Source organism: Malania oleifera, chromosome 5 (genome assembly GCF_029873635.1).
Source record: "Malania oleifera isolate guangnan ecotype guangnan chromosome 5, ASM2987363v1, whole genome shotgun sequence".
Lineage (NCBI taxonomy): Eukaryota > Viridiplantae > Streptophyta > Magnoliopsida > Santalales > Ximeniaceae > Malania > Malania oleifera.
Genome location: NC_080421.1, coordinates 65,164,744 through 65,453,101, shown reverse-complemented (window position 1 = coordinate 65,453,101; position 288,358 = coordinate 65,164,744). Strand labels below are relative to the sequence as shown.

At 35.7% G+C, this 288,358-nt stretch overlaps 4 protein-coding genes and 1 non-coding gene across 17 annotated transcripts; 4 read left to right on the top strand and 1 right to left on the bottom strand.

Annotated features, from left to right (window-relative positions):
* Positions 1–73,547: 73,547 nt before the first annotated feature.
* On the top strand, positions 73,548–74,012 carry LOC131155995 (uncharacterized). Its single transcript, XM_058109450.1, has one exon. The coding sequence runs from the start codon at positions 73,548–73,550 to the stop codon at positions 74,010–74,012; it is 465 nt and encodes a 154-aa protein (XP_057965433.1).
* A 35,608-nt stretch (positions 74,013–109,620) lies between these two features.
* On the top strand, positions 109,621–134,637 carry LOC131155813 (uncharacterized CRM domain-containing protein At3g25440, chloroplastic). Of its 2 annotated transcripts, none has more exons than XM_058109244.1 (4): positions 109,621–109,895; positions 111,369–111,699; positions 113,245–113,652; positions 133,785–134,637. In XM_058109244.1, the coding sequence occupies exons 1-4, from the start codon at positions 109,747–109,749 to the stop codon at positions 134,313–134,315; spliced, it is 1,419 nt and encodes a 472-aa protein (XP_057965227.1). In that variant the 5' UTR covers positions 109,621–109,746; the 3' UTR covers positions 134,316–134,637. The 2 variants fall into 2 exon arrangements, with proteins under 2 accessions (XP_057965227.1, XP_057965228.1); XM_058109245.1 differs by having other exon boundaries at positions 109,625–109,895; positions 111,391–111,699.
* A 15,424-nt stretch (positions 134,638–150,061) lies between these two features.
* On the top strand, positions 150,062–252,782 carry LOC131155564 (linoleate 9S-lipoxygenase 6-like). Its single transcript, XM_058108783.1, has 9 exons — positions 150,062–150,336; positions 174,767–175,053; positions 175,396–175,642; positions 184,494–184,865; positions 221,139–221,224; positions 249,756–249,842; positions 250,018–250,325; positions 250,474–250,737; positions 251,788–252,782. The coding sequence occupies exons 1-9, from the start codon at positions 150,144–150,146 to the stop codon at positions 252,554–252,556; spliced, it is 2,613 nt and encodes an 870-aa protein (XP_057964766.1). The 5' UTR covers positions 150,062–150,143; the 3' UTR covers positions 252,557–252,782.
* LOC131156835 (small nucleolar RNA R71) lies at positions 213,202–213,307 on the top strand. The gene has a single exon (XR_009137105.1). It is a non-coding gene; the product is annotated as a small nucleolar RNA R71 (small nucleolar RNA).
* Positions 249,599–283,198, bottom strand: LOC131155565 (uncharacterized). 12 transcript variants are annotated; one of them, XR_009136845.1, is made up of 13 exons: positions 282,798–283,193; positions 278,341–278,490; positions 276,193–276,407; positions 276,001–276,071; positions 275,728–275,890; positions 255,087–255,267; positions 254,058–254,216; positions 253,836–253,924; positions 253,183–253,425; positions 252,026–252,313; positions 251,754–251,936; positions 250,487–250,821; positions 249,599–250,365 (listed from the first exon to the last, which is right to left on the bottom strand). XR_009136845.1 is itself a non-coding variant. In XM_058108787.1 (9 exons), the coding sequence occupies exons 1-9, from the start codon at positions 282,837–282,839 to the stop codon at positions 253,330–253,332; spliced, it is 1,161 nt and encodes a 386-aa protein (XP_057964770.1). In that variant the 5' UTR covers positions 282,840–283,158; the 3' UTR covers positions 252,724–253,329. The 12 variants fall into 12 exon arrangements, 3 of the variants coding, with proteins under 3 accessions (XP_057964770.1, XP_057964769.1, XP_057964767.1); XR_009136840.1 differs by having other exon boundaries at positions 249,599–250,322; XR_009136843.1 differs by having other exon boundaries at positions 249,599–250,322; positions 250,487–250,799.
* Between the last annotated feature and the right edge of the window lie 5,160 nt (positions 283,199–288,358).

The window sequence follows — 288,358 nt, the reverse complement described above, 5'->3', positions numbered from 1 at the left end:
ATCTATCCCATCCTCTATAGTCAAATCCCCATCTTTAATCATTTTATCTTTAAATTTTAAAGATAAAATAAAGTGGTGACTCCATTTTAAATAAAATGGGTAAGCAAGATAACCTAAGGATGGTTATGTTATTTACTTTAGTTTATACAAGTCACAAAAAGTTGGCAACCCAAAATAGGTCTTCTGAACTTAGTGTCGATAGCTTTGGTGACTCCACAAGAGACACTTGACAGTCAAGACACTTCCTATGTGTGTTTATGTGTGTGATTTTTATATTAAGTGCACTTGCATGTGTTAGCCTTAGTGGCTAAAGTATCTTAATCTAAAATGTTTTGATGATAACAACCCATTTGTGATCCTCAGATTAACTAATCTTTGCACATCAAGTTTAGTAAAGGACAACATGATGATAATGGAGCAAGCACAAGGGTCAGATGAACTTTGATGAAGCAATGATCAAAAGCTTACTCAAAAAAATACCCAAGCACAACCAACTGAAGCTATATAAAGTCTTACATGTCTACGGTTATGTGTGAGGTAGGGATATCATGTAACTCTTGTGGTTATGATCTTAGTAAGAATATCTAGCAAAAGTTGAGCAAATGCATATGCATATTAGTTCATACTAGTACGTAAGATATCAAAATGAGTTTTCAAATGCATTATCACACATAAGATATCTTATAAGCAAATGGAACTTCATAAGGAAATGTTTCATTATCATTAGTTTCAATATCTTTCATGTACACTTGTCCTAGATTGGTTTAATTCAATAGAAAACATATAAGTATGAAAAATAGGGCAATTAGTCGTCTAATTGTCCTTACTCATCGAAGAATTAAACCAATAGCTAAACATTATTTTCTTCCCAGTCAAATCATCGACTAACAGGGGTAACTCATTGACAAATTAGGGAAACTCATCGAAGAATTAGAGCATATTGTCGACGAATTAATCCAGTACCTTAATGTGTTTTCTGCCCTGGTAATTCGTCGACTAATTAGGAAAGTCGATGATGAATTAAGGCAACTCATCGATGATTTGGGTCACATAGTCGATGATTTGCATCGAGAAACCTGAAACAACAAGCTTAAAATGGCTAGTTTTTTACTTATCTTGTCACATTAAATGCCCAACAACCAGATAATGGCTAGCTCATCCCTTTGCCTATAAATACAAGCTAGTTGCATTTATTAAATACATTGATTAGTGATCAATTGGTTGTTGCAAATATTCTAGGTTATCATTTGCTCAAATCACTCTTGCTTTTTATTCATGTGAAGTATCATTTACTCAAGAGAGTAGTGTGAGGTTATATATTGTAATATCAATTCAAGAAGGAGCACTCTTTGTATCATCTACATTCTTGTGATTGTAAATTGGTTCTTGATGAACCAGAGGTTCTTTGTGAACCGTCAAGGAGGTTCTTGTTGAACCGTATCAAAGGAGGTTCTTTTTGAACCATATCAAAGGAGGTTCTTGGTGAACTTCGCGTATTGGCTCTTGGTGAGCATTAGGGATTGGTTTCCGATTTTTAAAGGCTTCTCCGTCTTAAAACGAGATTAAATAGTGGACTTTACAATCCTTGAGTGTGTCTAAAGGCATGGGTGTAGCATGGGTGCTGAACCACGTTAAAATCACGATGTCAAGCTTTTCTCTCTTTCTTCTCCCTTATTTACTTTTGTTATTTAATTTCCAATTATTGTGATTTATATTACTTGTATCTTGCCAAGCCTTATTGTTTTGTAGAAAAATATTTAATCTATGAAAAGAGTCTATTCACCTCCCTCTAGACACAACTCTTGGGCAACCAGCATGTGTTTTCCTTCACTTGGTCTATTCACTTTGAAGAAAATCCAAAAGCCTTTAGAGTTTATGATATGTAGAGTGTAACTACTTTCTTAACTTACTACATAATAAATCACAGATAATATAGTCAACTCGAACCCGTTGGTAACGGGGACACATCTATCATACACAGCGAAAACCAAAGTAGCAGTAAAATAAATTACATTCACCAAACCATAAAGTGCATAATATCATAATTAACTACAATCCACAATAATACTGTGTTTATATACAATCCCCAAAACATCCAAAAATATAATTAGGACCCCATAATAAAAAAAAAATCTCTTGATCCTAGTTCCAAACTTACCCTCCTAGCGGGGTAACACAACCAACTCAATGGCGGCCTCGATCCGCCGGTCTTTCTAGGTTTCTTGAAAATTATTTAAGCTGGGGTGAGACACCTCTCAGTAAGGGAAAATAAACTAGATATAGCTGTATGGCAATATGAATATTTAATGCTATAGTAGATATACAGTACATTTCACATACCAGAAAATATTGATCATACCATAGCTAAGTAAACATTATTTTCACAATTCTAATAAATCATACTATTAATGAATTTTCTGATATAACTAATAATACTGAAATTTACCCAGGATGTATAGCTAGCTGATGTCATGTATTACCCCCCATGACGGGTTGTATAGCCCAAAGGTGGGAGCCGACAATGGCTGGCTGACCACACCAAGTCAAAAATGTCTGTAAATACGATGGGACCGCCACGCCCTGGTTCGAACTGTTAGGTGGATGTCTATAACTCTACACTAAAAGCCACATCGACTATCCATCTCCCACTCCCTCTACTTGTAGAGGCGGTTAGCACAAGTGTGAACTGTAATAATCTGAACTGTATAGCTACAGTACCGTGCTTCTAAAACTAAACTGAACAATCATCCGGGTTCTGATATCATATAATACACGATAATTTATTGTTTAACGTAAATAGATTGATAGCATTTTCTATAATAACATAAATAAATGCGGCCTTGCCCCGTTTACTTTCATATCCGCGGTCTTGCGCCGAAATCATACATAATACACGGCCTTGCGCCAGCTATCAATCACAGCCTTGCGCTGAATATTTCATACATATTGATCTGAATAAATAATTTATTTATCATGTATTCTAAAATCATAATGTACTGAATTATTCCATATTTTCTAGATATCACTGAAATATATACTTTGCGCAAATATAATATTCATGCCATACAATGCTGAATAAAACCATATTTTTTATTCTGAAATCATATTTTCTGGCACTTTATACTAAAAACATACATTCCAGTGTAACAGCAATATCTTCCCAAATATGTATTTTCTCAGTAATACTTAGATATAATACATGCTTTCTGAATATATAATTTACTAATAATTTCATAATAATTTTCATAGAAAAATTACTACTTTAGTTTATTCCCTTACCAGACAACTGAAAAGTCCTTATAAAATTCTTCTCTTACACCCGTAGGATTCCCCGTTCAACACCCTGAAATCAAAATCTCCTAGAACAAAACATCAGTATTTCTTCGTGTATAACATTTCCTATAACTATGGAAAAGCCAAATTCTAAATAAAAAGCATTACCTTGAATTTGGGATGAATTTCAAGGTAGCGCCATCGACAATCCACTCTAGCAGATTTGTAGAAAACTTCCTTAGGAGTGTCGTGGTGACTTCAGATCATCAAACCGGTGAGAATCCAGCCCTTAATCTTAAAGAGAAGGGAGGAGGGATGAATTGAGAGAGAGAGAGAGAGAGAGAGAGAGAGAGAGAGAGAGAGAGAAAGGGATTTACGCATGAAATTCAGCTAAAAAATCAAATTTAAGCTATTTATACACTGGCCTTCGTCAACAAGTTACGTCACTTCGTCAACGAGGTCAAGAAGCAAATTTGTTGATGAATGCTCACCCCTCATTGACGAAATTCAGAACTGTGAAACATCCTCTCGGTATCTTCTCGTTGATGGGACATGTCCCAGTCGACGAGCCTTTTATGTGTTCTCGTCGATGAATCCCCTGTGTTCATTGATGAGACCCTGCATAATTTCTTTCTTTAATTCCTTTTCCCTCTCCTCCTCCTATTATTAAATTACGATAATTAATCGGGTTTCTACATTCTCCCCTCCTTATAAAATTTCGTCCTCAAAATTTACTATCTATGATTCATCATCCCTCTAAAAATAGCAGTCTACTTAATTTATTACTTACTCTCACTTATGGCGGAGGAACACCGTGGTTACATTCCAAGTTCTGGGAGATTATATATATAAAATAAAATTTCCCCCAAAACTAAAATATTACTTACTAACTAAATTACTACAAGTACTCGCAAAAGAAACATCGCACAACTATCTATACATTACCCGGTTATAATTAAACTTCTTAGAATAATTGCGGGAATTTCTGTCTTATCTATTCCTCGAGCTCCCAAGAAGTCTCTTCTACTGTATGATTTCTCCACAAAACCTTTACCAGAGAAATCTTCTTATTACGCAATTCCTGCTCCTTTCTGTCCAGAATATGTACTGGTACCTCCTCATAAACTAGTGAATCACTGAGCTCTAATTCACCATAACTGATTACATGAGAAGGGTATAGGACGTATTTCCTCAATATGGAAACATGAAATACGTCGTGTGTCCTAGACAATATAGGTGGTAAAGCTAACATGTAGGCAGTCGGCCCCACTTTCTCTAGAATCTCAAATGGACCGATGAACCTAGGGTTAAGTTTACCTTTCCTTCCAAATCTCATAACCCCTTTTAATGGAGCTATTTTCAAAAATACATGGTCACCAATATCAAATTCCAATTTCCTATGACTATTATCGGCATAGCTCTTCTATCGGCTATAAGCTGCACTGATTCTATCTCTGATAAGCCAAACCTTATCGTACGCTTGCTGCACTAACTCTGGTCTCACAACTCACCGCTCACCCATCTCGTTCCAATATAAAGGAGAATGACATCTCCTACCGTATAGCACCTCAAACGGTGTCATACCAATGTTGGCCTGATAACTGTTATTATACGTAAACTCTACCAACGGCATGAACTGAGTCTACCTACCCTTAAATTCTAGCACGCATGCTCGAAGCATATCTTCTAATATCTTTATCATCCTCTCAGTTTACCCGTCTGACTGGGGATGGAATGTCATGCTAAAAGATAATTGAGACCCTAAAGCTTCCTGTAAACTTCTCCAAAAACGTGAGGTGAAATGCGGGTCTCAATCTGACACTATAGATACTGGCACTCCGTGAGAACGAGCTATCTCCTGAATATAAATCTCTGCCAAATGATTAAAGGAGTAGCTGATCTTGATAGGTAGGAAATGGGCGGTCTTAGTCAACCGATCTACAATCACTCAAATTGCATTCTGACCATGCAATGTCGATGGCAGCCCTAAAACAAAGTCCATGGATATATAATACCACTTCCACTCTGGGATAAATAGTGATTGTAACTGACCTGCCAGCCTCTAGTGCTCAGCTTTTACCTGCTGGCACGTCAAACATTACGCTACATACTTACCAATCTCTTTTTTCATACCACTCCACCAATAAGACTCTCGTAGATCCCTTTACATTTTCGTACTACTGGGATGAACTGTGTACAATGATCTATGAGCCTCCTCTAAGATGGTCTTTCTGATATCAGCATCAGTAGGAACACACAATCTAGAGGAATCATAAAGCTTCGTCATCTGTAATACAAAATTCCACTCCCTGATCATTTTGTACTCTGACTAATACCTCTGCTAATTGTGGGTCTTCCTTTTGAGCAGCTTTAATCCTTTCATGCAGTGTAGGTTATACCACTAAACTGGTAATACGTGTTTGGGGATCACTCTCAACCAATTATATGTCGAGTCTCTCTAGATCTATCATAATCAGATGCTGAATCTCTATAGCTGCCAATGCTGATCCCATAGACTTCCTGCTCAGTGCATCAACTACTATATTTTCTTTTCCTAGGTGGTAATTGATAGTGCAATCAAAATCTTTAATTAGCTCCAACCACCTTCTCTATCTCATATTCAATTCCTTCTGAGTGAAGAAGTACTTTAAACTCTTATGGTTGGAGAAAATTTCACATCACTCACCATACAGGTAATGCCTCCAAATTTTCAATGCATGTACTACTACAACCAATTCAAGATCATGGGTAGGGTAGTTCTTCTCATACTCTTTCAGTTGCCTAGAAGCATACGCTACTACTCTGCCATGCTGCATCAATACATTCAAGGACGCATCACTATAGATAACATAACCTTCACCCCCTGACGGGATGACTAGTACTGGTGTTGTGATTAGCCTTTGCTTCAATTCCTCAAAACTCTACTCATAACTGTCGTCCCATTCAAAACTGATGTTCTTCCTAGTCAGTCGTGTCAGAGGCCCTGATAACGCCGAGAATCCCTCGAAAAGCCAACAGTAATAACCAGTTAACCCCAAGAAACTCCTGATCTCCTAGACGTTCCTCGATCTAGCCCAATTCACTACCACATCAATTTTACTGGGATCCACATAAATTCCATCCCCTGAAATGACATGCCCCAAAAACACAACCTTCTCGAGCCAGAACTCACATTTACTGAACTTGGTATACAACTTTTTTTCCCTGAGCGTTTGTAAAACTTGCCTCAAATGTATCTTATTCTCCTCATAGCTCCTCAAATAGACCAATACATCATCAATAAAAACAATAACAAACTGGTCTAAATATGGATGGAAGATCCTATTCATCAAATCCATAAATATTGCAAGAGCATTCGTCAGACCAAACGGCATAATAAGAAACTTGTAATGCTCATACCTGGTCCTGAAGGCCACCTTCGGTAAATCTTCTGCTCTTACCTTTACTTTATGGTAGCTTGATCTAAGGTCAATCTTAGAATACACCCGTGTACCCTAGAGCTGATCAAATAAATCATCTATATGGGGTAGAGGATACTTGTTCTTGATTGTCACCTTATTAATTTCCCTATAGTGTATACACATCCTCATGGACCCGTCCTTCTTCTTCACAAATAATACTGGAGCTCCCTATGGTGATACACTAGGTCGTATAAAACCCTTATCAAGTAAATCTTGCAACTGATCTTTTAATTCTGCCAACTCCACTGGAGCCATTCAATAAGGTGCTTTAGAGATCAGCGATGTACTTGGAAGTAGATCAATAGGAAAATCTACCTCACGATCAGGTGGCAAACCTGGTAATTCTTTTAGAAAAACATCTGTAAATTCTTTCACTACTGGCGTACTAGTGAACTTCAATTCATTCCCTGATCTTTCCTTCACAAAGGCCAAAAATCCCTGACAGCCACTCAAGAGCAGTCTCCTCACCCGAACAATTGAAACCATCTGAGGTAGAGATTGCACTCGTGATCCTATAAATCTGAATTCTGGTCTTTCTGGGGGTTTGAATATCACTTCTCTCGAATGGCAATATATTCTGGCAAAGTTAGTTGCTAGCCAATCCATGCCAAATATGACATAAAACCCATGCATGTCCGGTACTATCAAATCAATAGATAAAATTCTCCCCTGGATATCAATTGAACAACCTTTGAGCACCCTACTACACCTTACCACTAACCCGATTGGTGTAGTTACTAACAACTCAGTGTCTAATAACTGTGTTTTTGCCCCACATAATTTAATGCACTTCATAGACACATACGAGTGTGTGGCTCCTGAATCAAATAATGCAATGACTTTAAATAAAAACATATTAACCATACTTGTCCCCATGTCATCGGTGGCCTCAGCATCACCCAGCATTAAAGCAAAAACTCTACCTAGAACCATATTCCTCTGTTGGCCTCCACGTGGCGCCTGATAGCCTTATCGAGCAGGTCTAGGAGTGGGAGCAGCACCAATCTAAGCTTGACAATCTCTCATCACATGCCTTAGCTCCCCACATCGGTAGCAAATACCTCGCCTGGCACGACACTCCCCCGGGTGCCTTTTCCCACAAGTCGGGCAAGCTAGAAGTGGTTGCATACCCTGAAAACCACGATTCTATGTCTCCTGCCTCCGATCTCTATAGTAGCTAACACTCTTCCATGAACCATGACTAGACCCCTGCTGGGAACCAGACAGTGTGGATCTCTTCCTCTATCTCTGCTCCTTAGCCTCCAACTGTTCTCCAATTTCTGCTATAGTGGCCCTATCTACCAACTCAGTAAAATCCTACAACTTCAGTATCGACACCTGTTTGTATATTTCTCTCCTCAAGCCTATTTCAAACTATCGTACCTTTTTCGTCTCATCCAGAATAATGTACGTGGCGAAGCGAGGAAGCTCAATAAACCTCGTCATGTACTGCTGCACTATCTGCTATCTCTGCTTCAAATTCAGGAACTCCTCTATCTTAGCTTCCCTAGACGAGGCTGAAAAATACCTGTCGAAAAATATCCCCTTAAATCACTCCCATGTCATCTCCACAGGTACTCTCTTCTACTGCTCTAGGAGTATCACTTCTGCCCACCATCTATTGGCCTCTCTAGTCAGTTTATACATAGCGAACATCACCCTCTGCTCCTCAGTACACTACAACACTGCAAACACTTTCTCAATCTCCTGCACCCAGTTTTCAGCGATAGCAGGATCAGTTCCTCCTAAAAAAATCGGAGGATTCATCTTAGTGAACTTCTCAATCTATCTGTCGTGGCCTATAATCGAACCACCCTATTCTCTAGAGCTCCTGGCAATTTCAACCGTAACTTGCTATGCCACGCTGCGTAGTACTGCATCTAAATCACCACCTGCAGTGCCTGAGGGCCCAACACCCTCATTACCACTAGTATGGACGCTACTAGGGTCCTTCCTGAAAACATTAAACTTAACTTAGGACCCTATCATCGTAACATGTCATCTAATTAATATATTACATCTTAAACTAATTCTTCACCCCTGTCTGGATTCAAGGTTCAATCTTGCAACCTAGATACCCAAGCCAAGGATAGTTTACCATAGCTTTCCCGAAATCATCACCCCAGGAAAATCACACAAACCATCACGGAAGTCTTGCATCTAGACTACAAAACCAGATCTCAAATTCCCTTATCCTATACTCTAGTATCATTACTGCTGCATTCTAGAATCTACAAAACCTAGCATCCTAGGCTCTAATACCAAACTATAACAACTTGCTTAACTTACTATATAATAAATCACAGACAATATAGTCAACTCGAAGCCATAGGTAACGGGGACATACCTGTCATACACAGCAGAAACCTAAGCAGTAGTAAAATAAATTACATTCACCAAACCATAAAGTGCATAATACCAGAGTTAACTACAAACGACAATAATACTGTGTTTATATACAATCCCCAAAACATCCAAATATATAACTAGTGAAATTAGGATAGCTTCCCAAGAGGGGGGGTGAATTGGATTTAAAAACTTTCTTTTAATTCCTTTCGAGAATTCTTAAACTTCTTTTATTTCTTTTAACCAATTTTTAACTTGTTTGTTTAACTCTTTAATTACAAAAGAACTTAAATTCTTTTATCCAATCAAAAACACTATTGCTTAGCCAAACAAGTAATCAATCATTCAACCAAACCAATCAAGCACAATGTTTAAACCAAACAACCAAATGATTTGTCAAGTATAAGTTAACTGTAGCACTATTTGATTAATTGAAAATTTAGCACTCTTTGGAATATAAATACAAACCACTCAATATCAAACTTTAAACCATTCAATCACGATATAGCTTATGTTGTCAGCCTTGGATATAAAATTGAATTAAGCCCTGTATTTATGAAATGTTATGCTTGCTGATATAAAGCCCTGTATGAATGGATTTGCCTCTTTAATATGATGTGTAATATAGAATCCAACACTTTTCCCAATATTCAAAATCCAAATAAACTCTTAGTTAATTTATCTTTGGGATGTTTAACTCAGTAACGTACTCCATATGATTTCCACAAAATATGGTTTAACCAACGTACTCCCTTTCGGTTTCGGCAACCCAAATCAAAATCAGACGTCAAGTTTACTAGATTTCCAAATATATGTAGTATATATGATTTCCAATTTAAACCATCCACGCAATTTAAATATGTACTAAAAATAAAGATTAGGGAAAGAGAGAGTCAGATTGAGATTTTTACGAGGTTCAGCTTATACCCAACCTACGTCCATGCGTTTGGAAAACCACCAAAGGATTCACTGAACCTATTCCTTTAACGGGCGAAACAATACCTTTACAATACTCCTTGGTTAAGGCTAAAGTCTGCCTCTCTAAGTAATATACCCTTGCTTAGCCAACGATCTAAACAATCCTTGGAATCGTCAATCTACAAGATACAAATCAAATATTTGTGTACAAAGAATTTGCTCCAAAAAGAGATGATTAGTACAACAATTCAAAACTATAATATACTTCAAAGTAAATAACAATATGGAAATTAACTTGAAGCTCAATGAAGTATATCACCGATTAATTCTTTCAATGATTGAAAGATTTAGAATTTGTAGCACAATTCCAGTGGAAGAAGATCAGCAACAACTCAGTTGAATTCGTGCAGGTTGAGCGCAAGAGAGACCCTTGTGAATTTGAGAGCAATTAAGAGAGATTTTGAATTTTTATTGAATTTGAATTCTTGGTGTATTGATTCAATGTTCTTTGAGGCTTATTTATAGACTTTAAAATGTATGTAACTTGGTCCCCAAGTGACTTGGAGTATCCCCCAAATTTTCACAAATTTTGAGCCCCAAGCAAACCATTTAAAAAAAGTTTTCGTTGAGGTTTTTTTAAAAATCTGTTCATGGCAGTCGCCTGCGCCATTCTGGCAATCGCCTGCCATGTTATTTTTAAAGGAGCAACAGGGTGGTAGTTGCCTTCCAGGACACAGCCAGTCGCTTGGTTTGACCACCAAGGCGTCTGTCCTGGTTCAGGCAGTCTACTAGTTGGTGTCAGCTTCGAGTACCCTTATGTTGTTTAGTCAAAACATTTTCTGTGTAACTCCAAATTTGATGATCTTAGTGTCAAATTAAAGCTAAGAGAAAATCCTACAACTTTCATGTTGAACACTTGTTAAAATAAAGAGTGTTTGATAGATAAAAATACACCTCAATGCATATGTAGAAAAATTAACAGTATTTGGAAAAACCCCTTTTTGATGCTTTTTATTCCAAAAATGATTCTAACCTTTTTGAAATAATTTTTGACCTTATAAAAATATTTTCCAAATATTTTGAAAGGTATCTAGGTCCAATTAACCTAAGAGCTTCATGTATCCATATTGAAATTATTTGAAGTACTTACATGAAATTTCCTATAAACTCTTTCAAATTTTCAATTCTTGAATTTCTTAAGGTTTTTATGCTTGCTTCATCTTTCTTTAAGCTTTCATCAAGTTCTCTTTAATCCTCATGCTCTCATGATCTTCAAGCTTTATCTTTAAATCCATTTTCGAATCCATGCTTCAAGCTTGATATAAATCATCCTTCTTTGAAATATAAGCTTTCATGAATTCTTTAACCTTGCATTCATCATTGAGTCCTGAAAATACATCACTTAAACAATCCATGTTAAGTTCTACTTGTTTATTAGCATCAAAACATGATGTTAAGCCTTGTAAGGCCAACAACTAGGATCCCACAATAATAAAAAAAATCTCCTGATCCTTGTTCCAAACTTACCCTCCTAGCGGGATAACAAAACTAACTCAATGGCGGCCTCGATCCACTGGTCTTTCTGGGTTTCCCGAAAATTATTTAAGCTGGAGTGAGACACCTCTCATTAAGGGAAAATAAACTAAATATAGCTGTGTGACAACATGAATATTTAATGCTATAGTAGATATACAGTACATTTCACATACTAGAAAACATTGATCATACCATAGCTGAGTAAACATATAATTTCATAATTCTAATAAATCATATTGTTCATGAATTGTCTTATATAAATTATCCCCCATGACGGGTTGTGCAGCCCGAAGGCGGGAGCCAACAATGGCTGGCCGACCACTGCTGAGTCAAAAATATCTGTAAATACGATGGGCTTGCCACACCCTGGTCCGAATTGCTAGGTGGACGTATACAACTCTACACTGAAAGCCACATCGACTATCCATCTCCCACCCCCTCTACTTGCAGGGGTGGATAGCACAAGTCTGAACTATAATAATCTGAACTGTATAGCCACAGTACCGTGCTCGTGAAACTGAACTGAACTATCATCCCAGTTTTGATAACATATATTACATGATAATATACTGTTTAATGTAAATAGATTGATAGCATTTTCTGTAATAACATAAATAAATGCGGCCTTGCGCCGTTTACTTTCATATCTGTGGCCTTGCACCGAAATCATACATAAATACGGCCTTGCACCGAAATCATACATAATACACGGCTTTGCATGAGCTATCAATCACGGCCTTGCACCGAACATTTCATACATTTTGATCTGAATAAATAATTTTTTTATCATGTATTCTAAAATCATAATGTACTGCATTATTCCATATTTTCTGACAACCATTTAATATATACTTTGTGTAAAAATAATATTCATGCCACACAATGCTGAATAAAACCATACATTTTATTCTGAAATCATATTTTCTGGAATTTTATACTAAAAACATACATTCCAGTGTAACAGCAATATCTTCCCAAATATACATTTTCTCAATAATACTTAAATATAATACATGCTTTCTGAACATATAATTTACTAATAATTTCATAATAATTTTCATGGAAAAATTATTGCTCTAGTTTATTCCCTTACCTAACAACTAAAAAGTCCTTATAAAATTCTAGTCTTACACCCGTAGGATTCCCTATTCAACACCCTAAAATCAACATCTCCCAGAACAAAACATCAGTATTTCTTCGTGTACAACATTTCCTATAACTATGGAAAAGCCAAATTCCGAATAAAAAGTCTTACCTTCAATTTGGGATGAATTTCAAGGAAGCCCCACCAACGATCCACTCCAGCAGATTTGTAAAGAACTTCCCCAAGAGTGTCGTGGTGGCTTCAAATCGTTGAACCAGCGAGAATCTGGCCCAAAATCTTAGAGAGAAGGGAGGAGGGACGAATTGAGGAGAGAGAGAGAGAGAGAGGGATTTGCGCATGAAATTCAGCTGAAAAAATCAAGTTTAGGCTATTTATACATTGACCTTTGTCGACGAGCCACGTCACTTCATCGATGAGGTCAAGAAGGAAATTCGTCGACGAATGCTCACCTCTCATCGATGAAATTCAAAACTGCAAAACATCCTCTCAGTATCTTCTTGTCGACAAGACACATCCCCATTGACGAGCCCCTTATGTGTTCTCGTCGACGAATCCCTTGTGTTCGTCGACAAGACCCTGCATAATTTCATTCTTTAATTCCTTTTCCCTCTCCTCCTACTATTATTAAATTACGATAATTATTCGGGTCTCTACATAGAGCCTAACTATGCACTAGAAAACTTTATCCTATACCCTAGGACAAAGCTTTCCCCTCATGTTTGAAGTTGAATAAAATGTTAAGACATAGAGGGTCATACACATGATCCTTATAGGGCATGCTAACATATCATGTCATTGCATTTTGCCTTATTCATTGTAGAATTGAATTGCATAGATATACAACGTACTAGTGAGACCAACAAATAGAGTCGAAGAGGCTTACCTTTCAAAAAAACCGCTTGTTATAGAAAGGGATGCTACTCATCTAATTTTCAAAGTACACTATCGGACAAGGTGAACCTTTGGGTGAATAAACAAGATGCAGTCGGAATATTAAGGTCCTTGAATTGCCTATTGAAGGAATATCAAAGGAAATTCATTATAATATATTGGGCATGTCATGAATTTTCTTAAAGTGGATGTAGATTGGAAGGTCTTAGATATCGTGATCCAACGTTAGGATCCAATGCTAACCCTTGGACCAATCGACATGGTCCCACTTATTGAAGAATATGAAGAGTTATTACAAATTCATATGTTCGCTCATGACAAAGTTTTCACATATGATCCTAATACCAATTTGGTTCAAGCATTGATCCAAGCCATAGGTGGCAAAGAAAAGAAGTTAGATGGGAAGATTCAAAAGAAAGCTAAGATTGAAGGTTGGCATTGGGATGAAATAAAGAAACTCCCCAAGAAACATCTTGATGACTTGGATTCAAAGTTTGTACTCTAATTGTTAGCTTTAGCAGTGTATAGACTTGTTCTCCTACCTTCAGTTGCACACAACATTGGCCATGGGGCTGCTATGGCCTTTACAAAGATGGATATAAGGGTCAAGAACAAATTCCTATCATCATAGCTAAGACTTTGTAATATTTTAACATTTTTCAAAAGAAAGGAAAGGGAGCTCTACTATGTTGTAATCAACTCTTGTATGTAAGGTTCCTTGGAAATGTAGCTCCTCATTTGTTCCATAATGCATTTGTGAGAGTAAGGAACCTATTTCTAGATTGTGTAACTAGATACCAGAAGGTAGTTAAAACAGCTATTTTGGAAAGCTTGGAAAGGAAGACAGGTCAATGGTTAGCAAAATGGATGCCCATTTGGTATATGCTTTTGCAGTGTGGAGATATACCTTGGATTCCATTATTTGGAGCTAGGGGTTGCGTTATCTATGCACTTTCCCTAGCTCTAAGCTTGACCATTTCCAATTCATACCTCAGACCATGTGACTTCAACAATTTCATTGCCAATACTGAGATAGTACAATTACTCTCTTCATTGAGCAAATTAAAAGGGCTTGGCTAAGTCCTCTAATCTTGGAGAATGAAGAAACCACCATTCACACTTCATTGGGCTATCCTACTTGGAAATTATGGGGAGGACTACTACGAGGAGTTCTAGCTAAACAAAAGCATTATCATTAGGAATGGAAGGGGAAAATGGCCTCATTGAAAAAATCAAAAGGAAGATGGTTGATATGCCAAGGAATGAAGTTAAAGAAAGGGAAGCTCTACGAGCTCAAGTCTTCGAGCTAGATATGCTAGCTGATGATTCGGAAAAAGATCAAGGAGATAATTATAGGATAGAAGATGAAGTACAAGGCAGCTAAAAAGAAGCTTTAAGCTAAAGTGAATGAGTTGACTGAGGCAAGCTAGTAACTAAACAAACAGAAGACCAAGTGGGAAGTAAAGAAGACTAAGCTAGTAAAGAAAGCATCAAATAAGGAAGACCTAGAAAGACAAATCCATCGAATTCTAGATTTGAACCAAGACTTAAGAAACAAGCTATGGGAAGCTAAAGTAAACAAACATGGGCAACAAAAGGAGATGGTAGCTCAGTTAATGCACATGCAGGAGTTAGAATGGATCATCATGCATAAGGAGAAGCATCTATCACAACTTTTGGCATATGAGGAGGAGTCTTAGGACATGCTCCACATAATTATTCTAGTCTATCATGCCATGTAGGAGAGGCTCCTTGCCTTAAACCCCATCCTTCAGCAAACTAGCACATCACCTCAAAAGCTATATCCTATGGTCAGGGATGTAATGGATCCCAACTAAGTACTCTGATGTATATGATGTATTGACTAATGTGTTAGCCTATTTTAAAAAGGCTAGTGATGTGTATGAAAAGGAGAAGGAAAAATATCTCCCCCACCAATGAATAAATGTTGTACTTAAAATTTTGATAGAATAAAATGGAATTTTCCTCTCACCAAAGAAAGGATTTACTTGGCATGTTATGTCCCTTATACAATTCAACTCTATGTGAGACATGTGCCTTATGCCTTATATTTCTTTCTTTGCATATGTTTCAAGTTATACCATATAAGGTCAATCAAAATTCCATAAAAAATAAAAATTATCAAGCAAATCGTGACTCAATCATTACAAAAGCTCTGTCACAAAACATGAAGATATCAAAATCTAGCCAACATGAACAGTCTCTAATGAACAAAAGAATTAAGGCTTTGGAAAAATTAATAGTAGAATTAGTCCAACTTATTAAAGAAAGGCACCCCTTTTTTATGAAACTCAACCTATAGATATACAACCAATTCCATAAAAGCCAATGTTCATTAACATTACTAGACAAAGAACCAACATTGAGCCAGCCAAGTCAACAAAGATTGAGAAAGAAGACATCAAGTCAAAAGGAGACAAAGACTATATGTGTGACACCCCAATTTTCATACCATTTTTTTTAATAAAAAAAAACACATACAAACAACACACATCAGCCACGTCAAACACTGATACCATAATACATAACCTGACCCACAAATGGGTATCGGGTATACATCATACTCACATATAGAATCCTAACAGCGGAAGTCATTTCATATACATATATACATCCTACAGCGAATACACATACCAGAGTACAAACCATCCATAAATTGTATATCAACATACATCCCAAAATAACAAAACTCTGGGGGAATCATCCATCCCTAGTTACACACTCACCCTATAAGTCAAGGTACCAACTCCACTCAATCTGGGAGCTCTATCACCAACTCAATCTCGGTTTCCTGAAATATTTAAATGATTGGGTGAGACACATCTCAGTAAGACGGAATAAATTATCTACAGTGTGTGGTAATATGAGATTCATTATATCATAACACATAAGCATACTAGTGTTAGTATTTTCTAAGAAAAATATACCATTTCACATTTACTACCGTATAGATATACAAAAGAAGCTTTCAAAAGCTTTTATTTTCATTTCCAAAGTCATTCACTATAATCCAAATTTACCTGCGAAGTTCTTGAAAATAGGGAAACTTACCCTCCCATACAAGCAACTTTCCTTTGCCCCGATATCGTTTGCAGTCTAGCTCGATTGACTCGAGTTCAGCTACTACTAATACTTATCAGAGCACTCACCTTACTCAGTAAACCCTCAGGCGTTGTGTTTTACTTCACTTTGATTCTTAATTAACTCACTCTATTCATTTTCCATTTCATTCCTTTTTCCTTTTTTCATGTTCATTTCCATTTCTAATTATTTCCCTTTTCCATTTCCATTTCTAATTATTTCCCTTTTCCATTTCCATTTCTAGCACATGAGTATCCTCGGTAACCCATACTGCCATGTCTGTAACTCATGGTTGCCCTAAGGATTTTTTTCTCCATGCCATGCTTCCCCCCATGGTTAGGGTTGTGTGGCCCGAAGGCATGACCTAACCACGACTGGCTGACCTGATTAAGTCAAATTTCATCACATATCTCATGTTTGTAGTATGACTAGCCGGCTAAAGCCCTGATCCAGACTCAGACAGACACAACAATTCTACAATACGGCTTAGCCTACTACCACGCCACACACTCCACGAGCCCATGTGGTTGTACTGCTCCACTAGCAACGGTACCATGCTCTCAATATCATAACCCAACATTAGGGTTTTCATATCCATCCATCAGGATTTCACTACCACATGCCAACAATCATTATATGGTATTGGCATTTCATCCATTTCATGTTTGTATTCCCCTTGCAGAATTCCACATTTCGCACAATTTAGAATACATATTGCAAAATTAACATGCAATATTCGCATTTCCCTTTTCCATATTTCTTATCATCATGTTTCACATGTTCACAATCCTTATATTCATATTGCAGAATTTTATATTGCAATATACACATTTCAAAACCAGTATTCTCAACACATTTATCATTTCAATAATACTTTCTCAATTCATGAATAATTTCACCACATTTATCATATAAATATCTCTTTTCACAAATATTCAGTGTTTCTCAAACACATTCACATATTTCACATTTCCCCATTTTCTCATAAAATACCTTTCCTACATATTTCACTTTCATCATTTTTCCCAATTCAATTCTCATATCATAACACATTTCAATATCACATATTCCACAAGATAATTCATTTATCCTAGTTTAAGCATTTTCTAACATAATTCATATGCCACACAAATTTCATCTGATATTTATATTATAAATAAATTTCACGTAAAATATCATATACCATTTCACATATTTCTCAACCCATAAATTACATAAAATACTGTTATAATTTATTCCCCTTACCTAACTTACTAAGATGATCACAATAACATCCAATTTGATGCTCATCGGTGTTCCCAACTCAAAAGCCTAAAAATCATATTTTTACCAAATTAATCACCTCATTTCCCACAATAAATTTCAGTATAATACTACCTACATTTCAAATACTTCAAACAACTCATAATACCCTTAAATCTCTTACTTACCCTAATTTTGGGATGGTACCCAAGTTGGCCTAACCAATGAACCACTACAGTAGATTTGAAGAGAATCTTCCCAAGAGTAGCGTGGTACCTTCCGATCGTCGATCCGACAAATATCAAAGCGAGAAATGAAGAGAGAAGCTAAAGGAAATGACTTAGAGAGAGAGAAAAAATCTTTGCATGCGTTTTGCTCGCTAAAAATGAGAGTTTCCACCTTATATAGCCCGGCATTCGTCGACGAATTCAGGTGGTTCATTGATGAGTCCATGAAGTCATTTTGTCGATGAGGGATCTATTTTGTTGGCGAACTTGAAATTCCTAAAAACTTCTCCCAGTAATCTTTCGTCGACAAGACACGTGTATCCGTCGCCGAAATCTATGGAGCATTCGTCGACGAAGACCCTATGTTCATTGATGAAGCCCTATTTCTCTCCCTTTGAAAAATTCCCTTTTTACCCCTCTTCCTTTCTTTATTAATTAAATTTCTTGGGTCTCTAAAGTATGACATATATTAAAAAGAGAAACTGAGATCAATGCAAGGAATACAAGATGGAGGAGTAGGTGGCTTTTAAGATTTTTGTCTCTTCACAAATGTGGTACTTCTAGAAAAGTTCAAGGTTCCAAAATTTGACATATATAATGGCACGGGTTGTCCCAAGATACATCTATAAATGTATGCTAGAAAGAAGGAACCATATTCGAAGAACCAAAATTTGCTCATGCACGTGCTCCACAAAACCTTAACTAGACATGCATGGAGGGGGTATACTTTATTGGATAAAAGTAAGGTTCAAAAATGGAAGGATCTAGCTAACTTGTTATTAAAACAATACCATTCAATGCTAATGTTGCCATAGACTGAATAAGTCAATAGAATGTGGAGAAGAAAAGTTCAAAAACCTTGAAAGATTACACACAAAAATGGAGCGAGGTGGTAGCACAAGTGAATCCACTATTATCCGATATAGAACTAGTGAGCACCTTTGTAGTGAAATTAAAAGGAATGTATATCATAAGCTAATCCCACAAAGCTTATCCAACTTCGCAATAATGGTGACAATTGGTGAGAGAATTGAAAGTGGTCTAAATTAGGAAAGCTAACTTATTACACAACATTAAAAGCGGTTGAGCAAGTCACTGCAAAGAAGACATTCATCTAAAAAGAGAAGAAGGAAGGGAAAGTTAGTGTGGTATCTCAGGGAAAGGCATAGAACCGAACTACCCAAGTTGTTTGTACTTATACCACTCAGGCTATTGTCAATCAACCATTTAATACTCTCAATCCACTAACTAATAACCAAAACAATTCTAATGTCATGCCTAGAAGAGAACTTACAACACTACTGATACCTTGGGTTGATTTGTACTACCAATTGGTATTCCAAGGGAAGATTGTCCTTATACTCTGAAATTAGGGCAAAAATTGAGGCTCCATAATCCAAAATTTTCATGCTATAAATGCTTGCTCAGCTCTGACACATAGACTATAGAATCTGTTTGATTCAAATATCCTAAAATTCCAACCTATTGGAGATGCTGCCAACCCTAACATTAAAACTAATCACTTGCTAGATCATGGAAACACTTCCATCAATGCTTTGGAAATTTGTGAAGTCCAAAATCCCACAACATGATAGAAATTACATCTCCCATGACTAGAGGAGACCATGAGTTAGCACTTGAACCTAAATTCACAAAAGTTAGTGTGATGACTACCAAAGAAATGTTGAAGCAAGAATATGACTTGGAAAATGATTGGGAAAACATCTATAAGGTATAATAGAACTGATCACATTGAAAGGCCACTAGGATACATTTGGATTGGGTTTCCTAGCAACCAAAAAGGATAAAGTGGAAGTGTACTTCCAATGACAAGAAAGAAGACTAGCCAAGATCGAAGGAAGAAATCCCAACGAGCCTTGACTAGTGATTCTACAAATTTTATATACATTTCTAAAGCTATCGTGCATGATACACCACAAATTGGACACGGTTCCTGAGGAAGTGATCATGCTAGAAGAATTGTTTCAAAATCAACTTTCCATCAATGTAGTTGATAAAGAGAAGCATTAGTTGTATGTTTTTGAGCTTGCATTAGGGTTGCATGATAATTGGACTGCTTGGGTCCTAATTATGTACACATAATTTGTTGAACAAGACTCTATTTCTAGTTTGACCTATGGCCAAAGATAGATAATTCATTAATAGGCTTGTCTTTCTTGCTTGATCTTTTTTGTAGTTTATTCTATCACTACAAAAGTAAAAAAAAAAAAACCCCATCTTGAGCCTTGAGAAAATAATTAATTGCCATGAAAACGCTTTATCAAACCATAGTGAAGGAGATGAAGATTTAGGACCATTGGAAGAGCTTTTAAGAATGTTGAAACATGAAGAAAAGTAGATAAAGTCAGGCAGAGATGAGATAGAAAAGGTGAATTTGGGAACAGGGGAAGCTCCACATGAAGTAAAAATTGTTACTCTGATGAATCCACAAATAAGACAAGAAGCAATGAATTTGCTCCATAAATACAGGGACATATTCGGTCTTATCAAGAAATGCTAGGTTTTGATACTAATATAATAACTCATCAAATATTGATATAGCCAAATTGTAAGCTTTTGAAACAAAATCTAAGAAGAATGTATGCAGAATGGTGAGTGAACATCAAAGAAGAGGTCAATAAACAGTTTGATGCAAGTTTTTAAGAAGTATGCAACTATCCAAAATGGGTAGCTAATATTATTTAAGTTTCTATAAACACAAATAACATCGATGGAGGTGGAGGAGGTAATTTCTATTGTGAGAGGAACTACATCATCTGCTGTAAATGATAGTGTTGGTCTGCACAAATCCACTCCATGTGCTTAACCATCTCCTAAAGAAGGGATGCACTCATAGTCTACATCTCCACTCGAACATGTGTTTACGCAAGCACCAACTCTTCTATGTGATTGTTCAAATCATCCAAATTATCTCGAGTAGCGTGGATATCATCACCATCATCATCATCATCATCGTCATCATCACCACCACCACCAACACCAGCTTCATCATCAGAATCCTCACCATTAGGGTCTTTAGGAGTTTTCGGGGAATCTAAGTACATGCAAGTTGTCATTGCAAAACCAAGACAATTGGATACTATGGGAAAGTACTCAACCTCACGCACCCAACAAGAATGGAACAAATGAGTGAGGAGCATGTCATAAGGCAAGTAACAAATGATACCAAAGGAGGGTTGGAAGCATGCAATTATGTAATTTAGAATAATATGCCCCAAGTGAACATGGATACCATTGACAACAACATAGATGATTTCAACTTGAAATCCAGCCAGAGTATCAAAATTCCCCAATCCTAAGAATGACATTATGAGCAATGATTTTTGCAATGACACACTTTTGAGGACTTAAATTGACAGACTTATAGGCAAGATGAGCATATACAACATTATGAGGTGGGGATACGATCGATGAACCTTCCGTGAGATAAGTGGTAATATAAAATTTTGAAGTCTTCAACATTTAGGAGGTTAGAGATAATGGACTTGTCAAGGTAGAGGGATGTACTTTGGACCTTAAAGGTCACTGATTAACAATTTAGGCTAACAACAAGATTTTGATATAATTCAAAAATCAAAGTCTCACTAACCTTCTCGGAAAGGCTTAAGAAACTTTCCCAATTAACATTATAGAACAAAGTATGGATGTTGAGAGTAACGAGTTAAGGAAAAGTCAATGGCTTACTATAAGTGAGGGACCACGTGGTGAACTAGGGCCATTCTTCCTTTGTTGGTGTCTTGTACCACTATCCATGAGAAGTACCTCTTGAAGAAGTCATGAAATGAGAAAATAAAACTAGTGAAAAATGAAGAGGATGGGAAGAGGAATCTTTTGGATGGATGGACCTGGGCTAAAACTGAGTGTTTGGTGTTTTAGATCAAAGGGAGATGAAAAGGGGGAGATGTATTGCACTAGGAAAGGAAACAAATGGGAGGAAAAAAAAGAGGATTTTAAGGGTTTTAAAGAGGGAACACTGCGATCCAATCGACTGCCTCAAGCAGCTGGTTAACCACTTGAGGCTACTGCCTAGGTCAGTCAACTATGTCCCTTGTGTCGATTGACCACACCCTTGATCAATAGAAATTTTGCCAAAAGTTTTAGAGAATTAGGGGTGCTCTCTAGGATTAGGAGTAAATACCAAATAAAAATACAACAAGTAAATAACAAAATGTCAAGAATAACTTGCACTAAAAGGATCAAAACAATCAATCAAGGATGCACAGCCAAGTTCTTTCTAATTATGCAAAATATATCCTCACTAAGGGGTTTTGTGAAAAATATCAACAAATTGATTTTCAGTGGGCACAAAAATCAGATTTTTCCTTTTTACACATGGTATCTTACGAATTGATGTCTAATTTCAATATGTTTAGTTCTTGAATGTTGAATAGGGTTTTTAGTCAAAATAATTTTAGAATTTGAAATCAAAATCAAGTAGTATTTCTTTCATCCAAAGAGTTTGTGCTACACTACGATCGCTACTATATACTAGGCTTCTTCCATGAAAAGTGCAACTAAATTTTTTTTTTTTATTAAATCAAGCTACAAGTGAGTCTCCTAGGAAGTAACAAGTTCTATTAGTACTCTTTTGGTCCATTTTTTAACTAGAAAAATCAACATCCAAGTAAGTTAAGAATTTAAAAGAGATGCATTTTGGATACCAAAGTCCTAATTTTTAAGTGCTAACAAGATATTTAAAAATACATTTTACTGCAACTAAGTGTGATTCCTTAGAATTAGCTTGAAAATGAGCACACGAGCAAATGCTAAATGTAATATCTGGTCTACTTGTTGTTAAGTAAAGAAGACTACCAATCACACCTCTATATTGTTTGACATCTACACTTATACGTCACTCATCCTTGCTGAGTTTTTTTTTAGGTACTCATGGGAGTGCCTATCTCCTTTGCTTCATCCATGCTAAACCTCTTAAGTATTTCCTTGATGTACTTTGTTTGGTTGATGAAAATTTCATCTTTATTTTGCTTTTTTTTGGAGTCTAAGGAAGAATGTGAGATCTCCCATCATGCTCATCTCAAACTCATCCTGTATTTATTTTAAAAAATTCTTTACACAAGAGTTCAGTAGTAACACCAAAGATAATATCGTTTCTATAAATTTGCACAAGAAGAACGTCATTATCTTTAGTCTTAATAAACAATGTTGTGTCAACCTTCCATATTTTAGAAATGTTTCCAATGAGAAATTTACAAAACCTTTCATACCATGCTTTAGGAGCTTGCTTTAAACCATATAAGGCTTTAGAGAGTTTGAAAACGTGATTTGGAAATTTTTTTATTTTCAAAACTTGGATGTTGCTCAAGATATCCCCTTCCTTAATAAATCTATTCAAGAAGGCACTTTTAACATCCATTTGAAATAGATTGAAATTATTATAATTAGAAAACAAAAGTAGCATATGAATAGCCTCTAACCTAGCAATCAAAGCAAAAGTCTCATCATAGTCAATTCCTTCTTCCTAATTGAAACCTTGGGCAACAAGTCTAACTTTATTTCTTACTACAATTCCAAATTCATCAATTTTATTTCTGTAAACCCATTTTGTTCCAATTACAAGATGATTATTAAGTATTTCAACAAGATTCCAAACATGGTTTCTTTCAAATTGATTTAATTCCTCTTGTATTGTCATTACTTAACTTTCATCAATTAAAACATCATTTATATTTTGCATTTATTTATAGATAGAAAAGCCATGTTATTTACAAAGTTATGCAAATGTGCATATTTCCAAGCATTCGATAAATCATTTTTGAGTAGATAGTTCATTGTTACCCTTTGCTAATTGTGATTTTTGGTGTAATCCCAAGAGGGGGTGTGAATTGGAGATTTTAAAATTTCTAGGTCAAGTGTGTCTTATTTTTATAGCCACAATCAGTATAACATAACCTTGAGTCTTTTCTAATCAAACACAATTTCAGTAGATATATGAGTGTGTTATAAATTTAAACAAGTACGACAGTTCCAGTATTTCCTAATCAATCACAGACCAGTATTTAAAAGCAATTGCAGTAATATCAACACGTAAATATAAACATGCAAATACAAATATGTAAAGAGTGTAGGGAAAGAATAACACTTGGTCTTTACTAGGTTTAGCAAACCGTGCCTATGTCCTCACCTCAAGCCAACCCACTTGACGATTCACTATATTGCCCACTTAACCAAGATGAGCGATGCCATTTACAATTCATCTTTACTGGGTGGAGTCCCCCTAACTCCCTTAACCAAGCGAAGACAAACCGTCACATATCTTACAGGATGGTGCCCTCCACTTCAGGTGATACCTCACACCTAGAACCCAGTTCACTACTCGAATCGTAGGGATGATATGAAATAGATTTTTGTGTACAACAAGTGCTTCTCAAATAAGCTAAAGTGTACAATGAAGTTCTATATGCACTATTGTATGATAGGATTTATGCTTAATAGAGTATTTAGGATTTCTCTCTCAAAGGTATTTGTATGAAATAAATGAGAGAAGATGTAAGTATTTAATCTTTGATTTCAATAATAAAAATATGCAATATGTATTTTCAAAGATCATAAACCCCCAAGTGATTTTCCAAAAAAAATATATATATATTTAAATGTATAGTTCAAGGTAAGCTAGGGTTTTTTCTCAAAAATATTTTTCCAATAAAGAATATGTGAGCTTTGGTGTAATGCCCCGAACCCTCCAAGTGGGGCCCAAAGGTTATGTGTTTCAATCACCTGTTTCTGATACCAAACACTACATTCATGTAGCATAAATAAAAAAAGCAACCTCTAATTAAATACCAAAGTCTATCTATATATATCCCATAAACAACTACCGCCATTTGTTTATACTACATGCCAGTATTTGAAAAAAAAAAAAGCATAAACTATACACAATCTGTTTTTACAAACTCCACAAAATTACCAAAACGTTACCCTGCCGGAGCCCTAAGTTTGATCTCTCGATGAACCTGAAAATTTAATCATCCACTAAGGTGAGACACATCTCAATAAAGAAGAACAAATCATAGCAGTGTGTGGCATAGAGTTTAAATATTACAAAATATATATTCATTTGTATTTCACTATCAACAGCAGTTGAGAAAGATGCATCATTAACAACAAAACCAACATCTGATATCATACTCGCAATCATAAATATCTTTTAATAAAAATACCTGAGAATAGGGAAAATTACTCACCCATGCAAGTAGCTTCCCTCTGCTCTAATACTAATATCAGGGCACTTACCTTACTTAGTAAGCCCTTGAGCTATGTATGTAAAGACCCGAAAATTTAAAAGGATTAAAATAATTTAGAAAAAAATATAAATAAAATAACAGATAAATAAATAAAGGAATGGTGTAAGGAGAAAAAAAATTAAAATTAAAAAATTAAATTAAATTAGGATAAATTAAATAATTAGTTATTAAATTAAATATTTTTACATTAGATTTAAAAAAAACTAATTGAAATAAGAGAAATATATATATATACTTATGTAGTAGGTTAGTATAATATATATATATATATATATATATATATATATATATATATATATCTGACAGAAGAATAAGTAAAGAAGAAAGAAGAAGGAAGAAGAAGAAAGAAGAGATGTCAGGCGCCACCCACCCCCCCCTGTGAAATTTTCCTGCGCGCGCCAGCCACCTCCGTCTCCGTCTCTCTTCTCTCAATTACTCGGAGAGTTTACGATGGATCGGGAAATGGAAGGTGCTGTTGGAATCCTGGTTCTGCTGCCGACATTTCTACTAGAGCAGATTTTTCATGGGAAAGGCGTAGGCACTGCTCCTGGGGAAAGGTAATTTTTCCTCATTTTCTCAATTTCGCAGTCAATATGTGGTTAAATCGACAAATGGACACCACCACGGGGTCCTAGTCGTCGTCATTATCATTTTGACATAGGTAATTTTTCAATTGGGATTTTCTAGGCCCTACTCCAAAGCGAGAGTGGGATTTGGGAAATTTGGCAATTTGACTAAAGTTAAGGGTATTATTATTTATTTAGGAATTATGGCCCTAGGAAATATTTAAACAATATTTTATTTAGGAATAATTTATTGGAACTAGGAATTTAATTTTAGGGTCCAGGTGAGCACCGCAGGTATTTTTCGGAGTCCTTGTTGGCGTAGTTCAAGAAACCAGGTAAGGGAGAAATTTATATATTAAATCAGGTTTTTTATGAATTAAAAATGAACATGTGTTATTTATGTATATATGTTTTTTATGTGGGTTTAAAATGCCAGCCATGAAATTTATGTTTTCTGAGCCTAGGATTGTCGATATAGTTATGTATGTGTGAAAGTAAACAAACGAAAGTGAAAGGAATTTTCTAAGGAATTATGTAAGAAATGAAGTGTATTTTGAGCATGTAAATGTTAAATGTAAGTTGGCTTATTTTTGGAGAAATATGTATGAATTTTACTGCTAAATTGTGTGGCATGAGAATCTGTGCAAATTATATGTTAAATGTATGAGATGCAGGCTAAGTAAGTAAAACAATGAGAATAAAATATGATATGGACAATGTAGCGTGTGTATGTTAAATGCAACCATATAAATATAAGACAGCTGAAAGACAGTCATGTTAACAGATCTAGCACACTTCTGTGTAGACTAACTGATGACAGCTAAAAGGAGTTGTGTTAGCAGATCTAGCACGTTTCTACGTAGACTAACTGATGACGGCTAAAGACCAGTTGTAGTACGAAGTAATGAAATGAAATGTTATGCAATGAAATGACGATGAAATGACAATGAAATGAAATGACAAAGGTAAATGATATAAATGGGAAAGAGTCACTTAAAGTGAAACCAATGCAAAGTTAAGTTATGAACAGGAATAAATGTGTATGAACGTATAATAATAGAAAAGAATGATGTATTATGATATTAGAAGTATGTATGTACATAGAACATGTTACGATTGGGCTAGGCGTACCTTTTTCCTGAGGGCTTGCTGAATAAGGCGAGTGCACTAGTAGCTTCAGATGTGGCAGAAGCTACATAACGCACTAGGGCAGAGGGAACCTACTTGTATGGGCGGGGTAGAATTCCCTATCCTTAGGGCCTTTGCTCGTAAACTATTGTTGAATGCGTGAGTACGAGATCAATTTAACACTTGAGGGCTTACTGAGTAAGGTGAGTGCTCTGGTATGTTTTAATTGTGACCTTAGGGTTACCTAAGTATCAGAGCAGAGGGGGTGCTACTTGTATAGGCGGGTAATCAACCCTATCCTTGGGTAATCTCGTAGGTTAAACATTTGTATGTGTTTGATTAGGATCAGAAAATGGTTTCAGGAAATTATGTTAAGGATTTTCAAATGTTAAATATTATGTTATATATAAACTCATGTTGGCCACAGACTGTTTTAATATATTGTTTCTTCCTTTACTGAGATGCGTCTCACCCGAATATGAATTTATCTTTTTTTTCAAGATTTCTTTGAGATCGAGCTTAGAGAGCTCGAGGTTTTTATAGCATTATTGGGGAGATATAAGAAAAAGGGTATAAACATTTTAATGATGTTTTTGTAGAAAGTAAATAATTAAGTTTTATGTCTTTATGTTTTAAGGCTATTGAGTAAGGAATGATTGTGAAAATATTGAATTGTTTGGGAGTTATGTAGATTTATGGAAATGCAGGTGATGGATGATTTAATATGGATTATAGTTAGAATTAGTAAACTCTGGTATTATGTTACATAGAGATTATGATTATGTTTTTCGCTGCGTATGTTAGGTTTAATTATGATTTATTAGGGATATGATCAGGTATAACGCACCGGGCCTAGGTTTAAGGGTTCAGGGCGTTTTAATGTATATAGGTAAAGTCTCCAAGAATAGGGAAGGTTGCCCGCCTATACAAGTAGCTTCCCTCTGCTCTTATTCCAAATAAAAAAATACCAGGCACTCGCCTTTCTCAGCAAGCTCTTGGCAGAAAGTTTTACCTTGCCATAAATATACATATAATTAAATTAATATATCATTCATCTTATCAAATCACATTCCACATAAACATTCCACACAGGAGAACCCCGTCCACACAGGACTCTCATTTATACAAAGTACACAATCCACAAAGGACTGGTCCACACAAGACTAACATCATCACAGAATACATGGTCCACACAAGACTAACTTCACACAGAAACATGGTCCACATAGGACTAACATCACACAAAATCATGGTCCACACAGGACTAACATCACATAGAACCATAGTCCACACAGGACTAACTTCACACAGAAACATATCGTGGCCCAAATAGGCACCACTAACCACCAATACCAATCCCCATGACCTACCCATAGTATATCAGTAGAACAACCTCCTCACACCTGCCAATGCTCTATCCCAATATATAATGACAATATACAAACTCCTCAGGCCTGCCAACGTATATCATGATTACATCTACGCGATATAACGAACTCCTCAAGCCTACCAAAATTATATTGTGATACACACAAATAAGCACAAAAAATGACTAATATACACACATCACATTATTTGTCACGCAGCAATCTCAAGCAACTAGTATTCACAAACAATCATTATTCACCAATAAACTATACTCACAGCTAGCCAATGTTCACAATCCTATAGTATAATTCATCAATATGTACTCACATCAGCCAATTAAATTGTAAAAGTTATATTCCTGTCACATAATTTCTTTTCCATATATATAAATTATATCAAAGATCAATATTTTCCATATGTCCAACTGTTCAAATAAATCACATCTAAATATATATATTTTGCATATCCAAATTAACTGGTTTAAAATTTAATAAAAACCTACTATAATTAAATTCCCCTTACCTGTTTTCTTAAATTTCGCCCGCGAAAACCCCGAAACGTCGCCTGCGGCACTCACCTGAATCCAAATTCAAAACACAAGTTTATTAACCCAAACTTCAATAAAATGCTATTTTATCATTCCCTAGGCCCTATATACTCCATATTAACCATTAAAATAATATTTTATACTCTTACCTCAGTTTTGGGATGGTGCCCTAGAACCCTAAACTAGAAATCTGCTCCACCTAAGATGTAGAGAATTTTCCCAAGAATCCCATGGTGGTTATTGATCATTGAAATAAGGCTTAATGGAGCCGAAATCGTCAGTGGAAGGTTGGAGGGTCGTGGGTTTGCATGAGAGAGAGAAAAGAGGTTTTTGTTTTGATTTTCAAATGGCTCCTGGTTGTTTATAGTTTCAGTTCTGCTAACAAAATCGTCGCTAGTTTTCTTGGCCTCTCAGAAAACCATTGTCGATTTTCTCTTTAACTGGCCTGAATTTACAGTTTACCTTTTACTGACCCACGGTAAAAACCCCAAATCGTCGCTTGTTTTCTTCCTGTCCAGAAAACCGTCCCTGGTTTTCTCTTTCCCCAGCCAAAAATTCATTTTTCCAATTATTTTTATTATTTCATTTCCACGGGCCTCTACATTCTCCCGTCCTTATAAAATTTCATCCTCGAAATTCGTTAATCCGTCATTTTTCATATCTTAAAAGCTAATTAACCATGTTTACACAGTTCAATCTATTTTAACATATAAATCATTAAATCATTTAAAATCAATCAAGACTAACATTTATACAATCATAAATATATATTACCTACGCTTTTAGCATAATCCCCCTTAATCATACCAAGTATGTAAACACATGCCAAGCCACCGTTGCCACGAGGCATCGGGTTGTTCCTTGTATTCTAATTAGGAGCGGGTGCATTGCCCCATGGAACACGACAATCAAGAGCTATGTGGCCAGGTTTGCCACAACTATAGCACATGGTATTCCCACCCCGGCATTCCCCCCCAATGCCTCTAATTACACCTCGTACAAAGGGGTTGGAATGCATTCTCCCGGTAATCTCAATCAGTCCTATCCAACCTCTGACCCCCACCATCACGATCTCCCCTCCAAGAATCATGTCGTACATCAGTATGTGAGCTAGAAAATATGGATCTCTTCTTCTGCTTCACCTCTGCCTCACACTCTTGTATACTGACCTCAACTGCCATGGCTCTGTCCACTAGCTTAGAGAAACTCTAAGCCATCAATGCCACCACCTAAGCGCATATCCCCGACCTCAATCCTTTCTAAAACATTCGGGCTTTCAGTGGCTCATCCAAATCCATGTGTGAAGCGAAACGTGATAACTCCACAAACTTGGCCGCATATTGTTGCACTGTCATGGACCCCTGGGTCAAATGTAGAAATTCCTTTGCTTTCGCCTCTCAGGTGGCAACAGGGAAGTATCTGCCAAAGAAGATCTTCCTAAAATGGCTCCAAGTATTAGATGTGTACCCTAGACACTACTCCTCCACCAGTTTTGCCAACCTCCACCATCTCTTTTCCTCCCCAACCAGTTTAAAGGTGGCATATTGTACCTTATGTTCCTCAGTACAGTGCAGAACAGTCAGGAGTTCCTCCATCTCCAGAATTCAGTCCTCAGCTACGATCGGATTTACACCTCTTTCAAAAGCCGGCGGATTTTTTCGGGTGAACTACGGAAATGTGTAGCCCCCAACTATCATTGGCTGACTCTGCTCTCTCCGAGCTTCCTTCCTAGCATGAAGTGTTATACTACATAGCACCGCCAAAACATCAACGTCATCCTCACTGGAGGTATTCACGTGTATATCTCCTCCAGTATCAATGTCCTTCCCCCTAGGATCCATCCTGGAGACAAAATAAAAATAAGCTTATAATCCTTACTTATCATATCTGAACAAGTTTAACATGAAAAGTTATAATAACATATTAGTTCTAATCCACAATTCATTCATACCGTCTCACTATAGAATCATAACACCAGCACCACTACGTGCTCAACGAACCTATTGTTCCAACTTACGTGCTCAAATTCCAGTCTCTCAACTCAAAAATGAAACCATTAATGGATTTACTCGTAATTTTCTAGAAATCGTCACCCCTAAAAAAATACAGAAGACCATCAAGGGATTACTGCCTCCAAGTTTCTATACCACTATTCCTCCTAACCTACCCACTCTTATCCTTATCCTAATCCGAACTTATACTCTGGTATTAATCATCCTTAAAATCCGTAAAACCATTAGGCTCTGATACCAATTATAATGCCCCGAACCCTCCAAGTGGGGCTTGAAGGGTACGTGTTCCAATCACCTATTTCTGATACCAAATACCACATTCATGTAGCGGAAATAAGATAAACAACCTCTAATTAAATACTAGAGTCTATCTATATATATCCCATAAACAACTACCGCCATTTGTTTATATTACACACTAGTATTTAAAAAAAAAAAAAAAAAACATAAACTATACATAATCTATTTTGACAAACTCCCAAAAATTACCAAAACACTACCCTACCAGAGCCCTAAGCTCGATCTCCTAATGAATCTGAAAATTTAATCATCCACTAGGGTAAGACACATCTCAGTAAGGAAGAACAAATCATAGCAGTGTGTGGCAGAGAGTTTAAATATTACAGAACATATATTCATTTGTATTTCACTGTCAACAACAGCTAAGAAAAATGCATCATTAACAACAAAACCAACATCTGATATCATACTCGCAATCATAAATATCTTTTAATAATAATGCTCGAGAATATGGAAGATTACCAGCCCATACAAGTAGCTTTCCTCTGCTCTAATACTAATATCAAGGCACTCACCTTACTCTGTAACCCCTCAGGCTATGTATATAGGCAAAGTCTCCAAGAATAGGGAAGGTTACCCGCTCATACAAGTAGTTTCCCTTTGCTCTAGTACCAAACATAAAATATCAGGGCACTCACCTTTCTCGGCAAGCTCTTGGCAGAAAGTTTTACCTTGTCATAAATATACATATAATTAAATTAATATATCATTCATCTTATCATATCACATTCCACATAAACATTCCACACAGGAGAACCCCGTCCACACAGGACTCTTATTTATACAAAATACACGGTCCACAAAGGACTGGTCCACACAGGACTGGTCCACACAGGACTAACATCATCACAGAATACATGGTCCACACAAAACTAGTCAACATAAGACTAACTTCATACAAAAACATGGTCCACAGAGGACAAACATCACACAGAATCATGGTCCACACAAGTCTGGTCCATACAGGACTAACATCACACAGAATCATGGTCCACACAGGACTGGTCCACAAAGGACTAACTTCACACAAAAACACATCGTAGCCCACATAGGCACCACTAACCACCAGTACCAATCCCCATGACCTACCCATAGTATATCAATAAAACAACCTCCTCAGGCCTGCCAATGCTCTACCCCAATATATAATGACAATACATGAACTCCTCAGGCCTACCAACGTATATCGTGATTACATCTACGCAATATAACGAACTCCTCAAGCCTACCAATGTTATATTGTGATACACACGAATAACCACACAAAATGACCCATATACACACATCACATTATTTGTCACACGGCAATCTCAAGTAGCCAGTATTCACAAACAATCATTAATCACTAGTAAACTGTACTCACAGCTAACCAATGTTCACAATGCAACAGTATAATTCATCAATCTGTACTCACATTAGCCAATTAAATTGTAAAAGTTGTATTCCTGTCACACAATTTCTTTTCGATATATATAAATTATATCAAAGATCAATATTTTCCATATGCCCAACTGTTCAAATAAATCATACCTAAATATATATATATTTTGTATATCCAAATTAACCAGTTTAAAATTTAATAAAAACCTACTATAATTAAATTCCCCTTACCTGTTTTCTTAAATTTTGCCTGCGGAAACCCCGAAACGTCGCCTGCGGCACTCACCCAAATCCTAATGTAGAAACCCAAGCTTATCAACCCAAACTTAAATAAAATGCTACTTTATCATTCCCTATGCCCTATATACTCCATATTAACCATTAAACCAATATTTTATACCCTTACCTCAGTTTTGAGATGGTGCCCCGGAACCCCAAACTAGAAATTTGCTCCACCTAAGATGCAGAGAATCTTCCCAGGAATCTTGTGGTGGTTCCTGATCATTGAAATAAGGCTTAATGAAGTCGAAATCGTCGGTGGAAGGTTAGAGGGTCGTGGGTTTGCATGAGGGAGAGAAGAGAGGTTTTTGTTTTGATTTTCAAATGACTCTCGGTTGTTTATAGTTTCAAGTCTGCTGACAAAAACCGTCACCGGTTTTCTTGGTCTCTCAGAAAACCGCCATTGGTTTTCTCTTTAACCGGCCAGACTTTACCGTTTGCCTTTTACTGACCCACAATAAAAACCCCAAATCGTCACCAGTTTTCTTCCTTTCCAGAAAACCGTCGCCAGTTTTCTCTTTCCCCAACCAAAAATCCATTTTTCCAATTATTTTTATTATTTCATTTCCCCGGGTCTCTACATTTGGAATCTTGCAATGGAGATGCAAAAAGATTCACAAGTTAGAAGAAGTTTCTCCAAAAATATTTATCAAGAAAATAAGTGGGAGAAACTTTAAGCTTACTCTCAAAAATGATTTTCAAAATAAAAGATAAGTGAGAGTATATGGTTCGAAATATAAGAATGAATGCCCAAATAAATGCTTCTTTCAACAACCCTCAAATGCAATAAATTTGCAAATGAAAGAAGTAAAAGAAAATTGAAGCTCTCTTCAAAATGAATATACAAGAGTAAGAGTAAGTGAGTAGGATGATTGCTTGTAAATGTAAGAAATAAACACAAAAAGTTTGAGAGGAGTTTCAAGATAATCAAAAGTATTAAATGAGCTTTAGAGTGGGCTATATTGGCCTAACATAGCTTTCAAATCTTATTTTGATGAAAACAAATCAAGGTAAATTTAACATGTTGTGGTTTAAGTGATGATGTTTCAGGAAACCAAGTCTATGAAGTTCAAAAGTTTAAGTATTAAGAGTCCAAGATCACAAGTGATTATTAAAAGCTCATACTCAAACAAAAAGTGATTGAAAGGAAGCTTAAAGGATCAAAGACAGGCAAATCTTATAAGATATTGAAGCTCAAGATAAGACGAACTCAAAGCAAAGATATATATGAAGACTTCAAGTTTTAAGTTTTAAAGTCTTAAGGAAATCTTGTGTAACTACTTCATTTTAATATAAAAATGAATGCTTTGAAGCTCATTAGGGTTAATTATGGACTTAGAGACCTTATTTTGAAAATCCTGGAAAATTTTTTTGAAAAGTCTCAAAACATGTTGGCAAGAGTTTTTGGAAACAAACTTTAAAAACAGTGTTTTTAATTGTTTAGGCGACTGACCCATGTCTGGTCAGACAACTGACAATTTTTGCTGAATTAAATTTGGAAGACATTATAGGATCAGGCGACTGACCTCTGTGAGTTCAGGTGACTGACCTTATTTTGATCTTGAAAATACGCTGATTTTCAAAGATCAAGCGACTGACCCTGATGGGTTCAGGTGACTGACCTTCATAATGGCTAGTTTTAAAACATCATTTAAAGTTTCCAAATTGAGTTGCTTGTGCCCCAAACTTTGAAAAAACTTGGGAAACACTCTAAATAAATTGGGCAACATGAATTTATGACTTTTTAGCTCTATAAATACAAGATTTCACAAATCAAATTGAATACCAAGAATTGAAAATCTAATTTCAAACCTATATTGCTCATACTCTCTCAAAGCCTTCTTGAACACATCTACTTGCTGAGATTTTTTGAGAATTACTGAGTTATTGTTCACTGATCTCTGAGCAAAACTTATGAGTTTTGAATCAATCAAAAGAAAGAATCCCAGTGATATACTCTTTGAGTTTCAATTCTATTCTTCATTAATATTTACATTGAAGTATTGATTAGTTGTGCTATATTTTGTACTAATCTACTCTATTTGAGAGTAATTCTTGTATGTAAGAAATTGTTCTTGTTTTCTTGTTTTCTTGTTTTCTTGACGGTTCAGGGCTGCTGAATCGTTGTACCAAGTGTGGGGTATTGTTTGGAGAGGTGTACTCTAACCTATTGAATGAAGGATTGTAAGGTTGCTACTACTGTAAAGGAGTGTTATAGTAGAATCCTTAGGTGGTGTTGCCTAAGGTGAGGACGTAGGCAAGTATAGCCGAATCTTGTAAAAACTCAATTTCACTCTCTTTCCTTAAACTCTCTTTAATTTTCAGCACATATATAACTGCGTGGTTGTTTATTTCAAATCTATAAACTGTGTAGATTGGATATTAAATAAACCAAAATTTAAGTTAACTTTGGGATTGTGGAAACCAAATGGGAGTATGTTGGTTGATCAATAATTATTAGGGAAACCATAAAGGAGTACGTTGATTGAATAACATCCAAGACTCATAAATTGAAAGTTTATTTAAATTCTGAGTTTTGTAAGAGTCTTGGAAATTTCAATTGTGCTTCATTAAATCTATCAACACGGGGCTTTTATCAAACTCTACTTTGAGTTATTCAATCGCTGAATCTCAAAAGCTTTACTGAATTCATTCTATAGTTGGAAACCTATTTTGATTATCTAGTTGAGTGTATTGAAATATTCAAAAGTTGAGAGCATTACATTGTGAATTCATTGGTTGGGTGTTGATTAAAATTACTGCAAGATCAAGTTGACATACTCATTCATAAAGGCTTAAAATTTGAATTTGATTTTCAACTAGACTAAGTGATTAAAACTTAAAACATTACATTTGTGATTATTGAATATAAAAAGGTTTAGAAAAAATTTATAAAAAGATTCTTAAAGAAATTTTGAAAACCCAATTCACCCCCCCCCCCTCTTGGGACTACACCTTAGTTTTCAATTGGTATCAGAGTGAGGTTGTAGCAAATCTTAACCTAAAAGCTACACAAAGATCTAAATGGCACACCTAGGCGTAGCTCCCTTTACCAAGTGTTAATCCTCAACTAGGCCTCCTATCTTTTGTGGCATTAACTATACTTTTTGGAAACAAAGTATGAGAATCTACCTTCAAACTATGGATTGGAAAGCATGGAGGGACAACACATGGTGATCTTATCCCTACCAAACTTGTAGATGGAAAAGAAGTACCCAAAGAAGAAAAAGACATGGCCGAAAACAATCATAAGATGTTGCAAGTTAACTCAAGTGCTATAAATGCATTATACTATGCCATTGACATAAATGAATTCAACAGGGTCATGGCATGTAAATCGGCGAAAGATATATGGGACAAACTAAAGGTAACCTATGAAGGTATCGTTGACGTAAGAAATAATAGAATTAACATGCTTACTAGAGAATATGAAGCCTTTAGGATGAATCTATTACAAGTGTGTACACTAGGTTCACACACATAATAAACTCCCTAAATGTCCTAGGGAAAAACTACTCTACATATGAGACTTCTACCCATTTGGGAACCTAAAGCCACAGCTATTACGGAAGGAAGAAATCTCAAAAGTACCTCTCTAGACAAATTAATTGGATCACTTTTCACCTATAAGATGGCAATAAATGAAAAGAATGCTAAAAATAAAAACAAGAAATCTATAGCCCTTAAGGCTGCCAAAGAAAGCTCTAGTGATGAAGACGAAGAAAATGAATTAGGCGATGAAGAACTAGCATTCATTACCAAGAGACTTGGAAAGTTCTTTAAAAGAAATAAGAAATTTGCTAAAAAGATTAGATGGTTCAAAATTTGAAAAAAGAGAATCAAGCAAAAAGGAAAATAAGAATGAACCCCCGACTTGTTACAATTGTAAAAAGGTTGGACATATTAAACCTGATTGTCCATAGTTGAAGAAAGACAATAAGAAGAAAAAGAAGGCAATGAAAGCCACATGGGATGATACAAGCTCAAGTAAATCGGAGAATGAATCAAGTGAACAAGAAATGGATTACATATACTTCATGGCTCATAATGCTAAGGTAAATTCCTACTATAGTTCATCCGAAGAATCAAGCGATGAGTCATGTAGTGATTCATGTGATAGTATGCCTTCATACAAAGAAATTCAAGCTGAATTATTTGCATTACATAATAGGTTCATAAAAGTAACTAAAAGAAACATTGCCTTGAAAGAACAAAATGAATAGCTAAAAAATCAACTAGATACATCAAAATCATTTGAAAAAGAAAAGGACTTTCATATTGATGATCTCATGAAGAAAATAAACAACATGTCTCGAGAATTGGTAAAACTACAAGTAAATGGTGAAAGCAAGAAATACTTAGAAATAAAAGACCTTAAAAGTAAAATTGAGGACAAGGATAAAATCATTTACAATTTTACTAAAGGAAAGGAGAACTTGGAAAAGTTGCTTGGAAAAAAAAAATGTCATTAGATAAAGAAGGAATAGGATTTAATGGAATTGAGTACAAAAAGAAGAAGAATCTTTACATGGGATACTTTGTTAAGGAATCAAAGTATTATACAAGCACATGTTCAACTAATATTTATCAACACACTACGTGCTTCTTGATTAAGAAAAAGGGGTATATTAAATTTGATTGTCCATTTAAAAAAAAGAATGTGAAAGTCAAGAAAGTTTGGAAAATTAAATAAAACAAATTTGAAATAAAGAAACCTAAGAAGGTTTGGATACCTAAGAGTAACATATTAAACCCTTGTTGTAGTTTTTCCTTAGGACAACCTCATCAAAAGACAAATGGTACTTGGACAGCGGGTGTTCTAGGCACATGACCAGAGATAAGTCAAAATTCACCACACTAATGCTAAAAGATGGTGGATACGACACATTCGGAGACAATGCCAAAGGCAAAATTATTAGGATTGGTAAGATAGGTAAAGAACCTTCCCTTACCATTGATGATGTGTTATTAGTAGATGGATTAAAGCATAACCTATTGAGAGCCAACTAAGAGACAAGGGCTTTGATGTAATTTTTAAGTAAGACAAATGTATTGTTGAAAATAGAGAAAAACATAATATTCTATTCACCGCTAAAAAAATTGATAATGTGTATTGCATAAATTTTGAAAAACTAAAATCTCAAAACATCACATGTTTAGCATCTATGAATAAGGCAAGCTGGTTATGGCATAGAAGGTTAGGTCATGCTAGTATGGACTTACTATCAAAACTAGTCAAGAAGAACTTAGTTAGAGGACTACCTAGCACAAAGTTTGTTAAAGATAAAATTTGTGATGCTTGTCAATTGGGAAAACAAACTAAGTCCAGCTTTAAGAAGAAGAAACACATATCCACTAGTAGGCCCTTAGAGTTTATTCTCTTAGACCTATTTGGTCCCACTAGAACACAAAGTATAGGAGGAAAGCAATATGCTTTTGTCATCATTGATGACTACTCCAGGTTTACCTGGGTACTCTTCTTAGCCTCAAAAGATGAAGCATGTAACACATTAATAAACTTATGTAAAAGAATTCAAAATGAAATAGGTTGTTGACTTTGGTGTATTCCCAGGAGGGGGGGTGAATTGGTATTTTAAAATTTATCTCCTAGGTTAAACTATCCAGCAGCAGTATATACACAACCTAGGGTCTGTCTATGCAATTCCAAATACGCAGATAAATATAATGTATGGTAATTAAATCATGCGCAACATTCACAGACAATTGAGAATAACATTCATGTGCAGTAAATATAAAGTACTGAAATGTAAAGTGCACACACAATATGTTATCGGGATTAGGCCAATACTGCCTACGTCCCCGCCTCGAGCTCACAAGTAAAAGGGTTTCCACTACGGCTCACTTAACAGGTGGAGTCACACCATTTACAACCAAGTCAATTAACGGGGATGACCTTAACCTACAACTACACCTTACCAAGATGGTGCACCTAGCTTTACTAACTAGGTTGAAGCCAGTCTGATACTTTTACCAGGGCAAGTCTGCCTCTTCAGGCCCACGCCTATAATACAATCTATTACAATACAAGATGTGTACAAAATATATGCTTCTCAACCAAGCAGATTTGTACCAATATTAATCAATGCACACCAATAATGCAAGAACTATAAGCTCAGTGGTGCATATGTGCAAACAATACTCAAGGTAATAACTATCTCAATTTTAAGCACAAGAGTGTATCAACATGCTAATCTATGAAAATATGTAAAGATAAAAATCTCAATCATAGTTTAGAGTTTCAAAGATTTGTACCAAGAGTAATTAGAATATCTCAAAATATATTTTCTCAATATCAAAGCACAAAGAGATATTCAAAAACAAAGCTTGTGAAAATATTTTTGTACACTCAAAAATACAAGCTCAATGAGTCTTGCAATGATAATGCAAAGACTCACTAGCCACTAGATTTTCCTACACACTGATTTATCAAATAAAATCGAGGGAAAAATCTTATGCTCAACTCTTAATTTGAAAATCAAAAACGCAATACAATGAGAGTTTCCTACCAAATGAGGATAATGTATAACCACTCAAACAACTCTCACAAGATTTCGTTTAGCAAAAGAATGAGTGTATGAGAGAGTATAGGCTTTTTATTAAAAATAGGCTTTGAAAAATTTCCAAGGATTTTCACTTTATCAAAATGGTAATCCCTCTCTAGTCTGAGCAAATGAACCCCTATATATAGAGGATGCCTAAATTATAACCGTTGGGGATACATAGGAAATTATTAAAATTATTTTAAATAGGTTTAAGAAAATTAATCATATTTAACCCCAATTAACTACAGTAAAATTTAAGCCAACCCGAGAGTTTTGGTCGATCGAGCCAAGGTTCAGTCACTCAAACAGACATAATAGAAAAAGTCAAATTTGAACTTCGGTGCCTGAATAAGGGATCGGTTAGCTGACCAAGGCAATTTTCCATTTTGTCCGTGTTTTGATCACCTGGTCCTGAGTTTGATTTACCGAACTCACATGTTCGGTTGCCCGAGGGTATTTTGAACGTGAAGTTTGGGTGCCCAAGTTGTTGGAAGAGGATAGGGTACATATTCGATTAACCAAGGATGGTGAAGTCCTTTTTGGTTCGGTCGCCTGAAGTCCAGTCAACACGCTGACTCAATCAACGGTTCGATTGACCGAGGTGTTTTGAACACCAAGGTTAAGTTGCCCGAAACCTCACTATATTACACCTTTAAGTCCTATTTCAATTCAATTGTTTCCCCTGATAGTATATGTGATTTTGGGGAATATCCTAAGTGTAAGTGGAAGGACCTAGAGTCTTTTCTAAGGTTTTAGGCATTTTAACTTAGCCTAAAAAACATGGCGTCTTGTCTAAGGTTTCTCGATTTCCAAGTGATGTGTTGGGACCTAGGGTTGTTCTAAGGCCTTTGAACTTGTAGTTCTTACATGCATGATGTGCAGATTATTACATACCTTGTCTGAATAAATAAATATTACGGACCCAAAAGACTTAAAATAAAGATTACAACAATTTAAATACTTTTTCTTCAAATCACTTCAAGTCCACGTGCACCATATGATTTTTCTAATTGATCCTTCTCACAAATTTGGCAAACATTAAATACCAATGTATTTGTCATGACCAAAACGGGATATGACCCATAAGGTCAACAAAGGATATGGTTTATAAATATTAGAAATGATAAAGGAAGAGAATTTAATAATAAAATGTTGAAAAATTTTGCAATGAACATGGAATTAGACATAACTTTTCAGCACCTAGAACTCCACAACAAAATGGAGTTGTTGAAAGAAAGAATAGAACCCTTCAAGAAATGACTAGGACAATGTTAAATGAAAACAAATTACCTAAGTACTTTAGGCCTGAAGCGGTTAATACCGCATGTTATGTAATAAATAAAGTGTCCATTAGATCAAGACTAAATAAAACTCTCTATGAATTATGGAAAGGAAGAAGACCTAATATAGCTAACTTTCATGTATTTGGATGTAAGTACTTTGTACTTAATGACAAAGATGACTTAGGGAAATTTGATGCTAAATCAGATGAAGGTATCTTTCTAGGGTATGCAACAAATAGTAAAGCTTTTAGAATCTATAATAAGAGATCTCTCACAATCATTGAACTAGACCATGTAACCTTTGATGAATCTAATCCTTTTACAAAAGTAATTGAGATTGAAGAAAAAGATGATGCTTGACAAAAAGATATAGAAATCATAGAAGTTAAAGAAGAGAAAAATGAAGAAACCCCAAATGATGATCCTATAGAAAATTTTGAGTTACCCAAAGAATGGAAATATGTAAGAAATCATCCTAAAGATCAAATCATAGGAGAACCTTCTCGAGGAGTAACTAATAGATCATCATTGAAAAACTTATGTAATCATTATGCGTTCTTATCACAAGAAGAACCTAAAAACATAGAAGAAGCTTTATATGATGATTCTTGAATAATAGCTTTACAAGAAGAGTTGAATCAGTTAGAAAGAAATAGAGTATGGAAATTAGTTCCTAGGCCTAATTACCACTTAATAATTGGAACAAGATGGGTATTTAGGAATAAAAAAGATGAAAATGGCATAGTAGTAAGAAATAAGGCAAGACTTGCAGCTCAAGGATACAATCAAGAAGAATGAATAGACTACGATGAGACTTTTGCTCCCGTTGCACGAACGGAAGCTATTAGAATGTTGTTAGCATATACATCTCATAAAGAATTCAAACTATATCAAATGGATGTAAAAAGTGCATTTCTAAATGGTTTCATAAATGAAGAAGTTTATGTGGATCAGCCTCTTGGTTTTGAGCACAAAAACAATCCTGATCATGTATTTAGATTAACAGAAGTATTGTATAGGTTAAAACAAGCTTCTATAGCTTGGTATGAGAGGTTGAGCGGATTTCTACTAGAAAACGGTTTTTCAAGAGGAAAGGTAGATAACACTTTATTCATAAAATTCAAAAATAAAGACATGCTTATCATATAGATTTAAGTTGATGATGTTATATTTGGTGCTACAAATGATGAATTATGTAAGGAATTTGCAAAGTACATGCAAGATGAGTTTGAGATGAGTATGATGGGAGAGTTAAATTACTTCTTAGGACTGCAAATCAAGCAAGCTAAAAATCGAACGTTTATAAATCAATCAAAATACATAAGATACATGCTTAAGAAGTTTGACATGGAAGGAAGTAAGCTCATAGGAACTCCCATGAGTACCTTCATAAGCCTTGATAAAGATGAAAATGGAAAATCAATAGACATGAAATATTATCGAGGTATAATAGGAAGTTTTTTTATACTAAAAAGCCAAAGTTATATTTATTGAACATTTAAAACCTTTGGCTAAAATCTTAAATGATATGGTTGCATAATTGAGGAGGAGCAGTCTTGCTTAAAATTCATCCAATATGCATTTTATTGTAATGTGCTTATCATTTCATATATATTGAATGCTTTTTTTGAGCTGAACGCAAATTTACATTTGTGCTAAATGATTATATTCTCTGATGAATGGATAATTTTTTTTTTTTATTGTTTTGAATTGAATGCCACTGTCCATTGCTTGTACAAGTGAATATATTATTTAAAAGATAGTTTATTCTTATGAATTGTCGTTTGAACTACTAAATGCATGCTTGTCTTGAATACCTCTCGCATGGCGGATGCAGTGATGTGAATTACATGCTAGTAATGGATATAGATTCTTGCATGCTTGAGTAGAATTATAAATTGATTGCATGAATCTATCAGGTTTTATGTACATGAAAAAATGGGAAAATGTTCAATTTATAGACGGCATGCTGCCGAAATTTTAGTATAACTTTTCCCAAAAATAAAACCATGTATTAGGATAATAATTTAATGCATGCTAAAATATTTTTTGAAAGGATGAGTGAATCATAAAAGAATATTATTTTTCATCCTTAGTTATAGGATGCATGCTGAACTGTCCACTAGTGCATGTTGAATTTCAAATGTTATATGCTAAACTAAAAAACATGCAAAGTCTTTATGTTTATTTCCTAAGATTCTAGTTAATTAAATAGGTTAATACAAGTAAAATCCAAAAAGCTATAAATTAAAACATGTACACATTATGTTGTTCTAGGAGTGACTAGTTCAAGGACACCATTTGGTCCAAATCTTTGGGTTATACACTTTCATTCCGGACCCAAATGGTAAAGCATCATCCTTATAATCAAACATCACATGTTTTCATGATAGTCTATAAACTAGGACAATTGCATGACTTAAGAGGGGTTTTCGTATTGGACACACTCATTGTATATTTTGAGTTGTGTCATCCTTATTGAACCCCTATTGCATAATCTTGAGTAATAGCCTTGACTAGCTATCTTGTTTTAAATTGAAATGCAATATGTTATGCACATAAGTTGAATGTCTAATATTTGCTACATACTGAAATCCATAGAAAGGATGAAATATTATGAATGTTCTTAAATGATCATCATCCTTGAGCTATAATGCAAGTATGTGTGCACGAAAATATACAGGGAGAGTTTATGCCCCACTTTTAATAAAAATGAACTTAATGCTTATAATCTCTTGCATGCTAAGTTTTGTTATGAAGGATGATTATATGATGGACGCATGTTGACTTTACTGTAATCCCAAGAGGGGGTGAATTGGATATTTAAAAAATTTCTTTCCTAGGTCAACTAACTAGTAGCAGTATTTCTCAAACCTAGGGTCAATCTAGAGTATATATGAAATAAGAAGATAAATACAATTGTAATTAATTTGCTCCGAGTAATTCAAACAAGCATGCATAGTATAGTAAAGCAAATAAAGTAAAAATGACACCAGATATGTTATCGAGGTTTGACCTACGTGCCTATAGCTCGTAAGCCCAAGGATTCCACTAAGGCTCACTTCATGAGTGGAGCGACACCGAATATAATACCAGGTCAAATTCTCAGGGCTGACCTCAGCCTTTACAATCAATCTTTATAGGCTAGATTTTCACCCCTTCAAGCCATGCCTGGAATACAACAGATAATCACAACAATTACGTGTACAATTTCAATACTTCTAGCACAAGTAGATTCGTACAATATTACGATCTAAAATATGTGCACCCACAAATGATAATGTAACGACCTACTACTTATTTAGCATTTTTTTTTCTTATATGTAAATCATAATATCATCTGTCTGAAATACTACTAATAACATCCCAGGCCCAAATGAGCACTGGGGAAGACTCTGTACGTCATGTAAAACTAGGCAACGGTAAACAAAAACTGGGAACTGCTATATACAATACAATACCAGAAAACTATAGAACTCTGAAATAGATTTACAATACAAAATACCCAGTGACGTCACTATAATCTGAAAACTATCCCAAAACACTATTATCTCAAAAATACCTACCCTTCCCACAAGGGCAGCTCAAGTCAGCCTCTACCCGCGAGCCTAATTTGCTCGCCTAGCTGGATCTCCTGAAAAATGATAAGTCACTGGGATGAGACAATGCTTAGTAAGTGGAAATATGCTATTATTAGTGTGTGGCGGCTGAGTTACATATTTAAAATACTAAAATAATACTGAAATCTGAGAAAACTAATAAACTGTATAGAATATATCTATCTATCATGTAATCTTTAAAATATGCTTGTGTATCTGAGTTTGCTATCTGAAGGTACTGCTAGTATAATAATATAAATTGCTGTTATGTGATATATCTATACATAAGAACTTCTGCTATACCCTGGGATCTGTATATCATGATATAACCCCTCATGATAGGGTTGTGCGGTCCGTAAGCTGGACTTACTCTAGTTGGCCTACCAGGTAAGTCAATCTATATCTGTACATCCGTCAATCTAGCCCACTGCAATCTCTCCGGGCAATCTCCAAACTCTAACATTGTCTAACCGACCACCTCAACCCCGCTCGCTAGGGAGACTGCAATCTCTCTTGGCTCGGCTAGACGGAATCCATATACTATCTGAGTTATATGGTTGCACTCTATTCTGTACTAGCAACGGTACCGCGCTCTTCTGTATATTTATCTATCTGTGATTTCCACAGGGTTCTGTAACTGTGTAATACTGTATACATATATAAATATATAATAATCTTGCTGCTTTTAATATGATTTCAAAAACAACCATAACATTATAGTTCTAAACTGTATTCATAATATTTGTCTGTATCATCTGTGATTTCTGTCTGTACTATCTGTAACAACTGTATATAATATCTATATATAATATTTGTGTATAATATCTGTGTATAATATCTATAATTTCTGTATAATCTAGTTATAGCATCTTGATGCTATAATTGAATAATTTGTCTGTAATATCTATAAAATTTGTATAAGTGTTATGGTGTAGAAATCGTGTTATTCTAAGAAATACTATAAGTTTCATTCATTGCTAATGATTTGAAATATCTGAATATCTGTAATACTAAAAAATCTACATACTATACTGTAATAAACTCATGCCACACATTTGCGTAAACATATTCTCATGCTCAATTTCTATAATTTTGCTATAAAGATAATATTCATAATTCTCTAAGAAAAATAATCTGATCTGCATGCTTGTTTATACATATTCATAATATTCTGTATACATAATAAAAATTGCTAGCATAGCATATTTCCCTTACTTTAAATTTGAAAAACTCTTATAAAATTCCGACTTTATACCCGCACGATTCCTAGCTCAACATCCTGAAAACAATATCCCCCAGAACAAAACATCAGTATTTCCTTACCTACAACATTTCTTACAACTACAAGGAAGGCATAATCTGAATAAAATGTCTTACCCTGAAGCTCAATTTCTATAATTCTGCTATAAAGGTAATATTCATAATTCTCTAAGAAAAATAATCTGATCTGCATGCTTGTTTATACATATTTATAATATTCTGCATACATAATAAAAATTGATAGCATAACATATTTCCCTTATCTTAAATTTGAAAAGCCCTTATAAAATTCGGGCTCTATACCCGCACGATTCCTAGCTCAACATCCTGAAAACAATATCCCCCAGAACAAAACATCAGTATTTTCTTACCTACAACATTTCTTACAACTACAAGGAAGGCATAATCTAAATAAAATGTCTTACCTTGAATTTAGGATGAATTTCAAATTAACTTTCCCCACGATCTGCTCCAACAAACTTGCAAAGAATTTCGCCAGGAGCGTCATGGTGGCCTCAGATCTTCAATTTGGCGAGAAATGGGGCCAAGATAGAAGAGAGAAGGGGAGGGGGTCGTAAGAAAGAGAGAGGGAGAGAAAGAGAGAGAGAGAGAGAGAAGGGTTTTGCGCTGAAGATTTGATTAAAAATCCAAGTTTCAGCTCTTTATAGGGCTAGATTCTTTGAAGAGACGCGTCACCTCTTCAACGAGTCCTTAAGTAATTTTTTCGACAAACCCTACCTCCTCGTCGACGAAATTCAGTCTGCCTAAAAACCCTCTTTCGATATCTTCTCGTCAACGAGGCGTGACTTCATTGACGAAGCCTGCTGCCTCCTTCTGTTTCTATTTCCATTTCCCTCTCTCTTTATTATTTAAATACCATTATTCTTCGGGTTGTTACAGATAAGATCTAATGCTCAAGTGAGATTTGCTAAAACACTATTTTAGCTCTCAATAACAATGTATATATGTGCGTATACGTGAGAGTAACTACCTTTGATTCAAGACAAATAAAATCAGTATATGTTAAAGGAACTTTGAATCTTATAGAGAAAATATCAATACAATATTTTTCAAGTATAAGCGCAGACGAGATTAGGGTTCAAGCTTGCTTAAAAGTATTTTATCAAAAATGCAAGCAAACTTTCGAATTTGGTAATGAAAATGCCAAGACTCGGAAGCTAACAATGAGTCTTCTCAAAAGATATTTATTAATCAAATATATTGAGAAAGAACCCTAGCTTTACTCTCCAAGAAAAATATCAATCAATACATGAAAATGAGATTAATGAGCTTTAGGAACGAATCTGTGTAGGCACACACCAAATGAAAATCAAACTCCCTCTAACTTGCAATTAGTTTGCAAGAAAGGTGTAGACACCCCAATTTTAATCAGGTCTTTGTGAGAAAACTATGTGTACTTAAAAGCTAACTTTATATCCCGAGTGTATTAAAATGAGTCCCGGCATTTTAAATTGAGTCTCTGTTCTTAAATCGAGTCCCGGATATTTTAAATTGATTTCCAACATTTTTCAAATTTGAATCTTTTATTTTTAAAGTCCCTATATTTTTAAATTGAGTACAGATACTTGAGGTTAGGTCTTTCATTTTTCAAAATTTTGATTGAGTCCCAGAATTTTTAGATTGAGTCTTTCTTTTTATTTTTATTTTTGGGCTTTATGTTGGCAAGAAAATAAAAGAAAATAAAAAAAAAAAGGAAAAAAAAAAAAAAGGGAGCTTAGGGTTTTAGATATTTAGGGTTTATATATATATATATATATATATATATATAGAAATAGGAAGGAATACAAGAAGGAAGGCACGACTGCGCAGGGCTCTCACCCTCTTCATTCTCTGAATCTCTCTATTCCCTCTCTTACCACAACCATCCTCTCCCTCTCCTTTGCACTATCACCGCCGTCACCCTAACCTCACCCACCATCACAACCTATGAGTAGCTCTCCTATTCTTCATCTCGTCTCCTCCACTTCATGCACACATCCCTCTCTCACTCTCTCATCCTCCCTCTCTCCTTTAAGAATATAGCATCAACCTCTCTCTCTTTTAACCAACACACACTGCTCCTTGCTCCGGCTGCCCCTCACGGCTCTCCCACAACTCAGCAGAGCCACTATAGATTCCGACTTCCCAACGGATCTTCCATCCCGACGAACCAAGCACGTCGTCGCACCGGACATTCCAACAGCCTCTAGCCTCCCTCCATCTCGCGCAGCCACTCGCAGCAACAACAGCCGCCGCTGTTGCTTTCCGCTCCGCAGCCGCAAACAACCACCAGCCACGTTTCCCCAGATTTCAGCCACTATCTCCTGCTCTGGTTAGCTACCATTCGCACACAGTCACCACATGGCTTACCTTTTGTTGGCAAGACTCGGGCTCTCCTCTGTCATCACCATAGCGCCGTCGCCACCACTTGGCATCGCCGATGCCCTTTGACAAACGACGGACAACCGTAGCACCCCGTCGTGAGTTCCCTAGACTCACATGCAAAAACACACACAAATTCACAATTTACACACACACACACACACACACACAGTAACGACAAAGCATGCACAGCACACCAAAAAAAATTTATATTTATTTATTATAATTATGGTAATTTTTTTTATGTTGCAATATTATTCACATGTTTTAATGTATTTAGTCCTAGGCTTGAATATTTATGTTTTATTGTTAATGTTTGAAGTATAACATGGTTATTGTCTTGAATATTTATTTATGATTTTTGATGTGTTGATATTGTAATATTTTAAGTGCAACATATTTAGTTGGCTTGTATATTTAGTCATGATTTCTTTGTTGATTTTGTAACATTTAATATGTAATATTTATTCTATTTGTTTGCATATTATTCAAGGTTTTTGACTTATTAAAGTTTTTGGTTGTTATGTTTATTGTTTTTATAGTATTTAGGGTTTCCTTGTTTCTTTTTATTATTGTTTATTATTCAGGAGTGAAATCATGTCATGTTTACATTTAGGTGTGTTATATTTATGTTTGGATTGGTTTGAATGTTTGGGGCTCAACTACTACCATATATCTTGTGCACTGATTTTAGGGTTTCCATATGATGTATATTTTTAGGCTTCTATATCATTGAATATTAGTGGATAGAATTCAATTTATTTCCATATTTATTTTTAAAGCTCCCATCTTGTGGCATATTAGTTTCTCTAGAGCTTGTGTATATTTCAAGTTACATTCATAACTTGAATTATTTCCATAATTTCTTTCTTTTTCTTTACATGTTTATATATTGTATATAATTCCTTGGGTTTGATTATTTCCATACTAAGGTATATTATTAGGGTTGGATTGATTGTTAAACTTGAGTTTTATCATTGAGGTTTTGACCATTATGATATATAATATTTACTTGTCATGATATATAGTATTAGTATTATATTATTTTCTTTATTAGCTATTCGAAATTTCAGAAAACTATAGAAAAACTATAAAAGGAGAAAATTAGGAAAACAGTTCTAAAAATGCTAAAAAATTCATAAAACTCAAAAAAATCTAAAAATATATTTTGGACTTGATTTTCATGATTTTGCCTTAATTGCCTTTTTGTTATTTCAAAATTCAAGAAAATTAAAAAAGAAACTTCAGAAAAATCAAGAAAAATATTTTTGAAGTTACAATCAGTTTTGGCTCTCTTTTCTATTCGAAATAAATTCCAAAAACCTTTCAGAATATTATTTTTCCTACTTAAAAAATTTTATAAGAATTTCAAAAATCCCAGGAGTGTGTTTTTCAAACTATCTTCTTGATTTTCCTTCCCTATGATTTTAAAGAAAGGGTATGAGTTTTTTAAAACTTCTCGTACCCCAATTCTAAGGGAATATATATATATATTATGTACATTTTTGTGTGATTTATTTCTTTACATGTGCATTTCATAAATTCACGAAAGCGAGTAATTTTAAAGACTTATTAAATTTAATTGGTGGGATAATTTTTTATTAATTAGGTACCGTTTGTAAGAACGGGCGCGTAGTTGGTGCTCATACCTTCCTCTCATGTAACCATACTCTCGATCCCTGCTTTGTTAACGCAGACCGATTCTACCCTTAATTGGGTAGTAATCAAATGTTCTAACCACACTAAAAGTTTATGGCAACTCCATTACACCATTTTTTCCGAAAATTATCAAATACATTTTTCATTCACCTCGTTCCGCTTGGGATGTTGCGACCGCTTGGTGACTCCGCTGGGAATGTTGTGACAGCTTGGCGACTCCGCTGAGAACTTTAAAGAGTCGAGCTAGTAATTAATCATAAATTATCCTGAATTCGAATTTAACAAGTCTTTTAATTACTCCTTTTTTGTGAATATTTATTTTGTAAATATTTTGTGTCCATAATTTTTGGATAAGTCTGTTAATTGTGAATATTTTGTTTCCATAATTTTTGGATAATTATGCTAATTGTGAATATTGTGTTTCCATAATTTTTTAATAGGCATGTTATTTGTGAACATCGTGTTTCCATAATTTTTGAATAAGCATGTTATTTGTGAATATTTTGTTTCCATAATTTTTGAATAATCATGTTAATGGTGAATATTTTGTTTCCATAATTTTGGATAATTATGTTAATTGTGAATATTTTGTTTCCATAACTTTTGAATAAGCATGCTATTTGTGAATATTTTGCTTTCATAATTTTTGGATAAGTATGTTAATTGAGAATATTGTGGTCCCGTAATTTTTGAATAAGCATGTTACTTGTGAATATTTTGCTTCAATAATTTTTTTATAAGTTTGTTAATTGTGAATGTTGTGTTTCCATAAGTTTTTGATTAATCATGTTAATTGTGATTATTTTGTTCTATAATTTTTGGATAATTATGTTAATTGTGAATATTTTGTTTCCATAATTTTTGAATAAACATTTTAATTGTGAATATTTTGTTTCCATAATTTTTTAATAAACATGTTAATTTTGATATTTTGTTTCCATAATTTGTGAATAAGCATGTTAATTGTGAATATTTTATTTCCATAATTTGTGAATAAGCATGTTAATTGTGAATATTTTGTTTCCATAATTTTTGAATAAGCACGTTAGTTGTGAATATTTTGTTCCCATAATTTTTTAATATGCATGCTAATTGTGAATATTTTGATTCCATAATTTTTTTATTTGTGTGTTCCTGCATTTTTTTTTTTAATAAGCATTTGAATTGTGAATATTTATCTAAGTACTTTTGAATAATTCATGTGAACATCTTTGTGGATATTTGCTTCCATGGTTGTTTAAATAAGTATGTAAATATCTTTGATCGAATTTGTTTCAATGTATAGCATGTGAATAAGTGTGGGGTAGCGGGATTGGGCTGAAGTTATGAATTCACACACTTTCACGTGCCTTCTACCTGAGTGTCACCCTTAGAAATAGAAAGGAGCACAATACAGTTAGCCCTCATGGGACAAGGTCCTTGGAGGCGCGTGAACCACTCCGCTTAGTTTGAACTCTATCCAAACTCTTTAGGTGAAGATAGGGTTCAAGTTGAGAACCTATTGTTAATAGGGTTAGAGCCTACCCACACACACTTGTCTATAGTTTTTCCTAACTATGATAGAGTCATGAAGAACCCCACATATACAAACCTTCCCCGGGTTGGGACAAGAGTCACATCCTTCTCCATATGATTTAATACAGTCTTTTGTATATATGTTTTGAGATACTTTGTATTATGTCATGCATTTTTCATCCATTTTAGGCATCCATACCACTTAGTCAATATTCTGGAAAAGTCTGACAGTGAGACCACGACCCATTCTTTTAAAAATAAAGCACTTGGCCTAAGCAATTTAAAAGATTGGTCGGTCCAATCCTTTTCAAATAACTCAGGCCCAACTCTTTTCAAAACAAACCTAGACCCAACCTTTTTCTAAGCAAACAACCTGGCCCAGGCTTGATTTTCAAAGAGCCAAACCCAGATTTTAAAAGTAGACTTCGGCCCTATTACCTAAAATTTCAGGCCAAAATGTGTAAGCAATCCAAGCCCATGTTTTAAAACACCTGAGTTCCTAATGCATATCTAAGCCTATAAGCCCACATTGAACCAACCTAATGGGTTGACTCACCTGAGTTAACCACAAACCTAGATTATAACCCGATCCTTGGTAGGATCTAGGGTACTTGGACCATCACCAGGGAAAGGGATGATTGAGGGAGGAATTTATTGACCTTATTGGTCATACCAAGTTTTGATTATGACAAATACTCAAGTATTTAATGTCTATCAAGTTTGTGTGCAGGTTCATATTTTGCAAGATCATTTGTGGCATGAGAAGACTTAAAGTCTAAAACCCAGAAGATTTATTCTTGTTGTAATTTATTTTACGCTCATTCGAGTCTGAAATAGTATTCTAGGAAAAGGTCTGTAATAATCACTACATATCATGCATGTAGATGTAATAAGCTCAAAAGAGCTTAGAAAGACCTTAGGTCCTTGCAAATACACATAAGTTGTCCCCAAAAACACATATATTATCAGCGGAATTAATTGAAGTAAAACTAGACTTATAGGGTAAAATCAGTGAGGCTTCAAGAGATCGAACTATTGTGTTCAAAACACTTCAGGCAACCGAACCATTGACTGGTCAGAGTGTTGACTTGATTTCGAGCGACCGAACCACAAAGAACATAGCATCCCAGGTCAACTGAACCACAATTCTGATATTTCCCACCAACTCGGCAGCCCGAACTTCAAGTTCAAAAATGTCTCGGGCTACCGAACACATAAGTTCGGTAAACCAAACATTGGACCAAGAGACCAAACCTCGGACATAATAGAAATCGCCTTCAGTCAGCAAACCGAACCCATACTCAAGCACCCGAACTTCAAAAATCAACTTTTTGTATTGTATCTGTTTGGGTGACCGAACCATGGGTTAGACGCCCAAAACTCTCGGTTTGTTTTAATTTTTACCATGGTTAAGAAGGGTTAAACAGGGTTAATTTTTCTAAACACTTTTAAAACAAATTTAATAATACCCTTCATACCCCCAACGGTTATAATTTTAACCTATTCCATATATAGGGGTTCATTTGCTTGGATTAAAGATGATTAGCCATTTTGATTAGCAAAAAAACTCTCTGAAATTTCCAAATCCCATTTTCTCATACTAAGTCCATACACTCATATACTTCTATTCCTTTGAGAAATCTAGCATTGTGAGTGTTTTAGTCATTGATTATTATTGCTAGAAACCCTCACTTGCTCCTACATATTTGGTTTTTGATTGAGGGTTAAGCAAAGGATTTTTCCCCTTGATTTTATTTAATAAATCTTTGGTTGGGAAAAATCTTATAACTCTGTGGGTCTTTGCATTATTATTGCAAGACTCATTAAGGCTTGTATTTTTGTGTGCAAAAATATTTTTATAAGTTCAAATTTGAATATCTCCTTGTACTTTGATTTTGAGAAAACTATTTTTGAGATATTCTAAATTTCTATGAAAAACCAAAAAAAATATTTTCAAAGTTGAAGATCATTTTTGGCACTCTTTTCTATCTGAAATAAAATCCAAAAACCTCTCGGAATATTATTTTTCCTACTTAAAAAATTCTATAAGAATTTCAAAAATCTCGGGAGTGTGTTTTTCAAACTATCTTCTTGATTTTCCTTCCCTATGACTTTAAAGAAAGGGTATGAGCCTTTTAAAACTTCTCGTACCCTAATTCTGAAGGAATATATATATATATATATATATATATATATATTACGTACATTTTTGTGTGATTTATTTCTTTGCGCGTGCATTTCATAAATTCACAAAATGGAGTAATTTTAAAGACTTATTAAATTTAATTGGTGAGATAATTTTTGATTAATTAGGTACCGTTCATAAGAATGGGTGCATAAGGGGTGCTCATACCTTCCCCTCGCATAACTGTACTCCCGATCACTACTTTAGTAATGCAGACCGATTCTACCCTTAATTGGGTAGTAATCAAGTGCTCTAACCACACTAAAAGGTTCGTGGCGACTCTATTATACCATTTTCCCTAAAATTATCAAATACATTTTTCATTCCCCTTGTTCCGCTCGGGATGTTGCGACAGCTTGGCGACTCCGTTGGAGATGTTGCGACAAAAGGAGTAATTAAATTACTTTCTGGTTTTGAAAAGATTTTTTAAGAAAAAATATATGAGAGTATGAAGTATTGGCTTGAAGATATGAAAAATATGCAATGTAGGCTGAGGAAAAATCAAAGAGAATTTTTGTCTAATTATGTTGCTAATTATGTGCCAATATGGACAAGTAAGGGGTATATATAGAATTCCCATAATTTTTTAACGTTCGGGACACAGAGGGAAATTCCAAAAAGTTTAATTAACAATTAACTTTGGTTTAAAGCCAATTACCACGGTTAAAAATATGGCAACCCTAGAGTTTCGATCACCCGACTAGACACAGTCAGAAAAGTTCACTTTCTGACTTCGGGTGCCCAAGTGAAGGTTCAGGTGACTGGGCCAAGGCAATTTTCCAAACGCTTGAGGTTTGGTCGCCCGATTATCAGTTTGGTTTGCTAAACATATTACTTCAATCTCCCGGGGTATATTTGAACTTAGAGTTCGGGCGCCTAGAGAAGGTGAAAAGTGACACCCCTTAGATTCAGTCAACCATGAACAGTGTGTTCATTTTGGGTTGGTCACCCAAACCACAACCAACTTTGTTGACTCTTACCTATTCGGTCAACTGGGACATTTTCAACGTCCTGAGTTCGGTCAGCCAAAGCCCTTTCAAGATTAAGGGTAGGTCCAATTTTTGCTTAAGTTTCACCCCTACTTGTATAGGACTTGTAAGTTTAAGGGGATTGTGCAAGTGATGTTATATGGACCTAAGGTCGTTCTATGGCCATTTAAGCATTTGACCCTATCATGCATGTGATGCAGTTATTACGTACCATAATATGTTACAGACCCAAAATGAATTTAAACATCAAATACAAATGAAAACACTTTGGTCTTCATTTCCCTTAAATCTGCATATGCCATCATATGATTTAAGACTTTTCCATTTCATGCGAAGAGTGATCCTGCACACAAACTCAGGGCATAGATTAGATCCAAAGATATTTGTCAATATCAAAACGGGATATGACCTATAAGGTTAATATTCTCCTCCTTTTTTATGATGACAAATACTTCATGGAAAAGTGGGTATCGCCATGAAAGGCTCCCCCTGAGAATATGCAAAAGGAATTTAAAGCTTGAGCATATAAGAAAAGGAATACATGCAATCAAATTGTCTCAAATATGATTTTACCCAGTTTTGGCTACTTCTCCCCTTTTTGGCATCAGCAAAAGGGCCAATATAGATAAGATATAGAAGCATACAGGCACACCGTAGGTAAAAGTCATTCAAATACAAGACTTAGTTTTGGGAAAGTTTTTAGAAATTTCAGCAGCATGCTGTTTGAAAGTGGAGCATTTCCCCAAAAAAACTATATATCAAGGACCTAATTGAGTTCAACAAATAGTTTACAATAATTACATCAATTAACTCAAACAGTCTAGTAAGAATCAAAGCAGTTATATAATAAGCATTACCTTCATCATCCAAAAGATAGTATAGTCATGCAATGCAATATGGACGACAAAAGTGATCTCACAAAGTATGAATTATATTTATAAGTGATGTGAGAAAATTGTTTATCATGTCAGAGCCGTAGATTTCAAGTCAAGTAGCTCCCCCTTAGTTTATGCACTCAATCATATTTCTAGGTGGCATTCCTATTGTGCATTAGACCTAATTCATGTCTAATTTGAATAAATCTATCCTCCTAAAGAGGTTTTGTGAATATATCAGCCCATAGTTTAGTTGTGCACACAAACTCAAGTGTCATATCCCCCTTTTGCACATGATCATGAATGAAATGATGTCTAATTTCAATGTGTTTGGTTCATGAATGTGAGATGGGATTCTTGAAGATATTGATTGCGCTAGTGTTATCACATTTGATTGGAACCGTGTCATGGTGCAAACCAAAATCCATAAGTTTTTGCTTCATAAAAAACGTTTGAGTACAACAACTTCCAGCTGCAATATATTTAGCTTCGGCTGTGAATAAGGCAACAAAGTTTTGTTTCTTGGAGAACCAAGAAACCAGAGATTGTCCTAAGTAATTACAAGTGCTGCTAGTACTCTTTCGATCTACTTTACTATCGGCAAGTCAACATTTGTGTAACTCACAATCTCAAAAGAAGTATGCTTAGGGTACCACAATCCTAACTCAATAGTCCCAATAAGGTACCTAAGTATCATCTTAACTGCTAACAAGTGGGACTCCTTAAGTGCAACCTGAAATCTAGTATACATACAAACACTAAACATAATGTCAGGCCTGCTAGCTGTAAGATACAAGAGACTACCAATCATGCCACGATATAAAGTTTGACATCAACAGGAATGTCTTACTCATCTTTATCAAGCTTAGTGAAAGAGCTCATAGGAGTTTCTAGAATTTTACCATCTTCCATATTAAAATTCTTGAGCAAGTCCCTAACATATTTTGATTGGCATATGAAAGTCCTATCTTTGGCTTGTTTAATCTGGAGTCCTAGGAAGAAGCTTATGTAGAGGCTCGAGAAAATAAAATAATTAAAGAAATTAGGAAAAATAGATTTTTGGCTAAGGAAGAAGAAAATCGGCGATGATTTTCTGAAGGAGGAAGAAGACCAGCAATGGTTTTCTGAGGGTCAGAGCAAACCAGCGATGGTTTTCTCTACAGTGAGTCCTACAAGGGACCCACAAGCCATCTTCCTTTAAAAAATAAATTTTCTCTCTTTCTCTTCTTAAACCTTACGAAACTCCTCACTCTCTCTCTATGATTCCAACTTCATGTTAGCCCGGATTGACGATCAGGAACCACCACGAGGTTCTTGGGAAAATTATCTACAACGTACGCGGAGCAGATTTTCAAGTTGGGGTTCTGAGGCATCATCCCAAAACCAGGGCAAGTGGTGTATTTCAAGGTTTTTTAAGTTAATTTGGAGTATATGAAATGTAGGAAGTGTTAAATGGAAGTTATTCGGGGAGTTGTGTTGAATAATTTGGGAAAAATGTGCATTGCAGGTTTTTAGGCTACGAATGCCGAAGGGCATAGAAAATTCGGTGTTTAGTGGAATATCATAAAGTCAGGTAAAGGGAATAAATTATAGCAGGCTTTTATTGAAAATTATGGATTAAGAAATATGTGAAAATGGTGTTATGTTATTATACCTGAAATTTATTATGATATAAATATTAGATGAAATTTGTGTGGCATATGATTTGTATTGAAATATATTTGAAATTAAGTTGAATGATGTACATTGGGATTATGATATTATGAGATGTGAAATGATATATGGGATTTGAAATGTAGAAAAATGATGAAAATGAAATACACTAGAATATGTATTTTTTGAGAAATAATGAAACGTGAAATATGGAAATGTGTATTGAGAAACACTGAATTACGAGAAATGAAATATGTACATGTTATTATGAGATGAAATGAATTTTGAATTGGTGAAACATTATTGAAATGATGAAATGTGATGAGAATATTGAAAATGTGGACATTGCAATGATAATACTGCAATGAGAATAATGATATGTGAATACTGGTATAAGAATATGAAATGTGAATATGTGAAATGAAAATATTGCAATGTTAATTCTGTAATATGAAAATGAGAAATGTGAATGTGAGAAATATTATTATGAGAAATGTGAATATGTGAAATGTAAATATTGCAATGCAAAATTCTGCAATATGAATACTAAATGGTGGGGATTGAAAGTGAAATTCTGAAATATGAATACAGACATGTGATTGATGAAATGCCAATACCACATGATGATGTTGGTATGTGGCAGTGATAACCTTGATGGATGGATATGGAAACCCTAATGATGGGTAGTGATATTGAGCACGGTACCGTTGCTAGTGGAGTTAGTGCAACCACACGAGCTCCTGGAGCATGTGGCATGATAGTCGACTAAGTTGTATAGTAGAGTTGTTGTGTCCCTTGAGTCCGGATCAGGGCTATTGGCCAGCCAGTTGTACTACAGATACAAGATATATGATGATATTTGACCTAACCGGGCCGGCCAACCACGATTAGGTCCATCCTTTGAGCCGCACAACCCTATTCATGGGGGAAAGCATGACATGGAGAGATATCCTCAGGGTAGCTATGAGTACAGACACGAATGTATCGGTAACTAGGGACACTCATAAGCTAGATATGGAAATGAAATGAAAGTGGAAATGAAATGAAAATGGAAATGTAATGAGAATGGAAATGAGAAAGAAAATGAGAAATGAACAACATGAGTTAATAAATAATTAAAGTGAAGTAAAACACACCATCTGGGGGCTTACTGAGTAAAGTGAGTGCTCTGATAAGTATCAGTTGTAACTGAACCCGAGTTAATTGGGTTAGGATGAAAACGATATCAGGGTAGAGGGAAGCTACTTGTATAAGTGAGTAAGCTTCCCTATTCTAAGGAACTTTGTCGATAAACTTGGGTTGTGACCGAATGGTTTTGGAAATGGAAGTAAAAGCTTATGAAAGCTTGTGTTGTATATCTATATGATTATGATTGTGGAAATGGCATATTTTCTCAGAAGAAATTATTAATGAAACGAATATATGTCAGTATATAATGAATCTCATACTGCCGCACTGTAACGACCTGCATATTTTTCCATATTCATTTTTTTTATATATATAACAACGTACATAATAACCCTGTAAACCTGCTTATAAACTGGACTAATCATGATCAACCCAGACCCGTGGGTATAGAGGAAATACCTGTCATACATCTCTGATACCTAAGTAGCAGAAAACATAAATTACATACATACCATCCAACAAGTCACAATACCAGAGTTTTACTAACTCTTCCATATAAGTACAAACATCCCAAAAGGACCAAAAGTCAACCTAGGATTATAACCCAAAAATAATTTGATCCTAGTTCACCTACTTACCCTTCAGACAGGGTAGTTCAATCAATCTCTACTACTACGGAGCTCAGTCCGCCTGCCTATCTGGATTTCTTAAAATATTTGTAATGCTGAGGGTGAGACACCTCTCAGTAAGGGAGATAAACTAATATCAATGTGTGGCAACATGAGTATTTTTTGTAACATACATATAAATAATGCATAATTCATATCTCATATAAACAATTGTATTGTATTTGAATAAAACATGATTTAACATAATATAGTTTAACATACTAAATTCATGTACTGAAAATCATCTTATATAACGATATCATACTTGAATTATTACCCAAGATAGATAGATAGTTAGATGTTGTCATGTCTTACCCCCCCCCCCCCCCCACATAACAGGGTTGTGCAGCCCAAAGGCGGGACCTAGCAATGGCTAGCCAACCATGCTAAGTCAAACATAGGTGTGTAAGTACAATGGGTCTGTTCCACCTGTGCTGGACAACTAGGGGAACTATAACACTCTCATAAAGCCACATCGACTGCCATCTCCCACACTCTATATAATATGTATGGTAGCACTAACGTAAATGTGAACATATAGCTACGGTACCGTACTTCATGAAACTAAACTAAGCTATCCGGGTTGTGATAACATATAATACATTCCATGATATTGAACATAACAGTTTCATATTTTAAAGTAAAACATGACTTGATAATATTTTCTTGAAACTTGAATTAACATGCATAATTATGACATTTATGCTATCATATCATAACATAAAAATCATGACACTGGCGCCAGCATAACATGACATACTTGCACATGAAATTCTTGCACTGTTTAACATAATATTCTTAAAACCATAGTTCCTGTACTATTTTATGGTTTTCTAGAAAACTACTATAACATGCTTATCTTGGAAAAATCATAATATTTCAATATAACATAATTTTCATGGAAATATTATACTCATGCCACACAAATGTAAATAGCCTTCTAAACTCATAATTTGTTCTGAAATCATATTTTTTTATAAAATGCGTTAAAATCATTTCCCTCTTCAATAACAATATTCCCAAACATAGTTCTATAACATACATATTTTCCTAAAAATAAATGTTGTATAATAATAATTATTTTGTGAAAAAAGCTGACTTAATTTATCCCCTTACCTGACTTACTGAGAAGCCCACAAAATTAACCAAACTTACTTATGTGGTGTTCCCAATTCAACACCCTAAAATTTACATTTTCCCCAACAAAACTTCAGTATTATTCCACCTACTACATTTCCCTCAATCCAGAAATACTAAATACCCTATAAAACTCAAATTACCCAACTTACCCAGATTTTGAAATAGTGACCAAGTTGGCCTAACCAACGAACTATCCCAGCAAACTTGAAGAGAATCTTTCCAGGAGTAGCGTGACGACTTCCGATTGTCGAACTAGCGAAGAACGCAGCCAAAAATCTAGACAGAAGGAGAGAGAGATGAGATTTAAAGAGAGAGAGAGAGAGAGAGAGAGAGAGAGAGATGGTTTTGCATGAAAAATTCACGCTAAAATTTCGGGGTTAGTGTATTTATAAAACACGGATTCGTCGACGAGATACGTCACCTCATCGACAAGTCGATGAAGGGAGTTCGTCAACAAACACTTACCCCTCAATGATGAATTTTAGGCCCTAAAATCAGCCCTCTCGATAATGTCTCATCGACGAGACACACATCCATGTCGATGAGCCCAAGAAGCCTGTTCGTCGACGAGACCCTGCTAAATCCCTTTTTTGAAAAATCCTTCTCTCTCCTTTCTTTTATTTACATAATTCTATAATTCTTCGGGTCTCTACATTCTCCTCTCTTTATAAAATTTCGTCCTCAAAATTTACTGTCTTGTATTGAACACCATCCTTTGAGAAAAATGGCTACTTATTTTATTACTTACCCTCACTTGTAGAGGAGGAATATCATGGTTACATTCAGGGTCATAGGAGATTACAAATACATAAAAGAAAATTTCTCCCAAACCAAAATACTACCTACTAACAGAAAATTATTATATGTACTAACTAACCTACACAAAAGAAATTTAACATACTTACTTGCATATTTTCCTTATTACTACTGATCCCCATTAAATAGATGGGGTTATTTCTGTCGTATTTCTTCCTCAAGCTCCCATGAAGCTTCTTCCACCACATGATTCCTCCACATGACTTTTACTACTGGAATTCTCTTATTACACAATTTATGTTTTTTCCTGTCTAAGATCTACACTGGCATCTCCTCATAAGCCAATGATTCTCTAAGCTCTATCTCTACATAACTGACCACATGAGAGGAATCTGAGATGTATTTCCTTAGCATAGAAACATGAAATATGTCGTGTATTATAGATAAAATTGGTGGTAAAGCTAGCTAATAGGCAATTGACCCCACTATCTCAAGTATCTCGAAAGGGCCAATAAACCTAGGGCTCAGCTTACCCTTCCTCCCAAACCTCATAGTACCTTTCAATGGCTCTATTTTCAAAAATACATGGTCTCTCACTTCAAATTCCAACTTCTAGCGGCGATTATCAGTGTAGCTTTTGTGCCAACTCTGAGCTGCACTGATTCTATCTCTAATAAGCGAGACTTTATCGTACACCTGCTGCACTATTTTTGGTCCCAGAACTCACCTCTCACCTATCTTATCCCAATATAGAGGGGAACGACATCTCCTACCATATAATGTCTCATAAGGTGTCATGTTGATGCTGGTCTGATAACTGTTATTGTATGAAAACTCTACCAGCGGCATATATTGGGTCCAACTACCCCCAAAATCCAGCACACATGCCCGTAGCATATCTTCTAATATATAAATCATCCTCTCTGACTGCACGTCCGTTTGAGGATGAAACATCGTCTTGAATGACAACTGAGAGCCCGGAGCCTCCTATAGACTCCTCCAAAATCGTGACGTGAAGTGTGGGTCTTGGTTTGATACTATAGACAGTGGCACACCATATGATCGTACTATCTCTTGAATATATATTTCTGCCAGTTTGTCCATGGAGTAGTTAACTTTAATAGGAATAAAGTGAGAGGTCTCCGTTAATTGATCTACGACCACCCAAATAGCATTTTGCTCCTGCCATACCGGCGGTAAACCTGTCACAAAATCCATAAAAATGTGATCCCTTTTCCACTCCTGGATGTAAAGTGGTTATAGCTGGCCCACTAGCCTCTGGTGCTCATCCTTTACCTACTGGCACATCAAACACTGTTGTAAAAAATTGGCAATCTCTCTTTTCTTGCCGATCCACCTGAAATACTCTCGTAAATCCCTATACATTTTAGTACTACCCAGATGAACCGTGTATAAGAATTTGTGAGCCTCCTCTAGGATTGACCTTCTGATATCCACATCTGTAGGCACACACAGCCTAATACGGAACCTCAGAGCTCCGTCATCTAAAATACTAAACTCCTCTCCTTGTTCATCCTGCACTTTAGCTATCAACTCTACTAATTCTATGTCGTCCCTTTGAGCAGCTTTAATCCTTTCTTGTAGGGTGGGCTGCACCACCAAGTTGGCAACAAACACCTGGTGATCACTTTCTACTAACTTCACGTCAAGTCTCTCCAAATCCATCAAGATCAAGTGCTGAATTACTGCTGCTAACTGCGTTGTTTCCCCTGATTTTTTGCTTAGAGCATCAGCCACCACATTAGCTTTACCTGGATGGTAGCTTATAATACAATCATAATTCTTGATGATCTATAACCATCTTCTTTGCTGCATGTTCAACTCCTTCTGCGTGAAGAAGTACTTTAAACTTTTATGGTCTGAAAATATTTCACATCTCTCTCCGTACAGATAATGCCTCCAAATTTTTAGTGCATGAATCACTGCAACCAATTTAAGATTATGGGTGGTATAATTTTTTTCATATTCTTTCAATTGTCTAGAGGAATATGCTACTAATATGCCCTGCTGCATTAATACACATCTGAGTCCCCTCAAAGATGTGTCACAATAGATCACATAACCATCACCTCCTGATGGAATAATCAATACTGGTGCAGTGACGAGCCTCTACTTCAATTCCTAAAAGCTCTGTTTATAACTGTCGTCCCACTCAAACTTGGCATTTTTTCTGGTCAGTCATGTCAAAGTCCCTGATAATGCTGAAAATCCTTCTACAAACCGATGGTAATAACCTGTCAGTGCTAAAAAACTTCTGATTTCTTGCACGCTCCTCAGTCTAGCCTAATTCACTACTGCCTCTATTTTTTTGGGATCTACTGAAATTCCATCCACTGTTATAACATGCCCTAGAAATGCAACTTTCTCTGACCTGAATTCACATTTGCTAACCTTAGCATACAATTTATTTTCCCTGAGCATCTGATGTAGTAGCCTTAGGTGCATCTTATGCTCCTCAAAACTCTTCGAGTAGACTAGTATGTCATCAATGAAAACCACAACGAACTAGTCTAAATACTGATGAAAAATTTTATTCATCGGATCCATGAATACAGCAGGAGCATTTGTCAAACCAAATGGCATAACTAGAAATTCATAATGCCCATACTTGGTCCTAAAAGGTGTCTTTGAAATATCTTCAGTTTTAACTTTCACCAGATGATAACTTAACCTAAGGTCGATCTTGGAATAGACTCGTGTATCCTGAATCTGATCAAATAAATTATCTATACGGAGTAGGGGATACCTATTCTTAATTGTTACTTTGTTTATTTCCCTATAATCTATGCATATCCTTATAGACCAGTCTATCTTTTCACAAATTACATTAAAGCTCCCTAAGGCAATACACTAGGTCTAATAAACCCTTTATTCAATAAATCTTGCATCTGATCCTTCAACTCTTTCAGTTCATCAGGGACCATTCTGTAGGGCACTCTAGATATTGGTGCCTAGTAGTTTATCTAAAAACATCTAGAAATCCTCTGACAACCAAAGTATCAGCTTGTTTCAATTCTTGCTTTGACGTCTACTGGATATACGCAACATACCCCTGGCAACCAATTTGTATCAACCTTTCCACTGGAATAACCTACACTAACTGTGGTGAGCGCACACATGTAATCCTACGAATTTGAATTCATACTCACTCAGGGGTTTAAAGATTACTTCTCTTTAATAACAACAATCCTAGCATAATCAACTACCCGCAATCCATGCCCCAATATCACATTGAACCCCCCCCCCCCCAATAAGCCTTACACCACAAGGTCGGCTAGTGATACTTTCTCCTAAATGCCCAATAATAATAATAATAAGTACCCCTCTACAACCCATTGCTAATCCAGTCGGCGTAATTACTAACAACTCTACATCTAACAACTGTGTCACAATCCCAAATAATTAAACATATTCCAATAATATGAACGAATGAGTGGTACCTGAGTTAAATTAAAAACAATAGCTTATATGGTAAAATAATAAGAGTACCTAACGAAATGTCTCCGATAGCCTCAGCGTCTCTTGGTGCCGACGGGTAAACCCACACCTGCTCAGTATTTCACTGCTGACCTCCACAGGGTGCCTGGGTATTACCCTGAAGCTGTCTGGGAACGGATGCTATAATATGCTTCGCACAATATACTCGTGTTACATGACCCGATCTGACACATTAGTAGCAGACGTTCTTCCCTGCTCAGCATTCTCCCTTATGTCTTTTCCAATATGTCAGGCAAACAAGATAGGTCTGCCCGCCTTGAACCTCACAGCTCCCTGCCTCCTGCCTCTGACCACCTCTAGGTCCACCTCTCCTCCTTAGACCTCGGCTGGGTCCCGCCTGAAACCCAAGAGGCGTAGGCCTCTTCCTATGATTCAATTCCTTAAACTCCTCCACCCGAGCACCCCGAATAGAATTGAAAATGTATTGCTCATAGAAAATTTCTTTAAAACGATTCCACGTCAAGGTCACTGATACCAGCTTTTGCTCCTCAAGTAACTTCGCCGACATCCACTAACACTTGGCCTTGCCAATCTTCTTAAAAACAGCATACAACACCTTCTGTTCGTCTACACAGCGAAGACTTGCCAATATACCCTCCATCTTTTGGATCCACTCCTTCACAGTAATTACATTAGCTCTTTCCGTAAAAGTCAAGGGATTCATATAGGTAAATTGCTCGATAGAGCAGCCCAGATCAACTGATGACCATTTATATCCCCTAAAATTCCTTACATTATCTACCATGACCTGCTGACCTACATTACACAGCATCTATTCAGAGTAACTGCCACCAATGCTGAAAGCCCCTACGTTGCCACTACCTCAAGCATTTATGTTGCTGCAACTAGGATCCATTCTGAAAAGGAAATAAACATAATCTAAGGATCCTATCTGCATAACATAACTAACATATTTATCTAATCAAAATTTTATACTATAAATTAATCTATTGTCCTTATTTTTCAATTTAAGATCCAATTCAGTAATTAAGAAACACAACCCAACAATAGTTTACAATGACTTTCCTAAAATCGTCACCCTAGGAAAGACATAGAAACCACCATGGAAATTCTGCTTCTGAATCACAGAACAAAAACCTAAATACTCTTCTTCATTCCCCAATAGAGACTCACTAAATTCCTGATCTATTCCTATACTCTCGTATTATTATTTCCGCTACACTCTAGAGTCTACAGAACGTAGCAACCTAGGCTCTGATACCAAATTGTAACTACCTGCATATTTTTCCATATTTATTTGTATATATATATATATATATATATATATATATATATATATATAACAACGTACATAACAACCTTGTAAACCTGCTTATAAACTGGACTAATCATGATCAACCTGAACCCGTGGGTACCGAGGAAATACCTATCATACATCTCTGATACCTAAGCAGTGGAAAATATAAATTACATACATACCATCCAACCAGTCACAATACCAGAGCTTTACTAATTCTACCATATAAGTACAAACATCCCGAAAGGACAAAAATTCAACCTAGGATCATAACCCAAAAATAATCTGACCCTAGTTTGCCTACTTACCCTTCATAGTGGGTAGTTCAGTTAATCTCTAGTATTACGGAGCTCAATCCACCTGCCTTTCTGGATTTCCTGAAATGTTTGTAATGCTAGGGTGAGACACCTCGCGGTAAAGGAGATAGACTTATATCAGTGTGTGGCAACATAAGTATTTTTCATAATATACATATAAACTGTAACGACCTGCTTAATTTATCAAATAATAAGCATATTTAAATATATGATCAACCCAACCCATGGGCAATGGGGATAAACCAGTCATAAACAACGGAAACCTAAGTAGCAATAAGTATAAAATTACAACCATCCAACCATAAAACATAATACCAGAGTCTACTTACACCAAAATAACATACATATATGTTCAATCTCCTATAACATTCCAAATACAACTAGGATCTCACAACAAAATAATCCTGATCATAGTACAAAATCTTACCCTCCTAGTAGGTTAACTTAACAAACTCAACGACAGCCACGACCCGTCGGTCTCTCAGGGTTTCCTGAAAAATTAATTAAATTCGAGAGTGAGACACTTCTCAGTAAGGGAAAATAAACTAAATACAGTTGTATGGCAACATGAACATTTAATGCAATGATACATATATAGTACATTTTATATATATCTAAACATTCATCATATCGTACTAAATAATCATATACTTCCATATTTTCTAATAAATCATATTACTCATAAAACGTCTGTTATAGCTGATAATACCAAAAACATACCCAGGATGAATAGCTAGTTGGTGTCATGTATTACCCCCCATGACGGGTTGTGCAGCCCAGGCGGGACCTGACAATGGCTGACTGACCACTACCAAGTCAAAAATGTATGTAAGTACGATGGGCCCACCACACCCTGGTCCAGACTGCCAGGTGGACGTCTACACTCTACCTTGAAAGCCACATCGACTATCCATCTCCCACCCCCTCGTGGGGTGGTTAGCACCAATCTAATCATAGATATCTGATCTATAAGCTACAATACTGAACTCTCGAAACTGAACTAAACTAACATCCGGGTTGTGATAACATATAATACATGATATTATAGCATTTTTCATAATTTCATAAATACAGCCTCACACCGAAAATCATTTCATAAATACGGGCTCGTGCCGAACATCATTTCATAAATACAGCCTCGCGCCGAACATTTCATAAATACAACCTCGCGCTAAAATCATTTCATATATATATACGGCCTCGCGCCGAAATCATTTCATACATATCATTCTGAAAATAATCAATTATCATGTACTTATCAAAATCATCATAATATACTGTATTTTTTCATAACTCTTGAAAACATGTTTTATTCGTAAAATTTGTCATGTCATTACTTTTCATGAAAAATAACATTCATGCAACACAAGTTGAATACTTCCGTACATTTCATTCTAAAATCACATTTTCCATATAATAACAGTATTTTCCTAATAACATACATTTTCTCAATAATATTCAAATATCATGCATGTTTTCTTAAAAATTAAGTTACTGATAAATAATAATAATATGCGTGGCAAATAACTGCTTTAGTTTATTCCCTTACCGGACAACTAAAATGCCCCTATGAATTCCTGGACCCACACCTGTAGGATTTCCTGATCAATACCCTGAAAATGAAAACTCTTAGTACAAAACTTCAATATTTTCATGTGAATATCATTTCCTATAACTATGAAAAAACCAAATTCGGCATAAAAAGTCTTACCTTGATTCAGGGATGAATTTCAACCTGCCCCCACCAACGATCTGCTCCGGCAGATTTGAATAGAACTTCCCCAAGAATGTCGTGGTGACCTCAGATCGTCGATCCGGCGAGCAATGAAGCCTAAATCGAAGATAGAAGAAAGAGAACCCGAAGGGAGAGAGAGAGAGAGAGATTTTTTCTTAATTTCTATGTTAAAAATCCAAGTTTTGCCATTTATAGGGTCGGATTCGTGGACGAGACACGCCGCCTCGTCAACGAGGTCAATAGTAATTTCATCGACGAGCTCTTTTCTTCGTCGACAAAATTCAGAGTCGCCCCAAAAAACCTCTCGGTATTTTCTCATCGACGAAACTTGTCTTTGTCGATGAGGCCCTCTTGTACCCTTATTGATGAGTCCCCTGCTTTCGTCGATGAGGACCTAATAATTTTCTTGGTTCATTACTTTCCAAAATGCAACGTCATCAACGAACGCAAAGCATTCGTCGACGAAGTCGGCACCCTCCTTCTGTTACTATTTCCATTTCCCTCCCTCTTTATTATTTAAATATCTTAATTTCTCCGGGTTATTACATAAACAGTATATAATTAATATCTGGTATAAACAGTTGTATCATATTTGAATAAAACATGATTTAACATAACATAATTTAACGTACTAAATTCATGTACTGAAAAATCATCTTATATAACCATATCATACTTGAATTATTACCCAGGATAGATAGATAGTTAGCTATTGTCATGTCTTACCCCCTACATAACAGGGTTGTGCGGCCTAAAGGCGAGACCTAGCAATGGCTGGCCAACCATGTTAAGTCAAACATAGGTGTGTAAGTACAATGGGCCTGTTCCACCTGTGCTGGACTACCAGGGGAACTATGACACTCCCATAAAGTCACATTGACTGCCATCTCCCACACTCTATATAAGATGTATGGTAGTACTAACGTAAATGTGAACATATAGCTACGGTACCGTACTTCATGAAACTAAACTAAGCTATCCGGATTCTGATAACATAAAATACATTCCATGATTTTGAACATAATGGTTTCATATTTTAAAGTAAAACATGACTTGATAATATTTTCTTGAAACTTGACTTAACATGCATAATTACGGCATTTATGTTGTCATATCATAATGTAAAAATCATGACACTGGCGCCGGTATAACATGACGTACTTGTACATGAAATTCTTGCACTGTTTAATATAATATTCTTAAAACTATAGTCCTTGTACTATTTTTATGGTTTTCCAAAAAACTGCTATAACATGCTTATCTTGGAAAAATCATAATATTTCAATATAACATAATTTTCATGGAAATATTATACTCATGTCACACAAATGTAAATAGCATTCTAAACTCATAATTTGTTCAGAAATCATATTTTCTTATAAAACGTGTTAAAATCATTTTCCTGTTCACCACTAGTATTCCCAAACATAGTTCTATAACATACATATTTTCCTAAAAATAAATGTTGTATAATAATAATTATTTCATGAAAAATGCTGACTTAATTTATCCCTTTACCTGACTTACTGAGAAGCCCACAAAATTAACCAAACTTGCTCTTGTGGTGTTCCCAGTTCAACACCTTGAAATTTTCATTTTCTCCAACAAAACTTTAGTATTATTCGACCTACTGCATTTCCCTCAGTCCAAAAATACTAAATACCCTATAAAACTCAAATTAGCCAACTTACCCAGATTTTGGGATGGTGCCCAAGTTGGCCTAACCAACGAACTACTCCAGCAGATTTGAAGAGAATCTTCCCAGGAGTAGCGTGGCGGCTTCCGATTGTCGAACCAGTAAAGAACAAAGACAAAAATCTAGAGAGAATGAGAGAGAGAGAGAGAGAGAGAGAGAGAGAGAGAGAGAGATGAGGTTTATAGAGAGAGAGAGAGAGAGAGAGAGGGTTTTTCATAAAAAATTCACGTTGAAATCCCGAGGTTGGTGTATTTATAAAACATGGATTCGTCGACGAGACACGTCACCTTGTTGGCGAGTCCATGAAGGGAGTTCATCGACGAACACTTATCCCTCGACGACGAATTTCAGGCCCTAAAACTAGCCCTCTTGGTAATGTCTCATTGACGAGACACACGTCCACGTCAACGAGCCTAAGAAGCCTATTCTTCGACGAGCACTCTGCACTCGTCGACGAAACCCTACTGAATTTCGTTTTTGAAAAATCCTTTTCTCTCCTTTCTTTTATTTACTTAATTTCTATAATTCTTCGGATCTTTACACACACACTGTAGATAATTTATTCCATCTTATTGAGATGTTTCTCACCTAATCATTTAAATATTTCAGTAAACTGATATAGACCCAGTGATAGAGCTCCGAGATAGAAGGGAGCCGATACCCTAGGTAGACAGGGTGAGTATCTTGAGCTAGGGAGGTTTGATTCCCCTAGAGGTTTTGTATTAGACTTGTATTTATGGATGGTATAGTACTTTAGTATGTGTATTCGCTATGGGTTGTGTTGAGTATAATTGAATACCTAGTACCCTTTCAGGTCGGGTTATGTATTATGGTATCAGAGGTTAACGTGGCCGATATGTGGTATATGTACTAATTATATGGAATAAAATGGCATGAAAAATCGAGACGTAACAGTTGGGTATTAGAGCCTAGGTTTGCTAGGTTCTGCAAACTTTAGTAAACATCAGAATGCAATACTAGAGAATAGGAATTGATATTGATGAGATATGAATCTCTTGTTGTTAGAGGATGAGATTAGAATTTAGGGTTCTGTCTTATGACTTGAGCTGGAGTTTTGTGGTTGTTTCTGTGTTTTTCCTACGATGACGACATCTAGAAAACCATAGATACTATTGCCGAATTGTGTTTCTGAGTGGTGGGAATGAATCTTAAATAAGGATTAAGAGTGTTAAGAGAAAGGTTTGTCGCAGAATATTTTGTGGATTTTAGTATGCTGGTGGTGTTAGTGAGTTATAATGAAAGAGTTATAAAACCGTGTTATTCCATTTGTAGGATGGATCTAGGGAATAGTAGTGTACATTGTAATAACCCAGGAAAAATTTTATAAAAAATTAAAAAATAAAAATAAAAATAAAAAATAAAAAATTAAATTAATTAAATAATTATTAATATTTAACTTATATTATATATATATATATATATATATAATTAAGTAACTTCCAGAAGCTTTCAGGAAGAACAATTTTTTTTTTTTTAAACAGAGGAAGGAACTACGCCTCCCCCCCTGAAATATATCACGTCTCCTCCGTCTCTGTCTGTCTCTCTCTCCTCAATTTCTCAGCGGATTCTAGGCCAATCGGAAAATCGAAGATACTGTTGGGTTCCTATCTCCGCCACCGACATTCCTACCGGAGTGGATTTGCCGTGGCAGTGGCATAGGCACCACTCCTAGGGAAAGGTATACTCTCTCTCTTTCCTTAATTTCTCCTTAAATCTTCAGCTAAATCAATGATCGAGCACCACCACAGGGTCCTAGTCTCGATCGTCATCATTTTGGTTGGAATAAATTTAATAACCCAAGGAATTAATCAGGGTCTCATCGATGAACACAAGGGATTCGTAGACGAGAAGATATCGAGAGGGGGTTTTGTGGTAGTTTGAAATTCATCAACGAAGGGTGAAGGTTCATCGATGAACTTCTTCAAGGACTCGTCAACGAGATGACATGTCTCGTCGATGAACCTAGAGCTATAAATAGCAAAAACCCAGATTTTTCATCAAAGCTTGGCTCAAAATCCTCCCTTTCTCTCTCTCTCTAAACATCTCTCTCTCCTTCTCTCTTCGATCCCAACTCCATTTTTCATCGGATCGATGATATGAGGCCATGACAACGTTCCTGAGAAAGTTCTCTGCAGGTCTACCGGAGCGGATCGTTGGTGGGAGTGGTTCGAATTCCATCCCAATTTCAAGGTAAGACATTTTATTTAGAATTTGCCCTTCCCATAGTTATATAAAATGTTGTACGTAGGAAAATAATGATATTTTATTTTAGGAGATGTTGTTTTCAGGATGTTGAGCAGGAAACTCTGCGGGTGTAGAACCAGTCAAAGTAGGGGGCTTTTGCAGAAGTCAAGTAAGGGAAATATGCTATGTTAGGAGTTTTTAATTATATTAACAAAGATTTTATGTATATACATGTATACCAGTTTATTATCTAGTTATTACAGAATAAGAGTTTTAATGTTTGTGTGGCCTGAGTAAATATTACTTGATATAGAATTTATACAGTTTTTCCCAGTATATCATGATTTATAGTATGTATAGACATAGACAGATAAATACAAATATTTTTATACAAACAGATATAGACGGTTTTATTTAGTTCATTATATTACAGTATTTATAGAATGCCACGTTTTTCTAATGTCATAACACTCAGATTATATAGACAGATTATACAGACAGTTTATACAAACAGATTATACAGTTATAGCAACCAGATGCTACAGTTATATTCAGATATTACAGTATATTCAGTACGGAATTATAGTGTTATGGTTATTTAGGAAGCATGATGAAAACAACAAAGATAATTATAGTATATAAATACTTATACAGTATCAGATCCCTGAGAAAATATTATAGATAGATACAATTTACAGAGTACGGTACTGTTGCTATTTATAGAATAGAGTGCAACCACATATCTCAGATAGTGCGTGGGTATCATCAAACCGTGCTCGGAGTAGATGTAGCTCCCCAGTTTTGGGTCGAGGGGTCAGTTTGATGAGGCAACAATCAAGTTTCGTGCTTAGGAGTGGATGCAGTTTGGCCGGACTGAGGTAGTGTAGAGTACAGTGACTTACCTGGTAGGCTAACCAGAGTTAAGTCCCACCTACGGGCTGCACAACCCTATCATGAGGGGTTAAATCATGATATACAGATTTTCAGGGAAAAGCATAGATATGTATATGTATATAGTTTTACAACATTTGTTAAGTATAGTATGATATTAGCAGTATGAAAGTTAGAAAGTTCAAATGATACAGTTATATTTTATGCTACGATAAATATAAAATATATTTTTACTGATTTACTAGCTTATACAGTTTCAAACGTTATTACTATAGCTATGCAACTTGGTCGCCACACACTAGTAATAGCATATTTCCACTTACTGAGCGTCGACTCATCCCATTATTTTAATATTTTTCAAATGAACTAGCTAAGCGAGCAGATCAGGCTCGTAGATAAAGAGACCCCTTTGATTGCCCTGTATATAGGGTAGTTTGTGTAGGGAAGTTGAGTTTTTGGGGAGACAGTACTAGTATATGTAATTATGATATGGAAAAACACTGAATTTTGGTATTGTATGTATATATATATATGGCTATGTGATTTATGCCTTTCCGCTGCATAGGTGTGCCCAGTACATACAGATATACTCCAATGCCTATCTAAGGCCTAAGAGATTATAGCAGGATTATCATAGTAATTTATTGGTTTTTAAAAAAATGGAATAATTTTTTGGTCGTTACATTGTGGTATCAGAGCCTAGGTTACTAGGTTCTGCAGACTCTAGAGTACAGCAGAAAACAATACTAGAATTTAGAAATGGAATTTTAAGATGAGAAGCATAGTGAGTTAGTGAAAGTGATGTTGGGGAATTAGGATGAGAATTTAGGGTGTTGTTCTGTGGTTTGGAGGTAGAGTTTCAGGGTGGTTTTGTGATTTTCCTAGGGTGACGATTTGAGGAAAACCATAGTAAACTATCAATGATTTCTACTTTCATGCAGTAGGGCTCGACCTTAAATTAGTAATGAGAGGATAGGAGTATTTTAGATGGTATAGTATTATAGGATTCGAATATTCAGACAATTTGGTAATATTGCAGGATGGACCCAGGAGGTAGTAGCGCGCACGCTAGTGGTGATGATGGAGCTAGGCCTTCTGGCGCAGACGGCATGGATTTAGATGTTGTGCTATGTAATATGCCTCAGCAAGTTATGGCTGAGATAGCTCAGAGCTCTAGAGAGCAGGGAGGTCCATCTCCAGCTTAGAAAGGTTCATCTCCAGCTCAAGGATGTACCATCGAGAAATTTATGAAGATAAACCCGCCAGCATTTTCAGGAGCAGTTGACCCTGTAGTTGCAAAGAACTAGATGCAGGAGGTAGAGAAGATTCTGATAGTACTTCACTGCAAAGATGAGCAGAGGGTTCTATACGCTACGTATAAACTGGTAGGGGAGGCCGAGAGATTGTGGACGACCACTAGGTTGTTGAAGGAGCAGAGGACGATTACAGTGTCAATGACCTGGGCCAGATTCAGTGACGTGTTCTTTGACAGATACTATCCTGCCTCAGTTATAGAGGCTCGAGTACAAGAGTTCCTGAGCTTGTCCCAGGGATCATTGATTGTTCAGCAGTACGCGGCAAAATTCATCAAGCTTTCTTGTTTCTACCCTTATATCGTTCCAGATGAAGTTAAGAAGGCTAGAATGTTTGAGAGAAAGCTAAGGCATGATATCTACAGACAGTTGGCGGTATTAAGGATACAGGATTTTTTAGAACTAGTTGATCAAGCTATTATAGTAGAGGAGAGTTTGCCGAGGGAGGCTGAGATATAGAGCCAGAAGAAGAGGACCGCACCCTTAAGTTTTCAGGTGGGTCCTAGCCGAGGCCTTTGGAGAGGAGATAGATCTGGCAGAGGTCAAAGGCAGATGGTAGAGCTCAGTGGATTTCAAGGTGGATAGCCTCTTGCCACTTGTCCCAAGTATGGATAGAGACACCAAGGTGAGTGCCGACTGGGGGAGAATGTTTGTTATCGCTATGGGAATCCTAGCCATATGGTTTGATCATGTCAGATTTCATCGAATTATGTATTAGCTCCCAGACTATTTTAGGGTGGATACTAGGTGCCCCGCAGAGGTCAACAGAGGAATACTGCATCGGCGAGGGTCTTTGCATTGACGCCGGGTGACGTTGAGACAGCCGGAGACGTAGTCACAGGTACCCTTATTGCTTTACCATATAAAGTTATTGTTTTATTTGATACAAGTGTCACTCATTCCTTTATATTGACGGGATATGTAAGAATAACTAGGGTAGAGACACAGCTATTAGACGTAAAACTATCTGTGGGTACGTTAATGGGATCTGTGGTGAGATGCAAGAAGGTGCTTCGGAATTTCCCAGTAAGTATTCAGGAGAGAGTACTACCAGCTGATCTTGTGGTCCTAGATATGCAGGGGTTTCATGTGATACTGGGTATGGACTGGCTTGCTACTCATCATGCTAGCATAGATTGCCATTAGAAAGAAGTGATTTTCACACCCCCCAAGTGAGCAAGAATACAGATTTGTGGGATCACGCGTTCGTGCCTCGCCACAGCTGGTGTCGGCTATTCAAATGAGGAGACTACTACGGGATGGTTGCTAGGGATATGTCGCATATATAAAAGAATTGCCAAAAGAAAAATTAAAACAAGCTAATATACAAGTGGTGAGAGAATTTCCAAATGTCTTTTTAGAGAAATTGCCTAGCTTACCACCAGACTAAGAGATTAACTTTACTGTAGATCTGTTGCTAGGGTCGGCACCGGTATCTAAAGTACCATACCGTATGACTCCAATCGAGTTGAAAGAATTGATAGATCAGTTATAGAAATTGCTGGACAGGGGGTTTATCATGCCCAGTGTGTCGCCCTGGGGAGCGCCAGTTTTTTTCATGAAAAAGAAAGATGGGACCATTAGGTTGTGTATCGATTATAGGGAGACAAACAAACTAACAATCAAGAATAAATATCCTCTCCCTAGGAACGATGATTTATTTGATCAACTCCAGGGGACCTAGGTTTACTCTAAAATTGACCTGCGATTGGGTTACCATTAGGTGAAAGTTAGAGCAGAAGACATTTTGAAAACTGTATTACGAACCAGATATGGGCATTACGAATTCTTAGTGATGCCATTTGGGTTGACTAATGCACCAGCAGTATTTATGGATTTAATGAATCGGGTGTTCCATCAATATTTGGATCAGTTTATGGTTGTGTTCATTGATGATATACTGGTCTACTCAAGAAGTTTTGAGGAGCATGAACATCATTTGAGGTTGGTGTTGCAAATATTGAGAGAAAGAAAATTGTATGCAAAATTTAAGAAATGTGAGTTCTGGTTAAGGCAGGTTGCCTTTCTTGGCCATATGATCTCTGAAGCGGGTATATCAGTTGATCCAAGTAAAATAGAGGCAGTGGTGAGTTGGGAAAGGTCGGGAAGTATTTGGGAGGTCAGGAGTTTTCTGGGATTAGCAGGCTATTACCGGTGCTTCGTACATGATTTCTCCAGGTTATTAGGTCCATTAACACGAATTATGAGGAAAAATGTGAAGTTTACTTAGACTGATGATTGTGAGTAGAGTTTTCAGAGTTAAAGCAGCAGTTAGTTTCAGCACCGGTTTTGACTATTCCATCAGGAGGGGATGAATATATGATATACAGTGATGCCTCTTTGAAGGGTCTTGGATGTGTGTTAATACAGCATGGAAGAGTCATCACCTATGCATCTAGACAGCTTAAAGAATATGAAAAGAACTATCATGTGCATGATTTGGAGTTAGATGTAGTGGTTTATGCTTTAAAGATCTGGAGGCATTATTTATATGGTGGGAAGTGTGAGATTTTCACGGATCACAAAAGCCTGAAATATTTCTTTACTCAGAAAGAAATGAATATGAGGCAAAGAAGGTGGCTAGAACTTATTAAGGACTATGACTACACTATTAGTTACCACCTAGAAAAAGCGAATGTGGTAGCTTATGCTCTGAGCAGGAAATCAGTGCGACCAGCACTGACAGCCATGGAGATTTAGCACTCAATTTTGATGGACTTGGAGAAACTTAGCATAGAGTTAGTAGAGGATAGTCCTCAGGAATTTGTTGCCAGCCTAGTGGTACAACCTACACTATATGAGAAGATTAAGACAGCTCAGGGTGATAATGCAGAATTGGCAGAGGTGATGGCAAAAGTACAGGATGGTCAGGGAGAGGAATTCAGTATCTTTGATGATGGAGCTCTGAGGTTTCGCACCAGACTGTGTGTGCCGGCAGATGACGAAATTAAAAGAACAATATTATAGGAAGCTCATAAATCACTATACACGGTTCATCCTGGCAGTACTAAAATGTACATGGATCTGCGAGAGTATTTCTGGTGGAGTGTAATGAAGAAGGAGAGAGCCGAGTTTGTACAGCAGTGCGTGGCGTGCCAACAGGTTAAGGCTAAGCACCAGAGACCAGTAGGGCAGTTACAGCTATTATTTATCCTATAGTGGAAATGAGATCACGTCTTTATGGATTCATGACTAGATTACCATCAGTGCAATAGGGGTTGAATGCAATTTAGGCGATTGTTGACCATCAGACAAAGACCGTCCATTTCATCCCTATTAAAGTCGGTTATTCCATGGATAGGTTGGCAGAAATATATGTTTAGGAGATAGTTTGTGTCCCTGGAGTACCGTTATCCATAGTTTCAGACCGAGACCCTCAGTTTACCTCAAGATTTTGGAAAAGTTTTCAGACGGCTATGGGTACACAGTTAGCATTCAACACTACTTTCCACCCCCAGATAGATGGTTATACTGAGAGGACGATCTAGACATTAGAGGATATGCTTCGTGCTTGCGTGCTTGATTTTGGGGGTAGTTGGACCCAGTTTATGCCATTGGTTGAGTTTGCTTATAATAACAGCTATCAGGCTAGCATTGGCATGGCACCTTACTAGGCACTGTATGATAGGAAATGTCGTTCTCCCCTCTTCTGGGACAAAGTAGGCGTAAAACGAGTTTTGGGTCCATAGATAGTACAATAGGCTTATGATAAGGTCTGACTAATTAAAGAAAGAATTAGTACCGCGTAAAGTCGGCAGAAAAGCTATGCAGACACTCACCACCGAGGATTAGAATTTGATGTGGGGGATCGAATATTCTTGAAGATAGCTCCCCTTAAAGGAATTATGAGGTTTAGGAAGAAAGGCAAGTTGAGCCCTAGGTATATTGGCTGTTTTGAGATACTAGAGAGAGTAGGGTCAGTTGCCTATAGGCTAGCTTTGCCGCCAGCTCTGTCTAGAATACATGACGTGTTTCATGTTGTTATATTAAGGAAATACGTCCAAGACCCATCCCACATAATCAACTCTGTGGGGATAAAGCTTAAAGATTCACTAGCCTGTAAGGAAGCACCAATACAGATCTTAGATCGAAAGACACAAGAATTGCGCACAAAAGAAATTCAGTTAGTGAAAGTTTTGTGAAGGAACCATGTTATAGAAGAAGCTTCATGGGAATTTGAAAAGGAAATAAGACAAAAATACCCGCATTTGTTCCAAGAGAGTTAATGGTAATCAAGTAAAATGTAAATAGTTAGGTAATGTTTCTTTTGCAGGCACATGTATCAATTTAGTTAGCAGGTAGTCTTTTAGTTTTGTATGTATAATCTCCCAGAATTTAGAATGTAACCATGATATTCCTCCTCCATAAGTGAGGGTAAGTAATAATATAAGTAGACCATTTGCCTCTTAGGATGGTAGATTGTAAGGATGGAGTTCAACGCAGATAGTAAATTTTGAGGATGAAATTTTATAAAAAGGGGGAGAATGTAATAACCCAAGGAATCAATCAGGGTCTCATCACCGAACATAGGGGATTCATCGATGAGAATACATGAGGGTCTCACTAACAAGGTCCCATCTCGGGAAGATACTGAGAGGGGGTTTTGTGGCAGTCTGAAATTCATCGATGAAGGGTAAAGGTTCGTCGAAAAACTTCTTCGGGGACTCGTCAACGAGTTGATGTGTCTCATCGATGAACCCAGGGCTATAAATAGTAAAAACTTGGATTTTTCATCAAAGCTTGGCACAAAATCCTCCCTCTCTCTCTCTCTCTCTAAACGTATCTCTCTCCTTCTCTCTTCGATCCCGACTCTGTTTTTTGTCGGATCGACGATCTGAGGCCACCACGATGCTCCTAGGAAAGTTTTCTGCAAGTATACCAGAGCGGATCGTTGGTGGGAGTGGTTCGACTTCCATCCCAATTTCAGGGTAAGGCATTTTATTTAGAATTTGCCCATCCCATAGTTATATAAAATGTTGTACGTAGGAAAATAATGATATTTTATTTTAGGAGATGTTGTTTTCAAGGTGTTGAGCAGGAAACTCTGCGGGTGTAGGACCAGTTAAAGTAGAGGGCTTTTGCAGAAGTCAAGTAAGAGAAATATGGTATGCTAGGAGTTTTTAATTATATTACCAGAGATTTTATGTATATACATGTATACCAGTTTATTATCCAGTTATTACAGAATAAGAGTTTTAATGTTTGTGTGGCCTGAGTAGATATTTACTTGATATAAAATTTATACAGTTTTTCCTAGTATATCATGATTTACAGTATGTATAGACATAGACAGATAAACACAAATATTTTTATACAGACAAATATAGACAGATTCTATTTAGTTCATTATATTACAGTATTTACAGAATGCCACGTTTTTCTAATGTCATAACACTCAGATTATATTGACAGATTATACAGACAGTTTATACAGACAGATTATACAGTTATAGCATCTAGATGCTACAGTTATATTCAGATAATACAGTATATTCAATACATAATTATAGTGTTATGGTTATTTTGGAAACATAATGAAAACAACAAAGATAATTATAGTATATATACTTATACAGTATCAGATCCTTGAGAAAATATTACAGACAGATACAGTTTACAGAGCACGATACCGTTATTATTTACAAAATAGAGTGCAACCACATATCTCAAATAGTGTGTGGCTACCGTCAAACCGTGCTCGGAATAGATGCAGCTCCCTAGTTTTGAGTTGATGGGGCCAGTTTGATGAGGCAGCAGTCCAGTTCCATGCTTAGAAATGGATGCAGTTTGGCCGGACTGAGGTAGTGTAAAGTACGTTAACTTACCTAGTAGGCCAACCAGAGTTAAGTCCCGCCTATGGGCCGCACAATTCTGTCATGATGGGTCAAATCATGACATACAAATTTCTAGGGAAAAGCACAGATATGTATATGTATACAATTTTACAGCATTTGTTAAATATAGTATGATATTAGCAGTATGAAAGTTAGAAAGTTCAGATGATACAGTTATATTTTAAGCTACGATAAATGTAAAATATATTTTTACTAATTTACTAGCTTATACAGTTTCAAATGTTATTACTATAGTTATGCAACTTGGTCGCCACACACTAGTAATAACATATTTCCACTTACTAAGCGTCGACTCATCCTATTATTTTAATATTTTTCAGGTGAACCAGCTAAGCAAATAAATCAGGCTCGCAGATAGAGAGACCCCTTTAATTGCCCTATATATAGGGTAAGTTTGTGTAGGGAAGTTGAGTTTTTGGGGAGACAATACTAGTATATGTAATTATGAAATGGGAAAACACTGAATTCTAGTATTGTATATATATATGGTTATGTGATTTATTTCTTTCCGCTGCATAGGTGTGCCCATTACATACAGATATACTCCAGTGCCTATCTGAGGCCTAAGAGATTATAACAAGATTATTATAGTAATTTATTGGTTTTTTTAAAAAGAAATGGAATAATTTTTGGGTCGTTATAGTAAATTTTCAATTTGGGTATCCTAGGTTCCACTCCAAAGCGAGAGTGGGATTTGGGGAATTAAGTAAATTGGTTATATTTAAGAGTTTAAATATTTATTTGGAATTTATGGGCCTAGGAAATGTTAAAATAATGTTTTATTTAGGGTTGATTTAATGGAACTAAGATTTTTAATTCAGGGTTCGGGTGAGGGCCATAAGTATCTTTTCGGGGTCCTTGTTGGCGTAGTTCAAGAAACCAGGTAAGGGAGAATATATATTAAACCAGATTTTTATGAATTAATTGGAAAATGAAATATGTTATGAATATACGTGTACATGTTTTTGTATGGGTTTAAAATGTCAACCGTTTAAAATAAGTTTTCTGAGCCTAAGGCTGTTTATTTATATACATATATGTGAAAATGAACTGATGTAAGTGAATGATATTTTCAGGATAACTATGTAAAAAGGAAAGGTATATTTTCAGTATATAAATGTTAAATGTAGGTTGGCTTAATTTACAGGAAATATATATATGAATTTTATTGCTAAATAGTGTGGCATGAGAAAAATAGAATTCTGTGTGGAATTATGTTATATGTATGAGATACAGGATATACAGGAAATGAACTAAGTATGAAAATGATATATGAAACAAAAACAACTGATCTGGACAAAAATAGCTAAAAGATGTTGGGTAGCAGACTAGTGCATTTCTATGTGGACTAACACAAAAATAGTTAAAAGATGTTGGGTATATTATGAAATGAAATTAAAATGAGAATGAAATGGAAATGAATGAAATGGAAATGAAATGTGAAATGTGAACGATGTGAAATGGGAAAAAGTCACGTAAAGTGAAATGTTATGAAATGTCAAAGTTGAGAACATGAACAAATGAGAATTACAGAATAATGACAGACAAAATAATGTATTGTGGTAGTATCATTATTTATGCTTGTAGAACATGTTACGTTTGGGTGGGACAAACTCTTCACCCGAAGGCTTGCTGAGAAAGGCGAGTGCCCTGGTTAGTATCAGGTGTAACAGTAGGCTACATAACGTACTAGGGCAAAGGGAAACTACTTGTATGGGCGGGTAGATTTCCCTATTCTCGAGAGCCTTCGCTGGTAAACCTTTGTATGAATAGTGTGAGTACGAGATTACTTTTCACCGGAGGGCTTATTGAGTAAGATAAGTGTCCTAATATGCTTCAGTTGTGACCATGGGTTGCCCAAAGTATCAGAGCAGATGGGCACTACTTGTATGGGTGGGTAATCACCCCAATTCTTGGGTATTCTCTTGGGTAAAATACCTTACATGTGTTGATTAGGCTCAGGAAATGATTTCATAAATTATGTTAATGATTTGCAAATGATGAATAATATCAAACCTTATGTTGGCCACATGCTGATTTAATATATTGTTTCTTTCTTTGCTGAGATGTGTCTCACCCGAATACAAATCTATCTTTTTCAAGACCTCCACATGATCGAGCTTAGGAAGCTCGGAGCTGTTATAGAATTTTTTAGAAAAAAAGGGTATAAACATGTGATGATATTTTGGGTTGTATCTAAGTTTTATGTTTTATGTTTTGTGTTTTATGTTTAATGTTTTATGCTTTATGTTTTAAGTCTTCTGAGAAATGGATGGTTGTGAATACTGGATGTTGGAGATATGTATATATGTGAATGCAGGTGAATGAATGGTTTATTTTGGAATGTAGATAGATGTAGAAAACTCTGGTAGTATATTGGTTGAGGATTATAGTTATGTTTTCCATTGCGTAATTGTTAATGGAATAATAGGTACAGGAAAATGGATGACATGGCGCTCGAGTCCCACAAGGCGGGTTCAAGGCACCACAAAGCACAGTTAATCAGGTATAAGACATCGGACCAGGTTTATGGGTTCGGGGCGTTACACACATGTTGAGGGTGATAATGCAGGGCCTTTTGGTATGGGTAGAGGAAACCCTTATGCTGTATCACACAGCATCACCCAGTAAGTGATGTCAGAGATGGCTAGGAGTTCGGGAGGGTGGAGCTGCACAATTAAGCAGTTCATGCGGATGAGACCTCTATCGTTTTCTAGAGGAGCTGGCCCACTTGTGTAACGACCTGCTTAATTAACTGAAAATTTTTTTTTTTTAAAACACTGTAACAATTAACATACTCTGATACCACCACATTAACCTAAGCAACGAGAAGCAGAATCATATAAATATAACCATAACCATTATATACAATAAAAAACCAATACCAGAGGACTACATGTTTCCCAAATATGTACATATACTTGTTCCCCAAAATACCCTTAACTAGCAAGGGCAAATACAAAAATCCTCCACTGAACTCACTTTGCTGACATGGCACTACAGATGCCCTCTATTTGCGAGCCTGATCTGCTCACCTACCTGGATCACTTGAAAAATGTTTCAACACTGGGATGAGCCAACACTCAGTAAGAAGAAATATGTTATTACTAGTGTGTGGCAAATGAGCTACTATATATCATGAAATCTATTTTTCATATAAACATGAATAATTGAATACGAAAGTACCGTACAAATAATAAAATACACCACCCCTTTTTCCCTATTGCTTAACATAATAGTATTATGGTTATAATTCAAAATACTTCTAGTGTACATAAGTAGGATCCCTGTTTCTATAAATCAATACGTAAGTAATAGTAACTGAAATTGTTCCCTGTGGCTATCTGTGTCATGACATGCCCCCTCATGACAAGGTTGTGCGGCCTGTAGGCTAGATTTACCCTGGCTAGCCAACCAGGAATAAATCACTGAACTTTGTCAGTCGACCTGCCCACCTCAACCCATATCTGGATAGGGAGCCTAACCTCTTCAAGGGCCTAGGTGGTCGACCTTTCCACATATTATCTGAATAGGTGGTTGCACTCATAAAGTAACATAATATCTGTAACAACGGTACTGTGCTCTGTAGCTGCAAGTCCAACAGGGTCTGATATCATATAATACATTTATATACATATCTATCTGATTTACCATGATTCTGAAGTAATCATAATAAACATGATGCTACATAAACTGTACTGTAAATCATTTATCGTAATACTGAGAACTGAATAATCATAATACTGATATTCGTGTAATCATGGTACTGAGATCTATATAATCATGATACTAAAATTCATAAAATCATGGTACTGAAATTCACATAAACATAATACTGAAATTCATAAAATCATGAAACTAAATTCGTAAAACATATCCCCGTACCATATTCATACTCACAAGCCACACCATACTAAATACATAATTTTTGTAATTAAATAAACTGTATAGTATTTCAAGAAATACCTAGCATAGCATATTTCCCTTACCTTAACTTTGAAAAACCCCTAGGGAATACAAGCCTAACACCCGCAGGGCCTCCTACAAAACATCCTGAAACCAACATGTGCCAGAATATAATATCAGTATTTTTCCGCCTATATCATTTCCTATAACTACCATAAGGCCAAAAAGGGACTAAAATGCCTTATCCTGAATTTGGGATGAAATCCAACTCTATTTTCCCGACGATCTGCTCCAGCAGATTTGCAGAGAACTCCGCCAGGAGTGTCGTGGTAGCTTCGGATCATCGATCCGACGACTGGTGGGTCCGAAATCGAAGAGAGAAGGGAGAGGGAGACGTAGAGAGAGAGGAGAGAGAGAGCTCGGTGAAAAATGACAAAAATCCCGAGTTACCTTTATTTATAGTACCAGATTCGTCGACGAGACACGTCACTTCATCGACGAATCCTTCAATAAATTCGTCGACGAAGCCTTGTATTCGTCAACGAAATTCAGAGAAGCCCGAACCGTCTCTCGGTATTTTCTCATCAATGAAGCCCAGTGTTCATCGATGAAATCCTTTATACCTTCATCGACGAAACCCAGTGTTCGTCGACGAAACCTGGCAATTTCCTTAAATTTATTTTATTCTCCAAAATACGATGTCGTCAACGAAGTCTACGGCCTCCTTCTGTTTCTGTATCTATTTTCTCTCCCTTTTATATTAAAATGCTATTATTCTTCGGGTCACTACAACTTGTGAATGGGAATTGGGTCCAGGATATGGAGGACATGCTGGCAGTTCTTCCATGTACAGATGAGCTGAAAGTTTTATTTGCGACATTTAAGCTGACAGGAGAGGCAATGCGCTAGTGGAGATCAGCAAAATTGTTTGAGGAGTAGAGACCAAACCCCGTAGTGGTGACATAGAGCCGCTTCAGGGAGATCTTTTTTGATAGGAACTTTCCCACTACTGTTAGGAGTGTGAAGGCAGTGGAGTTTCTGCATCTGACGCAAGGACCACTGATAGAACAACAGTATGCGTCGAGATTTATCGAGCTGTCTCGGTTTGCTCGGCATTTGGTACCAGATGAGGAAAGGAAAGCGGGGAAGTTTAAGGAGGGTCTGAGGCAAAGTCTATTCGAGCAGGTTATAGTCTTTCGGGCTTAGACATTCGTAGAGGTGGTAGACAGAGCTGCAATGATTGAGGGTGGCCTTCAGAGAGACACTACAACACAAAGTTAAGGGAAGAGGCCCGCACCTTCATATGTTCACGCAGGGTCTAACCGAGGGCATTGAAGGAGGCAGGATTGTAGAGGTGGACGGAGACATATAGTGAGAGATCGGACTATACAGGGCAGTTAGATGCCCCCTCTTTGTCTTATTTGCTACAGGAGACATTCGAGAGAATTTTGGGTTAGGGTGGTGATATGTTATCGGTATTATCAGCCTAAGCATATAGCGAGGGATTGCCGTGCACCACTAGTTGTCGCACCTGTTCCTAGACCATACCAAGGAGGTCATCAGGCACCTCGAGGTGAACAGCAAAGGAATATCGCCCCAGCACGAGTCTACGCGCTGACACCGAGGGATGCAAAGGCAACAAGAGATGTTGTGATAGGTACAGTTTCAATTCTATCATTTATAGCTACTGTTTTATTTGATTCAGGGGCAACGCATTCTTTTATCACTTTGGAGTTTGTTAAAATTTTATGGGTTAGAAACACAGCATTTTGGTGTCATTTTGTCAGTGGCTACGCCGGCAAGGGATGTGGGGATATGTGATAAAGTACTTAGTAATTATCTGGTATGCATTTAGGGGAAGATTTTATTGGCTGATTTGGTGGTCTTGGATATCCATGGGTCTAAGATGATACTAGGGATGGACTGGCTAGCTGCTCACTACGCCAGTATAGATTGTCATCAAAAGAAGGTAGTGTTCAGACCTCCAGGGGAATAGGAGTACAAGTTTGTGGGGTCTTGTGTGCGTAGCCCACGACAATTGTTATCCAACATTTAGGCAAGGTGATTGCTGCTAGAGGGTTATCAGGGTTAAGTGGCCTGTGTAAATGCTGTATTAAAAGGAGAATTGAGGATAAAGGATATCCCTATAGTGAGGGATTTTCCTAATGTTTTTCCCAAGGATTTTACGGGACTACCTCCTGATCATGTGCAATGCCCTGAACCCCAAAACCTGGTTTAGTGCGTTATATCTGATTAACCGTGTCTTGTGGCGCCTCGAACCCTCCTTATGGGACCCAGGTGCCACGTCATTCAATTTCTTGTACCTGTTATTCCATTTATAATTACGCAGCGGAAAACATAACTATAGTCCTCAATCAATATAATTCCATAACTACAATCCTCAATCAGTATAATACCAAAGTTTTCTATGTCTATTTACATTCCAACATAAATCACACGTCCACCTATATCCACATATATATATAACACTCCAAAAATAGAAACCACAACTTCCAGTATTCACAATCATTTATTTCTCAGAAGACTTAAAACATTAAACATAAATTTGTACAACCCAAAAGTATCATCAAGTTTATACCCTTTTCCTTTCTATAACAAAAAATGCTATAATAATCCCGAGCTCTCTAAGCTCGATCTCATGGAGGTCCTGAAAAGGGATAAATTTGTATTCGGGTGAGACACATCTTAGTAAGGGAATAAACAATATATTAAATCAACGTGTGGCCAACATGAGATTATAATCAATATAATATTCAACATTTGCAGATATTTAACATAATTTCTGAAATCATTTTCTAAACCTAATCAATCACATGCAAGATATTTTACCCACGAGAAAAACCCTAGGATAGGGGTGATTACCTGCCCATCCAAGTAGCACCCCTTTGCTCTGATACTTTAGGCAACCAAAGGTCACAACTAAAGCATACCAGGGCACTCACCTTACTCAGTAAGCCCTCAGGTGAAGAAGTAATCTCGTACTCACATAGTTCATCCAAAGGTTTACTAGCGAAGGCTCTCGATAATAGGGAAATCTACCAGCTCATACAAGTAGTTTCCCTCTGCCTAGTATGTTATGCAGCCTATTGCTACATATGATACTAACTAGGGCATTTGCCTTTCTCTGCAAGTTCTTGGGCGAAGAGTTTGCCTCGCCCAATATGTAACATGTTCTACATGCATAAATAATGATACTACCATAATACATTATTTTGTCTATCATTATTTTGTATTTCTCATCTGTTCATGTTCTCAGCTTTGACATTTCATAACATTTTACTTTATGTGGCTCTTCCCATTTCATATTGTTCACATTTCACATTTCATTTTCATTTCATTATATACCCAGCATCCTTCAGCTAATTTTTTGTTAGTCCCAGCATCTTTCAGTTGTTTTTGTGTTAGTCCCAACATCTTTAAGCTACTTTTGTGTTAGTCCCAGCATCTTTCAACTATTTTGGTTCCATGGTTGCATTAACACTCACATGCAGCATATTTCAAATAACATTTTCATTTCAGTTCATTTCCTGTATATCCTGTATCTCATACGTATAACATAATTCCACATAGAATTCTATTTTACTCATGCCACACTATTTAGCAGTAAAATTCATATATATATTTCCTGTAAAATAAACTAACCTACATTTAACATTTATATACTGAAAATATACCTTTCCTTTTTACATAGTTATCCTGAAAATATCATTCATTTACATCAGTTCATTTTCACATATATGTATCTAAATAAACAGCCCTAGACTCATAAAACGTAATTTAAATGGTTAGCATTTTAAACCTATACAAAAACATATACTAGAATATTCATAACATATTTCATTTTCCAATTAATTCATAAAAGTCTGGTTTAATATATTTTTCCCCTTACCTGCTTTCTTAAACTACGCCAGCAGGAATCCCCAAAAGATGCCTGTGACGCTCACCCAAATTCTGGTTCAAAAACCCTAATTAATTAAATAAACCCCAAATAACATACTATTTCTACATTTTCTTAGCCTATAAACCTCAAATAAACCTTCAAAAACCCAAAACTGAGAATTTTAACCCTTACCTCAACTTAGAAGTGTTTCTCGAAAAGCCAGTTTAGAAAACTGCTCCGTTAGATGTGTAAAGAATCTTTCCTAGAACACCGAAACAGTCTCCGATTGTCGATTCAAACCGAATTTAGGCCGAATTCTTAAAGAGAAGGGAGAGGAAATGTCTAAAGAGAGAAAAGAACGGAGAAAATGAGTTTTCTTCGCGTGGAAGCTTCCTTGATTCTATTTATACAACACCAAAACAGTCTCCGATTGTTGATTCAAACTGAATTCAGGCCGAATTCTTAAAAAGAAGGGAGAGAAAACGTCTAAAGAGAGAAAAGAACGGAGAAAATGAGTTTTCTTTGTGTGGAAGCTTCCTTGATTCTATTTATGCTTGATTTTGCCACATGGCCTCTTGGACGAGTAGACAGAATTCGTCGACGAGTCACTGAAGGAACCTTATCGACAAGGAGATTCATTCGTCGACAAGTCTTAAAATCTGAAATTTGCTCATTCGGGATCTTCTCGTCGACAAAGAACTAAACTTTGTCGACAATCTTTAGTAGAGCACTCATCGACGAAGACATGAAACTCATCGACGAGGTCTGCTATTCCCTTTTCTTAATATTTTCCCTTTTTTACCTTATTCTTTATTTATCTATTCCATTTATCATTTTCCTAATTATTTAACCATTAAAATTTTTTAGGTCGTTACATCATGAGGTAGAGTTTTCTATTGATCTAGTACTAGGGATGGCGCCGATTTCGAAAGCGCCGTACAAAATGGCACCGGCAGAATTAAAAGAATTGAAATACCAGTTGCAAGAATTGTTAGACAGGAGATTTATTCAGCTCAGTGTGTCACCCTGGGGAGCGCCGGTATTATTTGTGAAAAAGAAAAATGGGTCGATGAGAATGTGCATCGACTACCGAGAAATTAACAAATTGGCTATCAAAATAAATACCAACTTCACCGCATTGATGATTTGTTTGATCAGCTACAGGACACAGATTTTCTCGAAGATAGATTTATAGTCTAGGTATCATCAGGTAAAGGTCAGAACAGAGGATGTTTCAAAGACGGCATTCAGGACTCGGTATGGGCACTATGAATTCTTAGTTATGTCGTTTGGATTGACAAATGCTCCGGCAGTGTTTATGGATTTGATGAACCGGGTATTTCACTAGTATCTAGATCAGTTTGTGGTAGTATTTATCGATGATATACCGGTGTATACAAAGAGCCCAGAGAAGCATGAGAAACATTTGAGAATAGTACTTTAGGTTCTAAGGGAAAGGAAATTGTTTGCGAAATTCAAGAAGTGCAAGTTCTAGCTAGAGCAAGTTATCTTCCTTAGACATGTGATCTCTAGGGGTGGTATCTCAGTAGAACCGAGTAAGATAGAGGCGGTAGTAGATTGGGTACGACCGAAGAATGTGCAGGAAATCATAAGTTTCCTAAGATTGGCTGGATACTACCATATGTTGGTGATGGTTTTTCTAAATTATCAGGTTCATTGACTAGATTGACCAAGAAAGGGGTGAAATTTGAGTGGTCTGATGAATGTGACCCAAGTTGTAAAGACCCAAAAAATTAAAATGATTAAAATAATTAGGAAAAAGATAGATAAAATAATAAATAAAGTTAATTAATTATTTAATTAAAATTATTAATCAATTAATTAGTTAAATATTATTAAATTGACGTATTAAATAAATAAATAAAAAGAAATAGTATGAAAGAATTAAAAATAATAATAATTGAAATAAGATATATATATATATATATATATAATATGTATAAGTTTAAGTTTTATATATATATATATATATATATATATATATATATATAAGTTAACATCCTGAAGCTTTTGCTTCAGGAAGAGTCTGGTTTGTTTTTTTTTACAGAAGAAGGTTCACGCCCCCCTGGAATCCCTCCTGCGCCACAGCGCGTCCATCTCCGTCTCTCTCTCTCTCTCTTAATTTCTTGACGAGTTTGTGGTGAATCGGGAAACGAAAGGTGTCGTGGGATTCTTGGTTCCGTTGCTGACATTTCTACTGAAGCAGATTTGTCACGGGAACGGCTTAAGCACTGCTCTTGGGGAAACATAACTTTTTCCCATTTTTCCAATTTCTCTTTAAATATGCTATTAAATCGATGATCGGGCACCACCACGCGGTCTTAGTCGTGATTGTCGTCATTTTGACATAGATAAACTTTCAATTGGGGTTTCCTAGGCCCCACCCCAAAGCGATAGTGGGATTTGAAAATTTTGACAAATTAGTTAAATTTGCGGGTATAACTTAAATTCAGAAACTATGGCCCTAGAAAATATTTAAATAGTATTTTATTGAGGAATAATTTAAATGGAATTAGGAATTTTGAATAAAAGTCCAGGTGAGCACCGCGGGCATCTGTATGGGATTCCTGTCGGTGTAGTTTGAGAATTCACGTAAGGGAAAAAAATATATATTAAACCAGAATTTTTATGAATTTAATGGAAAATAAATTATGTTATATATACGCGTATATGTTTCGATTTGGATTTAAAATGTCAATCCTTTAAATTATGCTTTCAAAGCCTAGGGTTGTTTTATTAATACTTATATGCGAAATTGAATTAATGAAAGTGGGAAATGTTTTTCAGCATAATTATGTAAGAAATTAAAGGTATTTTCTAATTTTTGAATGTTAAATATGGGTTGGCCTATTTTACAGGAATATGTATGAATTTTACCGTTAAATTGTGTGGCATGAGATTCCGTGCATATATATATATATATATATATATATTAAATGTATGAGATGTGGGTTAAATAAGTAAAATACTATGAATAAAATATGATATGGATTACGTTGCTTGTGTATGTTAAATGCAACCATGTAAATGTAAGACAGCTGAAAGACAGTCATGTTAGCAGATTCTAGCGCATTTCTATGTGGACTAATTGTAGCAAATTCTAACGCATTTCTATGTGGACTAACTGATGATGGCTAAAGACTAGCTATGGTAAGGAATGAAATGAAAATGTTATGCAATGAAATGACAATGGAATGACAATGCAATGAAATGAAATGTGAAATGTGAATGATACAAATGGGAAAGAGTCACTTAAAGTCAAATGCAATGCAATGTTAAGTTATGAATATGAATATATGTGTATGATTGAATAATGATAGAAAGAATGATGTATTATGATATTAGAAGTATGTATGTACGTAGAACATGTTACAATTGGGCAAGGCGTACATTTCACCTGAGGGCTTGCTGAGTAAGGCGAGAGCACTAGTTGTTACAGATGTGGTAGTAACCACATAACGTACTAGGGCAGAGGGAACCCACTTGTATGGGCGGGTAGATCTCCCTATCCTTAGGGCCTTTGCCAGTAAACTATTGTTGAACTATGGGAGTACGAGATTAATCTAATACTTGAGGGCTTACTGAGTAAGGTGAGTGCTATGGTATGTTTTAATTGTGACCTTAGGTTTACCTAAGTATTAGAGTAAAGGGGTGCTACTTGTATGGGCGGGTAATCACTCCTATCCTTGGGTAATCTCGTGGGTAAATCTCTATATGTGATTGTTTAGGTTCAGAAAATGGTTTTAAAATGTTATGATAATGATTTGCAAATGTATTTAAAATGATATCTATATACCTCATGTTAGCCACACACTGTTTTAATATGTATGTTTCTTCCCTTCCTGAGATATGTCTCACCCGAATATGAATTTATCTTTTTCAGGACCTCCACGAGATCGAGCTTAGAGAGCTCGAACTGTTATAGCACTTTTGAGAAAAAGGGGTATAATCTTTGATAATATTTTGGGATGTAAATATTTTATGTTTCATGTTTTATGTTTTAAGTCTTCTGAGAAGCGGATGGTTATGAAATATACTGGTGTTTGTGAATACTGGAAGTGTAGGTTATGTTTTAGAGATATGAATATATGGAAATGTAGGTGATGGTTGGATTTTATGGATTTATAGGTAGAAAATAGAACACTCTGGTATTACAGTATTATGGTATATATTGTATGGAGATTATCTTTATGTTTTTCGCTGCGTATATATGGAATTATGGAATGTCAGGATTTTATCAGGTATAATGTGCTGGACCCAGGTTTATGGGTTCGGGGCATTACATTATGGTATCAGAGCAATGATTTTGGGATTTTGAAAATTTAGGGATGATTTATTCCAGAGTATAGGAATGAGTTATGATGAAAAATAGGAGATGGGTAGGTTAGGCATTGAGAAGTAGGTATGGTGCAGGGAAGTATAGGATTTTGTCTTATAGCTTGGGGGCAGAAATCCCTTGGCGGATTTCTGTGATTTTCTGATTCAGTCGACGGTTTTAGAAAACCACGATAAATCTATCGACGGTGATGTTTCCTAGTAGTGAGATTGGTCCTTATGTGGGGATTTTGGATTTTATTGGATTTAATTTAATGATTATGTTGTTTGAAATTATGATATAAAATTCTTATCTCTTCCCTATCCTTTTTCAGGATGGATTCTAGAGATGAAAATGTAGGGGTTGAAGAAAGGGAAGGTTCTGATACTTCCAGTGAAGAGGACATAGATAACTCTAAGGTGCTGCGGGGTATAGTTCGCTAGGTTAGGGTAGAGATGAAGAAGGAACCTAAAGAATAGAACTGTCCACCTGTAGGTTAGGGCTACAGTATTAAAGAGTTTATGAGGATGAACCCTCCAGCTTTTACAAGAGTACCTGATCCAGTGGCTGCGGAGAAATGGGTACAGGAAATAAAGGAGATCATGACTGTACTCGATTGCACGGACGAGCAGAAGATTCGTTATGCCGCCTTCAAGATGACTGGCGAAGCGAAGCGTTGGTGGCTTTTGCGAAGCTGCTAGAGGATTAGAGAGTAATAAGGATAACTCTTATCTGGAAGAGATTCAAGAAGCTGTTCTTTGACAGGTATTTTCCTTCATCTGTCAGAGAGGAAAAGATTGAGGAATTTACTAATCTGACCCAGGGGGATATGACAGTTGTGGAGTATGCAACAAAATTTGTGGAACTGTCACGTTTTGCTCCATTTATGATCCCAAATGAAGCAAGGAAGGCCAGAAAATTTGAGAAAAGCCTAAGACACAGAATCTTCGAGCTGGTGGTCGGGTTTCAGGTTCAGAATTTTTCAGAGTTAGTTTATAAGACTTTGGTGCTGGAAAAAGAGTATTCAGGCCAGCACTGAGTCTGTAAAGCAGAAAAAGAGACCTGCACCATCTGGTTTTCAGTTTGAGGCCAGTCAGGGACTAGGGAAGAAAGGGAAGGAAACGGTAGGCTCTGTATGTCCGAAGTGTAATAAGAGACATAGGGGCGAATGCTGGTTTGGCACTCCGAATTGCTTCAGGTGCAGTAAGTTAGAGCATATCAGGAAAGATTGTCGAGAACCACTACCTATGGTATCTGCTCAGAATCAGGATTAGGGAAGACAGCAGGTACCTCTTGGAAGGGGTGCTCCACCCCGGCTTTATACACTTCAAGCAGAGGAGGATGCTATCAGGGATGTAGGTATGAGATTATATTTAAGATAATGATTGAATGATTAATATGATGATATGCATGTTAAGTTCTTATCATGGTAGTTAGCAAATGAATTTAAGTAATATAAAAGGATGATTAGTTAGTAAAATTTCGAGGATGAAATTTCTTAAGGAGGGGAGAATGTAAAGACCCGAAAAATTAAAATGATTAAAATAATTAGGAAAAAAATAGATAAAATAATAAATAAAGTTAATTAATTAATTAAAATTATTAATCAATTAATTAGTTAAATATTATTAAATTGATGTATTAAATAAATAAATAAAAAGAAATAGTATGAAAGAATTAAAAAATAATAATTGAAATAATATATATATATATATATATGTATAATATGTATAAGTTTAAGTTTAATATACATATATATATAAGTTAACTTCCTGAAGCTTTTGCTTCAGGAAGAGTCTGGTTTGTTTTTTTTTACAAAGGAAGGTTCACGCGCCCCCCCTGGAATCCCTCCTGCGCTGCGACACCTCTGTCTCTGTCTCTCTCTCTCTCTCTCTCTCAATTTCTTGGCGAATTTGCGACAGATCGGGAAACAGAAGGTGCTGTTGGATTCCTGGTTCCACTGCCAACATTTCTAATGAAGCAGATTTGTCATGGGAACGGCTTAGGCATTGCTCCTGGGGAAAGGTAACTTTTCCTTATTTTTCCAATTTTTCTTTAAATATGATGTTAAATCGACGATCGGGCACCACCACGCGATCCTAGTCGCGATTGTCGTCATTTTGACGTAGATAAACTTTCAATTGGGGTTTCCTTGGCCCCACTCCAAAGCGGAAGTGGGATTTGGAAAATTTGGAAAATTGGTTAAATTTTTGGGTATAACTTAAATTTAGAAACTATGGCCCTATAAAATATTTAAATAGTATTTTATTTAAGAATAATTTAAATGGAGTTAGGATTTTTGAATCAGGGTCCAGGTGAGCGCCGCGGGCATCTGCGTGGGATTCCTGTCGGTGTAGTTTGAGAATTCACGTAAGGGAAAAAAATATATATTAAACTAGAATTTTTATGAATTTAATGGAAAATAAATTATGTTATATATACGTGTATATGTTTTGGTTTGGGTTTAAAATGCCAATCCTTTAAATTATGCTTTTCTGAGCCTAGGGTTGTTTTATTATATACTTATATGCGAAATTGAACTAATGAAAGTGGGAAATATTTTTCAAAATAATTATGTAAGAAATTAAAGGTATTTTCTAATTTATGAATGTTAAATATGGGTTGGCCTATTTTACAGGAATATGTATGAATTTTACTACTAAATTGTGTGACATGAGATTCTTTGCATATATATATATGTTAAATGTATAAGATGCGGGTTAAATAAGTAAAATCCTATGAATAAAATATGATATGGATTACGTTGCTTGTGTATGTTAGATGCAACCATGTAAATGTAAGATAGCTGAAAGACAGTCATGTTAACAGATTCTAGCGCATTTCTATGTGAACTAACTGATGATAGCTAAAGACCAGCTACAGTACGAAGGAATGAAATGAAAATGTTATGCAATGAAATGACAATGCAATGACAATGTAATGAAATGAAATATGAAATATGAATGATACAAATGGGAAAGAGTCACTTAAAGTGAAATGCAATGCAATGTTAAGCTATGAATATGAATATATATGTATGATTGAATAATGATAGAAAGAATGATGTATTATGATATTAGAAGTATGTATGTACGTAGAACATGTTATGATAGGGCAAGGCATACCTTTTGCCTGAGGGCTTGCTAAGTAAGGCGAATGCACTAGTAGCTACAGATATGGCAGTAGCCACATAACGTATTAGGGCAGAGGGAACCTACTTGTATGGGCGGATAGATTTTCCTATCCTTAAGACCTTTGCCTGTAAATTATTGTTGAACTGTGGGAGTATGAGATTAATCTAACACTTAAGGGCTTACTGTGCTCTGGTATGTTTTAATTGTGAGCCTAGGGTTACCCAAGTATTAGAGCATAGGGGTGCTATTTGTATGGGTGGGTAATCACCCCTATCCTTGGGTAATCTCGTGGGTAAATCTCTGCATGTGATTGTTTAGGTTCAGAAAATGATTTTAAAAATGTTATGATAATGATTTGCAAATGTATTTAAAATGATATCTATATACCTCATGTTAGCCACACGCTGTTTTAATATGTATGTTTCTTCCCTCACTGAGATGTGTCTCACCCGAATACAAATTTATCTTTTTCAAGACCTCCACGAGATCAAGCTTAGAGAGCTCGAACTGTTATAGCACTTTTGAGAAAAAGGGTATAATCTTTGATAATATTTTGGGATGTAAATATTTTATGTTTCATGTTTTACGTTTTAAGTCTTCTAAGAAACGGATGGTTGTGAAATATACTGGTGTTTGTGAATACTGGAAGTGTAGGTTATGTTTTGGAGATATGAATATATGGAAATGCAGGTGATGGTTGGATTTTATGGATTTATAGGTAGAAAATAGAACACTCTGGTATTACGGTATTATGGTATATATTGTATGGAGATTATATTTATGTTTTCCGCTATGTATGTATAGAATTATGGAATGTCAGGATTTTATTAGGTATAACACGCCGAAGCCGGGTTTATGGGTTCAGCGCGTTACAAAAGCTTCCAGGAGCTTAAGCAGCGGCTCATCACTGCACCTATGTTGACGATTCCTTCAGGTAAAGAGGGTTTCATGATTTACAGTGATGCATTGCATAAAGGGCTTGGTTGTGTTCTTTTGCAGCAGGGGAGAGTTATAGCATTTGCCTCACGATAGTTGAAAGAATATGAGAAGAATTACCCTACCCATGATCTGAAATTAACAGTGGTGGTATACGCACTAAATATTTGGAGACATTATCTCTATGGGGGTAGATGTGAAATTTTCGCTCATCATAAAAGCCTGAATACTTTTTCATGTAGAAAGAATTGAACATAAGGCAGAGAAGATGATTGGAGTTGATAAAAGATTACGACTGCACCATCAGTTACCACCTAGGAAAGGCTAATGTAGTGGCTGATGCCTTGAGCCGAAAATCAGTGGGTGCTTCAGTGTCTACAGTAGTGATACAACATTCAGTTCAGATGGATCTGGAGAGACTGAGGATAGAACTCATAAAGGGTGATCACCGGGCATTGATTGCCAATCTGGTGTTGCAACCAACTCTACAAGAAAGAATTAAAGCAGCACAGAGGAGTGATGTAGACTTGATAGAACTTGTAGAGAAAGTACAGGATGGTCTAGAGGAGGATTTTAGTATCTTAGATGATGGGGCCTTGAGGTTCCGTACTAGGTTATGTGTTCATGCCGATCCTTAGATTAAGAAAGTGATTCTGGAGGAAGCACAATGATCCTTATATACGTTACATCCTGGTAGCACTAAAATGTAGAAGAATCTTTTGGAATCTTTTGATGGAGCGGAATGAAAAGAGAGATTGCTGAATTTGTAGCACAGTGTTTAATATGCCAGCAAGTGAAAGCCGAGCATCAGAGATTGTTGACCTTATTAGCCATGCCCGGTTTTGATTATGACAAGTACTCATTATATCTAATGAGTGTTTGAGTTTTTGTGCAGGAACTAAGACTGTTAAGATCAAGATGTGCACAAAGCAAGCAAAGCCTGAAGACCAATTTATAATTCAGTATTGTAATATATTTAATTGGTCTGTAATAGTAAGTAGGTATTTGGTTTGTAATAAGCTCAAACAAACCATAAATGAGAAAGGACCTTAGAAAGACCTTAGGGTGTACCCTTCGGTTCGACTGACACCGGACTTTTTCAGTGTCTTCAAATTGGACCTCAAGTTACCCTAGGACACACACATTTACACATATATTTGTTAGACACTTCATTAAGGTTTGTATGCTTCAAGATTGGACCGAAATGCACACATGGTGCACTTTCTGTCGACCAGCACAGTCAGTTCATTTTGGCCTGGTCGATCGAAACCAAGCCTAGGTCAACAGTTGACCAAGGCCCTGGTCGACCGAACCAAGTAGTTCAAAAGGCCCTGGTCAACCGAAACCCCCTGGGGTCAAAATTTGGACCATCTGGTCGACCGACCCTTTTTGTACTCCAACTACCTGGTCGACCGGAGGGTCCTCGGGAGAAATCCCAGCTGTCTGGTCGATCGAACCAGGTAGTTCAAAATGTCTTGGTCAACCAAACCAGGTAGTTCAAACTTGGTCGACTGAACCTCGGAAAGTTGAGAAATCGCCCTCTCCTGGTCGACCGAGCCCTTAGTTCAATATTCCCCTAGTCGACTGAACCATATGAGATCTGGTCGACCGAAACATTTTTGGTTGACCATACCTCTCGGGTTGCCCTGATTTCTTACCGTAGCTAATATTTTTGAAACAGGGTTAAAATGCTTTAAACATCATTAAACTTTCCTAATAATACCCAATAGGTCCCCAACGGTCATATTTTCTCCCATGTCTATATATATGAGTTCATTTGAGAAAATTAAGATGGATTAGCCACTTTGATTAGGGAAGAATTCTCTAAAAAATAAAAACCCTATACTACTCATTCTCTTACTCAAATCACTCATACTTGCCGTCTATTATTGCCTACATCATTTGTAAGTTGATTGAGTGTTTTTCTTAAATAGGTTTGTTCTCCTTGTGCTACTTGTTTGACACAATTTTCTTGAAAGCCAAACCTAAGGATTCTTAGGGGGCTTTTGCTAATAAGCCTATCCTAATAAGACTTTGTTTGATCTTCTAAGCTTGCACCTTTATTGCAAGATCTTGAGAAGATTGTATTTGTTTTTGGTTGCGAAAACTTTTCAAACACTTCCAAATATCTATTGCACTTTTATCTTGTAAAATATTTGAAGAGATATTTGTTTGTGTGATAGTGGTATTTGTTGCAATATTCTTTCACTTAAATATTATTTGCTGAATACAAAGATTACACATCTTTTGCAAACCAAGCATATACATCATTTAATACCAACATGCTTGAGATATCTTGCTGATTAAAATACTAGAGACTTGACATCTTTGTGTGAACTTATTTGTTGAATGTCTTGTGATACAAAGATTGCTTGTTTGACACTCTCACATATGCATTACACTGATAGAAAATACCTTTTTTGAGTTGAACCATTTAGATCACATTGAGCTTACATATTGAATCATATTGTGGTGTATGTTATTGCGCGCATTTGGGTACATATCTGCTTTACACAAAAGCACAATCATTGTACCATCTGATTATATACACATTTGTTGTATATCCAGGCACGGGCCTGAAGAGGGAGACTAGCCCTGGAATAGTCCCGAATTGGCTTAGACCCGGTTAGGAAAGTTAGGTGCGTCATCCTGTTAAGGCATGTAGGTTGAGGTCAGCCCCGCTAATTGACCTAGTTAAGGTTGAGGTTAGTCTTGTGTTAATTTGACTTGGTTGTAAATGGTGCCGCTCCACCCTTAAATGAGCTATTAGGGGAATCCTTTGGCTTGCGAGCTAGAGGCGGGGATGTAGGCACAGTTGGACAAACCCCGATAACATATCGTGTGTTCATTTACATTTCCACACTTTATATTTACCATACGTATATATTATTGTGTGAATGATGCGTTTGATTTAATTTCCACATCATTGTTATCTCGCATTCGGAAATTGCACAGACAAGTCTCTAGGTTGTGTATATACTGTTGTTGAATAGATTAATCTAGGAGAAAAAGTTTTAAATTCCAATTCACCCCCCCCCCTCTTGGGAATACACCAATTCTAACAGAGACTGGCGGGGTCATTGTAGTCGCTATATATTCCTGAGTGGAAGTAAGAGCATAAAGCAATGGATTTTGTCACAGGGTTACTATTGGCACTGCATGGGCAGGATGCCATTTGGGTAGTAGTAGATCGACTTACGAAGACTGCCTATTTTCTACCTATTAGAGTTAACTACTCCTTAAACAAATTGGCAGAGTTATACATTTAGGATATAGTGAGAATGCATGGCGTGCCAGTGTCCATAGTTTTAGACCGAGACCCATGGTTCACATCCCGTTTTTGGAGGAGTTTGTAGGAAACCATGGGTTCTCAGTTGTCATTCAGCACAACATTTCATCCTTAGATAGATGGACAAACGGAGAGAATGATACTGATAATAGAGGATATGCCGCGTGCATGTGTGTTGGACTTTGGAGGCAGTTGATTACAGTCTATTCCACTGGTTGAGTTTGCATATAATAATAGCTATCATGCCAACATTAGGATGACACCATTTGAGGCATTGTATGGTAGGAAATACTGATCCCCATTGTGTTGGGATGAGATTGGGGAGAGACAAATATTGGGGCCCAAAGCTGATACAATAGACTCAGGATAAAGTCAAACTCATCAAGGACAGGATCATAACAGTGCAGAGTTGGCAGAAAAGTTATATAGATACTCATTGACGAGAGTTAGAGTTTGACGTTGGAGATCACGTATTTTTTAGGGTGGCATGGTTAAAAGGAGTTATGAGATTTGGGAGGAAGGGTAAACTGAGTCCTAAGTATATTGGACCATTCGAGATTCTTGAAAAAGTGGGTCCAATTACCTACAGGCTGGCGCTACCACCAATTTTATCGAGAATTCACGACTTATTTCACGTATCTGTGCTGAGGAAATACGACCCCGATCCCTCTCATGTGATCAAATATGAGGCACTGGAGCTTAGTGATGTCTTATTTTATGAAGAAGCGCCAGTGCAGATTTTGGATTGGAAAAAACATGAGCTGCGTACGAAAAGCATACCACTGGTAAAAGTTTTGTGGTGCAACCATGCAGTAGAGGAAGCTTCTTGGGAATTAGAGGAGCAGATGTGCCAGAGATACCCACAGCTATTCAGTGGGAATCAGGGTTAAGGTAGGTATTTTGATTTGTATAGTGTAGGATAATTAGAGTTTTGGTTTTGATAAGAATGGTTTTGGGGTGAATTTTCTTTCAATAGTTGTAAACTCTCATAACCCCCTATGTAACCACGGTATTCCTCCGCCATTAGCGAGGGTAATTAATAAAATGGTGGTGTTGTTCTTTTAGAATGGAAATGTGATAAATGGCAAATTTTGAGGATGAAATTTTTATAAAAATGGGAGAATGTAGAGACTTGGGAAAATAAAATAATAAAAGAAATTGGGAAAAAGGGATTTTTGGCTAAGGAAGGGGAAAACTGGTGACGGTTTTCTAAGGGAGGAAGAAAATCAATGACGATTTTGGGGTTTTACCGTGGCTCAGTAAAGGGTAAACGATAATTTATGGGCCGATTAAATAGAAAACTGGCAACGGTTTTCTGAGGGTCAGAGAAAATCGGCGACGGTTTCTCTGCAGTGAGTCCTATATGGGATCCCGCAAGACATCTTCCTTTAACAAAATAAATGTTCTCTCTTTCTCTTCTTAAACCCTATGAAACTCCTCACTCTCTCTCTATGATTTCGGCTTCATTTTAGCTCGAATTGACAATTAGGAACCACCATGGGATTCCTGGGAAGATTGTACACGGAACAAATTTTTAAGTTGGGGTTCCGAGGCACCATCCCAAAACTAGGGTAAGTGGTGTATTTCAGGGTTTTTTTAAGTTAATTTGGAGTATATGAAATGTAGGAGGTGTTAAATGGAAGTTATTCTGAGAGTTGTGTTGAATAATTTGGGGAAAATGTGTATTGCAGGTTTTTGGGCTACGAACACCGAAGGGCGTAGAAAATTGGGTGTTAAGTGGAATCTCAGTAACTTAGGAAAGGGGAATAAATTATATTAGACTTTTTTTGAAAATTATGGGTTGAGAAATATGTGAAAATAGTGTTATGTTATTATATCTAAAATTTATTATGATATAAATTTCAGATGAAATTTGTGTGGCATATGATTTGTATTGAAATATATTTGAAATTGAGTTGAATGATGTGCACTGAGAATATGAGATTATGAGATGTGAAATAATATATGGAATTTGAAATGTGGAAAAATGATGAAAATGAAATACACCGGAATATGTATTTTTTGAGAAATGATGAAACGTGAAATATGGAAATGTGTATTGAGAAACACTGAATTATGAGAAATGAAATATGTATATGTTATTGTGAGGTGAAATAAATTTTAAACTGATGAAACATTATTGAAATAATGAAATGTGCTGAGAATACTGAAAATGTGGACATTGCAATGATAATACTGCAATGAGAATAATGATATGTGAATACTAGTATGAAAATATGGAATGTGAATATGTGAAATGAAAATATTGTTATGTTAATTCTGTAATATGAAAATGAGAAATGTGAATATGAGAAATATGATTATGAGAAATGTGAATATGTGAAATGTAAATATTGTAATGCAAAATTCTGCAATATGGATACTAAATGGTGAGAATTGAAATGTGAAATTCTGAAATATGAATACAGACATGTGATTGATGAAATGTCAATACCACATAATGATTGTTGGTATATGGCAGTGATAACCTTGATGGATGGATATGGAAACCCTAATGATAGGTAGTGATATTGAGCACGGTACCGTTACTAGTGGAGCTAGTGCAACCACACGAGCTCGTGGAACGTGTGGTGTGACAGTCGACTGAACTGTATAGTAGAGTTGTTGTGCCCTCTGAGTCTAGATCATGGCTATTGGCTGGCCAGTTGTACTACAGATACGAGATATATAATGCTATTTGACCTAACTGGGTCGGCCAACCGCGATTAGGTCTAGCCTTCGAGCCACACAACCCTATTCATAGGGGGAAGCATGACATGGAGAGATATCCTTAAAGCTGCCATGAGTACAGACACAGATGTATTGGTAATTGGGGACACTCATGAGCTAGATATGGAAATGAAATGAAAGTGGAAATGAAACGAAAATGGAAATGTAATGAGAATGGAAATGAGAAATGAACAGCATGAGTTAATAAATAATTAACGCGAAGTTAAACACACTATCTGGGGGCTTACTGAGTAAGGTGAGTGCTTTGATAAGTATCAATTGTAGCTAAACCCGATTTAATTGGGCTAAGAAACTTAATTTCTCTCTCTCTCTCTCTCTCTCTCTCTCTCTCTCTCTCTCTCTCTCTCTCTCTCTCAAACTCACGCCCTCACTTCTCTTTTCGATTTCTCGTCGTTTGTTGCTCGAATCGACGATCGGAAGCCGCCACGAGGATTTAGGGGCATTTCTCTACAAGTCTAGTGAAGTGGATTTTTGAACTAGACTTTCCAGGCACCACTCCAAAACCAAGATAAGTTGGGTCTTTTAGGGTTTTATTGTTAATTTGGAGTATATGAGGCTTTGGAAATGCTAAATGAGAAATATTTTGTGGGTTGAGTTGATTAATTTGGGGAAAATGTAATTTCAGAGTTTTGATCTTCAAACGCCGCAGGACGTGGATTTAGGGTTCCCAGTAAGCCAGGTAAGGGGATTATATTATGTCAGTTGTTTTGAATTATGGACCGATTTAATGGTAATGTAAATTTTTAGAAATTGTATATGTGTTTTCTGAATAAATTGGGTATATGAAAAGGACGGTTTTAACTGTTATATGTTTTGGGGAAAATTAATGTGATTAGTTTGAAATCTCCTATTTTCTATAAAATAAATAGTTTAAGTTAAATAAAACCCTAGAGATGCTCAGATCCTATTTTGAGCAATTTATGTCTTTTCCTGTCAGTTTATTTTATTTATGATCCATTAGATAAAAATTATGTGGCATAAAAACAGTTTTTAAATGGTATATATGAGCAAAATGTTTTTACTGATAATACACAATATGATATGGCAGTCAGGGGCCGAGATTTAATATGACGGCCAGGGGCCAAGAGTTATTAAATGACAAGATTTATATGAAATGAGATATAATACAGTTTTATTATGTAAATTGCCATATATGATTCTAGAGCCTTGTGGATATGAAATGTGATGTTATTAGCACAGTACCGTAGCTATATGTTGGTAGGGAGTGCAATCACACTGGGATGATAGTGTGATGATGGATAGACAATTGGTGACCTGAGCATAGTACTCCTCTGAGGAAAGTGCCGGGGGGGCCCATCCGATGCAGTTTTGGATGACCATAGGTAGGCACAATTGTACTTACTGCCTTTACTGACTCAACTATGGTCGTTCGGCCATATGTTGAGTCTAGTCTTCGGGCCGCACAACTCATCATGGGGGGAAGCATGTCGTATGAGAATGAGATATCGTGACGATGCTAATACAACAATCTAGGTTGTATCTTTTATGCATATATGGGCAAATTTACTATAAAAGGATTATTTTGAGCCAATAATTTATTATTAAGAAATTGTGTATTTTCATATATACAATGTAGTACAGTTTTAAATGCCATTTCATATACAGTTAAATAATTGAAGTTTTATATTTACACGAGAACTCATGCTAGTCACACACTAATAATAATATAATCTGTATTTTTAAGAAGTGTCTCACCCCATCATACAAATTATTTTTCAGGTCTACCAGGGAACCATATCTAGCTTACCTTGGGGCTGAGATTAGACTTCTGGGAGTGGTTATTAGAACTGGTAAGATACCGGATGTCTTATTTTGTTATTTTGGGATTGTAATATGTAGACAGATAATGGTATGTATGTATTTGGGAATAAATATAACTTTGGTAAAGTGTTTGGATGTTTTAGAAATCTTCCGTTATATGGTTTAATTTCAGTAATGACAGGTGCACCCGGAATTCCCTAGTTAGGGCAAGTTGCATTTATATATGCTACATATGGTATCAGAGAGAGTATTTATGTATTTTACTAGTACTCCGAGCCCACGCAATGGGTCAGGGCGCTACACCTTCAATTTCATATAATATCAAAAATCTTATTTATTAGTTTTTGCAAACATATTTTTAGAGCAAAAAACCCTAAGTTCTCCGGTTATTATTTGAAAAATAATTTTTGGGAGAAAATTTTATTAGGGTCACATCTTTGAGTATTTTATCATACACATCATTTCTCAAAGATTGAAAACATTGTTTTGAGAAAACACAATTTCTTTAATGAGCATATGTAGTGATCCTAAAAAAAAACTAAAAAAAAAAAGTATTTTTAAAATAAAATTAATTAAATGAAATTTAAATTAAAATTAAAATTTTACAAAATTAATTAATTAATTCAATAATTATTATTAATTAAATAATATAATATTATAATAAAATATATTATATAATATATGTTAAGTTATCTTGAATGATCAAGCCTTTCCTTTCCTTTCCTTTTTTTTCCATTCTGTGCACAGAGCCTGGCTCCTCTGTCTCCTCGTCTCCTCTCTCCCACTCTCCTCAATTTCGTCTCCAATATTCAGCCAATCGGAAATCCAGAAATACTGTTGGGCTCTGCTCATCGCCACCGACACTTCTACTGGAGCGGATTTGTCGTGGGAGCAGCGTAGGCATATCTCCTAGGGTAATGTCAATTTTCAAACTTATCTCAATTTTCTCTTAAACTATAAGCCCAATTAACAAATGAAAATTGTCAGGGGATTCGCGAGGAGATTCTCTACAATCTAGCAGAGCAAGTTTTTGAATTGGAGCTCCAAGGTACCAATCCTAAATCGGGGGTAAGTTTAACAATTTAGACTTTATTAGGTTATTTAGGGTATTTAGAGCTTAGGGGAATTTTAGGGAAAGTTACTCTAGGGATTGTGATGAGTAATGTAGTGAAATTTGAATTTCAGGGTTTCAAGGATTTTAAATGTCGTAAGGCATAAGTTGGGGTGTTAGTGGGCTTTTTAAGAATCAGGTAAGGGGATTAAGTTAAGTCAGTAATTTTTTGAAATTTGAATTAATTTATTTGTTATGTTTAAATTAATATATTTATTTATTTATTTATGTATTTGAGAATTTAAAGGTTATTTTGAAAACCAACCGTTTGAAATGGATTTTATAAACTTAGGATATATGATATGGTATTTTGAATAGAAACGAACAGTGGAAAGTTTGGTTGTTTGTATGGATATGTTAAAATGTGAAAAATTGTGTGGCAGATGATTTAATTTGTATGGATTATTGTATATTTGGATTTGGGGATTTTGAAATAATGAATTGTTTGTGAAATATTGAATTGTTTGAAAAATACTGGAATGGTTGTGAAAAATACAAGACTTTGATTTGACGGCCGAGGGCCGGGGTTTTGTTTAAATGGCTTTGAGCTAGGTTGTATTTTGTGGCGGGGGCCAGGTTTTGGAATAATAGGGAATATATGTGAATTAATGTTTTAAATGATATTTTCTATTATCTAAATTGCATGATATGCTTTAAGAACCCTAGAAACCAGTGTATTGTGAGCATGGTACTGTTGCTAGAGATTTGTTATATGGCCATGTGCGCCCACACCTGTGCTGAGAGGTGTATGGTGACCTTGTCCGATTTGCCTACGTGAGGTGAATGCACCCCCCTGGGTGAGGGCAATCGAACCAGCAGTTGGAGCTGTGTTGACTTGCGGAGTATGTTAGCGGAGAGTACAGATGACTATTGTTTGGGTGGATCCCCCAAGACATTAGTCCAGCCTTTGGGCCGCACAACCCGTGCCAAGGGGGAAGTAAATGGCGTGTTTGTCACATGGAGTGTCTTATATGCATATATGTTAATTTATGTGAATACGAATAATTAATAAGATAATTTCGAGGGCTTGCTGAGAAAGGTGAGTGCCCTAATAGCAGTAATAGTATTAGAGCAGAAGGAAGCTACTTGTATGGGCGGGTAATCTTCACTATCCTCGGCTAATTGTGTGTGTGAGTGTAAAATAAGAATGTTTTCATAAATGTGTTTACTTGTTTAGTGAACTGGTTATTTTTTATACACTAAATGCATGCTGGCCACACACTGACATTAACTTAATCTTTCCCTTACTGAGCTGTGCCTCACCCCTACTTTACAAACTATCTTTTTAGGTAATCCTAGAGATCGGGTCTAGCGGGCTAGAGGTATAAATTTATGTAGGTAGTGTGTAGATAGAGATTTTATTTTTGTTTAGTTTTATGGGATGTAATTATGTGAAAATGAATATATTTGTATATAAAGATAGTTAGAACTCTGGTAATGTACTTTGAGGATTTTGTATTTTATTTTCGCTGCATATATGTATTGTATATATGATGAACAAGGTATTAGGTATACAAATGTCACTAAAGTAGCACTCCGAGCCCACGTGGCGGGTTGGCATCGTTACAACATAACTCATATCTCATTAGAGAGTGCATATATTGAGCTTAAATGTGTATATTTCTACTTGTATGTTTCAGAAGTATTTTTATGTAAAAAAATATTTTCATGTATTGGTTTGATTCATCCCGTAAATTGAACTAGGGAGTCTTAGTCCCATAAGTGAGACCGGTTGAAACCTGTTAATTGAACTAGGGAGTCTCCGCCCTGTAAGGGAGATAAGTTAGGCTTAGCCTTGTAATTGAGCTGAGATTTACCTTATCCCATAAGGAAATGTTGTAACGGCTTCTACTCCGCCTGTTTAAGTGAGTAGGGATAGTGAAATTCTTGGGGGGTATGCCCAAGACGGGGACGTAGGCAATATTGGCTGAACCTCGTTAACAAATATGTGTCTCATTCTCTCTCTCTCTCTCTCTATCTTATTTAAATTCCTACACTTTAATTTCAGCATGTGTATGAATGTTTATATAATGTCATAATTATTTGCATACACACATTTAATTTAAATAAGATATACTACACGTGTATGTTTACTTTCATTGTTAAAATTATTTTATATACTCGCGTGTACATTGAATGAGATATGATATGTGATAAATCGACATAAATGCTTAATTTAGCTAAAAAGTTTTTAATATCCAATTCACCTCCCCTCTTGGGATTACACCAATTCCAACAAAAATATATTGCTTTGGTTGTTGTTTTATCATATTATTATTTTATATAAAATAGGAAATTATGTTATAATATCCTAATATATGAGATTATATTTACATTTAATGATTTACATATTAAAATACAATAGCTATAGGATATAGGATAAAATATAATATTGACAATGCCGGTAAAACAAAATACTAATAATAAAAAATATGATAAATTAAAATATGCAAAGTATAATCAAATATATGATTATCAAAATGTTTTTACTTTCAAAATTATTTTTTATTATATTTATTTTATAAAAATCACAATATACGATTCTTATCATGAAAATATTGACAACTTTATTACAATTTCTAATTTGTGATTTGTCACCTATATTCTTCATTCCTACATTATCAATTTAGATAATTTAGTCATAAATTAGGCCTAATTGCCTAATTTGACGACAAAGATTTTTCCTCATCTCTAAATGATAAGTATATCATTCTTTATTATTATAAAATTTAATAAGATAAATAAGATAATTGAAAAAAAAATTCGCATATACGTTAGCTTTCTTACAATGTCAATCAATCTAAATAATAGTCATAAATAAAGCTCAGGTGCCTAGTCCAATAAAAAATAAAATCTTTTTACAAATCAAGTCATGTACTATTATAACCAGTATTATTAATATTTATGATATATATATATATATAATATTATAACACATAGAAAATAATAGAACAATATTAAATTACAAAATACTATGATTAATCGTAGTATGATTTGGTTTCTTATTACATTATTATATATAAACTTTAAATAAGACATAATATTAATTATTAATATTCTTAATACAAATATATATTAGTAAATTTTATAGCGATATAATATACAAAGGAATATAATATTATTGTGTAATAAAATATAACATTGTGGTTGTTGTAGAAAATTATATTATAATATCCTAATATATGAGATTATATTTACATGCAATGAATTACATATTAAAATATGTAATAAGACACAATTAAAACAAAATAATAATAATAATAATAATAATAATAATAATAATAAATGTGATAATATGAAAATATGTAAAGTATAATCAACACAATATACGATTCTTGTCATGAAAATATTTACAACTTCATTCTTGTACTATCAATCTAGATAATTTAGTCATAAATTAGGCGTAGTTGCCTAGTATGACAATAAATTTTTTTTTTTTTCATTTAAATGATAAGTATATCATTCTTTATTAATATACCATCAAACAAGAGTAATAATAAAATTGAGAAAAAATTTGGCATGTACTACTTTCCTACAATGTAGATCAATCTAAATAATAGTCATAAATAAAGCCTAGTTGCCTACCAATAGGAAAAAAAAATCTTTTTACAAATCAAGTCGTATTAGAATGTTACATATTTAATTATTTGTCAACATGTTTTTGAGCAGTATGAATTAGGAAAAAAAATTTAAAAACAAAAATAAAGAAAGCATAACAAAATGTACACATGTATGGCAATTTTGTAAAATTAAAATATATTTTTATAAACTATTATTGTATATAATCTTTAAATAAGAAAAAATATTAATTATTAATATTATTAAGGGATCATTTGGAACCACTTATAAAAAAGTGCTTTTAAGAAGCGCATGACTCTGCTTCCTTTTTTCACGGCCGCATGGCCTCCCCCTAAACCCTATTCTATTATCCTTTTTCTACTCCTCCTAAAAAGTAACCTAAAGCCCCTTTTGATTTTTGCTTCATTTACTTTACTACCCCTCATTTGCATTTCATTTGGTATTCTTCTTCTTTATTCCAAAATTGAATTATGTTTCATTATTAATTAATATATTATAATACATAATAAAATAATATATGATTTTCTAATATATTTTTAAAATTATAAAATAGCCATCACATTTTCTTATATTTACAAAATTGACCTCACTTATGAACAATGTCACTTATAAGTGATCAAAAAGTTATCTTAACTCCCATTTGGGAGCATTTTAAAAAATCTTATAACACTTATGACTTAAAGTAAGAACTTTTACAAAAAAAGAAAAGAAAAAAAGATGTTTGGTTTGTATTACAACAAACACTTATTGTAAAAGGTATTTTTCCAAAAAAGATTAATTATTAATATCATTAATAAAAATATATAAGAGTAAATTATAATAATATAATATACAAAAAAGAATAAAATACTATTATGTAATAAAATAAAATGCTATGGTGGTTGTTTTATCAAATTATTATATTATATTAAATAATAAATTATATTATAGTGTTATAATACTTGAGATTTTTATTTACACATAACAAATTACATATTAAAAAAATAATACTTATAACATATAAGATAAAATATAATATTAATAATATAGTTAAAATAAAATAATAATAATAAAATATAATAAAATACAATATGCAAATTTTAATCGAATACATAATTATCAAAATAATTTTATTATAAAAAATATTTTAATAAAATAATGGTATGTAATAATTACATAGTTACAATATTATTATTTCATATTAAAATAAAAGAATAAATATTTTATACTATAATATTATAAATGATAAATTTAACTAATTTTCGATTCTTATGTTTATATATATACAACTTTCATTTCAATTTGTATAAACATAGCAAATCCAGATGAATCCGGTTTGTCTGAGTCGGCACTGGTTCTCTCTGGTTTTTGCCGGGTTAAGTGTTTGAAGATATTTTTATTCAAATCGGACCAGGGAGTGGGTTCGGTTTCGGGTCAACCGGTTGAACTGACCGATCCGGTCCGGTTTTCAAAACATTGACTACAGCCGCCCCCACTGTCTTACTTCAGTCTCTTCGCCAAGCCCCAATGCTACGGTTGCCTCCTCTGTCTGCCTTCTCTCCGACTCTTTAGCCTCCTCTCCAAGCTCCAATGCTACAGTTGCCTCCACTGTCTCAATCTTCTCTCCAGACTCCATGACCAAGAAGGGACGTTCGACCCTCTCCAGTCTCCAAGCTCACGTCACCGTCATGGCGTCACCAAGGCACTACTCATCGCTGCCTTTCTCCTCTCCACATCTCCACCAGAATGGTTCAAACTTCACCGCAAGATCTGCAATCGTGAGGTGATTTTTTGTCGGCCTCGCCTCTCTGCTGCCTGTCACCTCTCCTAAACCCCAATCTTTGAGTTTTCTGTAATATGCATAGGAGAATTGAGGGACTTCTTATAGGGATCTATGTGTGCGAATGATTTGTTGGTGGTTCAGATCATTTAGGGCTTTTTAGTGGTATCGATGGAGGATTTATTATATGTACTTTGTTTTGATGCACAGATCAATGTGTTTATCTTGCTATTTTCTGTTTGGCTTCCTAGAAATGAGAAAAGAATCTCCAAACAAAATTAAGTACTTTTTATTTTTTGCACATATTTAATTGAAATAAATGAATAATAAGTTGAATTATCACCATTGTGATTGAAACCAAATAGTGCGAAATTTCTATTTGCACCTTGAAACCCTAGATTTTGGCATAGCCATGTGCGATTTCATAAATTGTAACTAATGGTATTAAGCCCGAGCCCGAGCCCGAGCTTGAGCCCAAGCTGAAGTTCTAGCTTGCAAATGAGTTGAGCCCAAGCTTGAGCTCGAGTTCAAGCCAACAATTTCAATTTCAAGCCAAGCCCGAGCCTTACTTTTTGAGCTTGAACCGAGGGGAGCCCAAGCTGAGATATTAGTCTGCCAAGTGCCAAGTTGAGCCTGAACATGTTAAAGCTTAGCTCGGCTCGTCTTGGTTCATTTGCAGCCCTAGCCATATCCTTGGTCAAATAGCCAAATATCTCAAGATTTTGTAGATCATATTACCAAAATTTGATTATTAGTAACCTACTTCTTCAAATAATCATATGTAATAGTTCAACTGATTCTGTTTATTCTTTTTAGCATATTAATTTTAAAATATAAACAAAATTACTCTTTTTTTTTTTTTTGAGATTTTTAGAAGGCAAGATTGAAGGGGTACTTATTGTTTGGATGATTGAAGAATTGGATGTGTAATTATATTTTATTTTATTTTTTCTGGGTTTAATTTGAAGGCTAATATTCTGAATTCGTGATATTTTCAATGGCCTCTTTTATTGGTCTCCTATTTAGTGATGAAGTGTTGGTGGGGACTTTGTGATTGCAAAACAGTTAACGAAGTAGTTACAGAAGAGGGAAAAGAGTGGCTAATTCTGAGCATTCTAAGAATGTCATACATTTTTCCAATTTCATCCCTCTTAGATTCACTATTATTTCTGGGTCACCTAATATGTTAGAAATTTCTGTTTTAGATTTTCTACGTTTTCGAAAGTGTTGACAGTATTTAGCACTGCAATATGTATTGATCTTAAGAACTTGGTTGGATTTTCCTTTAGGAAATATTTTGTTCAAAGATTTCGAACATTCTTTTGCATGAACCTTGGGTGCGGCCTAAACATTGATGTGCGGAAGGAAAAGGACAAAAAATGTTGTATCTGTAATTTAATGAAATCTAAAAATAATGTACAGTTAACCTTTATTTACAAAGACAATCTACATGAAGATAATCTCATGCTATAGTAGCTTGTGTGATGTGATATGTAAGGGTTTTGGTCATGGACCTTCTCTTCGAACACCTTATGAAAGACAATGGTTTCCTCCTGGGAGGCATCAATGGATCCACTCTGCTCAGTTTCTATATGTGGCTGACAAAGGTATGGGGCCAGCAGGGCATTGTGGAGGCAGTACAATTATTGCTGGTGCAGGCGACACAAAAGGTAATGCTAAAGTAAAGAGGAAGAAATTGAAGGGAAAACGAGCAGTTGTAAGGTGGTTGAAGTTTTTCAGATGGAAGAAGAAGAAAGAGTATCAAAGGATGACGGCAGAGGAAAAGATTTTGTACAAATTAAAAAAGGCAAGTGTCTTTTTTTTTGCTTTCTTCCTCTTTTTTATTGTCAGTCGTTGTAATATACACTCCTAAAATGCGTGTAATCAAATCTAAAATTTTAGCAAGTGTAGTAGTTGCAAAATTTTTAATATGTTAATGTTATGCAGTTTATTTTCTACTTATATGTTTGTCAATGGATATTTTAATGAAATCATGCTGAAATATTCATGCAAATTAAAGTCTACTTATATAGCAGTCTAGGTGTCATACAAGAATTTTGGCTGTACCATTTGTGGCTTGTGGATATAATCTTAGCTGTATTTAGGTATGCTACTGTTGGAATGATTATTTTCTAGGTATATGTCCATTATTTGGTACTCTTATTTTGAGTAATTTCCTTTTGCGAGTTTTGGGGGAATTTCTTAGAGTGCTTTGCGTGTGATTGGAGGGCTGCTTTGATGCAATTTTTGTTTTCACTTGGCGGCCTTTTGTCCTCCCCTTTGTTTTTTAGGAGGATGCCTTATCATGTTTGTTTTATTCTTTCTTAATAAATATATTTTTTCCCTATCCAAAAGAAAAGCAGAGCATTCTTGGTTTGACTTCTCAGACCACTTTTGCTTTTGGACACAAAAATTGATTTGCTTTGCCCAAGCCTATATTAAAGCTTAAATTTGGCTTGTAAGGAAGGCACTGGATTTTGGTGAAAAACAGAGTTCATTAAAGAGATTCTCCCCTGTTTCTTTTCTCACTATTTTCTTTTCCTCCTAGTCTTTGAGAGAGACTTGACTGGCACAGCCCTTTGTTATTTTTCCTCTTCATTTGTCCACTCTTCTTAGTAATTTTGTTTCTCACCATGGAAAGAACCTTAGCTGTGCCAAGTTCTGCGACTAACAAAAATAGAACTGAAGTAAATGTAGTTATTTTAGGATTCTAAGCTGAACCAAGGTGCTTGAACTCAGCTTGGGGATTCACGTGGCTGGACACTTGTTCTAACATTGTTAATGTGATGCAGATTCAAGGTTATTTTCTAATATTACAAGCCTAGATAAGAGGTTAGACTACCTGAGTCAAGTCAAGCTAGTCAATTCATGAAATGAAGAGGCAAGTTTAGCCCTATTTTATAGCTCGTAAACTTTCCAAGCTGAGGTTGGGCAGTCCAGTAGACTCAGCCCTGATCTTACCTTTTTTTTTAAAATAATTTTTTCATTTGGTGGAGTGGCTATGCAAAATTATTGTTTTTTTACATATGAGCAAAATGATTAAAATTTTCTTTTACCAAATGATTGTGTATACTGCCCAGTAGACCTGCACCTGCGTTATATATATAATATTTAATACCCTTTGCCACACTGCAACTAGAGTATTTATAACATTATAAGAGATTGTACTCCTGCTTGCATGTATTTTGACATCCTGGTGAATAAATTGACTTAAGATTTTTAACATTATATGGGCTGGGTTTCTCCATTTGTTTCTCTCTCTAGTTTCTTTCTTTATAATTTATACTTGGTTGCAGCATAACATGGATTTGAATTTTAGGTGCATGGATTTGAACAAATTTCTCCTTTTCAGGCTCGCAAGAAAGAGGAAAGGCTTGTGGAATCTCTAAAAAAAATTGAACCTTCAGAGTCATGTGAAACAACTCATGATCCAGAGATATTGACACCAGAAGAGCATTTCTTCTTTTTGACAATGGGCCTCAAGTGCAAGAACTATGTGCCAATTGGAAGACGAGGAATATATCAAGGTGTAATTCTGAACATGCACTTGCACTGGAAGAAACACCAAACGCTAAAGGTAGTCGTGAAGACATTCTCACATGAGGAGGTTAAGGAGATTGCCGCTGAGTTGGCAAGATTGAGTGGAGGGATTGTTCTCGACATCCATGAAAAAAACATAATAATCATGTACAGAGGGAAGAACTATTCTCAACCACCAACAGAGATAATGTCACCCAGGATCACCCTATCTAGGAAGAAGGTCGTTCTCTCTCTCTCTCTCTCTCTCTCTCTCTGTGTGGTGTGTGTATATATAGTGTATCTCTTTGTGTGTGCTAGTGCCTATGTTGAAAAAGCCCCTTGAAAGATACCATATTAAATATTTATTGTTCAAGGCACCTATAATAATAAGCAAAGATATACTACTGATGCCAGTATACTTGGATCTTTGATTGGAAAAACCATTCCTACTGTTGGCTTTGACCCCCCCAACCCAGCACACACACAGTTAAATGGGAATGAAATTGAGCGTGTTCAATTTTCTTTAGGAAGCTTTTGATATCACATGAAAATTTAATCAATCTACTTGGTTTTTCGTGCAAATGGAATGAGCTATCTTGTTTTGCAATTTTTTAAATAATTTATTATTGTTATTATTACTTTTATTATTGTTATTATTATTATTATTATTATTATTATTATTATTTGTATTATTTTGGTTCATGTGTTGGGAATGGTCGGCCCCAAGCCACCTAAAGGAGGAAGGTTGCACTAAGTAGCTAGTGTGAAACTTTTTAGATCTCTATTAAATGAATATTTACCAATTATTTGTTGGTGTTCCCAATGAATGACACATTGCACTTTTGCTACTTAGCTGTAGCGAAGAATGGGCAAGGGTGGCTGGGTTGCTGCCCTGAAAGTGACATGCTGGGTTGGAGCCCAGGTATAATGTCAAATATGTTAGGGTTCTTGCAGTAATTTGGACATGGGTAGATAAAGAAGCTAGTTTAGGAGACTAAGGTTAGTTTAGTAACTTGTGACATTGGGACACTATGAACGGGTCTAATATACAGAGGACCAAGTCAGATGGGCCAAATAAGTCAAAATTAATGTGGGTTGAGAAAACGAGGGCCTCTTGTCTTAATGAGGCCAGTAGGTTTGCTTTAACTGTCAACATGAAGCTTATCGGATCTGAAAATGGAGAGATAGGTAAGCAAGGTCTCGATAAGATGATTTTGTAATGTATGGCAGAAGGATGCAACAAACATTAAGAAGTGGGTTAAATGGGAATTGCTCAGAAATTTGTTAGTAACTCCCATAGTAAGGACGAAAACCTACACTCAGAAAGATACTCTCATACTGTACTGCAGCAACCCAATTGTACTTTGAATCCTCAATCTTCTCCTGAAAAATCAGTTTCAAAGGAAAATCAAAGACTAAATTTGAAGTGGAAACAAAATTTGATTCTTTGTTTGATGAGGATGATTTGAGCAGCATTTGTGAATCTGAGAAGGAACTTTTATTTGACTAGATAAGAGCTGATTTTGATCTTGCAGAGGAGAGTGAGTTTTTTCAAATATTTGAAGGAGAGTTTGGAAATGCTGAATTAAATGGATCGGGACAGAATGTACACAATGGTAATCCCTCACAAAAAATGGAGCTAATGCACCAACATCGGACTCGTGAATGTACATAGTAAAGTAAAGATTGTGTTAATCACTTTTCGGACCATTTGATTGCCTTAATTGAAAAGGGTTCTTTTCCATCCAACCCTGATCTTGATTCTCCTCTTTCTAATAATTTGGATGTCCTTACAATGGATGTCGCCCGGGGGGGGGGGGGGGGATATTGTTGAATAGGTAAATGCTTCTTTGGGGGATCCTTGTTCCTCTAAAAGTATTCTCCTCCTTCCCTTTCAAACTGCTCTTATTTCTAATACCTTGTGCCAGAGGGAGGTTCCTTCAAGGGGAGACGGATGTGGGCTAAGCTGTAAAGAAGGTGAGAGATACTTACAAGACTTTCATGAACTCTTAGAAGATTTTGGCCTGAAACTAGTGGATCCCTTTGGAAAGGAGGTGAGGTGGGGGGGGGGGGGGGTTTTAAACCGAGAACCTATGAGAGAAAGAAAAAGAAAGTTCATAAAGAATTAAAAAACTTGGTCTCTTCTATTAATTATGGGGGTGTTAAGGGAATTGGGAAGTGTGTTAAATTATGAAGATTATCAGTTGGAACGTTAGAGGTTTAAGAGGAGTTAGGAAAAAAAATCTTATTAAGGCAATGTTGTCTTAAGTACTCCCCGGACGTTTTGCTGATTTTGGAAACTAAATTGGAGATGATTGACAAGGGATCATTAAGATTATTTGGGGTGGTTGGTGTAGGGAGTGGGGCTTCTTACCATCTCGTGGTGCTTCAGGGGGTGTTCTTATCATATGGGACTCTTGGTCTATTTTTGAAGTGGATAGTTTCGTGGGTTTCTTTTCGCTCTTGGTTCTTGTCAAAGTGAAAGGGAGTGGTCAGTTGTTGGTTTCCTTAGTGTATGGTCCATCTAGGCCTACTCTCAGGAGTGCGTTCTGGGATGAGCTTTACTTCATTTTTGAATTTTGTTCCCCTAGGTGGGTAGTGGGCGGGGATTTTAAGTTTGTTAGAATTCTGAGGGAGAATTAGGGGGGGGGGGGGGAGTTACTTCTAGTGTGTAACATTTTGTCTTGTTGATAAGGGAATATGGCCTTAGAGATGCCTTGAGCAATGTTTCTTATACTTGGTCAGTTGGGGGGTGGGAGGGGCTAGGGCAGTGGCTAGTAGAGTGGATAGGTTTTTGTTTTGTAGTGATTGGGAAGACAAATTCTCTAATCTCTCCCAAACTATTCGTCCGAGACCTACTTTTTTGATCACTTTCCCATTCTGCAAGAATCTAATAGAGTAGCTTGGGGTCCCACTCCTTGTAGGTTTGAGAATGTGTGGTTGGATCATCCTTTGTTTAAGCAATTATTGAGAAACGCTTGGGGAGAGGATATAGGGTGGGGTTGGGAAGGTTTTAGGTCTATGAGGAAGTTGAAACATCTTAAGGAAAAGCTAAAAGCGTGGAATGAGGAAGTGTTTAGTGATGTCAGAGTTAGAAAATCTTGAATCCTAGGTGAGTTAGAATCTTTGGATAAAAAGGAAGAGGAGACAGATCTCTCAAAGATTGAGGAGGCTAGAAGGATCTCTTTAATGAAATGAGAAGTTGGAGGAAAAAAAATTAAATTCAAATGGGTAAGAGAAGGTGATTGTAATACTGGTTTTTTTCGTAGGCTTGCTGATGGTATGAGGTAAAAATTGATTAAGGAGCTGGAGGTGGGGGAAGGAACTATTATTAATGATCCTAGTGGGATTGCTTCAAAGATCTATCATTTCTTTGAAAATCTCTGTTTTGAGGAGGTGGTTTGGAGATCGATGGTTGAGGGGTCAGATCGGAATCCCATATCTAGAGATTAGATGCTTTGGTTAGAGAGACCATTTGAGGAGGAGGGGAGGGGGTTAGTTTTTAGGATGGATAGGGATAAGACTCCGACTTCGGCTGGTTTTAATTTGGATTTCTTTTAAGACTCTTGGGATATTATTAAGGATAACCTGTTTAAAAAAATAAAGAAGGATAACCTGTTTAAAGGTTTTGCTTAATTTCATGGGAACGGGAGGCTGACTAGGAACATTAACTCTACATTTATTACCCTTTTGTCTAAGAAATCTAGATCCATTAAGGTAAAGAACTCCAGACCTCTCTAGTGTCTATAAGATCTTCACCAAAGTTCTAGCAAATAGGCTGAGTGTATTGCTGGATAAGACTTTCTATAGCTCTGGGTGCTTTTTTTTTTTTTGTGGGGGGGGGGGGGGGGGGGGGGGAGGGGGGGCGCGTGGACACAAATTGTGGATGTTATCTTGGTGGCTAATGAGGTAGTGGAGTTGGTGGAAGAAGAGGGACTTTATTTTCAAATTGGATTTTGAGAAGGCCTTTGATAGAATTAGTTCGAGTTTTCTGAATAATATTTTTGTGAGAAAGGGTTTTGGTAAGTATTGGCGCTAGTGGATAGGGGGTTGTTTGTTTAAATGCGTGGTTCTCGGTAGTAGTGAATGGGGAACCTAAGTCTTGTTTTAGGGCTTCTAGAGGCATTAGACAGGGGGATCCTCTTTTCCCTTTTTTGTTTGTCTTAGATACCAATGTGTTGAGTAGATTGGTGGATAGGGCTGTGGATAGGGGGTTGGAAGTGGGGAGAGAAGGAGTTGTGGTCTCTCATCTTTAGTTTGCAAATGATTCCATTTTATTTTTAGAAGATCACAACCCTTCTTTGGATTGTGTTTTGAGCATTTTTCAAAGTTTTTGAGAGAATATCGGGGCTTAAAATAAATATGGGGATAAGTGGTTTAGCGAATATTAATGTGCCTATTGATCGAGTTAGGGAGCGACCTTCCATTGTTGGATGTGGTATATTAGAGTGGCCTATGACTTATCTAGGGGTCCTGCGGGGGGGCAATCCTAGATGTGTGGATTTTTGGAATTTGGAAGTGGAGAGCAATTTTAAGAGGCTTGACAGTTGGAAGGGGGCTCTTTTTTCTATAGGGGCTAGAATCACTCATCCAGGCTTGCTTATCTAGTATCTCATTATATTATTTTTTAGTTTTTAGAATGCTAGTGTGGATTGCTCAGAAGATTGAGAAAATCATGAGGGATTTCTGTGGTCCAAAGTTGGGGATTTTAGGGATCAATTAGTAAGATGGGGTGAGGTTTGTAGGTCTAAATTGGAGGCTAGGATGGGTCTTGGAAATTTAGTGTCTAACAACATCGCCCTTTGAGCTAAGTGGACATGGCATTTTCCCTTAGAAGATGACTCCCTTTGGCATAGTGTGATTAGAAGCAAGTATGGGGTGGTGGAGAATGGGTGGGGTACCAATATTTGTTTTAGATGTTAAGTGGTCATGGCGTTTTCCCTTAAAAGATCAATCCCTTTGGCATAGTGTGATTGGAAGCAAGTATGGGGTGGGTGAGAATGGTTTGGGTACCAATATTAGTTTGAGATGTTCATTGGAGAGTCCTTGGAAATCTATTTCTCAAATATAACCCTTATTTGCAATTACACCTCACAATAAATTTGCGGTGGGGATGGGTTCTCGTATTCGATTTTGGAAAGATCCTGGTTGGAGAATGATATTCTGGGCACATCTTTTCCATGTCTTTTTCACTTGAGCTTAGGGCTAGATAGTATGATTTCGTTCTTTGTGGTTGGTTTGGGTAGCCCTTTGGTTTCGTGGAACTTTCATTTCAGAGGACCTTTTAACGATTGAGAACCTTGTTATTGTTATTGAGCAACTGTCATCTTTCTTCAACTAGGGATAGTTGGTCTTGGGTTTTGGAACATTTGAGGGTTTTACTCTTGTAATTTTTTTTTTGAGTTTTTGACCCATTCTAATTCTTGTTTTCCCCTGTATTCTTCTATCTGGTAGGTAAAAGCTCCCTGGGAAATTAAGCCTTTCATATGGTTAATTGTTCTTAATAAAATTAACACTAATAACTGTTGCGAGTCAGGAGACCTTTGAAGGCCTTATCTCCAGATGTATGCGTGGAATGCTATTTGAATTCTTAAGTGGCACCTCATTTATTTTTACACATTGTCTATTCTTGGATGATCTGGAATAGTTTATTTGGTGTGGTGGGAGAATCTTGAGTCTATCTAGCGTGGGTGGGGGAATTGTTGTCTATTTCCTTTGAGGGGTTTAGTAGAGAAGGAAGGAGAGGATGACACCATGGAAGTGTGGTATTTTTGCGGTGTCATGGGGATTATGGTTAGAGTGTAATGCACGTATTTTTTCAGGGAGAAAATTGAATTGGCAGCTGGTTTGGGAGAAGATTCATTACTTGGATTCTTTATGGTGTGTTGGGTTCGGCTGCTTCAAGGGAGTTAGTTTTTCAGATATTCTGTGAGACTGGAGGAATCTTCTGCTCTGAATTTTATGTTTGTTTGTTTTTCCAGTTTTTGTTTATTTAGTTTGTTATTTCTTTGTTTTTCCCGAATTTTTATGAGAGAAGTCTTTCTCTTTTTTGTAAATTCTCTTCTTATCAATGAAATCTCTTCTTTTGCTATAAAAAAAAAAAAAGAAGTCAAATAGATTTAACTAGGAGGTAAGGATTGTAAAGTTATTATTGGCAAAAATTTAACTGCACGAAGTATAGTATTAGTGTTAGATATATGCATAAAAAAAATGGAAAAGAAAGGGTAATGTAAGTGTTAGATATATACATAAAAAAATGGAAGAGAAATGGTAACATAGATTGTGAAATTTAAGATAAGATAATAAAAGACAGTGACTAGACAATAAGAGATAATGTAGGCAAACATTCTTTTTAGTAGGAAAGCTGGTTCTATTAAAGAGATAACAAAAGACGTTTTAGGTGGATCTAGGCGAAGTTGCTTGACTAATAAGAAGAGTGAGGTGGCGGGATCAAGGTATCTAAAAAGATGTTAAACCGAAAAAATGTGTTAATGGGAAAAATCTAAAAAATGGAGGCAAGAAAAAAAAAGGTTGTTAGTGAAGCAAAACATAGAGCACATAATAATTTATACATTGGAGTGCTAGACTAGATACAAAGCGAGGGGGAAAAACATTTAAATTTTGTTAGAGTTAGAGAGAGCAAATTCTTATGTAACATCAATGTATAAAAAATATCGATGATGTTATTTTAGTTAAAGAGGAAGGCTTCGTCTCTCATTCCTTTCAAAGTGTTTTGGTGTGTTTGGAAGAGAAGAATAGAGGAGTATTCAAAAATTCAATCTCAACATTTCAGCTTAGCAAAGAGCAGTGGTCTATTGTGGTTACTAGTTGGCATAGTGGACTTGTAGAAAATGATTTCAATGTAATTTTTGACTTTAAGGTGGTTTATTTCTTGTACTTTGGGTTGGCATCCCCTTGATGCCCTCTTAATATATATTGTCTTTACTGTATATTTCTTGTACTAAGTTTGTAGATTGTGCGGTTTTGAATTGGCCGATTATCTATTTAGGTGTTCCCTTAGGTGGTAATCCTAATCTTCATTCTTTCTGGGATCTTGTTTTTGAGAGAGTGTCTAGGAGACTGAATGGGTGAAAAGGATTGTTCTTTGCCTTAAGGGGTCGAATTACTCTTGTTTATGCATGTCTATCTTCCATTCTGTTGTATTATCTCTCTTTTTAGACTTCTTGTGAGAGTGGCGCACAGGCTTGAGAAATTAATGAGGGATTTCTTGTGGTTGAGTGGGGGAAGAGAGTCAAAGAGATCACTTGTAGGTTGGGAGACTCTATGTAGATCAAAAAGGGAGGTCTAGGTCTTGGTAATTTGGTGTCCAAAAGCGTTTCTTTGGTGGGGAAATGGTTATGGTGCTTATCTTTTTAATCTAATTCTCTTTGGCGTAAGTTAGTTTGCAATAAATTTGGTCTACTATAGAATGGTTGGTATGCTAAAGTTGGGTTCAATATTACTCATGCAAGTCCTTGGAAGTTTATATCTTAGATTTATGATTATTTCTTGCCTAAAATCCAGTACATGGTGGGTAATGGGGAGCGAATTCGTTTATAGGAGGACCTTTGGATTGGGGAGATGCCATTGGCTATTGCTTTTCCCCATCTTTATCAAGTCTCTATTCTTCATGATATCCTTATTTTTGTTTTTGTTTTTTTTCTTTTGCAAGGGGATAGTCTCTCGGAATTTCCATTTTGAGAGAAGTTTCAAAGATGGAGAAATGGATGAGTTGGCTCTTTTAAGTAGTTTGCTTGATTCTATTCGTGTTCTTTTGGGGAATGATAAAAGATTTGGAGTTTAGATCCTTCTGGGGACTTCTCAATCTTTTTTCTCTTATTTGACTTGCAACCCTAATAAGGATCCTTTTGGCGTGTACTCTTCGATTTGGAAAGCTTAAGCTCTCTCAGAAATAAAAGCTTTATTTGCATTGAGGTACTTGATAGAATTAATACTAAATTACTGATGATGTGCTTCAGAAGAGAACACCTAATAAGGCCCTATCACTGGATGTTTGTGTCCTTTGTTTGAGTAGTGTGGAGACTTCCTCACATTTGTTTCTTCATTGCCTCTTTACTTGGGTTGTTTGGTATAAGTATAAATTAGTTGGTATATGTGGTGAAAACTGGATTTTTCCTACAACTTTGAAGGCTTTTTGCTCTATCACATTTAGAGGTTTTGGAAAAAGGATGGCTAGGAAAGCCTTGTGGCGATGCACTATTATGGTTGTTATTTACTTTAGTTATCGATATGCTGGGTATACTGATCAATCGTGCCTAGGGTCTCAATGTCATTCGAGGTCTCAACGTAGGTAGGGAGGAGATCATAGTTCCACATCACAAATTTGCTGATGAAACCATCCTTTTTCTTGATGGTATTTTGAATTTTCACATGAGTCTTACGTTACTAAAAATTTTTGAGAATATTTTGGGTCTTAAAATTAACATGTTTGAGAGTGGGGTAGCGGGTGTCAACTTGGGTTTGCCAGAGTTGATGGTTTGGTTAACTTGTGGGTTGCACAATTTTGCAGTGGCCTTGACTTATTTGGGTCTTCCCCTTGGTGGTAATTGTGCATGTATTTCGTTTTGGGACCCAAAGGTGGAGCTAGTGGGGAATAGATTTTTTTTTTTTGGGGGGGGGGGGGTTGTTGAAGAAAGCTTACTTGTCTTTAGGAGGTTGCATTGCCCTGATAAATGCTTCTCTTTCTACCTATATATCTTCTTCCCCTTTCCAAAATTCTAGTTGGGTCATGGAGACCTTGGAGAGGATTATGAGGGTTTTATGGGCAGGATTTGGGGAAGGTGAGATCATATGGTTAGCTGGGGTAGGATTAGAAGACCTAAGTCTGATGGGGGTTTGGGTTTTAGGAACATGGAGACTAAAAACATTTTGCTAGTTGGAAAATGGCTTTGGAGGTTTCCCTTGGAGGTTGACTCCCTTTGGCACTTGGTAGAAGTAAATATGATTTGCATTGAAATGGGTAGGATAGTAGAGGAAGTGGTTGGGCTTCTCGGGCAAGTCCTTGGAAATTCATTTCTTAGATAGCCCATTATTCTACCCTCTTACTCGTTTCCAAGTTGGTAATGGAAATAGCTTTTGTTTTTGGGAAGACATCTTGGTGGGGAGGTTTCGTTGGATTCTTTAGCCCCTTGTCTTTTTAGATTGTCTAGGTTACACAACTCTCCGATTATTGGTTTCTATAATTTGGAGGGGGGGCTCGGCTCTCTCTTGGGATTTTCACTTTTTAGGAATCTGAATGGGAGAGAGGTTGATGATTTAGTTATTTTATTGAGAGTGCTGGAATTTTTTTCACCCATGGTGAGAGATGATTTGAGGATTTGGTTAAGGGATTCCTTTGGTTCTTTTTCCACAAAATCGTTTTTTTTTCGACTTATGAAATCCACTAGTCCGTGTACTTTCCATTTGAATAATTTTATTTGGAAGGCAAAGGTTCCTTTCAAAACTACAGCTTTCATGTGGACTTTGGTACTTTATCAGGTTAATACCAATGATTTGCTGCAAAAAAAGGAGGCCTCACAAAACTATAAGTCCAGATCTATGTATCATGTGCCATGGCTCAAGTGAAACTATCAACCCTTTGTTCCTACATTGTAGGATGGTCTAAGTGGCTTTAGTTTATGCTGTTTTCAGTTTTTGGTGAGGCTGTGGTTTTCCCAAGGACAGCTGAAGCACGCTAAAAGTGTGTGATGGAGGTTTTGGGAGAAGGGAGGATCCTTTGAGGAGCACCTCCATCTTTGCTCTCCTTTGGACTCTTTGGATGAAAGGAATGCAAGGATTTTTAATGGCAATTCAAATCCTCCTTGCCTTCTTTGGGAAAGAGTGTTTTCCTTGTGTCATTTTTGGGCTTATTCCTCTGGGTTTTTTCGAGGTTTACTTTTGTCAAATTTTTAGAGGAACTAGAGGGGAGCATTATTGTAATCCTTTTGGTTTTTTTATTTCTTTAGGAGGATCCCTTATCCTCCATCTTGATGTAAATTCTTCTCTTTATTTTTAATGGATTCCTCTTTCTATCAAAAAGAAACAAAAGATTTAGAATCTACAGCAAGGAGAATTCTTGCTTAACAAAATCTAGGACAAACTAGATAGTAAATACGGAAAAAAGGAAAAGAGAAGAAGTGTTAAGATTTGATTAAAATGAATGTCCTAACTTGAAGATATGTCTCTTCCTCTATTTATAATTCAAATTTAAAACAGTCTTATGACAATAATACCCTTACTAACTCTCACTAATTAACATACTAACACACTCAATAATAATAATAATACTAAAAGACATATACAACCTCTTAACACTCCCCCTTAAGCTGGAGCATAAATGTCATATGCTCCTAGCTTGTTACAAATGAATTTAACACGAGCACCCCCAACAATTTGGTAAACAAATCAGCAAGCTGCATGTCCGACTTCACATAAGTGGTTGTAATGAGCTTCTACACAAGTTTCTGCCGAACAAAATGACAATCAATTTCAATGTGCTTTGTCTAATGATGAAAGACTGGGTTGGAGGCAATATGAAAGCAGCTTGATTATCATACATCAACTTCATAGGCTGAGAATGCAAAAAACTTAATTCTTCCAACATGTTCTTTAACCAGACAAGTTCACAAGCAGTATGAGCCATAGCTCTATATTTTGATTCAGCACTTGACCTTCCCACCATAGTTTGTTTCTTACTCTTCCAAGAAACCAAATTACCACCAACCAAGATATAGTACCTGGTGGTGGATCCCCAATTGGAAAGCGATCTAGCTCAATCTGCAACTGTATTTCCATGGATATATGTGTGACCTTGATCATGATATAAGAGGCCTCTCCCAAGTGCACCTTTGAGATACCTCAAGATGCGAATTACTGTGTCACAATGACTTGTCCTTTGAGTATCTAGAAATTGACTCACAACACTTGTTGCAAAAGAAATATACGGTTGAGTAACTATGAGATAATCTAACTTTCCCAACAAGTCTCAAGTATTGTTTAGGATTAGGTAGCAAATTGCCCACATTTGACATTAACTTGCTGTTAGAATCCATGGGGGTATCAATTGGTTTAGATCCCAACAAGCCAGTTTTATCCAATAGATCAAGAACGTACTTCCTCTGTGACATAACGGTTCTAATATGAGATCTAGATACTCCTAAACCCAAGAAGGATTTCAACGGTGCCAAATCTTTTGTCTGAAACTTCGTTTGTACAAAAAGTTTGAGACTCTAAATACCTTTATCATCATCACTAACTTAGTTTGAACAAAATGTTTGAGACTCTAAATACCTTTATCATCATCACTTGTAATAACAATAACTACATAAAAAACAAGAAGGTCTTACCCAATGAAGTATGACGATAAAACACAGAATGATCTACAACACACCGTTGAAGACCAAACTCAAGTACTACAACATTGAAACGACCAAACCATGCTTTGGGAAACTGTTTTTAACCATATAAAGCCTTTTTGAGCTGGCACACTGAGCCTGACTCCCTTTGAGCAACAAACCTAGGTAGTTGCTCCATATAAACCTCCTCCTCAAAGTCACCATACAAGAAGGCATTTTTCACGTCTAGCTGATGTAGAGGCCAATGACAAGTAGTAGCAAAGGAGATGAATAAACGTACTGATGTAAGTTTGGCAATTGGAGAAAAGTATCAGAATAATACATACCATACACCTGAGTGTATCCTTTAGCAATGAGACAAGCCTTTAGATGAGCCATAGAACCATTGGGGTTGACTTCCATAGTGTAAACCCAGCGACAACCAACCACAAACTTGTTAGTAGGAAGAGGTACCAAGTCCCAAGTACCATTGTCATGTAAAGCATTCATCTATTCAACTATAGCATCCCTCCACCTAAAATGGGTTCCGAAACAGATTTAGGAAGGGTAGTAGGTGATCGAGTAGTAACAAAACAATAATAGGAGGGTGATAAGGAGTCATAAGAAACATAGTTGGAAATGGGATGTTGAGTACATGTGCATTTACCTTTCTGAACAGCAATAGGAGGATCAACATCATGGAAAGTATGATCCCTAGAGAAGGAAACCAAAGGCGTGGTAGTAGAAGCTAAAGGGGACTCTTTTCCTTGGAGCTGTTGTCGTGACTACACCGACAAATTAGGACTCGAACTATGTGGAGACTCAAATGGTTGGTTGGGCAAGGACAACAACATAGAATTTGGAAGATTAGGCGAAGGAAGAGACTCATTGAGCTTAGAAGCACTTAGTGACTGAGAGAAGTAAGGTTTAGACTTAATGAAGGTAACATCGGTAGAAACAAAGAAGTAGTGCAACATAGGACTATAACGACGATGTTCCTTTTGAGTATATGAGTAGCCTAGAAAGACACATTTTATAGCATGAGGATCCAACTTGTCCACCCTAGTAGTTAGTTGATGAACAAAAGACGCACTCCCAAATGTACGAGGAGGAAGAGAAAATAAAGGTGAATTAGGAAAGAGAATGGAGTAGGGAATTTTATCACTTAGAACAATGGATGGCATTCTGTTGATTAGATAACAAGTAGTAAGTAAAACGTCACTTCAAAACATTTTAGGCACATGCATTTGATAAAGTAAGGTGTGAGTGATTTCAAGAAGATGTCTTGTTTTCCACTCTGACCTGCCATTTTGTTGAAGAGTGTGGGCACAAGATGATTGATGAACAATACCAAACTGAGTCATATAAGTAGTGAATTGTGCATTGAAAAACTCTCTAGCATTATCACTTTGAAGTATTTGAACTTGCAAACCAAATGGAGTCTATATTTTAGAACAAAAGGTACAAAATACATGAAATAACTCGGAATGATTTTTTATTAAATATAGCCAAGTCATTCTTGCATAATCATCCACAAAGGTTACAAAGTACCAGATACCCAACTTGGACACAACCCTACTAGGACCCCGAACATCTTAATGAACTAACATAAAAGGGCTTGTAGCTTGTTTATTAACTCAGGAAGCGAAAGAAACATGATGGTGCTTTCCCAACTGATGAGACTCACAATCAAGACTAGACATAGAACTCAAACTAGGAACAAGACATTTTAACTTTTCCAATGAAGGATGACCCATGCGACAATGAATTTGGAAAGGAGTGGTAGCTGCAGTGTAGGCAGTAGAAGGAGATAGCGGCTCAAAGTGATAGAGTCCACCAGCTTCATGCCCTCCGACAATTGTCTTCCTCATCTTCAAATCTTGAATAACCACAGAATCAGGGAAGAATGTCACTGGACAATTCATGGATTTAGTAATTTTGCGAACGAACATAAGATTGAAAGGAAATTTGAGAATATATAAAACCGAAGGAAGAGAAACAGAAGAAGTGGGATTTACAGTTCCAATTCCCTTGACCGCAGTAGTGGATCCATCAACACGAGTAACACAAGGTAAATTTGCAGGATATTGAAGAGTGGAGAAAAAATTAGGTATACCTGTGATATGATAAGTGGCAATGGAGTCTATGACTCAAGGACTAGGATGAGAAGTACTGGATGAAAGGCATATTGTGTGATTACTTATTTGGCAAGAGATGCAATGGCAAGAGAAACTACTTGTGACACTTGATACTGCTAGAACTTAGAATAATCTTCCTCCGACATAGATGCATTATGTTGCCCCCCACTCGACCCCAAAGGTGAGGAGTTGGTGGTGCTTGCATTGGCTGCCCCCGAAGCTGTAAAGTCAGCGGTGGCTGCATTGGTAACACGTGAAGGTTTGTCGTGAAAATCCCAACATTGCTCAATAGTATAATTATTCCGTCCACAATGTGTGCACTTGCAGGAAGTACCTTTGCTTCGTCTGTCTCTACTACCACGACCACTCGAACCACCGTAATAACTTTTGAGGTTATTTGGTAGAGAACTAGAATCCCATGTGTCGCAAAAACTGTCCTCTTAGAGCCAGATGCAAGAGCAGGAGAATGTGTGCTAAAGGAAGCACGAAGGACATGGGAATAAACATCGGAAAATGATGGCAGCTCGACAATATTGAGTATCTGGGACTGAACTGCCTCAAACTCAGGTCTCAAGCCTAGTAGAACTTGAAGAACTGTCATCTGCTCCCTCTGCTTCTGCATCTAATGAGCGTCGGTTGTTATAGGTTGCTCGACATTAAGCTCCTCATGAATACACTTCATCTCTCAAAAATAATCTGCAATACTCCTATCTACTTGTTGGAACTGAAAGTACTCCAGGGATAAATCATACATACGTGTAATGTTACTAGAGTATATAAGTTTGACATAATCCCAAATCTCCTTGCGTGTGCAATCTGTGGCTCCATCAAATTCCATAAAAAGGAAACAATCAATGCATCTTCCTGAATCCATACGTCTTTTCTCTTCTCATTAGAAGAATTAGATTGGAGCTAGTGGTCAGATTTTCCTAATCCTGCTAATAAATCCGAACAGCTTTAGACCATTGAACATAGTTCTTTCCATCCAACTTTTGAGTCGTTATTTGTGGCAGCAATGTAGGAAACAAATTTTTGGGATTCATAGATTCCATCCCCACACTCACTAATTAGCAACCACACACAAAAGAGAAGAACAATCAAAACTAATCGGGACAATCACAAACTATGTGAAGCACTGACACAACGACAGATGCGGTGAACAACTCACCGACAGATATAGCACTGCCACAGCACTCTCAAATTAGTAACCACACCAAAAACAAGAAGAACAATCAATAATCGGGACAATCACAAACTATGTGTAGCACTGACACAACCACGGACGTGGTGAACAACTCACCGACAGATATAGCACTGCCACAGCCTCACAACTGAACATATGAATGCTGCCACGGCTCCAAAATACTCACAAAAAGCCATCACAAACCCTGAACAGGAATTAACGAAATACCGCTAGTGCATGGTTAAAAAAGGTTGAATTTTTGAGCAAAAAACTGGTCTAACAGCTCAATAATATAGTCTAAAGAAGGAATTAGAGCATGGCAAAGGGAAAAAAAGAAGAAGAAGAAGAAAGTGGCCAGAACTTCACTCACGCTAGCACATGTGGTCGGTCCTGCTGGCTTTTGGCTGGCGCATGGGGGCACGTGGGGTGTCCTTTGGAGATGAGGTTTTGTAGGGTGCGTCGTGTTTTTTTTTGGGGGGGGGGGTTTGTAAATGGGATGGAGGTGAATCTGGGAAGAACAGCCTCGAGAATGGCATTTCTGGTGATGGCTGAGGGGAATAGGGTTTACGTTGGATCACACTTTGATACCATGTTAAGATTTGATTAAAACAAATGACCTAACTTGAAGATAGGTCTCTTCTTCTATTTATAATACAAATTAAATACATTCTAATAACAATAATACCCGTGCTCTATCTCTCACTAATTAACATACTAACACACTCAATACTAATAATGCTAAAAGACATATATAACCTCTAACAAAGGCCACCTTCAAAAAGTGGCTTACAGAATTTAACCCAAGTAATACTGCAGCTGGATGTAACAGCATCAGAATTCTTCTGCAAAAAACCTTGTATTTTTCCTCCAAAGCTTTGATGACAGAAGGTAAAACCAGCTAAGAGCCCCAGTAAATATGATTGTTCTGCAACGGAGTTATAAGCTGCAATCTCCCAGCATAAAATAGATTCTTGTTAGCCCATCAATTCAATCTACTAGAAATCCTCTCAACCAACAAAAAACAGTCGTTCTTAATAAACCTTTCTGAAACCAGAGGCAAACCCAAATATGACAGGAAGAATACCATTCGACATGCCGAAAAGATGCTTTCTGCCTTTAAGTCTTCAGAAATACCAGCTGAAAAAATATAAATTGTAGACTTCATGGATTTGTTTGCTGACTGGAATCAAATATAAGATATCAAGAGAATAATTAATGCTTCTTGCAGAATCCATGTCAATAAGAAAATATGAGCATCTGCAAAACATAGGTTTGTAAGGCCAAGCTTCGTACATTTACTGTGATACTTTAGCTCTCCTTTAGATGCAGCCAATCCCAGTACTTTAGTCTGGACTCCCATAACAATCACAGAGAGGTAAGGGGAAATTGGATCCCCTGCCTAAGTCCCTTACTTTGAAATAACCCTCTAAAGAACCCATTAATAGCCAAAGAAAAAAACAGTAGAGATATATTTTCTGATCCATGAACAAAAGATGGGAGGAATATCAATTTCTTCAAGCACATTGAATAAAAAGTTCTGACGGACAGAATCAAAAGACTTTTCTAGATCCATCTTCATAGCCAAGTGAGGAGACCTATGTTGAGTGGTAATTATGAAGGAGCTCTTGAGCCAAAATAAGATTATCATGGATAGGTCTACCCTTTGCAAATGCTGTTCGATTATGAGCTCCCAAACAACTTTGCAACCTATTAGCCACAATTTTGGTAATAGATTACTATAAAAAAATATTGGTAATACATTTGTAAATGAGATTATGAAATGGCACTAGCCTGAAACACGAAGGAGAAGTAGAATTGTGACACTTTGGGACCCCAAAATGAAAATAGTATAATTCTCTTGCTTCGGAAGCTTTTCGTTCATGAACAAAGAGGAGATTGCCTCCATGAAGTCCTTTTGAATGATATTCCAGAAACTCTCAAAAGAACCTGGCATCAAAGCCATCGGGCACAGGAGCTTTATCATCAGAAAAAAAGGGGGAGGGGGGGGGGGGGACGAATAAGAGAACAACTCTTCTAATTTCATCTTTCTCAATAGGTTTAGAAACAATAACTTTATGACCTTCAGAGTTCAGACCAGGTGAAGTTCAGAAGGCTTAGGAAAGAGACTACAAGAATGAAGCTTCTTGGTTTTTGCCCCCAATAGATTAGCATGAAAAGAGGTCAGTTCCTTCTTAATATCTTCAAAAGAAACAATCTTAGAGCCATTGTGTTTTGTAAAAACTTTAATTTGAGTTTTGGAACTTGTAGCCTTCACAGCATCTGAGAAGAATCTGTTATCTTTATCTCCCAATTTGAGCCTGTTAATCTTAGCTTTATGCCGTAGAGTACTTTCTTCATCCTGGAGAAGCTTGATATACCAATCTTGTTCATTACTTGCTTCTTTAAGAACCAAGGGATCAGGATTAGCGAGCATAAGGTACAGCAAAGTCCATATCATCTTTTGCTTGCTAAATTTTAGATCTCAGACCGACATATCCTATTTGTCAAAATCTTTTAGATGTTTCTCCAAAAATTTCTACTTCTGACAGAGTCTGAACACAGGAACTCCAACAGGGTTATAAGAAGTCCAAACCCTACTGACAGTCTCCATGAAGTCGGGATGCAAAGTCCAGTAATTTGAGAACTTAAGAGGCTAAATTATTCCCTTTCTCTTAAGAAGCCTTGCAGAACTGAAATGCCACAAGAGTGCTCTGAGATTCCTGCAGGAAGACATTCAGCCAGAAGATAGGGGAAAGAATTTCAGCAGTCAACAGAAGCCATAATTCTGTCAAAATTTTCTGGCCAAGAACCCCACCTTTCTTGTTTGACCAAGTAAAGCGAAGACTAGAATAGGGGATGCCCTGCAGAGCAGTAGATGAGATGCAATCTCTGAAATCCTTAAGAACATTAATACAAGCAGTGGGGGATTCGAGCTCTCTGAAGAGCTTCTAATTGTATTTAGATTCCCAAGAACAATCCAGGGGCAGCCACTCACTTCCCCTGTGAAATTAACAAGATTATTCCAAAGGGAACTTCTCTCCTACAGAAGGAAAACCCTGCATTGAGAGCTTAAGACTAATATATTGAGACTGATGATGCATGGCCAAAATATTAATAGCTTTGGGATCAACCCAACCCAAATTCTGCCATGGCCCATGGGAATTTTCACATCCATATTAATATGAAAAAATCCAACTTCTATTTATAGCAGTAGTTATCTTAGCAAAGTTCATTGCTGTAGCTTGTTTCACAATGACCAAGAATACTGACCTCAGACTCTTATTGGCCGTGCTACCGCTTCCTGCTTTAGGGGCTCATTTTGTAGGTTTTTCTCAAGGTTTACCTTTGGATTTTGTAGGTTTGCCTTTCTTCCTCTCATTCTTTCCCGAGGGACCGATCCTCAAAAGAATTTTCTGATTAGGCAACAGAATTTGAATTGGAACTTTGCATCTCTATTTTAGAGGATGATCTAGTCATAATCCTGCCTTGCTTTTTCCCTTTGCCTCCCCAGGAAGACTAATGCATTCTTTACTAGCAGAAGAATCAACCTTATCAAAGCTATTTGTTTCATTTGAAGTTGTATGTGACTTCATTTTATTTTGGGCACTACCAACAAGAAGGGATAAAATTTCCACTGAAGAAAATTTCTCAATCAGTCCTTGTGAAAGACCACTTCTTATTTTTGTTTTTAAATTTTTTTTGTCAATTCCAGTGCATTCATTTAAGCCAGCATTTTACCATTTTATCAAAGCATAAACCACTTTTGCAACTTCCATCTTATCAACAACCTTGGCATTTCACCATCATGCTCCATTTTCCGCTAAGCTCAGGAAAAGGACTAGAAATTTCTGTATGAAAAACCTTAGTATCCTTTTGTTTAATTCTCCAGTCTTTCTTTTCTTTGCAGAAAATGGTGACCAAACTTAGAGCACTTGGTGTATTTTAGAGGCTTCCAGGAGAATTCCAAATCAACTGTAGCGTAACTACCTATAGGTGCTCGACCCCAATCTGATCAGGAAAGTCAAGAGTTAATGTCCATCCCAACAGAGTCTCTTGCTAAAGATAAATTTCTTATTTTCTTCAGGAAAGAACCCAGGTAAAAAAGCCTACCAACAGAGCTTGCAACGTGACTCGAGTCCTCCCGACCTTGTTCAATAAACAGATGGAATACCATAAATCTTTACCCAAACTGGATCTGTCAAGTTGAAATATCTGGCCTTCAGTTTCAGGAGTCCAGGGAGATCAGAATATAAAAGTGCTCTCAATGAACCTAGGTCCGTTCTCCATAATCCATTTATTATATCATTCCTTGCAAATCTGAAAATAAAGGAACCTCAAGATAAAGTTGAAATTTCCTCAGAACCTTCTATATGCTGTATTTTCCAATGATAGTCTTTACATATGAGAAGGGGGTTTTCCAAGGAATTGATCAATCAGAGCCCCCTCCCACTTTTTTTGCCCTAGCTGAAAAACATTACTAGGAAGATAAATCAGAATTCTTCTATCTCTGCAAATTGGTTCAAAAGTAATTCAGTTCAAACTTAGTTGAATAAAAAATTGAATAGATTTTTCTATGATGACCAAGTCTTGGAAAGTCCTCTAATTTCATTACTCCTTTATTCATGTCAAATTGCCTGTTTGAATCTTTGAGGAGAATTTTTTAGCTTACTCCCCACTTTTCTTGCCCTAGCTGAAAAACGTTACTGGGAAGATAAATCAAAATTCTTCCATCTATGCAAATTGGTTCAAAAGTAATTCAGTTCAAACTCAGTTGAATCTAAATTGAATAGATTTTTCTATAAAGAAGACTGAATGTTTGAAAGTCCTCTAATTTCGTTACTCCTTCATCCAGGCCAGATTCTGATTTAGAAGATCTCTCTCCAATATTCATGTAGTTGCCTGTTTGAATCTTTTAGGAGAATTTCCTAGAAACTCCATACTTGGAATCAAATTAAGATCACTCTTAAAAGAGCAACACACAAATACTGAAAATCAACTTCAATAAAATGAAAATCAACTAGGGAAAATTGAATATTGAACAGATCCATTCAATCCATCCAGACAGAGAAGATTTAACTGATCAATTCATGGAAAAATGTTAGCAGACAGTTGTCAATGTGTGCCGAGAGAAAATTCCCTGTTTTCTTCTCATCTCTTCTTTCTATTTCTTTCATTCACTTTTCTCTTTCCCAGACTTTCCTTTGCTGTCCTGCGCATCACCTTGTCTGCTTACCAGAGGATTTGAATAGCACAGATTTTATTGTGAACATTTTTTGGGTGATAAATTTTGAGTCATGCTTATTTTTTGAAAAAAAATTGAAAGGGAAAGTGATTGGAAGATGTATAATGTAAATTTTCTTATGATCTATATTGTTATGGCAGTTCTGTACAACATGGTTTTCTCGTTCCGCCCAGACACCAGCTTGTCAATCATATGCTTGCTACCAATCTTTTTCTAAGGGAAAAAAAAAAAAAAATCTTAGCATTATTTAAAATACAAGTAACTCGAAAGGTTAATAACTGAGCCCTTTAAACTCTTATTTAGCCGAAGGGGTATAGGGGTATATTTGCATTATTGGGATTTGTGGAGATGTCTTGTTGCACGTGGCATGTGCAGCTGCATGCCCGTGGGGTTGGATTTCAGAAATTGTCTTTGATCTGACTCTTGTATGATCTTTGCCTTCTCAATATATGTTTTACTTTCAATTTCTGTATGCAGGCTTTGGATAAATCCAAATACAGGGATGGCCTCCGTGCTGTTGGGAAATATATTCCAAGACTTGAGCAGGATCTTGAGTTGCTCCAGGCTCAGGCTAAAAACAAGACTGGAAATGAAGAAAATGATGTTGAAGAGACGTACGAGGCTGACAATGACAGTAAAAAAATTGAAGCTATTTCAAACCTGCTGCCTGAGAATTCCGAGAAGCTGAGAGGGAGGATTACTGAAAATGACGAATGCTCTGAGGATCCTCTCATGGACACGGGCATGGGATCAGATTCTGAAGCTTTGTCTGATATTTTCGAGACGGACTCCGACTCAGAGATGGAGCAGCCTCTTTACTTGAATGAGTTTGAAAAGTTTCCAGGAGTTGGTGGTCGTGGAGGAGAAGATTTTGAGGAACACCTATGTCAAGTATCTGCAGACTGGAGGAAGGTCAAATCGCTTGGGAAGGATGCTGAGTTACCAGAATTTGATGAGGTTGACCAAGTTTTTCTGCGTGCCGCGTCTCTGTTAAAAAAGAGGAAGTGAAGTATCTCTAAACTCTAGTAGTGCTCCATTGGATGAGTGAACGTTTATTTTCATATTTCTTCATTTTCCTCTTCATTTGTTTGCTTCTTGTTCTTGCTTTTTGTTTTTTGTTTTTTCATCTTTGTTTTTGTTTTTGGTGGTTTGGCGCCAACGTTGGCCATCAGAATCTCAACCTGCTCACTTGACAGCCCACAATTTGTACTAGCTCGACAAATGGAAGAGAGGGAGAGAGAGAGAGATATATAATCTTATTTGGTCTTGGATTTTTATACCCTATTTTCTACTAACAATAAACCCTTATCAAATGCTTAGTATCTTGGAATTGAATGGGTCGGTAGATGAATGGAATGAAAAATTTATGACAAGCATGTGAGAATATAAGACTAATTTTATTCAAATTTTTTTGTCCCAAACAATTCATTACTGTAAAATGCCTTTCCCTTATCAAGAAAAAGTGAAAGTAAAAGTAAAATTAAAACAATTCACTGAAAAGGTAAAAGTAAAAATTAAAACAATTCACTGAAAAGGTAAAACTAAAAATTAAAACAATTCATTTGTAACTTGAAAAATATTAGGAAAAGAAAAAAATGAGAGGAGTTTATTTCTTTTATGCTTGGTTATTTAGAAAATTTAAAGAAAAATATATATAGCAAATTAATGAACAAAATTTTTATTTTTTTACAACATTAGCATTTGATTTTTAAAATTTTTTTAATCATATTACAATATATATTTTTTAATTTTCATAGACTTTGATATTGAAAAAATCTAAAAAAAAAATGAATTTTCTTTTTTATTTTATTTTATGTTTTCTTTTCTATTTTCAAATGAAATTCAGAAAATTTTTTTTTCTATTTTTATTTCTATTTTTGTGACATACATATTTTTGGTGCTACACTATAAAATTTAAGGGGCTTGGTATTGCTTTCAATAATTAATGAAATGAAAATTTTAAATTTAAATGAAAAAATATAAACTAAAATAAAAAATTAGCTAATTATTTAGTTCTATTTTTAAAATATAAATAATTTGAAATATTTTTTTAGGAAAGCGTTTATTTTCACTTCAAAAAATATTAATTGCACTGCAAATTTATTTTTATAAATTTATTCTTTGATTTTCATTTTGCAAATAAATAGGTGAAAGAAGAAATATGGATTTAATTTGTCTTCTCAGTGTGACAAATAAGTGAAAAAAATTATCATTCAATATATAAAAAAATAATGTAAACTGTTAATAGTATATTTTTAATGCCATTATTATTATTATTATTATTATTTTAAATCTATGAGTAGAGTATATATAATTGACTCCACAAGAATAGGTTAAGGATAGATCATACTCAACCTTATTTCCCAACAATGAAAATTGGGATTTGAACCTTTGCTTAGAAGGGAAACGTAAACTAGATCAATTAAAAATTTGTTCAATGTGTCTTCACTTTTGTTTTTAAATAAAATAACAGTTAATTACCACTATTTTTTAATTATCATAAATATTAGAATACTTATGGTATTGTTTGGAACTACTTATAAAAGAGTATTTTTATAGAAAAAATATTTATCTAAAAGTAGTATGAGATTTCTTATTATAAATATTTTAATTTTTTTTAATTTTTTTAAAACTATTTATTTCTTTAAATAGTTTAGAAAGATATTTTTTTTTTTTTGAAAATAAGTACTTATTTAATTGTAAATGAAGTATTTGTCAATAAGTAGTTATAAAAAATACTTTTATAAAAAAAATATTTATTTGTTAAGATGTTTTAAATTGGAGCTATATGAGAAGATGTAATTCCATTCTAAAGAAGATAAAAAAAAAAAAAAGAACCCACCACCACACCCCCCCCCCCTGCTTTTTTTTTTTTTGGCTGGGCAAGAAGGCTATAGACTACACAACAAAAATGACACAAAATAGCATGAGACCACCAAAAGAAGAAAAACAATAGCCTTAGCCGACTCACTGCCACCAAGAGAGCACCTTTGAGCTAAGAGCATAAATTTTAGACTTTAAATTTAAATTTTAGTGAATTTGGATAAATTTTAATATAATAGAAGAAAGTAAAAGAGAGAGAACTATACAAGTAGAAGTGAATATCACTTGGTGTACTTAGCTCACAACTTTGAGATGTATATATAGCTATACAAGAGAGTGAGACTATCCTAACATTCCGATGTGGGACTAAAAACTATACATAATGTTCAATACTCCCCCTTAAACTGAAACGAAGATGTTGACAAGTTGAAACTTAGAGAGAGCAGTCTGTAATAAACCTAGGCCAATAGACTTGGTGAAGACATCACCAACCTGACCTTTGGAGGAGATAAAGTGGGGAGAGATAATCCCAAAATGAACTTTTTCCCTAATGAAGTGAATATCTACCTCAATATGCTTGGTCCTTTTAGGAAGAACTGAATCAGAAGAGAGAGATATAACAAACTTGTTGTCACAAAACAACAAAGAAGAGTTTGTCACAGGAAAGCAAATCTCAAATAGGAGAGAGCATAGCCATAGGATCTCACAAGTACCTTGTGCCATAGCACGGTACTCAGCCTTAGCAGAAGAACGTGAAACCACTAATTGCTTCTTACTCTTCCAAGAAAGAAAATGATCACCCTTAAAAGTACAAATACCTGAGCTAGATCGTTTGTCAGTCTTGGACCCAGCATAGTCAACATTAGTAAACATAGAAAGACCTGGTTGTATTCCAGATGAATAGAATAATCCCAGTCCAAGTGAGGTATTGACATATCGCAATATGTGATAGACGACATCAAGATGTGAAGTCCGTGGTGAATACATGAACTGACTTACTAGGTTCACTGCATAGGCCAAATCAGGTCGAGTGTTGGTCAAATAGATGAGGTGACCAACAATTTTCTAATACACCGAAGGGTCTGTTAATAGATCACCAAACTCTGCAAAAAGGGAGATATTCTGATCCAAGGGCGTAGAAGTAGGCTGACATCCTAACACACTAGTGTCCATAAGGAGATCTAGGGCATATTTCCTCTGAGAGAGGGAAATGCCCTTGCGAGAGTGTGCTATCTTAATGCCCAAGAAATACTTGAGGGGTCCCAGATCCCTGATGTCAAAGGTGTCCCCCAAGTCCTTTCTAATTTGAGCAATTCTAGACAAGTCATTACCTGTAATAATAATATCATCCACATAGACAGAGATAATGTTGTAAGGACCACGAGAGAGACGCCTAATAAAGCAAGTGTGGTCTGATTGGCACTGAATAAATCCCATAGAGAGAACCACATCACTGAATCTTTTGAACCATGCATGAGGTGATTTCTTAAGCCCATATAAGGACTTGCACAATTTACACACCTTTCTAGAATACTCCCCCTAAGAAAAAAAACTAGGAGGGGGATCCATGCAAATAGTGTCAGTAAGATCATTATTTAAGAAGGCGTTCTTGACATCAAGCTAATATAAAGGCCAAGTGAAAGAAGCCACCAAAGAGATTAGGAGGTGAATAGTAGTAAGCTTTGCCATAGAAGCAAATGTAGCATGAAAATACTGACATGGAATCCACGTAAAACCCTTGGCTACCAAGCGGGCTTTATACTAGTCAATAGTACCATCTGCAAGGTGTTGTACTGTGAATACCCATTTACAGCCCATCGTGCGTGCACCTGAAGGAAGGGGAACAAGATCCCAAGTATGCTGCTGCTGTAGAGCTTCCATCTCAGTACGCATGGCTTCAACCCATTTGGGGTCCTATAAGGCCTTATGAACTGAGCGAGGTATGATAATAGCATCAACCTATTCCAAAAAGGCTTGATAACTCGAGGAAATATCTTGTTAAGAAAGATACTGGGAGATAAGGTAGTCAATAGAACATGCTAAAGAGAGTTTATCATAAGCTTTACCGATTCAAGAAGGATACCATGAGGTGGGAGTAGGAGGATTAGGGACTATAGGACATATACCTGAGCTCGGTTAAAATCCTGGCAGAGGCTCCAAAGGGCGCGGTCAGCGAGTGTAAACCTGTGGAATGAGAGAGATATGGTCTTACCCAGTGGGGGCAGAGGTAGGAGGCTCAGAAGATGAAGACGACACCGGAGAAGAGGGCACTAGTATAGATGGGAGAAATATAGGCTCAGGTCGAGGAAGTGGGGATGGCACTAGCGCATATATGGAAGGAGAGGAGTCATTGTAGAAGGGGGTAGACTAATGGAACGAGACATCGAAAGAGTAATAAGTGTGTCGACCAATAGGATCATAACAACGATATCCATTAGACATAGAGGAATACCCTAGAAAAATGCATTGGATGGCCTTATCATTAAGCTTGGTTTGAGAAGGACTCCGGTCATGAACAAAGTAGGTGCATCCAAACACTTTAGGAAAAAGGGAGAAAAGAGACCCATCAAGATGCAGAGGATAAAGTGGAGCATAATTCTGCAATGCACGACTCGGGGTACAATTGAGAAGGTAGGCTGCAGTGAAAACAATGTGAAGCCAATAAGACTTGGGGACTCGCATTCCCCAAAGAAGACAATAGACAATAGACATGATGTAGTGATTTTTGTGTTCAACCACACCATTCTGTTTAGGAGTGAAGGGACAGGTCAGCTGTTAGAGAATACGTTGTTGACACAAATCAGCACGAAACTCATTACTGAGGTACTTATGGCCATTGTCAGACCTTAAGATATGAACCACTGTATTGTATTAAGTCTTAATCATTCGCAGGAAAGCCTACAAATGAGTGAAAACTTTGGATTTATTTTTCATGAGGTAGACCCAGGTACAACGGGAGTAATCATCAATAAAGGTGACATAATATCGATGCTGAGTGAGTGAGGAGATAGGGGAGGGACCCCAAACATCATTATAAACAATATCAAAAGCTGCAAGAGAATGGTACATATGAGACGGATAAGACGAACGACCATGCTTAGATAATTCGCAAGTAGCACACTAAAAATTAAAATTTTTTCAAGCTTTATTAAATTCTGGAAACATCCAACACAAATATTTAAAATTTTAATGTCCCAAACGGGCATACCATAAGTCCAAGGTTTTTAAAGAGAAAATAGAGGAAACATCATAAGGCAAAATAGATGTCAAAAAGCTAGAAGAGGGTGTAGGACAAGAAGGCGAATCACCAAAGTAGCAGAGCCAATCCCTTTCAAAGCCCCTACCAAAAATCTTCCTTGAACTCAGGTCCTACAAGTAACAAGAGTTAGGTAAGAAAACCACAACATAGTTATATTGTTTGGCAATATGACTAATAGATAATAAGCTATGGGAAAATTATGGAACATAATAAATAGGGAATAAAGATAGAGTTGAGGATAAACAGGTAGTGCCTTGGGTATGAATGGAATGAGAGGTATCATCAGCAATGTGGACAATACGAACCAACGAAGGGAAAGGGGATGTAATGAAAAATGTCTCACTAGTCAAATAGATGTTCGCCCCTGAGTCCAATATCCAAACGGGCATGCCACCGGACATGCCAAAGTAACTTAAAAGGGCAGTAGGGTTACCTATAGCAAAGGTGGCTATAAAGGAGGATGCAATAGAGGCAAGGAGGCTAATCTAAGATTGAAGCTGAGATAAATATGGAGCAAGAGTAGGTATATGAGTAAGAGAAGCCGAAGGTGCAGGAAGAGATTCTATAACGGCTCCAACGACCTTTGCCACACTGTTCGGAGTAACGCTCCTGTAGCTCAGGGTGGAGAATGAAGCAGCACTCAAAGGTGTGATTATTTTGTTGCCAGTGTTGGTAGAATCGAGTCATGCGGTCAATAGACCTAGCACCAGTAGAGGTTGCAAGGGGAACCTGCTCGGGCACACTAGAAGAAGCAAATCTAGGGAGAAGACGTCATCGTTGATCGTCACCATTAATCATTGCAAATGCCTCATACAAAAAGGGAACTAGGGATGTGTTCAAAATCTGAGTCCAGAGTGATTCGAACTAAGGTTTTAAACCCATCAAGAACTGATAGGTATGCCAACAATCTTGATGCTTTGCCTCAATAGTTGCTGCCTCGGTAGGAAACTCAGAAAGAGGCTTATACTTGGTGAGCTCCTCCCACCGAGACTAGAGATAGCTGAAGAAGTTAGTCACAGATAAACCCAAAGAAGCCTGGGTTGACTGGTGGAGCTCCCGATAAAGCTAAAAAATTTGAGCCTTACACCTTGTGTGGGCGAACATTTTGGCTTCCCTATAAGCAAAAACAAAAATACTGACTATCTTTCGCAATGTGATTGTACCTCCCCTTGGGAATATTCAAACTTGATTAATATTTTCAATGACAACTTTGCATCTCCTTCAAGAGACCCTTCCAACTTAAAAAAGCTTTCCTCACTAAAGGCATATTGTGCTGCAAGAGCCTCTCCTGTAGACGAATTAGCCATATCAAAAGCTTTCACCTATCCTTTAACCAGATTTCCTTTTTCATTCCTGACTATGACTGTTTTATAGCAGCGATGCTCTTCCTTCTTGAACGCGACATCAAAGTTACTCTTAATCATTACTGATTGAGCTCTTCATCTCTTTTCGTTATTTTCCATTGACTTGTTTTGCTTAAATTTGACCACCAAGAGAACAATGGTCCTCAAATTTCGTAGTAACTCATTTAGAAATTTGCCCAATTCCACTTTCTTTTCCCTGAATCTAACTGTGTTCCTAATTGTCCAGATAGATTCAAGAAACAGAAAAGGGAATAGAGCCAAATTATGACCTTTCGGATGACAGATACCAATAGCCAATTGATTTTTCAAAATACTCTCACTTTTTCGCTCAATGATTCCTTTGGTAATTGATCAATCCTAATCCCCCACACCACAAACCATGTAATACAAACCAAATGACACTGAAACACCAAGTGGAATTGGTCAGCTTGTATCATCAATATGAAACCTGCTATTGAAAGTCATCCTTATAGGAAGCAAGTCAGAAATTCACCTCCATAAAATAATTTTGAATCTCTCATGTATCTTGAGTTTCCATAAAGCGTTCAATGAGAAGCTAGTTAAAGAAGAACCCGTGAATCTGGCTCCCCGTTCCATCTGATAAACTAACTTGATTGAGAAATTCCCATTAAAATTGGGAGCCAAACTAGTTTATCCTTATCCTCCCCCAACGGTACTGGAATGCAACTAATGTTGTTCACAGACTACTCCTCAAAAGCATTGAGGATCAGTTCCATATTCCAACCTATATTCCCCTCATCCACCAATATCTTGACTATTATTGGATGGTATTCAATATCAATCCTTGGGTAAGGTTTGAAACATGGCATCATGTGGATCCATGGATCGTTCCACACTTTGATATAATCTTCTTTCCCTACTTTGTCACAGAATCCATTTTGATCAATTCTCTGCCCTCTAGATAGGAATTGGGTTCATACTTGGCATGAGTTGATAATGGCATTCCTTTGAAATTATAGGTTTAATACTGCTGTGATATATAACTCATATATTAAATGAAACACATGTACAAAGAGAAAAAATAGTGGAAAATCAGAATGCTGGTCTGCAAAAGGAAACCGTTGATGGTTTGGCCCATGAGCAATGAACTAGTCGATGGTTCTGAGTCTATTTTCACGATGATTTTCTCTCGGTATTAAACATTGACGGTATGTTTGAAACCGTCAACGGTTTGGCTTTGTAACCCAACACAAATTTTCAAATTTTAAATTGAGACATTGGAAAGGTTGGGTTTCAGAGATAAAACCTCTGGGAACTTTATATATATGTTGTATATGTTCTAACAAATAAGTTGTTGGTTTCTTTAGACACAAGATAGTGAAAATTCATTGCCGATTACTCCCGTGGATGTAGGCATTGTCAAACCAAGTAATTCTTTGTGTCATTGTTATTGCTTTTATTGTAATTTGCGTGATTGTGTTCTCTATATATTTCACTGTTGGTTGTTGCATTGTATGATCGTTTTATTCCAATGTGCATTCAATTTCATAGCAAATTGGTATCAGAGCATTGTTGTAATGACCTCTGGAACTTCTTCTGCAAAGTTCGATGTTGTCAAGTTTGATGGAATGTGAAACTTCGGTTTATGGTAGAGAAGGGTGAAGGATTTGTTAGTGCAACAAGGTATGGTGAAGGCATTATACGGAGTTCAACCGAAAGGCATGGATGATATAAATTGGTAGGAATTGGAAGCAAAGGTTGTGGCGACTATCATGCTTTGTTTAGCCGATGATGTGTTGTATCATGTCATGGAAGAGGATTCTCCATTGGTTGTTTGGCAGATTCTTGAAAGCCGGTATATGTCTAAGTCTCTTATGAAAAAATTATTTCTTAAGCAAAAGTTGTATTGACTTAATATGGTGGAAGGTTCGGATTTGAACCAACACATCAATGCATTCAATCAAATCATAAGTGATTTAATTCGTGTTGATGTGAAATTCGAGGAAGATGATAAGGCGCTGATGCTATTGAATTTCCTACCTATGTCTCACACGTATGAAAATAGGGTTACGACTCTAACATGGCTAAAGAAACCCTAAATTTGGAAGAGGTAAAAAGTGCATTACTGAGCTTTCATCGAAGAAAGAAGTTCAGTGATGAAATATCACATGATGAAGGGCTTGTGATAAAGGGTAACCATGAATGTGGGATAAGAAAATTCAGGAATGGATCGAATTATAATAAGTCTCAATCGCAGTCCAAAAAGAAAAAAAAAGGATATTTGATGTTTTAAGTGCATGAAAAAGGGGCACATAAAATCGGAGTGCAAAACTGTCATACTAGAATTCTATATATAAATTACTGTAATACTATAACTCTATATAAAATGTTGTCATACTGTAGTTCTATATAGAACACTGTCATTCTGTAACTCTGTATAAAATGCTGTCATGCTGTAGTTCTATATAGAACACTGTCATTCTGTACACTGTATAAAATGCTATCATACTATAGTTCTATATAGAACACTGTAATATTATAATTCTATATAAAATATTGCACACTGTAGTTTTGTATAAAGCACTATCATACTATAATTATGTATAAAACCATATCTCTATCTATGTATACACATTACCATAAAAACTTACCAATTTAATTATACATAATATTCAAACTAATGCCACATAGTTTGAGTGATAAATGATACTATAATATTTCGCTGAAATTATTGGTATAGACATCTCTAGGGTTTTACTCAACTCAATAACCCAATTTTTCTCAAAACATACATATATTAATTCTACAATCACATACTATAATTTAATCGGTAAAATTTCTAAAAATGTCAGACTTAATATATTCTCCTTACCTTAGCTTTGGAGTGGTGCCTAGGATCCTCAAACAACTAATCTGCTCCAGTTAAACTGCAGAAAATCGACGCCGAGATCTCAAAATGATATTTATCCTTCGATTCGGGCTAAAATTGGGTGAGAAATTGAAGAGAGAAAGAGAGAGTATCCCACAGCCCTAGAGAGAGAGAGAGAGAGAGGGAGAGAGAGGGAGAAATTTTCCAAAAAAAATGAATTAAGAACCTATTTATAGGTTGTTGGCCTAGAGGAAACTACTGACGGTTTTCCTAAAACCATCGACTATTTGGTCTTAACTAAACCTCCTTTCACTGTTTTATTTTTACTGAGCCTTGGTAACTCAAAACCATCTACGGTTCTTCCTAAGCTCCCCCAAACCGATTTTCCCTTTTTATTTATTATTATTTTTTCAGCTCTCTACACAGAGATCTCAAACCCTGCATACAAAATTTAGCAAAGAATCTCAAGACTTCAAATAGAAAACAAAAATAATAATAAAAAATAAAATAAAAATCATGTAGTAAACTACACTAAGATTTGGCTCACTATAGTAACTGAGTCCTCGACAACATCGCCAAAATTTGGTAGGCTCGGTAAGGCTTAAGTCCTTAACTACCAAAGATAAAATTTATAAACCTAACTAATCCTAAGTTCAGTACAACAATAAGTAAGTTGGGTGTCGATCTCAGGGACTCAATGTTGCGGTTTACCAAGTTAACCTAGTTTACTACCCTGGAACAAGAAGAAAAGATTGAATGGGGGTTTTCTATTTAAACTACGAAAGAAATTAAAATTGAATTAAACTTCTTATGGAAAAGCAATTCCCTGGTTATGAATCCACCTTAGTTAATTCGCAATAACTATGTTCGGTCAATTATCCATATTAGGATTTCAATGGTCAAGTAATCCGCTCGAGTAACATAGCGTAGCCAGGTTCACACCGATCGTCTGGAGCACGATCAGGAGAATGGGGTATACCCTATCTAGTGAACACAAATTTCTTTCTAACAACCATACCCTATTATGCGCAATTGACTGAATCCTAGCTATGCTATTCTAACTTAGGGTTTCATCACAACCAGAGAACTAAACGGATTAGCTACTCATCATGCATGAAATCAAAAGTGAAGACAAGGTAATGAAGAACTCAATTAAAATAATAAATTTTATTGAAATTCGAAATTGAAATACAAAGCAAGAATGAAACTAAATTAAACTTGCAACTCGAAATTAAACAAAGCAATTTAAATTGATGATTGAAAGAAAACTGTTCTAAATGGCACCCAACGGAACTCGAGGGAACTCAAGGGAGCCTCGGAGCACCAAAAGGGAACCCTAATCATATGTTTGAAGTTTTATTTTATACCCATTAGGGTTTACACACGATCGAATTCAAATCAGGAAACAATCTACAAAAATTTCACACAGCAAATTTCTGAACTCGATAGCGGTCGACCTGGTCGCACTTCAAGTTCTCCTCGTCACGCCCTAGTCGAGACATTCTAAAAAATATTCAATTCATTCTTTGTTTAGTTGTTGGCATCGTCGACCAGGTCGCACGTCCAAGGTTTCCTGGTCACGTCTTGGTCGAGGGTCTTTATGAATCTTGCTTGTTAACTAGCACTTCGGAGCCTTTTATCTTGACCTAGTCGCCCCTTGTGATTGCTTGGTCGCACCCCATAGTCGAGTAGGGACATGCTGTTGTAGTTGAGTCAAGGCCTTAGAGACCTAGTCAAGCACTTTGTCGAACCTTGTGTTTCCATGTTGCTTCATTGACTCCTTGCACTACTTAACTCATTGATTTAAGCTTCAATTTCTTGAAACATAAAACATACCACGTGTAACTTCGAACAATGATAAGAAGTGATAATTGCAAAGTAAATAAGAGCATCATATAGGTAAATGGAGGCCTAAATAAGTATATTTTAGGAACACATCAACAACTTACTCTTGCAACACTTTATATGCAATAGTAAACACTTGACAAGGTCTTAGAAAAGCGTGCCCTTTAAACCCCACCTTAGTAAGTGACGTGGACGAACCATGTAAACCTATAGGTTAGGTATAACTTATCCAACAATGTTGATCTTGATAGGGAATAACTCCATCAGCTCCGACACGTCCACGTCACTATCATAGACATGTTAGAACTGACCCTACTCACTAATATCCTGTTGAATATTTTGCCTAACCATCCGAACGTGTATCACCACCTCCTATATTGGACCCCTCATCTCCATCTTCATCATCATCACTTAGAATTTTGTAATCTTCACCATATAACACCCATCTTGTATAGCTATTGTCCATTCCATAGTCTAATAAATATTTTCCAACCAAATCAATATGTTGAAATGTTATGTTTTGGCATTTCTTGTAAGGACACCTTTATTGGATTTATCAGCACGAGGATGCATGAACTCTATGAAATCATGTACCCCTTGTATGTATTTTTGTAAAAACATACCCCAAGCCTTCATCCAACTCTTATCTATGTTCATTAATTAATTAGCCTATAACATGTTCAAGTAAATGATTATGATTATATTTCATAATGTTTATAAGGTATGCATTGAGAATCCTAAAATTGACCACCTTTCGTATAAAGGGTAAAGATCCTATCCCATTCAGGAATGATACATTTACATTGTAGTCAATCGCTCAAATTCCTTGGTCATACTCATTTTAAAGTTCGGCAGCATCTCCCCATGATTCTCTAAGTACACGAGATGGGGGAAGTGAACATGTTGTTAGTTTTCCACTAAGAACTTATTAGAACACCCCATTATGCACCCAAAGAACATAAGCAAATATGCCATCGAAATATGTAATGAGAATGAGCAAAGTGTGAATGATGACAACAATGTAAATACAAATTCCTAAATTGTCCATAGATTAGACAATTCAAGAATGATTGAAATATAAACATCGCTAATCGTAAATGAAACAAATAATTAACATGCTCCATTTATTATTAATCTAGATAGTATGACTAATAATCAATTGAATATTAATTGATTTGTATCATATTTACGATAAGACATGAATGTACACTAACGATTCTTGAACGGGTATAAGCTTCAATGAAAAAATGCATATAATGAACGAATGCTTCGATGGAAACATTATTATAAATAAAACATACAATATCCAAATATATATAAGAAGAAATAGCCATAGGCAAGGCTCCTCTTATTTGCAAAGGGGCTTTAGGAGTGTCATTTAAAGTGATGGGATTTCCCCCTTCCTTGATGCAAATTGTTCACCTCCAAAATCAAGGCTACAATCCAATGCGATCAGGGATGAGTATCAAGTCCCCCCCTTTTTTTATGCAAATTGTTCACCTCCACAATCAAGGCTACAACCCATTTTAAGTGCATTGACTTTCCCTTTCAAGCGGAAGATATGAGGCAATCCTAGTGCGGAGTACCTTCCCTAGGGGGCACATAGGCTTCTACAGTTGCTTTCCCTAGTTCTACCCTCTTCAAAAGGCATATGGTGAATAAGAGTATTGGTGTGTTACAAGGTTATCCATTGATGTGTTCATGGTTTGCCAATAATGTGTACATGACATATGTTAACTAAACCTTGTAAAACAAACCATAATTTACAATAGCCTCAAAATATTTCAAAACTATTTCTAGTGCTACCTAGTGATCAAACCCAAGACTATGATTATATTTTCTTAATCAACATATAATATTTGCAATATTTGGAGATTTATAATCATAAATGCATTAGAGCACCTATTATTCACGTGTACTCAACATTGGCAAAAGGATAACCTTGATTTTTCTTTAAATGCATGTAAGGTAGAATCATATGCAATTTAACAAGTGTGCTATAATTAAAAATGATCAAAATGTTCAAAAATTTTTATATAATGTGATGGGGAAATCTTATACCATTATGTTCTCGAAAAACTTGTATGCTTAGAATTACATTTGTCTATCCCTACTATCTTAAATTTTGAAGCTAAAAATATTTTTCTTGAATTAACAATTTCCAAACCAAAAATCTAAACATCATCAACATAAGTATATTTTATTACACTAGTTTCACCCTCAAATATACTATAAACAGAGAGAAGTGCATAATAAAAGGGAAAAAAAAACAATACATAAAAAGAGTAGCCAAGGAGGCTATACTCAAAAGCAAACAACAAAGACAAACATTAACACAGATGGAAAACTTGAATGAAGTCCACCTAGCTGATGTGAGGCTTGCTAGAACATAAATTAATACAAATGAAAATTCTAAATTAAGATTAGGCCAACACTTCAAAATCTAAACTAAAATAAAGAGTTTGGTCAAACTTGCAATTTTGGCAACCAACTGTGGCGTGCGTAGTGACAGGTGGTACTGGTTGTGGCTGCTATAGGTGGCAAATGGCTAGCTAGTAGATCTAAGGCAGCGGCGGCAGTGACTCTTCGGCAAATCGCACATGGTGGCTCTCCAACGGAGGGGATGTGGGATGGGAGCACGAGAAAGAGAATATAGACTTGGGATGCACGAGATTTTGTGCGAGGGGAGTAGTGGGGATATTTGGGGAATTTTTTAGTGACGATTCTTAAAGACGACTATTAGTGACAGTTTTACAACCATCACTAATAATAGATTATTAGTGAGGAAAAATTTCATATCTAATATCTGATAAATCATTACTAATATTTTTGTGCAATTGTTAGAGCGGGAAAACCTACTTTTAGTGATGAAAATATCAGTGACGAACCGGATGGAAACCATTACGAAAAGTCTATTATTAGCGATGGATATGAGGTTCGTCACTAATGGTAGAACGGTTCAAAAAACAGTCACTAAAAGATGACTATTAGTGACAGTCTACAACCATCACTAATAATAGACTATTAGTGATGAAAACTTTTTTCACTAATATTCGATAAATCGTTTCTAATATGTTTGTGCGATCGTTAGTGGGAAAACCTACTTTTAGTGACGGATACGAGGTTCGTCACTATACGAGGTTCTTCACTAATGGCTTAAATATTAGCGACCAATGTTGTTTTCTTAAATATTAGCGACCAATGTTGTTTTCATTACTAATCACTAATGGCACATTATTAATGATGATTTTTGGTTTGTCACTAATACTTTCGTCACTAAAAAGATCATTTTTTGTAGTGCATGCCCGCAGCCAATCACAACAAGATAATTCAAAAATTCAAAATTTGCTGGACCTTGTCAATTGTCTTTATGGGGCACCAAGTAGTCATGGTGGGAAAAATGGCTGGTTGACCTCCATAAGTGATTGGTTGACCGCCTTATGCTGCTTTCTTTTTTCATTATATATTTGTACGTAATTTTTCATGTCAATCTTGCTCTTTATTTTAATGGGTAAAAAATGATTATGAACAATGATTTGTCTAAAAAGTTGGTTGAAGAAAAGAAGCATATTGTGCATCCTTTGGTGTTTTATTTTTGAAATTAGCTTTATTAATATTATCATTTGCAACTACAACCATTGAAAGAGCATTCTCGACCATGAACGCTATAAAAATCAGTTGCACAATCGTACGAGGATGATCAATGATTAAATGATTGATGGTTACACATTGAAAAGATGCGTTTAAGAGTATTGACAATGAGCAAATCATTCAGAGGTTCCAAAATATGAAGACTTTGAGAGAACAATGGTAGAAGATAATTGGAAAAGTTTTGCTTTATTCCCTTATTTATGTTTTTGTTATTTTCTTTTATGCGAGCATTAGAAGAAATATGAGAGATTAATTGAAATAGCAGGTGTGAAGTGTTCTTACGTTTTTCTTTATTTTTGGTAAATGAATGTTATTTAAAATAAATATTATTAGTGTTAAATGCTAAAGTATTATGTATTTGTATTTTAATTATTTCCTCAAAAAATAAAAAAAAATTTAAAACATTTTTTGTTCCTATTGATAAAAATCTCTAGTATATAATGTATATTAGTTAAACCTTTTTTTTTTTGGTTACATAGGAACTTCGCCCCCAGGTCTTGCTGATCAAGGTAAAGTCCGGATGCGGATACAGCTTCTGTGCATCAGTTGGGCGTTCGACCAACCCAACTCCTGGGACGCATCTTCATTATCATCCACGGTTCCCGCTGATTCATAGAGCGAATTCTTACTATCCATGATCCCCGCTGGCTCACAGAGTAATCTCAACATCCACGAGTACCGCTGATTCTGTGAGTGTATCTACCTGAAATTGAATTTTTGATGCTCTTTCTTTTTTGCTGATGCCTTTATATAAGAATTCTTACTTGTTGATGCCTTTATATAAGAAAAACCAATTATTTTCCTGACTTTCAAGAATGATCCTGGCTGAAGAGTAAAATGCGAGAAGGGGGCAACGGATCGGATGCATTACCTAAGATGCAAGCTAAGCACGTGGCTTCCTTTTGCACGTCACTTGCGATTTCCCGCTTGCTTGCCTCAGTTCATAAATGTATATATGCTCGTACAGATCGTATGCGTGATCGGAGAAGTAGAAGTTTCCGGCCGAGCCACAAAAAAAGTAGGAGGAGAAGAAAAGAAGAAGGAAGAGGTGCTGTTAATTAACAATGGAGGTTGGGGGCCGTCGTTTTGGATGGCGTTCAGTCGGCGAGAAAACCAAAAAGAGCAATCGTTTTCACGGTGCCACTGAAAAATGCATCGTCCGGGGAACCGTCGTCGTGGTTCGGGGTGAAGGCCAACCAGCTGGTCCTGGAAAATCAGCCTCGCTTAAACTCTATAGCAGCGCTGAAGTTGATCCAAGTAAGTGCATGGCTGCTTAGTTATTTACCGCCTGTATTTTCCTCTTATGATCGGTTCCCTGTAATATTTATTTGTTCATGATATTATTGTTCATGACATTATATTAAAATTTTATGATTGAAGTAATTTTGCTCATGCTTCTAGAGTTTCTTCACTTTGGTAACCGTTATGTATTATTTTTAGTTAATTGTAAGGCAAGACAAACAGTAAAATTTTTTAAATGAAATTCAAAATTTGTATAGAGATAATTTAGGATGTTAGAACTAAATATTAAAGGAAGAATTAGTCATAAGTTTGGAAAGATTTTGGACGTGAATTTGTTTTGCTTTTGAGTAAAATATAACATAAAATCGAAGATATTTGATCAAATCCATTTGAATTCAAATTCAAAATACTCATGATCCCAAACAAAGCATAAAAGTAATTATATGACGTTTATGCCTTAGTTATAACTACTAGTATCTTAGTTATAGCATATTTAAGGTCTGTTTATTAATGGAAAATAATTTTCATTTTTCATAATTTAGTTCCTAAAGAATTATAAAAATTTTAATTTATTTTTTTATGATTCATATTTAAATTGTAGAAAACAAAGAGTTTGTTTAAATCCATAAAATATATATTTTTTTATTTCTAGATTTCAAAATTATTATAAAAAAGACAACTTGTTTTTTAATTTTTCTAAAAATTATATAAAGTATATAAAGGATCATGAATTTTGGGGTTTGAATTTGGATTTGTACGGGTTTTAAAGAAAGTTTATACATAATAAATACAATTAAAACATAAGATCTGAATTTCATACTTCGTATGCAAAGAGTTATAAATCTAGATAAATAATAAAAGATTTTTCCAACTTTTCTATATAAATATGAAAAATTAGAAAACAAGATGTCATTTTAGTTTATACAATTCTAAATTTTTCCATGTCCTACGATTTGGTTATATTAAATACCGGCTTTATAAAAAGAGAAGAATATTTAATAACTTTTGAGACTAGGCAAAAATAAGAGTCAAATAGATTTCTTCTTAATTAGGAAGAGAGATCGATTGTAGAGTTATCCCAGATGAAAGTTTGACTCACAACATACATTCCTAGTACTATATATATATACTCAAAAATAGAAGAGAAAGATCAACACAAATCATGTAAGAGGATTGGGTGCTGGAGCTTGAAGGAAGAAAATAATGTAAAATTAAAAAAAATAGAATGATTAAAGAGAGTGATTGGACAATATGTGGAATAGAATGACTAACTCTATCATAAATTTAGGAAAATTGGTCTTAGGTGAATTCAGAGGAAGGTATTCGGGCAAAAAAGAAAGTTGGTGGTGAGATCAAGATATCCAAAAAGTCATAAAGACAAAATGAAACTTGTATAATGACAAAGTTGAAGAAATATATAAAATCTTGAAAAGTATAAAAAGACAAGAAAAATAAAACTATTAGTGAAGTTAAACATAGAGCTTATGATATTTTATTTTATATACTAGATTAGATACAAGAAGGAGAAAGATACACTCATAAACTAGCTAGAGCTAGACTACAAGAGAAAGAAAACGCAAAGATTTAGGAATATAAAATGTATAAAGGACAATAATGTTAATGTCTTAATCAAAGAAGAAGACGTAAAAGAGAGGTGGCATAGATACTTTAAGGATTGTTTGATGAGAGCCAAATTGAAAGCTTGGGTTTGGAAGTGACAGATAAGGAGAAGACTAAAAATAAGATATTTATTCGCAAAATTAGAGTCTTTAAAATTAAGATAACTTCAAAAAAAAAAAAAAAGTAGAAAATTTATATGATTATATAATACACCAATTAAAGTTTACAAATGTTTAGGGATAAAGGAGGTATATGGATGTCTAATCTATTCATCATTATTATAAAAACCAAGAAAATATAGGAAGAATTGAGGAAAAGTATGTTAACACCTTTATAAATAAAAAAAGATGAAGATGATATTCAAAATTGTAATAACTATCGCAAAATTATGGTGAGTTATACGTGGAAATTAGAGGAAAGAGTAATTGAACAAAGAATAAGACTAGAAATAAGAGTTTCAAAGTATCAATTTGGTATTATGCTCGAGAGATCAATAACAAAATCTATTTATATTTTAAGAAGATTGATGAAAGTTTGGAGAAAAAAGAAAATGAACTTGAATTGATTTTTATTGATCTAGAGAAAGCCTATGATAAAATACTTAGGGAAGTTCTTTTATGGGTTTAAGATAGGAAAAGAGTTTGCAATAGATATATTGAGGTCATTAAGCATATGTGTGATAGAGTAGCAATTAGCGTTAGGATTGCAAGAGGGGAATTTAGAGAATTTTGAATCACAATCGGGGTACTTTAGGGTTCTAATTTGAGACCTCTTCTTTATGCTTTGGAAATTAATGAACTCACTAGGAATATCCAAAATGAGATCTCTTAGTGTATGTTTTTTTGCAAATGATATTATCTTAGTTGATGAAAGTAGGAGTGGAATGAAATCTAAGTTAGAACTTTGGCGAAACGTTTTAGAGTTTAAAGGTTTTAATATAAGTAGGAATAAGACTAAATATACGAAATGTAGTTTTAGTAATATAAAGGGGAGTATCGAAGAGAATATTGAACTTGATAATCAGGAAATTAATAAAACTAGTAGATTTTGATATCTTGGATCTATTATGCAAGTGGAAGGGGAAATTGAAGAGAATGTAGTACATAAAGCTAAAGCAGGTTGGATAAAATGGAGAAATGCATTAAGCATGCAGTGTGATAATAGAATACCTTTAAAATTAAAAGAAAAGTTTTATAAGATGACTATAAGGCAAACCATGCTTTATGGATCATTAGAATATTAGGCAACTAAGAAACAGTATGTATAAAAAGTAAAAGTTGTTGAAATGCAAATGTTAATGTGGATGAATGGTATAAACATTAAAAGACAAATTAAGGACAAAACAGATATGCAATAAAACTAGGCATAACATCAATTGAAGGCAATATAAGGGAGGACAACTTAGACGATTTAGACATTTGAAATGTAGACCTAGTAACAACTTGTGAGAAGAACTGAATTAGTTATTGTTTCTGGTATTAAAAGAGGTAGGGATAGATCTAGATTAATCTGTGACTAAGTAGTGAGGAAGAATTAAATTGTTCTTAAGTTAAAGAAGGAAATTGCTCTCAATTGGGTGAATTGGAGAAAAATGATTCATGTAACCAATCTTACCTAGTGGGACTTAAGACTTGTTATTACTGTTGTTGTTGTTGTTGTTGTTGTAAGGTGACATTTTTGTATTCGAAAAACTAAAAATGTAAATTAAAACTATTTCCACAATAAAATAGCAACAAAATTATTTCTTGTTGTTCATTTATTTTATAAATATTTTAAAATAAAAATCTAGCTAACTTTTTTTTTTTGTTGAAAATTTAAGATGAAAAATGAAACCTATTTTCCACAACTAAACATACCTTTAACATTTCTTTTAGTAATTGTGATATGTATTATTCAACTAATACTTATGTAGGAATATTTTTTAAGAAGAAAAAGTAGACATCAAATTAGGGAGGATTTGTTTTCTACATGTATTGGTACTAAAATGGAATTCTTGTATCTCTACCTTAGTTGTTCATTGACCATAATCAAATAGAAAATAAGAAAATTGAGATATCCCTGGTATTATCGATGGAACCTCTTCCATGATTAAGGCTTTTATTATATGAACATAAAGATTTAGGATTTTATAAAAAATTAAGGAAAAAAATACTACTCTTCAGAAAGATGACAAACTTTATAATTTAAAAACCCCTAAAATGAGCATCACACAATTGGAGTGATATTGTAACCCAACACGAGCCCCTTTGACTCACTTCTAAAAATAAGTAGTTCGGAAGTTATCCCAAGTATAGGAGCTATGTTGTGTAATAATTAGCCCAAACAGGCCAAATCGTCTCCTCAGGAAATGCAGATTAGTTTTAAACTAGTGCAAAACAGGAAAAAGAAAATAAGAAAACAATTTTATTGAACATGGTTTAGATTCGGTTTCTTTGGGGGTTTTGAAAATTTATGGTGAAATTGAAATGACGTGAAACCTAAACTATGAACCTTTCATGCAAACCAACCAAACACTCACTAATTAAATATTCAAATAGTAAAACAAGGATAGCTAAAATTAGACTCGACAAAGACCTAAGAGTAATGAATAAACTGAACCTAACAATGATTCAACTAAATGAAAATAAATTAAGCTAATAAATAAAACTGGACTAAATAAATAAACTAAACCCAACAATAGAAAGACTCAAACATTTCCTAAATGAAAATGACTAAATTTACACTAATAAACAAAAATTCCATCAAGATATTTAACATGACATCAGTTAGATTAAAATAATTAAACAACCACAAGGAAAGGAGGGAATGAGAGAGTCCTATTCAAATACTTAACTTCAACATAATAACAGTAAGGTAAACACAAGAATAAAAATATCGAACAAGTATTAACTCCTACAATGAACTTGAAATTAAATAGATAAACTGAACTTAATAATATAAATAATCCAACAAGAATTTAAATTCAACAACTACAAAAAAAACTGAATTTGACCACTTAAATAATCTAAGCAAGTATTTAAACTGAAGAGAGAGAGAGAGAGAGAGAGAGATAAAACAAATATTAATCTAATAAATAGTTCTTAATCTAAACAAATGTTTAATCCCAGCTTCAAATGGAAACAAATTAAAAGCTTAGCAATAAAAATAACTCTAACAATATTAAAATAACACAAGGAGAGAGAGAGAGAGAGAGAGAGAGCAATGAAGTGGAAGAAGAGCAACTCGGGTCTCCACACTGCAGCTGTGTCCTATGGCGTAGCTCCCCCAAGGTACCAAAATGTTCCACACGCAAACCCCCCTCCAAACCTATTCCCTCAAAGCTCCTTTTTACCCTAGCCTTTTCCCCCTTTTTTCCTTTGCTTTCACTTTTACTTTTCAATCCCTCCAGTTGCCCTAGCGTGCCAGCTCCTACTGCCAGAAAACACACACTTGCATGGATAGGTCACATCAAGACCCGACCCACTTCATTTTTTTTAAAATTTTCTTTTCTTGTTTTTTTTTTTTTTTGTTTCCCAACGCAAAAACCCAATTTTGACCTTCATACAACCCGTAACTCTCAAAATTCAAAACACAAAAGTTGTAGAAATTTTTCTTGGCTTTTCATAGCATTTTGAATCGTCTCGATCAGAGTTTGAACGAGAAAGTTATGCCCAAAATACGAAGTACAGTCAGTTTTTAGCTTCCAATAATTGTCCTACAAAAAAAAAAAAAAACCAAAAATGCATAAATTACTCAATAGAACCCAAATATTATAAATAGAACACATTGTTAAAATATTGAGAGTAATTAGGTATTTAATTAAAAATATAATCCTTAATGCATGAATTAAAACGCCTAATTACGCGTCAATTACACCCCTAACTAACATTTTGTTAGTCTCTAGCAAATAACATGAATGCATTCAAACCGAGGGAATAGCAACTAAAATTCCAATACTTATGAAAATTACATGAAAGATATGCTTAATGAGTTTAGGAACATAGGACACAGATTAATCTAAGTTACGTATCAACTGAGAAATTTATACACCATTTAGTAAAACAATCAAAATAATGGAATGTAACAAAGCTTACGTGTATAAGAGAGGATCCAAGATTGACCACAAGCAAACATTAATGGTTTCAAACACACCAATTAATTTGAGACAACCATATGGTCTTACTCTAATTCAAAACCATTGTACTGACGCCTTTTATACTATTACACTTTAAAAGGGACCCACTTTCCTGATTAGTTAGGATCCTAGTAGTAGGTAACTGCTTCCAGTGCATGAATGTACAAAGGTGACTTTCACGCTACTACACTTTAAAAGGTACCCACTTTTTATTATTATTTAGGACCTCGGTAATAGGTAGCCCTTTCCAATACACAATTATTTCCCTCTTTTTATTCCTTTTTTTCTTTTCTCTTTTTTTCTTCTTTTTGCAACTGATCCCTAGCTTGTTTCTTGTTTTCATTTGCTTTAAGTTTTTTTTTTCCTTTTTTCTTTCTTTTCATTTTCTAAGCCATTAGGATATGGTTCATTAGAGTTCCAAACATTTGAAGTGTATATCAACCAGAAATAATCTAAGGTAGTCTTTCTAAGTCTTCTAACCTATGTAGTGTGTGTAGCAAGACTTTCAACATCCTTCTCTTGGTTGAAACTAAGTGAAATGGATAAAACTCTCTTTTAATTCAAACTCAGATTGCACTACATCCTACATATTCCATATCCTCAAAAAGAAAGAAAGAAAAAATTGGCCATGTAATGTTCACAATTAAGAAATTCAACATGCTTTGAGCTCAATACCAATATTTCCCAAATGTAGACCTAATCAACATGCAAACAAAAATCACATGCAATTTTCATATTGAAATTATTTTCATATTGAAATTATTTTCACATTAAAATTCTATCACATGGAAGCACAAAATTGCACATGCAAATTCTCTCCCCTAAACTAAAATGAGACATTGTCCTCAATGTGAAAGCATAGGGGAAATGGAAAAGATATGCATGGGGGAAACAAACCAATAAGAAGAAAAAAAAAAAAAGAATAGTAGAGAGTCACAACCAACAAACACAGTAGAAAAAGAAACGAAAGATGCAAATAAGAACAAAAGAAACTAAAAGAAAAAGAAAAAGAAAAAGAAAAAGAAAAAGAAAGACAGTAAAAAAGAAAGGTCAGAGGACTCCCCTGAGGTCTTATAGGAGCAAGACCTCTTCATATGGATCGAATGGACTTATGAAAGGCTTGAGACGCTAGCCATTAATTGTGAAGCTGTTGCCACTCTATGGATCTACAATTTCTACCGCGCCATGAGAATGAATTTTTTCAACAATGTACGGGCCACCCCATCAGGACTTCAATTTCTCAGGAAACAGATGCAATCTGGAGTTATAAAGAAGCACTTGCTGAGTAAGGAAAAGTTGTTTGCCTTTCATTTTCCTGTTGTGCAGCAACTTCATCCGCTCCTTTGCTAAGCGGACATTGTTGTAAGCTTCCCTCCTAGATTCTTCAAGTTGACATACCTGCAATTTCCTTAAACCTTTGACATCGTCAAGTAAAAAGTTAATCTGTTTTATAGTCCATAAAGCATGATGCTGAATCTCAATAGGTAAATGACTTGCCTTACCGTAAACTAACCTGTAGGGAAACATCCCTAAATTCGTCTTGAATGCAATTCAGTAGGCCCAGAGTGCATCAACAAGTTTTTCTGACCAGTTTTTTTGATTAGGACGCTCCATTTTCTCAAGTATGATTTTGATCTCTCTATTGGCCAACTCAACTTGACCATTGGTCTGAGGGTGGTATGGAGCAAAGACCTTATGGGTCACTCCATACTTTTGGATGAGTTTTTCAAAAGAAACCCTCCATCACTAATGATTGCCTTGGGCATGCCAAAACATGCAAATAATTCCTTGAGAAACCGGATGACAACCCTGTGGTCATTTGTCCTACAAGGTATACTTTCCACCCATTTTGAAACATAGTCCATAGCAACTAAAATGTAGGAATGCCCAAAAGAGTTTGAGAATGGTCCTATAAAGTCAATTCCCCAACAGTAAAAAATTTTAAGAGTCAAAATGGGAGACATAGGCATTTCATTCTTTGATGTGATTTTCTTAATTTCTGACAAGCCTCACAGGTTTTACCAAAATTCTCAACATTTTTAAACATAGTAAGCTAGTAGAATCCACTTTACAAAATTTTTGAAATAGTTTTCTTTGCAGCAAAGTGGCCTACACACGCTCCACTATGACAAAATGCATCACAAAAGTAAATTCATCACCGGGCACACATCTGTGAACCAATTGATCAGAACAATATTTAAACAAATATGGGTTGTCAAAATAGTGGTGTCGTACCTCTGTAAGGAACTTACACTTATCTTGATTTACCCATTGGTCTGCCATTCGGTCGGTGACAAGCTAGTTCACAATATCAGCAAACCAAGAAGTGCACAACACTGCAAAAAGACGCTCATTAGGAAAATTATCATTTAAGAAAGGAAATTATGTTTCACCCTCTGCTCTAGTTTAGGCATTAGCTGATAAATACTCAAATCTAGTTAAAGTCATTGCATTGTTCAACACAGGAGCAACATGTAGCTTTATTAAACTAGGTATTCTACCAAAAGACAAATGGAAGCCTTGGAGCCAAGGATTCAAAGCAGCAAATGGAGAACACTTCTAGGCTAGGTTAAAAAGTGTACCCGTTTATATTAAGCTTCATCCATAATGTTCAATCAAGGCAACATTATTTGGGTCAAAGCTTCTAAACAAAGATCTTCTCATTAGATTTAATATCATTTAGCACTTAAACAAGGTCTAGTGGACAACATAAGTTTTAAAATTTAGATCATATTTGTTCAATGGACCAAGACCCCTAATCTTTTCTAGATCACTTAGTCCCTAGAGGAGATTAAAGCACGATTAATTCAGAAAAATTGTGTTGATAGTCATAGCGAGTTTTTGAAGAAATGCTTGAAGCCATTATGGAAGAATCCAGAGTTCTTTGTTAGTATCCCCTTCAAAAAAGAATGAAGATATCAACCTGACTAAAGAAAGTCACAAGGGGATGAATCCATAACATTATTCTTTGGCCCAGGATGAGTTGACCCAACTCCAAGAAGAAGGGCTTATTGAACCAACAAAATGGTAGTGTACTTTTGAAGCCTTCTATGTCAACAAAAGGGCTAAATGATTTCAAGGAAAGCTTAGGAACATCATCAACTACTAGCCCCTTAACCATTTTCTTACTAATGACAAATTCCTGTTACCAAACAGGACCAGCCTATTTTTCACAATTATCGGAGGCCCAAATCTTTTTAAAATTTGACTTGAAAGTGGGCTTTTGGCAATTGGGCGTCCATCCAAATGACAGACCCAAGAAGGCCTTTTGCATACTCATTTTCCACTAGCAATAGACTGTTATGCCATTTAGGGTCAAAGTTGCCCCATCCATATTTCAAAAGGCAATGATCAAGATTTTTTAGCCCATACTCCATCATGCCTTGATCTATATTGATGATATCCTTTTGTTTTCAAAGAATACATCATCAAATGCTAAGATTCTAAATTAGTTCACAAATATTGTGGAGCACTACAAAATTATACTGTTAAAAAAGAAAATGATATAATTTTGTAGTGCTCCATAATATTTGTGAACTGATTCAGAAGTTTAGCATGTGATGATGTATCCTTTGAAAACAAAAGGATATCATTAATATAGATCAGGGCATGATGGAGTATGGGCTGAAAAATCTTGATCATTGCCTTTTGAAATATGGACAGGGCCACTTTGAGCCTAAATGGCATAACAGTCTATTGTTAGTGGAAAATGGGTATGCAAAAGGCTATCTTGGGTCTGTCATCTGGATGGATGCCCAATTTCCAAAAGCCCACTTTCAAGTCCAATTTTGAAAGGATTTAGGCCTCCGATAATTGTGAAAATAGGCTGGTCCTGTTTGGTAATGGGAACTTGTCATTAGTAAGAAAATGGTTGAAAGGATGGTGGTTGATGACAATCCTAAGCTTTCATCGAGATTGTTTAGCCCCTTTTTTTTTTGACATAGAAGGCTTCAAAAGCACACTATCACTTTGTTGGTTCAATGAGCCCTTCTTCTTGGAGTTAGGTCAACTCATCCTGGGCCAAAGAATAATGTTATGGATTCATCCTCTTGTGACTGGTTTTAGTCGGGTTGATATCTTCATTCTTTTTTGAAGAGTATACTAACAAAGAACTCTGGATCTTCATTCTCCAAAAGCTCACTATGACTATTTGCACAATTTTTATAAATTAATCGTGCCTTAATCTCCTCCAAGGATTAACCGATCTAAAAAAGATTAGGGGTCTTGGTCCATTGTAACAAATATTATCTGAATTTTAAAACTTATGTTGTCCACTGGACCTTGTTTAAGTGTTGAATGATATCAAATCCAATGAGAAGATCTTTGTTTGGAAGCTTTGACCCAAAGAATTTTGCCTTGATTAAGCATCATGGATGAAGATTAATATAAATGGGTACACCTTTTTAACCTGGCCTAGAAGTGTTCTCCATTTGTTGCCTTGAATCCTTGGCTCCAAGGCTTCCATTTGTCTTTTAGTGGAATACCTGGTTTAATAAAGTTGCGTATTGCTCCTGTGTCGAAGAATGCAATGACTTTAACTGGATTTGAGTATTTATCAACTAATACCCAAACTGGAGCAGAGGGTGAAACATAATTTCCTTTCTTAAATTGTGTTGATAATGGTTATTGGATGGAACAAAGGTCATGGACTTCTTCCTTTGTTGATGCTATCGGGGGTAGCATTCATTATTAATGGGTTGGATATAACATTCAAGTGGATCGGCCTAGTAACTCTCAAATTCTTCATCTTCATCCAGAGAGTTTGAAAGATTTGACTGTCCACATTGCTAGAAAGCAAGGATAGAGTCTTCATTTTGTTGATCATCAATGGAGAATATATATTCGATGTCGTCATTATAATCCCAATCGAAGACTTTGTGTAGAATCTAGATTAGTTTAATTTTCTTTTATTTATAGGGACACTTTTTTGCATAATGCCCTTTTTGATTGCAAATGTAACATCAATGATCTTTTAATTCTTTCTCATGCTTCATCTTTCTCAAATATTCCCAACACTTCTCCTTGTGTTTTGACCTTCTGTATTTTCTGCAGGGATAAACTTCTTCATTTTCTCCTATTGAGCAGGGGCATTGTTTGTTTCCTTTACACATGATGAGGAGGTCCTTCCTTATGCATTCCATGGTGATTTACATTCCTGCCTTCTAGACTCTTCTATACATGTCATACTTTTTGCAAAGCGCATCTTGATTTATAAGAGATCTGTGATAAAGTTTACCAAAGGAGGTGCTTTCGAGTCTTTTTCCACTCATTTGTGAAGTTCTTGTAGGACTTATTATCCTAGTGGATCCGACAAGCAATTAAAATAGGCTTGCTTGAGGTTAATGTTATTCAGTCCATAGAGAGCGTAATATCTTTCAGAGATAAGATTATAATGCTTCTCAAGATCTTTTCTTTTAAGTAAGCAACATTTAATCTTCATGTATTCTTCTTTGGCTTGAGTGACGTGGTTTTCTCAGGCACCATAGAATTCTTTAATGATTGTGGAGATGAAGACATCAAGGTTAGGTACCTGTGATATCTGTAACTGCCTGTAATCTCCGAGGTTTATCCATGCACTAGATTCTTAATCTTCCAATGAACTTTGAAATAACCCTTCCAATGACTTCTTTAAAAGTAATACCCTCTTTCATTAATTATGCTGTGCACCATGCATTGAGTTCAAGGATCTTATTCCTTCATTGGTTTGGAGGTATTTCTTCCAATGAAATGGTTGGTCCATTTCCATTGTTGCTTGAACTATGTGTGGGAATGACTGATGTAGTATTCTCTTAGAGATTGATGTTGTCATCAACTCCTTTATCGTTAGTACGACTGTCGTATTCTGTCATGCAGGTGGATGCATATGTCATCATTATAGGCTTTGGAAGTTGAATCTCTTCTTCAGATGAATCATTGTCCGTCATGATGACAAGTGATGATTTTGGCACCTTTTCTAGATGTAATGGATGAGCCATCTCAATAAAGAGTTTAGAGATAGGATTATCCTTTTCTAGAACCCCAATTTGTGGTTCTTGATCTAGATCACTTGGTTCTCCAAATTTTTTCTTGTCTTACTTCTTTTGAGCTATAGAGACGGTTGTTGAACCCTCTGGGTTTGGGCTAGGTTTTGAGTACACTGCTTCTTTTTGAGATGGAGAAAAGAGTCACTACCTTGAAAGATGCTTGCAATTATACTGCCTGAAATTTTGGTTAAGAAGAGCTGAAAGCCAAAGTAAATGGAGGGAAAATAGGGTCAATCCTCTCTTGTATATGTTGTTGTTGCTGGCTTTGCTTGAGGGAATTTAGCTGAGCTTTGAGGTGCTGCATTTGTAACAACCCCAAAAGTAGTTATACTTGATTAGGGTTATGATCCTAAAAATAAATAAATAAATAAATAAATAAATAATTAAATTAATTAAACATTATTAAATTAAAGTAATTAAATAAATATTATTATGGATATATATATATATGTATATATATATATGTATGTATATATATAATATTAATATAAATATATACTTACCTAATGGAAGTCTAAGGAGCTTCCTGAGACTTCAAACATTTCAAGTATAATTCTGGATGAATGTTCTCTTTCTCACTTTCATGCTCTTGTCACTCTCTTCATGTTTCTCTGTCTCTCTCTTCGATTTCATCGGTCTAACGAGCGTCGATCAAAAATCAAAAAATACTGCTGGACTCCATTCTTTGCCACCGAAATTTCTACCAGAGTGGATTTTTTATAGGAGCGGCGTAGGCATATCTCCTGAGGTAAGCTCAATTCTCACTTTTACCTCAATTCCTTGTAAATCTTAAACCCAATTGACGATCGGATACCACCATGAGAATCTAGAGATGATTCTCTACAAGTCCAGCGGAGTGGATTTCTCATGGGTCGTCGTAGGCATAACCCCAAAATTAGACTAAGGGGGTTATTAAGGGGCTAACTATTATTTAATTATTGTAGATTTAGAAATGTTGAATATTGGGCATTCTGAAGTTGAATTAGGGTCACTGAATTCAGGGCTCGGGTAAGCGCTGCAGGTGTAATTTCGAGACCCCGCAGGCATAGTTCAGGAAGACCAAGGTAATTTGATTATTTTGGAGTTTAACAATTTATTTAGGTTATTGGGAGCCTAGGAAATGTTTTATGGAAATTATGTTGGAATTTTATTGAATGTTTTGGGGAAATGGAAATTGTAGATTTTGTACTGGAAATGCCATGGGCTCAGGATTGAACTGTGTGGGAATCTCAGTAAGCCGAGTAAGGGGATAAACTAATTCAGTATTTTCATAAAATTATTCTTTATTTTATAGCATTTGATTTTAGGAAAACATGTATATATTAAGATTATGTTTGGGAAATACTGTTGTGAACAGGGATATGATTTAAATATGTTTTATCAGGAAATATGATTTTAGAATAAATTTTACACCAGAATGTTATCCATCTTGTGTGGCGTGAGTATTATTTGCCATGAAAATTATGCTTATGGAATATTATGTTATTTTAGAATAAACATGTATTTCCAGTTTTCAGAAAAATTATAAAATAGTGCAGAAACTATGATTTCTTGAATATTATGTAAACAGTGCAAGAAATTTATGTTCAGTATATTAGGATTTACCAGCGCAGATGTTGAGATTACATGCTATGTTATACCAGCGTAGATGCCATATTCATGTATGTTATGACATAATTTGTGAAATATTATCATGTCAGATATTATTATGAAATATGAAATAGTTATGTTCAGTATACAAATCGTATTATATGATATCAGAACCCGGATGGTATGGTTTAGTTTAGTTTTCAGGAGCATGGTACCATAGCTATATGTTCAGAATTATGATAGTGCTACCACACGATCAGTAGTGTGGAAGATGACAGTCGGTGTGGCTTCTGTGTAGAGTGGTGATGTTCCCCTTGTAGTCTGGGACCACGTGGGGCAGGCCCATCATACTTAAAAACTTATGCTTGATATAGAATGCTTGGCCAGCCATTACTAGGTTCCACCTTCGGGCCACACAATCTAGTCATGTGGGGGTAAGACATGACATCAGTTAGCTATCCATCCTGAGTGTTATTTCAGTATAGTACAGTTATATAATATGTTTTCCATGTACAGTATGCAGTATGTTATATAATGAATTGACAAATCATGTTTTACTCAATTTAGTACAGTCAAACTTTTCCAGTTATGTTTTATGTATTATTTATATGTACAACACAAAAATACTCATGTTTCCACACACTGATACTAGTTTATTTCCCTTACTGAGAGGTGTCCCACCCCAGCATTAAAACATTTCAGGAAATCAGGGTAAAGGAGCAAATAGAGCTCCGCGATAGTAGAGTTAGACTGTGCTACCTTGTTAGAAGGGTGAGTTGTTGTGCTAGGGTCAGATTTACTTTGAGAATTGGCCCTAGGATACTTTTCAATCTTTTCGTAGATGACTGTATATATATAATTAGCGGATTTAATAGAACTCTGGTATTGTGATTTATTGGATGGTTGTATGGCAATTATGTTTCTTGCTACTTAGGTGTCAAAGTTGTTTGGCAGGTATGTCCCTGGTACCCACGGATTTGGGTTGTCCATGTTTATATCAGTATAATAGGGAAATAGGGTTATTAAGAATGATGTTATGTTTTTATGTGAAAATATATATATGGTAAAATAGGCAGGTTCTTACAGTTTGGTTTCAGAGCCTAGGTTGCTAGGTTTTATAGTCTTTGGAGTGCAATGGAAACAATACTAGAGTATAGGAATCGATTTTGAGGAAAATAGGAGATGGGTAGATTAAAATGTGAGTCATTCATTGTGAAGGATGAGGTAAGAATTTAGAGTTCTATCTTGCGGCCTAGAGATAGGAATACCGAGGTTGTTTCTGTGTTTTTCCTGGGGTGACGGTTTCAGGAAAACCATGGATACTATCGATGGGTCTTATTTCTAAGGGGTAAGACTGAATTTTAAATGGGGATTGAGGATGTGGAGATAAAGGATCATAGAAGAGTAATTTATAAGTTATAACAGTGTATTGGTTGTGTGATAGTAATTGTATACTGAGCCTGGTTGTTCCCTTTTTAGGATAGACCTCAGGAATAACAACATAAACACTAAAAGTAGTGGTAACGAGAGGGCTTCTAGCATAGGTGGCAATAACCTTGAATAGGTGATGTGTAGTGTAGGCTAGCAGGTCATGGCTAGGGTTGTGTGGAACTATGGGGGACAAAACTGCCTACCAGCTAACCCGGGTTGCACTATCGAGCAATTTATCCACATGAATTCACCTACTTTTACGAGGAGAGCCGATCAAATCATTGCAAAGAAATGGATCCAAGAGATGGAAGATATATTAGCAAGTCTCCACTATGCAGATGAGCAAAAAGTTCTGTATGCTATTTTTAAAATGACTGGGGAGGCCAAGCGTTGGTGGATGTCGATAAAGCTACTTAAAGAACAAAGGCTAGAACCAAAAAACCTGACATGGAACTATTTTAAAGAAATTTTCTATGATCAATACATTCACTCTTCTATCAAAGTTGCCCAGGCGGAAGAGTTTATGAACCTGAGCTAGGGAAAGAGGCCCATGCCTCCCAATTTTCAGGTAGGGTTATGTTGAGGGCCGTGGAGGAGATGAAATTCTAGATATTCTTTTCAAATGACTTATCAGGGCTATCTTCAAGAGGAGATTGAACTTAATATCGATTTGGTGCTAGGAACGGAGCCAAAGTCGATTGCTTCCTATAGAATGACATCAACTGAACTAAGGAAACTTAAGGTGCAACTAAAAGATTTCCTTAACAAATAATTTTTCAACCTAGTATATCATTATAGGTTGCATCTGTGTTATTCACTAAGAGACATAGTGGGGCCTTGAGGTTATGCATTAATCATTGGAAGTTGAATCACGTTACAGTAGGAATTGGTATCGACTTCGAGGGATTGGGGGATTATTGGAATAATTGATAAATCCCAAAATTTTTGAAGATTGATTTGCAATTAAATTATCACTAATTAAGAATTGAAAATTATATACCCCAAAGACAAAATCGGGTGCACAGTAAGATTGCGATAAGTTTCTAGTGTTACCAATTGGGGTTACTAACACACCTTGTATTTTCATGGATAGGATGAATTAAGTTATTCAACCATATTTGGATCAATTTATTATAAATTTTTATGGATGATGTTTGGGGTATTCAAAGACTCAAGAAGTACATGAACAACATTTGGGATTAATCTTACAAACATTATGAGAGCGTCATTTATATGCTAAGTGGGAAATGAGAGTTCTGGACAATTAATATGATTTTTTTTTTGAAGTCATGTCATAATCAAAGAATAGTTAACTATTCATTCTTCTAAGGTTATGTTGGTGTTAAATCTTTGAAAGATTGGAAATGAAAATTGAAGTTGTTGAGTGTTAGTGCTGAAGTAAAGTGCATTAGAACAGGATGTATAATCCATCAATCTATGTTAGTTATCAGTTCTAATGGACTTATTTAAAAGATTGACTCAAAACTTGTTAGGTTAATGATGGATTTTACTTGGGGCTGTATTCAACAAATTTCAAGGACAAAATTTTTATAAGGAGGGAAGAATGCAACAAACCCAAAAATAGTTATACTAATTGATTAGGGTTATGATCCTAAAATAAATAAATAAATAAATTAAATTAAATTAACTAAATTAATTAAACATTATTAAATTAAAGTAATTAAATAAATATTATTATGGATATATACATACATACATACATACATATACATATATATATGTGTGTGTGTGTGTGTGTGTGTGTGTGTGTATAAATAATATTAATAAAAATATATACTTACCTAATGAAGTCTCAGGAGCTTCCAGAGACTTCAGACATTTCAAGTATAATTCTGAGTGAATGTTCTCTCTCTCTCTCTCTCTCTCTCTCTCTCTCTCTCTCTCTCTATCTCTCTCTCTCTCTCTCTCTCTCTCTCTCTCTCTCTCTCTCTCTCTCTCTCTCTCTCTCTCTCTCTCTCTTCTGCTCTCTCACTCTCCTCACATTTCTCCATCTCTTTCTTCAATTTCATTGGTCTAACGAGCGTCGATTGAAAATCAGAAAATACCGCTGGACTCCATTCTCCACCACCGACATTTTCTATCGGAGCGAATTTTTCGTAGGAGTGGCATAGGCACGTCTCCTGGGGTAAGTTCAATTCTCACTTTTACCTCAATTTCTCATAAATCTTAAGCCTAATTTATGATCAGACACTACCATGAGAATCTAGAGATGATTCTCTACAAGTCTAGCGAAGCGGATTTCTTGTGGGGTCATCGTAGGCATAACCCCAAAATTAGGCTAAGGGGGTTATTAAGGGGCTAACTATTATTGAATTATTGTAGATTTAGAAATGTTAAATATTGGGCATTCTGAAGTTGAATTAGGGTCATTGAATTCAAGGCTTGGGTAAGCATTGTGGGTGTAATTTCGGGACCCTGCGAGCATAGTTAAGGAAAACCAAGGTAATTTCATTATTTTGGAGTTTAACAATTTATTTAGATAATTGGGAGCCTAGGAAATGTTTTATGGAAATTATGTTGGAATTCTGTTGAATATTCTGGGAAAATGAAAATTGTAGATTTTATGCTGGAAATGCCACGGGCTCAGGATTGAACTGTGTGGGAATCTCAGTAAGCCAAGTAAGGGGATAAACTAATTCAGTATTTTCATAAAATTATTCTTTATTTTATAGCATTTGATTTTAGGAAAACATGTATATATTAAGATTATGTTTGGGAAATACTGTTGTGAACAGGGATATGATTTAAATATATTTTATCAGGAAATATGATTTTAGAATAAATTTTACACCAGAATGTTATCCATCTTGTGTGGCGTGAGTATTATTTGCCATGAAAATTATGCTTATGGAATATTATGTTATTTTAGAATAAACATATATTTCCAGTTTTCAGAAAAATTATAAAATAGTGCAGAAACTATGATTTCTTGAATATTATGTAAACAGTGCAAGAAATTTATGTTCAGTATATTAGGATTTACCAGCGCAGATGTTGAGATTACATGCTATGTTATACCAGCGTAGATGCCATATTCATGTATGTTATGACATAATTTGTGAAATATTATCATGTCAGATATTATTATGAAATATGAAATAGTTATGTTCAGTATACAAATCGTATTATATGATATCAGAACCCGGATGGTGTGGTTTAGTTCAGTTTTTAGGAGCACTGTACTGTAGCTATATGTTCAGAATTATGATAGTGCTACCACCCGACCAGTAGTGTGGGAGATGGCAGTCAATGTAGCTTCAGTGTAGAGTGGTGATGTTCCCCTGGTAGTCCGGGACCAGGTGGGGCAGACCCATCCTACTTAAAACTTATGTTTGATCTAGCATGGTTGGCCAGCCATTGCAAGGTCCCGCCTTCAAGCCATACAACCCAATCATGTGGGGGTAAGACATGACATCAGCTAGCTATCCATCTTGGGTGTTATTTTAGTATAGTACAGTTATATAAGATGTTTTCCATATACAATATGCAATATGTTATATTATGAATTGACAAATCATGTTTTACTCAGTTTAGTACAGTCAAACTTTTCCAGTTATGTTTTTTGTATTATTTATAAGTACAACATGAAAATACTCATGTTGCCACACATTGATACTAGTTTATTTCCCTTACTGAGAGGTGTCCCACCCCAACATTAAAACATTTCATAAATTCCGGGTAGAGGAGCACATATAGCTTTGTGACAGTAGAGTTGGACTATGCCACCTTGTCAAAAGGGTGAGTTGTTGTGCTATGATCAGATTTACTTTGAGAGTTGGCCCTAGGATACTTTTTAGTCTTTTGGTAGATGATTGTATATATATAATTAGAGGATTTAATAGAACTCTGGTATTGTGATTTATTGGATAGTTGTATGTAAATTACGTTTCCTGCTGCTTAGGTGACAAAGTTGTTTGGCAAGTATGTCCCCGGTACCCACGGGTCTTGGTGGTCCATGTTTATATCAGTATAATAGGGAAACGGGGTAATTAAGAATTATGTTATGTTTTTATGTTAAAAAAAATATATGGTAAAATAGGCAAGTCCTTACAACATTTCTTCTTCTTTATTTTTGAAAGCTAAAGAGAATGCCAACATGTACTCAATCATTTGCATTAGCTCGTTATGCAATCTTTGGATATGGTTCTGACATTTGTTAATGAGGATTGATGTGATATCAAACTTGTTTTTGACATTATTGGCCAACTCTGTTTTGGTCTATGACATTTTCTGACTACCAATTGAGAGTTGCTTCAGCTGGGGAAACCTGCTTGGTAGATCCATCTGGGTTGACAACAATTGGATCTTTGATCTTCTAGGAGTGCTTTGTATGGGATCGCACATCTTTGTACTCTAATGGTGGGAAATCACCATCATAGTTTGAAGGTCTAAGCATGTTAATTTGAGGAAATTTAACATCTTTTTCCCTTTTCCCCTCATACTTGACGTAGTAGTCAAACTTCCCAGATGGTTCTCCAAACAAGTCGACTTTAGGATCTTCGTCTTCATATCTCTTTTTTATTTTCTACTAGGACTTATTCTTCTTCTTCTTACCTCTAATTCTTGCTCATCAGACCATTTGTACACTAGATCATTAAGACATTCATCATAGGTACAGTCAACGTCAAACCACTTATGACCGGATTTAGTCATAGGTTCGTAAACTAGAAAACCATCTCCTTTGAAGTATGGGATAGGTACCTGAGATCCCAAAGAAACTGGATCAGTTAGGTTGACAAAGATGGCTAATGGTATGATCATGATCTTTTGGTATTTTAGAAGTGGTGATGAATTTGGATGTGGTTGGATCATCATGGTCGGAAAGACATGCTGAGGAGATGCCTCTGTTGATGATTCCTAATCCTTTAGGAAGGAGATATGAACATCGCGATTTTTCATAGTTTTGTAGACTGGATCATGGAGGATGATCAGTTTAGGGATCTAGTGGAGCTGCTCATACTTGGTCACCCAAGATTCTAGGAGAAGTTTTAGGAGTTCTTCTTTAGGTAGCTGCCTTGGGATGTGAACATGGCTCAGGACAAGAGAAGTATCATAATTAACAAGGAAAGCATCTTGATTTTCCCGAGGGGCAACTAGATCAAAAGAATGGTTCTAAACTCTATCAACCATTTGATTTTGGAGGGGTCCTGTTATGGAATTAGAGATATGAGGTGCCCTAACAATATGGATCTAGACTTTAAGAGAAGTTCTCATATTGGGGTTATAAAATGCAAACTGAAATTAGGGAAGGCAGTGAAGCTAGTTGTCCCTACATTAAGCGTTGTTCGCATAGTGGCAATGCAGCAACAATATGAATATTAGAGAGCAATTTTGGAGCAGACCTGAAGGCCTTTTCTCCCATGAAAGGTAAAGTAGAGCTTAACAGCACCAATATGAATATTGGCGAATCCCTAGTTAAGGTACTTTCTAGGAAGCTCTTGGGAGAATTCCAGAGTGATGAACTATTCTAATTCAGTTGCCAAGAGTTGGTGAGAGTCGAAAGGAGAAGCCTCAATGATTTCTTTGACAACTCTTGGTACAGGTGTCTTGCTAGTGAATTTTTTTAGTATGTTTAGAGGATGTTTGGTTTTGTCATGATCGTTATATGGGTTTATAATCTGAGGATTCTTGGTTTAGGGGACAAGGCTATCTTTTGGTACATAATCCACTTCATACATATAATCATGACGATCTAGGCTTAAGGCATATGAAGATATGGGAAAAGAGCTAAGGGAAAGGGATGGAGTCAACATGGTCCTGGAAGACATGACTTTTTAATTGACAAGATCAGAACCTCTTCTCACAACCTAAAAGTGAACAAATCTCTTTCTCAACTTATGGAATAAAACACAGAATCAATCATAGTTTCCTCGTTCTCTGTCGATTATTAAGGAAGCCAGCTCTACTCGACCAAAACATAGCCTTCCTTGGCCTTCAAACAATTTAAAGGAACCTTAGGTTTTATTCTCTAATGACTTCAAAAGAAAATTGAAGCTTAGAATGAAACTTATAGTTTTGTTTTGTCCATCACTATTTTGATATGGAGGATCCACACTAAATGTGGCAACCACAGAGCATACTGAGTTTAAGACAATCACCTCTATTGTGGGCAAAGATATCCATCACTCCTTGAGTGATGGAGGTGCCGAAGGAGTCTTTAAGCATATTGATTATGCATATTTTCATCTATAGTTGTACATTATTTATTCTTAATGTAGAAACTATAGTCTTCTTTAATTTAGGTCTTCAACAAGATTAGGCATATTTTCATCTATAGTCTTCAAGTTGTACAATAGAGCAAAGAGGTTGATTTTTTTTAAATAGACTTCAATATTTCCTTCCATGTGCTTTACAATTAGGTTGGATTTATAATTCATATTTTTCTTTTTAGTCATTTTCTCTTACTTAGTGACAACCCTTATTTGCTAAGGAACTAAAAACTAGCCTTCAAGCAGTTAGCATTTCAAAACATCAAATGATTGTCTTTTAGATTGGTTGAGGCATTACGTAGCCTAATATTCTTGTTTCCAGCCATTTAAGACTTTTTTATACATAGGTATTGTAGGTCAACTTCACCAATTCACTTTGTTCTACACCTTTTATATAAGTTACAAGTGGATTTCACTAAGTTGTTGGCTTTTCAAGCATCTAGCCTTCATAATAGGTCAAATTCATCATGTTTTACAAGTCATTCAAGCCTTTTGTCTTCCTGGCAAATCAAGTTTTCCATGTTGTTTTGCTCTTCTTTATTGGTAGTAGTTGAGTTCTTTATTGGTAGGTCCAAAATTGTAGTTAAGCCTTGAGTAATTTAGGCCTCTAATCTTTTAAATGGGTAGTACATAGGTTAATCTACTATCTATTATAAGGTTGTTATAATGAATGAGTTTTGAATTATTTTATGCCTATCGACTTTAAGCAATTAATAGGTACAATGTTATAGCTATTTTTTATTTCTTATAATAGGTTTTTCAAATGTATAAGCTATTGCCCTTTAGCTAGACAATATATTGGCCAAGAAGTTATTAGTTTTAGGTATTCCTACTTTTAGTATGATAGTGCAATTGTCAAAGTGACTCTACAATGTAGCCATGTGGTGCACGAGAGTGTGCATGAACTTGGCCATGTAGTTGCAAGAGTAGGCGTCTTATGATCATGCATGAGCATACTGTATGAATATGCAAATAGAGAATTCCCAAAAGCAAGGATGGCCTACTCAATCATAGCAATGGGTTGATACAATGGCCTTGCTAGTATGTTTAATAAGTTAGTACAGTAGTGAAGTATGGACCATCGTTTTAGGCCTTTCTTATTTTGAGCAAGTCAATATAGTGGCCAAATTATGTTGCTTATCACATGTTAATATAATGGTCAAAAAATTTTCTTTTGGCAGGCCAATACTATGGTCAAACTATAGATTACTTTAGGCCTTTTGTCTTTTAACCATATTAAACAGTGGTTAGGTTACTACATTGGTGCATCAAAGGGTGTTGAAATTAAACTATTGATACATCGATTCCATTATTCTAGTTTGAAATGAACTGTGTGTGTTTCCATGGAGAACTTACTATCTTCTTCCCTTTCCCTAGTAAAGTGAGGGTTGGACCTCTCCTAACTTGTTGCTTGAATATTGACATAGGGAAAACCCTATCCATCATGAGTTCCTTTTGTGAACAAGGCCCACACATCATTAATTGCCATAAATTGGTGATTGAGCCCAATATCAAGTATGATGATTACTTATTATAAAGCCATTTAACATAATACCCGAAATGGCCAACATTCGTTTAGTCCATGTTTTATTAAATTGGCTATATAAATCCACAAAATTCAAACTCTCTGTGTGTGTGTGTGTGTGTGTGTGTGGATGTAACTATATGTGTGTGTGCACTTGTCTTTCTCTCCATTGCTTATACTTTTCCAATGCACTAAAGTCACGTATTGTCTATTTATCTTTGATATAGGGGTACTTCAATGGGTTTACCTTCGTTAGCCATACACTTCACATGTTTCTAGCATTCACGTTACATCATCAAATGATTCAAGTCTTGAATAAGAATATACAATGCACTAAAATGCCTTTGTTTACAATCCTCTTTACTTGCAATAATCTAACATATTCATACTGAATGATTTTTTTCAAAAAGTGGTGCAATCAAATAGAATGCCCCAAGTTGGCCATATTCTAAGAGCCAAAACCATGTGATTAAATAAAATTTCGTCTATTTATTGTGGGTGGAGGGCTCCTTCTTCAAATTATAGATGTATTAAATGTTGTAGAATCCATATGAAATGAGTAAGTCTATGCTTTTCTAAAGGAGATGGCACCGCTTTCATATAAAAATGAACTATTGAAGGCTCAGAGCTCCACCCCAGGTAGTTCTTCCTCAAAAACTAGATTCAAGAAAACCTTCACAGTTGTTTTCATAATCCTATAATTTCTTAAGGAGCCATTGAAAGGAAAGAATCCAAGGAGAGAATCCAATTGGCATCTCTATAGTTTAATATTGAGAGTGGCAAAATGAAGAGATGGTAAGAAAAATGAAGAAGTGCTAAGGCTTGTTTTGGTCTTACTTGTAGTTTGTTCTAAACGTGTTTGTGAAGCAACAACATCACTGGAGATATAAGAAATGTTTACTATGCACACCCTAATTTACTTAAAAAATTATCAACTACTTCAAAAGATAATGTCAATATTATAGAAGAAACGCATAAATATTCTTTTATGGTCTATGGGAGACTACAAAATCTAAACACTTGTTTTATTCGTATGCAATATATGTTAGTTATTCTTGTGCAATATAAGTTTCATGTAGATATATAGCTATATATTAAATGTTAATATGATCTTAAACTAAATGCAGGATCATAAAAACAATAAAGCCAATTAAATAAAATTTTATCACCTTTTAATTTGTTTATAATTGTAGTGATTTATAATTAAATATTTAAAATTATCAAAAAAATAATTAATAAGCATTTTCGTATTGTCAACATGATGCATCTTTTCTATTTATCATTTTTCTTCTTTTCTTATCCCATTTTTCATTATTCTCCATTTTTGGTTATGCTCCCCGACTCTTTCAACTTATTACTATTTCTTTATTTATTTATAAATTTGTTCCTTCTATAATATCAATTTCAATTTCAAATTTGAGACAATGTTAAGACTCCAAAAAATGTCATCGACACTTTATCAATTTTTTGTTGTACAACGCAGTAACAAAGTTGTCCAGTTTTTTTTTTTTTTTACTCTTTCCACTTATAAAATTAAAATTGAGGGATAAAACTAAAAATGAAATAATGAAATTTTCATTTATACATTCATTAAAAAATAATTGTGGGGTGTTGTTATTAACACCTTTAAAATATTTAATTAAAATAGATTAAATATTTTCTTTCTTTTACACCAAGTGATGGAAGTTGGTCAATACACACACTCTGCTCCCAAAATAAACAAATGGCCTTTAATTTTCCCCCTCCTCTTTAGTGTAGATGGACAAATGACCTTGCATATAATGTGCAGTGTAATGTGTGTTTGTGAAGAGGAATTTTGTGTACCTTATTGTATTTGTTTGAACTACTTCATGCATATTGTTAAATTCCTATACCAGCTAATAACTGTTTTCTAAAATAATTCATCCAACAGAGGATGGGAAGGCGAAGTTAAGTGAGAGAGCATACCTCAAAGAGGGGAAGACTAAAAAACTTGACAACACAAAGGTGACAACATATAAAATAAAATTTCATGTAGAGCCTGAGTTTGGTATTCTAGGAGCTTTGCTGATAAAGAACAAGCATAAGAACAAGTTTTTCCTTGAATCCGTTACCCTCCAAGTTCCCAACAATGATAATGAGATTATTCATTTTGACTGCAAATCTTGGGTGTACCCTTTCAAGAAGACGAATGCTGACCGACTCTTCTTCTCGAACAAGGTAATTAGGGAACCAAATTTTTTATTCTCTATAACCACCACTAAATCTTTGAATTTGTTTAAAGGTTAAAATAAAATTATATTAGGATCTATTTAGTTGTTGATTTTTTTCAAAATTTTTTATTTTAATTTTTTTTAAATTAGAAATAAAAAGTGAAATTATTTTCCACACATGAAGAAGACTTAATGCTTCCCAATTTTAAATTCAGGATGACTTCTAACTGCAGACTCCAAAATTCCAAATATAGGAGAACTTCCATATGATAATGGCAAGAAGTCATGATAATATAAAATGCTCATGTTGCACACATTCTATTTTTCCTTTGTCTTTTTTTTTTTGTAGAGCTATCTTCCGGACCAAACACCCAAAGGTCTAAGTGCGTTGAGGAAGGAAGAGCTGAGAAGCTTAAGAGGAGAAGAAGGTGACTGGGGGGAGAGGAAGGAATGGGATAGGGTGTATGAGTACGATTACTACAATGATATAGGTGATCCTGATCATGGTCTCCAACACCTTAGACCTGTCCTGGGGGAATCTGCGTTGCACCCCTACCCTCGCCGCCTCAGAACTGGTCATCCTCGTTCCACTGTAGGTACGCACCTGCATACCTCTCTCTTTTAAACCTTCTTTCATTTTCACCCTACACATTAAAGTTATAATTGAAATTTGAAAAATATTAAAAAGGAAAAAACCCCAAAAAAAAAATCACCTTTCTTGATTTAGTTATTAATAGGAGAATACACACACACACACACACACACACACACACACACACACATATATATATATATATATATAGATATATATATATGTTTTTCATTACATTTTTTCTCTACATCAGATAGTATAAAAAAAATAAAAACTTATTCTAATATGATTAAAATCTAAGAAAATTAAAATATTAATCATGTACAAAATTATAACTTATTCATTGACATGTTGTTTGATAAGAAATCAAATACATTTTAAGGAATGGTGTAGATTAAGATGAGTAAATGGTTGACATATTGATAGTAGACTCACTATGCTAACCTTCGTAAGAGGTGCAATGATAAAGGTAATGAGAATCGTAGCATTTGTAGAAATCATAAGAGAGAGAATGATGGGGAGGTGAAAAGATTTAGATTAGAAGAGGGAGAAAAAAGATATAAAAAGTGATAGATTAGAAGTGATAGATTAAAGACAAAAGGAGACAAAGAGATAAAAAGATAAGGGGGATAAAAGAAATTGGGACCTATTCTAGTACTAGACTATTGCATTATGTGTGTTGATTTGATTAAGATATGTCTTACAAGATAAGTTGTATACTTATTTGCACCTCTTTGAGGTCAAACCTATATCAATTTTAAGTTCATAAAACATAAATTTAAGCCATAAATCCTAATCTAAATTCAATGTTTCTAAACATTAAAAATATAATTATAAATTAGAACCATTTCTAAAACATTAGTAATACATTGGGACAGTTTCATAACATTTAAAGGTCCAATTTTTTATAGTTGATAAGCATGCCCAATGCTTGCTTGTCTCGCTAATTGATGATCAGGAAACCTTTGCTTGACAACTAGGCGATCAGCGTCACTTAGTGATTATGTGGCTTTTGTTGTCTAACTTTTTCTAATTCCTACGTTTCTTGGGTGATAAACTATTTGTCTCACCTAATGACTTGGGAAAATACCACACGCTTAAGCAATGTTAACTGTAGGTTGCACTTAAAGACAGTACAAACAATGGCCTCCATAACTGCTTCATTTAGTTGTATTTAATGTTTATAATCGAGAAGTAATAATATTATTTATTTTACATTTGCTTATTTTATTTTATTTTTAGACCATGAAGAATGTATTATCTCCTCTTTCATATTTCAAAAAATTTCCTAATCAATATAATTATTTTCTAAGTGATGCTCAAAGCATGTTTTGACCGATTAGGGGGTGAAAGATATAACATGGTCACCTACTAGATTTAGGCCAAGCTAAAGGATAATTCTCACTTGACTCAAAATTTTTTGTCAAAGAGTTTGTGAATCTCTAGATCAAGTTTGACATCATCCTTATTCTCAAGATCGCCTTTGCCTTTGGCAAGCTCTGGGTCCTCAATTGCAAAAGAATTATTGAATTCTTTATGTTTGGCCGAGTTAGAGTTTTCCTCCTCCTCAATATATTAGACCACTGAAAAATCCTCATAATTTATTTTAGTGGTGTGCTGAAGCATTTCACTTTCTTTTGTAGAATTGACCAATAGATCATTCTAATGATCTTCATAGCCAATGTTCTCTTTAAGAAGAGTTTGTTACCCTCAAAGTTGTTGAGTTTGGTTGAAATCATCATAGGCAATGCTTCAAATAAGAGGGGATTTCAGCGCAAATGACACATGTCCCCTAACATTTCCCTACAAAAGGGCAAGCTAGCCAAATCTCTCATGATAGTTATAGGAGATGGTTCGACTACTCTAGTAGAACGACTGTGGGAAATCTACAGTGGAGGCTTTTTTGTAGATGTTTCATTTATAAATCCTAAACTACTAAACATGTCCCTTTGTAAGCTTTTCATCCAAGATCTCATCTCAATCTTCAAATCACCCACGATTACTTTATTGTGGTTTTTACCTTGTGATAGGTGTGGATGACTACATGAAATCTTTCTCATCAATTGTTGCCAAATCATCACCAAATCAACATTGGTTAGTCTAATTGGTGTTGGAAACATTGTGTTTTACCTTACACCTTTATAAATGTTAGCATAATGTGTCCCATGCAAGCATGCCAAAAGGATTTTTGATAAAAAAAAATCAAGCACCTTTAGGGGAGGGTGTGGATTGAGATGAGTAGATATTGAACTAGTTGAGAATGGACTCACTATGCTAACCCCCTCCCCCCTTCCCCCGATTAGGGGTGCAAGGATAAGGATAATTAGAATCATAAAATTTGTAGAAATCATAGAATGAGGGAGAAGGATAAGGAGCTGAGAAGATTCAAATTAGGAGGGGAGAGATATAAGAAATGATAGACTAAAGAGTGAAGGATACAAAGAGATAAAAAGATAAGGGGGATAAAAGACACTAGACTTTAGGCTATTACATTACTTGATTAGGCAATCAATGTCTTCTGATGGCTATTGAATTTTGTCTCTTAGGTGATAAGTGATTTACCTCACCTAGTGACTTGGGCGACAATCATACGCCCAAGTGACATTAATCGTAGGTTGTGATGGGTGGAGGTGACTCACTCAATCACTGGTTGTGATTGAAACTTAGTGAGGATTGCACACAAATACACTCAATTGATTTCAATGAACAATCTGAAACAAAATATTAGAGGAAGACAAAATACAAATCTTTCTTCTCACTAGTTAATGTCTCTCTCTACACCACATATTACATTGCACACACACACACGCACACGCACACACACACACACACATCTATTTATAGCAAAGGATGAATGGTAGGTAGGATTAAATTCAAACAAGTAGGCTGGTTGGTGAAGGTAAATTGCCTACTCTCCACTATAATTCAACAATAGTGGGCTGGGGTTGGTGGAGCTGCTGTTGTCAAATTTTGTTGCCACCATCAAGTTTAGTTTTAATCTTCAACATCCCCCCTTAAACATGACTCTCCTGGTTTTGTCATTCTGAGTATTGTTTCCAGTCTTGCAAAAATATCATGCTTGAGTGGCTTCGTGAAAATATCAGCAATATGATCATACATTCTGCAAGATATCAACTCTACTTCTTTATTCTTGACATGCTCCCTGATAAAATGATACCAAGTATCAATATGTTTGCTTCTTTCATGGTAAACTAGATTTTTCGCAAGTGCAATCGCTGATCGATTGTCGATGTAGACTTCTGTGGGGTTATCTTGAAGATATCCTAGATACTTTAGTACATTCCTGATCCATATACCATGACAAATAGCTGAGCTGGTAGCAACATACTCAGCTTCACATGATGACAACGTTACAATTGGTTGCTTCTTTGATGACCATGTAAACGTTGTATCTTCCATGAAGAATGTGAATCCATACGTGCTTTTTCTTTCATCAAAATCTCTTCCCCCAATCGCTATCTGAATAGCCAATAAGTTTTCAATCACCTCTTGATTAATAGAACATACCATCAATGATGGTACCCTTGACATAGCGAAGTATCCTTTTCCTTGCATTTAGGTGGGACTAGTCAGGAGTCTCCATGTACTTGCTGACAAGTCCAACTCCATAGAGTATGTCTGGTCTAGTGCACATCAAATACCTCAAGCTTCCAATTAGACTCTTGAAATATGTGGGGTCAACATATCCTTGCTCATTCTTTCTCAATTCCAATCCCATTTCAACTAGAGTTGTCACAGAATTGCATTTGTCCATCCCAAACTTCTTCAGTACTTCTTTACATAGTGGCTTTGGGAGATGAAGATTCCCTTCTCGCTATGCACTACTTCTAGGCCAAAAAAATAAGCCATCTAGCCAATATCCTTCATTTCTAATTCTTTGATCATGCTCCTCTTGAAAGCGGCAAACATCTCTAGATTGTTGCCGGTGAAAATTAAACCATCAACATATAGGCATGAAATCAGCATGCTTCCGTCGGTCTCCATCTTCATGTATAGTGCATACTCATAGGGACACTTCTCAAATCCATTCTTCTAAAAATAGTCATCAATCCTCATGTTCCACACATGAGGTGCCTACTTCAAGCCATAGAGTGCTTTCTTCAGTTTGTACACTCTATCTTCTTTACCTTTCTTCACATATCCGGGTGGCTGATCAATATATATATATATATATATATATATATATATATATTTCACATCCATCTAATTAATCTTCCATCCATTTTGTGCAGATAATGAAATTAGTAATCTGATGGTTTCATGCCTAGCAACCAGGGCAAAGATTTCTCTATAATCAAACCCTTCTTTCTGCTTGTAGCCTTTGGTGACAAGTCTTGCTTTGTATCTCTGAACTTCTCCTTGATCATTCTTCTTGGTTTTGTAGACCCATTTCACACCAATAGTTTTGCGGCCCTTTGGGAGATTTGTTAGCTCCCAAGTCGTGTTCTTCTCAATGGATTGAATCTCCTTATCCATTGATTTTATCCATTTGTCTTTTTCATTAGCCTCCCCAAAGCTAACCAGGTCGCTGGTCAACAATAGACAATATAATGTAACATACTCTTCTATTGATTCTACAGTTTTATACAGATCAGTTAGATTATGAGCACCTCTAGGCCTCATGTCTGAGATTTCACGCTCAATTGGTGATGGAGATTCATTCCTCTGTGGTGAACCATGTGGAGGTGTCTGTAGCTCAGGAACTTGTCACTCGATAGCCACTTCTCTTGTCTATGTGGGTTCTTCTCCTTAAAGCATCAATTCCGCATCTTTGGAAGATTCAGCCTGGTCAGGTCATGCTCATAGGGTCAATTTTGGGTTGCTCATTGTTGGGTCAAGTTGCAGATCGGGTTTTTGGATCAGATCACGTTAGCCGGGCAGAGAAGACATGTGCAGGTGCGTGAGGGGCGTGACGTTGGTGGTTAATATCCTCGCCGGCGCATGTCTCTAATGTTGAATTCAATGGCGATGCATGAAAGTGCGTGTGGGGGTTCTCGGACTCCGTTTGAAACATGGTTTTTACCACTGAACTCGTCTCGACACAAATTTCACAATAGTATGCTCAATTTTGGATTTGGAGTAACTTCAAATCTAGGAAAAAATCAAATTTCCCCTCTGTTCACCTCTGTTTGGCGAATTCCAGCAAGCCTGAAGCTCTGATATCACTAATGGGTGGAGGTGACTAGCTCAATCACTGGTTATGATTGAAACTCAGGGAGGATTGCACACAAATACACTGAATTGATTTGATACTATCATAACTCGTGTATAGTAATCAACAATAGATTCAGTAGATTTCATTCTTAAAGATTTGAAATCACCTCGCAATGTTTGAAGATGAATCTTCTTCACTTCGTTTGCACCTTTGTGTGATCGATGGAGAAAGTCCCAAACTTCTTTGGATGTCTTGGCGAAGGTGATGATTTTGAATGTGGTCTCATAAGGCGATTTTGCCTTGCAATCCTTCTTTCGAGCGACTTGTAAGACTGTTCTTTGAGCATCAGACATAGTTGTTTCATCTTCTTTTGATGGGGTATCCCTATACCCATCTTCAACAAAGTCCATGACATCTTGAGCACCTAGTAGGGCTCTCATTTGAATAAACCAATTGTCATAGTTCTCCCGTGTCAGCTTTGGAATCACCGCTTGTGTAGTACCGTTAGCCATTAGATTTAATATATCAAGAAAAGAGTGATGGAAATAGATTTTAGAAAATCTGATGCCACCAATGTGTTTAGAAGGTTGAAAAACTTTAGGAACCGGCTTTGGGTTGTAAAGAACCGATTTAAAAATCACTGAACCGGCCAAAAAACATTTCTGAACCTATTTTTTTAAAACGATTTGACTTAACGGAGTGTAACAGCATCAGTGATTACTGTTAGGACACGTGGCAGATTCTGTGTGTGCTATTTATTGCGATGATCCGCGGGTCCGTTAGCCTGGTCCCACTTCCAAGATTCATTTTCTTCAAAAATTACATCCCTATTGTGAATAACTTTCTTGTTGATGAGATTGTATAGTCGATATCCCATGATGTTGTTGTCGTTCTTCTCTAGTTGAATAGTGTTGCTGAGAGGAAGAACCGCATGATACTTAACATGGCTAGGAGCATGTTAAAGGATAAGAATGTGCCCAAGAGTTTTTGGGCAGAAGCAGTATCATGTGCAGTTTATCTGCTTAATAGGTGTCCTACGAAGAGTCTTGATACAAAGACACCACATGAAGCCTGGAGTACTCACAAGCCCAGTGTGAGTCATCTTAGAGTGTTTGGCTCCATTGCCTATGCCAAGATCCCAGAGGCAAGAAGACAAAATTGAGAAGGATCCCAGAGGCAAGAAGACAAAATTGAGAAGAAATGGAGAGACTCTCAAAGATGAGAGAATTTGTGAAAAAAATTTGTGATCTTTGGATCCAAAATATGATTATATAGCTGTGACCATAGAAGAAACAAAAGATTTGGAAACTATGTCCGTAGAAGAACTTGTGGGCTCACTCCAAGCCCATAAGTAGAAAGTTAACAGAAGGAGTGATGATAAATCACTAGAGCAAGCCCTCCAAATGAAGTTGTTCCTCACTACAAATAGATACGACAAAGAGGGGACATCACAGTAAGGAAGAGGATGAGACCGAGGATCTTGTGGAACAAATTATGGAAATTTTGACTCCAAAGAAGGTGGCAGAGGCAGAAGAGGTCCCATTAGAGAAGGACGCAATCAATAGAACTATGTCCCACGAGGCAAAGGACAAATAAGAAGAGAGGGATACAATAACCGTCTGAACGTAGACAAAAGAAACGTTCAGTGCTACAACTGCCACAAGTACAGACACTATAGTAATGAGTGCAGAGGTAATCCCCAAAATCATGAAGTAAATGAAAATGCTAACTTTGTAGAATAGGAGAAACTCGAAGGAGAATCGTTGATGCTGATAACATACAATTCAACCCACCAGGACCAAAATATTTGGTACCTTGACTCTAGAGCCAGCAATCATATGATTGGAAGAAAGAACCTGTTTACTAAACTTGATGAGAAAGTTCAGGGAGAGATATCATTTGGTGATCTCTCTAAAGTCCCAGTTCGAGGAAGGGGAAATGTCCTAATCAAGAGGAAGGATGGAGACTATGCTTTTATCTCCAATGTGTACTATGTGCCAGCCATGAAGACTAATATACTTAGTCTTTGATAGCTTGTGGAGAAAGGCTACCAAATTAGCCTTAAAGATAAGCAGATGGTGATAACAGATGCTCTAGGTAAGCTCGTTGCTCGAGTACAAATGGAAAAGAATCAAATGTTTTCGCTCGCCATTCAACACGATACGCCAAGGTGTTTGAGTGCTATCATCAAAGACAAAGACTGGCTATGGCATCTCAGCTACGAACATCTGAATTTGAAAGTTTGAAACAGTTGGGAAGAAGGAAGATGGTGAAAGTCTTACCCAATATCCACCACCCAAATGTGATATATGAAAGTTGTGTTCTAAGCAAGCAACACAGAAATAGCTTTGGAAAGCAAGCGAACTGAAAATCTACCATGCCGCTCCAGCTAGTTCACACAGATGTGTGTGGTCCATTGAGGCCGTTTTCAAATGGACAAAATCGATACTTCCTCACCTTCATTGACGATTACAGTAGGAAGACTTAGGTTTACTTCCTAAAAAGGAAGTTAGAGGTGTTCAACAAGTTCAAAGAGTTCAAAGCCCTTGTGGAGAAATAGAGTGACTACTGCATCAAGTCACTCCAATCAAACCAAAGAGGAGAGTACAAGGACGGAGCTTTCCTGGAATTCCTTAGGCAACAAAGGATACAAAAATAGTTCACACTGACCTACACGCCCCATCAGGTTGTGCTCAAAGATGGCACAAACATATGCTATAAAGTTTATTTTCCTTCTTTTTTTCTTTGATGACCAAAAATGAAAAAATAGATTCATTTATATTTTTCTTTCCTTTCCCTCACATTTTCAAGAAAAGAGGGCTTAAAAGTCTTTTTGGAAGAAAATTTGGTTCACAGAACATCTATTCTGATAAATGACAATAAAAAAAAAATGTTTTATTGATTCTTAACGTGGAATGTGCAAAGAATGACAATTTCAAAATTTCAGTATGAGAATGTTTGTTTTTATCTTATTTTCATGTTGGATGGACCAATAATACAAACTTTATATGACTAACCTTTTTTATTTCTAAATTATTGATTCATATACAAATTATGATAATTTCATCTTATGTCATTCTATTTTTATGAATAGATATTTTGGTAGCAAACATAACCAATGTCTCCAATGGCAAAGAATTAGAATTTTATCAATATCTTTGGTGAGAAAAGTGGAGGAGAGAAAGGAAAAGAATAGATTTTATTTCTTTTTTTTAGTTGATATAAAATGGAGTTGAGTTAAGGAGTAGAAAGAAGAAGTTAAAAAGAAAATAAAGTAAAACAAAAGATAGAAATAATGTGGCACTTTGCCTTGCAATTTTGAGTTTGAATATTACATGGATTAAAATAAAAATGTAATATAAAATTCTATTAATTTTTTTTTTCAAATCTATACGATTCCATATTTCCAAACGCAATCTATAAATAATTTCAAAAACAATTCCACAAAAAAAATTTAAATGAAAAAATAGATTTTTAATTTTCTTTGCATTTGTTTCTTTCCTTCTCTAGGATTTTTTTTCCCCTCCACTGACTTTTATCATAATTCTTCCTATGGTTAAACGTGGGGAAGGTAATCAAATGGAAACAATGTTTTGTCCACATTTTTAGGTCAAACTTTCTATTTATTTAATAGATGCATCCAATCTAATTGCTAACTCAGCAGCATCATTTGAATTAGATGTTTCAATCGAGAGCCGACCAGAAGGGATCAACCTAGAAGTAAACGTTCCTCCGGACGAGCAACTCAGTCCCAAAAAACAATCTGTACTCATTTCAAATTCATTACAGGCTGCCGTGCATTTCTTAATTCCGGAACTCCAATCTTTAATGCTCCAAGAGCAGTACTCGACAGGTAGCAGCAGCAGCAGCAGTGTTGGGTCATTTGATGAGATACTCGACATGTTCTCTGCCAACAGCAAGAGAAACCTAGCAGTGGAAAAAGAATTGCTTTCTGTGCTACCGGAGAATAAATTACCTGACCATCTTTTCAGACTAGTTCGCGCAAGCAAGGAAAGCCCTGTGAAATTTCCCATTCCACAAATTATAGCAGGTGATGTACGTCCCTCATGCATATATGCTTATATTATTAATTTTTTACATTTTATTCATAAGAAAAGGATATATAATCTAAATGTTAATTGATTGGTTATCTTTTTAGAATACCTACTGCAACATGTCAATAATGAGTGTCCACTTAAATAGAGTTAAGCTTTACTGGAAATCCAACCTAGTCAGGTTCTTCAACAATTTGATGTTTTATAATACCAGAGCTAAAATAATGTATAAAGTTCTTTTTCTAACATGTCTTAAATATCCAACATCAAAGTAGAAGTGAAGCTGCCAGCTAAAAGGTCATATCGGATGGCGCCTCCAGAGTTAGCAAAGTTAAGGAAACAACTTGATGAACTATTGGAAGTGGGCTATATATGTCATTCCAAAGTGCCAATTGGAGCACCTGTGTTGTTTCAAAGGAAAGATGAAGGGAGCATGCAAATGTGTTTGGAGTACAACATGCTCAACAAAATGATTATGTGCGACAAGTATCCCATTCCATTGATTGGTGATTTGTTTAATCAGCTACGTAATACAAAGCACTTCACCAAACTTGGCTTGTGGACAGACTACTATCAGGTGATGAAAGTAGATGGGGATGTACTGAAGACCACTTATGTGGCACGGTATGGGATATATGAGTTCTTGGTAATGCAGTTCGAGTTTACAAATACTCCAACAACATTCCGCTCCTTGATAACCAAGTATTTCATGAGTACCCCCAACATTTTTGTTGTAATACACTTGGATGACTTTGATTTCTATAATTCCCCTTTAGAGAAACATAAAAAGCATCTAAGGGAAGTTGTTCAATAGGCTAAAGGAGAACAGTATGTATATGAAGATAGAGAGGTGCTCTTTTTCTTAGAATATCATCAAAATTCTTTTGTCATATGATCAAGAAAGTTCATATCAAGATAGATATGGAGAAGGTGAGAGCTACAAGATTGGAAGATCCCAAACAATAGTGAAGGAGCTACATTGTTTTCTTGGAATTGCCAACTATTACAAAAAGTTTGTAGAGGATTATAATGAAAGATGCTCCTTTGACAAAACTTATGAAGAAGGGTCATAGGTGGAACTATACAAAAAAGTTCCAAGGAGCCTTCGAAAACTTGAAGAATGTCATAGTGAAAGATCCAATATTTTCTCTTCAAGACATTGTGAAACAATTCAAGGTATGGATAGATGCATCTAACTATGCCCTTAAGGGAGCCTTGTTATAGGATTGACAACCCATTACACATAAGAGTTCTAATCTTAGTGAAACCGAATGAAGGTAGACAGCTCAAGAAAAAAAGTGCTAGCGGTGATACATTGTCTTCACGTATGGCAGTCATTGGCAAGAATTTTTGGCGGAGTTTGATTTCTTATATGAGCATGGTGGGATTGATGAACCAAGTCATAGATGCACTAAGTAGGAAGACCGAACTTGTAGTCTTATCGATGGTAACATGCTTGATTGTGAGTAAGATTACCAAGATAATGTGGGAGCGCATTAACGAGAACTTTGTGAAAGATCTAGCCACCCAAAACCTCATAAAGTTTACGGAAGTGGGCAAAGCATGTTAGATCTAGTTAGAAGATGGATTGCTGATGACACATGGTAACCGACTCTTTATGCTTCCATCTAGAGATTTGAGGAATACACTAATGAGAGTGTGTCATAACACTCTGTGGGCAGGTCATCTAGGATGAGATTGCACTTCAAATGTATTATTGGCCACAAATGTGTGATGAAATGGCCAAGTCTACCCAACTTTTTCTTATCTACCAGCAAGAGAAAGTGAAGCAGAAGAAGATTTCAAGGCTATTGGGGCCCCATCTAGTACCAAATAGATCAAGGGGAGTTTCTCACTAGACTTTATCACTAGCTTGCCAAGTGTTGGAGATGTAGGGTCTATACTTGTGGTTATAAATAGGTTTTTGAAGTTTAGTACTTTTAGACCCAAAAAAAAGTATTGTGCAAAAAAGGAGATAACACAATTGTTTTGTGAACATATTGTGAAGTATTAGGTATCCCCCAAGATATTATCAAAGACCAAGACACATGATTCATTAGAAACTTTTGGCAAATCTTTTCAAAATCTGTATTTCACATCTTGATATATTTTTTTGAGTTTGAACCATAGACATATGGATAGATGGAGAAATTAAATGGGCTACTAGAAGAGTACTTGCACCATTTCCTTAACACTAGCTTAAAGAATTTGGGGCAACTACTTGATGTGGCTTAATTTAGTTTCAATGTCAAAAAGACCTCAACAACCAACAAGAGTCTTTTTGAGCCTGTTACAAGCCAACAACCACTGTTGCCTCACATAGTGGATAATTCATATAGAGGAAAAAGTCCAAGATCATACATTTTTGCCAAAGAATGGAGACAAAATGTAAAAATTGCCTAAGCCTACTTGGAAAAAGCTTCTAATCGAATGAAGAAGTGCGTAGATTATGGGAGAAGAATGTTGCACTTCAATGTGGGTGACTTGGTGCTTATTAAGCCTCATCCTAAATAAATCAAGTCACCATGGGGTAGAGATAGGAGACTATTTCGAAAATATAAAAGACTAGTCCCCATCTTGGCTAAAGTTGGGAAGGCCTTTTGCAAGGTTGATCCTCCGACCTAGATGAAAGTGCATTTTTGCTTCACGTCAGCTACCTCAAGCCATTCAATGCAAACCTTGAAGACCCAAGAAGATAAGTCAGTCAACTAGAGCATCACTGAAGGCAGTGGAACCTAATTAAAAAAGAATCTAAAGTCATCTTTGCAGACAGAGAATTCACATTATCAAGGAAGAAGTGACATGAGTTTTTGGTGAAGTGAAAATGTCTGGTAGATGAAGAAATTAGATGGATTTTAATGAAAGACATGCAATTGGTCATGGACCTACTTAAAGAGTAACTAGAATCAAAGGTTATAAGGACTCCAATTACATATGTGGGGAGAATGTCACAAGTCAAGCTTGTTATGGGCATTGTGCTTATTTATGGCCGTTTGCCTTATGTGCATGGGATGGATTATCATTATGTAAATATTAGTATAGGTTTAATTCTAAAAGTAGGTGTAAGACTTAGTGCAAAAGGGGAGTATGACTCCTTAAACAATTTGATGTTTCCTAGTGTCAAAGCTAAAATAGCCTATAAAGCTTTTTAAATGAGGGTGATTGTTCATCAGTTTTGTAAAATTTACTAGAATTTGTTAACCATGTTTAGCCTACTTGCTTCCTTACTAAATGCACATTTCTATTGGAGGTGTTTGTTAATGAATTATGTTGTTTCAATGTTCACTACTTGCTTGCCATTTATTTTCATGAATTGTTTACTGCTTTTGTTTACTTTAGATTCAACTACTATGCATGTTTCTATAGTAAACCATGGTAATCTAGTGCTTTATCTAGTGCCACACAACATTCACAAGGTGTGAAATATTTATCCTTTGACAACTTAGGATGGGTTATATATGTTAAGGGGTAAAATAGGTCGCCTAAATGAATTACTTTGTCAACTTTTGATTAGCATAGTTGGGTGGTTTTCTCAACATCTCAAGAATTAAAGAAAATGAAGATTAGACCACCTATTACCAAGTTTAGTCGAGATCTAAAGGATCACTAGGATTGTTGAGATTCTTAGATAAGATCTATTCTCTTGTTGTAGGGCAATAAAGGGTCAACTAACTATAAGGTAGAATAAAAAATTCAAAAGAAGTGAGTCACTAAAGCGACCTAGTCTCCTCCATTTGACAACCTAATACACCTCACTAACTAAGGTATTGGAGGGATTTTCCTAAGCCTTGCATCACTCATCCTTTTTGTTCTCTTTTATAGGACTATAGTAGGAGTACTACATCTAAATGTCATCCTAGAGTAGTTATCAACTAAGAGTGTATGAGGGACCACTGAGGCACCAAAACATTTTTAACCCCAATAGTTTTGCACTATCTATGGAGATAGAGATGCCAAAAAAAGACAATGGTGTATCCTTTACTCATTGTGGGAGAAAAAGGAAGACCAACTTAGCATATGATTAAAAGCATAGCCTTGTGTTCTTATGTCTTAACAACTTTTCCCTATTTGAGAATCTTGTATCACTAGCTCCAACATAACACATAATCCTCATCTAAGAGTAACTTTAACTGATGCAAGACCATATGTAAACAACAGAAAAAATGCCTTTCTTGATCACAAACACTATAAAAATAAAGGGAGCAACTTGAAGTCCTTAATACTCTACCTAAGAGGAATGGAAAGGCTCAAATGACATAGGTGGCTTTGCGTTGCTCATCAACACTTTAAGAGGCCCATTGAGCCCTATCATGCTTCTTTTCCTAAAGATGGAACCCGAATAATTGAGTTAGGTGACCTTTGGAGGGCCCCATCCAATCCTTGAGGAGCCAAATAAAAGGATGCATAAGATCCCCTATTGACCCAAGAAAGTACGAAGGAGCCCTTTTTTGTGGGATTCCAAATGCTTGCTATGAACTCCTATAATGGGACTATGGATAATGTAGATCATATTAAAAACTTAGGCCATTATTATCTTTCATAGGGCCTCTAACACCATCATATGTTGAGCATTTATGACCATTATAAATAAGGCAACAAGGAATTGTAGTCTAGGCTCTAACAAAGTCCATAGTGTCCTTTAAGGAATTCAGTGCCCAATTTTTTTAGGGCACTTGTGAACAAACCTAAGTGAAAAATATGTTCTTTAGCCTATAGAGTTTCACAAAAACCTAAAGAGTCATTGGGGGACCATTTAAAGTGCTTCAACTCATATAAATCCTTGAATGAAGGGTGGAAAACACTACCTTATGTATGAGTTAACCCTTTTTATGATAATCTTCTTTTTATTGAAGAAGATCCTCCATCCTTGCCTAATATTTTCAAAAAGGCAGAATATTATTGCAAAGTCAAAAAGGTAGAGAAGGCTAGAAAAATCTTAAACTCGGTAAGGAGATGAAAAGAAATGAGAGGGTTGGAAAACCTCAAAGATGAGTTAGAAAGAGAGGAAAAGTGAACTTAAGAAATCCTCCACCTAGCCCCTAGAGAAAAGGTTTAAAAATTTTAGTTCAAATTCTTATATAGATCAAGGAAAAAGTCAAATTTATTAGGTAAGTCCCTTAAAGCTTGGTGCTCACCGAAAGCTCCTAGATTGATATTGCCAATTTGGCCATGAATATGACCATAACACCAAGGATTGTCACTACCTAAAGGATGTCATCAAAGACCTAATGTGAAAGGGAACTTGCTCATTTTCGTTAGGGTGCTTTCCACCCTATAACTAGGTGGAAGATCTAGTTTCAATGGTGATCAATGTCATCTTCTAAGAAGTTATAAGGGGAGGTTTGAGCTCTGCACAAAAGACTCTAGTCAGGGATTCCTTAGAGCATGCCAAAGAAGAGCATGAAAGTTGCCTCCACTATAATAATGATCACCTTCTTCAATTAAACCGTAGTGACGAACATTGAGCGCAAGATAACACCTTTATGGTGACTATAACAATAGCTAACCATGATATCAAAAGAGTTCTTATTGACAATGGTGGCTTGTTAGATATACTATATTGGGAATCATTCTAGTATATGAGGATTGCATCCAAATGCCTTAGCTTGGTGAGAACCCCATCGGTATGTTTTGGAGGAGAATATGTGCAACCCAAGGGGCCCATTGCCTTTCCCATTTGCCTAGGAATTTTAAAAACTACTTCCATGGTGGACAGGTAGTAAAGAGTCATTTGTGTAAATGTCATTTTGGGGAGACCATCCTTAAATTAGGTTACCTACCACTTGATGGATTTCTCAACCTACCACGATGCCAAGAGCATAGAGGATACTAAAAGATGGCTCACTTATGGCATTTCATAACACTAAAGTGAAAGGTAATCCCTAAAGCAACCATGGTAGTAGAGGAGCTTCAGGTCAAGGCCTATAATGTTAATCCTCCAAACTAGTCAAAGAGGTGGAAAAAGTCCCTTTGGTTGAGTACCCTAGGTCTGGTTTAGATCGGTATATCTTGAGAAATACGAAACCAACTAATCAAAGTTTTGTGAGAAAATGAAGAGAAGACACCTCTCATTATCAAGAAAGGAAATTATGTTATGTCATAATGTCTTTTAGCCTAAAAACTTATGGGGTCACATATTAAAGGTTTATGCTTCATTTTCAAGGTTCAAATTGGCCAAAACATGGAAGCCTATGTGGATGACCAACTATAAAAGAGCTTAACCATAGAGAAGCATGATATCAACCTCTCAAAACATTTGAAGTACTAAATAAGTATAAAAGGAGGCTTAACCTGGCCAAATGTCTCTTTGAGTTTTTCTTAAGAAAGTTCCTCAACTTCTTGTCTAGTTACAGGAAATTAAGGCCAATTTCAAAAAGATATTTGATATGAAACATCCCTATAATATTATTGAAGTGTAGAAGTTGGTGACAAGGGTAACAACCTTAAGGAGGTTCATCTCCCGAGCTACTAATAAATGCCACCCTCTATTCTCAGTGTTGCTCAATGCCTAGTTTCCAATAGTCTAAAGTGTTTAAGGGATTGAAGAAATATCTGGAGTAATTTCCAGTGCTTTCTATCTCAAGGACTACAATTACTAAATACCATACCTAACACCTTGCATTATGCTATCAATTTGTCTTTATACAAGGTGACACCCATGAACACAAGCTAGTTTACTACGTCAAACATATTCTAAAAAGATCAGAGTTAAGTGCACAATGTGTTTGGAAGGCATGTTAAGTAAGTAATAGATCTAAGTCGATTTGACATTAGATATCAATCTTGCTCAGGCATTAAGGATAAATTGCATATTTATAATCGAGAATATAATTCTTTATCCCTCTGACTTGGAGCAATACTCCATTTGAAAACTTTATTTGATCAAGCATCCACTGTGAGCTTGGCAAGGACAAGAGTCGTCATGGTGGCCTCAAAACAAGGTACCATTGAAATAGCCTTGCATTTTGGTTTTAGAGTGACTAAAAGTGAGACCGATAAGGCCTTGATATCTTGACTCCTTTTGGCTCAAATCTTAAGGGCAATGATGTCAAGGTCTTTAGTGACTCTCAATTATTGGTGAATAAGTTATAGTTTCAAATCTTGTGGGATTTGAAGCCAAATACCACATAATGAAGGAATATCTAGCTGCAACTTTGAAGGAAACAACCCATTTAAGAACCTTATAAATAATTGTATCCCCTAGTAATATAATGCAATGGCATACACTTTGCCTAAATTGGTGACCTTTCCCACATTAAGGTCTAGAGGATGGTCATAATTGGAAACATAGCTCAAAATATTGTTAAGGAGAATGGTGTTTCTAAGATAGTGATTGAGGCATTGAAGCCGAGTTGGATTGACTTTATTCAAGACTATTTAAAGAGCAAGACCCGTACCCTTGACAAAACTAAGGCTAAAAGGCTAGAAGGCTTATCAAGCAAGTAGCTTGGTACATCTAAAGGTGACGAGGTGTACCAAAGATCCTACATCTTCCCTAGCTTAAGTGCTTGACCCCAAGAGAGGGATATTATGTGCTAAGAGAAGTCTATAAGGGTGTATGTGGCAATCACCTTAAGTCCAGGATCCTAGCCCATATGATGTTTCGACTAGGGTATTATTAGCCTATAATAATAAAGGACGCCACTATTTATATGAAGAAATATGATGCTTTCCAATGAAATGCTAGTGTAGCTTGATCTTTAAGGACCCTTCAAACCTTCGACTTAGTAGAGGAAGTATATGGTTGCTATCATGAACTATTTTATAAAGTGGATGGTAGTAGTGCTGTTAACACCTATCTCAAAAAAATATTTTGAGGGATTTCTATAAATTTTTTTATGATATCTAGGTTTCACATCCCTTGAGCCACCGTCATAAACAACTCCAAGAAATTTGACTATGCTTGGTTCAAGGTACGTACTCTATATAGAGTTAACCATATCTACCCTATACACCTCAGTAAGTTATTTCCAATCCAATGACCATGCAAAGATAGCAAAAAAAAAAAAAAATTATGTTTTTAGAAGATGGATGCAAAACATGTCAAGGAGATGGGTGGAGGAGATTCCTATGATTCCTCGGTCTTACTATACAACTAGCCACATTGCCACTAGGGAGATCCCATTCAACTTAGCCTTTAGAATAGAGGTTTTTATCTCAATAGAAGTAGGGTCCCCTTTATCCAAACCTTTGGTCAAAACTCCAACAATGATGATATTTGAGGGAATTTGGACCTCTTAGGGGAAGCACGAGAGGTTGCTATAATTTAGGACGACCATCTATTAGTAGAAAACCACTTGATACCACAACAAAAGAATGAAATAAAGGTTATTTAAAGAAGGGTTTTTGGTGCTTAAGAACTTAAGAGCACCCCAAACAAGGTTTGATGAAAGAAAACTATGTGTAAGCAAGGAAGGCCATTATAAATCATATAGGTGTTTTGTCCAAAAACTTGCCAACTAGACATCTTAGGGGCCAGGGTTCTCCCCATGTACTTAGAACTTAGAGAACCTTCAAAGGCTCTATTAATAGGATTTTTTTTGTATAAGTTGAGTGGTTTTGAATTTCTTTTTTATTCATGAAGAAACAAAATTTAATCCTTTCTCTCTTTCCTAAACCTTCTTATTTGTGGTACAAACACGATGCCGATGTCCATTTTGACTAGGATCACTTCTAAAATCTCCTCCTTTTCTTCTCTAATCATAGGTTTCATATATGTATTTTGGAGGCATATAGGCCTTTCAATCTTTGAGTAGTAAAATTGAAAAAATATCCTTAGTCGTATGGGGTCTTTTGGCATCTTTTGTGAAAATGTAAGGTTAATTTGTTGAAATTTGGGCAATTCTTAGTTAATTGGCTATTAATTGAGAAAAATAATGGGTCAAAGAAATTAATTAATAATTTTAGTCCTCTTCTATATTTTCATGAGCAAACTTTTGGTTTGGGTTACGTTTATCCCTCAATCTCACCTTTCAAGCCCTTCCTTGTTTAAATGGAAGGATATTCTCAGCCTAAATAGTGTTTTTTCTTGTGAGAATGGGGTTGGGATTGTGCCCAAACACTCTTTAGGACAAGGAAGGAAGGTTTTGTGTCATAAAGGGTATTTTTGGAAAGAGGAAGTTAAAAGTGAAACCCTAACTTCCTAAGATCAATAAAAGAAGGCTTAGGGGGTTGACATGAGGCACACTAGAATTTAAGAGATAAAACTCACATTGATTTAGGGAGAAGAGAGTTTAGAGGAAAGGACTTCATGCCAACTTTTAGGTGGGAAGAGGCTCATGTTGTCGTCTTTTCCTTAAGCAATCATTGTGCAAGGTATCTTTTTCTTGAGTACATCATGGTTTATTGGTGTGTTACTTTTTTATTATAACTTTTTAACATGCTTGGATATACTTGTCATGATAGAACACACACATGCACGGTAAAGTGAGAGAGTGAGAGAGAGAGAGAGAGGAGGATTTGCCTTATGTCAAGAGAGTGATTGGATTAGTTTGACTAAAGAGTAGCTAGGAATTGACTATTGGTTGCAGGCCACTAGGTAGGGCCAAAGGTGGTTGGCGGAGTTTGCAAGCTTGCTTGAAAAGAAGATGAAAGGAGAGAGCGAGAGGATCTCAAGTTTTATTATGCTATTTGGATGATTGACAACAACATTAGAGGTCAATCATGATAGTGGATCAAAGTTAGAGGTCAATCATGATAGTGGATCAAAGCGGTGATTGGAAAAAGGTAGCAATGAGCTCTGATGGTAGCTGCTATAGGTGGAAGCCATTAGGGTTTTAAACTTGTGAGCATGAATAGGGCGAGTCATGAGACGTCATTACACGGACTAGGCTAGTTAATCTTGACTGGTTCAACAAGTTAACTAAATTTGTTCCCCTTTTGTTTATTTTTTCTAAGTTAATAATTGATTAACAAATCTATCAAAAAAAATCCAAAAAAAATACTAGAAAAATAAGGAATGAATGCCCAAGAATAGAAATAAAAACAAGATTTTAGAGCTTCGTCCAGCTATATGGTGCATGTGATGTGTCGGCAAGCCTTTTTACTGTGCATGTGATAAGTTAGCAAGCTTTTTAAAGTGCATATGATGTGCTAGAAAGATTTTTTAGAGTGCATGTGATGTGTCAACAAGATTTTCAAAGTATATGTAATGTGTTAGCAAGCTTTTTCAATGTGCAAGTGATACATTAATAAGTTTTTCAGTGTGCATGTGATGTGTCAATTGTATAATTATAATAAGTAATGAGTTTTGTCAGTATGTAAATGAGCATGGTAGTAATATTTATCTAGCTATATAAATAAAATGAATTGGACGGTGCTAGTGCCATGTTAGAACATTATTAGGATATGTTAAGCCTTTTCTATAAAAGGAAAATCGATGAATCGAGAAGGCATAATTAGGGAAGTGTCTTGACCTCTCCATTATATATAGCTCTTTCTAGCTTGTATTCTTCTATGCTATGAAAATCTTCCTTTTTATATTCTTTCATGACAAAATTCTTGAACTATTCTCTCTTTTTATTGTTTATGAGGATTATATTTTTTTATCCCATCTTGGTATAAGAGCCATGGATTTTAAAATTATCTATTGGTATTTCTTATTTGTAGTTGGTCCAAGCTAATATGTCCTAAAGGTTCTTGATTACTAGGCTCTATTCGTTAACTAGATTAGCATGCTCTATGGCTGCCACTTAGATGAATCCCCTGTAACAAAAAATTAGCTTGTATAATGAATAGTTGAATGCATGAATCACCTAGTGAGTTTATTCTAGAGCCATTAAACAATCACTTATTCCTCATCCTATAGGTTGCTTGCATCTTGGCTTGATTGTAGGATTATGGCATCTTTTACAGTAGTACTGGAACACTGGGCAAAGTTGATTGAACCTTTTGATCGTAAAGAAAAGAAATTGCACTGAAGAAACCTTTTTGTTAGACCATAACCCTTACAAATATGGCATTAGATCCTCCTAGACTCTCTACATCATCCTTTTTTAGTAATTGAGTTTCCCATAATAAATCCTTACAATATCTTTTTAAGAGCCTCAGATTTTACTTTTACTTAGAAATTCAAAAAAAAAAAAAAACCTCATTGCTACATTTTACCCAAAGAAAGTCAAAGAATATGTACAAGCCTAAAAAATAGACCACTTCTAAGTCCATGCTTCCAACAAAGAGAAGGAACCTTCATCTCACTATCCTTTCCAAATAATTTCCAGCAGCATTGGTTAGCTCAAGGATTCACCCCACATTTATTTTGGTGCAGTTCAAGTTTCCCTTACACTTAATGCAAGAAAGGGGCTTCGAGAAGTTTCTTGAATTACCTTACTTCACTCTTGTCTCCAAGAATATCAAAAGGAATGCATTAGAACTTTGGAAACCACACTCAATGCCAACATTGCTTTTTATTCTCTTATCTAAATGTCAACTTGTCCCTTGATGATGCCAAGCTTTTAGAAATGCTTAAATTCCAAGTGCAATTCATAGGAACATCGATTGTCAATGACACCTATATGGCAACAATTCACCACTAAATTTGTTATAGGCTGTAGAACCATGCATTTGATCTAGTCAAACTTTTCGGAACGACTAAATCCAAGTGAGCGGATATGGATACCTCTCTATGAATAACTTAGAATGCCTTCGATAGTATGGAGGTAGATGATGTTTGGATCATTCGCACAGACTAATAGAATTTTCTGGAATTTTGGATTTATTTCTTGGGTAAAGGACATAATAGTTGTATTTTCTATATTTTTTGAGAGATTCACCTTTGGATCTCCGTCCTCATACCTTTCTTTTAGTTGCTACTAAATAGACTTCTTTTTCCTTCTCCGTGGGAGATCATCATCGTCATCATCATCATGGTTATTAGGGCGTCTGCATAGGAACAATCAACATCCCAATATTTTCAAGATTTTTTAAATAATAAATTGGATGTATGTCTATTCCAAAATACGCAATTAGTTGCTTCGTTTTGTTTATCCCACTAATTTCTATAGTTAAAGTTGTACGTAAAATAATAAGGACAAGATCAGAGGTGGTTGTTCAGCAAGAAAACTTGATTCCAACAGATCCATCTTTTTCTTGATAAAGGTTAGATTAGAAGTCTAAATGGCAGTCATAGTGCAACTTTTCATATGCAGTTTCCCACTTGTCCAAAGGAGTTTAACTAACTCTTCTCTAGAAAGTTGTTTGAATACATGAGTATAGTTGGGGGAAGAGCCAAAGCCATATGGATAAAGAGAGCATCTTGAGCTAGTATGCATGACTAGATCAAATTCATGGTTTTGCAATCTATAGGACATTTGATGGTGAATTGTGGCCACATGAGTCTCATTTATCACCAATGTGCCTACGATTTGAACTTGGCCTTTAAGAGCTTCTAAAAGTTTGGGATCATTAATGGGCATGTTGAAATTTGGGCAAATGGTTAAGAAAATAGTGGTGACATTGAGCATGGTTTCCCAAGTTCCAATGCATGCCAATTGATATTCCTGGAGATGAGAGTCAAGTAAGGAAATTCGAGAAACTACTTAAAGCCCATTTCTAGCATGAAGAGTAAGGGCAATTCAAACTATGCCAAAATGAATGTGGGTGAATCCTTTAGCTAACCAATGCTACTGGAAAGAATTTAAAAGGGATAGTGAGAAGAATGTCTCTTTGTCAGAAATAGTGACTTGGAAGTGGTCCATTTTTAAGGCTTATGCATATTCTTTAACTTGCTTTAGTGAAGACAAAGAAATGAATTTTTTGACTGTCATGGTTAGAAGTAGAAGACGAGCCTCTAGCAAAGAATGTTAAGAATTTATTATGAGAAATAGGGTAATTAAAAGTTTACTATTTTTGAAACATAGTTTACTGCATAAAGGAAATTTTATTTATGCAAAAGGATCTGGGAAGAGAAATGGAAGATGATGATGTAAAGAGTTTGGGAAGATCTAAAGCCATATCTACAAGGGTTATGGTCAATAAAAAAGGTTTCTCCGGTGCAATCTCTTTTCTTCAAAATCAAAAGACTCAATCAACTTTACCTAGTGTCCTAATATTATTGCAAAAGATGCCATTCAAGCCAAGATACAAGCAACCCATAGGATGAGGGATAAGTGATTTTTCAATGGCCCTAGGATAAAATCACTATGCAATTCAAGAATTTAGTTATTTATTATACAAGATAGTTTTCTATTGTGGGGGATCCATCTAAGTGGCAGCCACATAGCATACTAATTTAGTTGATGAATAAAGCCTACTAATCAAGAACCTCTAGGACATAGTAGCTTTGGACCAACTTGGACAAAAATTAGGACGTACCAATAGATAATTTAAAAATCCATGGCTTTAATACCAAAATGGTGTAAAAAGTGATAATCTTCAAAAAACTAGAATAAAAGGATAGAATATTTTGAGAATTTAAACATGAGGAATAAAAATTGGAAGATTTGCGTAGCACAAAAAGAATATAAACTAGAAAGAGGAACTACAAACAATGGATAGGTCAGGACACTTCCCTAGTTATATATGCCTTCTTGATTCATCCATCCCCCTTTTATAAAAGGAGGTTCAACGTATCCAAATAATATTCTATCATAGCACTAGCACCACCTAATTCACTTCAACCATTTAGCTGGATACATATTACCAACCTTCTCATATGCATATTGACACATCTCATTAATAATTGCAAAATACAATTGAAATATCACATGCATAGTAAAGAACTTATTGACACATCACTTGCACATTGGAAAAGCTTGTTGACACATCACATACACTCTAAAAAACTTACTGGAGCATCACAAGCACTCTTAATAAGATTCCTAACACATCACATGCACTCTAAAAAGCTTTCTAACACATCACATGCACTCTAAAAATGCTTGTTGGCACTTCACATTCACTATACAACTAGACAAAGCTCTTGAATCTTGTTAGTTTTTGTGATCACAACTAGATTCCATTATTGTCCATGAGAGCCCATTGATGATTTTATAAAAGTATATTCTCATAGTGGATTCAATTTTGTAGGTCCATACAATGGGGGGACTATATCCTCCATAAGGCACTCATTGGTCTCACTTATTAATATTTTTTGTTGGAATCTGGTTTAGATATTTACCATTTAGTTTGCATAGATTTTCCTTAGTTATAATGCTATCAATGTCATATGCCTATACGAGGCAAAGAGGTCGAAATTGTGAGCATTAGACTATGAGCTATCTTATTTTTCTATTCATCAGGGATTGGATCAATTTGTGTATAATGGATGAAATCCATTCCTTTATGAAATGTTACTAATATGTACAGCATGTGTGTTTTTTCCATTAAGAAAATCCACTCATTAGGGGGAGAAAAACCAAGAAAGCTATTTTGTATAAGGATTTGGTTCTAGTTTATGGTGGGATTGATCTTACACTAGAAAAGGTAGATTACAAGATTCGAAGCATAGAAAACAAAGCCAAATGTATATATCTCGAAAGGATGCCATAAAAGGCATATTGTTTCTCTACTAAAATCATAAAGAGAAGGGAGTCAAATTATATTGAGATTAAGATATTCATATTGGAATTAGATATTAGAGAAATAGGAAACTTCATGGATTGAAACTAATACCTTGAAAATTTATTTGATCTTTCTATAATTTTGTTTATGGAATGAATAATGGATTATCATTTCTTGAATCTCCATAGAAAATCAGTGAGATTTCTATAGTTTTTGGATCTTGAGTGTATTGGTTTGATGGCCCTAGGGTGAGCATGTAAATAATAAGGAGGAGAGGAGAGATGATTTTGGGTCTTGATAAAAAATTTGCAAGGATATTTTTCCTACTTTGGATATGCTTTGCTTTGAAATCTCACTGGGAGAATCAGTTTGCCCATCTGAGAAGTTATGAGTGTCGTAGGACTTTTTGCTTGAATTGGATCATTTTGGGGCAGGATGGCATATCCAATTCTATATAGAAATTATCCTAGGAGATAAACCTAGAATTTTGTGTTCCCTTTTTTTCTTCCAAAACTTCTTTGAAAGTAGAATGATAATGTTTCTTTGTTGGCTTTAGAGCACCACTCTTGCATCCACACAACTTTTTCCTTGAATTTCTTCAAACAAACAAGCCCCCCACTATTTAGCACTAGCATATGTTTGCAGGATCTTGGTTCCTCCATATGGTATTTGGAGATTGGGCAGATTCTTAGCAATTTTCTTGAGTTTTAATAGCCCTGGTGTGGGTTGAGCTCCATGGTAGATGATTCTTTCCTAAGAGAGATTCTAGAGTAGATCTAAGTGGGTCCATATATAGGATGAAAGATGACATATAATTATTAATTTTTAGTATTTTTGGATTTGTTTTACCTATTCTAATTCATCTAAAAAGTGCTCTAGTTGGGAGGCAACGCGAGGTTAGAGAGAATAGTGTCCATCAAATATAGCCATTCCAAGGACTTCAAATGGGGGCTACCCAATCACCATTTTTTCTCTAATAGAGTGATCCCATATTGTTTTTCCAAAGAATGAAAATGCTTTAGCAATTCTTGATGTTGTTTAGTATTTGTTAGCATTAGGTTTTAAGAACTCATTTGGGTTGCCAACACTTGGTGACCATTTTGAAATCAAACAAGTGTAGACTACCAAACCATTGGTTCATCTAAGTTACCTTTTTATTTTTGAAAACATAGTCACTGGCCTCTACATTTTTGCTTCCCTTTTGATTGTTCATTTAAAAAAAAATGTTCAACCCTTACCCTTTTGAAAAGGCTTTTGTAGGACTTGTGTAGAGGATTAATCCTCATGAAAGTATTACAACTTTAATATCTTATCAAAATGGAAGTACGACACATGCAAATTAACAAACAATGAAGAAGAAATAGAGAAGAGAGGAAGGAGGGATTTAGGTCTTTTTTGTTTGATATGGCTAATATACAAGGTACACTGCCTACGTATCCCCAATAGAGGAATCAAGTCATCTTTAGTTCCCCAAAAAAATTGAATTTAAGTTTAAAATGCTTTTTTTTTTTTATGAAAACCATTTGAATTTGCACGATTTGTTTCTATATTACGAAAACCATGAAGCCCAACTTAAAGTCTCTTGAATTATCTTCTAGAAAAGAGGATTTTTAATCCATTTAACAACTTCATCATGAATGGTTCATTAAAAAGTTAAATTCTTAAACGTCATTTTGGTTTATTTAAGGAGAAAACCATAAAAAATCATTTTAAAGAAGTGTGGATTTTTGGAAAGAAAACAGCCAACTTGACTTGACCATCATTTGAAAAGATTAGAGAACACCCAAATGTTGATTTGAGGATGTATAACACCAAATAACCCAAAATATTTGCAAAATACATGAAAGCTTTTATAGAACTCATAAAAATTCATTTCTTTTTAATGGAAAAGTGATTTTATTTAGAGAAACCATAAACACTCTAAAGAAAATATCAATCAATGTGCTTTACCATGTGGAGAAGCATTAATATACATGAAATCCAAAAGGAAATTGAAAGAGAATGCAGAACGTGCACTCTCAAGAGTTGGTGATCGACCACTTGTAGGGGCTAGTTGGCCTCCTATAGCCAACGATTACATTTTCAAATGAAGGAGAAGCCAGTCGAATACCTGCATAGGTTGATTGACTGCCTAAACATGAACTTCAATGCAAACAAGAACTCCACTATGCTTTTTCCTATGCAATCATGATAGAAACATGTTCTACAACATCTAAGATACATTTTTGACATAGGAAAGTAAAGAAATCATGCGTTACAAATCATATGATTCAAGAAAACATAATCATGCTTCAACATGCCAAAATTAATATAATGAATGGAAATGAATGAAGTAATGGATTTGGCACTAACATTTTTAAATTGTTGACGCGCAGTGGTTTTAATCTTCTAATCAACAAAACAAATCACACAAAGAACATTCACAAAAAAATAGAGATGAGAGATTTTACATGGTTCGGCAAGGTTGCCTATGTCCATGAAGCATGCACCTAGAGAAAAATCCACTATGAAATGATGTCAGCACAAGATCTAATCAGTCTCTCCCCAATCCCAGATCCCTTGTATAGCCCTTCACCACTGAACCCGTAGAAGAAAAATTCTTCCTAGAGAGAACCCCTCTCTAGCTCTCTTTGCACAAAATGACAAGCAATCTCTATATTTTTCCACGACTTACAAACATATATATGAGACCACACAACCGTTGGATTTAGAGACGATCCAACGGCTGTGATAAAAGCCACAATAAATAAATAAAAATAAACATATTTTTTAACAATCTCCAGCTTGGCTTTTAATCACAGCCAAGCATAACTTTCCATCCCCACATTCTAGGATGCTCTGTCAGCAATCAACAAGAGACTACATTAACTAAGTCTAGACAGTGCTTGAACTTAGCTAACGTAACAGGCTTCGTGAGCATATCTGCAACATTCCCATTTGTGTGGATTTTCAATAACTAGAACTTACCATTTTAAACCCAACCTCTAACTGCATGGTACCACACATCAATATGCTTCGTGCGAGAATGGTAGACCTAATTCCTTGCCAAGTGGATCCCACTCTAACTATCACAGAATACGTGTAACCTATCCTGCATAACACCAAGTTCCTGAATCAGTACAGTCAACCACAAAGACTCCTTACATGCCTCTGCCAAAGCTATGTATTTAGCTTCGAAAAAGTTGTAGTAGGTTGCAACATGGTCTTCCAACTAATGGAACCACCAGCCATGGTAAAAATGAAGCCAAAAGTAGATCTCCTTTTATCCAAATCACTTGCATAATTGGAGTCCACATCACCCTAAACATTACAATCATCAATACTTTCAAAAAGGGTACCATAATCAGAAGTGCCACGCAAACATATGAAAATCCATTTCACTGCATTCCAATGCATTTTACCTGGATTAGCCATGTATTTGCTTACCAAACTAACTGCATATGACAAGTCTAGTCTACTACATACGATAGCATACATTAGACTCCCTACTGCACTGGCATAAGGCACACTAGCCATATCCAACTTATCCTCATTAGTAGAAGGACACAGTTCAGCAGACAACTGAAAATGAGCAGCTAGAGGTGTACTTACCGGTTTAGCCTTATCCATGTTAAACCTTTCCAACACCTTCTCAATATACTTATCCTGTGACAACCACAGCTTCTTCTATTGTCTGTCCCTCCTGATTTCCATGCGAAGGATCTTTTTAGCTGCACCAAGATCCTTCATCTCAAACTCATCCTATAACCTGGCTTTCAACACATTGAACCCATCAGTGCTGTTAGAGGCAATCAACATGTCATCCACATATAGCATAAGGATCACATATACCCCACTGTTAAGCAATCTGAATTAAATGCAATTGTCATAACTACTTCTAACATACCTAATCCTCAACATATAAGAATCAAACCTCTTATATCATTGCCTAGGGGATTGCTTTAAACCATAAAGAGACCAATTCAACTTACATACTAGGTGCTCTTTACCTTGTTCCACAAACCCCTTCAGTTGCTCCATAAAGATATCTTCCTCCAACTCACCATGAAGGAAAGATGTTTTTACATCCATCTGTTTCAGATCTAAATCATGCATGGCAACCAATGCTAACAAGGATCTAATGCTTAGCAACAGGAGAAAAGATTTCATTATAATCTATACCTTCTTCCTGTTTGTATCCTTTGCTACTAACCTAGCCTTATATTTTATCCCTTCTGATTTTGAAGTAGGTTCTTTCTTCCTAAAAACCCACTTACAACCAATCAGCTTCCTGTCCTTGGGCTTCTAAACCAACACTCAAGTGTCATTCTTATGAAGAGACTCCATCTCCTCAACCATGGTTCCAAGCCAACTATCTCGTTCAGAACTCTGAACTGCTTCTTGAAAATCAGAAAGATCTCCACTACTAGTAATCAAAGAAAATGCAATTAAGTCCTTAAACTCATACCTGACCAGAGGCTTAACATTCCTCCTTTCTCTGTCGGTGGCTAGCCCTATAGGCTTATGTTTATCACATATCTGAGGAATTTCTTGATGAACTTTAGCCTATCTCATTATATCCTGCCTGTCTCACTGCATCCTCTGCATTAGAATCAACAACAGTGGTCTTAGTATTTCCCATATCTGAATTCTGAATCTTGTCCAGCTCCACTTGAATAGGTACTCCCGCTGAATCAGACTCCACCTTCTTATTAGCATTCTCCTCTAACATGGCTTCCTAATCGAAGACCACATCCCTGCTAATGATCACCTTCAGTGCTATAGGGTCCCATAACTGGTATCCCTTCACTTCTTCTTGGAAACCAAGAAACATGCACGGTTTGGACTTAGAGTCCAACTTTGATCTATCTTGTTCCTGCACATGCACATACGATGGACAACCAAATATTCTCAACACAAAGTAATCTACTGCCTTACCTATCCATACCTCCTCAGGAACCTTTGCGTCAATAGCTACAAAAGGATACCTGTTTACTAGGTAGCATGCTATACTCACTGCTTCTGCCCAGAATGACTTAGGCAAATTAGCTTGAATCCTCATACACCTTGCCCTCTCTAGTAATGTTCTGTTCATCTTTTTAGCCACCCCATTCTGCTATAGCCTATGTGGAACTGTATAGTGCCTAGTGATCCCCTCTTCCTTACAAAAATCAATGAACTAGTTGTTTTTGTACTCCAATCCATTGTCAGATCTCAGAAACTTCACATGTTTCCCTATTTGCTTCTCTACTTGAGTTTTCCATTCCCTGAACTTACTAAATACCTAACTCTTGTGCTTTAGAAAATACACCCAGACTTTCTTGGAAAAATCATCAATAAATGAGAAAAAAATAAATAGCATCACTATAAGACTGTACTTGTACTGAACCCCACACATCTGAATGAATGTACTCCAGCACCTCCTTGCTCGTATGCTTTCCTATTCTGAAACTCACCCTGCGCTATTTACCAAACAAACAGTATTTACAAAACTTAAGCTCTTACAATAAAAATTATCTCCCAGTAAGTTTTGCTTGTGCAGCTCCTGCAAACCATGCTCACTCATGTGACCCAGCCTCATATGCCACAAAGTAGTATCATTTGTATCTGTATCTAAAGAGGTACTAGTTGTAGCTCCTCCTGTCACCGTGGTACCCATCAGAGTGTACAAATTGTTCCTCAAATAACCCTTCATTACTACCAATGAACCTCTAGCCACTTTTAGCACACCATCCCTAGCTGAAAAAGAGAAACCATTACTATCCAAAAAGCCCAAGGAAATCAAATTCTTTTTCAGATCTGGAACATGCCTCAAATCCCTTATGGTTCTAACCACACCATCAAACATCCTAATTCTAACGGTTCCAATACCAAGAATATCACAGGAAGCATCATTAATCAACCCTATCCCTCCAGAGATTGGTTCATAGGAGTCAAACCAATCCATACAAACACATATGATATGAGCACACTGAATCCAAAGTCTAAGTATCGGCTAAGTAGCTGGAACTTGTAGTAATAGCCAAAAGATCGCCATCAAAAACTGATGAACTTCTCTCCACAATAATAGCCTGCTCAATCTTCTTCCTATTATTTTCCTGTAAATCTCTTTTCCTCCTTAGACAGCCCTTCTTCATATGCCCTTCTTTCCCATAATAAAAACAACCACTCCTCCAGTTCCCACTCTTACCCCTGGACTTGGATTAAGATTTCCCTCGATTCCAATTACTCCTACTAGAACTCCTGCCCTGCTGTTGGCTAGACTCACCCTTAGCCACTAACTCTTCTCCATGTCCTGGATGATCTAGTTTGTAAAAATTCTCACCCCCTGGAATGGTAGTAGTCACCTCATCAACTGTAAAAGTCTCCTTACCTAGTAGTAGTGTGCTTTTCAAAGTATCAAGTGAACTGGGAAGCGAATACAACAGAATCGGTGTTTTATCTTCCTTTTCAATTTTTACCTCAATACTCAGCAACTGCGTGATTATCTTATTGAAATAATTAAGTTGGTTTCTGACTTTTGTGCCCTTAGTCATCCTCAACTGATACAACTGTTTCTTCAAATACAGTCTATTAACTAGGAACTTAGACATATAAATATTCTCCAATTTTTTTCCAAAGCTCAGCTGGTGATGTTTCATTCAACACACTATATGTAATTTTTGGAGCTATACTTAAGCAAATGGTACTTACTGCTTTCATTTCCAACTCCTCCCACAGATCATCTGACATGGTCTCTGGCTTCTTGTCTTTCCTATATAGTGCTTTAATCAGTCACTGTTGGACCAATACATCCTTCACAGTGCTTTGCCACAGATTGAAATTATTTTTCCTATTAAAGGGCTCCACCTCAAACTTGGCGGTTGAAGTACTAGCCATTAAAAAACAAAAATTCTCTCCTCTGACGTCAGCAGTGACATCAACACTTGTCAGGATGATGTCAATAACGGCGCCTACATTAGTGCCTCGACCCGTGCTCCGACCCGATATTGAATCCGGGTCTATCACCCAATTCTGGCACTGTTCTTCATCCGCAAAAAAAAAAAAATTTCTTTCGAATTTTTTTTTTCACACCTTCAATTGAAAAATGATCCTCCTTTAATAGAAAATTTTCAGAATAATTTTTTGACACCTGATCTGAATCTTCGCGTACCTCAATCCAATCTGAACAAACCGCTCTAATCTTAAGCACTCTTATGGAAAAACTTCAAATCCAAAAAATTTATTTCAATCAAATCTGATTTATCATATCTGCATCCCATTGAAACCTTGCTCTAATTCCACTTGTTGACACGCAGTGATTTTAATCTTCCGATCAATAAAATAAATCACACAAAGAACATTGGCAGAAAAATGGAGACAAGAAATTGTACGTGGTTCGGCAAGGTTGCCTACGTCCACAGAGTGTGCACTTGGAGAAAAATTCACTATGAAACGATAAATGTACAAGACTTGATCAGTCTCTCCCCGATCCCAGATCCCCTGTACACCCCTTCACCATTGAACCCGTTGAAAAAAAATTTTTCCTAGGGTGAACCCCTCTCCAGCCCTCTTTGCACAAAATGACAAGCAATCCCTATATTTTTCACATGGCTTACAAACATATATATGACACCACACAACCGTTGGATTTAGAGACGATCCAACGACTACAATAAAAGCCATAATAAATAAATAAAAATAAACATATTTTTTAACATAAGTAATAACCATATATAGATCAAGTGGAAGACCCCTCACTTCGAATCACACCCCTAAAGTCCCTTTCAAAAGAAAAGGATTATAGCTTCTCCTCTTTCTTTCTTTTTTTTTTTCATTCAAATGAAAGTCCCTTTAAAACCTACAAATTTGTCTTAAAATCCTAACCTTGACCCCACATGGGCATGCCCTAAAGTCTTCTACTAGAGGTTCTTTTATAGACCTTCAATGGAAGAGAGGGAAAAACCTTTTCAAATTTGAATTTAAAAAATTCAAATTTGAAAATAACTACCTCCCATTAATGGCCAATGTCGAAGGTAGGCATATAACATTAATAAAAGACATGGCAAGCCTAAGATATCTAGCCAATTACATGCAAACAAATCAAAAAACAAAATATTAGTTGGGCCAATTGACTACCTTTAGAGGCCCGTCAACCACCTATGGGTGGTGCCAAAACAAGGAAAGGAAAGGAAGGTTGGTCAACTGCCTCAAGAGGTTGGTCAACTGCCTCAAGAGTTATAAATTGTTTGCTAAAAAAATGACTACCAATAGTATGCTTTGAGAAGATAATAATATGATCAATACACGCGCGCACGCACACACACACACACACACGTACACACACACACACACACACACACACACACACACACACACACATATATATATATATATATATATATATATATATATATATATATCAAAGAATTTTGGATAATTGTCTTAAAGATTCTTACCATCACTTTCTAAGCATATGATGGAGTGTTTAAACCAAAGGGCATCACATTCCATTGATAGTGATGATTGGGTATACTAATAGTTGTTTTGAGCCTATCTTCTAGATGACTTCCAAGCTCCTAGAAACATACCATAGATCAAACTTAGAGAAAACATTGGCATGTGATAGTTGCTTAATAGAACATGTTTTTGGGGAATAGGGAACTTGTCATCTATAAGGAAGTGATTAAAAGGCTAGTAATTGATAGCCAATCTTAGTTTTCTCTAAACTTGCTCTGCAATTTTGTTGACATAGAAAGCTTCATCTGCTTATGATGATGAGGTTTCTTCTATTAATTCTTCTTCTCAGAGTTGCATACATTCTTCCTTTGCCACTAAATAATGGGTTTGGTTTAACCCCTATATGGCTAGCCTTTATGGGATTTATATCTTTTTTCCTCTTAAAAGAACGTGGTAGGCTCGCCAAGGCTTTGGTTCTTAACTACCAAAGATAAAATTTATAAACCTAACTACTCCCAAGTTCAGTAGAACAATGAGTAAGTCGGGTTTCAATCCTCAGGCACAACAATGGAGTAGTTTACCAAATAAATCTAATTTACTATGCTAGAACAAGAAGAAAAGATTGAATTTGGGTTTTCTATTTAAACTATGAAAGTGATTAAAATTGAATTAAACTTCTTATAGAAAAGAAATTCCTGGGTTATGAATCCACCTTAAGCTATTAGTTTGCAATAATTAGGTTTGGTCAATTATCCATACTAGGGTTTCAAGGTCAAGTAATCCGCTCAAGTAGCATAGCATAGTTGGGTTCGCAACAATCATCCGGAGCACAATCAAGAGAACGGGGTATACCCTATCTAGCAAACACAAATCTTTCTAGCAAACGCACCCTACTATGCACAATTGATTGAATCCTAGCTATGTTGTTCTAGCCTAGGATTTCATCACAACCAGAGAATCGAATGGATTAGCTACTCATTGTGCATGAAATCAAACATAAATACAAGGTAATGAAGAAAAAAATTGAAAGCAAACTTTTATTGAAATTCAGAATTGAAACAAAGTAGAAATGAAAATACAATTGAACTTGCAATTCAAAATTAAACAAAGCAATGTAAATTGACGATTAAAAGAAAACTATTCTAAACGGCACCAAAAGGAACTCGAGGGAACTCAAGGGAGCCTTGGAGAACCAAAAGGAAACCCGTAATCATACCCCTTAGGGTTTACACACGATCAAATTCAAATCAAGAAAGATTCACCCAAATTCTAACGCAACAGATTTCTGAACTTGATAGAAGTCGACCTAGTTGCACTCCAAGTTCTCCTTGTAGCACCGTGGTCGACACCTTCTAGAAAATCTTCAATTACTTCTTTGTTTAATTGATGGCATCATTGACCAGGTCGCACGTCCAAGGTCTCCTGGTCGTACCCTAGTTGAAGCATTCTGGAAAATCTTCATTTAGCTACACTTTGGAGTCTTCTAGCTAGACATGGTCGCCCCTTGTGATTGCTTGGTCGCACCACCTAGTCGATCAGGGTCATGCTACTGTAGTTGAATCTAGGCCTTGGAGACCTTGTCGAGCACTTGGTCAAGCCTTGTGCTTCCACATTGTTGCATTGACTCCTTGCACTACTTAACTCTTTGATTTAAGCTCTGATTTCCTGAAACATGAAACATACCACGTGTAACTCTGAATAATGATAAAAAGTGATAATTACATAGTAAATACAGAAATCACATAGGTAAATGGGGGCCTAATTAAGCATATTTTAGGAACACATCACAACCCCCAACTTACACTTTGCTAGTCCTTAAGAAAAGAAAAACTAAGAAAAACCTACAAAAAAGAAACAAATTCCTAACTACCTCCTCTTTCGTGGGAAGCACAATTGCCTTTACCGTATGCAATAAGGCTTTAAACCCCTAGGTGGCTTGAGTGGATGATTTATAGTCTCGTGAGGGTTTCTAGGGTGATACCCACAAACACCTATCTCAGTGAACGTCAATTAAACTCAAACAAGTAACACACCCATACTACTTCACATACCGACATATAGCATCATTACAAACATGCCTCTCTACAAATAACTCCATTATAAAGACAACTTCAAAGGAAATCACCCATACATGCCTCCGCAAGATATACCCATTAAGATATCATAACCCTTAAAGAATCAATCAGAAATTTAACATCATCATATCAATATAAGTATAAACAAGTATCGTCACAAGGCACAATGTAAAATGAATGACTCATTTCACTCAGATAATCCTCATACACCTACCAAATGGTTTTCTTGACTTAGCCTCACTGGTATACTCTCAAAAACACTCATGAAAATAGGGTCACTCTCGTATGTGAGGAAAAACATGCATGATCAAACATCTCACATACATTGAAGAACCGACGAATAAAATGGACTGAACTAGTCTCGGGAGAATGGAATCCAACCTAATATCGAGGTGTCGAGTCCTTCACCCTAACACCTTCTTACCTACTCGCCACATCCTACCAAGAACACCCTAGATCGATAATTTATAAACCACACGTAGATCCATTCATATGCATCGGAACACTCGAAGAAACTTGATACTTGCACGAATGTGGTGTGTTGTGTCCCTAGCTTGGCCATTCTATTTTCATCAACTTTCTCTTCTTTATTTTGTTTTTGGAGCAGACATCTATATTTTTTCATTTTCTCTTTTTCTTTCTTTTCTGCTCATCAATTTTATTTGCTTTGTTTTTCTTTTTCATGGCCACCAAGGATAATCAATAACACTTTATATTGCCTTCATGCCACCGATAGGGGACTAAAATTGGAAAGAGAGTTCATGAATTATGCTCATCTTTACGAGGTGGCTTAATATTCTCGTATTGAGTAGGCTATAAGATCTAGGTTTATATCTCTCCACTAGACATCACCTTTAGGCTAACAAATGCAGATATAGAGACTAGCATGAAAAGAGTATCCTAATAAGAATGGCTGAGTTTCGTGAACTCAGAGTGTTTATGTAACTAACTCCCACAAAAAATGAAAGGCTCAACAAAATCCTCACAATGTGTCATAGTCGCCATAGTTTTTCTCTCAGTGCTCACAAGGAAATCTAAGTGAAACAAATCATGTGTAAGTGTGACTAAGCCTTGTAATATACTATGTAAATAACAACATTAAAACTAATGAACTAACAATTAACTCTCATCAAATTTCCAAACAAGAATATTGACTACACCAGATGAAAGTATGCATGAACAACTCACTTCATTGCTAGTGATCATAATAAAGCCATTTAACAGATATATCATGAAGTTGTAACAAAACTGCTACATAAAACTATGTAAAGGGCATAGATTGTGTTAACATGGATTACTGCATATGGTGTTTACTGAAATTTAAAAAATATGTCATATATGTGCCCTATATGCAACATATAGTGTCTTCCTAACCCTACAACCCCCAACTTAAGACTTCAATGTCCCCACTAAAGTAAAGAAAGAAAACATCTAGAAGGTAGGTGAGGGAAGCACTACATGGTGATGAGAGAAAAACTAGTGTACTTGCACAAGAATGCACCCAGCATAAAACCAAAATACAAGAAAAAAATATTAGTACATAAGGCACACAAACAAAAAGACAGTCAAATCATAGATTGGGGCCATGTTCAAATCAATTTTAACACTCTCGACCAGGTTGCACCATATTGGGGCTGGTCGAACCCATGGTCAACCCTCAACTTAGTGTGGAAAGTGGATTGTTGACCAGGTCACGCCGGAGTGGAGTGCTAGTCACGCCATGGTTGACTTCTTTTGGAATTCGATGGTCAACAAGAACACATAGACTCAACCAGGTCGCACCTGGTAGAGGTGATGGTTACGCGATGGTCAACCCATTCTGGAAAAGTTTGAAATTTTTTAGGTTTTAAGGGCCACAATGGTCGACATGTTCCCACCTATTGGACTTTCTAGTCGAGCCCTAGTTTACCTATTCTATGAAGAAACCAACATTTCCCTAATTAAAGACCATGAGAGATGGACATGGTCGCACCTAGGGAAGCCCTAGTCGCACCTTCGACTAAGACACAAAACTAAGACCTAATCTAAGGACTCTAGACTCTAACATACCCTACAATGTACAACTTAAAGACTCAAAGATTTAGGAAAAGAAGAAAAACAAGTGGGTTGCCTCCCAAAAATTAACGCCTATATGAGCATATTTTTTCTGTTTTTGCCTAAATGTGTCCTTCATCGACTCTACGTTGGCTTCTTTCTTAGACTTGGAGTTTAAGTGAAGAGCTGCAAGATATGCTACTACAGAGATATAATGGGGCAATGTGCCTTCATCAAAGGAGGCGAACATCATAGGATCACTCACCAGATTAGAGGAAGAAGGGTTACATGGTTCAACTATGGGATCAACCCTCATCTTCTCCTTACCCTTACCTAAGTCCAACTTCTCCCCGACCGTGTTGTCTACCTCCCTGCCACTCCTAAGGATGGTCATGGTTTGGGCTTGTTCATGGTAAGTTGAATGACTAGAAGTCGGCTCACTCTCTACCCCATATTGGCTTTTTGGGTTGACGAGGGGCTGACTTGGCAACTTGCCCTCATCCTGTCTACTCAAGGATGTAGCTAGTTGGCCCAAGTTGCCTCTAGCTTTGCTATGGACTGAGAGTGGGAGTGAAGTAATTTTTGATTGACCTGATGATCAGCCTTGATACCTATAAAGGCTTTTAACACTGTCTCCTAAATAGAACAATCATATTGAGGCTACTGAGGAGGTGGTGGTTGATAAGTTTGGTGACAGGGTGCAGACATGGGAGGATTTTTCTTATTTGAATTTTGAAATGGTTAAGGAGGTGGGGCATTTGGTGATTGTTGAGGTTTTGGGGCTGAAAAACCCAAAGCTTGTGGCCTCCAGGAGAAGTTAGGATTCCAACTCCACCTAGGATTATACTATTAGAATACGAATCATTGGTTGGCATATCGTACCAAATTATGGGTGACCTTAACTTCCTCCTGCACAAACTCAGGTGTGGGAGGTGCATGGGGGCAAGTGTAGCAGGTATGACATGGATCAGAGCAAATGGTGCACAACTTTGCACATGCTACCAGCTAAGGTGGTTGTCCTAAGGACAAGACCTGCTCAAGTTTCTTAACAATGGTGTGCAGATTGGGTGTGAGGTCATGGCCCGTTGCTAACTTCTAAACTCCCTTAGAATGGGAAGAAGAAGGTTGGGAAGGTCTATGAGTAGCAACAATATGTTGCTAAGAATTCTCAGCAAGGGTCTCAAAAAGAGTCCAAGCCTCATTCTCATGCTTTGTAAGGAAAGTACCTCGATAGGATGCGACGACCATGGATCAATCATGCTCATCTAACCACTCATAGAATGTTTGAATTAATTGCCACCTAGAGACTTGATGATGTGGGCATTTATGTACTAGGTCCCTAAAATGATCCCAAGACTTGAAAAATCGCTCACCATCTATCTGTGAAAAACTGGTGATAGACTTCCTAAGCTGGTTAGTCTTTCTGATGAGGAAGTATTTTTGAGAAATTTGTGTTGCATGGTGGCCCAGGTGGTCACCAAGAATACTTAACTTTGTCCTTAAGAGAAAATGGAAATAGCCTAATATGAAAAGCATCATCACCAAAATTGAATATACAGATGATGGAGCAAATTTCGAGAAACTCATCAAGATGCTTATAAGGATTTTCATTTGTATTCCCATAGAACTTGGGAAGCATCAAGATGGTTGAGGTATTGATTTCAAATTATGCTCCCTCAATATCTAGGAGCTGAATGCAAGATGGCGAGGTGTATGCTTTGGGAGTGAAATAGTCACTCAAAGGCTGAAGAGGCTGCTCCTCCACCACAGGTCGACGGGAAACAAGAAGGTCTGAGTTTTGATTTTGATTCTTGAAAGCCAGAACTGGTTGGCATTCGGCCATGGCTTTACAATCAGAGGACTAAGCTAACTCTGAACTTGAAGTGCATTTCCTAATTGACCAACGAGATCTCTCAATCTCGAGGTCTATAGGCACTAATTCAAGTTCCATAGATCTCAAACCCTACGTGCAATAAATCAAGTCAGAATGTCAAAACTTAAAATAACAAACAAAAATAAAAGAATGAAGAAAATAAAAATAAAATCTCGTAGTAAACTACACTAATTTCAGCTCACAATCGTAATTGAGTCCCTAGAAATGGCACCAAAATTTGGTAGGCTCACCAAGGCTTGGGTCCTTAACTACCAAAGATAAAACTTATAAACCTAACTACTCCCAAGTTCACTAGAATAGTGACTAAGTCGAGTGTCGATCCTCAGGGACTACAATGTAGCAGTTTACCAAATTAATTTAATTTACTATGCTGGAACAAGAAGAAAAAAATGAATTTGGGTTTTCTATTTAAACTACGAAAGCAATTAAAATTGAATTAAACTTCTTATGGAAAAACAATTCCCTAGTTATGAATCCACCTTGAGCTATTAATTTGCAATAACTAGGTTCGGTCAATTATCCATACTAGGGTTTCACGGTCAAGTAATCAACTCAAGTAGCATAGCGTAGCAGGATTCGCACCAATCGTCCATGATCAGGAGAACGGGGTATACCCTATCTAGCGAAAATGGATTCCTTTCCAATTAACTGAATCCTAGCTATATTGTTCTAGCCTAGGGTTTCATCACAACTAGAGAATCGAATGGATTAGCTACTTATTATGCATGAAATCAAACATAAATACAAGGTAATGAAGAATGCAATTGAAAGCATAACTTTAATTGAAATTCAGAATTGAAACAAAACAAGAATGAAAATACAATTGAACTTGCAATTTCGAAATTAAACAAAGCAATGTAAATTGACAATTAAAAGAAAACTATTCTAAATGGCACCAAAAGGAACTTGAGGGAACTCAAGGGAGCCTCGGAGAACCAAAAAAGAACCCCTAATCATCTGTTCAAAATTTTATTTTATAACCCATAGGGTTTACACACAATCAAATTCAAATCAAGAAACATTCACCAAAAATCTCGCACAGCAGATTTCTAAACTCGATAGAAGTTGACCTAGTCGCACTCCAAGTTCTCCTCATCGCGCCTTGGTCGACACCTTTTGGAAAATCTTCAATTACTTTTTTCTTCATTTAATGGCATCGTTGACCAAGTCGCACGTCCAAGGTCTCCTGGTCGTGCCCTCGTCGAAGCATTCTAGAATATATTCATTTGGCTACACTCTAGAGTCTTCTAGCTAGACCTGGTCACCTTTTATGACTGCTTGGTCGCACCATATGGTCGATCAAGGTCATGCTGCTATAGTTGAATCCAGACCTTGGAGACCTAGTCGAAGCACTTGGTCGATCCTTGTGCTTCAACATTGTTGCATTAACTCCTTGCACTGTTTCACTCCTTGATTTAAGCTCTGATTTCCTGAAACATGAAACATACCACATATAACTTCGAACAATGATAAGAAGTGATAATCATGGAGTAAATAAAGACATCACATAGGTAAATGGGGGCTTTAATAAGCATATTATAGGAACACATCAAAACGCATTACAAAAAAAATGTGGCCAAATAGGATTCTCACATTTCATCTTGAATTCCAAATGTCTTTCAGCACATAAGGAGTGTATTATGTAAGCTTTTATTGATTCATATGGCTCACTTAAATACAGAGATGACACCTATGACTAGGTCAGGAGCCATTGCTTGAATTTCATAACTTCCTTTGATCTCCTAAGCTTCAGGAGTTTATGTAACAAATCAAATCCAAAGAGGAGATATTTTCCTGGCAATGTGGACCCAAGAAATTTGTGCTTTACATTAAAATTAGGGCAGAGTATTAATAGAACTAGTACACTAATCTTATAAATGACAAATTTTTCTCCATTCAAAACTCTGAAATTTTAGGAAAATGATAACCAAAATGATTTGGGTAAGAATGGTGGATTAAGAATAGTGGTAGTTGAACTAGTGTTGAACAAGCTACTAAGAGCTAAAGGCTTTTCATAGGTATCACTCAAGATATGGACTTGATCTATTAGTATAGATTGGGAAAAAGAGAACTATATATCTTAGACTATTTAGAGAAGTTTTAATCTCAATTCAATAGAAAACTAAGATTGAGATTCTTCATCTTCAATTTTATGATCTTCATAGTTAAATTAGTTGATTGTCATACATAAATCAGGACATTGATAATCATCAATGGAGCATACAAATTCAAGGTCTAAAACATTTTCTCCAAGGATTAAAAAGACTTGGTTGAAGACTATCTTCTTCTTTTTTCTTTTTTCTTTTTTGTTACCTTTTTGAGCAATCCTTGGCAAAATATCCTCTCTTTTTTTCCTATACATGAAACATTTGTCCGTTGTCTCTCCTCTAGATATTTTTTTCCTAAGGAATTTTTTAAACTCCATTTTCATCTTCTTCTCAAATATGTATTTCTTAAAGTGTCTTTTCATTTTATTAGGCAAGGATGTTTTTCCCTGCACTACATATTATAAGTAGATTTTGTCATTCAACTTCTTACATGTAGAGATGATGTTATCAATAAACTTCTTCTGGTTGCACAACTTCTCAAGAGAAATAAGATAGTTTTGGTAAAGTTCTCCCAAGGAGCAGGGTTAAAGAGCTACTCCTTTGTTTAGGAGTTTTGAAGTCTCATATCCTAATGGTTCAGGGAGTGAATTCAGGAACGCTTACTTCATATTTATATCATCAATACATTTTATGTCATAAAATCTTCTTAACTTCCAATCATAGTGTTTCTCATAGTCCTTTATTTTGAAGGAACAACACTTCATCTTCAAATATTATTCTCTATCCTAATGGTTCACATGACCCAAGAACTCTATGTAAATATAGGATGTGAGCCCTTCTAGGTTCTGGATTTGTCTAACTTGGAGTTGCCTATATCTTTGAGATTGATCCACCATTCTCATAGTCTACCTTGGAGCCTTGTTATGAATTTGTCTATAATTTGTTACAAAGTAGCCTGAGGGTGTTATGGCTCAGCTATGCACTAGGAGAACATTTGGTAAAACATGTTATGCCATTAATCAAGTGGGATGTCTCTGAATAGGGTGGAGTTTCTTCTTATGGATCTTCCATAATTGGTTTTATAAGTGGTTCTTACATGAACATCTCTTGTTCTTTAGACTTTTTCAAGATTAAGAAATCTTCAAGAGGGACTTTTGGAAGGGTAGAAAGCCAAGGAAACCAGGATAGATTTTTTAGAAAGAAGGAGATTGGGTTTAGATTCTCCACTTAGAAGCAGTTCAATTGGAATTTTAAGGATGCTCCAATTTTGTGGCCAAAGACCATGGGTTCAAGCATCATAGTTGTTGGTTTTGTTTGGGAAAAGTCTTTAGGTTATGTAAGAGGTTCATATAGAGGTGAAGTAAAGGATAGATTGCTCACTCTAAAAGGATTTATAGCAAGGTCTACACTAGCTAGTCATAGGAGTTGTTGGCAGTGTCTTTCGAGGGGTTTTTGGGTTTTGGTAGGAAGGGATCTATAACAAATGAGGAAGATCTTAGATAAATTAGGATGGGGCAACATTTTTTTATTTTTCCCAGTGGAGGGACTCTGGTTGGGATTAAGATGATTCTTTTCTTTTTCTTTATGAGCAATCATTTTTTAGCTTGAACTCAAGTTGTTAAGCTGTGCTAGAGCTTGACTTGTTTACTTATGTGAAATTCAATTTAGTTGAGTTCTTGAGACAAACTCAAGTTATATATATGCTAAATAAACCAAGCTAGAACAACTAACTTTAAGATCATTTCCAACTTTATTCGATCTTGAGTTCTCTTTTAAGCAATCTAAACATGCTTAAGCTAGTCAAAGATTGTCTTGGCTTGATTTATTTACAGCCTTGATAAAGGATAAGGAATACAAAAAAAAATAAAAACTACAAAATTGGACATTCACAGGGAGAAGGCCTTTGAACCACCAGCTCATCATCTACAATCTTGATGTTTTATAGGTCTCCCTAGTGTAGTCTCTTGTTGCTTCTATGTGTGCTCCTCTACTATGACCTTGATTTTAGGGTCCAAGTCCTCTATGAAGTCTAAGGAGACTTGAGCTGAGCTTAAAGCCCTTCTGACCATCCTCTTCCAAAGTTCAAAGCTTGAGGTCTATGAGTCTACTCCAAAGTCCCCTAGCTTATTCTAATAGTCCAAAGACTCTCTAAATCTCTCTATAGTGATGCCTTTAGGGGAGGCTATGGCAGCCTTGGCCTCTACTAACTCCACATTTAAAATGGCAACCCCCTTGATGGGTTGTTAGAGGTTCTGATACAAATTAGAAAAAGTAATATACTCCACCGCTAACTTGTCTACTATTACTTTCCTTCTTTCTCATGTTAGGAAAACATTTTGGCATTATTTTCCATATAGGCATAGTACCCTTGTCGCAGCTTGTCTTTTTCTCACTCTACCTCTTTAAGGTATTTGGGGATCATTACTATAATCCCTTTATGCCTATAGTGAAAAGTATTGGAAAGTGGATGCCATATGTGATTAGAAAAGGTGTGGTCATTGGTTTACAACAAGTAGGAGTTATTAGGGTAATAACCTTAGAACCCAAGTTGTTAGACCCCTCAATAAGATGAATTGGAGGAGGAGAAGAATATGAAGGTGGTTTGGGGTTCAATTAAGATGGAGGGGCTTAGACCTGAGGCCCACTTTACCCTTAACCTTCGGGAAGATAGAGCACTGGATCCAAACACCCTTGCAATGACCATTGGTTGTATTTAAAGGATGGCCTCACATAGGGTGATATCTTGGGTACATCTATCCAATGTCATCTCCTTAGTATCCTAAGAAGAAAAGAGGTTTTTCTCCTTCATTTTAGGAAGCGATCTCCCATTGCAAAATACCCACACAAAAAAAAAAAGGTGGTTGAAACTACTAAAAAGGAAAAGAAAAGAAAAACTTATAAAATGTATAAAATAGAGAAGAAGGTCATTACCTTTAGCTCAATTGAGCATGGTAGGGCTGAGACAAACCTAGATCGGCCAAGCCTTGGTCAGCAACCCCTTGAATGAGAGAACCTGGTTAACGTGAAGGGTGGTGACCTCCTTTCTGAGGCCTTGCTCTTGTGATAACAAAAGAATATGTTAGGAACTAGCTTGTTCTAAACTCACCGACCATGGCTACTCAAATAGGATAAAAACATTCCTACCCTTCCAATGATAAGTGGACAATTGGACATGAGACGTGAATTTCTTACCTAGATAGGCATGGAATAACCACCACCTCTCAATTAAAAGTGGCACTTAAGAGAGGAAAATAATCGAAAATACTTGATTGTGGGGCAAACTCACTCTCCTAGCACAAAAGGACAAACCCTGCAATGAGCTACCAAAATTTTGGAAGAAACTAATGAGGGGAAAAACTAAATGCAAATCTCAATAATGAAGGGGTGGAGAGGCAATTTGTACTAAGTGCATCCTTAAAAACACTAAATTCCCCCATTAGGGGGCAAAAATCTCTCTTCCAAAGATTAAAAAGACACCATAGGTGGTTGAGAGGGATACAAAACATTTTTATTATTCCAATGATGCCTTTGGCCTTCAAAGTACAAGGCTGAAACTAGGGGATTGCTCAGCTGGGTCTTGGTTAACCACTTGTTTGCAATAGACTTAGGGTCTTGAGGTGCTTCCATGGAAGGATCCAATGGTACTTTGATATCTTTTTTTTTTAAAAAAGTAAGATTTTCATTTGTTTTAGACATGGAAAAAAGAATTTAAATATGAAAAGGCAAATAAAATGGGTGCAAATGTTTCATTAGGGACTTAATTTAATCAAAAACCTAAGAAATTAGATAAAAATGAAATGAAGGTGGAACTCTTGACAGTACGATAAACCAATTAGGATATAGGTACCTTAAATAAGAATGGCAAAGGATGTAGAGAAATAGCTAGCAAATAAAGAACCATGGATGGAAGGTAAGTGGGAGGAAACTTGGAAAGTGGAAGTGTGTCGATGGAGAAAACTCGTGTGAACAAAAAATTAGGTGAGGAAAAAAGAAAAAGAAGAAGGGGAAGTAATTTATATCAAAGGAACATAAATGGGTTTTGACACCAAAAGACATGTGGTGGGTGAAAGCACCTTAGGTTTCTAATCAACAAAGGGGCATTAACACATAAGATGCCCATGTGAAGTGACTATATGGGTAATGAATGTTTTTTGCCCACCAAAATTAGAGGGCCAAGAGCCTCTATGTATTATTATGGAATTCAACATAGGTTAATTGACCAAGTGGTCATATTTTGGCCTTCAATGCTCAATTTAGGTGTAGAAGGTCTCATCTTAAAGCCTTTATTCTATAGCCTCTAGGCTAGGGGCACTTGTTGAGCAGAAAAATAGGTAGCTCGAGTGAATTTACTAGGTATTATTGGTTAGGATGATTTGGAAATTTTTGTAACATTTGGAGAATTAAGGGAAGGTAAAACCCTCTATTATTATGCCCAAGTGAAGTGACTATATGGATGATGAATGTTTTTCTCCCATCAAAAGTAGTGGGCCAAGGGCCTCAATGTATTATTATGGCATTCAATATATGATAATCGACCAAGTGGTCAGATTGGATGTTGTTCAATTTAGGGGTATAAAATCTCACTTCAAAGCCTGTATTCTCTAGCCTCTAGGCTGAGGGAAATTTTTGAGCAATAAAATAGGTAGCTCGAGTGAATTCACTACGTTAACTATTGGTTAGCATGATTTGGTAATTTTTACAACATTTGACGAATTAAGGGAAGGTCAAACCTCCTGTTATTGAGGTTGACCAAGATCCTCATGGCTACCTTTGAGAGTGGATCGCAACAGCGATGTGGATATCAAAGGAAATCCTATATCTCACACCAAGGCAATTAAAAGGGAAAAAGCTATTTAGGGAATAGAACACTTGAAAGACGTAACTTAATGTTCGATACATAAGAAAGGAATAGATTGAAAGTAAAATGAAATGAAAATTTATATGACAAAAATATAAAACTATAATGACAATTCTATTCCATAATTGTGTACTGAAAAAATTTACATTAGAGCAACCTAGAGTCCCCTATTCAACCATGAGAAACATGCTACTGCCTTAGGAATCAGAGAGTTTTTATGAAGTCGTACTCTTAATACTCCCTTTGTTATTTCTTTTAGAACTGACAGAGGTCTACCACATCTAAAAGTCACTATGGAGTAGTCAACTAGGAGTATAGGAGCAATAATTTCGACACCAAACCATTTTTAACCCCAACAATAAATATTCTTAAAATAAATACATTTGATTGATATGTACAATACATATTTCTTTTATTAATTTTTATATTTTTCAATTTTTCAGAAAATGTAATGGCATGGAAGGATGACAAGGAATTTGGGAGACAAATGCTTGCAGGAGTTAATCCAACAATTATCAAATGCCTAGAGGTACGTATGTATGTTTATGTCAGATTAGTGTTCAACATTTGTGGCTTTGTACATTTGCAGATTTATTTGGGACATGGCATAATATGTATATATAACTATTATATATATATAACCCTTTTTATTTGGTGGCCAAGCTTATAAGATCAAACTGGATTGATTATGATAGGCATTATGTTCTTATTTTAAAAGATTTTTACAGGAAAAGGTTAGATTGATGAATTGAACGGTACTTGACTAAACTAACCATGTCAAAGTAAATATTTAGGAGAAATGGTCCATCCACATAAAATTTGGAACTCAATGTCAATTTATTACATTAGGGGCCATTTGGTATCTGTTGATCTAGTTTGGCAACCAAAAGGAGGGGTGAAGTCAGTGATTTTAAGAACAAATGATCAATTTAAATATTTTACCACTAATTAGAGTTATATCATAACTTAAATTAAAACCTGATATTAATTTAAATCTCTTACCACTAATGATAATTATATCATAAATTAAATAGCCAACAAACCAAGATGTAATCAATGAAGATTAGTATTGGTTCGGTTAGGCACCCAAAAGGAGGGTGAATTAGGTGATTTTAGAACTTCTACTTTTTATTTAAAATTGTATGATACATGTGAAACTTCACTTTGCCTTTTTAGATGAACTATATTCAATAATATTTTCAATGAAATATTCAAGTTTTCAAATCACTGAGTTGGTTGATAAAAAATGATTAACATGAAGTACACAACAAAAACATAAAACAAAAGGAGATGAAAGTAAAGGAGTTGTCCCAAGAGAGGGGGTGAATTGGGTTATTAAAATTTTAATTCTTTTTATGAATTCTTTAACCTCTTGTTGATTTATCAAACACACAGCGAAGACTTATTTACTTATTCTTTCCACAAACCAAAACACAACACAAGTAATCAAAACTCAATCAACCAAAAACCAATCAACAACTTTAAAGTAAACAACCAAAGATACCAAACCAAGATATAATATGCAACTTCTTGGAAATTCTCAGTTTTTGCAAGAACTGAAGATATTTTCTTGTTTGTAGCCCTGTAAATATATGTAAGCCCTGTATGGATGGATTTGATTTCTCAATATGATGCACAATATGAAATCCAACACTCCTTCCAAGAACTTGGACTTTAAATAAACTTTCAGTTAATGAGTCTTGGGTGTTAACCAATTAACGTACTCCCTTACGGTTTCTGTAATTTGTATTGATCAACTAACGTACTTCCTTTCGGTTTCCGAACATCCCAAAATCAAATTAATCTTTAGTTTATTTAATATCCAATCTACGTAGTGTATGTGATCAAAAATTAAATTCAACCACGCAGTTAATATATGCTGGAATTTAAAGAGAGTAAGGAAAGAGAGTGACACCACATTTTTTATGAGGTTCGGCTTATCCCCAGCCTACGTCCTTGCCTTAGGCCAATACCACCTAAGGATTCCACTATACCATTCCTTTCCAGGTTGAACAAACTGTTACAAGCAATACCCCACGCTCAGTAACTCCTTCAATAGGCTATAGCAACACCTCGCCAAGCGATACCCTACCATCGGTGACTCCTTCAATAGGCTAGAACAACGCCTCTCCAAGCGATACCCCATGCTCGGTCCAACGATCTAACAACCTGGAATTGTCAATACGCTACAAGAATATAAGAAATAATCTATACATATAATAGCACTCTCACAAAAGCAGATTAGTACAATTTCAAACACTATATACTTCAATATTCAAATATCAAATTGAAATAAGATTGAAGCTCAAGAGAATTTATCACCGAGATCTTTTCTAGATGAGAATTAGAAACTCAGAAGTATAGAGATCAGAGAAGATTGCTTCAGCACTTCAGAATTTCAAAAAATCAGTATTGCAACAATGAGAGCAAGAGAGAGCTTTTAGAGACCAAGATGGCTTTTAGCTTATAAACAAATTTTTCAATTTCTTAGTAAGTTTAATTTGCTAAAATCATGTATTTATAGGTTTTCAAAAGTTATTTCGTGTTGCCCAAGATTACTTGGAGTATTTCCCAAGTTTTCATAAATTTTGGGGCACAAGAAACCTTTATTTGGATTTTAAAACATTTAAAAAAAAAAATTAGTCATTAACAGTGTTCAGTAGACTAAAGTGTCGGGTTCAGTCTTTTGAAGTACCTTAAAACTCAGAAAAATCTAGTTTGGACACAGGGTCAGATGATTGAACTAAGGGTGTACTGCCTCTTCTGTTTTCCTTCAGGAAAATCTTCAACAGACTGAACTAATTCTTCAATCTTCTAAAGAAATTTTTTAGTAGACTGAACAAAATCTTTAGTCTTTTGAAGTGACTCTCCAATCTTCTGGCAGTATGCCTCAGTCATCTGAACAAACCATTTTCTAGTTTTATATTTTAGTTTTCAAAATTCTTTTTGCTCTCTTGCTTTCATTACTCATAAAACATTTTTCAAGGTTTGAAATAAGGTCTCTAAGTCCATAATTACTCTTAAAGAGCTTTCAACATATTTTCATAAGATATTTAAACATGAAGTACTTACATCAATGTTCTTAAAGCCTAAAACTCTAGTCTTCAAGTCTTCCACGATATATTTGCTTTGTGTCCTCTTTGACTTAAGCTTTGAGTCAGCTTTTAAGTTTCCACATTCTCTGATCTTTTTGGTATTGCTTGAGCTTCTTTGGATGTCTTTGAATATGTAGCTTTAGAGTCCCAAGTAAGCTTTGAACTTTTCATTTGCATTTCTTTAGTTTGAACTTGGTTTATAAGTAAACTTGAAACATCATCACTTAAACACACATATTAAATCATCCTTTATTTGTTATCATCAAAACAAGATTGAAAAGCCATTTTAGGCCAACGGGAGAGGTAAGAGTAGCACTCTATAGTTATAGCGGTTTTGAATAAGCACTTATCCTTGCATCATTTAGTCAAATTAATGATGTAAATTTTCTTTAGGTGTATCAACTAACAAGGTACCATCATCGTGTACCACACTTGTTGTTTTAGTAAAGGATATAAGTTACCCTTATTGCACAACCGACTAATGCTTAGCAAATCATGTTTAAGTCCTTCAACTAACAAAATAATTTCAATCAACACACATAATTTATTACCAATAGAACCTTCACCAATGATTTTACCTTTATTGTCGTCACTGAAGGTCACATACCCACATTCTCTGAGTTGAACAGACTAGAACTTGGACTTGTCTTTAATTATGTGCCTTGAACATGCACTATGTAGGAACCACTTATAATCCCCTTGTCTACTTATTTACAAAAATAAAAATAAAAATAAAAATAAAAATAAAAACTATCTAGCTTGACAACCAATAAAGATTGGTTCCATATTCATTACAATATTAATTCTTTTGAACCCCTTTTTTTTTTTTTTGCCTTTGCCAAATATATGCTATTTTTCGAAGCAATTATTTTCAAGGTGCCTATTTTTCCTATAAAAATTACATCTAGTAGGAGATGAAAATTTTATTGAAAAATATTTCTTTTTGGGGAAACTATATTTGGATGTTTTGAGAATGAACCAATCTCATAGATTTTCAAAGGTCTTTATGCACATGGTTCAACAAACAAACTTTCAAGACTATATTGCAAATCAATAACCTAATTTTCTAGCTCATCACTTCCAACACTTAAAATCTCAATTTTCTTTTCCAACGTATCTTTTCATTTGCAAGTTCATCTACTTGAGATTCACTCTCTTTCTAGAAAATTAGCCTTTTTCACAAGCAACTTATTTTCAAACATTAGCTCATCAATTTGATTCACAGTTTTGCTATATATTTTTCAACATTTAATTTTTGGCTTGAAGCTATGCTTTTTGAGTTTCAAAGCTTCCAAGTTCCTTTTAATTAACTTCTTTCAATTTGAAATTTTTAGTCTTTAATTTGAAATTCCTTTGTTTGAACTTGAGATATTTTTGACATAAGTCTTATAGACCATCAAAGTTATCATCAATAGTTAGAGGAGAATTATCAATTACCTCTTGGTTTTCTTTTATGTTTTCCATAAGGGATAGGTTTGCAGTCTCTTCTAGAATTCTTTCATTATCAGTGTTTTATGCTTCTAATTCACTCTAAGTGGAAATCATAAAATGGACACTCAAATCTAAATTGTCCTTACTTCTTACATTTCTAGCATTTGTTTTCCACTCTAATATTATTGTCTTGTAGGATTTTTTAAGGAATTTTCCTTTGATTTCTTTGTGTTTGAAACAACTAACCATGTTTCTAATCAACTCTTCATCACTTTCATCTTCAAAACATTCACACAATTCTACCGCTTTGGGAGTTATGCTCTTCTTTTCCAACAAATGAAATGTTAATGATATTCATAGACATCTCATTAGTAATCATTGAACCAATTAATTTGTCTATAGATAAATAATTTAAGTCCTTTATGTTTTTTATAGTAACAATATTTTCTTCCCATTTCATTGGTAAAGACCTTATCATCTTTTTAACCATGTCACTAGTAGAAAAGATCTTACCAAGTCCCTTCTTTAGGTTAATGATATTTGTAAAGCAATTTCACCTTTCATTCTAAACATTTTATACTCGCTCATGAGCATATTTACTTTTGACTCTTTAACCTAGTTGGTTCCTTTGTGTAGTACTTCTACCCTATCCTATATTTCTTTCATTGATTTATAGCCTAAGACATTCTTATACTTATCCTATGTTAGAGTGCATCATAAAATATCAAATTATTTTGAATTTAATTGAATGTGTCCCTCATCGATCTCATTCCATTTGTCCTCAAACTTTGGAAATAAGTTATCATTCTCAATTTTCATAGGAATCCTTGGTCTTTTTAGGATATTTTTCTGAAAACCTACATAAATTGACTAGGTGTAGGTTTTCATTCATGCCTTTCAATAAGTGTAGTTGGACCTACCAAACAAATAGTAAGCATGAGAGCCTTACTTTGATACCAATTATTAGTCAAGCTAGGCACCCAAGAAGTTGGTGAATTGGCTGATTTTAAAACTTCCACTTTTTATTGCAAATTATATAATGTGTATGAAACTTATCTATTTCTTTTAGATGAAATGTGTCTAATAAGATACTCTGTGAAATATTCAATCTACCCAACCACAAAATTGGTTAACCAAAAATAATTAGCATAAAATACGCAACCACACAATCTAAAGAATAGATAAAAGTGGCAGACAAGATTTATAGTGGTTCGGTCGCCTGAAATTTGTCCACTCCCCAAACTAACTAGTTTAATATTTTCACTAATACCTTAAGTATTGTGATTACTAGAACATGGTCCTAACGTTTTTGGATAGCCACTAACTATCCATGTGTCTAACCAAGGACAAAAAGCACTCTGGGGTCAACATAACCCCAATTACATAACCCTTTGGCCAATCACAAAGTTGCAGCACTTTGGGACACACCCATCCAACCTGGATTACACCTATACAAAATAGTGTTGTAGCACTCTTGGACACACTTTTCACAGTGAGATTATAGCCAAATAAACAATGTCATAGCACTCTAAGACATACATATTCCACTAGGATTACACCCAAATAAAGAACATAAACAAAAGACACCTCTAAAGTCTTTCTAGCTTGCACACACAATGTGACTTTCCAAAATTTGTGAGAATGGAGAGTCTTCATATAAAGCTCAACTTATTAGGTAGAATGTATAGTTAAATGCTATACAATTAGAATTACAACAATATAACTGAGTTTAAAAATATGGTAATGTGAACTTTTGTGTGCAATTCAACTCCTCTTATGTGTTTCATCTTTGGTCTTGTTGGTAAGTTGATATATACTAACGTTAAGGAATAGTTTGTCTAAACTTAATTCTTTTGGATATAGCAGTAAATGCTTGATCATTCATGAGGATATATGCACATGACAGTAAATGTTGCTTTTTGGCTAAAGATATAAACTTCTAGCTATTTGAGATATATTTTCTTGATTCTATCATTCAAGTTTGAACATAAAAATATTTAGTAAGGGGAGTCAACAATCTGTCTAAGATATCAATTAATAAAATAGGCAACAATTCAAATGTTATTAGCTCAATAAGTTGACTAAGAAATGTAATGATCTCGACTATAATTTATAGTATGTCTATAAGTGCATCTATAAATGAGCCTGCAAATAAGTAAGTGAATGCACTTGTAAATGAGTCTGTTAAAATTCTATGCATGCATTTTATAAGTGATTCTGTTAGTGCATCAGTAAGTGCATGCTAATACATTATCAAATGCGGACATGTTCAACAACCAATTTTTGTCAATCATCAAAAGTTAACTTCAAAAATTACAAAACCTTATATAGATTAGGCATGTATTAAACCAATTAACAAGATAGTGAAATTGAAGCATATGATCAAGGCATAAAATAGAGAAAGAAATAAAGTAACACACAATATTTATAGTGGTTCGGTCACTTGACCTACATCAACTTCTAAAACTAACTAGTTTAAGCTTTCTAGTAATACATTCAATAGTACAAAAGCCAACACACTCATCCTACCATTTTTAGACAACCATCAACAAAATTTGCCTTAGCATTAAGGTCAACACAGCCTTAACTCAACATGGATCTTTGGCCAAAGTTAGTGTTGCAACATTTAGGACACCATAGTTCCACCAAGTTTACACCCATTTGACGAATACGTAAAACAAACTTCTGAGGTCATTTCTAGCTCACAGACAGAGTCTAAGTATCAAAATCTGTGAGACTAAAGAGATCCTTTAACTAGGTCTCAACCTATTAGGAAAAATACAATTTCAGCAACCTTTAAATTAGAATTGCAAACACAATAGACAGTAAACACAAGAGTGCGCCTACGTCAGAATCCTCAAAATGGTGCAATTTGATCCACCCATTAATGTTGGTCATGCTTTGTATTAATAGATGTCATCAAGTTCCTCTTCATGCAACACCTTTGACTTAGCAATTAATGTCCAATATTCATGAAAATCGATGCAAATAGTATGAGCTTTGATTTCCAGCTAGGTATGAAAAATTGTACTTGTTCTCATATCTTCCTTATGACACTTTATATACTAGACTATTAGTGCATTTAGACATAGAGCTTATGCTACTTTATATACTATACTAGATACAAAAGAAGGAGAACGAGAAATTTGTAAACATGGTAGAGCTAGAGAGAGGAAATGCAAATATTTAGATTATCTAAAATGTATAAAGGATGAGGATGATAATGTCTTAACTAGAGGAGAAGACTTAAAATAGAGGCGGTGAAGATAGTTTGATTAGTTGTTTAATGAAAATTAAAATAAGATATTGAACTTGGAAGTGAAAAATGAGTAGAATATTATAAATAGAAGATTTACTCGCAAAATTAGAGTCCTCAAAATTAAGATAGCATTAAAAAAGATGAAAAATGAGAAATCTATAAGACCAGATAGCATACCAATTAAAGTTTGGATATATTTAAGGGGATAAAGGAAATATTTGGTTAATTGATCTTCTCAACATTATTATAAAAACCAAGAAAACTCCGGAAGAACGGAGGAAAAGTATGTTAATACCTTTATACAAAAAGAAAGGCGATATTCAAAATTGTAATAACTATTATGGAATTAAGATTATAACTCATACAATGAAGTTATGGTAAGGGTAATTGAATAAATAATAAGGAAAATGAGGATTTTAGAGAATCAGTTTGGATTTATGCCTAGGAGATCAACAATAAAAGTTATGTATCTTTTAAAAATATTAATGGAAAAGTTTAGGGAAAAGAAGAGGGGCTTATATATGGTTTTTATTGACCTAGAGAAACTATATGATAGAGTATGTAGGGAAGTTCTTTGGTGCGACTTAGAAAAGAAAGGGGTTAGAGTAGATATAATGAGATCATTAAGGATATGTATGATAGAGTAGTGACTAGTATTTGAATTGTAAGAGGGGGATCTAGAAACATTCCAATCATAATAGGTGTACATCAAGGTTCTGCTTTGAGTCTTTGTCTTTTTACTTTAGCGAATGATGAACTTACTAGGAATATCCAAAATGAGACCTCTTGGTGTGTGTTGTTTGTAAATGACATTATGTTGATTGATGAAAGTTAGAGTAAAGTAGAATCTAAGTTAGAAATTTGGAGAACTGGATTTTAGGATAAATAGGAATAAGATAGCATATATGAAATGTAATTTCAGTTATGCAACGAATAACAAAAAAAATACAATTAAACTTTAAAATTAAGAAATTATTAACACTAATAGATTTCTATATCTTATATCTATTATATAAGCATAAGGGGAAATGATAAAATGGAAAAGTGCATCACACATGTTGTGTGATCATAGGATACCCATAAAATTCGAAGAAAAGTTGTATAAGACAACTATGAGGTCAACTATGCTTAATGGTTTAGAATGTTGGGCAAGTACAAAAAGTTAAAGTTTCCAAAATGCAAATGTAAGGTGGATGAGTGGTATAACATTAAAATATAAACTATGGAACAAGAATATATGCAATAATTTAGGCATAGCACCAGTCAAATACAAGATAAGGGAGGGGCGACTTAGATGTTTGGGCATTGGAAATGCATGCCTAGTAAAGCACCTATGAGGAGGAGCAAGTTATTGTTTCTAGCATGAAAATGGATAGGGGTAGGCCTAAAATAACTTATTATGAGGCAGTGGGAAAGGATTTAATAACCCATAATCTAGTAGAGGAAAATTTTATCGATCAAGTGAATTAGAGAAAAAGATATCATGTAGTCGACCCCGCCTAGTGGGACTAAAGGCTTGTTGTTGTTTTTGTTGTTTTTATTATTGTCATATCTTCCTCAATTTCTAAATTCAAACTTTGAGTGTTAAGAGTGCTTGTAAAGAAGCAGGAGCATCTATTAAATATTTCAATTAACATAGACAATACAGGAAATAATTTAAATTCCAATAGTTTAGTGAGTTGATTATTGCCTCTTAGAATGGATGTTAGGTTGCAATGCATCTGTAAATACATCTACAAATGCATCCATCTTTTAATTTGTAAATGCATCTAGAAATGTTTCTTTAAACTCATCTGCATTTATCACAAGGTTAGAGCACTATATAAATATGTTGTGCCGGGCACCCCACTTGTACCAAATACCAATACTACAACTAATGCTATTGAATATAAAAAAAAACTAAAGTAATTCAGAAACTAATAATAAAAGAGAGTAAAAAAACAAGACAAGAATTTAATGAGGTTCGGTACAGAATTACCTACATCCTCGAGTGCTGACGATCAATCCATTACTTCTTGACAAAGTACAACTTTGAGGTATGCTCTACAAATGGAGAGTTGAACTCTTTATATAGCTTCAACATCAAGTCCAAAAAACACTTCTCATCAATGTGGGACAAACAAAGAAAAAAATCAAAATAACTTTTCTACCAATGTGGGACAAAAAACAACAAACTCCACCTTCATGATAAATTCAACAAATTTTTCAGTCACCAACATTCTCTGGAGTTCCACATCATCGGCGCCTTCCAAAATATTCAGACTTACAGGATATTGATTAAGTCCAAACTATGTTTAAACTTGATTGTTGTCACAATCTTGGTTAACATATCTGCGGGATTTTTAACTGTAGCAATCTTCTGAAGAAGTATCTTACCTCCATCAATAATATCCTATATAAAATTAAACCAAACGTCGATGTGCTTCATTTGTGCATGGTAGATTTGGGTTTTTCCAAATGAATAGCACTCTAGCTATCACAGAATACAATAATGTGCTTCTGAACAACTCCCAAATTTTCAAGTGAACCTTGCAACCAAATAGCTTCCTTAATAGCCTCTGAAGCTGCCATATACTCTGCTTCTGTTGTAGACAAGGAAATGGTAGACTGTGAGGTAGACCTCCAATTCACTGGACCATTAGCAAATGTAAAAACATATCCAGTAGTTGATCGATGTTTATCCAGATCTCTTGCAAAATCAGAATCCACATATCCAACAACTCGTTGAACAATAGTATTATTTTTCTCAAATACTATACCAACATCAATCGTATTCATAATATATCTCAAAATCTATTTCACAGCTTGCCAATGTCCTTTACCCGGATCATGCGTATACCTACTCACCATACTAACAGCTTGTGAAATATCAGGTCTAGTACAAACCATTGCATACATCAAACTACCAACATAACTTACATAAGGAACCTGTGACATATACTTCCATTCCTCGTCTGATTTAGGAGATAAAGCTACACTAAGTTTGAAATAAGGAGCAAGAGGATTACTTACTTGTTTTGAATGCTCAGACATGCCAAAACTTTGTACTACCTTCTTCAAATACTATTTCTAAGACAAACTAACTTTTCTTCTCATTTTGTCTCTGTGAATCTCCATGTCGAGTATCTTTTTTGCTTCACCAAGATCTTTCATCTCAAACTCTTGATTTAACAAACTTTTCAACTTGTTGATTCTTCCCTGTTCTCTGAAGCTATCAATATATCATCAACATACAAGAGTAAATATATAAAAGATCCATTTTGTAGTCTATGAAAATAAATACAATGATCATGTTTATTTCTGATGTACTTGTGACCCATCATAAACTGATGAAATTGTTTGTACCACTATCTTGGAGACTGTTTTAAATCATACAACGATTTCCCAAGTTTATATACCCAATTTTCTTTTCTAGCAACCTGAAATCCATCTGGCTAAGTCATATAGGTTTTCTCTTCCAAATCACCATGTAAAAATGCAGTTTTTACATTGAACTGAGCTAGTTCAAGATCAAAAGTGTGCTACCAAAGCCAAAAAAAATCGAATGGAAGAATGTTTAACAACTGGAGAAAATGCCTCATTATAATCAATGTCTTCCTTCTGTGCGTAGCCCTTAGCTACCAATCTACCTTTGAAGTGAACATTATTTGCATCTAGAAATCCTTCTTTCTTTACATAAACCCATTTGCAACCAATTGCTTTCTTACCCTTGGGTAGCTGGGCTAGCTCCCAAGTCTGCTTCTAATGAAGAGACTGCATTTCTTCATCCATCACTCTTTTCCACTTGTCTGATTCAGAGTTCCTCATTGCTTCTTTGAAAGTGCAAGAAATATTATCATCCACAACTAGAAGTGCATAGGCCACCATATCAGTATACCGAGCAGGTTTTCGAATTTCTCGTCTTGGCCTCTAAGAAACAATTGATTCTTGTTGCTGTGAAGATTCTCAAATTGAAATATCCTCTTCTTGTACACTATTCCCCACCGTAACTGGAGATTTACCTTGTGTAGTCTCATTTCTCACTGGGTTTCCCAAAATTGTCTCAACCTCCACCTGTTGTTGAGTATACTGGTCTTTTCTTCAATTGGTTACTCCTTGCATATTGTTTTCTTCATCATCGCAAGTTCATCAAAAGTCACATCCCTACTTAAAATCATTTTTTTCATCTCTAGACATCAAAGACGATATCTTTTGACTTCTGCACTTATCCTTAAGAATATTGCTTTCTTGGCTCTTGGACCTAACTTAGATTCTTTAACATAATAATAAGTCATAGTACCAAATACATGTAAAGAATCGTAATCACTAGCAAGCTTTCTATACCATACCTCATGGGGTGTTCTTCCCCTTATTGCAGATGATGGTTGACGGTTGATGAGATGACATGCATATCTAACAACCTCAACCCAAAACCTTTTATCTAAACCAGCATTAGACAGCATATATCGAACTTTCTCCAGCAAAGTCCGATTCATGCACTCTACCACCCCATTTTGCTGTGGTGTATCTTTAACTATGAAGTGTCGAGCAATACCTTCATCCTGACAAACTGTTGGAATTGGTGTATTCCCAAGAGTTGGGTGAATTAGATATTTAAAAATTTATGCCTAGGTTAAACCAGATATCAATAATACACAACCTAGGGTCTTTCTAAGCATATACCAATTTTTCAAATTAGAATAATATGCAAAAATTAAATCACGTGCAACATTCACAATATATCGAATATAACATACAAGTGTAGAAATATAAAGTGCTAGAAATTAATAGTAGACACATGGTATGTTATTGGGGTTCAGCAAATATTGCTTACATCCCTGCCCCAGTTCTCAAGCCCAAGAATTCTGCTAATGCTCACTTAACGGGTGGAGCGGCACCATTTCTAATACCTTACCATGATGGTGCACCTAGTTCTCCTAACCGGATCTGAACTAGTCCAGGACTATTTACAGGGCTAGTCTCCCTCTTCCGACCACACGTCGGGAATACAGCAAGTAATATCAAATTTGTGTACAAATACAGTGCTTCTAATACAAGCAGATGATGTACAACAATTAAAGCAAAATAAATACACTCACATATGATAAAGATTTATGCTCAAGTGAGATTGGTCAAACAATGTATTAACTCACAATAATATGTGCATCTATATGTATATGTGTGAGTGAGTGAGATCTTTGAATCAGATGGTATGATCACAATATGAATACTCAAAGATACTCTACAACCTTAAACATTATCTCAATAAGATTTTTCAAATATCAAGCACAATAGATATTAGGGTTTTTGGCTCAAAAAAATGTTTTCATAAAAACAAGCAAGTGAGCCTTTGAATCTTGCAATGGATGTGCAAGTTTCACAAGCTAAGAATATATTTCTCCACCAAAAAATATTTGCCAGAGATAATGTGGGAGAAACTTGAGTGATATTCTCAAAATAGGATGTTAAAAATAAATGCAATATGAGAGTAAATAAATTTTTGATTTGTTAAACAAATGCCCAAGATGAATAAAACACTCTCTTTGAGAAATGATTTTCAAAGTAATAACAAAGAGAGGATCAAAAATTAAGCTTGGAAGATGAAAATAAGATTCAAAAATTTGAGAGAATTTTCTCACTAATCATCTTGCTAATTATGTATAATGAGGGGGTATATGTAGAGTTGGATTGAAATCTGACCGTTGGGGACCTATTAGGTGTTTTGAAATTGTTAAATTAAAGTTTGACCCAAAATAACCTTAATTAACCATAGTTACCACGATTAAAAAATATGGCAACTCGAGAGTTTCGGTCAACTATATTTTAAGTTTGGTCGACCCAATTACCAAGTTCGATCGACCGAGGCACTTTTGAACTACAGATATAGTCGACTGAATCAAGGCGATTTTGAAAGCGTTCGAGGTTCGATCGACTATATTTTAAGTTCAGTCTGCTATTCATATGGTTCGGTCGACTCAATTATAAATGAACTAGAGGTTCAGTCGACTAAGTTGTTAGGGGTCAGACACATGTGAGTTCGGTTGACTAAAGAAGTTATATTCAAAAAGATACAGTCGACCGAGTGAAGTCAAGCTGTTGACTTCCACCCAGTTCAGTCGACTAAGGCATTTTACACTACATAGGTTTGGTCGACTGAATTTGTCCACAAACCAAATTTGGCCTAAATAAAGACCTAAGTTAAATCCCTATAAATGTGAGTTATTAGCCTAATTGCTTGAGGGATTCCTATAGTCATTCTATGGTCTTTTTTAGAATTAACTCCAAAAATTCGACGTCGATCGACCGATCCCTAAGGTCAATCTATGATCTTTGAGCATATAATTCTTATCATGCATGATGCAGTTATTACAAACCAAAATATAAAACTAAATGCTTTTACAAGATAAAATATATATCTTCTTTCTTACTCTTTTGATCCATGGAATATGCCAAGTATGCGATACGAGCTTTTTGCGCTTCATGGCTTCCAAGTCCCTTTAATCTTATGTGTGCTGAATTTTAAACTTATTCATATACTAAGTACACATATAAGATACTAGTGATTTTTTAACATCAAAACAGAGTTCGGACTCAAAAAGTCAACACAAACCTTTGTAAACGGGTCACTCCTATATTCACCACCATTATCTGATTTTAGCCATTTAATCTTTCTACCAGTTTAAGTTTCAACTAATTTTTTCCACTTAAGGAAAATATCACACACTTCATTTTTATGCTTCATAGAATACACCCAAACTCTTCTAGAAAAATCATCAGCAAAAGTGACAAAATAATGCATACCACCCAATAAAGTCGTTTTTGTGGGGCCCCATACATCTCTATGGATGTAGTCTAAACTACCTTCAGTCTAGTGGATTGCAGTTCCAAATTTCACTCTAGTCTCTTTTCCTAGAATGCAATGCTCACAAAATTCAAGTTTGCACACCTTTGCACCCTTCAACAAACCTCGCTTAGCTAATTTGTTGCAAAGATTTTTCTCCGACATGTGCCAATCGCATATGCCATAACCTGATTGTATCTAAACCTACATTTTTATCAAAAATAACAGCTGTTGAGCCAATAATTGTATTACCTTGTAAATAATATAAGTTATTTTTCCTTATTCCTTTCATCACCACTAGCGCACCTGATTTAATCGTTAAGGTTCCATCTTTCAAAGTGATAGTGAACCCTTTAGATTCTAAGGCACCCAATGAAATCAGATTCTTCTTTAGGCTTGGAACATACCTAACATCAGTCAAGGTCTTAATAGTTCCATCTTGACATTTCAACTGTATTGATCCTATTCCAGTTGTTTTACAAGTATTATCATTTCCCATAAAAACAACCCCACCATCTAATTCTTCAAAATTAGAAAACCATTCCCTATTGGGACACATGTGATGGGAAAAACCAGAATCCAAAATCCACTCACTAAAATAATCTGACGAAAACCATCATCATTGGCTATATTGGCATTAAAATGTACTTTACTCTTATTCTTTTGCTATAATTTAGGGCAATCCTTCTTCCAATGTCCTTTCTCTTGAAAAAAGGTACATTCATCTTTAGCAGGTCTCCCACGAGATTTACTCCTCCCATGATATTTACTCCTCTTTCCAGGCATACAACTCTGAGAATGTCCCCTTATTGTTACTGCTTCCTCTGTTTCCTTATGGACCCTCTAATCCTTCTTTATGCATTCAATACTAATCAATGCAGTACAAATAGCATTAAAAGTAATTTATCTTCTCATAAAATAAACCGGCGGTCAGATGTTCATAATCATTAGGGAGAGAGTTCAGTAACAATATGGATTTATCCTCATCTTTCACCTTTTCATCCAAATTTAACAAATCGGCTAAAATTTTATTGAAAGCATTTATGTAGTCATTAATCGAAATACCTGGTTGATACTAGAAGCAAAACAATTTCTTTTCAAATAAAGCCGATTTTCCAGACTCTTAGTTATAAATGTATCTTCCAATGTCTTCCATAATTTCTTTGCAAATATCTCCTTCATAACACAATATTTCTTATTTTGAACGAGACACAGACGATCGTACCACATGTCTGACAATTGATCTTTTCCCAATCTTTATCATCTATATCCACTGGTTTATCATCCAAAGCAATATCCAATTCTTGCTAATACAGGATGTTCATCACCTCACATTGCCACATACAAAAATTATTGGTACCATCAAATTTCTCCACCTCAAACTGAGCATTAGCTATCGTCTTTGACAATGATGTTGAAGCCGAAGGGGTTGGAGTTCGTGTGGATAGAGTTTCTTCTACTGCTGCACTAGTTTCTGTCATCTTCTATATATTCAATGGCAACCAACAAAGCAAAAGGCCTAGGATGAATAATACGTACCAACTGTGTCTACTCTGTTTTATCCTATGAAATTTCACTTTGATCAGGCCAACCTCTAGAGAATGACTGAGCCGCAATGGTCTCTGAGTACTCGCTTAGACAAGGTCTTTCTTAGGCATCAAATATGGAATCAAGGATCCTAACAGAGGAACACCTCTGTATCGACACTATTGAACTTAGCTCTGATACCAATGGTTGTGTCAGGCACCCCACTTGTGCCAAACACCAATACTACAACTAATGCTATTGAACATATAACAAACTAAAGCAATGCAAAAACTAATAATAAAAGATAGTAAAAAAACAAGACAAGAATTTAATGAGGTTTGGTACAGAATTACCTACGTCCTCGAATGCTAACGATCAATACACTGCTTCTTGACAAAGTACAACTTTGAGGTGTGTTTTACAAATGAAGAGCTAAGCTTTTTATATAATTTCAACCTCAAGTCCAAAAACCACTTCTCACCAATGTGGGTCAAAAAAAGAAAAAATTCAAAATAAATTTTCTACCAATGTGAAACTTTTCTACCAAAGTGGGACAAAAAATAACAAAATATATATCAAACATATATAAATAACTATGCTTATCAAAAAAAAATTTCACTCATCAAAACTTAACTCAAACATTCTCCCCATTTTTGATAACAACGAAACACTTAGTATGCTCCCCCTTACTATGTGCTTAGCTCCCTTTCACCCTATGCAAGTTTCAATCACATATACATTCATACATACATACATACATACATATATATATATATATATATATATATATATAATGTACATAGGGATACAACAAACATAAGAACATGTACACGAGTGCGTTGGAATTGGTGTATTCCCAAAAGGGGGGTGAATTGGAATTTTAAAATTTATCTCCTAGATTAAATGAAATACATGTATAATACAACTTAGGGTATTTATATGTAATTCCAAATGCGCCAATAATGTAATGTGTGGAAATTTAAATTAAGTGCATCATTCACACCATAACATACATGTGCAGTAAATATAAAGTGCATAAATATAAACAAGCACACAATATGTTATCGGGGTTCAGCCAACTGTGCCTACGTCCCCACCTCTAGCTCGCAAGCCCAAGGATTCCACTAAAGGCTCACTTAACGGGTGAAGCGGCACCAATTACAATCAGGTCAATTAGAACAGGGCTGACCTCAACCTTTACAAACTTTCCTTGTGAGGCGGAGAAGGCCCTAGGTCAAATTCACAGGGCTGACCCCATCCTTTACACAATCCTTACCGGGATGGATTATCAACCCCTCAGGCCACTCCTGGAAATACAACAATATTTTCTCAATAGGAATGGTACAGTGATTATGCTTTCATGTAAAGCAGATATGTACCCAGTTATGCGCAATCACATACACCACCAAATGATATAATAAGTAAGCTCAATGTGGTTTAATATATGTTCTAAAATAAATATTTGCTATCAATGTAATCGGTGCATGAGAGTGCAAGCAATATACTCTTTGTATCACAAGATGTTCAATCAAAGTGCTCAAACAAAGATATCAGTCAAACAATATAGATATTTCAATTAGCAGATTTTCTCAATCGTATGATGCTCAAGTAATGTATATGTTTGGTTTCCAAAAAAGAGTTTAATCTTTGTATTCGGAAAATGATATAAATCAATGAATATTGCAACAAAGATTTTCACCATATAAACAAATATCTCCTCAAAGATTTCTCAAGATGAACCACACTAGATATTTGAAAGTGATTTAAAAAGATTTTTGCAACCAAATCAAATACAAACTTCTTAAGATATTGCAATGATTGTGCAATACTCAGAAGTTCCAACAAAGTCTTCTTAGGAGAGACTTATTAACAAAGTCCCTTAAGACTACTTGAGGATTTGCTCTCAAATAAAAATTATATCAATCAAGCACAACACTTAGGAGAGCAAACCTACAACACAATCAACACTCAAATCAAACTTACAAAGGATGTTTAAGAAATAAGATCTGGTAAGAACAAATGTTGGAGGCTAAAAAATGAGTATTATAGATTTTGGTAATTTCAAAGAATTTCTCCTAATTAAGATTGTTAATCCCATCCTAATTATTCCAAATGAGGGAGTATTTATAGACTTCCCCAAAACTATAACCGTTAAGGACATAAGTGGAATAATTAAAGAAGTTTTAATAATATTTAATTGAATTAACCCTACTTAACAAAGTTAATCGTGGTAAAAAAATTTGGACCAACCTGAGAGCACCGGTCGACCAGGACAAGTTCGGTCAACCCAAGTTCTTGGGTTTTGGTCGATCGGGCGTGAAATAAACTATGAGTTTGGTCGACCAAACTTATATGTCCAAACGTGATTTTCCAGTTTTGCGAGGTTTGGTCGACTGGGACCATTTTGAACTGAGCCGGTCGGTCGACCAGACCGTTGAGTTCCCACACGTGGGAACTCGGTCAACTAAGACGTTGCAATGTATTTTCTTTTTGATCAACCAAGAAGTAAATAAAGTTGACTTTGTGGGAGTTCAGTCAACTGGGGTCAAATGAACTGCAAGAGTTCGGTCGACCAGGTTGTGGTCAACTAGTTGACCCAATCCTTGGTCAGTCGACCGTGGGCAAAATGTACATAGAGTGTCGATCGATCGAGTGTGCACACTTAGTGCATTTCAGTCCTATTTCAGCCAACAATCAGCCTATTTCAAATGACCAAACATGTGTATGCATGAGTGAGTGTCCTTGAGTCATTCTGGGCCTTCTTTAGGACACCGAAAAAATCCGGTGTGAGTCGACCGAAGGTCAACCGAAGGGTGTTCCCTAAGGTCCAAGTATGGTCTTGAGCTTATCCTTTTTAGTTTGAGTTTGGTTTGAGCTTACTTATTAGATCATGCATATGATGTGTGTGTGATTATTACAAACCAATCCCTATTTACTATTACAGACACTTGCATAAAAATGAAATACAATACAATAGAAATTGGGTCTTCAACTTCAATCTCTCTTTGTGCATTATGATCTGTCAATTAGAGTTCCTGCACATAACCTCAAACACACATTAAATATAACAGGTATTTTTCATTATCAAAATCGGGCGTGACCTATAAGTTCAACAGAGTATATGAAGTAACACATAAGTGTAGCATAGAAGTAGCAAGTAGCAAGCATGTAGCCACTTCTCCCCCGTTTTAACATTATCAAAAAGTAAATAGGGAGGTACACACCAAAATAAAAAAAAATTGTTTGAGTACGTAGTTTGAGGAATAAAACTAAAAGAGCCTTAGGGGTAATCGTTGCGAGAGAGGAGATAGGGTTGCACCAATACAAGTATTCCTCATTTTGCTTCAATAGTTTCTATATTATAAAAACATTACTAACTACCAAATCTTCCAAATGATTAATATGTTATATCCAAGGAGTGAGCTTGGCTTAAATAGAAGTAAAGGTTGAAAAGGAAGAACAATTTGAGAGCTTTCCTTCTAGGGTTTAGGGGGTTCTAATCCAATATCTTTCAATCTTCTAAAATTTCATGACAATCAAAGATTGTTCAGTGTACATCTTTATTTTTATTTTGGCAACAATATTTCTTTTAATGGGAACTTAAAAGACTACAAAGAGTTTGCATAGAAAATTGTTGAAAGGTAGGAAGGCAGAGCTTTTCTCTGTTGTAGCCACCATGTGATTCATCATTAAGATAGGAAGGTTGATTAGTTTCCTCTTATGGATAACCCACATAAATAATAAGTTAAAATTAGTGACAAAGGTCATAGAACTAGCTTGGGGAAGTAAGAAATTACATACTATATGATGGATAACTCTCTTCTCAGCCAAAAACTATTCTTATAGCCTTTTTTTCTAGTTGGGTTCCCCCGTAGATTTTATTCCTAGTGTTAAGCCTCTATGTCCATGTGTCAACAACTAACATATATAACCAAAGAATAGTAAAACCAAAGGCGCCTTTTTGTTCTATGATTGAATGAAATATCCTAACATAGTTTTCATATATGGGATTGATCAAATAACACATTTTTGTCCATCCTCGAGCCTTAAATAGTTCAAAAAAAGAAAAACTATTGTTTGAAAAATATTCAAAATTGATTTTTCTTGGCGTCAAACTCTTTCGCTTGCAAAAGGTTGTGAGGTTCTTGATTTTTTGCTAGGGTGATGTACCAATTTGTGTTGATCCCTTCATAATAGATAGTGGAACTTTGTCATCCACATAGCCTTTGTCTTCTTAGTTGTTTGGAATAGTTCCTCTCTATTAACATCATTTGCAGCCTAAGGGGATAAGTGTGAGTTGAAGTGTGATCTGTGAAGGATTTGGGAATGAGGTAAAGGAGAAACAAGGGAGTGCCCCATATGTTTTTCTTCCTTATTCAAGGAGCCATTGATAAGTACAAAATTAAGATTAAGAGATGTGAATGAGATGAATGTAGAGGTTAAGGTTTGGGTGAGTGAATGGTTGAAGCAGCAAAGTGCGTCATAACTACATCTATTTTAGTGAACAAGACAAATACCCAGTTCCTTTCTTAGTTTGACAAATTTCTCTTCATATAGTGCTTTAGTAAAGATATATGCTAGTTGGTCCTCAATGTTCATATATTAAAGAGATATATTTTGATTTGCAACATGTTCCCTCAAGAAGTGGTGCCTAATGTCAATGTACAAGGGTAATTGTTGGGATTTTTGGACAAGTAGATGGTACTGGAGTTATCATACATAATTGGGACATTTTTATAAATAACCCCATAGTCTTTTAGTTGGTTAATCATCCATAGAATTCGAGCATAGTAGCTACCAATAACAATTTACTCTACTCTTAATGTGCTAAGTGCCACATAATTTTATTTTCTATTAAACCAATTACAAGGCACAAGCTTAAAAATTGTCATGTTCAACTAGTGCTTTTGTTATCTATTTTAGATCTAGCAGGGCCAGCATCAAAATAACCAAACAACTTGATTTTGGAAAACTTAGGATGAAATCATCCAAGATCAATAGTTCCCAGAATATATCTCAAAATTCTTTTAATACCAATTTGTTGGCATTCACTAGGATACAATTTGAATCTAGCACACAAACATACATTGAACATAATATCATGTGTTCTAGTTGTCAAATATGATAGGGATCCAATTATACTTGTATAAATCTTGTGATCCACTTTGTTTTCTTTCTAAATTGAGTCAAATTTGATTTTTGTATTCATAGGTGTAGTGAAAAGATTTGGATTTATCAATTGCAAACTTCTTTCCAAGTTCTTTTTCATATTTATCTTAGTTGATGTAAATTCCTTATGAGCATTATTTAACTTGTAAACCAAGGAAATAATTCAATTATCTCATGGGACTTATTTCAAATTCATTTTTCATCAAATTAGAAAATTTTTTGCATAAATTATCATCAATAACACCAAAATGGCGTCATCAACATAAATTTGAGTAACAAGTAATTGATTATTTTTGGGTTTTATAAATTGAGTTTCGTAACATTTCCTTTTTGGAATTCATTAAACATTAAGAAATTTCTTATTCTATCATACCAAGCTCTAGGATCTTATTTCAATCCATATAAGTATTTCTTTGAGTTTATACATATGCCCAAGGTAGCTTTTACATTCAAATCAAGGGGTTGACATGTATAAATTTCTCCTTCTGTAAAACCATTCAAAAAAGCACTTTTTTATATCCATTTAAAACAATTTGAAATTCATGTAGCATGCAAATGTAAGATTCTAATTGTCTCAAATCTACCAACAAGCGTAAAGGTTTCATCAAAATGAATTCCCTCTTCTTGATTTGAGCTACTAGTCTAGCTTTGTTCCTTATGATATTTCCATATTTATCCATTTTATTTTTGAATAACCATTAGTTACTATTATTGAATGATTCTTATGCACAAAATCCCATACTCAATTTATTTTAAGGTAGCACCACCCTATCAAAAATTGTTTACTACAATCACCCCTAGTGTTGAAAGATAACTAGAATATCTAGAAGATATCGTTTGAGAAGGGTCCCAAAGGAAGCTTCATTAAGAAGAAAATAGGAATTCTCACAAAAAACCAAAGGTAAGAACAAATTTTAGGTAAAGGAAGAGGGTTGGGGTATATATAAATTATGAAAGTATTTTCTTGCCAAAAATGCCCCTCACAAGGGGAAGGGGTAAGTGCAATTATAGACCAACTACTCAACATGTGAAAAACGGATGCATTGAAACGACATGTGCTAGGAAGCCCAAAGATGTCTATTCATTCTTAAGAGAATGAATCAATGCTTGGAGCATTGTATAGCCCTACCCTAAGAAGGAGAGAGATGCCTAGAAAAATATGCAACACAATATCAAGAATCAAGACAAACCAAGGACCATTTAATCTCACCCATAGGCAACACCCAAGTCACTCCTCCTCCTACCTAAGGTGCATCCCCAAGTGAGGGGAGTGGGGTGCATTTATTGGGGGCTATGTCTAGACATGGGCAACTTGATCACTTAAAGTTTACATAACTAGATCACCTTTGACCAAATTGGTAGGAGGACAATTGCCCACCTCAAAGAGGGTTACTTGCAGCAAAGCCACATATCCCAAGTCACTTGGAACTACCTCTGGGCCAACTCAATAGGATGAAAACCTCACACTCTACAACACCCTAAACCAATTTGGTAGGAGGAGAACCATGCACTTTAGACCACCTCAGAGCAGGTCAATAAGAGGAGAATGAGCACTCCAAACCACTTTGAAGCATGTTAATACAATAGGGTCATTAGCACTAGGTCACTTTGAAGGAATTTTAGTAGCAAAAATGCATGTGACCTTAACCACCTTAGAGTATATCAGTGGTATGAAGGTCAAGCAATTGGATATCCTAAGTTGGCTCTAGGTCATTTTGCAAGAAAATGCTAATGCAAAACTTTTATCAAATCAGGGATGATCACATGTCCTTAATGGAAATGCAATTGATAAATTCCTTAACTTCATCCATGATTGCCAATCTACATACAAAGAAGAAGGTGGACTTTTTTCTCTCCTTACTACTCTAGTTTGTCATTCAATTCTCTTATGAATGCACCCCCCCCCCCCCTAATTGAAGGTTTATACACCTAATTTAATGTGATTCAACCCTAGCTAACCTTTTGATTGGAAATTGTAATGGCCTTATCTCTGGTTGCCTCTAGTGAACTAACACAAAAGGAAACATACAATTGCAAATCAAAAGATTGCCTTTAGTGTCTTTACAAGATTAATAAGCTTATCTATTTTTGTCAAGAGCCCTATGCCCAAAAGGATGACTTAGCATACATATTTCAATTTCTTGAAAATAAGGCTCTACATAGCATGTTCTAGGAGAGAGGATGTTTAAGGTAACCTCAAACTCATAATTTGATTAAATTATGTCAAAAAAGGCGTCTGAGTCTTCCCCTCCATCTTTTTAATTACAATGGTTAAGAAGGTAATGATGTAGAACTCAATTATGCATTAAAAAGATTACATACCTTAGTCAAAGAAGATATGTGGTTGACAAAAGAAGGGAGATTAGTAATAGGTTTAATAACATGTCACATCCATCAATATAGCTAGGAATAAATGCATTTTTTTTTTTATTATAGACTCTCTCCCCTTCAACCTTTCTATTTTTGACCAAAGAATTATCCACAACCTTCATACCCTTTACTTTGGTCACCCTTTCATGGTCAGCATGTCTTCTGTTGTCTAAAATTAATCAAATTATCCATAAGATCCTTCTCTTTCTTCACACAAATTTTCAATTATAGGGGACTAGATAACACACCTTAATGATAAGGTTAGGATATAAGGGTTTCTTTTAAACTACATTCCTTAGATGATTTACTTGCTTGGCTAAGGTAAGCCAAGGAGATAGCTTCCTTAGAAGTATGCTTTACTCACGAAGGATTTTTACTCCTTCATAGGGTTTGTCAAGAGCCACCCAACAATAGGAGCAAGAAGATCTATTACCATGATTTCTTCACAAGAAATGGATGAGGTAGTTGCTTCCTTTGTTTTCTCTTTGAAAATAATAGTGATTGAAGGTTGAAATCACAAAGAAGTTAATGGGCATACAAGCTATACCAGTGGCAGCCTTGGCCTTCTTAATATTAGTGTATTTGTTGTTTTTTAAAACATAGAAATAAACATTTGAATAACAAAATATCTGCCCAAGCACTAAAAGAATATTTGAAAGGTTTACGTTTTGGATAACACATTAAAAATAATACATCACCCAACCTCCCAAAGCTCTAAACCTTATAACCACTCAAAGTTTGCCTATTATCAAAAGAAAGGTCTTCATTTAGGGCTTAAGGCATGACAAATGGGGCATCGATAATTAGAGGATACTTGTTAGGGTTAAAGACTTGTAAACTTAATTTTAAGTGGTTTGGGAAAATTTAGTCAATAATTGAATGATTTCTCACTCCTAAATCATATTTGTCAAAACATTTCATTAATTCTCTCCTAACATCCTTCATATAAGCTTTAGATGGAGGTTCATACTTTATTTTATGCATATATTTTAAGACTTTAATGAAATCAATGTAAATAACTAAAGCAGCATTTTGGTTCTATTTAGACAAGTGTAGAGGAGTCACTACTGATGGGACTCTTGGGCGAGACTTCTTAACAAATAACTACTTAACAAGACAAGTGCAAATACAAAATGTTCCCCTTTTGGGGGCTTGTAGTTTGGCTAAGGGTTTCTTTGGACAAACTTTATCAAGAGAATTTCTAAGAGGAGATTTGGATAACTCATCAAAAAAAATATAACCTATTTAACAAACTTCATAAGGGTCAACCAAAAACTTGCTCACTCATTCACTCCTAGTGTCATAAAGGGTCATGTAGCTAGCCTAAGTTTGTAAGGTGAAAATTCAAAGTGAAAATCATTCATGTCACATATAGCCTTTACTTTGTCCAAATCCTAAAGAGTGGCTAAATCAACAAATTTGTTTGACGTGAACATAATTGGTATTGAGTGGATGAAGTCAAAAAAACTCGGTGTAGAAGTGGAGGTTTATAACTTAGTGCTACATTTGTTTTCCTTTTCTTTTTTTTATTATTAGTTCTATAACTATTTGCACAACTCAGTGCCACACTTCGTTCTAAATGTTGGGCCACAAAAAACAACATGTACAAAAAGTTAAATTTGTCAAAATCTGAATGTTAAGGTGGATGAGTAATATAACATTAAAAGATAAGTTAAGTAACAAGCATATGTGCAATAAACTAGGCATAACACCAGTCAAAGACAAGATAAGGAAGGGATGACTTAGTGGTTTGGGCATTTAAAACATAAGTCAAATAGTGCACTTGTGAGGAGGAGTGAATTATTGTTTCTAACATGAAAAGGAGTAGAGGTAGGCCTAAAATAACTTGGAATGAGTTAGTGAGGAAGGATTTAATAGCTTTTAATCTAGTAAAGGAAAATGCTCTTGATTGGGTGAATTGGTAGAAAAGGATTCATGTAATCGACCTTACCTAGTGGGACGTAAGACTTGTTATTCTTGTTGTTGTTCTATAACTATTTGGAAATGAAGATCTCATGCAATAAAATTTCTTACCAACTTTTGTGTCAATTAGAGCCAATTAGGTATGAAAAAAAAGGATGGAGTAAGTTCAGAACCCTTGACTAAATGTAATATATAGCACAAAATAAACACAGAGTCATAATTGGAGCATCAAAAAGGCACTCTAAACATTGCCAAAAGTTTATCCATGTCTTTGGAGAGACTTTAATTAGCCAAACCTTGATACAAGGAAATGATATCCTGAAGATCTAGTGATAATTGTCTACCCTTTGTTAAGTAAGCAGCTAGATTTTCATATACTTTGATTGCTAAAGGTGGGGCAAAGGATGAATCTACACAACAAATATAATAGTGCCACATGCTCGATCCCTATCATTGGTACTTTTTCTTTGTCATTTGTGCACAACCAAAAAACACTAAGCAAAAGAACTAACTACAGGAGATATTGTGTTCCATTGATGGGACTAACAAATCACAAAACTTATCATAATATGGTTAAACTCCAAGTATAGTGACTACCTATGAGGGTACAAGTGAGTTTCTCAAATCAAAATATGAATTTGTTAGAGCTAAGTAATCAATATGTCTAATCCAAGGAATGTTCATACATTTCAAAGGAATTTGAATACTGCCATAAATTTTCTATACTTTTTCCATCTAACAATGTAATCTTTTGGAATACTCAAGTACAAAAAAAGTAGGCAACTTCATTTTCCAGAGATCATATCAAGGTAGGAATACTTGATTAATATGTGTTATCTTCTATATCAACTGAAGGCATAGTTGTGAGTACAAGGCCGAGAATAAAGATTTAATCTTAAGTATTCAAGGGTGGTCTTCATTATCAATGTTGATGCCCATGAACTTGGTAACAAGTTCTTTTGTAGCCAATGCTTTAATAATTCCCTTTTGGAAACCTTGGACGAGTTTAGCTCATTCATGGTCTCCTTAACCACTTCTTTAGTGGTTAGGTGGGCTCTTAATATACCTCCATTCCCTTGGCCATATGTTAGACGACAAACTTTAATAAATGAGCATTGAGCAATAAAAAAAATGCAAAAGGTAAAAGAAGTGGAATTTGCTAAAATTGTAAAGAATAGTGGCATTTTGAGGTTACCCAAATGGTAGAAGGTGGTCAAAAGCATTTTGAAATCATAATAATGTAGTGAAGCCTGCTAAGGAGTTTGAAATGGGGAATTTTAGGAAAACAAGGGACAAATTGCAAGCAAGAAGCAACAATAAAATTGTACAAGTTAATCTATTGAGAACATAAGAGTTGCAACAAAGGTGATAATAAATAAAGGGGCCTACATAGCTACCAAAAACACTGATATTTTAAAGAAAATAGTTGTGTTAACCCTAAGGATTCTAAGTGACAAAATGACATGATTGTTAATCAACTAGGGTGCTACCATGTGTCCACATGTGTGTATGCACTTATGAGGGATTTAATTAAAGTGACAACTCTTCTCACATTTAGATTTTAATTAAATGAGAGTTGCAGAGGAATTATTTGCACTGAAATTTGTGAGTTTAGTGGGGAAGATATGATCAATAAGATTACATATTGAAGAGTAGTTAGCTAATGAAAAGAGTAGTTATCCATATTTTTAAAGAGTTGTTCCCAGGTCTAAATATTAAAATTCATATTAAACTACATGTCATTACCCTCTATAAATAGGATTAACAAAATTATGTCAATGTTTTTTTTTTTTCCAATTTCACTCTACAATCTTTAAAGCTTTAACAAATAGGTCAAGCACACACACCACTTATTTCATATTTCATTCACCCCTTTCTTGACAACTTTCTTCTCTTTCTCATTCTCTCAATCTTATTATATTCTCTTTTCTTATCCTTTTCTCACGTATCATAGTGTTCTATTATTTGCTATCAAATATGAACCTAGTCCTTGGTTTGTAATCCCAATTCATTTTTTTACAAGTTTTTGTCTTAAAACTTTTTTTGAAAGAGAAAAGAAACATAAAAAAATTTTCGTTTTGGGTTTCTTGTCTTGCTTATGGAGCTACAAGCTCATCTTCATGTACTACTATTAGAGTAATGGATATAAATAAAACGAGGTTATTGATTGTTAAATGTAACAAGGAACTCATTATATATATATCTAAAGGTTCATTTTTGGGTCAAAGATTTTATTTAAAGAAAGGAAAATGAAAGCAAAAAGGAAAATAATATTCTTTTTCATTATATTCTCTTTACATTAAATAATATTAAAAATTATTATAGCATATAAAAAAAATTTAAAAATCAGATGTTGATGATGTTTTAAATACTTGGTTCATGGTTTCATTTTTTATTTTAATTTTTTTCACCTTCTTTAATAACCAAAAAATTAAATTCCATGCCTTTTTCTTTTCTTTTTTTCTAATATTTTTCAAGTTTCAAGAGAATCTAAATGAAAATAGAGATGGTAGGAAATGGAAAATAAGAACAATATTACATGACTAGCCTTGTTGGTTGCACAATTTATCATACAATACTAACTCAACTCATTTCAACCTAGTTCTTAAAAAGTTGACCATATAAAGATCCACACTTTTATTCAATACAATTTTATATTAGATTTTGTCCAATTCCACACAAATCAAAATCTAAGACCTCTTCCAAACATAGGGTGAGGAGTATCATTCAAATCCACACAAATTATAATCAAAAGGTTTCAAATTTATTCTCCCAAACACATCCTATGCATTTTTAAATTGGAAGTTGGAATTATAGACTTAAGACCATAAATTATAATCTTTATATTGAGTTGTAACTCATGTTTAGAGAATATCCACTAAAAAATTGTTACAAATTGCAAGAGCTCGAGGACCCTACATGTGCAAAACCACCTTGTCTGCTGAAATTGAGTTTAAGTGGAAGTGCGTTGGGAGAGGGGAGGAGGAGGTCGCCACGACTCACCCTCGCGGTGCAGTACAATACAATTAAGTCAAAACACAATATAATTATATATCATGAGGATATTTTAGGATTTTTTTTTATATGGCCCTATATATACATATTATAGTCGAGGATTAAAACCCTGAAGCCATTTTTCATTTGATAGAGAAAATTGCGCAAGGAGTCCGTGAGCATAGGCACATGGTCAAACCACATATATTCATGTTTTTCTCTTCCTTGTTTTTCTCTAATTTTTATATTTGTTGTGTATGCACACATAATCTTAGGACGTGATTTCGCAATATTTTAAAAAGAAAAAGCATAACATAATTAAACACGGCGAAGCAATCATTTCCTCGTCACAAAACCAAGAACTCATCAGCCAAAATGCCTGCATATTTAGCGGTTGATGATCAATATTGCTTTTAATAACTGCAGAATTTGAGACAAGGGAACCATTTTAACAGTTTATAATACCTTGTAGACCTTTCCACCCCGAGGCAAGCGTGGATGGAGCTCCATAAGGTCATTCCACATAGAGCACAACCTCGAAGGATTGACCGTCACCCAGGTACCGTAAATCATTTATCCAACAGAACCTCAGCCTGCAATTTCCCAGGAACATACCCCGTCACTCATCTGTAATGCAAACTCCCGCCATCCTCCTCAAAAACATGGACAGGCTGAACCAAATCTTTTTTAAGAATCTAACTCTCTTAAAACATGTGTGCATCGGATGCATGCAGGCAATGGAACAATGGAGGATATTCATTTTGGATCACCATGACTACCTCTTGCCATTTTTAGACAGAATTAACGCCCATGGTGCATGCTCATACGCATCCCGGACGTTGCTCTTCTTAAGGAACGATGCTACTCTAAAGCCACTTGCAATAGAACTCAGCTTGCCTGCCCATTCATCTTCATCCACTACCACGCATAGCTCAAGAGTCTTTGTTCCAGCAGTGCAGGGCACTGACGCTGCACTCTGGCAGCTTGCCAAAGCTCATGTTGCTGCCAACGATTCTGCTTACCATCAGCTGGTCACCCACTGGTGAGTTTATTTAAACAATCAATTCGCTCGCACTTGTCAACTAACTTCAATAAAAATTTAAGAAATTATTCTTGCTTAAACAAAGAGCTCTGTGCAAAATTTGCAGCTATATTAATAGTGAATAGATACCATGTAATGCAATTTCCAGGTTAAAAACTCACGCGGTGATTGAGCCAGTCATCATCGCTTCTAGAAGGCAGTTGAGTGTCATGCACCCGATACATTGGCTGTTGGGCCCTCATTTCAGGGATACCATACATGTCAATGCGTTGGCTCGGAGGATCCTCATAAACGCCGGCGGAATACTAGAGACTATTTTGTTTTCTGGTGAATTCTCCATGGAGCTGTCTGCTGAGCTCTACAAAGACTGGCGATTTGATGAACAAGGCCTCCCTGCTGACTTGGTTAAAAGGTATTTCATCTTGTTCCAGGCAAGAAAAGAAGAACAGCACGTTGACCGTACATAATTGAAATCTGTAAACAAAACCTTCATAATCTGGGGAAATCGGCAATGCTTCAATTTAGAATGGGACTAACACTGCGTTTCGAAAACAAGGAATTCTAAACTTTGGATTTGATAGTGTAGAATTTGACCAAAATCAATATAATTTTAGATCCATTTGGAACTTGGAAAATATGAGAAAAAGAAAAGGAAAATATTATATATATATATATATATATATATATAGAGAGAGAGAGAGAGAGAGAGAGAGAGAGAGAGTAAAACAATGATTAAAAGTTTATTTTTAAAAATGATTAACATTTAATTTTTATTGATTTTTAATCATATTAAAATAAATCTTTACTTTTGATACTATTTGAGGGGGAGAAAAAAATAATGGAAAATACATTACTTATTTTTCTTTCTTTTTCTCAAACAATCCTTGATGGGAAATTCACACAGTATCATGTCTAATTCTTGAATTCCAAGCTCCCACAGCGTTTTGCAAATTGTGCAAAAAGAGATTGAAAACCAACATAGTCGACTAATCTCCTGTTGTCAAAACCTCAGTTGTTTAAATTGGATTAGCCTACATCTTCCCTGAAATGTTGTACAGGGAAGTAAACAGTACAAATCACTGGTCCCGGATTTATAGTCCGGTTGTACAGGCAGAAGCATACAACATTAACAGAAAAAATTCCCATGCTGCATTTAGAAATACAAGTTTGGGCCACAAATTTGAAATTATGTAAATTTGATAAAAGTTTGTCCATATTCACACAATTTTAAATGTTCAGCACTAAATCTAGATGCACAAACACTATGCCAAGGAATTTTATTCATGCATAGTGTATGCATTGCACGGGACGCATTAAATGTACTAAAATGCACAACTCTGCAAGAAATCATGTACACTTCAAGATTAGCAGGTTCACATGACTTTCAGAAAGAATTCATAAAATATATTGAGTAGCAGAGGACTTAACCATATCATTTCTCCATGGTGCACAAAATTCCCAGGCGCATGGCCTTCACAGACCCAGAGAAGCCTGCTGGGGTTCAACTCCTCTTTGAAGACTATCCTTATGGTGCCGATGGGCTAGATATATGGATTGCCATCAGCACATGGGTAAGAGACTTCTGCTCACTCTTCTACAAAGATGATGATTCTGTAAAGTCGGATAGAGAAATCCAAGCATGGTGGTCAGAAATACAACATGTGGGTCATGAGGACAAGCGTAATGAAAAGTGGTGGTACCAAATGACAACTATCTCAGAGCTAATAGAAGCTTTGACAACCATCATATGGACTGCATCAGCCCTTCATGCTTCTGTGAACTTTGGGCAATATGGATATGCCGGTTACCCTCCAAATCGTCCAACAATGTGTCGGAAATTCATTCCAGAAGAAGGGACACTAGAATTTGCGGAGTTCCTTAGGGATCCTGACAAATACTATCTCAGCATGCTACCTGAAAGATTGGAGATGCGCCTTGGGGTAGCACTGGTAGAGGTCCTCTCACGGCACACATCAGATGAACAGTACCTGGGTCAAAAACCGTCCTCAAATTGGACAGGAAATAAGGAGGTTTACCAGATGTATATGAAGTTCAGAGAGAAACTTCAAGACATCGAGAAATGTATCATGAACAGGAATAGAGATCCAAATCTCAAAAACAGATGGGGTCCTGCCAAGATTCCGTACCGATTTTTGTGCCCGGACACATCAATTTCAGGATCAATAGCAAGCATAATGGGAAAGGGGATACCTAGCAGCATATCCATTTAATATATGCCCAACATAATGTACTATAAACATCTCTGTACAGGTTTTACTGGGCCTTACCATGCATCATTGGTTTCATTTAGTTTATGGCTAATTCATAGTATTCTAGGGTCAATGGCTCAAGACTCAAGACAGTTTACCAACAGCCTCATTGTAAGATACCATACAACTTTCTTCAAATGATTTCCTTGAATCATCCTTATATATGAAATATTACACATACAGCAAATTTTGAGTAACCATTTAATAGAAACATCGAGTTAAAGTCTGAAGGTGATAGGTTGAAATCCTATTACTCTATGATATTACAAACTGATAAAAAAAAATAAAAAAAAAGGGCAGCCCGGTGCACAAAGCTCCCGCGTATGCAGGGTCCATGGTAGAATTACAAATGCTTTTCAGCATCACATGTAAGCACTGCACAGAAAGTAATTGCAAACGGGCATACACCCTAATTCATGAACATGTACTGGTTAAACATATCAGTTCCCAGATTCTCCTTATAAATCCTATAGAACAAGACTTCTGCTAATGTAATATATTTCCTTCAACGCACAACATAGGTAAATCAAGGACAGATAAAACAACAAGAATATTAATCAAGACATGAAATAAATGTTACAACATACCAAATGGTGATCAAATGCTATGGTCACTGGCGTCATAATTAAAACAGTTAGGTGCCAAGCTGCCCTGACTGGGGTATTTCCCAGAAACATACTGCCCATGAATTATTGATCAAGTACTCTCCTGTATGGCAATATGATACACAACTTTCAACAACATCGACTTTGGACAGAAAAAGGTGCCCAATCAACTTTCCCAGGATTGCCAAGCACCATATCAGCAACAATTTCAGCAGTTCCCAAAGCCTGAGCCAAAATGATAAGTAATTCATTCTTTACTCATAAAGCTGGTAATGGAATAAGCAATAGAAACAGAATTAGAAAGATATTAATATACCCTAAGACATGACTCCATCAGTTGATATTATGTGCATTAAAAGCAGAAATATGGACAGAAACAAGTGCGTAATGGTATAAATAACTATTGAATAAACTTTCGGTTTTCTTTGGTTCAATAAGAGAGAGCAAGACTTGGCCCATTGATGAGGGTGCTACACCAAGACTAGGAAGTCCAGGTCCAAATCACAAGAACAGCCTCTCAAATATATGCAAGGCAAGGCAGCGTATATTATGCCCTCCCCAGACCTCTAATTTAACAAGGGAGCCTTGTGTGCGCTGATGAATCTTCCAGTAGTAAAGGAGGAACAGATAGTTACCATAGAAAGCCCTTCTCCCTCATGGCCTGCAGCTAAGAACACATTTGAGAAACCAGGAACAGGTCCAATCACTGGCTTACCGTCAGGCACTGAGACCAACAAGATTTTTTATATAAAATTGTGAGTGTTGCAAATAATGCCTCTAATTTTAATGATGAAAATTATGTAAGCTAGATATTTGTTCATTTATTTTTGCTAATTCATGAAGATTTTCAGACTTACTATAAGGGCGTAATCCTACTCGAACTTTTCTGCTCTGAATGAAATTTTTTAGTGGTATTCCTCTTAAAGTAGGAAAGAACTCCCCAGCCCGCTCCCATATATGATGAATAATGGTCTCTTCTGATTCAGTACTGAACCCAGCAAACTGGCGACTGCTCCCTGAGAAGACAAGAGACACAAGCTCATGTATATATTGCCATATAATGATTGCATGTAAGTGTACTAAATGTAAGGAGGTCGCCAAAAAAATTCAACCAGGAATCACGCCCACAATTTAAGTTCAATTGAACACATGTATTGGAAGGAGAGTCTTGGCACAACAGTAAAATCATCACAATGTGCCCTGAAGGTCACGGGTTCGAGGCATGGAAGCCTCTTACAAAATGCAAGGTAAAGCAGCGTAGTATATACCCATCATAGTCCATCCCTTCCCCAGACACATTCTCATCCATGGGCTGCCCTTTTTAAATGCATGTATTGGTGTTGGAAGGCCAGAGACCATGTTCTTTGGTCATAGAATAAACCAGTATCATGTAATAGCATGTAAATAAAAGACTTCAAAAGGTCAGTTAAATGTGAAAAGTTAATATTTTGGACAATAGACAATAAAGTGAAACAAATAGTCAAGTAAATGGCTGTTTTTGGTTATAGTCATCCATTTTATAAACATGGAAAAAGAATAACATAAATCCACCTGCAGCATAAATCAGGTAAACTTCCTTCTTCAGTTCTTTATTGTTTAATTCAAACAAAATGCACATTATAAAGTAAATGGAAGCAATTTTTTCCTCCAATAAAAATTTAAAGAACTAAAGCCACATAATAAAACCAAACCTTATACAAAACACTAAATCAATATTTATCTTATCCTATACAACAGGAAAATTTTGGAGAATTAAATAGAAACAAAAATTTTCTCCTATCCAATAAAGGAAAGTAGTTTAACATGAATTATCAGAGAATGAGAATAAAAATAAATAAATCTTTGATAACAATCTAGAGAAATGGATTAAAAGATACTAGATTTACCAAGGAGGAGGTTTCCCATTGAATCCATAGTAGCTGTCATCGATATAGACAATGCCTGATCATGATTTCCTGAAGCTAAATTAGAAGAACGCATTGTTGCAATTTGGTGATCAACATATCCCACCTCCATTAGACCATGATTCACTTGGAAATTAAGATTCTCTAATACAAGCAAGTGACCCTGTGAGCAGATCATAAGAAACGTGTCAAATAAAAAATCCTAAAGCTATTCATGGAATGCATTAAAAATCCATATAGGAATAGAATCATCTTAAAGATCCCACTGTTTTATGGAACTCTAAACTTCTCCCCAGGAGATCTGCAGTGAATCCACATTTTCATAACCACCAACTCCTCTTAATGCAGAATTCTCTCTTATTATGATAAAATATAAAAAGAAACATGTAAAAAACCTGGGATGCCGGCATCTCTCATGCACATTCACAGAAACAAATGAAGAAACATGTCAAAGGAAAAAAGGTAAGAACCGTGTCAAAGGAAAAAAAGGTAATCTGTTCAGATTTTACAGCCAATCAATGTGTTCAAATCTACACATATCTCAAATCAAACATACGTGTTGGGTCAATGTCTTAAAAGGCATAAATGGGCACATCTCAAGGAGAGATGAGTGAAAATGCCTCAAGGCGTGCTTGTAGATGTGAAACACCCAAAAGGCATTCACATTCTAGTATGAAGCATAGCAAAAAAGCACATCTTTTATGCATGATTTGGAAAGTCATATGACTTTTTCCAAGAAAGTATATATGTTCTTTTTATCAAGAACATAAAATAAAACAGGTAAAAAGGGCATGAAATCATCTTCCAAAACCTGATACGCCAACAGATTATTTGGATAGGCTGCAAAACCACATTGGATTTAGACAGTAGATTTTGAGATTGTGTGGTTATGGGAAAGTTTTGACTAAAATGGACAATCACCATTTGAAAACCACCCACAATCCAAGGATGTGACTGGTTTAGTCAAATATATTATATGTGATTGGTTGCTGCAACCTAATAATTTCTGACTCTCCTATCCTCACCGCACAAAGTTTCATGACAATTCAACGCATCTTTTGATCTTGTCATACGAAGCCCAATTTTCTCCAAGCTTGCAAAGCACTTTCTGATCCTCAATCTTTCAGATCTTCTCTAGATCTTCAGCACTCCTTCACTCTCCAGTAGCCTCTCTTCTCCAGAAACTTCTTTCACTCCAGCAAGTCTCACTCTCTCTTCAATGTTTTTTGGGGTAGACTGGATGTTTTTTGTGAAAGATCAAAAAATGGGATCTTGCAGTCTGGTTGGAGAGAAGTGGGTTTGTCTCCATCTCCACTTCTCTTGTTTGGTTGACATAAGATGTGAGACGAGAAAGAAAAAATGGAGGGAGTCGAGAGGGAAAAAAAAATGAAAAGGTTTCCCAAATTGGGGAGAACGGAGAAAAATGAAAGCAAAGTATGCAAAAATACTGAAAAGTGAACACCCTCAAACTACTTTGAAAAGAAGCTGTCTGTGGGCAGTCTTGTCAAGGCCAATTCATTTTTTTTTCTTTCCCTATATTTCTCTCCACTCTCTTATAAAACCAAACAAGGTGGAGAGAAACTAGTTTCTTCTCTCTCTTTTTTCCCCCCTCCCCTTCATCATCTCTCCTCTCCCATTAGTTTCTTTTCTTCTCACTTCTTTCTAACCACATGAGCTGTTAACATAAAGAGAAATCAGCTTGGAGAACTGTTCAAGCTGGTCAAAGTCAATGATACTTGTTAGAGTAGCGTTAGTTTTTAATATAGGGTTGTATTTGTCTCTTTCCGCTCAGGGGTATTTTGTTTCTCAGGAATATATGTTCAGGTGTATGGCTGGTCTGAGTCCTTGTTTCTGCTGAACGAGTATTCCATGGTTCCTCTCTCTCTTTCACAATGTCTCTGCTCCCCGACCTGGTTGTGTTGACATTGAACAGATAAGATTACTCCATATTTTAACATGGTCTTTGATGAAGGCCAAAAACACACAAAATAAAGATAGCGTCAAAACCAGTCGGGTTTCAATGAAGGAAAAGATAATCCGGAATGTCACTCAACTGGGGGTGACAGATGCCACTCAATGTTACAAGTCGCGGATGCCACTCAACGCGACCAAGCAAGACACTTGAATTGATTAGGAGGAAAATAATCACTCCAAAAAGGAATACTTGCAAAAATGGATTTCTGGAACAAAGTACTGCTGGATTCATTCATTTGATCTATATTTATACAGAATGTGATTCTTAGACTTCGTATAATAAAAACTAGTTTGACCCAAGACTGAAACAAGTCTCTAGATAGCAGCCATAAAGAGTTCCAAGACACTAGTTACTAGAAAACAACTGAAATTCCAGCAATAAACATTAAATAACTCAAAAGAAATTCAAACCACATTAATGTAAGACTCTCAAATTGAATTTATTTATGGCCATGGAAGTTTCTGTTATGTTCCTGCATCAGTATTTGAGCAACCATGACATTCTACTTTGAATTATCTGATTGTTGTTTAGTGCCATCTCTTCCTCGCCCCATTTTTCCTGCAGTTCAATAGAGTGTATCCTATATTGGGAGCATTGTTTGGTTCTTTACTCTCTTTTTTTAATCTCCTTTCTTTCATCTTAGAGCCTACAATAGCTGGTTGTGATGTATGTTGTTTTTTGTCGCACATTGGTAGAATAGTTTCACATTAGTATAAAAGGTTGTTTTGAATTTTTTATATTATTTGTTCCACATTGGAGAGAAGTGTTTTTTGGACTTGAGGTTGAAGTTATATAAACAGCTCAACTCTTCATTTGTAAAACACACCTCAAAGTTGTACTTTGTCAAGAAGTAGTGGATAGATCATCGGCACCCGAGGACGTAGGTAATTCTATACCGAACCTCGTTAATTTCTTGTCTTATTCTTTTTACTGTTTTATTATTAGTTTCTGCATTACTTTAATTTCTTATATATTCAATAGAAATAGTTGTAGTATTGGTGTTTGGCATATGTGGGGTGCCCGGAACAACAATTGGTATCAGAGATAGGTTGAATAGTGTTGATACGGAGGTGTTCCTCTGTTAAGATCCTTGATTCCACGTTTGATGCCTAAGAAATACCTTGTCTAAGCGAGTGCTCAGAAACCATTGCGGCTCAGTCGCTCCCTGCAGGTCGGCCTAGTCAAAGTAGAATTTCATAAGATAAAACAGAGTAGACACAGTTGGTATGTACTATTTATCTTAGGCCTTTTGCTTTGTTGGTTGCTATTGAATATATAGAAGATGGCAGAAACTAGTACAGCAGTAGAAGAAACTTTGTCCACACAAACTCCAACCCCTTCGGCTTTGACATCATCATTGAAGACGATAACTAATGCTTGGTTTGAGGTGGAGAAATTTGATGTTACCAATAATTTTGGTATGTGGCAATGTGAGGTGATGGACATCTTGTATCAGCAAAAACTAAATATTGCTTTGGATGATAAACCAGTAGATATGGGTGACAAAGATTGGGAAAAGATCAATCGTCAGGCATGTGGTACGATTCGTCTGTGCCTCGCCAAAAATCAGAAATATTGTGTTATGAGGGAGACATCTGCAAAGAAATTGTGAAAGACATTGAAAGATACATTTATGACCAAGAGTCTGGAAAATCGGTTCTATTTGAAAAAGAAATTGTTTCGCTTCCAATATCAACCAAGTATTTCGATTAATGACCACATAAATGCTTTCAATAAAATTTTTGCCAATTTGTTAAATTTGGATGAAAAGGTGAAAGATGAGGATAAAGCCATATTGTTACTAAATTCTCTCCCTGATGAGTATGAACATTTGACCACCACTTTATTGTATGGGAAAGATAAAGTTACTTATGATACTGTTTGTACTGCATTGATTAGTACTGAATAAAGAAAGAAGGATCAGAGGGTCCATAAGGAAACAGTAGAAGCACTAACAATAAGGGAACGTTCTCAGAGTCGTATGCCTAGAAGGAAGAGTAAATCTCATGGGAGGAGTAAATCTCGTGGGAGACCTGCTAAAGATAAATGCGCCTTTTGTCGTGAGAGAGGGCATTGGAAGAAAGATTACTCTAAATTACAGCAGAAGAATAAGGGCAAAGCACATTCTAATGCCAATATAGCCAATGATGAGGGAAGTGAGTCAAATTTTTCTCTTGTTGGAACATTTTCGTCACATTATTTTGGTAAGTGGATTTTGGATTCTGGTTGTTCCTATCACATGTGTCCCAATAGGGTATGGTTTTCTAATTTTGAAGAATTAGATGGTGGGGTTGTTTTTATGGGAAATGATAATACTTGTAAAACAACTGAAATAGGATCAATACAGTTGAAATGTCAAGATGGAACTATTAAGACTTTGACTGATGTTAGGTATGTTCCAAGCCTAAAGAAGAATCTGATTTTATTGGGTGCCTTAGAATCTAAAGGGTTCACTATCACTTTGAAAGATGGAACCTTAAAGATTAAATCAGGTGCGCTAGTGGTGATGAAAGGAATGAGGAAAAATAACTTGTATTATATACAAGGTAGTACAATTATTGGCTCAGCAGCTGTTGTTTCTGAGAAAAATGCAGGTTCAGATACAACCAGGTTATGGCATATGCGATTAGCACATGCAAGAGAAAAATCTTTGCAATAATTAGTTAAGCGAGGTTTGTTAAAGGGTGCAAAGGTGTGCAAACTTGAATTTTGTGAGCATTACATTCTGGGAAAACAAACTAGAGTGAAATTTGGAACAGCAATCCATCAGCCTGAAGGTATTTTAGACTACATCCATACAGATATATGGGGGCCCACAAAAATGGCTTCGTTGGGTGGTATGCATTATTTTGTCACTTTTATTGATGATTTTTCCAAAAGAGTTTGGGTGTATTCTATGAAGCATAAAAATAAAGGGTGATATTTTCCTTAAGTGGAAAAAATTAGTTGAAACTCAAACTGACAGAAAGATTAAACGGCTAATATCAGATAATGGTGGTGAATACACGAGTGACCCGTTTATGAAGGTATGTCAGGATTAAGGTATTGCTCGACACTTCACAGTTCGAGATACACCACAGCAGAATGGGGTGGCAGAGCGCATGAATCGGACATTGCTGGAGAAAGTTCGATGTATGTTGTCTAATACTAGGTTAGACAAAAGGTTTTGCGTTGAGGCTGTTAGATATGTGTATCATCTCATCAATTGTCTACCATCATCTGCAATAGGGGGAAAAACACCCTATGAGGTATGGTTTGGAAAGCCTGCTAGTGATTATGATTCTTTATATGTATTTGGTACTATGGCTTATTATCATGTCATATAATCTAAGTTAAATCCAAGAGCCAAGAAAGCAATATTCTTGGGGATAAGTACAAGAGTTGAAGGATACCGTCTTTGGTGTCTAAAGACGAAAAAAATGATTTTAAGTAAGGATGTGACTTTTGATGAACTTGCGATGATGAAGAAAACAATACGCAAGGAGTCACGAGTTAAAGAGAAGACCAGTGGTACTCAACAACAGGTGGAGGTTGAAACAATTTTGGGAAAACCGGTGAGAAATGAGACTACACAACGTAACTCTCCAGTTACAATAGGGAATAGTTTACAAGAAGAGGAGATTTCAATTCGAGAATCTTCCCAGCAACAAGAATCAATTGTTTCTCAAAGGCCAAGACAAGAAATTCGAAAACCTACTCGGTATACTGATATGGTGGCCTATGCACTTCCAATTGTGGAAGATAATGTTCCTTACACTTTCAAAGAAGTAAAGAGGAACTCTGAATCAGACAAGTGGAAAAGAGCAATGGATGAAGAAATGCAGTCTCTTCATCAGAATCAGACTTGGGAGCTAGCCAAGCGCCCAAGGGTAAGAAAGCAATTGGTTGCAAATGGGTTTATGTAAAGAAAGAAGGATTTCCAGATGCAAATAATGTTCGCTTCAAAGCTAGATTGGTAGCTAAGGGCTACGCACAGAAGGAAGACATTGATTATAATGAGGTATTTTCTCCAGTTGTTAAACATTCTTCCATTCGAATTTTGTTGGCTTTGGTAGCACAATTTGATCTTGAACTAGTTCAGCTCGATATAAAAACTGCATTTTTACATGGTGATTTGGAAGAGGAAATCTATATGACTCAACCAGATGGATTTCAGGTTGCTGGAAAAGAAAATTGGGTATGTAAACTAGGTATCGCATGGTTTAAAACAGTCTCCAAGACAGCGGTACAAACGATTTCATCAGTTTATGATGGGTCAGAAGTACATCAGAAATAAACATGATCATTGTGTTTATTTTCGCAAACTACAAAATGGATCTTTTATATATTTACTCTTGTATGTTGATGATATGTTGATAGCTTCAAAGAATAGGGAAGAAATCAACAAGTTGAAAAGTCAGTTAAATCAAGAGTTTGAGATGAAAGATCTTGGTGAAGCAAAGAAGATACTTGGCATGGAGATTCCCAGAGACAGAATGAGAGGAAGAGTTAGTTTGTCTCAAAAACAGTATTTGAAGAAGGTAGTACAGAGTTTTGGCATGTATGAGCAGTCAAAACCAGTGAGCACTCCTCTTGCTCCTCATTTCAAACTTAGTACGGCTTTATCTCCTAAATCATATGAGGAACGTAAATATATGTCACAAGTTCCTTATATAAGTGTTGTTGGTAGTATGATATATGCAATGGTTTGTACTAGACCTGATATTTCACAAGCTGTTAGTATGGTGAGCAAGTATATGCATGATCCGGATAAAGGATATTGGCAAGCTGTGAAATGGATTTTGAGATATATTATGAATACGATTGATGTTGGTATAGTATTTAAGAAAAATTATACTACTGAATAACGGGTTGTTGGATATGTGGATTCTGATTTTGCAGGTGATTTGGATAAACGTTGATCAACTACTGGATATGTTTTTACATTTGCTAATGGTCCAATGAGTTGGAGGTCTACCTTACAGTCTACCATTGCCTTGTCTACAACAGAAGCAGAGTACATGGCAGCTTCAGAGGCTGTTAAGGAAGCTATTTGGTTGCAGGGTTTACTTGAAAATTTGGGAGTTGTTCAGAAGCACATTGTTGTGTTCTGTGTTAGCCAGAGTGTTATTCATTTGGCAAAGAACCAAGTCTACCATGCACGAAGACGATCGGTTTCATTTTATGCAGGATATTATTGATGGAGGCAAGATACTTCTTCAAAAGATTGCTACAACTGAAATTCCCGCAAGCATGTTGACCAAGATTGTAACAACAATCAAGTTCAAACATTGTTTGGACTTGATCAATATCCTGCAAGTCTGAATATTTTTGGAAGGCGCCGATGATGTGGAACTCCAGAAAATGTTGGTGACTGAAAAATTTGTTGAATTTATCGCCAAGGTGAAGATTTGTTGTTTTTTGTCCCACATTGGTAGAATAGTTCCACATTAGTATAAAAGGTTGTTTTGAATTTTTTATATTATTTGTCCCACATTGGAGAGAAGTGTTTTTTGGACTTGAGGTTGAAGCTATATAAAGAGCTCAACTCTTCATTTGTAAAACATACCTCAAAGTTCTACTTTGTCAAAAAGTAGTGGATTGATCATCGGCGCCCGAGGACGTAGGTAATTCTATACCGAACCTCGTTAATTTCTTGTCTTGTTCCTTTTACTATTTTATTATTAGTTTCTGCATTGCTTTAATTTCTTATATATTCAATAGCATTGGCACAAGTGGGGTGCCCGGCACAACAATATAACCCTGTCTTTGCCATGATGAACTGATGCTCTTTTACAACTTGTTTCCTTCTTAAATGTGTCTTTGTTGGCTACTCAAGAACTCAAATACGATAAAGATGTTACAATCCTTTACAATCACATGAAATAGTGAAGATATTACCATTTTTTTAGGGGACACCTCATTTCACTAGTGCTAATCCTCCTTGGATGAATATATTTATTTGAGTCCATCAATGGTATCTAGCTTCCCCTCATGCATTGATCCTCTTGTCCCTACCCCAAACCCTCTAGAGAAAACTTCTACTCTTCCGAATTTGTCAATTATTGGTCCGAAAAAACAATTAAGGATTTATGAATGACAAATGACAAGCATAAACATGACTACAACCATGCAACCACCACTTCTGCCCTTCACTGTTTCAACTTTTAGTTTTCTATAGATCCATCCTAGTGACTTGGACTTGCCAATTGCACATAGGAAAGGTACTCAAACAAGCAATTAGAAACCATTAATTGCTCATCATGTTGCTCATTTTTGTTTCAATTCAACACTTTCCAAGTCCTATGTGTTCTTTTGCCTTGTCAATGTCCTCTATCTCTGAAGGTCTCACATGCTAAAGCACTTGCTAACCTTGGTAGAAGCATGCAATGGATGTAGAGATGAATGCTTTGACCACTCAGAGATCATGGGATTTGGTGGATCTTCCTCCTAGTTAAGATTTGGTTAGGTGTTGTTCAATCTACACCATCAAACATCTTCATGGCGGTTCTATTGAATGGCTTAAGGCTCTTTTAATTGCCAAGGAAAACACTCGAACATAATGGTATTGATAATTTTGAGATTTTCTCTCCTATTGCTAGACTAAATTCTATTCGTTGGCAGTTATTTTTTATTAGCCCTTATACCAGTTGGATGTGAAAAATGCCTTCTTGTATGGAGATTTGTAGGAATCCAGGAAGAGGTATACATGGAACAACCTCCTAGGCATGTTGCTTAAGGGGAAGATGGTAAGGTATTTAGGTTGCATAAAGCCATTTATGGTCTTACGCAATCTCTTCAATTCTAGTTTGACAATTTAGTACGTCTTTGCATTTGGTCCGCTACCTCATCAATTGATATTTGTTCTCCAAAACAAGACAAGTTTGTTTCTTGTATTTATGTTGAAAACATCATCACCATTAGTAGTGGCATTAAAGGAAGGGCAGCCCAGCACACAAAGCTCCTGCATATGTGGGGTTCACGGAAGAGGCAGACAACAATGAGTCATTGGGTCTATAGTACATAACCTTACCATGCAATTTTGCAAGAGGTTGTTCCATGACCTCTAGATCATACGACAACAACTTTTAAAAAAGATGAATACTAATAGTCCTATTTTTTTTCTATTTTTTAATAATTTTTACATAATTATAGAATTTTTAAAAATTTCTTACTAATTTAAAACTAATTAAAGACATTAAAGCACATTAAAAATGGGAAAAAATGCATGCGTGTGCGAGGGCACGCCCCCTGCACTCTTCACCTTTCACCATACGAAGTGCCTTTGCCATTGCCATTGCCATTGCCATCATCATAGTCTAGTCACCATCTAATGTTGAAGCCCCAAAAAACTGAAGTTGTATACCTTTTTTCATTTCTCTCGTCTAATTTGCTTCTTTAAGCATGGCAGCTATGGGTGGGCAAGAAAAATCAAAAAATGAAACCATACTGCAATACCAAAGTAGAAATTGGCTAACCATTTTGTTGACTTTTTGAGTCAAATCCCTATTTTGATGCTAACAAAGCACAAGTTTCTTATGTATGTACTTAACTTGTGAACAGGTATTTCAACACACACATAAGGGGATTGAAGTGGAAGCCATAAAGAACTTAAAGAGCACATACTCCTAGCATATTCCATGGGAAAATGAAGAACAAAAGAAGAAGACATGTTCATTTTTATTTGTACTTGCATTTAGTCTTTTTATATTTTTGGGTTGTAATAATGTAAATCTCTGCATGATATGATGCTAAGCTCAAAATGGCCAAAGACTGACCTTAGGGTACCCAACACAGTAAAAGAAAAACATTTTTCTTAATAGCCAAAATCACACAAAAGGTATTAAAATGTTTTAAGTTCAAAATAGGGCAAAACCTTAAGTTTTTAACTGTCTCCGATCGACCGGCCTTCTCTAGTTTTAAAAGCCTCAGCTGACCAACCATGCCCAGAGGGCAAAATTGAAATTTTAATAACCTCAGTCGATTGGCCTGTTTTATACATAAAGCCCTCAGCTAACCACCATTCTTATATAGGCCAGATCTACATGCCTTGGCCGACCGGCCAAATTAGTTCAAAAGGGCCCTCAGCCGACTGGTCACCAAGACCGGTAGACCGGCCCTAGATCTCAGTCGACTGAACCTATGAATGGAAAGTCGCCCAGGCAAGCCGACCGACCCTTTCCTCGGCCAACCAAACCCATTTTAAAATTTGAAATTCTTGTGTGGTCAGCCGACCAGCACTAGCACCAGTCGACCGAACCTCTCGGGTCTTGGTAATTTCCAACGCTTAAACACGGTTAAATTTTAATTAAACAAATTTCAAAATACCAACCGTGTCCCCAAACGGTCATATTTTCAAGAAGTCCATAAATACCCCTTTCATTAGCTTGATTAGTGACTTTGATTAATTTCAAAATTCTCTCAAATCTTTTCTTAATCAATATTCCCCCATATTCATTTTTATTTCAAAAATCTTTTTGGGGTAAAGTTTTTTCACTCTCTCCAAACTCTCTTTTACTCATTCATTCACTTGAAAAATCATTTTTGAAAGAGAGCATTTATTTAGGGCATTCACATCATCAAAAGCATTTTACTCTCATTAAATCTTTTATTGTTTTAAAATCATTCTTGAGAGTAAATCTTGGTTCTCTCCACATTGTTTTTCTTTGATAAATATTTTCGTGGAGAAATTTGTATAGGTTATGAATCTTTGCATATTCATTGTAAGATTTACAAGCTCACTTTTGTTTGCTGGCATAAATCTTTTTAAGCTAAAAACCCTAGTTTCTCTGGTTATTCCTTGAAAAATATTTTTGGGAAAATATTTTATTAGGGTCCAAATCTTTGAAGCATTTATCATATACATCGTTTTCAAAGATTGCAAAACTATTTTGAGAAAAACACCCTTATTCTCTTTGAGCTTATTTCATATCATACGAGAGTGCATTCTTAAGCTTTACTGTGTAAATCTCTGCTTGCATTTAAAAGCATGTATTATGTACGAAAAATTGTTTTATGTACTGATTGGATTCAACCCGTAAATTTAACTGAGTAGTCTCTGCCCCGTAAGGAAAACCGGTTTGGTTCAGCCCAGTAAATTGAACTGGAGTGTCTCTGCCCAGTAAGGGATACCAGTTGGCCTCAGCCTGGTAATTGAGCTAGGGTATTTCTCACCCCGTAAGGAGAGGTTGTATGGTTGTGGCTCAACCCTATGAATGTGAGTTGGGGGAGGAAAGGTTGTAACGGTTTCTGCTCCACCCGTTAAGTGAGCAAGATTAGTGGAATCCTTGGGGGACATACCCAAGGCGGGGACGTAGGCTGGTTTGGCCGAACCTGGATAACAAATCCTATGTGTGTCTCTCTCTCTATCTCATTTAATATCCGCACTTTAAATTCAGTTTGTGTATGCTTGTTCATTTATGGTTATAACTATCTTGCATGCACACATATTTAATTTAAATGAGATATGCAACATACGTGTATGTCAGCACACATAGCTTATATATTTCACATACACGCTTAAAATCTTAAATGGGATATGATGAGTTTGTTGTATGCAAATATTTAATTTGCAGAGAATGTCATATATGTTTTAAATATTTGCATACTTGATTTATTAGGGGAGTTGAGATTGCTTAGAAAGACCCTAGGTTGAGAAATACTGTTCATGATTTGAATTAAACCTAGGAATATTTTTTAATACCCAATTCAACCCCCCCCCCCCCCCCCCTCTCCTTGGGATCACACCATTCCTATCAGATTTTTCCAATTCAGTTTCAATTCAAAGTTTTCAATTTTCCAGTTAACAATTCAGTTTCGGTTTGGTCCATTCAATAACCATGGTTAATCGAACCAAAATAATACATAATAAATATATATAAAGATACTTCTTTATATAGTAAAAGGAAGTATATTAGATTGAGAAAACAAAGTTACAAAGTAAGGGGATAAGAAATCTACCAAAAAATAAATAAAAAGAAAATACAGAAAAGAAATAAAAAAGAAAAAACAACAAATAAAAAAGAGCAATTAACTAAGAAAATCCCTTTTCAATCCCTTTCCATCATAATTCACCGAGCACTTAAGATTTGCTAGCTCCCTTTGACCCTTCTTCTTTTTGTACTTTTTTTTAGAATAATTCTTCGCTTTGCACTAGCCCCCAACAAATCGCACTTCTATTCCTCCAGCATCACACATTTTAAAATCCAATTTATCCAATATCTCTTGGGCTTCTAAATCCTTCCCCGGAATCAACTCCATTGGTGTAGGTAAAATTCCATCATTGCATTACATCTTATTACCCAATCCATTGTTTCCAAAACTAGAAACCCTCTTCAGTCCTTCCAGTAGGGCTGCATGAACATATGATAGGTCCCCCCGATCATCACAGGAATCAGAAACATAACCATATTGTTCTCGAATCTCATCCAACAACAAATCCCCACACCCAAACTCACTTATGTCAGCACTATCATTATCTGAAAAACCTATATCCTTCCTCTTACCTAGTGCATCCTCCACGATACTCAACTCCGCTGCACCTTATCACACCAGATTTCTCTCTTCTATTCATATATTTTCTTCATTCTGGCACCCATCAGCGCATCCTTCCAACGAGCGTAAACCTTGGGTCCCATATATTTTTCAGAATTAAAACCTAAAACATCAGACTTTTTTACCCAATCCATCTTCTATTTTTCTATTTCTCCTGGATATACCAGCTTTTAACCCCTCTGCGAAACCCAAATCAACCAACAATCTGATGCTTTTGTTATTATCGTCAATTTCTTCCCAACTTGACCTCGAAACCATGCTAAAATCATCCTGATGACATACTGATTGCTGAATCCCTTTTTGTTTGTCTTGAAGAACTGAAAAGGGAGTTCGGATTTCATTAACTGGCTGTGTATCCACCTCCTCTTTATCAGACTTCTTCGATTAGCCAGGGAAATGGACCATATTTGATGATAGGATCAGGCATGGGAGGGGCCTGGATGTCCATAACCTTGCATTGGGCCTCCTTAGAGGCAAGACCCAACAAAGTATTCCCCTGCTGGGGGAGATCCCTCTTTAGAAACCAAAGAGAATAGCCTTATTATTAAAACATTGGGCCTGTTCCATTAAATGGCCGAAATTCGCAACAAAAAGAAAAACAAAGATGGCCCACCTTTCTCACATACCTGGCCCAACTCCAAAATGAGAGCCAGCTGTCTTAGCTCAACCTTCTTACCCTTGTCTTCCACGATTGCAACCCTAGCAACCTCTTTCGCACTTGCAGTGACTACCAGAGACCTGCGCACTACCTCCTCATAGATATTCTCCTCTAGACGAGCAACTAGAGTCACTGGTCCAGATTCCTTCAATTGCAAATCTCCCCCATGCCGACGACATAAGTTCTCTGATTTTGTACTGCTTACACAGCCTTCACCTACCTTCTCTTCAGAAACCACCTGCCTCCATAATTTGGGAGCTGTCGAGCTTGCAGCGCCTGCTCCTTCAAGATTGGGATGAAACTCGAACTCAAAAAACACATCTGTAAAGCTTCGCCATCCAATTCCATTACACCTCCAGGAATGAACATCAAGAAATTCTTCCCTTTCCCCCTCAGCCCTAGCTCCAAAAAAATTTCCCCACCCTCATCCATCTAATTGCCATCCAGCAAAGAATATTTCCTTTTTGAATATTTCTGGATCCCCTACCGAGCTGAACAAAAGTTAACAATCCTTCAGCAACCCATGAAGCTGCCTCCTTTAAATGTTCAATCCACATATTGCAAGAAATGTCGTTCTCAAGCATGCACAAAAATGGGGTTTCGCCCTCCTCCAGACTCAGCTTGAAGAATTTCCCTTCGATCTGCACCAAAGGCCTTAGTATCAACTATTCGGACAGCCATAATCGAATTCATGTGAAGAGGGAGTTGTTTCAAAAGAGCAAGAGAAACGCATTGCAAGAGCAAACGAGAATTAATCAACGATGACCTTAAGTTTTAAATCTGACTTTCTTGGCATAGGGCCAATAAAATCCAAAAAAAAAACCAACTTTTTACTGGCTAGAATAAACTTCACGGTATCTTATTTTTATGCTCATTTTCCATATATTAAAATACATCTTTATATTATGTAATTATATATTACATAATATTTAATAATTTAGGAAAAAATGTTACTTTTCAATAACAATTTAGAGCTTAGGTTGGATACTTTTAGGTTTCTTTAAAAAAAATTAGAATTTGGATTAATGAATTTTGTTTATCTTCAATTCCTGAATGGATGTTTTCAAGCTTATGTAGGATGCTAATTTAAAGTACACAAATTCAAGACTTCTTATTGATGCTAAAATTTTAACGTTTGAATTTTAAAATTTAAAGGTTGATTATAAAACTTTAGAATTTTAAATTGGATACAATTGGTTTAGTTTCGATTAACCATTATATATAGACCTAAAAATTGGTTAACCATTTGAAATGGTTCAGTTTTTTGTCGTAATTTTTAGCAAACCAAATTTTTGGTTTGGTTAGCGGTTCAAGGGGCCCAAACCATGCCCCAGCCCTATTGGCAGCCAGGGCAGCTTGCCAGGAAATCTTCCATGACCCAAACGACTGGCATTGCCATGTACCATGCTCCAAACAGCCTGTCTACATGACGATCTCAATCTCTCCTCTCTCTTGTGGCAAAATTGTTTCATGCAACGCAAAGAGGAGCCTGACCTAAAACCAAAACTGCCAACAATACCTACTTGCCATTGTGATGGTGGCTGTTATTTTTCGGCTACAGCAACTCTCTCTTCTCTCTCTCTCTCATGTGATTTACCACGCCAAGGGTTGGGGATTCAGTTTTCTAAGTCTAGTAAGACTACTGCACGCAGACCACATGGTTCAAATTATGGTCAACCAATTTCCTCTCTATATGCATAAACTTCCTCTCTCAATTTATCTCACATGCATCAACTTTCTCTCTCCACTTTCTCTCTCTAAAACATGCATCAACACACTACTCATTTTCTCTTTGAAACGCATGCACAAACTCTCTTTCTTCACTTTCTCTCTCTAAAATGCATGCATCAACTTTCTCTTTTCACTTGCTCTCTCTAAAGTGTATGCATCAAACTCTCTCTCACTCTTTCTCACTAAAACAGGTGCACAAACTCTCTCTCCTCACTTTCTATCTCTAAAACATGCACCAACTTTCTCTCTTTAAAACATGCACCAACTTTCTCTCTCTAAAATGCATGTATCAACTCAACAAAGCAAGAGCAACAAAGAAGGAAAAAGAAGAAGAAAGATAAGGAGAAACATTCAATCCCACTACCATGGTCTTAAATTTCCACGAAATTGTCAACATTTCCATCGAAATTTCCCATTTCCATCGCCCTTGAAATTGAAATGGCAATAGATTTTCATCTTACATAATTTCTGTCAAAATTTCAACAAATAATCAAAAATTTATCAAAATTTCAAAATTTTAACTATAGAATGAAATTTCCTCAAAATTCAAATGAGAGATTTAGGAGCGAAGTGAAATTTCTCTTGATTAATTTCATTTTTTAATTGAAACAATAGATTATTACGATTTACGAGAACTTCTCAAATTATATGAAAAATAAACTTACAACAAAATTTTATGTAAACATTCATTTCTAAATTATCATTATTTGTATAATTAATAATATTTAAATGATTTATGAATTTCATTTGTATTAATTGAATATGTTTTGTTGGCCTAACAAGGCTTTCATATCTTGTTTTGATGGTACAAATAAAGGATGGTTTAACTAATTTGTGTTCAAGCGATGAGATTTCAGGAACTCTAAAATGACAAGTTCAAAAAGATCAAGAAAGAATGACCAAAGATCACCAAGTGCTTAAAGTAATACTATATTTACAAAGTGATCAAGAGGAAGCTCAAGGAGACTCAAGAAAGTTAAAGCAAATACAGCTCAAAGAATGATCAAATTCAGAGAAAAAGAAAGGAGATTCATGAAGACTTCAAAGATCAAAAGAGTTTTTAAGTTTTAGAAAGCTTCATGTAAGTACTTCAATTCTAAATATCATTTTGGATGAGATGAAGCTCGTTAGGGGATAAAATGGACTTAGAGACCTTATTTTAAAAACCCCAGAAATATATTTTTAGATGTAAGAAAGTAAGAAAGTCAATAGTTTTGAGAATTGAATAGAAAAACAGTTTTTTGTTTGTCCAAGCAACTAAAGTGAAAGTTCCGGCGCCTGAAGAATTTCCTTAGGCAACTGAAGATTAAGTACAGGCACCTGAAGACTTTTCTGAAAGAATTTTGGAGAGACGGTATAGCCTCAAGCGACTGAAGTAGGACCTCAGGCACCTGACCCTGTTTTCAATAGAAAAAATAAAACAATGGGATGAAGGCTCAGGCAACTGAACCTATGGTTCAGGCGATCGAACCTCGATAACGGTCATATTTTTTAAATATTTTGATTTCAAATCTAAATTACTTGCGCCCCAAACTTTCTAACAACTTGGGGCATACTCCAAGTAATCTTGGGCAGCACGAATTTGACTCTTACTAAGCCTATAAATACATGGTTTATAAAATCAAAATTTAACCAAGAATTGAAAACATCTCTCAAAGCTCTCTTGCTCTCAAAGCTTTCTTGCCTATTGAATTGCTGCTAATCAACTGTGATTATTCTGAGTTACTGACTTCTTCTCTGAGCAAAAGTGCTGAGTTCTTGACTCTTATCAAGAGAAGAATACCGGTGATATAATTCTTGAGCTTCATTCTTCATTCTTTAGATATTTTGATTGAAATATATTAGTGATTTCATATTGTACTAACCAGCTCTATCTGAGAGCATTCTTTGTACACACATATTTGATTTTCTTCTCGTAGTTTTTGACGGTTCAAGGTTGTTTGGATCGTTGGACCAAACGTGGGGTATCGCTTGGAGAGGTGGCTCTACCCTTAAGGAGGCTTGTAATGGTTTGTTCTGCCCGAAAAGGAACGATATAGTCGAAACCTTAAGTGGTATTGGCCTAAGGCGAGGACGTAGGCTGGGGATAAGCCAAACCTCGTAAAAAATCTCGGTCTCACTCTTAACCTTTCTCTTTATTTTCTGCATATATAAATTGTGTGGTGTGTACTCAGAGTGCAGGAAGCCAAAACCGAGAGTGAGAATACTTTTGACATAAGAAAGTACGTTAATCTTTGCAGAAACCTTAAAGGGAGTATGTTGATCGTTTGCGGAAATCTTAGATGAAAGAAAGCAAACAAATTTCATTCTTAACAGGGCTTGAATCAAATATCCACAGGGCTGTAATCAAACTCTGCTTTTGAGTGTTTGGAATCAACAAAAAGTGCTACAGCTTGTTTATTGTGTATGTTTGGATTATTTGTTTGTTATTTGCTTGTGTTGAGATTGAGTGTGGTTTGTGGATTGGTTAAACACCTAAGCATTATTGTGTGATTGATAAATTAACAAAAAGGTTGTGAATTCATAAATAATTTATAAAGAAAATTTTAATAACCCAATTCACACCCCCCCCCCCTCTTGGGACTACATCTTAATTTTCATGTTTAATGCACATTATCTTACAAATATGTTTGATGCACATATTATATTACAACTTTTCCACCTCATACACAACATATGTATTTAAATTGTAATATACTAGTCATAGAACTTATATTATTATGCCTATTAACCATTTCTAAAGTTTTATAAAAGAATTCCATGCTTTACAACTAATTTCCTATTTTTTCAAATCAACGAAATTGACATCAAAATCAAAATTTTTGTTGAAATTTCCATGCTTTTGGTGCTTCAAAATTAGAGTCGAATTTGAAATTTAACACCTTGTCCTCTACAAATTAGTGCACAAGCATGAGTTTGCATAGAGATGATAACTTTGAACTAATGCCTTGTCTTCATACAATCAACACAAACACAACACCATGTCAATGAATTGTCAAAGAATGTATCAAATGACACATGAATCATTATGAACACAAGAAATACCTTGCTCGGATGCAAATTCAAGAAGCAAGAACTCCTAAGAACATGCTCTCTCCTTCATTAAGCTATGCCCCAGGCTTTAGCACTTACGCTTCCTCTTCCCAGGACTAGTTGTGTGCCCTCAAGGTTTGTCTTACACCCTTCTCTCTTGTTGAGGTTTCCTCCTCCCTAAACTTGTTGTCTCTAGGTTTTCTCCTTTGCTCCCCAATTGCAAGATCCCTTTCTCCTCTATGGTCCTCTTCTACCACATCCCCCCCCCCCCCCTCTTTTTTTTTTTTTCTACAATCCTCAAACCTCCCTTTTTATAGACCTTAAGGGTTGGCCTTTGCCCAAATACCTCCATTTTTAAAAGTTTCCCTAAGATAGAAGGGTCTTCCTCAGTTGTCCTAAAGGGGTATTTGGGCACAACACTCGCCCTATTCTAAGTAAGAAAAGGCTAATCAGATTAGTAATACCCTCCTATCCCAATAGAAGGGTGAATCAAACCCAAAAATGTGGAATTGAAGCATGAAACTAGCCCAAACCAATATGCTCACTAAAGTTTAGGGGAAGTTAGGGAATCCTTCTTGGATTGTTTTCACTTTGTTTTTTGCTCATTATTTGCTCAAGTAATCAAGAACTTACCCAATTTGATTAAATTGATCCCAAACAAAACACGGTGTCAACAAAAAAGCGGAAAGCTTTGTCTCTCATTCCCCTTGCCGTCTTTTGGTGTGTGTAGAGAGAAATAAATAAGAGAGCATTTGAAGGATCAGCTATGCTTGCATGTTATTAAAAATCATGGATTGCCACTATTTAGTGGATTGTTTTTTATGGACTCTTGCAATTTTTTATATTTTTTATGCTCTGGTCTCTTATTTTTCATCCTCATAGGAGGGCACTGTTGGGATTTCCACTTTCTTAGGAATCTTGAGGAAAAAGAACTTGATGAGCTAATCACTGCGTTGAAAGTTTTGGAATCTTGTGTTTCTCACTCGGAGAGTGATTCTAGGGTCTGGTTAGGGATTTCCTAAGGTTCATGTTCATCTAAATCTTTTTTTATTCATTTGTTAAAAACCTTCAACAATCAACCTCAGTTCTTCTTGGAATAATGTCATTTGGGAGGCCAATGTTCCTTTTGAGACGAGGGCATTTATTTAAATCCTTTTTCCTTCATCTGTCAAAACGTTCAACCCCCACTACCTATTGGAATAATGTCATTTGGAAGGCTAAGGGTACTTTTAAGATCAGGCATTTATTGGGACTTTTGGCTCTTAAACAAGATTAATACAAATGATTTCTTGCAGGTAAGGAGGCCTTATAAGGTGATCAGTCCAGATATCTAAGTAATGTGCTTAGAGTCAAATGAAACCAAGGTGCATCTCTTTTTTCATTGTTGAGCAGCACCCGAAAATGATGGTCCACTCCATTCTGAATTTATCAATGTTTTAAAAGGCGTTCTTGAGCTTGATGCGTTTTGGGCCTAAAATGCCCTATGGTGTTAGTGGAAATGCGTTATTCCTAAAAGGCGTACGCCTCAGGTGTAAAGTCTCGCCTTTTTACGCCTCAAATGCCAAGGCGTACGCCTTTCGGGATTCTTGGTTTATAACATAAATTAAACAGGGCAGAACCCAGAATGCATCGAAAGCCCTACCCTACCTCTCTCCCACCAAGCTTCCTCTGTTCTGCTCCCTCGGCAAAGCCTCCAGCGAGTCTTCTCCTCGACAATAGCCTCTGCTCTCTCTCCGACGATTCCTCCAACACCTCCTTTCTCTCTGACAACTCAACGGCTGCTTCCAACGATTCCTCCAAGATTCTTGTCTCTCTATGACGAGTTGATGTTCCCTTCCAAACTCTGATCTGCCTCTGACGACTCCTTCTGATGTATTTTTTCCCTTCAACGAACCCTTCGGAGCTGTCGTCTCTCTGCAGCGACCCTCTGCAGTCTCTCGCCTCCATCTGCAACCCTCTCGTACTCTCTGCCACTGTGTTGGCTGCAGCTGGCTTTGAAATTAGAATCTTGAGACATTTTTAATTTGGCTTGTTCTTATGGCTCATGCTTATTTTTTTAATATATATTGTTTTTTTTTGTTAGTTAAAACTTAAAATTGGCCTATATGATATTTAAAAATTATGTTTTATATTTTTCTCTATTATTTTAAAATTTTTCATATTTTTTTATTACATATAAATTGATTTTATTTACTAATTATTTAAAAGAATATAGTACGCCTTAAGGCTTGCGCCTCGCCTCACGGAGGGTAAAACACCTCGCCTTACGCCTTCACCTTTTAAAACACTGGTATCATGGAGAGTTTCTTTGGTGCAAATTCAAAACAATGTAAGAAATATAATGCATCCTTCATATCATTAATTGGTTATTTATTCAAAAAAGAAAGCAATAACTTCTTACGTTAGATTCCACAAGAACCACCTAAATTATTACACAACACTACGCATGTGCCTTCTGCATATTTGACAAATAATTATGGGAAAAAATGCTTAACAGGAGTTCCTTCCTCAATATCTTTCAACAAATCAAATACAAGAACAATTGCACCATCCAACTTAAAACAATATGTTTAAGGTTAAAATAGTAAAATTAATCCAACAGAATAATCAACTTGAAACTGTACTAAAAATGTTAAATAGCAAAATGGATAAAAATATTACCAGTACGAGACTAATACATCATAAATTTTTACCTTTCGAGGCTTCACAGGCACATCCAACACAATATCTGATCCTCTAATCAGATCATTCATCAAGGACCCAGTCCAGCAACCAGCTGCAACTACAACAGCCTTCTTGCTGTACAAGGTATTCTTAGAAGTTTGAACTGCTTCAACCTCCCCACTGCAACCAGATCTGAGTATGCACAAATTTTAGTAATTGTTTCACTTTCTATAATCCTGTAAAAGAATATTCATTCTTATCCCCATAAACTTCATTCTAAAAGAACAGAAAAATAACAAAACCTTAACAAACGCGTTACTGGGTTATAATAGAACTCTGCATATCGACCTTCTGATGTAAAATGTCTGTTGGCCTACAGATAATCTAAACATACATTAATTATTCCAACAAGAAAATGGCAGATTCTTGAAAATGGAGAAGGAAAAAAAAATCAAAAATGTTGTTTTAAGTATCAGGTAAAGACTTCAGTATACCTGTTCAAGAAAAGCAACAGTCCGCAGAGCATCCAATTGGCAGTCATCTGGAAGAAAGGCTGCCCCACTCGCAATCCCAACCTTGAGTGCAGGTTCCTTTAAGAGCAAATCACTGCTAGACAAGAATTCAGCTCTCAGCCCAGCTTCACATAGCTGCTTTACCCTCCTTTCTAACATAACCGACTCTTCAAGGTTTCTACCAACTAACATACTACCTATAATAAGCACGTCATACCAGGGTATTACGATATTATTCCCATCATAAAAAAGAGAAATAAATAATATACTACAAAGGACAAACAATGATGAGTTTATCAAGCCAATGTTACTTCACTAATACCTCAGAAATTCATGATTTGGATGGCATAATAATATACATGCCACAGTAGCCCACATTCTAGATAATATATATTTTTTTAGATGACAAAAAAAATCATTAAAAACTAGAAAAGTAAAATAGATGGAGGATAAGGCATCCTCTGCTAAAACAAACAATTAAAATGGTGCTGCCTCCCAATACCTTGAAGGTCAGACAGTGCTAAACCCCCAAAAATTTAAAAAGAATGAGACCAACAAGAAGCTAGAAAATTAACTTTCTCCTTGAAATCTTTGGAAGAGTAATCTGATCGTTGAAAATCCTCGCATTCCTTTCAAGCCGAAGAGTCCAAAAAATGGCATACACAATACAAGTCCATAAAGCTCTCCCTCTTCTACTTTTCCAGAAACCCCAAAATCTCACCAACAAAAAATCCTATACATTTTTGCTGGGCCGCCTCCCCAAAATAGGAAAGCATAGAATCCCAAAGGTATGTCGCCACCCAACAATGGAGAAACAAAATGAGCACTAGTCTCATTTGACTCAAGGCACAGCACAGCACAGCATACACACATTCTAGATAATATTAACCATAACATATTTTCATTCATACAATTTTTAAGCATGCTGTGTTGGCCCAGTTAAAACTCAAGATGGCATGAATTAGGTCAAACATAAAAACTATTCAATTTTTTTAAAATCACAAGCAATTAAATAATCACACACAATGCAGTGCACAAAGATAAAGGACTAGGAAAGGTGCCTCCACTCAAGGATCCTCTATGAGAATTCACTGATCCTCTTAAAGGCAGAGATCAAATCAAATTTACAACTCATTCTCCATGAACCAATGAGGAACACCTTTCCTCCACAAGGATTCAATCCTTGCCACACAATAGACTACTCATCCTCTCTCGGTCTCTCACTAAAGTAGAAAGGTTCTCACGCCAATTACAAAGATAACATTCCCAAGGTATTAAAGAATCCAATAAGAACACAAACCTCTCACAGGTCGAATTAATTAATGAAGAACAAATATGAGTAGCAGGAATGAATCTGTTCCCTGCAGTACACTCTTGTCCTTGCCAATTTGCTCAAGTTCTTCTCTATATTGCATTTTATCTTTCTCAAATGTGTGCCAACACACGTGCATGTGAGTATTCTTCAACAAGTAGTCAGTTGAGGTCAAAAATTTGAATTTCATGCCTATTAAAACCCAAGGCTGTCCAAATCCATCATTTGCTCCAATCTTCAAGTAAAATATTGCCAAAAAAAACAACTTACAGTTATGGTCTGTTTTCTCTTCCAGCAATGTGCATCTTTCATAAGAATTAAGCCTCAAACATTCATGTTCGATGCTTCTTACAGCTGCAAATTCTTTGCTAACTAACATCAAAATCCTTTTTTTTTTCTTTTTTGAAAGTTGAGAAGTGGAAGAACAATATCTTCATGATATCATCAGCGCAGTACAACCTAAAGCTAATTTGGTAATCTACACATATATTCTGATCCCATCAAATTTAAATCTCATGCTACAATAGGTCAATAATATTCTTAAAATATCTTCTTGAACATCTTCATAAAATGACTAAATCTTGATATCCTGTCAGGTGCATTCTTGGAAAAACATTTAAAATAATATCTTCAAAATAACTAAATGAAAATCACATAAGAATTTCTTTATTTCCAACCAGTATTAGTGAACTATGATTAGCCCAATGTGCTCTTTCATTTATGTTAAAAATATGAAGTCAATTCCTTGAAAGTTTAAAATCTGCAAGAAAAAGGGCAGCTCAATACTTCAAAAGGATTAAGTCAAGGAAATAATCTACCAGTCTTCTTCCAGCCCAAAACTTCCAAAGGATTCATGCCTTGCTGTTGTATGCTCTCTGCCAACATCTCCCATAGTCTATGGCTCCTCATGGTAAGCTCCCATTTATCACTCCCAGGGGTTTTGTGTACCATCCAAATATAGCCCTGCCCTATAATCAGCTCAGATGTCAAACAGAAGGCAAACACATCTTACAACTAATCATAGTTTGGGAGGAAAAAAGAAAGAAGTACACATTCAATTCAATGCATGGTTTAAATTTTCATGTTGCAGTTTCAACAGTTTGCATTTATTAGGTAAACGAAAGTTAAAATGGAAAAAAAATGAGTGGGAGGACAACTAATACAGGTTTTCATCAACAATTAAAACAGAGCACACACTGGGTTCTTCAAATCAAAAAAACAAAGAAAAAAAAAAAACTATTTCATTTTACTTGCAACTAAAAAATGCAAAAAATATGTTGCTCAAGTAAATAATAAGTGGTTGAACAATATAAACATCACGGTGCTTTTGTCAAATGCATTTGAAATGGAAAGCCACACCGACAAACCAAACTAACAACCTGCATACAAAAGAACATCAAGAATCATATTCATCAGACAATGCCAAGGATCTCATTAGCTATATTCTTATGGAAATAAGAGACTTAAAATTAATCATCTTCAACCATGTAGGACCCCTATCAAATCAAATATCCTCTCTCTATTCTTGTTCAGTTTATTTATTAGTCAATATATTTCTCTATATCTAGATAATGATTGCCACTCAAAATTATCCATAAAATTATAATTTCAAATGAATTTTAGCAAACCATCTGTTGAGGTAAAATGACCCTTCAATTTTATTGATCAATTTTATTAAGACACATGGCACACAATTAGAGTGGACGCCTGCCCATATTTTCTCAAGCTAGGTTCCCTAAACCTTTATAAATACTTACCTTCCCCACAGGGATAAGGTATGCTCTATCCTAACACCCTAAACCTCCATTCTCCACCTTTCTCCAGGTTACCTTCACTGACATGAGCATTGGCAAGGATTGTGCGAGTTCCTCAAAGACTGGCAAGGAGCTTCCACGTGCTCTTCTTTCTCTTGGTTGTGGGTGACTGTCAACAAGCAGGAAGCATTAAGATTGACAACCAACTTTTTGCACAAACAGATTTGCGTGTCATAGGAGGGTCAAGAAGCATCTTGGAGAATCCACAGCAGTCGCTTTACACTAAGTGAGGCATCACACATAGAGAGAGCAATGACCCAAATAAACAATAATTCATGATTCAATGGTTCCTAGGAAAACCTTCAGAAGTAGAGCCATCACAGAGAGGACCACCCTAGGGCCCTTGTACCTGAGCAAACTTTCAGAGTTTGTTTAGTAATCACAATGGAGGAATCCCACACCCCCTTTGCCCCTAAATTTCCCTACCTCACTTACTTAGACAATACTACAACAACAACAACAAACCAAGCCTTAAATCTCACTAGGTGTTGTCAGCTATATAAATTAAAGAACTAGAATTGAGCACCACTTAGAAAATTGATATTTGTGCTCACAGTTGTCACCAAGAGCACCAGGCTTGCCTGAACCTTTGTCCTCTCCTAGAGGATTTTTTTGAATTCAAGGATTTCTAACCATTCATAGGCTTAACATAAGGGAATATGAAATGTCGATCCCTTCTTCCCTTTAGGTGCATCAGAGACGCAAGGCATTTTCTTTACTCTCCCCTATCTTTCATATTGACTATAAAAGCTATTTATCTTTTAAGAAGATTGATGGAAAAGTTTACAAAAAAGGTAGAGGGACTTGCATATGGTTTTTATTAACCTAGAGTAAGCCTATGATAGAGTACCTAGAGAAGTTCTTTGGCTGGATTTAGAAACGAATGGAGTATGCAGTAGATATATTGAGGTCATTAAGGATATGCCTAATAGAGTCTCGACTAGCGTTAGGACTGTAGGAGGAGAGTCTAGAGAATTTCTAATCATAATAGGTGGACATCAAGGTTCTACTTTGAGCCCTTATCTTTTGGATTTAGTGATGGATGAACTCACTAGGAATATCCAAAATGAGATCCCTTTGTGTACATACCAATGGTTGGTATGACCATAATACACTTACTAACTCACACGTACTAACATAATTCTAGCACATACTAAAAATGCTAAATGACCTAAATAGCCATTAACATGATCCTAGAGTTTTCAATATAATGGCTATGCATCATCCTTCTCAATAAATCAATATTAAAGTAAAAGCTCAAAATCTACCTTGTTTCTGGTGTCATATATCTATGCTTCAAACTCTATTGTTGAAAGAATATCCCTATGGCAATGCCTTCAAGATTCCTCTTTGAGCATTGGGAATTATAGTTGGCAAAACCTAGGGGATTTTAACAAAGTTGGCAATGTTCTTGAATGTGGTTCTTCATTGTTAAGACCAAATTGCTGAATTTAATCAAGAACAATAAACAAAAAAGTAAACACAAACACACAAAGACACACCACATAACGTGGTTCGGCTTCAATGTGAAACCTACGTCCACAGGTGGCAAAGGAAAAATATTCACTATGAACAGCAAGAGATTTCAAGAGTAGTCTCACTCTCACCCAAATCCCAATTACACCCAGGTTCTCTTACACGCACTCTACATAGTTGTAGCTTACAATATTTATAAAATTCCTATGCCTAGCACTCGCTAGACATCAGCAATGTGGGATAAAATAAAAGACACCTCAACATAAGTACTGTGGGACAAATTACAAGATACCTTGATGGGGATCAACATGTCCTACCGATGTCATTTTAAGACATTGTGACACGTGGACGACCTTCAGATGTCCACATTTCCTTTGATGACATGATGACACGTGAACGACCTCCCGATGTTCACATCAGTTCATAATTGTTTGTAGGTTTTTAATGGATTATTTGAAGACTTGTTTTGAAGACCCTATTTGAAGATCCAAGAGAAGTGATGAAGCAAGAAGACCCATGTAGGCCACACACGGTCTTGTGGGCCCCATACATGGCTCCATTGAGCCCAACACGAATTGGGCCTCCCTTTGACATTTTTTTATATTATATTTAATTTGTAATCTTGCAAAACAGCTTACTTGCTTGCATGTGCATGTCTTAGTAAGTTGTTGAGAGTTGTTGACAGTTGTTGGAAGTGTTTAATGCTTTGTCTCCCAGGCTATGCTTATAAATAGTCTTCTCATTGTAAGAACAAAGACATGAAGTTGAAGTTGAAATCAATTTTTAAATATTTTCTAGTTAACAAAGTAATTGACATTTTTTATTAACATTTTAAGTTAAAATTTTTTAATTGTCTACTTATTAAATTATAATAACATTTTAAATTAATATTTGAAATTAACATTTTTAATATATCCTAATTAACGAATAAATTAATATTTATGTTAGTTCAACATTTCAATTAACATTTTTAATATAGTCTAATTAAAAAATTAATTAACATTTTTAATGAACACTTTTAATAAACATTTCAAAAATTGTCCAATTAACAAATGAATCAAAATTTTAGGTAAAATTTTCTGATTAATATCTGTAATTACATTTAGTATTTTTAATGAGAAAACTAAATAATATTTATGTTTATTAGCATTTTTAATTGACCTTTAAATATTGCATGATTAAAAATTTTCAATTAATCTAAGCATTATATAATTAACAAACTAAATAATTATTTTATTTTTTAATTAAAAGTTTCTTGTATATATTTTTAATTAACATTTTAAATATTTTGTAATTAATAAATGAATTAATACTTATATTAATTTAACATTTTAATTGACGTTTTTAACATTTTTTTGTTAAATCATGACTATTATTTTCTAATAGTAAAGAATATTATTATTAATTTATGTTTATGATATTATTTAGCTTAATATTATTTACAATTTTTCATTCCCTGTTTGGAGAGACTTTGGATTTGAAGTTGTATTGAATTTGAATAAAATGTAATATAGAATTGTATTGAAACTTATTCAAATCCACTCAAATCCAATCCAAATCTAAAGTCCAAATCTATACTCCAAAATACAGCAATTATGTCCTAGTTAATAAAAATAGTTTAAATTTAAAATTTTGTCCTAATATGAACACTGGCTACTAATAATAGTTTCAAGTAATCTATGATTAAAAGGCACTGTTTTTTCTTTAAAAAATAGTTTAAAAGTATTTATTGAAATAAGTACTTATTTGAGTGCAAGACAAATAATTTTTTGCAATAATTTTTTTGTAAGTAATTCCAAACTAAACTCTCTGCAATAAATGCTTCTTTAAAAGTGCTTTCAAGCAGGGGGCTAATACCCTTGCAGTTTCAGGGTTTAGTGAAACCTTTGAAAAGATAGGATAATAAATGTAATATTCACAAAGCCTCAGGAGTTTCTGTAATTTAAACTTTTTTCTCCAGCAAGACCAGAATAAAAGATGCCGACCTGCCCCAGTAGCACCGCCACCGGAACACGGCACCGCCGCATCGACCACCGCAACAGATAGATCTGAACCCATCAGCAACTGTCGGGCAATGGTCAACCCAATGATTCCGGCGCCGATCACCACCACATCGAAAGAGTGAGACGCAGGGATCCGACTCGAATTGGAAAGAAATACAGGCTCTTGTCGAGACGTTCGCCATTTCCAGGACGAAAATGAAGAGAGTTTCTCGGAAAATCTGGAGCGGAAAAGGGTGGACTTGAAGTGTAACATGTACGGCAGCTGTGGCCTGAACCCGGGAGATGAAGTGAACCTGGTTAGGTTGGGGTTGGGATTACGGATCGCAGTGGCCATTCTTTCTTTTGCAGTGCGGGTTTATGCTACTCCGAGGACTGAAAAGGTCAACAGCTTGTCGCTATAATTTTGATATTTACACTTTCACCCATAAAATATTCAAAAAATAAATAAATAAGAAGTAACTTTATTTTATTCTTTTTAAGTTCTCTAGATTTCCCATCTAAATGTCAATAATTGGAAATGACAAGTATGTGATGTATTACAAAATGAGATGAACAGGTTTGTTTACATCAAGTTAGTATAATTGATAAAGATTGTTAAAAGTAAAATTGTTTATTGGGTTTTAGTTCTGTTATTATATGCACGTGCTCAACTCTCACCTAAATATATAATAATAATAATAACAAAAGTCTTAAGTTTCACTATGTGGAGGTGATTAAATAAATTTTTCATTGTCAATTTATCCAATTCAAAACATTTTCTTTATTAGAGTAAGGATTATTAAATCCTTTTTTACTACTTTATTTCAAGTTATTTTAGGTCTATACCTACCTTTTTCATATAAAAATCATAACTAACTCACTCTTCCTTACAAGTGTTCTACTTGGTATATTCAACAACAAATGATACTAAAATCAATGCATGTTCCAAGACTCATTTCTTCTTCTTTTATTTTGTTTCAAACAATGCTGAGATAATGTTTGGAAACAATAGATTTTGAAATTTGAATTCGAATGTGTATAGATTTGGATATACCATGTTTTGTGCAAATTCAAATAAATTTAAGTCCAAGTTCGAATTATATGCTTCCAAACGTGAGGTAAGAATGATCTAACTACAAAGAATTGAAACAATCAATCCTCAACTCTTGTGGTCATGGAGAGCTTCCAAATCAATCAAATTTCATACCATTACAATTTAAAAGCCCTTAGGGTACATTGTGTCATCTCTAGAACAATTTTAGATCATATTAAAGCAGGTACAATTTTTAGCTCAAATGTGCAATCCTACCAGCTTGGAGTACCTCATAAGATGAAATAAAAAACAACTCACACTTCACCCCTTGAGCTCCCCATGTCAAAAAAAAATGTTCCAATGATCATGATAGCTTCAACTCCTCGAAGTAGCTCCAGGAGCACATGGTTGAAAAAAAGCCAAAAGAAAGAATTCTTGAAGTCAAAGAAAGTAGTTGAAGGGACAAACCAACTCTAACACTAGCTTCTTCGATGAATCGTCATTGCCTATTGTTAAATTTGGAGGAGAAAGATAAAATATTTATTGATGTACGATCATTGCAAGGATTACAAGGGTATATATATATATATATATATATATATATATATATATATATATATATATATATGAGAGAATTTAAAATTGAAAAGTATATATTTTTCTTAAGTGGTAAGTATATATTATTCTAATACTCCCCCTCAAGTTGGAGCATGGAGATCCGTAATGCCCAACTTGCGTGATGAGTCTTGAAAATGTTCACGACCCAAAGCTTTGGTGAAGATATCGGCAAGCTGATCATGGGAAGGAATATGCTTAGTGGAGAACAAGCCAGCCCGTAACTTTTCACGAACAATATGACAATCGATTTCTATATATTTGGTAAGTTTGTGGAAAACAAGATTTTGGGCAATGTAAAGAGCTGCTTGGTTGTCACAATATAAGAGTATAGGTTGGGAATGCGGTATGCCAAGATCATGTAAAAGAGTTTTGACCCATGTAAGTTCACAGATAGTGGAAGCAAGTGCCTGGTACTCAGCTTCAGCGAAGGAGTGAGAGACTGTATTTTGCTTCTTAGTGCACCAGGAAATTGGACTAGGGCCCAACTGAATGAAAAAACTAGTGGTAGAGCGGCGGGTGAGGGGACAACTAGCCCAATCTGAATCAGAATAGACTGAGACTTGAAGAGTATTGGCAGTAGGAAAAAATAAGTCTTGGTCTGGAGATGTCTTAATATAGCGAAGAACACAGACAGCAGCATCATAATGTGGTTGTCTAGGCTAAAGCATAAATTGACTGAGAACGTTGACTGGAAATACAATGTCGGGACGAGTGATGGTGAGATAGAGCAAATAACCAACGAGTAGCTGAAACGAGCTTGGAACGGAGAGAAAATCACCATCAGTATTATTGAGCTTGAGATTTTGTTCCATGGGAAAGTGTGCAAGACGAGCGCCAAGATGACTGCTATCAATAAGGATGTCAAGAGCATATTTCCATTGTTTAAGAATGATGCTAGTGGGAGAACGAGCAACTTCGAGGCCAAGGAAATATTTCAATTTGCCAAGATCCTTGAGTTTGAACTTTTGAGCAAGCAGGACTTTGAAAGTGCTAATATCGGAAATATCATTGCCTACCACGAGAATGTCATCAACATAAACAAGTATAAGAGTAAAAGACTGACCCCGAGAGCGGGTGAAGAGAGAGTGATTGGCCTAAGATTAGAAGAAACCCTTAACAAGTAAAACAGAAGATAATTTAGAGAACCAATTGCGAGAGGCTTGCTTAAGGCCATAAAGGGATTTCCAAAGATGACAAACACGAGTCTCCCCCTACTTGCAATAACCCGGTGGAGGGAGCATATAAACCTTCTCATCAAGGTCACCATGGAGAAAAGCGTTGTTGACGTCCAATTGAAGGAGATGCCAATTTTGAGTTGCAGCCACTGCAAGAACACACCTAACAGTAACGAGTTTAGCAATAGGAGCAAAAGTGTCATGATAATCCAAACCTTCTACCTGAGTATAGCCCTTGGCCACCAAGCGAGCTTTGTGTCGCTCTATGGATCCATCGGCCCGAAGTTTTGTTTTGAACACCCATTTACAGCCAATTGGTTTTTTGCTAGGTGGAAGATGTTGAAGAACTCATGTATGATTAGTTTCTAATGCTTGGATTTCAGAGGCCATGGCATCACGCCAATGTGGGTGCAACACAGCCTAAGAGTATGAGGTAGGTTTGGGATGTTGGGACATGATAGAAAGAAAAGTCAAATATGGATTAGAGAAACAATGATAAGATAAAAAAGAGAAGAGACAATGAACTGTACCTGAGGGACATCATGAAACCTGTGAAACCGTGGAGGACTTTGATAAAGTAGGGTAGATATAATCAGCCAAGTAAGAGGTATGTGTGACAGCGCGTTTGGGCCAAGAAGAGGTGGGTGGAGGGGGCGGGGGTGAGGGTGTTGGGGAGGATACCAAGGGAGAAGGGGAGAGAGGTGAGGGGCTATGGGTAGGTGTGTAGGAAGGGTGTATATCAGGAATAGGAAGGGGAGGACCAGAGAGGATGTAGGAGTTGGAGGTATGAGATGATAGGGAAAGATATTTTCTTGAAAAGTAACATCACGAGAGATGAGAATTTTTTTGTTTTCCAGATCGTATACATGATAAGCCTTATGATAAGTAGGATAACCCAAGAAAACACATCGAAGAGCATGAGGAGAGAATTTATCGCGATGTTGGCGAGTGGTTTGGGCATAGCACAAGCACCCAAACACTCGCAAGTGTGTATAGAATGGTGGTTTCTGAAAAAGAAGTTATGAAATTAGGAATAACGTCCCAAGAGAGGGGGTGAATTAGAATCTTTTCTGATTTTAATGATTTTTCTTTTTAATCTTTTTCTTTAGATACTGAATAATGCACAACAGATAATTTATAAACACTTCTTAGAATACTTGTATAACAAACAAGATAATCAATAAAGCTAAAAACAATTTAATCACTCAATCAAGGATGATATTGCTTTTTTTGATTTCCTTGTGAAAATGTATCACCTGCTTTGAATTAAATTTTAGTATGTGCCTCTTTTGATTAAGATTAACCAACGTACTCCCTTTTGGGTTTCCGCAAACGGTTAATCGAAACGTACTTTCTAAGAACCAAGAGTCTTTGTTTCTTTCTCTTTGAAACTTGTTACCTGCACTTTGAAATCATACAACACAACAAGTATAGTATATAAAATAGAGAGAAAGACACAAGATTTTTTACAAGATTCGGCTTCAACACAGCCTACGTCCTTGCCCTCAGCAAAATACCAAAGGTTTCCACTATAGCAGTTCCATTACCGGGTGGAACAATGCCTGTTTACAATCACTCCTTTGATCAAGGCTAGAGCCCGCCTTCTCCAAACAATATGCCCTTGTTTGGTCAACGTTCCAATAGCCTAGAATTGTCCACAATCTACAAGAGAAATATCAATATTTGATGTACAAGAGATGCTCACACAGAGAGCAGATTAGTACAAATCAAGACTATGTACTTCAAAAGATAAAATATCAAGAATGAGATAAACTTTTGAAGCTTTTCAAAGAATTCACCAAAATCCTTTTCTTCAAATGAGAAATCAGTAATTCTTCAGGATTTGATGAACAAAAGATCAGAACAACAATACTTTCAGCTTTGCAAGAGATTGAGTGGAGTATTTTGAGAGCAAGAGAGCTTTGAGAGAATTTCAATGCTTGGGGATAATTTTGTATTCACAAGAATCATGTATTTATAGGCTTCTAAGTAGGTTTCCTTGTTGCAAGAGTTTCCTTAAAAAATTTCCCAAGATATTATAAAATTTGGGTTTCAAACGGCTACAATTTAAAAATAAGAGTTTTAAAATTTTTGCCCGTTGAGCAGTGTTCAGACGTCTGAAGTGTCGAGGTTAGACGTTTGAAGTCTCTTAAACCCTTAAAAAATAGAACTGGATACAAGGTTAGACGTTTGAAATCAGGGTTCAGTCATCTGATGTCGTAGGTTCAGTCATCTGAAGTTGCAAGTTCAGACGTCTGAACTTGCTGCTGCAACTCTCTGCCTATTATGGAAATTCTTCAAACGTCTGCACTTAATCTTCAGACGTCTGAAGTTGTCATTTCAGTCATCTGAACTCCCAAAAACTTGTTTTAAAAAAAATTTCTTCTTTAACATTATTTTGCTCTCCCATGATTTTTATAAAAACTCAATTCAATATATTTAAATAGGTCTTTAAACCTTGATAATCTCTTAAAAACAGCTTCAAAATATATTTCAAAGATATTTTGCCTTTTGAAATACTTACAAATATGTTTCCTAAGCCTTCATGCTTGAGTTTTCTTTGCTCTTGAGATTCTTTGAACGATTTGCTTAAGCTTCAAATATGTTAGACCCTCTTTGGAACATTGAGAAGTTATCTTCATACTTGACTTGTACTTATTCTTCTCTTAAACCATACTTGAGCTAAATTTAAGCATGCTTTGAGCCATACTTGATCCATACTTCCTGAAACACCAAAA

Excerpts from the sequence above, each read along its gene's own strand:
- LOC131155564 (XM_058108783.1), top strand. The coding sequence starts at position 150,144 with ATGGAGGTTGGGGGCCGTCGTTTTGGATGGCGTTCAGTCGGCGAGAAA. Across the intron at positions 221,225-249,755 it reads CAATTATCAAATGCCTAGAG|ACCTTTCCACCCCGAGGCAA; the intron begins GTACGTATGTAT and ends AATACCTTGTAG. Across the intron at positions 250,326-250,473 it reads CATCAGCTGGTCACCCACTG|GTTAAAAACTCACGCGGTGA; the intron begins GTGAGTTTATTT and ends TGCAATTTCCAG.
- LOC131155813 (XM_058109244.1), top strand. The coding sequence starts at position 109,747 with ATGACCAAGAAGGGACGTTCGACCCTCTCCAGTCTCCAAGCTCACGTC. Across the intron at positions 109,896-111,368 it reads GCAAGATCTGCAATCGTGAG|CTTGTGTGATGTGATATGTA; the intron begins GTGATTTTTTGT and ends ATGCTATAGTAG. Across the intron at positions 111,700-113,244 it reads TTTTGTACAAATTAAAAAAG|GCTCGCAAGAAAGAGGAAAG; the intron begins GCAAGTGTCTTT and ends TCTCCTTTTCAG.
- LOC131155995 (XM_058109450.1), top strand. The coding sequence starts at position 73,548 with ATGCAGGAGGTAGAGAAGATTCTGATAGTACTTCACTGCAAAGATGAG.
- LOC131155565 (XM_058108784.1), bottom strand. The coding sequence starts at position 283,149 with ATGGCCACTGCGATCCGTAATCCCAACCCCAACCTAACCAGGTTCACT. Across the intron at positions 276,072-276,192 it reads CTGTTGCTTTTCTTGAACAG|GCCAACAGACATTTTACATC; the intron begins GTATACTGAAGT and ends GATTATCTGTAG. Across the intron at positions 253,925-254,057 it reads AGTAGGATTACGCCCTTATA|TGCCTGACGGTAAGCCAGTG; the intron begins GTAAGTCTGAAA and ends TGTTGGTCTCAG.